Below are 254,603 nucleotides of genomic sequence, written 5' to 3'. Positions count from 1 at the left end.
CGGTGTTTCTCCTCTTTACCTCTTAGTCTCAAACTAGCTACAGGACCCTGGAATAGAGACAAATTGTACATTCTTTAAAATATTCCAATGAAAATGACCTCCAGTCAACAAAAATTTAACTGTCAAAAAAATAATGAAATTTGGCAAATTGGCTATTTTAAGCAAATTGATTTAGAATGAACCCTCTCCCCTGTGTCAAAGATGGAGTGCTTTTTCTTTAGACCCAAAAACTTGAGCCTTCAAAAAGAAACATTGGATGATTTCTCCCTTGGATGCTGACATGGGGCCCAATGGGAACTTCATTGGCCTCAGCCCCCATGGCAGGACAATGGGGCAGATGCTCTGGATGGGGTCTGAGAAGTTGAATGGGGTGCTACCCAAGTCCGGTTTGGGGCTTTCATGTTTACGAAGATCATGCATCAGCTTCAGAAACAACAACATACCCCATCACGTTCCATATCTGATTCTTGACCAATATTTGAGAAATGACGTGGAGATAGGTTTCTGTTGGATCACAGCCAGAGAAAAGCTTTGTGGATATGGAAACCAATATATGGAGGTTTTGTATCTTAGGGACATAGGATACTAAGATGTGAGTCTTATTTTGAGTCTGATTTTTATGTAGCACAGTTTATGGCCCAAAATTTGCATAGAAATTTACAAGGTAAACAGTTGTAGCCTTCCTTCTTGGTTTTATCATTGGATTTCAAGCTTATTGAAAAATATAGCTTAGGGGCGCCTGGGTGGCTCAGTCGGTTAAGCGGCCGACTTCGGCTCAGGTCATGATCTCGCGGTCCGTGAGTTCAAGCCCCGCGTCGGGCTCTGTGCTGACAGCTCAGAGCCTGGAGCCTGCTTCAGATTCTGTGTCTCCCTCTCTCTGACCCTCCCCTGTTCATGCTCTGTCTCTCCCTGTCTCAAAAATAAATAAAACGTTAAAAAATTTTTAAAAAAAGAAAAATATAGCTTATATGATAATATTCACTAAAGTACAGACCAAAGCTTAAGCATAAAGACTAGCTATACACCAAAAGGGGTATATGTGTGCATAGAAGAATTTACTAAGAATGAGATAAACTAAAAATGTTTCCATACCGGATGGAAATGCCAGATAATGAGCAAAGGTTATCAGTTATTTCCCCCCATGGCTGCAAAATGGACTCTTGAAGAAGCATTCAGTATGAACAAAAACAGTAATGAAGCAAGGATCCCAGCTTTTTGATTCAAAATATATGAGTTCTAGTAAGAGTACATATTCCAAAAGAGATTGAATGGTAATAACATAATGTCTCATTTCACCCCTAGACCATAGCAAATTCTGCATGGAGGCATATCACATGGGTTGCTGCATACTTTAAGAGCCAATAGGAAGAAAAAAGTATGTGAGATGATGAGGGGTTTGGTGCTTTAGTTGAGTGACATAGATTTATGGTATGGAATTTCTAAAGTGAACTCAGTTAAGGGGACCCAGTTAGCAGGACGGATTTTCTTTCATTCATTCAACACTGAGCCACACTACATGCTCAACACTGTTCCAGACATGGCAGGAGATATCAAAGACTATTTCAATGAGTAACTTACAATCATTAGAAAAGCATGCTTCATCTGAAAACTAACAATATGAGGCAGTACATTGTCAAATGATGGATGAAAACAACTATGACGACTCATGAAGTACTTTTCTATGAGCCAGGCATGGTGCTAAATGCTTTATATCCATCCTCTTGATGTTGGCCACTCTAGGAGGTAGGTGCTATTATCCCCATTTTACGGAAGGGAATGTTGAGTTTCAAACAGCTTCAATGGCAGACAAGCTTACACTTGTAAATGGCACAACCCGTAATTTGAATTTAATTTAAACTGACTCCAAAACCTAAGTTCTTACAAAGAAATTGTTGTGGGAATTCAGAGAATGGGGAGGGCTTATTATAGGAGGGGGAACTGAGTTGGCCCTTAAAGGATAGGCTTCAGTAAATAGGTGAGGAGGAGGAAAAGGAGGAGGAAGAATGGCCTACTAGGTCAAGCATATAGTAAATGCATGGAGACTAGCAGAAGACTTGTGAAAATTCCATTAGCCGAGCTGTCCCGTGGAACAGATGCTGTTGGAAAATGAACACTGGGTCAAAGCCCGTGAACTGTAGGTTATTAGTCGCTACGGAAAACTGTGATGCCAATTTCAAATTGTAGGCCTGTAGGAGGTGGACAGCAGGCCTGACTTCAAGAGCAGTGACCAGGGGCGGCGCTACAGAAGCCGGAGTGGGGGGGGCGTGCAGCCGCGGAACTGTGCCCCGACATCCCCTTTTTCCTTCCCCGAGGGGCCCCGCTACTCTGCTTCTGCAGGGAGGTGGGGACGCGGCCAGGTACACAGTTGTGATCCTGGCCCGCGGTCCGGCGCTCAGGCGGCCGCGGTGGGCGGGCCTACTTCTCCCGCCTCCGATGAGGTTGGCGGCTCATCCCCGGCTCTCATCCCCGACACTCGGAGGGTTCCGCTCCGCTGCGGGGCGGGGCTGGAAGGCGGGCTCACCGACGCGCTGGTGAGCTCATCCCAGGGAGGGGCGGGGCCACAAGTGGACGGTTTTAGGGGCGTTCGGGGCCCCCGGCAAAGCGGTCCGCTTACCTTGCTCCTCAAGCCCAGGTCCGCGGGTTCCGCTCCGCGGCGGGGGCGGAGCTGGAGGCGGGTCCAGGGGTGGGGCGTGGGGCGGGCCCAGGGCGTCCAGGTGGTCTCCGCGGAAGGGCCTGTTTCTCCAGTTTCCTCGGGGCTCGGCGGTCGGCGGCCGGCGGGGAGGTAAGGGGCTCAGGGAGGCAACCGAGTTCCCGCCCGGAGCCAGGTTCTCCGCTGCTCCCGTGAGCCACCCCGTTTTCTTTCCCCCTCGAGCCGCGACTCGGAAGGTTGCGTTCCGCGGCGGGGGCGGGGCGGCAAGCGTGCTGCGGCAGGCGGGTTGGGTAGGGTTGGCGGCCCGCCCCGGGGCCTCTTCAAGACCTCTGGAAGGCAGAAAAGGCTCGACGGGGTCGTTGTCGTCTTACGTCCAGAGCCCAGTTCCCCGCGTCTCCCGTGTGGCAGCCCGGGACCCGCGGGCGTCGGGCGTGTGGAGGGCCTGGTCAAGGCGGGACCGCTTTAGCGCCAGCCCCCATCACCGCCCCCGCGCCTTCCAGAAGAGTGAAACTCTGGTTGGCTTGCTTTCCAAGCATACTTTGCTTCTTGCATTTTAAAAAGTCTCGACCTCCCACCGCCAGGCTCCATCCCGAGAACAACGAGGCTGTGAGTGTTTGGGAACCAGGCCCAGTCGGCGGCCTCAGTCCGGGCGTCCCACCTCTGCACAACCCGTCGGGCGCCGGGGCTCGGGCAGCACGCGGAGATGAGGAGCAGGAGCAATTCCGGAGTCCGCTTGGATGGATACGCGCGGCTGGTACAGCAAACCATCCTGTGCTACCAGGTAAGGAAGGACCACCCCAAGCTGCCCTCTTCGTGGCACTTACTCTCCTACCCAATCCCCTCCCGCGTCCTGAGGCTTTGCAGTTAAGAGGTTTTTCTCTTCAAATCCAGAGCTTGCTGGCCAGTGATTACCCTCACCCCCATTCCACCCCATCCTCTTTCAGGGGACCGAAGTGCTGTGTGGCCACTCTTCACAGATTCTTTGACCCCTGTTTGGGATCGAAGACAGAGCCGCCCCCCCCCCCCCCCGACCCCGTGCCCTGGACACAAAAATGCGTCTTTTTGCATTGACTGTCCATTTTGGGGGGTGAGAGAGGGGGTGTGTATAGGTTGGACAGAGCACACTGAATAAGGATGGGGAACTCGGGCTGCCAGGGCAGTAGACAGGAGCGAAGAACCTCCTGAGGTTTGCATCCGGCCTCAAGAGAGTGGGGCGACTGCTTCTGCTCCTTGAGTCACTTTGTTAGAGACCCACCTGGGAGGACCTCAGGGGTTACTCTGGTTGATATTTTACAGGTGAGAAAACCACAGGCCAAAAAGGTTACCGTCTGAGCCAAATGCAGGTCTTCTGCTCCCAGCTTTAAGGGGACCTGTGAGGCTGCCCATGTGGTCTGATGTATGAATATGCCTGCTGTTCTGTATTACTGGGCTAAAGTTATATGTGGGCCCATCATGTTAAGACCACTGGACTATTTTTATTCCTAGTGAGGCCAGCAGCTATGTCCCTTGCCCTCAATCAGCAGCAACTATTTATAGGACCTCCATGTCTGAGAAGGAAGTGGCATTCCATGAGTAGAGGCTCAGGCTATAAGTCGGAGCTGTAATCATTCCCAAGCCACTGACCATTTTCCCTTCTTAACCAATTTCTCAGTCTCATTTCTTCATTCAGGAAATATTTATTGTGTACCTATTATATGCAAGGCACTCTGTCAAGTGCTGGACTTACGAAAAGAATAAATCCTCGTAGTATGATGCGATCTGTGCATAAGGTGTAGGTCCAGACTCCTTTGTCTGAGATCCTTGGGGCCAGATGTTTGCAAGTCAGAAATGTTTGGATTTTGGAAAGGTAATATAATAATACACATATAGTCTTTAATAACTGCAATGGGAAGCATCCCTTGGACCCATTTTTCTCACACCCGAATGTGAATATTCGCACTGAGTAGGAAAAATAAAGACTTAAATAGTTTCACATCAGTTCAGGTCACCTTTTGCCACCAAGCTTGCTACAAACTTTGGAAAAGACTTTAAATTTTCAGAGCTTATTGGCTTTGGAAATTGCACACGGATTGTGGTCCTTATTTGGGGGAGGTTAGCCCAGTTTGGGGACCAGGGGTGGAGTCCTGGAAGAGATGATGTTCAAATTGAGAATTGAACAAGGAATAGGCGGGCAAAGGGTGGTTACTTTTTGCCTTCCCATTTGGAATATATTATAATTACATCGGCAGATTGTTTTAAAATTCAAATTGAAACGTTTTTCCCTTCATTACTGTCATGGAAGGGGCTATAAGGAGAAGCGATGAAGCCTGGCTCGTGTGTCACACCCGTGTTTGTGTCCCCGGCTCTGCCTTGAATGATGTGTTAGCTTTTACTCAACATCTCTTAAGTCCACGCCCGCATCTATAAAATGGGAACGGTAACACCTACCTTCATTGAGGTACTGTGAAGAAAATTCGGGTCTAGGATGTTGCCGGGCGCCCAGTAGGCCAACAGTAAATAGTGCTATTGGTGGTATTATGACTTTGACATAGGCCACACATACCTGGGCCACACATCGTCACCTCACCACCCTGGGCCATAATACTCCCTTTCTTGAAGGCCCTGATACAACTACTAACTGCTTTCTAGTCCGTGAACAGGATTATGTGTCCCCATTGATGCAGTGAGATCCTTAAGCACAGAGGCCTCATCAGTTTTGTACGTTTTGAGTTAAGCAGTGTTCCAGGCTCATGAAAGGAACCATTAAATCCTTGTTGATAAAATACTTCCTGCGGGCTCTGACCCAGCCATTGATCCAGGCTTGCCTTCTCTCAGGAGCAAAAGAACTGCCTTACTAGAGCAAACGTGCAGCGTTGGACTTTCCTCTCCAACGTTTTAATGATTAAACGAAAGTTCTCTTAGCCTTTAGTTGTACTTATTTGGGGGGTAGTTGGTGAAAAGCTCTCAGATTTGCCCTCTGTACTCTTGCGGCTGACCAGAATCCTCCGCGTACCATCCTGCTGGGAAATGCCAGGAGTGTGCATTCACAGAATCACGCTCCTTACCGCCCCCCACCCCGCCCCCCACCCGTCCAGCCCCAACAGCTGGGCTTCACAGTTGTAGACCCTTAACCCATTTAGAGTTTCATCCTCTTTCTGAGTGATCTTCGGTCACGTGAGCACTCTAAAAATGAATGGGCAATTTTATGCATATGTTGCCATACTAAAAAAATGAATGAGCTGGACTAATGGTTTCTAAATTGATGCTGTATCTCCCCATCTCCTGTAGATGTATGGAGATGTTATGAGGTGTTTTTCATTGAATTCTGTTTTCTGATTTGCTTTCTAAATTGATTTCACTTGTTAGGGATCATTTAGTGTTAAACATGTTAAACATTCTTTTGTTAGAGGCACTAGTGTGTCAACTCATTCCTTTTCCTGTATCTGTGAAAGAGAACAACTTTTTCCATTAGTCATTTGCCACATACATGTGCTACTAAATGTTACTCAAATTTTTAAGGCAAAGAAGAGCTATGTTTATAAAAGGGTTCTTTTGCAGATATGATTTCATATACACAGAGAGTATAAATATACACTCCAGGAAGTATCTTCAAGTAATCATTGACTTAAAAAAAAAAATTCTCAGATTTATTTTGGTCCAGATAAACATTAAACGTACATTTCTTGAATATAAGTTCTGTTTGAAGGCTCATAAAAGTGTTAAGCACAAAGTAGTGATAAGAGAATATGGATTAGAAAGAAAAAGTGATCGAGGCAGTGACCGTAACTGCAGATTATTATAAAAAGTATATAATTAAGAAATAAGAACAGTAACTGAGTATTATTTATTTAGGGGCAATGGAATTTAAAATGAAAAGAATGGGATAACCAAAACATGGAGTAGGGAACAAATAGTAATAATAATAGTAAAGTCTAGTTTGGGGAGGTTTAAAAAAGATAGAATTAAATACTGTGAAATAACATAGCAGAGCAATGGGAAGTAGGTTAAAGCATTCTTAGGCCTTGATCACATTAAGGAGAGAGGTATTATATATTTATTTACTTTTTAACTTCTTCTAATGTTTATTTATTTTTGAGAGAGAGAGAGACAGAGCCTGAGTGGGGGAGGGGCAGAGAGAGAGAGGGAGACACAGAATACCAAGCAGGCTCCAGGCTCTGAGCTGTCAGCACAGAGCCTGACGCGGGGCTTGAACTCATGGACTGCGAGATCATGACCTGAGCCAAAGTCGGGTGCTCAACCGACTGAGCCACCCAGGTGCCCCAGAATTTGACTCTTATTCTAAGAAGTGAAGCCATGAGCAGGTTTTGAGCAGATGAGTGACATCTGAATAATGTTTGAAAAGAATCCCGCTATCACCTGCATAGAATATTGTCTGTAAGAGGTCACAAAGCAGAGCAGAGTGACCAATTGAGAAGCTGCTGCAGCTGGACCACAGTGGCCTAGACAAGGGTGGTTGCAGTGGAGACCACTGGGAGTGGTGGCGTTTGGGGGAAATTTTGTAGAGGCAACAGGATTTACTGGTGGATTGGGTGTAAGGTGTGTAGAAGAAAGAAGTCAAGAATGACTCCAAGGTTAATGGCTTGAGCAACTGGTAGGATGGAATTGCCATTTACTGAGTTGGGAAAGATTGTGGAAGAACAAACTTGGGGAGGAAGATAAGGAGTTTTTATTAAGTTTGAGGTGCCCATTAGGCATCCAAGTAGACATAGCAAGTAGGCAATAGAATATATGAATCTAGAAGTAGGGGAGAGGTCTGGGCTGCAGATAAAAATCTGGGAGTTATATTGGTTTATATGTGGTGTTTAAAAGGTCCATGAGGCTGGATGAGATTACAGGAGTGAGTGTAGACAGAGAAGAGATGATGTTCAAAGAGGAGCTTTACAGAGGTGGAAAGATGCAGAAGATGACCAGATGCCAAGGAAGACTGAGAAGAGGCAGAGTGAAAATCACTGGAGCAAAGGCCTTGAACGAGTGAGAGGGGTGGAGTGTAGCACACACGTGGTAGGTGACCTTAAAGAGGAGCACAGATTGTTTATTCATCAAAACAAGAAGGAAGGCAGGGTACATGGGCGCCATGTTCTCTTTTATTGTTTCTACTTTCTCATTGAAACATAAGGCATGGTCATCAGCCAAGAGTACAGATGGGGAGGAGTTATTGGAGGATTGAAGAGAGAGGAGCAGGTATAAAATAGTCCTTCCTTCTCAAGGAAATCAGGGATTTTTAATAGGATTGTTGGACAGCACTGGAGGGTCATTAATTTCCAGTGGAAATTATGGCTGTGTTTTTCTCCAGCCACATTCAGCTGCTCAGGTGCACCCCCAGAGTAGGCAAAGAGTCAGATTTAACAAGAGGTGGGGCTTTGCCCAGTGAATACAATGGAGTGAGAGGGGTGGGTGCAAAGGATTAACGGAGAACTCCTATCTTAAACTGTTTCAGGTAAAAGATAAAGAGGGATAATTCTTAACTCCTCCTATGTGGCCAATATCCCAAGATACCATAGGCAAACAAGACATTATGAGAAATCATATTTAGGGAGGAAATTCACTTATAAATATTGATGTGAAATACAAAGTGAAATACTCAATAAAATAAATCCAGCAGTGTATTAAAAAATGTATCACAGGGGCTCCTGGGTGGCTCAGTTGGTTAAGCGTCTGACTTCAGCTCAGGTCTTGATCTCATGGTTCGTGAGTTCCAGCTCCATGTCAGGCTCTCTCCTGGGGCTTTCTGCTGTCAACGCATAATCTGCTTCAGATCCTCTGTCCCCCTCCTCTCTTTGCCCCTCCCCTGCTTGTGCTTGTTCTCTCAAAAAAAATAAACATTAAAAAAAACCCCAATAATTTGTTTTAAAAAAATGCATCACAATCAAGTTGAGTTTACCCAGGAATACAAAGAAATTTACTATAAGAAAATCTAATGCATTTTGCCACATTATCAAATTAAAGGAGAAAATAGTGTGATCATCTCAGTAAGTGTAGAAAAACCTTTGATAAAATTCAGCATCTGAAATGATTTATTACAAGCACCTCTTAGCAAACTAGGCATTCCAGAGAATTGTATTATCCTGATAAAGGATAATTGTTTAAAAAAATCTGCAAACATGACTAATGTATTGGCACAAGATTAGAAACAATATCTTTAAAGTCAAGGACATCAAGGATCGCCACTATCGTTCCTTCTATTCACTGTAATTGTGACCCACATAACAGAGATGAAAAACAAATGAGCAGGATAGAGAGGATATTTGCAGATATAAATGCCATAGGAAACCCAAAACTACTAGAATTCTCGGTTTTTAGAGTAAGTTTTGGGGTGATTAATAAATAATGAATACAGAAGCTTAATCCTAAAAGAGTCTTTAGGGAACCAGCCACTTACAGTTGATTGATTTACGTTTCAATTTTTACTTGAGACCTTGTTTCAATTTGATGAGATAGCAGTTGACATTATTGTTTGGCTTCTGTGTTTGTAAATATTCTCCTTTCATTACTTCTCTTAACACCAAAGAGAAGTTCCAAAATAACCAAAAAATATTTTAAGTCCAAGTGTCCTATTTCCCTTTAATTAAGTTGATTCTCATTTATAGTAATTTTATATATTTTATTTCCGTGATTGTATTCTATAATATAAATAGGCAGTTCACAGAAGAGGAAACTAATAAATATGTGAAATGATGGCTCAACCTCGCTAGTATCTCGAACTCTAACAGATCAAGACAATACACACTGACAGATTGGCAGCAGTTTGGAAGCATAATTCTAAGTGTTGACAAGGTTATAGAGAAGGGGCAATTGTCATTCGCTACTCATGGGAAGAGGCACTAGTTAAGATAGACCGAACAAAGCCCCAAATTTCATTGAATAAACACAGAAGTTTATTTCTCACTCATGTAACAGCCCAGTGTGGGTCCAGGTCAGGAGCGGTGTCATCTAGAGACCTGGGCTACCAGTGGCTCTGCCAGCTTCCGTGTGCAGCTCCGAAGGTCACCCTGAATGTCGACCTCCAGCTGGTGGATCAGGAAAGAGTTGGGAAGATTGTTCATGGGAGAGTTTTACGGTCAAGGCATGGAAGTTGCGTACTTCACTTTCACTCAGGTTCCTTTGGCTAGAACCCAAACACATGGTCGCATCGAACTACAGGGGAGGATGGGAAATGCAGTATAGCTGAAGGCCTAAGAAGAAGAGGAAATCCAATTAGTGATTAGCTAGTAGTCTGTGCCTTAGAATGTAAGTTACAGACTGTTAAGTGGTACAGCCACCTTGGAAAACGGTTTGGAGATACTGATGAAATTGAAGCGATGCATGTCACGTGACCCAGGAGGTCCATATGTAGTTATGCATACCAATGATGTGCTCTTACCTGTTACCCAAGGAGACATGTACAAGGACATTTGTTGAGGCATTGTAAGAGGGAAAAATTAGAAACAATCTAAATGTTCATCACTTTGGGAAAGGACGAATAGAGATATCTAGCCACACAATAGCCATACACCATATAGCACTTAAAATGAGTGACCTAGACTTACATGTATCAAATTGGATAGCACTCAGAAATTTAAAGTTGAGTGAAGTTATAGAATAAGTATAGTCCGCTATTGCGTATGTAGAACTTTAAAAGCATCCCCAATAATATTCTTCCTTGCTTAGGGACACGTACTTACAAGAATTTCTAAAACAAGAACAGGAAAAATCCACTCCTGCTTTGAAGTAGTATAGTGGTTCTCAGGAGTGTGGTCCCCAGATCCCTTAGGATCCCCGAGCCCTTTTAGGGCCGATAGATGGCTGTCTGCTCTGTGTGTTGATTGGAGAAAGAAAGTACTGAACGGATGACATCTTTTCCTTCACGTAATTCAGTGCCCTGCCTTTTGCCATCTCCTACTTCAGCTCTTTTGGGTGCCAGGAGGAGGGCTTTTGCTGTGCTCTTTTCAGGACAGCTTTTAAATACTTTAGTGCCAGATGAAAACATTTGAGTAATTGAATGAAAAAAGCCCTTGAATCTTCCACTTAACAAATAGAGGACTGTAATAACCCATACACGGGAGAGATTTAGAACTGTTTCCAGTTTTGCAGGAATCCAAAAGATCATCTGGTTAGATCAACTGGTTTCCTTTTATAGCTAAAAACTTCAGCCAGGAGAGTTGAGGGGACCTTTTTCAAGGCCATCCTTCTGGTGAGCCGACAGCCCTGCGATGAGAGGAATGGAGAGAAATACTTTAGATACACCAGATTGCTGTGAACACCAATTAAAAGTTGCATTCTCCTTATTTTTACCTGTTAAAATAGTGAAACTTTCATAGGCCCTTTCTTTATACTGTGAGGCAGACGTGATATTTATTTCACTCTATTAGTGAAAGTCACAGAGCGAAATAAATATCACGTCTGCCTCACACTGGGTGGAGAGAACATAATTAATGTTCCTAACGTACATGTAGAGTAGTGGTTCTTAATCAAATGAGTTACAGAGCCATTTGGGAGCTTGGTGAAAGCTGAATGTTTTATTGTCTCCTGAGAAAAATGCTCATGAAGAATTTCCAGGAGTCTCATGGACCTCCACCTCCCTGCCCCCCAAAGCCCATCAGTCAACTCCTAGTAGATCCTCTAGTGAGTCCAGATTCGCAGTGACGTGTGGTACTTGGTGCTCTGAACCTGAGCCTAATGAAAGCAAAGTCAGTCTTAGAGCTGCAAATAAATGGCGATGCCCACGACTCTTCTGTGGGGGGGAAACATTACTAGTGTGGTACCCCGCAATCCCTGATACCTCGGACTTCAGGTGTCGGCCAAGAGGATCCCAGCAACCCCACTGCGTTTGTACTCCATCACTTCTCACAACTGGCTACGGACTGACATCTCAGTCATCCCCCACTTTACTACAGGGATCGGCGAGAGAGGCAAAGAAATAAAATATCCTAAGACGGTGGTAAAATCATTTGTCCATTTGATGGTAGCCAAGGGGCCCAGACAGTTTCCGTACGTTTCGAAAGTTTTGAGATGGGCAGTGGGATCTGGATTGAAGCTGGAAGAAAACTGGATTGAAGTGGGCGCTTGCAGTACTTGGCTCCTGACCTAGTTTATTTCCCTCGAAGCCATCCTTCAGTCATAGGAGATGGTGCAAGTGCCTAGGCCCGGGGCACCTTGGAGGTGTGTATTATTTGTGAACCCAGAGGGGAAAATCTGCTAAGCAGCAATTTAGAAAAAGACATCAGTTGAAAGGAAAAGTTGCCCACCTGTGATCTCCTTAGGTAAAAGCATGAGGCCTGCTGCATATTAGAGTTTACGTTTTCAGCATTATTCTCTGAATGCCCAAGGTTTACATATCAAATGATACAAAACCTATTTTTTAAACTGATAAAGTGTTACACAGCCCGTGGTCTCAATTAGAGATGTAATCTTTTTATTTTTTAACACTCTATTTTTTAATTTAAGTAAGTTCCACTCCCCGTGTGGGGCTTGAACTCATGACCCCGAAATTAAGAGTCACGCAGTCTACTTGACTGAGCCAGCTAGGAACCCCAGATGTAATCATTTTAAGACAAAGGCTTTTGGAATTCCCACCCTAAAAAACATCTCAAGTCCAAGGCATTGGTTGCCCTTTCCTGTCCCCTTTAATATTTTAAATGGTAGTTGCTAGAATAAAATTTCAGAATGACAAATGAATTTAACCAGTTTTTGGACTTTTTAATATCAGAATTTTTCACTTTCTGTTTTTTGCTTTCCAACATGGGGTTGGAGTTGGGGGATGATAGTGAATAATCATGTATTTTCAATATTTGTCCTAGTTTCTTCTAGGTATTTCATTTGACTAATCGAATTGTACTTTTCTTCCTTGGAACTGAGCAAGGCAGCGGCATGGTCTTAGCCATTCTTAATCTAAAGGAAAAAGGACTGAGGGCAGAGATTAGCTGGAAGCCTCTGACCTCTGTCTCACAGAGTATAGGAAAAGGGAGCCAGCCGGGAGGCTTCACAGAGGAGCAAGTGTGTGGGGAGGCATTTGGCGTGAGGACATTCCGGGCCCACGGGCTCGGAAGTGTGCGAGTTTCGGGCAGGAAACGAATTCCAGCTTGGGGGCAGGGGCGAAGGAAGGAGTGTCAGGTGATTGGGCCAGATGTGGGAGGAGGAGGCTGCACCTGATGAGCCTACTTTGTAGGATTGGAGCATTCTGAGCAGGGCAGTGATTGAGATTCTAGTTCTTTCTGCCACCTTCCTTTGTGGAGAATAGATTGGAAGGGACCAGTACTAGATGCAGGAAGATCAGTAAGGAGCTATTCCAATCTTCTCGTGGGACAGCAGTAGGGGAGGAGGGAATTTATACTCTGCCAATTTTGGTGCATAGACCACATCCATCTCCGTGCCCTCCAACTAGAAACTGATTTGGACAATGTGAAGTACTGTGGGGCTACCATCAGGCGTATGTATTTTGCTTTAATATTGCCGCAACCTTGCATGTCTTTAACAGCATCAAATAAATGTTTTTATGGTATCTAGTTCACTTTGGCCATTTAAACATTCATGATTGCATTTGTCAGGATTCTATCAGGTGTAAATGACTGAAACCCGCCTCAAACAGCCTTTAAGCACAAAAGAGGATCTCTTGCTCAAATAACTGAAAAGTCCGAGGGATTGTTCTGGATTCAGGCATGGCTGGAATTGGGACCTCAAATGATCAAGTATGTCTCTTAGCATTGCTTGGCCGCCTTTGACTTGGAGTGGACTTTATTCTCTGGCGGGCTCATCCCGCATGGTCGCAGCGGTGCCCGCTTGGCAGCTCCAGGTTGTATCCTTTTAGAGTGGTGGCCTCTGCAAAAAGAAAGCTTTTTTATAGTGGCTCCAGCACAAGTCCTGACGAGAATGGCTCTCAGCTGATCCAGCTTGGGTTGTGTGCTCCTCCATGAACTGTGCCTAGATTGGCCAGGCCTGGGATCCCATGTCCTTCCCTGAAGCTGGGGCTGGGGCCAGGGGGCAGGCAGTGATGGGTCAGCCCCACCAGAATCACACTGAATCAGAGTAGGGGAAATAATAGGCCATTACCAGAAAAAGCAGAACGGGTGCTAGACAGGCAGAGACAACAGTGTTTCCATTAGGGTAGGGATGAAGCGAAGGGCCCAGGGAGACTCATGTTCTCCAATCTGCTTTGAACCCTCTTTTTTATAGAGAGAGAAATCGAGGCCTGGAGAAGTTAAGTAATTTGCCCAAGATCACATAGCAGGTAAGTGTCAGAACAGAAATTTGAACCCAACTGTATCTTATGTAGAGTAGGGCCCATGCCCTTAACCACTACATTATACACTACACCTCCTGTGTGTGTGTGTGTGTGTGTGTGTGTGTGTGTGTGTGTGTGTGCGCGCGCGGTGAGGGGGTTGGTGCTCAGGTTCCTTCTGCCCAAATAATGCCAGACTGAGACCGCATTACCTACAATCCTGTCCATTCTCTTTGGAAAATTCTAAATGTTAGGAAGTTCTTGTATTGAGTTGAAATCTGACTTGAGTTTTAGTAACTGAGAAAATTGAATCCCTCTTTCACAAGACAGCCTCTCAGCTCTTTGAAGATGCTAACTTGCTCTCCATTAAGCCTTCTCTAAATACCCATAATCTTCCCCTGTTCCCATGAGATTTGGCTTTCAGCCTATTCATAGCCCTAATCACCCTCTGGGGACATTCTAGGCGGTGAATGTCCCCTGTAAAATACGGTGTTTGGGGGCATCTGGGTAGTTCAGTTGGTTGAACGTCTGACACCAGCTCAGGTCATGATCTCAGAGTTAATGAGTTTGAGCCCCGCATCGGGCTTACTTCTGTCAGCACAGAGCCTGCTTCAGATCGTCTGTCCACCTCTCCTTCTGTCCCTCCCCCGCTCTCACTCTCAGAAATAAATTAAAAACATTAAAAAATTTTTAAATGAATAAAACATGGTGTTTGGCAGTGACTAAATATGCTAGATGTGCTCTGTGAGGCTGGCAGTTTAGTGAGACTCTCATTTCTCTCATCTGAAAACTTTGCTTCCATTAACACAGCATTGGCTTTTTTGGTATCCACTCATATGCTGTTGGTAGGTTACTGTTAAAACTTGTAGTCATTGTTGTATGGTTGAAATTTCTTGCACCTAAGTGTTGGGACCGGATAATGTCAGTGTCACAGGGTAGCTGCTGGAGTTAGGAAGGAGGGGGTGATTTGGAAAAGAGAGAAGAGGTTCTGTTAAAGATGTGTTGGGGCCCCTGGGGCAGGAATGTATGTGTAAAGGGAACTGAGTCGACTCGAATGTGTGGGAGTGTTGGCTAATAAAATTAGTTCAGCAAACATTTATTAAGCACATGAGTCCAATAAATAAATTCTTGTTGAATTCTTTCTAGTTTGTTTCGACCGGTTGCCCAAGTCCATAAGCATTCTCCTGGTCCAGTACTGGCTCAGCATCTACTTTGCAGCTCTTACCTGTCTCTCCTGTCCCCTCTACACACCCTCTAAGGGCAGTAACTATCACCGTTTCAACATCTCTGTTCTCTTCTGTTGTTAAAATCTCCATTTCCTGCTTGCTCTGAGAATCATCTTTGTATTGCCACCAGCCAAGATTGTGTAAGTGTTCTTTCTTGAGCTTGTATGAAGGCTTTAGCTTTCATTTTTTTCATTTTGCAAGTAGATACTTATAATGTTGAATATGTGTTTTTTCAACTACATGCACACCACTCTTAGGAAGTCATGTATACTGTTTTCTTTGGTCGTCCTCTACCCCTGTACCCCTACACTTGCCGAAACCAAAATGTTCATCCACTAATGAGTGGGAACACAAAATTTACTATGTCTATACAGTGGAATGTTATTTGCAATAAGAAGGGATGGAGTACTGACACCTCTATAACATTGAAAGACCTGGAACACATTATGCTGATTGAAAGAAGCCGGGCATGAGAGATCACATATGGTATGAGGCTGTTTATACAAAATGTCCAGGCAAATCTATAGGAACAGAAAGTAGATTAGTGGTTGCCAAGGCCTGGGAGTTTGAAGGTCAGGGGCAGATGGGAAATGACTTTTAATGGGTATGGGGTTTCATTTCGGAGTGATGAAAATATTCTAAAATTAACTGCGATGTTTCTGTAAGTCTGTAACTATAGCAAAAACCATTGAATTGTACCCTTTAAATGGGTAAAGTATATGGTATATGAATTATGTCACAATAAAAATTTTTTTAAAAAGTGCTAGAAATCACAATAAATTTCCTTTTTCATATATTTAGTGTACAGTTCTGTGAATTTTAAAACGTGTAGAGTCATGTAACCATAACCATAATCAAGATACAAAGCAGTTCCTTCAACCCCAAAAGATCTCCCTCCTGCTACCCCTTTGTCACACCCTCTCCCCACCCTTAACCCCTGGAAACCACCGATCACTTCTCTATCGCTATAGTTTTGTCTTTTCAAGAATGTCATGTAAGTGGAATCATGTGGTATGTAACCTTTGCGAGTGGTTTCTTTCACTTAGCATAAGGCCTGTGAAATTCATCCAAGTTGCTGTATATCAATAGTTTGTTCTTTTCATTGCTAGGTAGTATTCATTATAGAGATATATCCCAGTGTGTTTATCCATTCACCTATTGAAGGACATTTGAGTTTCCAGTTTTTGGTAGTTAAGAATTGAGCTGCCTTACACATTGCTTGTAGAGGTCTCTGTTTCTCTAGGGTAAATATTCAGGAACAGGATTGCTGGGTTGTAGGGTAAGTGTTCAAGTTTATTAGAAATTGTCAAACTGGGGGCACCTGGGTGGCTCAGTCAGTTAAGCATCTGACTCTTGGTTTCTGTTCAGGTCATGATCCCACGGTTTGTGAGATCGAGCCCCACATTGAGCTCTGTGCTGGCAGTGTGGAGCCTGCTTGAGATTCTCTCCTCTCTCTCTCTCTGCCTCTCCCCTGCTTATGCTCTCTTTTTCTCTCTCTCTCAAAATAAATAAGCTTAAAAAAAAAAAAAAGAAAGAAATTGCCAAACCGTTCTCTGGAGCGGCAGCACCACTTTGCATTCCCACCAGCAACATAAGAGGATTCCAGTGATTCTACGTCTCTGTCAACGCTTAGTAATGGCAGTATTTTTAATTGTAGCCATCTTAATAGGTATGTAGTGATAGCTCATAGTAGTTTTAATTTGTATTTACTTAATAGCTAATGATGTTGAGCTTTTTATGTGCTTATTTGTCATCTGTCAAATCCTCTTAAGTGAAGTATCCAAGTTTTTTTGTTTGTTTTTACCAATTTTTAAATTAGGCTGTTTGTTTTCTTACTGTTGAGTTTTGAGAGTTCACAATTCTCTTGTTGAGTATGTGACTTGCAAATAGTTTCTCCTAGTCTGTAGCTTGTTTTTGTTTGTTTGTTTTTATCTCTTAACAGTGTCCTTCGCAGAGCAAAAGTCTTTAATTTTACTCAAGTCCAATTTATCGGTTTTTCTTCTATGGATCTTCCTTTTAGTACTATCATGGCTAATTCCGCCCAGCTGTGGGTCATGAAGGTTTTTCTTCTGTGTTTGCTTATAAAAGTTTTATAGGTTTCCATTTAACATTGAGATCTGTGATTTTGAGTTAATTTTTGTAATGTTTTATTTATTTATTTTGAGAGAGAGAGAGTGAGCAGGGGAGAGGCAGAGAGGGAGGATGGGGGAGAGAATCCCTAGCGGGCTCCAAGCTCAGCATGGAGCCCAACATGGTGCTTGATCTCATGACTGTGAGATCATGACCTGAGCTGAAATCAAGAGTTGGACTCTTAACTGACTGAACCACACAGGCGTCCCTGAGTTAACTCTTGTAGGAGATGCAGGATTGAGATTGAGATTCATTTTCTTGCATATGGATGCCCGGTATTTGCTTTGCTCTAGAACCATGTTAACAATTTTGACCTCTAAGTTTATTGTTTTTGTTTACTCACATTTTTAAAAATAGCACATCTTTTTATTATTCTCATTCTTTCCTTGAGTGGTTTCAATATTTCTTTGAGTATTTTTTTTTTAATTCAAGTGTAGTTGACCTATATAGTATTATGTTAGTTTCAGGTATACAGTACAGTGATTTGACAATTCTATACATTATGAAATGCTCACCACAGTAAGTATAGTTACCATCTGCTGTCATACAAAGTTATTTACAATGTTATTGACTGTATTTCCTATGCTGTATTTTTCATCCCTGTGACTTATTTATTTTATAACTGGAAGTTTGTCCTTCTTAATCGTCTTCACTTGTTTCACTCATCCTCTCACCACCTCCCGCCCCTTGGCAACCACCAGTTTGTTCTGTGTACTTATGAATCTGTTTCTGTTTGTTTTTGTTTTTTAGATTCCACATATAAGTGAAATCATACGGTACTTGTCTTTCTCTTAGCATAACCCTCTAGGTCCATCCATGTTGTCACAAATGGCACAGTCTTACTCTTTTTTATGGCCAAGGAATATTTCATTGTATATATAAACCACATCTTCTTTTTCTGTTCGTTTGTCAGTGGAAACTTGGATTGCCTCCTTATCTTGGCTATTGTAAATAATGATGCAGTAAACATAGGAGTGCATATATCTTTTTTAATAAGTGTTTTCATTTTCTTTGGGTAGTGAAATTACTGGATTGTATGGTATTTCTATTTTTTATCTTTTTGAGGAACCTCAGTACTATTTTCCATAGTGGCTGCACTAGTTTGCATTCCTACCAACAGTGCACAAGTGTTCCCTTTTCTCCACATCCTTGCTAATGCTTGCCATTTCTTGTCGTTTTCATTCTAGTCATTCTGACAGGTTTAAGGTGATCTCATTATGCTTTTGATTTGCGTTTCCCTGGTGATTACTGGTGTTGAGCATCTTTTCATGTGTCCGTTGGCCATTTGTATGTCTCCTTTGGAAAAATGTCTATTCAGATCTTCTTCCCATTTTTAAATCAGATTATTTGCTTTTTTGTTGTTATTGAGTTGTATAGGTTCTTGTTATACTTTGGGTATAAACCCTCTATCAGATATATTATTTGCAAATATCTTCTCCCATTCAGTAGGTTGCCTTTTTGTTTTGTTGATGATTTCCTTCACTGTGCAAAAGCTTTTTACTTTGGTGTAGTCCCATTAGTTAATTTTTGCTTTTGTTTCCCTTGCCTGAGGAGACCTATCCATAAATATGTTGCTAAGTCCAGTGTCCATGTAATTACTGCTCATGTTTTCTTTTAGGAGTTTTATGATTTCAGGTCTTAGGTTTAAGTCTTTAACCCATTTCAAGCTAGTTTTTGTGTATGGTCTAAAAAAGGGGCCCATTTCCATTCTTTTGCATATAGCTATCCAGTTTTCCCAGAACCATTTATTGAAGAGACTGTGTTTTCTCCATTGTATAGTCTGACCTCCTTTGTTGTAGGTTAATTGATTATATAATCATGGGTTTATTTCTGGGCTGGCTGTTTTGTTCTATTGATCTATGTGTCTGTCTTTGTGCCAGTACCATAATGTTTTCATTACCATAGCTTTGTAGTATATGTTGAAAGTTGGGGTTGTGATACCTCCAGCTTTGTTCTTCTTTCTCAAGATTGCTTTGGCTATTTGGGGTCTTTTGTGGTTTTATACAAATTTTAGGATTTTTTTGTTCTAGTTTTGTGAAAAATGCTATTGGTATTTTGATAGGGATTGCATTGAACCTGTAGATTGCTTTGGGTAGAATGGATATTTTAACAATTAATTTAATTAACTTAACAATTCTTCCATTCCATGAGTATGGTGAGGTTTGTGTGATTGAGTTTTAGAAAGTTGTGTGCTTCTAGGAATTTATTCATTTATTCTGAGTTATCCAATTTGTTGGCACATAATGGTTCATAGTATTCTTTTATTACCCTTTGTATTTCTATGTTCCAACACCACTTATTAAAATAATAACTGTCCTTTCGGGGTGCCTGGCTGGCTCAGTCGGTAGATCATGAAACTTTTGATCTTAGGGTTGCAAGTTTGAGACACATGTTGGGTGTAGAGATTACTTAAAAATAAAATCTTAAAAAAAAAAAAAGACTGTCCTTTCCCCATTTGTCTGTAGACTTTTGTCAAAAATCAATTTGTCATATTTGTGTGGATCTGTTTCTGGACTCTGTACTCTGACCTCTATGTATCTATCCCTTTACTTCTTATTAGGTAGAGACAAATTTAGGATTGTTAAGTCTTCATGGTGAACTGACTCTTTCATTTTTATGTAATATTCCTCTGTATCCCTGGTAATATTCTTTGCAGTAAAGTCAGCAAAGACCTTACCTGATATTAATATCTCAATTCCTTTTTCCTCCTACCCCTGTCCTAAAGAGTAGGAATTATCATTTATTTAATACTTTTTTATAAGCCAGTCTTTTTTTTTTTTAACATTTATTCATTTTTGAAAGACAGAGAGAGACTTTTTTATAAGCCAAAAAGCAAAATACAAATGGCTCGTTACCATGTTAATCTCTGATTGCTATAGATTCACTTATCAGTGGGCTATAAAGGTGGGGGTCCCAACCCACCACAGCTAGCAGGTAAGGTCATCATGACAGCATAATTATTCACAATTCTTTACATAATAGTTGTTTACATAATTGTTCACATAATAGTTCACAATTATTTGCTTCCCATCCTTAGGGGAGGATTTCACATCTCTCCCTTGTTGAACTCAGAAATGGCCATGAGACTTGGTTTCATGGATGAGATAAGAGGGGAGGTAATATGTGTCTATTCTGGCTGGCAGCCTGAAGAGGCAGCTCAGGGTTTGCTGTCTTTCTTCTCCCCTGCCATGGGATGGGCAGTGTTGTGGGTATAGGCTGCTCCAGTAGCCTGGTTCCTAGAAGAAAGACAAGACCGAGCAGAACCACGGTCGACCAACGATGGACATGAGGCATGGAAGAGAAATGAATTTTTGGTGTTATAAGACGCCAAGCCCTGGGCCCAATTCATTCTAGGCCTTTCTCTCACAAATAGGCGCCAAGAAGGGCACTTTCTCTAATTTAGAAATGAAGAAGTGGTGGAAGAGGTAAGAGGGGCCATCAGATGACTGAAACTGAAGGACAAGATGCCCAACTGTTGGCCCCTTGTGCTCAATGAAACACAATTTATTTGGGGCTCATTGTCTCAGGCCTCTTCTCCTCGAGTTGAAGGGTATCATTGTCAGTTCCCTCACAGCAGGGGTGCTGAGTCTCCTGGCTCAGGCCTGTGCCTTCTCCACATTGGGACACTACCCTTGACTCTTCATGGCTGTCCTCATAGCCCCATTGTCTGCAGTCCGCCCCATCTTCTTCCTTCATGGCCCCACACCTGTCACCTCAGGAAACGGTTGTCGAGCGGTCATGGTGCTTATTACAGAATTTGTCACTAATGTTAATTTACTCTTACAGGTAAAGTACACAGAGAGTTTAGTAAAACAGGGAAGATTGATTTGAGTGAGCAAAATTCAGGGCTAAAGAAGGGGAAAGGCAAAGACCTGGGGGTGGAGAGGGTGGAGAGTTGCCAGGGTTTTTTTCTCAAACATATCAATGGGATAAATATATCTACTAGCCATATTTACTGTAAAAATAAAAGAAGGCACCGGGCTTTTTTTTTTCCTAATAAAAATAATGATGGTTACGCTAAGCAGACTTGTAGATTGTTCCCCTAACCACTATCCCCATCTTCCCCATCGGATTTCCTGAAATAATTCTATGAAAAAGAAGTAATGTGAATGAAATCTGTTCAGATAGGTTGATAATATAGTTAGCAGTTATTGAGCACTGATTTATGGTAGATACAGTCCAAAATGCTTGATTTGGATTACTCATTTAATTCTCACCAACAACACTCTCTATTTGAGAGAGAGAGAGAGAGCACACGAGCGCAAGTTGGGGAGAGGGGCAGAGGGAGAGACAGAGTGAAAGAGAGTATCTTAAGCAGGCTCCACGCTCAGTGCAGAGCCCCACACGGGGCTCGATCCCATGGCTGTGGGATCATGACCTGAGCTGAAATTAAGAGTCGGATGCTTAACCGATTGAGCCACCCAGGTGCCTCCCAGCACCTCTGCTCTTAAACATAATATGCTGAAGGCTATGTGTGGGTATAGATACAATTATATTTTTAAAAGATTGGAAAGCAGCATATGGTTAAAATGATCATATCTGAAGCCATTGGCTTAGCCTGAAAAGCTCTGCCCACTTTCCTCCTGTTGTCTGCAGTTTGGCTGTTTGTGTTTGGCTTGTAAAATTGCAGCAGATATGACGGCCCCTTCCGTTTAGATAGCTAATGCAAGTAGAAGACCCCAGAGAGAGCTCTGAAGGGATGGACCTGTTGGGTGGTTCACAGAAACCAGTGAGTGAGAATGCAGGGGTGCAGCATAAGCCACCTTTAAGGAGGGGAGTAAGTAGCACAAAGGCAAAGCCACTGGCTCGGTTAGAAGAAGGGACAGCAGACTGGGCATCGCACAGTATCTCCCGATCTGTGGTCGTTTCAGTTTTTATGAATTACATCAAAATGGAACCTCCCACGTCTTCCAACACAGCACATTATTTTTTATAAACTTAGAGAAAGAAGCCAGTCTTAGCTGGGGCTGCCGTAACAAAATACCACAGACAGGCGAGCTGAAACAACAAGAAATTTATTTCTCACAGTTCTGGAGGCTGGGAAGTCCAAGACGAGGGTGCCAGCATGGTCAGGTTCTGGTGACGGCCCTCTTCCAGGTTGCAGACAGCCGGCTTCTTGTTGCAACCTCACGTGGCAGAGAGAGCAAGCTGGCATTCTGGCCTCTTCTGTAAGGGCACTAGGTGCCATTCGTGAGGGCTCTACCCTCACTAATCGCCTCCCAAAGGCCCCACCTCCGAATAGCATCACGTTGGGAATTAGATTTCAGCATCTGAATAGACACGAATGTTCAGTTCATAATAGTAAATTCAAGGGGCCGCTGGGCGGCTCAGTCCGTTAGGTGTCCATGTTCGGCTCGGGTCATGATCTCACGGTTCACGGGTTCGAGCCCCTCATCGGGCCCGGAGCCTGGAGCCCGCTTCCGATTCTGTGTCTCCCTCTCTCTCTGCCCCTCCCCCGTTCATGCTCTGTCACTGTCTCAAAAATTAAAAAAACATTAAAAAATTTTTTTAAATACTAAATTCATAACTTACTGTTCATAACTCCTTTCACTGAGTGCAGTAGCACCGCAGTTTAACATGGTTTGAGTAGGTAGTTTTGAATGTGGGGATCTCAACACCCAGACTGCATCCCTGTAGTGAAACGAGGGGTTCAGACATAATAGCTCTGGGTGGAGATAAACTAATCCAGTTCACCAGGTAAGCCGAAAGTAAAGAATCAAAGAAGTGACTTCCAGCTAACAGGACAGTGACATTTCATAATCCAAACCACACTTGGCACTATGTGTCGGCGGTCACTGCTGTCTCATCGGAAGGCTGTTTGTCTCCGTGGACTCTCAGTTGACGGATATTCGAGGAAGGGGCTGATTTCTTTCTCTGGATCTCCTGATGATTCCCGTCCTGGGATTAGCCACCTGGCCTCAGAACAGTTAAAGTTGCTTATGTTATACATGGTTGGATTTTTTTTTAAAAAACCCAGTTGTCCGATGTTGGACTAAGACTCACACCTTCACTCAGCCATTTCTAGACTTCAGTTCTTTAAAATGATTGATGTACAATTGTTGGCCATGGAACTGTGTCAAAAGACAAAACTCTGTTGCCCCTGTGGGCGGTTTCAGTTGAGTTTTAGATGCTTTTGAAGAGGGCATAGATTAAAGGAGAAAGTCCACTATTTAATTCCTCATGTGGGACCGTTTGGAACTATGCCAGTGTTTTCTTTTATCTAATAACCGTGGCACTATCACTTTGAAAGTACCCAACAGTTTTTTCGTGAGCCTCCTTGTAAATAATTTAGTACTCTTTTGAGTAATTTTTTTTTAAGCTGGCAAGGCTCTGTATTTTATTGGACGTATTTTATCAGATACATATTTCTTTACATATTTTCAGGACAGGTCAACAAGGCTTGATCTTTATGTCACTCTTTTTCTATCTTATCCATTTTATTTCTAGGCACAGAGTTTATTAGCACTGGCTTTTAAAAAAATAATAGCTTTATTGGGATATAATTTACTTACCGTACACTTCATCTGTTTAAAGTAAACAGTGTAATGGTTTTCAGTATGTTTACAGAGTCATGCATCATCACCGTGATCAATTTTGGAACAATTTGATCAGCTCCAGAAAGTGACCTGTTAACAGTCACTCACACCCCATTTCCTTCTACCCGCCCCCCACCCCCACCCTAAACAACCATTAATCTTTCTATCTCTACAGGTTAACCTATTCTGGACGTTTCATATAAATGGAATGAGAGAATATGTGGTCCTTTGTGACCAGCTTTTTTTTACTTAGCATTATGTTTGCCAGGTTCACCCATGCTATAGCATATATGAATGCTTCTTCATTCCTTTTTATTGCTAAATGATATTTCATTGTATAGACTACATTTTGTTCATTCATCAGTTGATGGGCATCTGGGTTGTCTCCACTTCTGAGTTATTATGACTAATGCTGTCAAGAATATTGTGTGTACTTTTCTGTGTGTGAAGATCTGGCTTTTTAGTGACTCGGCTGCCCTTTTAAATATCATAGCTAGGGGCGCCTGGGTGGCTCAGTCGGTTAAGTGTCCGGCTTCGGCTCAGGTCACGATCTCACAGCGCGTGGGTTCGAGCCCCGCGTCGGGCTCTGTGCTGATGGCTCGGAGCCCAGAGCCAGCTTCGGATTCTGGGTCTCCCTCCCTCTCTGCCCCACCCCTGCTCGCGCTCTGTCCCTCTCAAAAATAAATAAACATTAAAAACAAATTTTAAATATCATAGCTAAATAGGACCTCTGATGTCCTGTTGCTTAGCGTGTCCTTTTTGGGCACGTGAAATGTCTGGATTACAGACAAGGCCTTGGAGGCCCGGATAGGGTAGGCGGCTTCCCCTGGCACACAGAGCTGGACTGGTGGAGTGGGGCCCCGCATCTGGGTCTCTCGCTCCAGGTTCAATGTCTCCCCAGCTGATGTGGAAGCATACAGGCGGGAGAAGACCTGAAGCCTGCGGTGCGCAGATTTGTTAAGACTCGTGGGCTTTTTCTATTGGTCGGTCGTTTTGTTTGTCACAACGGTATGATCTGGTTTGAAAGCACAAGAACTTCAGCGTTAGAAGGTTCCCTAGAGACTTTCTAGGCTAATATTTCTATTATATAGATGAGGGAACCACAGAGGAGTGACGTCACTTCTCACGCAAGACCATGCTGTTGGTGGCAGAGCAAGGAAGGACCAGAACTCCGATTTCTGCTCCTCATCCCGGCCCTCGGCATGCCCCCTCAGGGCAGGCGTCCGTTTGCCAGGAGTTGGGTGAAAGTGGCGCTGAGTCATTTTGTGTCTCTTCTCTAACAGAATCCGGTCACAGGGCTGCTGTCAGCCAGTCACGAACAGAAGGACGCCTGGGTGCGGGATAACATCTACAGCATTCTGGCCGTGTGGGGCCTGGGCATGGCCTACCGCAAGAATGCCGACCGCGACGAGGACAAAGCCAAAGCCTACGAGCTGGAGCAGGTAATGCCGAGTGGCAGCCACGTTGGCTGCTCAGCCCCTTTCCCCTGAACTGAAAAGCCTCCAAGGAGGTAGCTGTTTGTGTAGAACAGTTCGGTGCGTGCACCCCGTCCATTCCTGCTATAGAATATTTTAGGGGGGCACTTAGGTAGCCTCCACCTCTCATTGGTCTTTTTCTTTGAGATTTTTTGTCTTCCTTAAAAACAATAAAAATCATACTATTCTGAACAGGAAAAGAAAGCATCCACATTTCTAACTAGCTACATGTCTCTCTCACATGCTCTGTCCATTTTACATATACTTACATACACAGTGCCATTATACACTCATATAATGACTGTTTCCAAAGAACACACCAGAAATATACGTTCCAGAGTGTATGCTTTGTAGTAGTCATGTTGAAAGGGTATTTCTCCAAACGGTATTGCTACTGCTTGAAACATTTTCGGAATTTCCCTTAGAAATTCCTTTCTAGTTTGAGCCCTTCCAAAGCGGTCTTATTAATTTATAGTTACCTTTTACTTTTGAGTCACATTGGTGTTGTCCAATATTCATGCCTATGTTACTATCACAGCACTGTGAAATCCTCTTACTGATTTCTCAGATCAGAAACTGACGTACCCGCCGAAGCAAAGGTTTGCCATCCTTGAGTACGTAAGAAAATATTCTGCCCTTGAGCATGGGAGGTATTTTCAGAGTATTTGGAGTGACGGTGTTGAAGCAGAAAGCATTGACATATAAAATTATAGTTCTCTTAGCAGGAGAACCTTTTGGATTTATCTTTGATTCGTACGTTCCTCCTTGGCCCTCCCAGCCAGCCGATTGTCAGACCCAGGGAGAGTTCTTACAGCCCGATCAGTGCTTGTGATAGCAACCAAAGTGGGCAGGAGTTGTGGGCAGCCTTGACGACAGTAGGGAAACTTAAGAGAGGAAACCTGTCTGTGGGAGCAAGGGAAGGATGGTTTGGGTTTGACTGGACGTTGCTGAGCGTAAGGTGATACAATCACCAAGCCTTGGAGGTAGAGCAAGAGGTAGTTTTTAAAAATGCTTATAGCAAGCACTGGGTGCTCCCCCAAGAAGGTGGGTAGCTAGCACATAAGTGAGCCGTTCTTAGCAGCGTAATAATTTAATGTGGTTGTTCATCAAACTTCCCATCCTCCCTTGAGACGAAGTCAAAGTAAAGCCTGCCTGTCTACACACACGTGTGCACGCACGCACACACACCGTGTACCTCTCCTCTGTAAGCGTTTTCTTTTCTTCTTAATTTGTTTTTAATGTTTATTCATTTTTGCGAGACAGGGTGTGAGCAGGGGAGGGGCAAAGAGAGAGGGAGACAGAGGATCTGAAGCGGGCTCTGAGCTGTCAGCGCAGAGCCCGACGCGGGGCTCGGACTCATGAAAGGCGAGATCGTGACCCAAGCCGAAGTCGGACGCCTAACCGACTGAGCCACCCAGGCGCCCCCTCTGTAAGCATTTTCTGACGCAGGCTAGAGTTGACTGGATTTGCTGCTCTGTGACGGACGATAGCGAGGCATGAATAGGGCACGTTGTTTTGATGAGTGTGGTTGACAACTAAAGAGAGACGTTTCCCTTGATTATGGAAGATAACATGGGATCTTCCAGTGATCCGAAGCAGGGATGCTATTGTGCTTGGAGCTTGGGAAGCACAGTCGTTCATTGTGTGAGACTAGCCCATGCATGGCAGGACACTTAGGCTCCTTGGTCCCTACGCACTAAATGCCGGTAGTCCCCATCTTTATCTTGGTGACGGTAAAAATGCTCCTGGCCCCACATTTCCAGATGTTCCCTCACCCCTGGAGGATGGGAATGGCCACCCAGTTGGGAACCACTGTGCCTCTTCATAATGGAAAATGAGTTTTCTTTACTTGAGGGGAAGTCAGTTGACAAATGGTCACGCTGTACACAGTAGGAAATGTTAATTATAGCAATGTTAGTTATAACCGTATCGTGAGGTAACATTTTCTGCCTCAAAAGAGTTTATGACCTAAAGTGAAATCGTATTCTAGAATTCTAGGATTTTAGAGGCAGAAGGATCTGAAGGATAATTCACTCCAGACTTTTCTCTGGTAATTAACTTCCATGGCCTTTACTACATTCCTCCTCGGCAAACCACGTATGTTCTGCAAGACAGGAGATGCTCGTGGTCCTGGGTGGGAGCTTCTTCTAGCCAGTCTACTTCGACCTACAAACTGTCCCATTCTGTAGCCACTTGTGAATTCATTTTATGGTGTTTCTCATAGGACATATTAAGAGCAGTCTTTTGATGGGCCTGAATTGTGAAGGAAGTGGGAGGCAACATAACATATTGACTAAGAGCTCAAACGCCTGCCAGCTGCGTGACTTTAGCAATGTCGCCTCATCTTTCTCAGCCTCAGGTTCCTCATCTATAAAGTGGGGTAATAATGACACTCACCTCGTAAGGTTGTTTGCGAGAATTACACAGAACCCAGGCAAAGTGTTTTATACAGCTCCTGGGCAGAATGTCTGATTATCATCGTACTATTGTTATTATTTATAATAATAATTACAATAGTTGGTTGTGATACGTATTATTGAGTAACCTTGGCGGCTACTTGCATTTTGTAAGAACTTTACTCAATAGTCCAGTGATGGTGTCACAAATGGCTCTTTGGCAAAGTGTCATTACTTTGGGGCAGGATGGTGGACTTAATTCATCTTTAGCATGACAAAAATGAATTACTAAGAATTGTGACATCAGAATTAAACATCAGGGTACTAGGCTTATACAAATTGTCTCGCTAGAATACCAGTGGATTCCAGAACTGGAGGTGCCATGTGGTCCAACCCCTTTATTTGAGATAAGTCGCTGCATCCAGATTTTCTTTGTTTGTGATGGATTGGAGGTAATCGAAACAATCGGAAGACGTGTATATGCTCAGGATGTGCCTTCTCAGGGAGGTCTCCAGGCAGCCCTGGTTACCGACCACGTGGTAAGGAGGTGGTTTTCATGGAGCAGGGAAGCTGGCCTCGTCACTCATCCCGCTTTATTTCCGCAGAACGTGGTGAAACTGATGCGGGGTCTTCTCCAGTGCATGATGAGACAGGTAGGCAGAAAATGGCAAATGTGTTTTCAGGTCATCTTAGTGGGTATTTATCATTTACATGGTGACAGCTAACATCCCTAAAGCGTCTTGAGCTTTTCTTCTCAAGTGGAAGAGAAATAGGAAATATTTTACGTCCTTTGTCCTTTTAAATTATCTTCAATAAGGACCCAGAATCAAAGGACCCTGTTACTCAGAATCTCTTTTGAAGAGTTACTTGTGTAAAAGGAGAACATGCCCTTTTTTTAAATGGGGCAGAGACCATTGTTATTTATTTATTTTCAATGTTGACTTATTTATTTTGAGAGAGAGAGAGAGAGAGAGAGAGAGCACGGGCAGGGAAGGGGCAGAGAGAGAGGGAGAGAGAGAATCCTAAGCAGGTTCTGCGCTGTCAGTGCAGAGCTCACATGGGGCTCGATCCCATGAACCATGAGATCATGACCTGAGCCAGAATCAAGAGTCGGACACTTAACCGACTGAGCTGCTTAGGCGCCCCAGATATCATTGTTTTTTAAAGCCACTCCCAGACAGCCACGTAGCACTGTTTATTTTGTTGAGTTTATAAAAGGGTTTCCTTTCATTTGAGTTGAAATGCTTGAGTTTTTAAAACTTGACGTTACTGTTTACTGGTATTTTCAGCGAGGAGTAAATAAAACAATTCATTGAGCTTGTACTGTGTGCAGAACATCCTGCTGGGATCTGCACACATTCCGAGATGAATGATACTGTCCCCGCCCTTCATCAGCATATGCCCGGTTAGTCTTCGAAGACCTAGTTGCCCTTTCCTTTGGACATAAGGAAACAAGAAGTTGAAGTTTAAACGGGGCCTCTTTGTTCCCTCTCTCTCTTACTGAGTGCCTCCCGTGTGTCACAGCTCATGCTGGGCATATGCAGACAAAGAAACCCTTTGGCTTGACCCGTTGCCCTGCAGAGCTTGTTAAAATCCCACTGGGCCGGGCCCCTTCTGGTGCGGACGGGAAGAATCCCCCACACAGCCCCTCTGTGTGGTGCTCACTAGGGATCATGTGCTGCCTTCCATCCCTCTGGCTCCCAGAGGTAGCTGCTAAGAGGTCTAGAACTAAGAGATGGGCTTTGGGTATGACCTCCGCCCGCCGTCAGCCCCTTTACTGTGTGGAGCCGGCTTGCTTCCTCCCTCAGGTACATAAAGTGGAGAAGTTCAAGCACACTCAGAGTACCAAGGACAGCCTGCACGCCAAGTACAACACCGCCACCTGCAGCACCGTGGTGGGTGACGACCAGTGGGGCCACCTCCAGGTGGATGCCACCTCCCTCTTCCTCCTGTTCCTGGCCCAGATGACGGCCTCTGGTGAGCCAGGGTCATTCGAGCCCATTGTACAGGGAGTGACATTGTACAGGGAGAAGGGGGTGGGGAGGGACAGGCATTGATTAGAATTCAAAATAAGTTATTTCTGTAAAGAAAGAGCATGCTCTTGATAACGTTACATGCATTGACTCTGTGACATGCTCATAGCCAACCTTCTGAGGACTGGTAGGACAAAGGGCTGTTGATCCCAAAGCTTCCTTGCTGCCACTGTTTACTGGAGCAGCCGAGATCAGATCTACTTCTGACAGTCTGAATATCTGCAGACAGCGTCAAACCGCCTCTTAGGATTTTCTTCTCTAGTATTAGCAGGCCTGGCCCCTTCACCTTTTCCTCTCACTGCCCGGCTCACCCCCTTCTAGACACACCCTCATCTACCTGAATTATACCCAAACAGTGTCGTTTCTGGAGCTCGGCTACGTGCCCGGAGTGGTCAGTCAGTCCATAGTACCCATGCTGGGAGTGGGCCCGAAATCCCCGACCATGAGCATTGCCCCTCGCCACCCCCCCCCCCCCACTGTGGCCGCCGGGGCTTAGGTCAGTCAGCTGCTGTGTTGCCAAGTTCTCGTCACCAGCGGTAAACTGACCTTTGGAGTTAGAGGCTTCCCGTGTAGTTCGGACTGCAGGTGTGAAACTCAAAGTTAGCAGAAATCCACAAATGATATTGTTACAGCTTTGTGAATACACCGGGCATTTATAAAAAATACTTCTTGGTTGTGAAAATTAATATGAACCTGTAAATAGTTTGGAAAATTTAACAAAATACAAAGAAAAAATTCCCCTGTCCATTTTCATTTGAATGTATGTCCTCCAAGTTTTTTTTATTTAAGGTCTTATCATTTGCATGGATAATAATCTTTATTATATAGCATTGTAACTTGAGCATTTTCCCCATGATCTTACAAGCTCTCGATAAACATAATTTTAGTGACTTTATCAGTGGATATGTTACAATCAAACCATTCCTTTATTCTTTTCCCCCTATTATAACTAATGTTGCAATACCAACTTTGACCCCTTCTCCGTTTGCTTCCTTCTGTTGGGTGTCATTCAGAGGCTACTTACATATACTACCAAGTTGTTTTCAGAACAGTTTACTAGTCAAACTCCCCCCATTGATGCAAGAGTTCATATCTCACCATACCTCTACCAGCTTCAAGAATTCATACTTTAAAAGTATGTGTATTTGCCATGATCAACTAAACGTTAAAGGACCCAAGCAAAAATCCAGCCCTGTTGGTCACCGCCTGCTTCAGTGCAGCCCCCTAGGGAGGTCCGGGGAGCTCGCCTTTCCACGAGGTTAAGGGTTGTCTCCTGACGCTGGGGGCTCTACTCTCTCATCTGCCACTGGGGAAATGTACCCACCCTTTGGCTCACTCAAGGGTAAGAATGGTGTCTGGTTGCTCCGGGCTAAAATTCATGGTTTGTTGGAAACTTCTTTGCACAAATCCAGCACTACCAGGAGGCCCCACACCTTCTCTTCCCATTTTTACTACCTGTAGGCACACACTCCTCCCTTCCTTTCTCTTTCAGAGATTAGGCATTAACCGTTCCAATTTACTTCAGACTGAATTAAAAAAAATTTTTTTTTAACGTTTTATTTATTTTTTGAGAGCGAGCATGAGTGGGAGAGGGACAGAGAGAGAGGAGGATGGAGGGTCTGAAGCGGGCTCCATGCTGACAGGGTGACGGCAGCAGGCCCAGCGTGGGGCTCAAACTCATCAACTGTTAGATTATGACCTGAGCCGAAGTCACATGTTCAACTGACTGAGCTCCTCAGGCGCCCCATGCTTCAGACTTAATTTTTGATGCGCTCGTAAGAAAACTGAAAATGGGGGTACAAGGATTTCTTTCCTAGTGTGGTATTTGTAGTTGGTAATTGGCAGCTCTCTCTTCACAACGTAAGTCCGTAACTTTATTGTTTTTCTTTACTAGGTTTACGTATTATTTTCACCCTTGACGAGGTGGCCTTCGTACAGAATCTTGTTTTTTACATAGAAGCTGCATATAAAGTCGCTGTAAGTATCAACCCCAGTAATGTTTTCAGGTGTCCAGTTAAGAAGAATAAAACTCCTACCATTCTTGGAGGGCCAGACTGTTTGGGGCTGATCAGAAGGTTAGCGAGGTTAGAGCTCTGTGACTGTCACCTCTGCGCATAGAGTGCACATTTTCGTCCTGGAACGCAGCTGGGGAGTTGATGTTTTTGGAATGCACCACGTGCTCTGCTCGAACCCATTGTTCCGGTCTGAAATAAGACCAAAAGGCGTCCTGTGGCCTGTACCGGGCCGGCCTGACCCAGGGTGAAGGGCGGCCGCGTCGGCGTGTGGGTAGGGACTGCTGTGCGTGGGGATCCCCCCACGCAGCCGACAGGCGGAGGGCCCAGAGCCAGATGTGGGCCCGGCCGGTGCCGGTGGGTGTAAACTGTATAAACCCCACCCAGTTCCTCCAGGCTTCTGTCTGATATGGAAGGCGGCGCCTTGCGCACTTCTTAGAAAACAAGGAACCTTTGCAAAGCTGAGTGTAAGGGAAGTAAAGAAAGGGTAGAGTTTGTTTTCAAAAAAAAAAAAAAACAAACCCAAAAACGCCACTATGGTCTAGAGCAAGGGTCGGCAAACATTTTTTGTAAAGGGCGAGACAGTAAAGATTTTCAACTTTTCAGCCCCTACGGTCCCTGTTGCTTCTACTCAAGTGTGCCATTGTCGTAGGAAGGCAGCCCTAGACAACACGTGAGCACGTGAGCATGGCTGTGTCCCAGACAGACCTTGTTTACAAAAATACATGGCAAACTAGGCTTGGTCCAAGGGCTACCCCGGGTCGAAAGAGGCGATTCTCAACGAGGGTCAATCTTCCCCTCCCGGGGGACATTGGACAACATCTGGTAACAGTTTTATGCTTGTCACACGGTGGAGGGAGCTACTGGCCCCTAGTGAGCGGAGGCGAGGGATTCTGCTGAACATCCCACCTCGCACGGGCAGCGCCCAAACACGGCAGGATCCAGCTCCAAATGGCGGCAGTGCCCAGGTCTAAAGAAACCAGAGAAGTCCTTGTGGGAAGGGTGGGACTTGTGGTAGACCTTGGAGGGTGAGTAGGGTTTAGGTGAGCAGAACGGTGCGGGAAGAGCATGTGCAGTCATGGGCGGGAATGAGCTCTGAATGTGGGAGCGGTCCTTGGGGAGAGGGGGCTCCGGGGGAAGGAGGAGGCAGCCTGAAAGCAGAGTATTGGAGACAAGCAGAAAACAGTCTGCTTGTGGGCGTGCAAGGGGCGGGGGCCAGATAACAGAGGTGTGTGGCCAGCCGGAGAGAGACATTTGACCGGGAGCCCCTGGGGAATAAATGGTTTGTCATTTTAGAGTCCTGCACAGGGGGGTGAGCTGATCAAAGCAGTTGCTGAGGATGAGTCACTTGGCTCTGGGGTTGGAGTGAGAATGGCGTGGAATGCGCAAAGGCCCAGATAGGAGGACTATGGAGGAAGGAGTCCTGGGGCTAAGCTACAAGGTGTGCCAGCAGGACAGAGGCGAAAGCCGCTCTGGTGTGCACATTTTGGAAATGTTCGTCTTTGCAGATCAAACAATAAACGCTGCAATTTGGCACTGGTCCTGTTCTTGTTGGGTTGTCATTTTTCAGTAGCGCGTGTAGCGTTATTTCAGAACCGTATCCAGCGCTTGCCTCACCTAGGTGAAAATACGAATTATAAAAGGTATGCATGGATCACAGCCTCTGTGTGGATGGCATGTTCTGACCCAGTTCTTATTAATCTGGTTTAAAAGATAGGGCAAGTTCAGTATTCTGTGCCTCACTTGATTTTGGCTTTTGTTCCTTGCTTAGCACTTTTTCCCAAGAGGTAACACTAGAAATTGGTATTAAATTATTTTAAGTGGTTTGGTTGGCTTCAACTAGCTATAATGCATCTGTTAAAGTTTCTTTATTCTATCTTACAATTTAAGTTCAAAGGGATTAGCTAAATAGAGGGGCAGCATTTCATTTGAAGAGAAATAAAACATGTTCTCTACAAATCAGGAATTTCTTACAAATTGATAACTTTTAGGAATAAGAAAATTGAGAGTGTTTTTGCATGCATTTTTGTTCCACTTGAGTTAAATTCTACACAGAGGTCAAATGAAGTGAAATTAAGGACAAGCATAGCCATGAATCCTGTAACCTTTGAGAATGAATATTCGTGTGCCATTGTGCCTGTGGGTAACATAAAGGAATTATGTTTCCCTAGCACTTCTCATATACCTCTTTTTCCTGCTCTGATGACTACCTTTTTCTTCCTCAGGATTATGGAATGTGGGAGCGCGGAGATAAGACTAATCAGGGCATTCCGGAATTGAACGCAAGCTCTGTAGGAATGGCCAAGGTGATGGTCTTGACCTGTTTGTTCTTCCTTCTGTGCATTTTAACTGCTTTGATTTGGTTCTCATCTTTAGGGGGATGGATTTAATCTAATGAGCATATTTTTCAAGTCAGCCACAAGTATGAAATTCAAGTGGCACAGGTACCCCAGACAACTGAGATTATAGGTAAAGAATGTAGGATTCCTACACTGAAGTGTGCCTGTGCCCGAAAATAAGTGTCCTGCTTCCTCATTATTATCACCCACAGGCCTAAGCTCTTGCTGTTGTCCAGGCATCTGGATGTATGATGTCCAGTCTCCTTTTCTGGGTCATAAAGAGAGCTGAAGAATATGACTGCTTTGTAGGGCAGGGCTCAAAAGTTCCAAAGCCCGTGGGCTCAGGACTGGCAAGTAACATAAACAAATGAAGCTGGCCAGATAGAAAAGTATTGAGGGGTATTGGAGGCACTGGAAACTTTCTCTAAAAGTATTCCAGTTCAAAATCATTTTTTTTTTTTTTAATTTTTTTAAAATGTCTTTATTTATTTTTGAGACAGAGACAGAGCATGAGCAGGGGAGGGGCAGAGAGAAGGGGAGACACAGAATCTGAAGCAGGCTCCAGGCACTGAGCTGTCGGCCCAGAGCCCGACACGGGGCTCGAACTCATGGAGTGTGAGATCATGACCTGAGCCGAAGTCGGACACTTAACCGACCGAGCCGCCCAGGCGCCCCTCAAAATCATTTTTAAAACTACTTCAGGCCTTGGGGTGCCTGGGTGGCTCGGTCGGTTGGGTGTCCGACTTCGGCTCAGGTCATGATCTCACTGCTCATGAGTTCGAGCCCCGCGTCGGGCTCTGTGCTGACAGATCAGAGCCTGGAGCCTGCTTCAGATTCTGTCTTCTCTCTCTCTGCCCCTCCACAGTTCACACTCTGTTTCTCTCTCTCCTCAAAAATAAATAAAACATTAAAAAATAATAAAATGAAACTTCATCAGGCCAAACAGAACACACCTGTGGGGCAGATTCAGTCTGCCAGTCACCGGTTTATATCTCTTGCCCTAGACATTTAATGTGCCTCCCTCTTGCTCAAGACTGAAGTATATTTTTGGATAGAATAAAGACTCCAGAGCTAGAATTTTCAAAACAACAATAAATATGTTCTGTTACAGTCAACTGACAGAAAGCTTAATACTAAAAGAATTAACTTCCTTAAGTGGCAGATTGCTAATGTTAAAATTAACACAAATAGGTGAAAGAAAAGCTGTCTGAATTTAGTGCCCCCCCCCCCAATGTTATAAACTCATTAACATCTCACGCTTTGGGAGAAATACTAACTTCATTTGGGGAAATGTTAGTCTGCTTTTTCTTCCTTGTTTCTACAAAGAGTGGCAACATCCAGGAAAGTTGTGATTTCACTGAAAATAAGGACAGGACCTATCTCCAGGACACTTTAGCTGAATTTTACTGATATGTTTCCTCACCTTGGGGAAGGCATTTATGCTAGATTGCTTAATGGTAAAGGAGTAGTGGCTGTGAAAGTGTCCGTTTACTAGAAAGAAAATCTGATTCACACCTGTGCTTGTAGGCAGCCCTTGAGGCAATTGACGAACTGGACCTCTTTGGAGCCCATGGAGGACGCAAGTCAGTGATCCACGTGCTGCCTGATGATGTCGAACACTGCCAGGTAACAGCTCCAAGCCTCTCACAGTCCAGACAGGACGGAAGGAGGCTGATGGAATGGAAGACTGGGCTCCACGTCACATTCCTCACCTTTCTTTCTTTCTCACTTTTGTTTTGTTTTTTGAAGATTTTAAGTAATCTGCTTCCAACATGGGGCTCGAACATAGTAGTCCCAAGATCAAGAGTCGTATGCTCTACCAACTGAGCCAGCCGGGCGGCCCACGTTCCTCACATTTCTCGCTTGGTGGTACTTGGCTTCCTTGAGCTTCAGTCCCCTCATCCATAAAACGGGCGTGCTGGCACCTTCCTCTCCCGTCACACAAGGCGGTTGTAAGGATCAGAGTAAATGAACTTAGTTTGTCAGAGCACTCGATGAGCTAAAAAGTACTGGGTAAACACAAGACACGATGATCACGAGGTGTATCTGCGGAGTCAGCAATCACAGCAACCTTCTTTTGCTGGAGGCAACATCTTTTTCGGTTTTTGAGCATACAGGTGGTTTTCTCTCAAGTTTATTTTGTGGTGCCACCAAAATGGATGACTAGCAAGCATTAGTTCACTTGGGGAGGGCTGGGGAGGGGCGGGACGGATAGTGGAGGAGAGGTGAGATGGGAGAAATGGCAAAATTAGTAGAAACTACATGAAATACAGGTCAGAGAAAGGAGTGATTCGTTGCAGATTAGGGGACTCCATCGAGCAGGCAGTAGGTCACCGATTGCTGGTCAGTCAGCAAACTCTTACTTAGTGAGGGCCCCCTCTGGGCCAGGTACCGCGCCAGGGTCGTGGAAGTATCAGCGTGTACGCAGAGAGCTTCTGCGGGCAGGGCCATGTTTGCAGGCAGAGAGCCTAGGAGTGAGCGACTAGTTACTGAACTGGGCTTGGAGCTCAGTTTGCTTTAGAAACTGAAGCTTTACTCTCATAAGAGACTCTTAAATATGGAGAAAAAACAGGGGTCACTGGAGGGGTTGTGGGAGGGGGCATGGGCTAAACGGGTAAGGGGCATTAAGGAATCTACCCCTGAGATCATCGTGGCACTATATGCTAACCAACTTGGATGTAAATTTTAAAAATAAATAAATAAAAATTAAAAACAATAAAAATAAGAAAACGGAGCTTTATTCTGAAGCTGAAGGTTCCGCCGTGTTTATCTACCTTCCGGCTCACTCCGTTTCCCCACATTAAATAGTCCTGAATGGGGAATCTGTTTATTTCTTGAGCTACGGTTTAACAGAACCAAGCTGATGATACATCTTAATAATGCATAGTCCCTAGGGGAAACTGTGTGAGCTTTATAGCCAGCTGGGCCTCGGTTACAATCCTAGTTCTGTCACATGAATCTCTGTGTCTGAGTCTCAGAGCCCTCGTGTGCCCTGGGCACAGTATCCAAATTCCTTCTTTATAAAATAGAAAAAAAAATTTTTTTAACAACCAAATGGGATTTATTCCAGGAATGCAAAATTGGTTTAACATTTGAAAATCAGTTAGTGTAGTGCACCATGTGTATATGAGAGTTAGTAAGCTTATGTTTGCAGGGAGCTAGCCCCATGTCTGTACATGTTAGATCCCAGTGTTAGCTACCTTCCATTCGCAAACTTTCCTTATCATTTCACCTTCCTTTCGTTTATAGTGCCTAACCCAACCACCTTACAATCGAGACCATGTTATAGTGCCACTAAGTAACCCTAGTTCTAGGACTAAAGTAATTCTGTTATTTACCATTTTGCCTGAGTGTTTGTGTGGTCTCTCGGATTGGACTCCCTCTTCAAGTGGGTTCTGGATCACCCAGTCCACCCAGTCACATTCCACAGAAGCCAGACATTTCTCTGTGCTAGCCCCATATGTGTGTTCTTCTGTGTCTCCGTCTTCACAGCCAGCACACCCCGGCCTGCTGACGCATTAGCCCTTAGTTCCTCTCCTGTGTGTCCTAAAGACACAGCACAGTCTACAGAAGGCACCCGAGGGAGGGAGACCAGCAGTTCTCAGCATGCGCTCCAGGCAGTACCGTGCTCTCCCCGAGCCCCTTCTCTCCCGCAAGGAACAGGAGTCGTTGGCTGGGTAGGCAAGGTCCCCCAGCGAGGGCCGTGTTGGTAGGAAAAAGCTCTACTCAGAATTGGCACACTTATTCAGGTGTTCCTTGGGGCTAAGGTCATGGTCTCTAGATATCGTACGTAACTATCAGCACCTCCCAGGTTAAAGCCACCTGTTTGTTTCTCATTCAGTCTATTCTGTTCTCCATGCTGCCAAGAGCATCAACGTCTAAGGAGATTGACGCTGGACTTCTTTCCATTATCTCTTTCCCGGCCTTTGCAGTGGAAGATATGAACCTTGTGAATGTGACCAAAAATGAAATTATTTCCAAGCTCCAGGTAAGCGTTGATCAGGCTGGTGCCTCCCTACCCTGTGTTATGTGCCCCTTTCATGTGGTCACATGGAGCCGCTCACCCGGGCCTCGGTTCTCCGTGAGGCCAGAGGCTTGGTTTATCTGAGTGGACTCAGAGCATCCAAAGCCGAGTCTACAGGTGAGAAAACAAAGGCTCAGAGTGTTCAAGTGTCTTAGTTCTTTTCCTGATAGCAGAGCTTGAGCTCAAGCGCCCAAGCTGGCGCCTTTGAACCCCGATTCGTATCCCTCCTATACTTCTAAAGCAGAGCTTCTTAACCCGTGAGAGATCACAGACTTCTTTGAGAACGTCTTGAAAGCTATAAAGTCCCTGCCAGAAAAAAATGCACACGTCCCAGTATCCTCCAACTTCATGCACAATTTCTGAGGACTTGGCAATCCCCAAGTTACATTGAAGTTAAAAGAATCCCTGCCTTATCAAAAAGAATGAAATCTTGCCATTTGCAACTACGTGGATGGAACCAGAGGGTATTATGCTAGGCGAAATTAGAGACAAATATCATATGACTCCACTCATATGAGGGCTTTAAGAGACAAAACAGATGAACGTAAGGGAAGGGAAGCAAAACTAATATAAAAACAGGGAGGGGGGACAAAACATAAGAGATGTTTCTCCATAAATATGGAGAACAAACGGGGTTACTGGAGGGGGCGTGGGAGGGGGGATGGGCTAAACAGGTAAGGGGCATTAAGGAATCTACCCCTGAAATCATTGTGGCGCTATATGCTAACTAACTTGGATGTAAGTTAAAAAAAAATTAAAAAAAAAATCCCTGCCTTGAGGTGAAATGCACGAACTATAATACAGTACACCAAACTGAGAATGTTATTAAATAGTCCAGGCAACTGGATTTATCAGTAAAATGATGAAAAATGTAAGTTTCCTTAAAAAAAATTTACATTTCCTAAGCCAAAATCTTCATATTGCTGATCCTGCTTAGATTCCATAGAAATGATTTTAGCCCTTGGATTCAAAGGGGTTAAAGGGTCCCCAGTCATACCCCCAAAGAAGCTGTCTCACGGTTTAGTGGAGTAAAAGGAAGCTGTTTGAGCTCGTCCAGGTAGGCAGGGAGTTAATGCAGGGAATGAAGCGTTTAAAGGGGAGCGGGTTCTGGGCTGGGCCTCCCCAGGACTCCCAGAACACTGCAAAGCTGGCCACACAGAGCGTGCTTGCCTCCGCAGCCAGCGCTAAAGCAGCCCCAACTGGGAGCGGGCACCCAGCACTGCCATCCAGGGATTAGGGAGGCACGTTAACAGCGCGGTGCCACCGCCCTTCTTTCTTAACACCCAGAAAGCCGAAGACGAATAGAATATCGGAGCCTGCAGCAGGAAAACCAGCAGCAACAGCCCTGAGTCCTAGGAAGCCCCACCCACCCCACCCTACCCCTGCCCCCACCTCGCCGCCCTACTTCTTTGCATCCAGAGCCTGTGAGGAGTCTGAAATGTCCTTTCTGCTTTCCAGTCTTTCAGGTAGAAGTAGTCCAGTCCGAGTGTCTCCCTTAGTGGCTTTTGCAAGCAGTGAGGGTCCCTTTGCATCTTTGCGTGATACAGCCAATCAGACTGAAAGGCTGGTCACTCTGAACTCTCAGTAATTACTCTCCCAGCCCTGATACTCTGACAGAAAGTTTTGGCATTCCCTCGTTGGCACTGATCAAACCTGAATTTACTTTGCTTATTACTTAAAAATAACTTTTTGTGTTGAGAACAAAAAGCACTTGGTACACATTTCGTTCGTTACTAAAAGACTGATGGGAATTGGGGTGAAGGGCTGACGCGAATCAAAATAAAAAGGCAAAGAAATTCTTCTGTTTCATCGAATGCACTTTTTTTCTTCTTAGGGGCGTTATGGATGCTGTCGCTTCCTTCGAGACGGTTATAAAACCCCAAGAGAGGTTGTACTTAAATATTGTTTCTTATAGTTCCTTAAGTGCTTCATATTTAAGTCACCACTGTGGTGTTCTCCTTTCCTTGATTATAAAATTACATGTTGGAAAATTGGAAAGGGAAGTCTTAATTTTGGAGACAGCGAGGCTGAAGTTAGGCAATAGAAAAATAAGATCATCAGGAGGACAGCAGGCTGGTGGTTTAAAAGCAGCCTGTAGACAAGGACAAACAGTTCTGTGGCTCACATGATGTTTTAAAGAGCAACTGTGGCCTCCTTCTTGGGTTTTTTTTGCCATCGTGACTGATAGAGTGATTTCAGTAAAACAGATAGTCTGCCAAGCATCGTGATTGGCCAATTGCTATTTATTTGTTAGGGATATAGGAAGCTTAATATAAACTACTAAGGAGTCTTGTGTACATTTCTTATTTACTTTTCCGAAATTTTTTCACGGAAAACTGCCAAAAATAGCTTCTCCCCATTAAAGCAGACTCCTAATCGTTATCAGCCGCAAAGCTGGGTTGAATCAAAAAGCGAGGGAAACCCAGTGAGGTACAATGGTGTTATATATGTGATCTGACATCACCTTTTAGACGGTCTCCTGTTTGATTCCAGGACCCAAACCGATTGCATTATGACCCTGCTGAACTCAAGCTCTTTGAAAACATTGAATGTGAATGGCCTGTGTTCTGGACATATTTCATAATAGATGGGGTCTTCAACGGTGACGCCGTTCAGGTGAGAAAGTGCTGGGTGTTGTGTTGATAATCGGCATTTTCATTCCATGGGTGTGCCGATTAGTATTAGAACATAAGGTTATGCAAGAATTGAGGGCCCTTTAAGTTATCTGTTGCCACTTACCGAGCTTTCCCAAAACATAGTGAATTAAAGCCACAACTGCTTTGTTTATTTGCTCACGATTGCCCCGTTTGGGCAGGGCTCGGCAGGGACGGGTTGTCTCTGCTTCACTTGGCGACAGCTGGTTCGCTGGGGCTGGAGGATGGCCTTCCAAGATGGCCTCACTCACCTGGCCTGCAGCTTGATGCTGGCTATTGGCTGGGACCTCGGCTGGGCTTGTGGGCCCAGGCCTTGCTTCTCACAGAAGTGTAGTCTCTGAGCAGTTAGGCTTTTTCCACGGTGGTCCTCTTCCCCCAGAATGCAAGAGCAAAAGCATTCTTCAGGCTTAGGCCTGGAACTGGCCGGGTCACTGTTGTTGCATTCTCTTGTTTAAAGGGTCGTGCCACATTCAAGGGGAGGGGACTATACACAGGCACGAGTAACGGGAAGCGGGGTTCATCGGGGACCACCTTGGCCCACACACGTTTAGTTCTGTTGTCTTCTTCTCACCTGCCTAGGCTTCTGCTGCCTTCAGCTCTAGTCCAAGAGTACCCTCAGCTAACATGTAATGTAACAGCTTTCTAACTGGTGGCCCAGCCTCCAGCCTCACTCCCTGCTGGTTCTCTATACCATTGCCAGGGGCATCTTATTAAAAAGCAAATTAGATTGTGTCGCTGCTTTGCTTAAGAGCTTCCAAAGGCTCCGGTTTGCCTTGGTATAAGGTCATCACATGTTTTGTGGGGTCTCATAAGATCTGGCCCTTGTCTTCAACACTGTAACCTGATTTCTTATGGTTTACTTACTTTCTTGAGTTCTGGGATGCCCTGAAACCCTTTCCATCTTTTGGACAGTCCGTGCTGTCTCCCCTCTTCTTAAGTACCCAGGACCTGCTTTTCTCCCCCAGCTGCCCCTCTCTCCTTCACTTGATTCATTGTAAATGTCTGTTTTTTCGGAAAGCCTTCTCTGATCCTAAAAGTTGGATTAAAAAAAAAAAAAAGCCTTTTATATGTCCCACAGTACTTACCACACTATGGCACCTATAGCTGTATTTAATCTCCCACTTACCTGTCAGAGCACCATGGTGGAGGCGGTCTTTGACCACTTCACTAATCTATTCCCTGTGCCTGGTGTGTATAGTAAGTGCCGAATAAAGATCTGTTAATGCAGCATTCATTGGTTCAAGACAGACTTCTTCAGCATTTGCTGCTGTGCATACTTTGGTACACATTAGAGCAGACCCATCCTTGTGAACCGTATGTGAATGACTGACAGACAAATGCTTCACCGCTGTCTTAACCTGTTCAGAGCACATGTACTGGCGTGGGATCAGAAATCAAGGATTTATTTTGGTTTTGAAAGCCGCCTCTGCTCAGAAATTCTGAGAGGGGTTTCAGAAGTGGGTGTAGGGGCCACGGGCAGGCCACCCCAAGGTGGGCCACTTTGGCATGAACATTATTTTGAGTTAAAGGTAATCAAAACCCAGTAGATTCCAGAAAAGCTCTTAATCTCCCCCTCAACTGCCTGCCTATACCAGAAAGAGAGCTTCTGACACGATTCCTCTTTACCTCAGAAACTTAAGTGCAGAGCAGGGCAACCTTTGTTTTCCCAACATCTCCTCTCATCTTCCTGCAAATGGTCTTCCTTCCCTTTGTATCCTCGGACCCCTACCCCTCTCCTGAGCTCAGGATGTCAGATAAACCTCGTGTTGCCTCACTGTCTTCAGAATCTCCTCTGTGGATTCCCCATATGTATGTAACTAAATTTGATTTTCTCCTCTTAATCTGTCTCATGTCAGTTTGAGTCTCAGTCCAGCTAGAAGGACCTTGAAGGGCAGAGGGAATTCTTCCTTCCCAACATGGCAGTAAGCTTGAAATGCTAATGTTCCCCTATCGTTGATACTTACTGTTATGCTTGGGGATTATCTCGGGTCTTATGTTTTCGGTCTTTTTATCCCAGAACTGAAAGGTCTCAAAAGAATTGATTTGGAATTTCAATCGTGATGAAGTTTGACAGTTATTACAAACAAAAGGTTGAAAAGACAAAAAAGAATGTGCTTTAGGACCTTATTTTCTAGGCCTCGTAGAATTTACTACTGTTAGCCCTATTCTGTCTCTTCCACTTGATGCCCAATGATCTTTAAAAAATGACACACCCCTGCTCAGACTTTGTTGTCCACAAATTTCAAAAGTAAAGAAAATGAGATCTGAAAGGCATTTGATTAGGTTTTCCAAAGATGAAATGTGTTAAATAGCTGGGTGGCTGGTTAAGGATTGTTTTTCCCCTTTTGTCTATTTCCTTTTCATACATAGGTTTTTTATCGCTGCCTTTTTAATTTCATGGAAATGTTTACATCAACAGCTTTTGTTATATTGAGCAGTGCATCCTAAGAATCAGGTCCATGAATCATAGTACATACACTTCCTTTTCCTCACATCGGGTTCATTTTGCAAGTATTTGTTGAGCAATAAATGTTTGAATGAGGGCTTTTTAAGTGGAAAACCGGTAGGTCGAAATAGGGATACCGTGCTTAAGATCTGGCCTCCACTCCAAGAAGTTTATACAGTCTAGCTGGTGAGACAAAATTTACATATGTGAGACGTTAAGGGTGAAATATTGAAGTCATGAGTTCAGACAATACAGAAAAGCCCGACGCGTTTAGCTCCTTCTAACCTTTGCTGTCGGCAAGAGTCCTAGTTCCTCCTGCCCTCCTGAAGTGGAAGGTATTCATGCATTTCTTGGCCCTGTGTCCTACTAGTAATCTGTTGCCAAGAGAGGTATTTTTGTATGTCGTACTCCTGTTACAGTGTTAGTGACTCCTCTTTCATGCTGGGGCACGGGGCCATTTTTCAGGTCCAAGAGTACCGAGAGGCCCTGGAGGGAATATTAATCAGAGGCAAGAACGGGATCCACCTGGTGCCAGAACTGTATGCCATCCCACCTAACAAGGTAACCGAGAGCTGCTTATCTAAAATGAAGTGAGTTCGTGCTTGGCCTTTTGGTATTTTTCATCCCCCTTTCAGGACTAACACCTTTTCTCCAGAAGTGGTCTCTTCAGCACCAAGCTAGGTACAGGGCACAAAGGGGTTACAGTGCCAGCTCTGTCTCGACGAGGGTTACAGGCTAGTGGAGGGTGAAGGAGCTGGTCTGGGGAATGGAGGCAGACATAGGAGCGGCACTGCAAAGACCTAGTGCGTTAGAGGACCTGCAGGCACTGAGGTGGAGAGGGGCCGAGAGACAGCGACACCTCCACGGGGAGGCAGGAGCTGGCCCAAGGGTGGGGGGAGGCCAGAGCCAAGCTGTCTTTTGATCTAGACACTTTGCCTTCTGTTCTTTGCATCAAGTATTTCTCATTCCAGATCTTTGCAATCTTTCTTAACACTACTTACATTTCAAATAGCCTTAACATACAATCTGATTGTGAAAATAATCCTGTACACTGTAAAACATCCAGGATTCTGTAGAAAGGAGAAAATACTTCTCCCTCCTCTTACTACCCAAAGATAACCAAACTTGCTACCAACGATAACTCTGACATTTTGCAGAATCTCCTTCCACACTGTCATGCTAACAGCTCATTTCGGTTACTGGCACGGTTAATTCTGTGTAGTTTACGAGTTTAAGGTTTTCTTAATGTTTACTACGGCAGCAAATTTTAACAATTTATTAATAACATCACTGATTAATCCACAGAGTATGACTCCCCTCGTGGTGTGACTTTCCCTTTTGGAGAAGGATAAGTGTTTCCTATTTTCTTCGATTGCTGTGTTTTCTGCAGGAAAAAAGCGGTCACTAACATTAACCCCAACCAGCGTTGTAATGGCTAAAAACCCAAAGGTCAGGGGTACCTGGCTGGCTTAGTCGGTAGAACATGTGACTCTTGATCTTGGGGTTGTGAGTTCCAGCCCCATGATGGGGTAGAGTTTACTTGAAAAAAATAAATAAATAAATCCGAAGGTCAGCATGGAGTTTACAACAGAGAAAATTGCAGACTGACTTTTACAATGTATATGCAGCACTGTCCATCTGAAAAAAGAACCGTAGCTTATTTTGATGAGTCAGAAGCTCCCAGTGGATCCAGCTTCTTGAGTCCCCGGTGGAAAATTAGTGATCTAATAATACAGTACTATTTTTCCTCAATAAATAGTGCCACCTTCTGGTAACCGTCTTGCATAGGCACACAGTTTGTGAGCTCCTGGGGATAACAAGACAGGAGGAACCTGACTTAGCATCCTGCGATGCATTGCCTTGGCTATAGGGCAGTGCTTTAGATCATTGTACGCATCATATAGACGAGCGCGAGCATGAGCTGCGAGACTTCTTGCTGCCCAGAGTGGTGCTCACAGAAGGCAGTCCAGGCTCCGTGTGCCTGCCTCTGCCTCCTGCCATCAGTGTGCTTGTGCGAGGGGCGCTGGCCTGGAGCCAGGCCTGGATTTCAGTTCCGTTTCGGCTGCGTTTAGCCACCTGGCCCCCACACAAAGGCCTTAGCTCCTCGGCCTCCCTGCCCCAGCGCTCGCACAGGACTGACTTCGGGGATCGAATGAGTGGTGTTTTGTAAATCCTCAGCGCGCTTCCCAATGTACAGTGACGTGGGCCTCCTTATCCTCTGACATTCTGACTTTGGGTTTTTCTCTTTGCCAGGTAGATGAAGAGTATAAGAACCCCCACACGGTGGACAGAGTTCCTCTGGGGAAGCTGCCCCATCTGTGGGGTCAGTCCTTGTACATCCTCAGCTCGCTGTTGGCAGAGGTAGGGGACTTGGGGACCTCACAGACTGGAAGCCATCGGATTTGAGGTACAGGGGACGCTAGAAGAGCGTAGGAGCTCTGCCCCACGTGGCTGTGAATGACTTTGGCAACTCAGAGTTGTAAAGGCAGCTGGACTGGGTCTGCTCTGAGGCCTGCTGCCTGGGCTTGTGTGCCCATATTTACTAAATCAAGCCACTTCAGAGTTCGCTGCGTGCCAGGCACCAACCCCCCTCACATTCCTGGCCTGTGGCTGGAACCTGGTTGAGTCGATGGTCAGCAGGAGACTAGAAGCTTCCCAGTCAGGATCCGCATATGTGTGAAAGGTACAGGTTTGGAGCAGTCAGCCTCCGGCTCCCCTGGCACAGTCCTGGGCACAGGAAATGGCGCAGCTGCACAGTCTGTCTATGTGAAGGGGCAGGGAGGGGCTCATTTTCCTGTGGTTCGTTTTGTGTCAGGTGTTCCCTCAGCCCCCAACACCCTTACTTAGAAGGTCTGCTGCCTCTGACTCCTTTCTTCTTGTTAAATGTTCTCTCGTCCCCGGGCTTAAGTTTTTAAAATGCAAATGCTTTTTTGTCTACTAAAAATGAATCCCCCTCCCCAACGGGGGTGATGGTGTAGATGGTGTGTGGGTGAGGTTATCAGATGGGTTCATCTGTCCTCGGGGGCTCCTGCCCAGCTGACTACTCTGGGCCCGCAGGGAGGGGTGTGGAGGAAAGAGTCCCGGGGGAAGAGCTAGGAGCTCCAGCCTGTGAGGCTGGCCCAGTCCTGTGTGTTCTGTCAGACTCTAGAAGTTGGGGGTGGGGAGCTTGAGTAGTGGCTCCAATACCACTGGGGTTCCTAGTGTGCAAAATATCAGAAGTAAAGATCTCACAGTAGCAACGGCCCTTAGGAGCTGCCGGTGCTGCGGTGGGGCAGCTGTTTCATGGGTGTGACTGCCTCCTCCATTTCATGGTCAGACACATTTCATGTGTCTTGTCTGCCTCTTACTAGCTCTCTGGCCTCAGGAGCCTCGGTTTCATCATCTGTAAAGTGAAGAGGTTGGGCTTGATCATTTTCTGCATTACTCTCCAGCTCTGATGTCTGTGTCAGTGAGATGGGGGAACAAACAGCTGTTTCTTCCTCTTCCATGTAAAGGCCTTCATTTAGGCCCAGAACTGGGTCGGATTCTTCCTCAGAACTCCTAGAACACCTTGATCCCCTTGCTGAGGGCTCCAGTCCTTTGCAGAAGATGTGAGGAGATCCATATGCAAACAGCGCTCTTTGCAAGCAGGGATGGGAGCTTTGTGTTTCAGGATAGTCACCCCGGGGCCAAGTCCCCTCTCTGCCACTTACCTTAAGTGCTTCGTTACTTCTTACTTTGGTTTCCCCACTTATAAAATGATAATCATAGTGCCTCCCTGTTTGGAGGCCTGAGTGTGGCCAGGCATGTGGAGGGGCTCAGCACGGACCCGGCGAGGAGTAAGGACTCGGGAAGTTTAGTCACTATTGCCCTTTTCGCTCACACAAGACGCTGGCATGTCTGACTAGCTTAGAGAGCTGGGTGCTGGAAACACAATACGTGTATCAGTGGCTATCCAAAAGGTGTACTGTGTTTCAGAGAAGATAAGCAATTGATTTAAACAACGTAAAGGAATAACATACTGAATATTTTGAGCCCCAAAATATTTCATTCTCAAAGTTGGGTTTAAGGTAAAATTTAATTGTATTTTATAGTGTTAATCCTCCTCTTTTCCTAGGGATTCCTTGCCACTGGAGAAATTGATCCCTTAAATAGAAGATTTTCCACTTCCGTCAAACCTGATGTCGTAGTGCAAGGTTTGTGAGCGTGTTTACTGTTCATATTCAGCCGTCTAAAACCAATGCTCTTTTTAATGCAAAAGATTCCCTAGTTTCCCATCCCACTTTGTAAAAAGTATGTATGTGTGCTCTAGCGTTTATCACTTACTTCCTGGACATACCTTCTATAACTCACTAGTTCCCAAAGGCAACAGTATTCTTCCAACCACAAAGTTACTTTCTACAAAGCAATTGTTTTCTTGAATCTAAATCTTGATCGCAGTTGGGGCACAAGTGATTCACCGCGCGTCATTTGTCATTACTGATTTAAAATTCTTTAAAAAGTAGAACATGACCCTGGTGAAAATTCAGAACCCAAGTGAAGGTTTACTCGTTGCTTCCTTTGAGGTGTGACTTCTCTGCAGAGCTGCAGGCCCATGTTTTTCACCTGCCTCCCCTCCTGTCCAGCCAGCAACTCTTTCAGAGAGGTGGAAGGCCAGCCTGGGCCGCCGCAGTGCTGTCCCTGCCGAGCCATGTGATTTCACCACCCCATGCCTCGGGGTCATCGTAACTGGTACCCCCTCACAGGGTGGTCCCGAGATGCACTGCACTTGTCACCAGGAAAACCCTCGGTGCGGGTCCTGGCTCACCGGTCCCCCTCCCTCCCGGGGAGGACTCGTGAGGAGCTTGCGGGCCTCTTACGTAGCCAAGCAACTTACGTGGCAGCTGATATCAACGCACGTGGTGTACAGGCCTTATTTCCTCTAAATTACACCCTACGTTTCTTAAGGACAAGGCCCGTACTGTTCTTGTAGCTTCTGTGTTGATTGGCACACAGTCAGTCAACAGGTTCAAAGCAATTATTGAACAAATGAAGGGCAGCCCTCTCTGCGGCCATGGACTCATTTCCCCACCCCTGCCTGTGATGCGGCAAGAGACCCTGCGTCGCTCCCGTGCTCCGGGACCTCAGACACACATCCAGCTGTCACAACATTGCGATCAGATAGAAATCGTGACGGTTGTGATTCTCATCCATGTCTTAACACATGAGGCTCAGAGGTCAGCTCACGCAGGACCCAGAGCTGACAGCTGGAGGCACGAACTCCACCCTCACGTCCAGGTGGACTGATTCACCTGACTCCACAGTCTGCGCTTGACCACGACACACGCTGCTACGCCAGCCCGTAAATCCACCGGGCTGCTTTTCCAGCTGCCGGCCGGGACCAGCTGATGGGTCTTCAGCAGCGACTTTTTTTTTTTAATGTAAGAGAACAGAACAGAATAGCAAATATCAGAAGGTCTGGGCTGGAGGAAGCAGAAGTACAGTTTCAGAAACTTATTCAATATATTCAATACAATATATTCTCCATGTGAGGAGACAGAAGGCCCCAGTCTAATGCAGATTCTACGCTCTTGTTCACAGTCACCGTTCTGGCAGAAAACAACCTCATTAAGGACTTGTTGAGGAAACATGGGGTAAACGTCCAGAGTATTGCTGACATTCATCCAATCCGAGTCCAGCCAGGCCGGATTCTTAGTCACATATATGCCAAGCTTGGTAGGTTTGGGGAAATAGCAGGGTGGTTTTGGTGAGGGGGCATCTTGGTTCTAGGTTTCAGGTGTGGGGGAGACCGACAGGTGAGAATTGTGAAGAACTGGGCAAGCCACCAAAGCGTGTGGCTCGACCTCTTCAAAGTGGAGAAGGGTGGCAGACCAGCACATTCTCACTCATTCAGTAGATGTCACCAGCGCTTGGCTGTGCCCTTCGCCAGATCTGTTGTAAAATAGGGCACCACCTCTGAAAATTTGCAGTTGGATCAGTCTTGTGTCTTAATAGGTTTCTGGTTTTTATCTGTATTCTTAGAAAATGCTCATTCACCCATTAAAATGGGAGGGGGGTTCTCTTTATCTAAAATCTAACTTTGTTTAGTATTATGGCTCAATACTAAATAAATTAGAAGTAAACATTTCATAAAGTTCGGTCAATAGTTTAACTCCATATAGGTGTTGAATCAGGTGCCGTTTGTATACATGCATGAAAAGAAGGTGGCAGGGTTTGTTTATAATTCATCCTCACCCCATTTTAAAGAAGGGTTGGATGGTATTAGAAACACCAAACCCCAAAGTGGGTTAGCATGAAAATAAGCGCAGTCTTAGCCAAAGTCACTTGGATTAGATGTTGCCATATCGGTCCTAACTCTCATTTCTTTTTTATTTTTCAAATAGGACGGAATAAGAACATGAAATTGAGTGGGCGGCCATATCGGCACATTGGCGTGCTTGGAACATCTAAGCTATATGTGATTAGGAACCAGATCTTTACTTTTACACCCCAGGTGAGGAGAGCAGACCAGCAGCAAAGCAGCACTCATCCTTTGATTAGGTTCCCTTTTCTTCCTGGTGAGCTACTTAGAATGAGGCAGAAGGTGCATGCGTATGTTCAAATAGAAATTCATACTGTGACACCCAGTACCTAGTACGATTCTTTATTCCTAGTAGGTGCTCAGTGAGTGAGTGTGCCGTCGCTTTCGGTCATGAGTAGTAGTGAAATTCACTCCGCTTTCCAAATTCACTAGCGCCGTGTCACTTGACTTGCAGCCCTCGTGCCTGTGATTGCTGTAGTCCCTAACCCTTGTTTAGGTTGTCATCAGACCCTCTGTGCAACACACAGCCGGTCTGATTTTCAGGCCCCAACCCACCTGATGAGATCCTAAATATACTGATTATAGAGCCTTTTTCTCAGAGTCTTTGTTTACAAAGGAAGGTAGTCCGGCAGAACCCAAACCAAATGTTTTTCATCCATTTGGCCAGCTAGAAAAATCAGCTGTGGGCTCACTTTGTCACCGTGGGCACAGCACCCCACCACCTGGTCACACTGTCATCCGTGGGGTCACGGGTCAGTAGCCCCAAGTTGTTCTTTTTCACCCTAGCCCATGTTGTTCACTTCAGTCTTGTGAGTTATTTCCCTTTGTAACAAATTTCAGACCAGAGCTGAGTGTGGACTGGTCCAGAGGCTGGAACAGTTTGATTTTCAGCGACACCAGGCCGTAGTGCCTTTAGTTCACATTTACCAGGCCCTCTATCGGGTAGACACAGTGTCCACATCTCACCGGCTCTCAGTGCCCTCACTTCCCTGACTTGGAAATCCTCTCCGAGCCCAGCAGCCTTAGAATGCGTAGGAATTAAGGAGTTATTGATTTCCTTTCAGAGACCGTGGTGTTGGGCTGCGTGCTTAAATCCTCATCCACGGAGCTATAAATGGATCTAGCCATGCACCTTTCCCTTCCAGGCTAATGTAGCTATGGCTCCCGGGCAGGCGACAGATCAATTTTTGTCTGATTGCAGGGAGAGCCCTGTGATGGGGGAGGATTACAGCCAGGATTGAGCTCCTTCTCTGGAAACAAAATGCAAGGATTAGTGCTGCCATGAATGACAGCTGGGGTTGTGTCGAGGGAATGAAGGACAGCTTTTTACTTGGCCTGATCTGACTTGCAGTTTACCGACCAGCATCATTTCTACCTGGCCCTGGACAATGAGATGATCGTGGAGATGCTGAGGATCGAACTGGCCTACCTGTGCACCTGCTGGCGGATGACGGGCAGACCCACGCTCACCTTCCCCATCACCCACACCATGCTCAGTAACTTCATGAACTTGATCTGATTCGTGTCCCCCCTGTTGGTTTGGGCCCTTTTCAAAATGTTTGAAATGAGTCCCACAGACAAAGCTAAGTACTGAAGGGGGTTCTCAGCAGTTTGCTTTCTGAGGTCAGGAATCTTCTATGCCATAAGTATTTCAATTAGATCGTGTTGATGAAAACATCTCAGCGCATGCCCGGAAAACCAAAAAGTATTCCCAGATTAAATAAACTAATTTGTCTTTTTTTTTCCCCTTAGCAAATGATGGTTCAGATATTCATTCTGCAGTTCTTTCTACAATTAGAAAACTAGAGGATGGATATTTTGGAGGAGCCAGGTAATTTGTGATTTTTAAACTTATTTTTTATTTCTTTTTTTAGGTATCCGTGACCTTTCTTAAAAAGTCTTCTGCTGCCCTTCTCCGCTTTGCATATGAATCACTGAACGTAGAAGCATGGAGTTTAGAGTAAAAAAGAAGTTGAAACTTACCCGTTCACCCACATGAAACTGGAATCCTCGCTAAAGCCGCTTTTGGGGGTGTTTGTGATGCTTTTACCGGTGCCAGGTGGCTTGAGGCCTAGGGAGGTGAACATGTCAGGTCTCTTAAAGTGGCATTCTCGGAACGCATGTATGGAATGCTGTGTCTGTCTCTAGTAAAGGGCCCGGAGGAAAACACCCAGTGCCTGGGATCTAACAGGTGCTCAGTGAATACTCCTTGAATTGACTTGAGTGTGTTATGACCTTAAGACTAATTCATAGAACTTTACAGATTCCCTGAGGGGCCCTCAGAGCAGAGCCCTTGAATGGGCCTGCCTAGACCATTGTCCTCTCATCCTCAGTGGAGTGATACCTATTCCAGTTTACGGGCCCACAGTACCACAGATGCTCCCAGGTGGGATGGTTAAGCACCTTGAGGGATAGAGGGGCCTCACCTCCTGGGAAAACCCGTTCCATTTTTGTACCCTCTGACTGTCACAAGGCAGAAGTTTTCTCTATAGCTTCTATGCCCTAATGTCCACATCCTTTGGAATATGCCAGAAGGGTTCCAGAAGAACCTCACTGTACAGCTAGCCCTGAGTGAGGTGTGACCCTTCCTGGGCTCTGGAGTCTTCTGTTGGTTCCCTGATAGAATGTCAGTCGCCAAGTGTTTGGGTCTTGAAGTCAGCCCTTCTCCCATCTCCCCAGACTAGGGACTCTGCTGCCACTGCAGTGGTTTTTAAAACTGTGGTAAAATGCACGTAACCTATAACTTACCATCTTAGCCATTTTAAAGTATATGGTTCAGTAACATTGTGTTCACATTGTTGTGCAACCAATCTCTAGGACTCTCCTCATCTTGCAAAACTCCAACTCTCTACCCGTTAAACACCAGCTCCCCCTTTCTCCCTGACACCCACCCTTCTATTTTGTGTCTCTAGATATCTCATCTAAGTGGACTCGTCCAGTATGTTTTTCTGTAACTGGCATATTTCACTTAGCCTCACGCCCTTAGTTGAGTCACTCTATTTCGAAGTGCTGGGGTTCACACCTCTGCTCACAGAGCTTGCTGCGCCTTTGCCGTATACTTGAATGTCCCCACTCCGATCTTCTCCTGGAGTGTCAGTGAGACCGTCCCCAGCATTTTGCCATCTACGTTTGCAGCACGAGCGCCATAACTGCAGTAGGCATGCACTTTGGAACATTCCACCTGCGGTTTGGAGAAGTTACCACCTGGTGCATGGCGTTATAGCCAAGAGAAAATACCATACGTTCCTAATTAACTTTTGCAAAATAAACTCTTTAATGGAAATCTAATCATTGTCAAAAAGGATACTGTCTCCAGTTAATTGCTCACTTGCAGTGCCTTCTTTGTTGCTTTGGATGCATTGTCTGACTTAGTCTTCACTTTGCGTCGTGGGCTGTATTCCTGTTTGACAGACCAGGAGCTGTAGGCTCAGAGGGTGAGGGGCTCGAGATGAATAGGTGCAGAAGCTCTATATGAACCCAGAAACCAGGCCTCAGCCTCCATGCTGAGCTGGATGAGGGCTCCCACGAATCCGGAGGGCCTCCTGTTTATAGAGCATGGCAAACGATTCGGAGGACTGTGGAAAGAAACGGGAGTGCCTAGGCTCCAACAGGCTACCTTTCCTAAAGGAAATAATTAACACTGAGTCTCATTTTGGCTTTTCCTTTAGGTTTGAGGGGCTTTAAAAACCCTAGATGCCAGAGTTTCCCTCTAGACCCTCCTGGGGTAGCTGGTTATCAGAAGCCTTTTTAAATTCCTGCCATTCTACCTTTGACCTGACTCCTTTCAACTTTCAACTTCCAACGAGAGAAACTTTCCACGCTCCCCCTCACCTCCTCCTGGCCCCAGTCTCAAGGCAAAGGAATCATTAGAACTGGCCCCAAGACCCTGGTGGGAAAAAGATGTTACTTTATTAAAGGAAAGACTTTTCTTTCCTTCCCTCAGGCCATGTTTCTGGCTGTCGTCCGTTTGCCCATCGAAGCTCCAGCACCCCCGAACTCACTTGCTTCGCATACTTCCTTCCGTGTGTTCCTTAAATGTTTCTCTCGGTCCTTCCAGCTGCTAATCTGATGCTGATCTGATGTCCCAATCTGATGCTGGTAGCTCCCGGGATCCTATTGTCTTCTGCCTCTGGAGCTAACATTTTAAGAAGCACACAGTGGTGGCTTTCTGCAGGGGGTGGCCCCTCCCTTGTGCTCCCTGAACCCGGGACCCCACACTGCCAGACCCAGCTTCCAGTTTTCAGTGGAACTTTTCCCAGCCTGAAACTGTAGTAAGGCCACGCTGGGCATCTGCTCTGGTCTGGGGATGGTCCCCCATGGCATTCCTTCTAGAAAGAACTTTGCCTCTCCTATCACATACCTGTGCCTGCGTGAGCATATTGCATGGTAGGTTTTCTTCTGGTCCAGTTGTTTTAGGGCAGAAAAAACCCCCAAGGCTTGTTTGGTTCTGGTTAAAAGTGGTTTGCTCAGTCTGTTTTGTAAAACTTTGGTCGGTTCAGTAAGATAGACTTCTGTTTGTGTTGGGTTTGGGAGTAAGAAATCAGCATGATTCATTTTGGCTTTTAATATGCTACGTGCTCCCACTTCATACTTGGTATTGAATTTTCGTTTTAATTTCTTGGCTGACTACTTATGTGGGGCAATCTGCAGAGTGATGTATTTATCGATTCTGGCAGAAGCACCATCTGGTTGTTGAAACGTTTCTCCGTGATTCATAGTGGAAGTCTGTCCACATACACCTGTATGTCTAACATAGTCTCTCCTTGGCTGGCAGAGTAAAATTAGGGAGCCTTTCGGAATTTCTTACCACGTCTTTCTACACATATCTGACCTTCCTGGATCCAGACTGTGATGAGAAGTTGTTTAATGATGACAGCGAAGGGAGCTTCAGTCCTGATTCCGACTTGGGAGGATATTTGGAAGATACCTATAATCAAGGTATGGCTTGAAATGCCTTTGCAGGTGGTTCGTTGAATATTTAAACTGTGGCATTGTGAGAAAATTGCCCTGAGACTCAAGCACAGAAAGTGATTGGTCGTTAACATAACAAAAAAGAGGCTTTAGAAACTCGTGTGTATTAAAATGAGTAAAATGCGGGTTTAAAAACCTAACCTGCAGAAGTGGGGCTTTTTTTTTTAACCTAGAGGGACAAAGAGTCTCAGGAATGAGGATTTTTCACAAAATACGTTCTAAAGACAGAAACCCCCTGCTTGAATTTTCAAAGGAATGGTAGAGTGATCTAGGTTTGTAGGTTTGGTTGGGTTTGAGTGATGAAATCCTATGTACGTAACATTTTTCAAATTAAACAAGGTTTTGGGTTGAAATGACCTGTGGTTATGGGGGCTGGGCACTCCCTAATGCTTAGCTCACTCACGGCAAAACAAAAAGTTCAGATGTTTAGCCTCTGGCCCTCAGGTTTTGTTACATATTCAGTTCATCTTGGTATGATGCGTATCTGTCTTGACCTGCATTTTCTTCTCCTAGGATGAGGTGTTTTCAGACGATAACTTTATCAACACATACATTTATCCTTGTAAATTTCATTACCCTCTGGGAGTGGGGGTGCAAGTATCTATAGCCGAATGTTGTCTCCCACTAAATCTACTCAGCGCTGCATGTTATATCACTGTTACACATTTAGAATATTTCTGCAGCTTCTTTTCACTGGCTCTTTCTCTTGCCTGTCCAGTTACAGAAAGCGAGGATGAACTTGACCAGTATATCAACCACCTCCTCCAAAGCACCTCCTCCAAGTGCTATCTGCCCCCTCTTTCTAAGAAGACAGAAGACAGCCATGTTTTCAGTGCCATCCACTCCACTCGGGATATACTTTCCGTGATGGCAAAAGCAAAGGGTTTGGAAATTCCATGTGCGTTATTAAAACTCTTTTCTGCCTGTTGAAATAACTTCTCAAAGTAATACATGAGCATAATTTAGAAGTCAGAGAATTCTAAAAAACCACAAAATGCAGAGATTTCCTGCCTCCTCCTCGTTGACCCAGTCCTGCTTAGAGGCGACCACTTTCCACTGTTAGCTGTTTCTTCTGGCATTTACATGTCTCTTTTTCTAAAACAATGTGTGTATCATGCAATCTTTTGATGTGTCGACTTTTATTCAGTATGTGTTGCTTTCTCTTCTGTGGATGAGGATGTAGCTGTCTTAAATCACCACTCTTACGCTTCGCTTCCCATAACCTAGTGATGGCAGTTATATTCAAGTTTAATCGGTATTCGCTCTTCATATTACCATATGTATGCAAGTATTCTCAACTGAGCTGTATAGTATATTGTGACCGTATTACAGTTTTTATTTTTTCTAAAGTTCGTACCACTAACTTTAGAAGTCACGAATACTATGAACTTTATTCAAAGTTGCTCTCTTTCATTTGCTTTGCCCCCAGTGGCCCACAATACAAATTTTCACAAGGCCAGTCATATCCATGAGTCTCTCAGTTGGACTACTTTTTGTAGAGATCACAAGTCTCCTCTGTCTGCTTGGTTGTGCTCTAGGCCTTTTGCACACCTGGCATCCTAGGACTTCGCTTTACTGTAATCTTTGGAATCTCCTTTGCTTATCTCTTCAGTTGGCCTCCCTGTTTCCTGAGTTTGGCATGTTCTTCTTGATTTCTTCCTTTGGTGGAACACATTCTAGAATAGCTTCGCCAAGTTTTAAAACGGTACAGGGGGCAGGCACGGTGGTGGCAGCCCTCAGCCTGCTGGTTTCGGAAGCTCCCTGCCCCGTTTGCCTGGGTGCCCTCCATGTCTGGGATGTCGATTTTATCCTGGGATCTTCCTTCGCCAGCATCCCGGAGAGTCCCTTGAGACTTCCTTGTCTCCTGGGTTGGCTCTCCTGCTTTCTGTATCTCTACTTTTCCTTTTTCTTAGCTTACTCTCTTACTCTGGTGGAAGATATCTAGTAGTTTCCCGAGAAACGGTGCTCGGTTGAGAGAACTGTCAAGGCTTTGCAAGTCTGAAAATACCTACAGATATTCTGTATATCCATTTGAGAGTTTGGTTATAGAATTCTAGGTTGAAAATACATTTTTCATCAGAATTTTGAAATCATCGCTTCACTGTCTTTTTGCTTTCAGGCTTGCTTTTGAGAAATCTAATCCTGTTCTGGTGTTTGATCCTTCAAATATGAATTGTTTTTCTCTTGGAGATTTTTTTAGGATCTTCTCTGTTCCCAGGTTGTGAAATTTCAGGGATGTGCCTCGATCTGGGTATATTTTCATCCCCTGTGTTGGAGGCTCAGTGGGCCCTTTCAACCCTGGGAATTTTTTTTTTTTTCAGTCCTGTAAAGTTTTTCTGAAAAATGTCTTGACTCGCTTCCTTCCTTACATTTTCTCTGTTCTCTCTAGCACCTGTGAATCCACTGTTGCCCTCTTAGAGAAGTCTTTAGTGTTTCTCTTCTGTCTTCCGGTTCTCTGGCTTGTGCTCTCTTCTGAGGGCAGTTGCTTCAACTTTATGTTCCACCCCCTCGATTGAGTTTTTTCACTTTTGCTATCAGGCTTTAAATCTCTGCTCTCTGATTTGCACCCATTCTTGTTTCGTGCATGCAATTTAATTTCTTATTACTCTAAGAATATTAACAGCAGGACTTTTTGGTTTTGTTTTCACGTTTTCTTCTCCCTAAACGTTTTTCAGGTCCCCCAAGTCAATTTTTCCTGTTTTGGCTTCTGTCTTCCACACTAGAGTCTTCCCTCCAGTGTTGGGTGTTTCTTGGTTACCTGCTCGTGCTTGACAGTCTCTAAGCGTGTAGGTGGAGCCTGTGGGATTAACGGGTGCGGGCTGGGTAGATTTCCCAGAGACACCCTACCATCTCTTTTTCAGTCTCCTTTTTGACACGTAAGGGTCTGGTTGCTGGGAGCTGTATAGTCACTTATTCCACCTCAGGACTGTGCACGTCCTTTAGGTGTGCCACATACCCCACCTGCGGCTTTTACCCTCTTCACGGAGACCCTCTAGTCTTCTGTCGGGGTGAGCACGGCAGTTGCCCAGCTGTCTGGATTTGAGGAAGGGATCTAAGGAGCTCCCTGCTTCTTACACCGCTTCTCTGCAGTCTTCCTTATGTTTGGACACCCTTTCTGGAGCCCAGTTTCAGAGGTCTATAGTGCAGCAGGAGAGACTTCTGAGGATTCTCTGATACAAATCTGACTTGGTTTTTCCCACTGCAGGCTTGGGCTCTGGTTGTCCTTTGCTTTCTGTCTGCTAAGTCAGTTATCTTTCATCCATCAGCTTCCCCGCTTCCAAAATGCCATTACTACTCTCTTGTCACCCCTGCTTTCCCCTATTCTTGAGGATTTGTCTTTAAAAAAAAAAAAATCATTTTCTACAGTGTTAGTGGTCGGTTGAGAGGAAGTAAAATGTGTGTTTAATTTACTAGTGTACACTGGAGGTCTGTAAGTTGCCTTATAAATATGCCCCCTCTCTCTGTTGAAAACTTCCTCTTTTCCCAAGGTGATATGACCTAGCCTGGAAGACGCAGATGGTTTGGTGAATAAATAACTGGTAATGATAGCATCCAAAGGTGGTTAAACACCAGCAGTGGTAACACCTGGCGTTGGCAAAGTGAAATGCACACTTCTGGAAGCCGACACCTTAATGAGGAGAAGGCCAGTGACCCCGAACACGTGCTCTTCCTTCTGTCGTTCCCATCTTCCTCATCCGAAGGACAAAGGTCGGCCTCCATCAGTTCTAAGGCCCCTTCCAGTCCTCAGATGCTATGTCGTTTCCCTCAGTTCCAGGAGGGAGAAGCGAGATGGATGTCCTGCTCACCTCTCGTTCCCAGGTCTAGCACGTCATGTGGCTACCTGGTAAATTCTTGCTGAAATTAATTTAAATAAGTAATCGTTCCTTTAGTCGGTTTGTATTGGGTAAGGAGTAGTCACCATAACGCTCAAAAGAAGTATCTTATCCTTCCTCCTCCTCAGAAGGGCTTTATTCTTTTGTTTTCCAGTTGTTCCCATGACTTTGCCAACTAAAGTTCTAAGTACCCACCGTAAATCACTAAATCTTGTTGATTCTCCTCAGCCACTCCTAAACAAGGTAAAGTATTTAGAATCACTTTTGTCTTGTTTTGTTTTAGTGTAATGTTTTTCGATGTTGGTGTTACTCCCAAGAACTCTTTTGTGGGGTTGAACTCAAAAGTGAACATTTTTTCATGTCCGGGACCTTTGGGATTAAAAGTTCTGGGTTTCAGTGGGAACCCGCTCTTGGTTGTCTGCGATCTGCCTCTTGTTAGTATCCACAATGCATTTGATGCAAACCTTGATACTTTGCATGTAGGAAAAGGCTACTGCCTTTCTGCCCATCATCAGAATCTGTCTCACTAGAGGAAGTAAGTAAAAAGATCCCTGAGGAGAATAAAATGTCAGGGTGTTCCCACTGATTCCTATAATTCATTTTATCTAGGAGTTTGTCTATGATTTTATCCTACGTGAATAGAAAGATTCAGTGTCTACTGAAGAATATTTTAACCTGACTTCAATTGGAGGTTGTCTAAAACTTACATATTTTTTGTGTTTTGCTTTCAAAAAGATCTTTATTGCAGTACAGCATACAGAAAAAGGCATAAAGGCTAGAACCGGGGGACCGGTGGAAACAGCTGCCCCCTGTGCCCTCCCAATTGCTTCCTCCCTCCACTCCGCTGGTAACTGCCGGCCTGAGTTCAAACACCAGGGCTTCGTTTTAACCCGTTTTTGAACGTTGCATAAATACACATATCTTCATCTGTTCCGTCTGGGCTCTTCAGACATTGACTAACCCAATGACTCGCTGATCAGAAATAGTAAAACATATAAATAAAAAGCTACGGAAGAGTCACTGAAACCTGGAGCACAGCAGTGACAGAGTTTCAAGACCCGGTTGGTGTGTCACTTCCTGGTCTTCTGAAAGTTCACATGCTCAGCCCCTCTCCCTCACTGTTTGGCTTTTGTATGGCCAGGCCCCTGAAGACGACTTCCAGTGGCCCAGAGATGACCATGGTGATGTGGACTGTGACAAGCTGGTTGAGCAGCTGAAAGATTGTTCAAACCTACAGGACCAAGCAGACATTCTGTACATTCTGTATGTAATAAAGTAAGTTTATGGTCTTCACCAGCTCGAGCCTTCTCCACGCTCCCAGACTCTTTGTTGTCGTTTTCTTGGTCTTCCAGCAAAGCAGGTCATGATTATATTCACCCACATAACCCAGGATCACCATGAGCCGACTTCTGTCTCCTTCTCTACCCACCAGCTCTGGCCTCTCAGGACGAGAAGGCTTGAGTGAGGCCAGGATCTCCCTGTTTATGTTAGGCTTCTGTTTCAAATAGAAGGGGTGCTTTGGTAGGATGGAACCCTCTTGGTGAGACTCAGAGGCACGGGGAGGCCCCCAAAGTTTGGCAGAATGTACAGTGATTCATTTTCCTCCCTGCCAAGTGAGTCCAGCCTTTAAGCATTCCAGGTCATACTTCTGGGATTTTCTCTCTCTTGACAGGGGCCCCAGCTGGGACACAAATCTCTCCGGACAGCACGGGGTCACCGTTCACAACCTCCTCAGCGAGCTCTATGGGAAAGCTGGCTTGAACCAGGAGTGGGGTTTGATTCGCTACATCTCTGGCCTGCTGAGGAAGAAAGTGGAGGTCCTGGCAGAGGTCAGATCAAGTGCACTGGGGCAGTCCGTTTGTTCTTTGTAGACCCATGCCCTCTTTGTGTTAGGAAAGCTGGAGGCAAGCACCTCTTATTTGTAAAGGAAACCAGTTATCTCATACGTGAATGGCACAGGCCCTCCTCTCCTGACCTCCCACTGCTCTTGGAAGACAAGCAGAGGAAATGAGATTCAAGTTGATTAGTGTTGTTCCTTTGTAGCTGCAGAAAGAGGTTTACCAAGAAATCAAATGAAAATGCTCTGTGGCCTGGCACCCTTAAACAGAGCGTTCTTATTTCTGCACATCTGCAGTATAATCATCATTACCGTTTTAGCCCCGAGGCCCTGCAAAATCCAGAACTGCTTTCTAAGACGTTAGAGTTCAGTGTTATGGTAAGATGATGGTATTTGTTTTATGTGAATAATGGAGAAACTGGCAAGCTAAGACTGTAATATGGTCATTAACCCTTAACGTTGGTATCTTAGGACTCGTGACAGCTCATCTCCCTTGTAGGATATCCGGGGATCCAATGTGTTTGCTACAGTGGATGGGCATTAAATACCCCAATGGGCCCTGCAGAGCCCGGCCCAGGCCACAAAGATCACAGGGACCCAGCCCTGCCTAGGTTGTTCAGTACGGGGTCTGTATATGAATTTTCAAATAAAGGACACCATGGGTCATAAAGTTTGTAAAGGTAAATTTCTGATTCTGTTGGGAGTGACCCTTCCCTGCTGGCCTTGCTAATCTCCACCCCACCCCACCCCCGCTCTCCCCCTCCCTTCCTGCTGTCGCCGTGGCCCTCACCCTTTTCTCTAAATGAGTAGGCCTGCACGGACCTGCTGTCGCACCAGAAGCAGCTCACAGTGGGCCTGCCACCAGAGCCCCGGGAGAAGACCATCTCTGCGTAAGTCTTCAGCCTGGCAGGGGGGGCCTGAGGTTTGTGGGGGACTGTGCGGAAAGCATCAGTGCCAGCCACCATGTGGGAAGAGGGTCTTTTTAAAAACACTGTCACTCAGGAGCTTCCAGCAGGAAAATAAGGCTCTTCCATGGAGGGCGAGGAGGCACCGCTCCTGGGCATCTTTCATGATGTTCACGTCCTGATGCTTCTTCCTAGGCCCCTGCCCCCCGAGGAGCTCACAAAGCTCATCTACGAAGCCAGCGGGCAGGACATCAGCATCGCCGTCCTCACACAGGTCAGCGAGCCGGGGAGGGGCAGGGCCACAGCCGCCTTCCAGGCGCAGGGGCCTCTTCTCCAGCAGCCAGTCTCTGAAACACTGTCTCCACGTGTGTCTGCGTCAGGAGATTGTGGTTTACCTGGCCATGTACGTCAGGGCGCAGCCCAGCCTCTTCGTGGAGATGCTCAGACTGCGGATTGGACTGATCATTCAGGTGATGGCCACGGAGCTGGCACGGAGCCTGAACTGCTCAGGTACGATGTACGCAGGTGGACTCGGGTGGGGGGGGGGGGGGTCCTGCACCTCCCTCCCCGCCCCTAGGGGGAGCCTGCCCAAGTATCCTGGAACCAGGGCTTCCAGGCCTTTATGTGTGCTCACGCTTTACCAGGTTCTCTCATTTAGATGTAACTTCCGCCAGGCCAGCCAGCGCACCTTGTTGAATTTCATATGTCAGGGAGAAGGAGGTACTAGAATCTTGTGCCCTGCTCCGGCCAGCTAAGTCCCTTACTGTGTCTCCTTGTGGTGAGATGTCATCCCGCATCTCATAATGCCTCTGTTGGGAGAAATCCTACCAATTTAAAAGTGTAAATCGACTACGAGATGCATTCCAACATTGGGAACCATCACAGGGTGAAAAAGGATGTGTCTGAGTGTTAAGTAAAGACACAATTGAAACCGCAGCATTTAGCATCACCGAGGAGTGGCACGTTTCAGCCCTGAAACAGTGGTGAGGTCACCCCGAGCAGGGAGGCCTGCTACAGCATCCTTTGCTACCCCCTCTTCAAGGCCCACCCGACTCTGCGTCACCAGCCCGATGTCAGAGACGCTTATGTTTGTTTGTAGGAGAAGAAGCTTCTGAAAGTTTGATGAACCTCAGCCCTTTTGACATGAAAAACCTTCTGCACCATATTCTGAGTGGAAAAGAATTTGGCGTTGAAAGAAGCGGTAAGTGAATGCTCAGTTCACCTCCGGGGACAGCGGCACAGGGGGCCGACTGGTGTGCCCAGGGTTGCCTACAACCGCCACTGTGGACGGCATAGACGAGGGTAGGCTTCCTGCTTTAGGGAGATGGACGGTCCCTGGGTTCAAGATTGGGGCTCCTAGGCCTTTGTGACCCCTCGTAGGCTTGCTGAGAGCGTTGCCATCGCACGTGGGTGTGGTGTGCACCCCTCTGCGCTCTGGCCTGCGCCCTCCCTCCTTCCGCTGGCCCCTGTGCACGGGTGTGAGGAGGGATGAGGTGAGCAGGGTGTAGGGGTGGAAGGGCTGTCTTTTCCCAGCTCCTGCGTGCCCCACCTTTGGCTTGGGTAGAAGCACTCTCGGCCACACTCCCGTTACCCTTCAGGGGCGCAGGGTCCTCCACATGCTCTCAGCACCTTCGTGCTGAGAGACTGAGCTTCACTCCATCTTGTTCACTGAGTTTTGATCTGTACCAGAACCTTCTTTGCTGTGCTAGGAAGTAGAATCGCCCAAGTCCTGGTGGAATTTTGTTCTCAAATGCTCCCTAATTATAATTGAAGCAATTATCATCTCTCCTCCTAATAAAGCAAAATGATTTGCAGACACATTGGCAGATTTATTTCATCACGCCAAAGAAACGCCGTGCAGGCTGTCATTCTTTTTATTTAATGAGAAGGACATTGGGTACTTCGTATTTTTTCCCCAGAGCGCACACCAGCCAGCAAACAAAGGCGGCGGCATCAGGCAATCAGACGTGTTTTGGTCGCTTTTCTCCTTTCCTGAAGGAGGAGCGCTCGAGATCCTTTTCCAAAAGTAATTTCCAGTTCTTTCAAATGCACAGTCCTTGAAACGTAAATATGCGAGATAAATATTTTATGTGTTCTGTTCATCAAAATCATATACATGGTTTGATGCAGATAATTACTGAAAATTTGTTATTATAAAGCTGTAGATGCTTACAAAATTGAGAAGAGACTAGTGTCACTAGAAAGCTATAAATATGTCTGGTTGCAAGCAAGGCCAGAAGAGGTCCGTCTTACATATAACATCATTTTATTGTCTTGTCATTGTTCAGTTTTTATAAGTTAGGAAACTCAAATAGTCTTAGAATTTTTTTTAAATTCTGAGATGTCAGAGATCTTTCCAGCCACTGCCCACCCTACATTGGCCCTACTGTAGCTCCTCAGACCCCTTTTGCTTCTGGTTTCCACTTTCCTGGTGTCCTTCCTCGCTCTCCAGCTAATCTTTGTGATTCTTCTGCGACTCCCTTCCTCCCTGCTGTCCTTTAAATGTTGGTGTCCCCTGGCTCCTTATTTGTCGCCAGTCTCCTAGGCGGTGCCCTCTACTCCCATAGCTTCACTGAGGGCTGGGTGGGAAGGCTGGGCACCCAGGGGAGCTGCTCTAGGAAGTGGCCTTTGAGCTGGGTTTGCAGAAGGAGAAGGTGCGCCTGGCAGAGGGGAGCAGGTGGGATGGGAGGCAGCAGCACATACAAATGCCCGGCACCATGTACCTGGCTAGGAGTGTGGAGCTGCGAGGGGTAGGTGGGACTCAGGTCGGGCAGGCTTTATCCTGAAGACAGAGCTAGGCCTAGAAGGATTCCAGGCGTGCAGTGACGTGATCACACTTGCCTTTTCGAACGATAGCTGGGACCGAAGCACAGAGAACCGGTTAGCGGGGAGGGGCAGGACGCAGACAGACCTGAGTCCGGAGGCCGCTAGAGCGGGTTGGAAGTGAGGGGATGGCGGGAGCGCGTGGGTTCTTCTCCACTTGTGGCCCTGGGGCCGCTTGTTCTCCTGGGACTTCCCTCTCCAGTCCCAAGGTCCCTTATTTGAGTGGTCCCCATTTTTTACAAGGAAGGTGTGCTTTTGGAGAGTAAATTATTTTTTAAAAACAATTCGTTAAAGGGTTTGATGGCCGCTCTGGTTTTTTTGCGTGCTGCTCAAGCGATGGTCACTCTCTCACCCATTCGCTGGACGCCTGCGGAGCCCGCGCTGTGTGGCAGGTGCTGTTCCAAGTGCTAGAGACAGAGCACTGGTCAGGGCAGACGAGGCTCTCTTCTAATGGAGTTTGTAAGCACGTGGGGCAGATGTGGATAAAAATGCGCACATCGCACGCATTCCTCCCCCGGGGCGGGGGCTGCTAATAGTATCTAAGAGCCCTGTGTGCGTTTCCCCCCAGTGCGACCCATCCATTCCTCCACATCCAGCCCTGCCATCTCCATCCATGAGGTGGGACACACGGGAGTCACCAAAACCGAGAGGAGTGGCATTAACAGGCTGAGGAGCGAGATGAAACAGGTAAGACGGAACTCTCGGTGGCGGTGCCGGGAAAGAAGTGGTTTTCATACCTGGACTCACCTCAGAAAGTGATAGAACCCCAGGGCATGCAGGGTGCGGCCTGCTCTTCGCAGAGGATGTGAGGTCCCCTCTGTCCTGAAATCTGAACACACTCTACCCAGATATCGAAAAATTATGTGAACATTCCAGAAAATATCCTTACCCACGTTTGTCTCTGTTGCGGAGAACCACGCTTCTCGGTGGTGGGCCGCAGCTATCCCAAAAGTAGAGTTGCGCAAAACGTAACTGAATCACCTCTCCGTCAAATGTGTCCTTCACGCCAAATGGCGAGAGGAATGTAAAAAGAAGATGGAATGCTCATGACACCTGTATTTGCCACCATCTACAGGTGTCTCTTTCCTTTGTTTGCTTTTTATTTCACAGTAAATTCCTTCTGAACTGACCCCACAGGACTGCAAGGCAGCAGCTTTTTAGTCCTAGTGTGCCGGGTTCCCAGGTGCTAGGACTTGACCGATGTACAGAGGGAAGGAGAGTTTCGTTCTGACCGTGACCTGAGTGAGAAACGGACTCAGGTTCTCCTCTCCATTTCAAATGGTGGTGACTCGCTAGATGGAGTCCACGAGGTGCTAATGGGTCACACCCAGCAGTTGGGCCAGCACTTCCCTGGATTTTCCAGAGGGTGATAGAAGAGGTAGGGCACCCTTGGTTCGAAAGTGGCTTGTGTTTACTTCTTGCTGTATTTTTACTTTCAGATGACTAGGCGATTTAGTGCTGATGAACAGGTGAAACCTCTGTCTTGTTCTGTCCTTCACGTGTGTGTTTCGTGTCCTTTCTGGCTTGCATGCGGAAAGCGAGGCTGGGAATACGGAGAGCGATTGCGTGGAGAATGGTTTTGCCTGTCCAATGGGCTTGAGTGGAGGTGACTCTGCGGACTGCGGCGGGCAGCCCTGGGGACAGGCAGAGTGCCGGACTTGAGAGCAGGGGAAATGGCCTTGCCCCATGCCTTTAAAAAAGTCCATTTATCAAGCTCTTGGGTTTTATAGGATGCTTTGTGAAAGAGATGGTTCTGGGCTCTGCCTCGGCAGGAGTTTCTGTTCAAAAAAAGGGAAGTAAATAGGGAAAGGTAAAATGTGGTCATCGAGTATATGAATAGAAAGAATACTGTTGTCCCTGTCTGCAGGTTGCCTGGGGGAATTTAACCCTGCAAGGAAAACAGTGTGAGGATACCACTCTTTTCATACCACCCCTGGGACGTGCTTCCTCCTCGTCCCTCCAGAAAGTCGGAAGCGCGTTCCTGACGATTTAACGTGCGTGACTGAGAGAGCGTAGAGGAGTCATACAGTGACATGCAGCTTCTGTGTGTCGTCTTCCAGGCTAATTTATGCTCCATTTCCGAACACCTCCCTTTGCTAGCCACTCGGTGGCACCATATCCCGGCAGTGGCTCACTGTGGGGGGATGTGGGCGGTTCCTTCTGCCTCCATTTAATACCATCCTTACATATTATGGGGACAAAATGATCTACTTTGGTAGGCTTAGATTCAGCCAGTGCCAGTTTTATTTTGGGCCACTTATATCAAGGAAATACGGTCTCGGTCCAAAATTTTATAGGTGTCTTGGCATTTTAAATTTCTCTTCGCTTTTGCGAGAACACCACAGATGCACGGTTTGGGCACAGGCCCTGCCCCCTGCAAGCTCAGGGGGTTTTTAGATGAAGAAATGCCTGTTTGGCCAAAGGTCATCCGCCTGACCGTGTTTGTTCATGTAACAAATATCTATTGGATGGCAGTAGGTGCCAGATGCGAAATGGCTGGTCATGGGTAGGTATTTTATTGGTCTCTGCAGCTTTTCAAACTCTTCACATAAGAGCTTAGCAGTTTGTGGCTATGACTGTGGAAAATAAAATGTGCCCTACCTTGGCGAGGCACATCCACATATGACTAGAATGGGTGACATTTCATAGTCTGAGAAAGAGCCTTTCCCAAGTTCACCGTTGCACGGTCCAGAGCTCCACGCTGGCCGGCGCCTGGCGCCCTCGGCCTAGATGGTGAGACTTGTGCGCCCACATCCCGTGCACCTTCTTTGCGCGGGTGCTTTCCATGCCTTGTGCGTTCCTCCTCTCTGTGTGTGTCCTTTCGTGTCACTGCCCATGACTGAGTGGACTCTCTTTGTTTTGTAGCTCTTTTCTGTGAGCCAGGCCGTGGCCAGCAGTGCACATTCCTCCAAGTCTGCGGTAAACCACGCACCCCGCCTGTTGTCCTCACCGCCTCCTCGTGTTGTGGTGTCTGAATGCTGTTGTTGCCCTTCTCGTGCACCTACCTCGTCCCTAACTCCCAAAGATTTGAACAGGTTTAAGTGTTTTCATTTGACTGTCGTTCTGAAGAGAGTCTAGAAAGAAAGCCACGAAGTTCTCGAATTGAGCTTTGTTGGCCCAGGAGCTTCTGGGACCTTTGAGGCATTGGTTCTGTGCCTTTCTCTGGAGCTCTGACGGTGAGCCACCGCCTGCACCTGCTGAGTGATTAGCACCTTGTACTCCTAATGCCCCGGCTTGGCTTGAGGCCCCAGATCAAGTGGAGGACTAGGAAATATTCTAATTGCAGAAGTGAGTCTTAATCTTCCTCTTGAAACTAGGAGAAAACCAGCTGAGTCATTGATGAGTGCGGCTGTAATTACTTTTATTTGTATCTAATTGTTGCCGTATTTAAGTGGCAGTAATGAGCCCAATGGAATAACCCAGCCTAACAGCCTCTTCAAAATAAGATCCGATGAAGTCCAAATGAGTACATAGGGAAAACTCCTGCCTCCTGCCCTGCTGGCACGCTTACCATTTGGATTTCATTTTTAAACCTTGAAGTTTGATATGCCTTGAGCAATAAAAGTGCCAGGTAGTCCGGAACACGATGTGTAAGGACGAGGGTTATCCCTTTCCCGCCCTGTAGATGGACGGGTTAGAAGCCGTCCTCCGGCGGAAAGCAGGCCTCGGACGCTGCCACAGGGAGGCTTGCTGCACGGCCTCGCCCCCACGCTGAGCCAGCTCCGCCTCCAGGCCCCAGTCCGGGCCCCCACGGGGAGCCTCTCTGAGCTGCATCTGCATCCTGGGCGGGCCTGCTGGCCCTGCCCCAGCTCTTCCCTCCCGGAGGCCAGAGTGAGTCCGGCCTTGGGCTTGGGGGCTGGGAACAGGAGGACGCCCTCTCCCTCCGCCTCAGTAAAGCATGTGTTCTGACTTGGAGGCCACCACCGGCCCCAGGGAGCAGCCGGCCCCGAGCTGAGAACAGGCAGAATAGAAAGCGAGCCAAAGGGCCAGATTCCCTGCCTTTACTTTTCGTCTTTCGTTCCAGAACATTCCCTCTCGCCTGCACCCGTATTATGTTACCTTCTCTGTGGCACCTAGAGTACAGGGAGGTGACCACTGCTTCCCTGTGGCACTGCAGAAGTGGGCATTAGGGCATTTATGTCCCTGGGCTATGGCACCTATAAGAGGTTCACCTACTCTGAGAGGGCCCCGCCCCCCCCCCCCCCCAGCCCTCCTGCAGCAGTGCCAGAGGGCCTCGGTGGTAACAGCTGACTCCTGTGAGCACTTACCACAAGCCAGGTGTGCTCTCGGGGTTTTCTGCGTCTGTATTCAGTGAGTGCTCACAGCTCCCTGAAGCAGGTCCGACCGTGACCCATTGTGCAGATGAAGCCGAGGCCCGGAGCTAGTGTTCAGGATTGATGTAGGTATGGCAAGTTGGGATTCACAGACTGACCCCAGAGCCCTCACTCTTACCTGCCCAGCCTCCCTGTCAGGTCAAGGTCCTTTGCTGCCGTGCTACCTCTTGAGGGCTAGAAAGAATACACAGGAGACCCATAACCAAACTGGTACAGGAAAGAATCGATCCAGCTTCAAGAAACGCACAAGTCAAATTAAGGAACTTTGTTCCTTTCTGGACACGTGGTCTGGTAGTTTGACTAGGTCACAGAGTCATCCCTCTTGATGGCCAGCGGTCCCTGCGGCTGCCGGCTCCGAGGTTTCTGAAGGCCATGTGTTGTCTGTCTTGCAGAGATCCAGCACCCCATCCTCGCCCACTGGCACATCATCGTCAGACTCTGGCGGGCATCACATTGGCTGGGGGGAGCGGCAGGGCCAGTGGCTACGCAGGAGGAGGCTGGACGGAGCCATCAACAGGGTCCCCGTGGGATTCTACCAGAAGGTGTGGAAGATCCTTCAGAAGGTAAGCTTGGCCGCTGTGCTGCGTTCCACTGGCCTTGTTGCTGGGGGACGGACACTCCCAGGGGAATGAACCATCGCCGTTAATTGCATCGCAAGGCATGGCAGCACCTACAGGGATCAGGTAGCCAGTCCCCGAGCTTGGGGAGTCCCAGCCTAGAGCAGGGTCTCTCCACCTCTGACATTTGGGGCGGGGCAATTCTTTTTTTGGGGGGGGGGGGGTGGGTCCCGTGTATGCAGGATGCTCGGTGACATCCCCAGCCTCTACCCGCTAGATGTCAGTGGCACCCCCACCCCCAGCTGTGACAAGCGCAGATATCCCTGGACATTGCCAGGTGTCCCTGGGACGCGCAGCAAATCATCCCGGTTCAGAACCGCCGGCTGGAACCGCAGCAAGTTAGATAAGGTGGCAGCCCGAGTGTTAGGGGACCACCTTTGACATATTTTAGGAACACAGAAATGTCAGAAGATAGACAAAAACCAGGGAAGGCTTTGGCTGAAAACACTGTGACGTAGAGGGCCTGGAATGCCCGCCCCCCCCACCCCCCCCGCCCCCCCGCCCCCGCAGGCTCTAGCCTCCTGCGTGTTCCAGTGGGTGTGGTGTCCCCACCGTTCAGCGACACGATCGAGCACCCCCTGTCTGCGGGGCACCGTGTCCGCTCCTGGGTGCCTTGAGTCACCCCAAACCCCAACGTACCTGGGGCCACCTTTGCCTCTCCACCTAGAGGATGGGGGGACCCCAGACCCACTCCCCTTAGCTGGCTGCCCACTCTGTCTGTGGCCATCAGGGCTGCATTTCCCGGCTGTCTGGGGACGTGGAAATGTCTGCAGAGGCCGTCAGAGACGGCCGTACGGTGGAGACCCAGACTGCACCACACCCACCCGAATGCAGGAGGGCCTGAGTGCCGGGGGTCAGCGGGGAAGCGGGGAAGCCGTGCCCCTCTGCTGTCCGCACCCATGTTCCGTCTCCCTGCCGCACCAGCCCCAACACACATCCTTCCTTGCACACAGTCTGCCTCAGTTTAAGGCTTCCGTGCAAATTAAGAACCATGGGCAGGACCAGTTTTTTCTTAAAACTATTTTTGTTAGCTCATTCATTTCACAGTAGGAGAGGAAAGTAATCCCAAATGAGCACACGCTACAACCCCCTTCCCAAAGGCATAGCACCTCGCAGCGGTTGTACTCCGGTGGCAGGGGCCAGTGGTCCGTTAAGGAGCCTTAGCCTCTCTGCTGTGTGGAGAGCGAGGTCTTCATGCAAGTGGGCATGGGGAGGTCAGAATGGTCCCTGTCCTTGTGCAGCTGGTCCTCACATGGGAGCAGAGCCCTCAGATCCCACAGAAGCCTCTGCTTCTCCTTTTTCTACCTGCGGTCAGAAGGTATGGCCACTGCTGCCACTCTGTCCTCGGCCCACCAGCGCACCGGGACTGAGAAGGTAGCCAGTGAGATGAGAACAGACTTCCCAGAAAATCTCCCCACTCTTCCTGGGGCATCAGACGCTTCCATCCAGACTTCCACTAGTTCAATACCAAGACACTCTTATTATGAAAAAGCCGCATTTTGCGTTGAGCCGGCGCTCGATATTTATATACATGGGTGTGCGTGTGCATGTCTGTGCATGTGCTCAAGTCTTTTGTGATTGGTGCTTATTATAGAAATCTCAAAAATAGATGCCTGCAAAGGCACAGAAATATCACTTCACCAGCAGGAGCCGTGAAAATATCCCTTTCTATGGCCCCAAAGGGTGCCTCGCAGCCGCCAGGGCCTGGTTGCCAAGTGAAAGGCGGAGCTGCCACAGAGGAGGACCCCGCGGCTCCCTGGGGCATCGTTCGCACAGGATCTGAAAGATGCCTGCTGGTTCCCTAGAACCGCTCCATCGAAAACAGCCTGTGGGCAGTGAGAACAAGCTCTCTAAAAATAACTGACAGTCTGGCGTGTTCAGCCCCCATGTAGGTTTCCAGGGCAGAGTGACTTGGGTGTGTGCGAACGTGTGCGCACACTTACTAATCGGCTCCTGGAATCTGAACTGTGCGGTGTGTGTTCTGTCTCCAGTGCCATGGTCTGTCCATCGACGGTTATGTGCTCCCGTCCTCAACGACAAGAGAGGTATGATGAGAAACCCTGTCCCCCACCCCCCCACGGTTCCCCCCTCCCCACCCAGGGCTTTCTTTCACCGTCTCCTAACACTCCCGCTTCTTTCAAGTGTGCTACGTCCACACAGGCCTTTTTAAGTCCATCTCTTGAGCCACTTCACCTTCCAGTTTTGCTCTTTCCCGCATTTATCGGCATCACCTTTTCTTTGTCCTCGCAGAAATAGCATTTCTGACCGCCAAGATCTATACATTTGCTGTTTAAAGTGCTATTAAGAGAAAAGAGCAAAGCTGCCCGCCACCCTCGTTGGGCACTCACGCAGTCTCCTTCGGCCCCCTCCACCGAGAACGCTTTCCAGGTTTCCTTCTTCCAATTCATTCTTTTACAAATTGAGTTTGTACTTCCTGTCCCACCCGAGACACCATGCTTTATGGCACAAGGAGTGACCAAGAAGAAAGAGGAATAAGAAAAGGGCCCTGCCCCCTGGACGGCCCAGTCCAGTGGGGGTAGGTTCATCAAGCTAGGACAAGGCCAACTCACCCGCACAGCAGGGTTCCCGGCCTCCTGCTCCAGAGGGTTCCAGCTGGTGGAATCAATGTGGCCAGAAAGGAGGCAGCATTCTGGAGTTGAGCCCTGGGCCCAGGGGGTGCTACGGTCAACGTTGATCACAGGGCTGTCTGGCCTCAGCTCACTCCTGCCCCCCTGCCGGTCCCTTTGACAGATGACCCCACAGGAGATCAAGTTCGCCGTGCACGTTGAGTCGGTGCTGAACCGCGTGCCGCAGCCCGAGTACCGGCAGCTGCTGGTGGAGGCCATCATGGTGCTGACGCTGCTCTCAGACACGGAGATGAACAGCATCGGGGGCATCATCCACGTGGACCAGATCGTGCAGATGGCCAACCAGCTGTTCCTACAGGACCAGGTGAGTGTGTCCAGGCCCACCTAGTCACCCCCACAGCCGAGACGGAGAGAGGGGCAAGGTGACGGGTCGGCTGGCCTGTGTCTCTGTCAAGGCTGAGGATTTTGTGTCCAGTAGGAAAGAATATTCTCAAAGAAAATGTCACCACAGATGGTGGTAAAAAAAAGTCAACCATTTGGTTAGAAAATGGCACAACGGCCGCTTGGGAAACCTAAAGATCTTTGCAAATGGATAGACTCGTTGTGGCTTAGGTTTTAGTGCGAGCACCACTCTTGCTGTGGATACGGCCTTGGATAAGCAGACCACTTACCCTGCGGCCAGAATCGAGGTAGGAGAAGCCGTGCTCTCGTTACAGAGACATCGCGCACTGCAAACTAGGCTGTGCGGCAGCACAGTGTGGCCCCCAGAGGAGAGGCTGGATGTTGGCCCTGGGCACCCTTGACTCCTGCCCTTGGGCTCGGAGCCCCTCTCTGGGGGCCGCTGGTCTCTAGCAACCTGATCGCCAGCGCACACAGCCATCACAGCACCGGGGGGCTGAATGCTGCTCATTCTTCGTGTTTTTTCCCGTTGCAGATGTCAATTGGAGCCACGGATACCCTGGAGAAAGACCAAGTCACAGGCATTTGCCACTTCTTTTACGACAGCGCTCCGAGTGGGGCTTATGGGACAATGACCTACCTGACAAAGGCAGTGGCTTCCCATTTGCAGGAACTGCTGCCCAATTCAGGCTGCCAGATGCAATAGGGCCTCAGTGCTCTGAGTCTGTCCCTCGCTCCCTAGCCTCGTCGGGAACATCCTGTTCTCCAAGATTCCCGGTGTGGTCACAAAAGCACGTCCCGTCAGAAACCCTGGAAGCCACCGACCTAAAACCAGTGTGTGTCTAAGCCACAGAGCCGACGGATCGTGTGTCCCCACAGGGAGCACCATGGGGTCGCTCTCTAGGTTCGCTTCCCTGTGACGTTTGCCAGAACAGACTCCAAGAGACCAGATGAGGAGGAATTAGAAACTGGTCTCTTTTGAGTGCAGTGTGAACGGAGAGGCCAGCTTAAATTGGCTTTCACCGAGAGTTCCCGAAAGCAGTCAGGTGGTCAGATATGCTAGTGACACCTCCAAGGATGGGAAGATCTTTGAGCAGCGGGCGTCTGACGAGCGGACCTTGACAAGGGGGACATCTCAACAGGATGTGGCCTGTGGACCAAACTGTTTACCAAATACAACAACTCTTTCTGTGCAACTTTGGTTTTCTTATGCCTTGCTTTCTTTCTAGGCCTCTCGTTTTACTGGCACGGCTACCTTTGCGTGACAGTCCTCTCTTGCTGAGATTTAGAAGAGTGTTCACAGTTAACTTTGGCTTGTGGTCTTCAAGGATTTTATCCTGGCTGCTTATGAATTAGAGATTTCTTCTGCCTTATTTTAAAAAAAAAAATCTTCGGGAATATAGCAAAAAAAAAAGGGGGGGAGCAGGAGAGGTGCCAGCACTTCTAGCTGGGCCAACTGTTGTTTGGGGGCCGGAGCAGCAGGGAGTCCCTCTGGAAGACCTGTGCCCCCCTTACCTCCACATAGGGCGACAGCCCTGGCAGGCAAGCGGGGAGCCACACAAGGAGTACACGGTGCCCGATGCCATTTGTGCTGCCGCACAGGCAGTGCTTCTGTCTTAGCGGAGAGCCAGGCTGGCGACTCGAGCCCTTCTCGTGGGAGTGTTTTCCTCTCAGCTCCCAGGTAGGTGTGCTTGGGGAGCCAAGAACACATCCTCACAGGACAGGGCCGTGTAGTCTTGGGCCGATGTTCTGGTGAATGGGGTTTTCTCTAGGCCTGGTCTTACCTGGTAGGGGATGGGGCAACACCAGGGGAACACTTCCCGTGAAGAATAAACTTCGGAGGACAGGCAGATGCATGGTGGTCCTCTGGTGCGCCCCGGCGGCTCGACTGTGACGGGTTACATTAGTGGTGGCTCCGCCTCTGAAGGGGGCGTGGCCACGGGCCTGTGGCTCGGGGTTTGCGTGACGGTGGAGAACGTGGATGCTCTGGCTGCTTTGAGGGGACCCGGGGGTGCCCGGCCTCACCCAGAGTCCAGACGCAGTGCTGATGGTCATTCCTGAAGCAGGAGAGGCAGGGTGGCCTCGCGTTCCTGCCGCTTCCTGCTGAAGAGCCTCTCTCCCGTCCAGACCCAGGGGAGAGATGGTCTAGAAGTCCACGTCTCAGTGCTCCCAACCTGGGCTCGCCTTGCACAGGTGACTTCATGACTTTTGTCTCCTGTTCTTGAAACCACAGTCCTTTCTTCGCTCGGGCACAGGGTAGTTACATAAAGGAAAGCCCCAGCATCTCGCACTTTCTGCTCCACTGGACTTCTCCCCTTCTCTTCTTTCCCTTCCCTATTAATGTCAGCACATGTTGAACACTTTCTCTGTGCCAGGTGTGGGAACACAAAGATACAGGAGGCGTGACTCGGCACTCAAGGACCTCACCCCGGCAAGGCAGGCTGGTGTGAAAAGATGAGCACGCTTTAGGGTGGCGGGGGCAGTGTTAGAGAGACAACACGGTGTGGGACCGGAAGGTGGGGCCTGCCCAGAGCACCGGCATCGGCACAGATCTGAGCCCGTGCCGGCAGCCTGGCCTACCGCTCCTGCCCACGCGGCACCTGGCCTCGCGCCACGCTTCCCCCGAGCTCCTGCAGCGCTTCCTGTTCGTGCCCTGCCTTTCCTGGGAATCCTGTTTGGTCTCATTTGCCTTTGAGGGTCTGGGATTCGGAGGTGGTCACAGCCACCCTGGTTTCAGACTAACGTTTTCATAGCCTCGCTTGTCAGTGTCTTTAAGACACCCTTGACATAAACAAGGATCGTGTAATTCACCTGATAGACTTCCTAGAGGATCATTTGAAACACAGACGATGTAAGAAAGGCACCAGCTGTGAAAGTCCTGGTTGCTTCTTGGAAGAAAGCTCAAGAAGAGTTACAGCACTCCAGAATGAGCCAGATGCTAATTTAGAACATCACCTGCCTGTGGATGACGTACAAAACCACAGATGCCGTGTTCAGGCTCACCAACCGCGATGCGGGCCGGGAGAAGAGCCACAATAAGCAGTTCAACGGAGCCTTCGATTCACTCTTTTGAAGCCTCTTTCAAATAAAATCCTGAAATAGTATCACATTTCCACAGGCATCAAGCTGTCAGCTTCAAAGAAGGAGAACAGGCTTCTGACGCTCAATGCAGCGGAGGCCCACGCCACCGCGGGGAACAGATGCTCCAGGGGGGACGGTAGAGACCCCGAGCCGCCTCTGTCCTGGCCTCGGCACACAGGGTTTCCATGCCGGGAGAGAGCGGCCGGCAGCCCCTGCTGCTCTTTTCCCCTCTCCGTCCTCAGAGCAGAAAGGCCAGTTTTGACCTGTGCTGGGCGTGGGGCAGGAGTAGCATGTCCTCTCGCAGAGCCGGGAGCAAACATTTCTTTTAACATCCGTTGAAAATCCGTCAGCCGCCCCACCTGCTGCTCGCCCTGCTTTGACCCAGGTGAAGCCAGCAGCAAGGAGGAAAGTTCTGTCTCCGGGTCAGGCTAGCCTTCCATCCCACCTCTGTGACCTGGGGGTGAGTTACGTAGCCTCTGTGCGCCCCCGTTTGCCCACCCGTCAAATGCACACGAGGCCCGCACACTGGCACGGGGCTGAGTGTGAGGGGATCACAGGGATCACGCCTTCCGCTCCCCGCCTCTGGCGGTCAGAACCTGGAGCTCCCCGTTCACGAGAATCCAGATTTTCCCAATGGCAGCTCCTAGCCGGGCCAAGGGCCAGGGGCAGGAGGGTCTCTGGGTCGTGCCAGTGTCTGACGGGGTCGGGGGGGGGGGGGGGCATCTGTCAGGAAGTCAGGGCTTCTGCCACTTTTCTGAGGCCTAGTCAATGGCAGGAGATTGTTACACATTAGCTGCCTGGGTAGAGAGAAGTTAGATGCTCCCTGTGTTTAAAAAAAAAACCCACAAAAACACACACACAAAAAAAGGAAAAGAAAAAAGCCCAGAAGATCAGGAGGCAAGAGAAACAGTTTGTCAGCTGATTGATACCTTTTATTTCTGGACAAGACGACAGGAGGCTCAGCCTCCCTCGATGTAAATTACAGCAGAACCGTCACTCAGTTCTACAGACACGCACGCAAGTCTGGCAAATGGCTTTTGTCTTCCCTGCTTCCTTGTTGTCAGAGGGTACAAAAGCCTCCCTCCCCCTCCCTTGGCGCCATTATCTTTCAAGGTGACTCTTATGCTTTTGAAATCCCTGCCATCTGTTCTGTGTCTTTGCACTTTGCATGGTCCCAGAATGCCTTCTGTTCTCCCAGACTTGGCCACCGATTCGATTCCTCTGCTTGCGAGGAGAAAGCAAAGCAAAGCCTCGCCATCACCCTCTTAGAGCCCGGTGTCCCTTTGCCCTCCTCAGAAAGCCGTTCAGGAAAAGCCATGTCCTTGAGTTACCAAGGGAGTTCTCTGAGGCATGAGAGGAACTGAAACCACAAGAGACTATTCTGGAGTCTAACACATGGAGTGTTGGATGGTTGGGGAGAGGGAACAATTCCACCAGAAAACCACTATGTGTGTTTTTAAGGAACATATGTGCACTTTTGGCAAAAACGCCTTCTTAGAAGGAGTGGGATAATCGGAACCGATGAACTCTGCAGTCATGTGATGCGTCCCTCTGCCTCATTGCAATATGTCAACCCTTGTGAAAAATGAACTGCTCAGAAAGCATCTATTAGGGCCTACTTCAGGCTAGGCGTTGCTCGGCTCGCGGGAATACGGACGAGCGTGGCGAGATGAAAAAATGCCTCTCGTTGCTGAAGACCTCTGAGGAAGGACACTGCCCAACCTGCTGGGATGCATTCCCAGCATAGGCCTCCCAGGACATCTGCTAGCTGTCATTTCTGTCACCGGCACGTGAGTTCCAGAGAGGTTTGCTGCAGAGGGAAGCAGGGCTGCGGGCAGTAGCTCAAGGCGGAGGGGAGGGGGGTTTCATGGCACAGCAGGTCTAGGGGGACTGCGTCTGGGAGGCAGAGGGAAGGAAACGAGCGCCCGAGGGAACTGAACTTCCTCCGCTCCTCCTGAGATGCCAACAAGCTCCCGGAGCGGCCCCGCCCTGCTGCCGTTCGGGGCGCGAAGCGGGGAAGTAGAGGCGGGCAGAGGACTGCAAGGAGCTATTCCTGTTCCCTTCCTCAAACCTCCACCCCCGTCTCTGGCCTCAAACCCCTGCAGTCCTCACACCATCTTCAAGCAAACGTGCACAAGTGCGCACGCGGCTGTCGGCCTGCCTCTGCCTGCGACACTTCCGGAGATGGGGCTGTGACTCCCGGGTCTCGTGGGCCGCCAAGGTGCACTGGCTGGGAACCGTCCCCGAGGCTAACCTTCAGGCAAGCCTCTGCCTGCTGTCGCCTGCCCCTGCGCCCTACACGGAGGTTTCTCCCTGCCCCCAGCCCAGAGGGCTCAGACCACGGGCACTCCCCTGCCTTTCAAGTCGGGGCCTTAGAAAGCACAGGAAAGACGGAGGCCAAGGCCTTCTAGGCTCTAAAGGCTTCACGTTCTGCAGGTCGCTCCAAGGCTGCTTCCTCTGCGCTTTAAATAGATGTGCTGTGCTGAGTTTTAAATTTGACACATTTCTTTTTTTGAACTTAAAAAAAGCACAGTGGAAAGCAAGCAAGCAAGACACTTAGTGACTCATCTTCGGGAGGAAGGGAGCAGCTCCCTCCCTGATCAGAGGCGGTGGTCAGGAGAACATTCCAGGAGGCTGGCCGGGGCGTGGTGTGTACCTTAAAGGGGAGAGAGTGGAAAGATGGTGGGAGTAGGGGAGGCCAACAGGATTGGCTCTGAGGAGTCCCTAGAATAAGTGACCTTGTCTTCTGAGGGTCTTACTTCTGGGCCAACCTCACGTGTGTTGGAAAGACGGAGGCCGGTGGCAGAGAGTACATCTGTACATCCCTCCGATATTGGTAAAGAACGAACCTATCCTCATCGTACATTTGCTTTGCTGCCAGACCATTATTAGCACCAGAATTTTACAGATGGGGAAACTGAGGCTCAAAAGGCCTAGGCATTGCATAAGTTCTCCTATTTCAGATCAAGATGAAAGCCTGTGTTTCAAGACTGCGTGTGTACCTAGATCTGGGCAAAAGAACACTGCCTTTACCAATCTACCTCAAGAGAGACCCATTTCCTTGGTTTACACAAGGTTTGGATGGTACATATGGGGACAAGTACTGCAGGGGACAGGAATTCCCAGTTTCGCATAAAGGGGTTTAGAAAACCCAACGCAGCCTAAGATGATGCAAATCCTGTTTGCAAATGGGCAGCCTGCTGGAGCATGGAGCACTCTACCCGACTTAGGAACCAGACACAATCACCAGGGAGGCATCAGTGCGCATCTGGAGTGTGCGTCCAGCTCAGGGCTAGACTACCGGTGCTCTGGCTTTAGTCCTCGGGCAGCCGCTACGTGGCCCTTGGCTCCCCAGCTAAAGCAGGGAGGCCGGGCCCTGCTCCATTTTCTCTGAGGGGCCATTTCAAACCCGAAGAAACGTAGTCCGTGCTTTGGAAACTGCAAAGCTCTTAACAACTCGAGTGTCTATTCCCGTAGACCCTGCCACCCTCGAGCCCCTGACCAGATGATCCGACTTCTGCAAAATTATCATGGAGGCGGCGTTTGGCCTGAGGTGTCACGCCTCGCTCCGACCACGTCCTGGGCCCCCTGGCCCTTCCTCCTGCCAGGTGCTCTGGGGCGAGTCGGGCCTGAAGTCCGATCTCCGTACGGCTGCTTCGAGCTAGGTACCCTTGGGTTATATATAGCCTCTTGGGGCTGCAGTTTCCTCCTGCCTGGAATTGGGTGGTGACTATATAGACCAGATATTGGATAAGGTATGTAAACATCACATCTATGTAATAACATCTGACGACGTCTATAAGCCACTGCTGCAGTTACTCCCCCCCCCCCCTCCGCTATGGTGGCACCCCACTCAGAGCTACACGCTGCTGATCCCCACGGGAGGCAGCCCAGGTGCTTACGAATCTGGGCTTTGGACTCAGGCTACTTTTAAGCTGTGTGGCCAACGGGTGGCCACAGACAGCCAGTCACCTTCTGAGCTGCGTTTCCTCATTTGTCAAATGCGGACGGTAGTCCTCATCATGTAGAGTTTGGGAGGACCACTGACGGTGAGATAAGGGGAGTTTAAAAAAAAAAAAAAAACGTCAGAGCAGTCTATCAGGACTGCAACCTGGCAAAGCTGGGGTTAGCCCAATTCAGGGAGCAGTCGCTAACACTCTAGAGAGGTCAAGGCTCCTATCCCCCATTCTGCCGCCGACCAAGGATGAAGCGGGGCGGACAGAGGAAGGAGATGGTGCTTTCGGAGGAAGGAACAAAGAGCTTCAAAGCCCTATTTTCGTCTACTCCTGAATTCCTTCTTCCTCTTAGAACCTGTCACCGAGGACCTGGTTCGTGAAAGGAGAGGTCTGGAGCCCGCCCGCTGACTTGGGAGCAGTATCAGCGCCCTCGGAGAAGAAAGCGCCTGGGGTGGGCACGGTCCCGGCGCAGCAGACCGAGGGGCAGGGCCTCCCGGATCCTCGGGCCACACGGGCAGCCCAGTCCGCCCCACCGGGACAGCAGCCGGAGAAGGCTTGGGGCCGGGGAGCCGGCGGAGCACGGCGGCGTTTTGCCCAAGACCGTGACAGCTGCGGCTGGCATGGCTGAGAGCAAGGCTCTGCGCTGGCGCTGGCCCGCCAGGCCCAAATCATCTGGAAACCGGGGTTAGCGCAGCCCTTCCACCTCATTCAGTTGTTGCAAGGATTAAACATATGAGTATTCTTAAAGTGCTTGGACATCCCTTGGCACCAGAGGAAGTGCGAAATAAACGTTTGCTTGATAAAAAAAAAAAAAAAAAAAAAAAAATTAGGTAGTGAGTGAAGGTAACCATTCAACAAGTTCCTGTTTCAAAACAGCCCTGAAGTGCCTTCTCTCCCCTTCTGTCCTCACTCCAGCGTCTGTTTGTCTGTTTCCTCTGAGAGTCTGTTTGTCTGTTTTCCTCTGAGAGATTCTTCATGTTGAAGGTTTAGAAGGAAGCAGCCTGGAGGGCGCTTTCAGAGGCGTTTGCGTTCCCTGCCATGTTTTAGTCTCCAAAGCTCGGACTTGTGGAATTCTTAGCCTCTGGGCTGGATAGGGTGTCTGGAGAGGACAGGGCGAAGGAGAGGGGAGGGTAAAAGGCCCACCACTTCCACCCGGAGGGTTTTTTGCCAAAGTGTGGGCTGGCACTGGCTGGGGGTGCACCCTAAAGGCCTGTCTGCTCCCAGAACTCTGAAAGGCAGGATCGTGCAAGTGAACAGATTCGACAACAATCTCTCAGGATACTTTGAGGTACATCATAGACTGCATGGCTCTCAGTGGCTCAAACGATAAAGATATTGAACATTTAACAAGAAGTATGGAGCTGGGATGTTACGGGGTTGGCACAGTGGCTTCAACATGGTCATGAAGGATACGTGCCCTTCCCGTCTTCCTTCTCCATCATCTTCAGAATGTGGTGCTTTCTCTTGTGGTCACAAGATGGCTGCCACAGCTCAAAGCCTCACGTGCTTAAAAGACAACATCCCAAGCAGGAAGGAGGGGCAGAGCTTTCTTCTTGAGCATCTCTCTTCCTCTGCTTTCCTCCCCCTAGCAGACTTTCTGTTCATTCTCATTGGCCAGAACTGAGTCACATAACAATTTTAGGCTGATCACTGGCAGAAACAATGAGGATGGACGGGACAGCTTTGGAACTATGGTAGTTCTAAATCTAGAAGTACTGGGGACCTATAGGCAGAAGTCACCTTCTGAGACCTCACCCATTGCACCTCATATTAAGTTGGGGTTCTTTCAATGAAAAGGGGAGATGGCTGCTGGATGGGCAACCCAGAGCCTCTCCTGAGCACTTAGCCCCCAGGCCATTGTCTTGGCCTCTTTCGTGCTTCCTGAAATTTCTTGTGCCTCCTCAAGAGCCTTTTCTGGCTTGGAAAAAGCTGGGGTTCACTAAATACTCGGGACTTGTTTACTTGTTTCCATCAACTCGAACCCCCTTTCCCCACCACCACTTTCTTACCTCCCTACACGATGGGATCAAGCATAGAAACAGACCAGGTGAGACAAGCCACCATGTAGGTGAAAATGTTAGAAACAAGCTACAGAGAGTGATGATCAAATGATCCAGACCGCCAGTTAAAAGACAGGCCAATCGGAGGACTACAAAGAGACGTGTGCTATTTATCTGCGTGTGAACATGAAGGATGAAAGTAAAAGGATGAAAAAGGCCTTGTCGGGCAGATGCCAACCCAAAGCGAGCTGTGGTGACATCAGCTAAAATAGACTTCCGGACGAAAAGGAGTATTAGGGATGAGAAGGGTGAGTACATGAGGATAAGATTAAATTCACCGAGAAGAGACTGCCATTTTAAATGTGTACATATCCAATAAAATCCCTTCAGAAAATGTAAAGGCAACGGTAATAGAAGTACGAGGAGGAACTGATGGCTCTGTCTTCACGACGGGAGATTTGAACACCTGGCTTCTGACTACTGATAAATCAAGCCGACCAATAAGTCATCAAGGACAAAAGATCCAAATGACACAATTAACAGCCTTTACCTATCGGACATGTATAAAGGCCGATGCAACAATTTGAGAACACACATTTGGCTTCTCCAAGCACACTTGGAGCATTAAGATTTTGATTATATACTAAGCCCATAGAGAACTAGTCAAAGATAAATAAATATGCGGACCACAGTCTCTGACCTTTAAAAAGGTAAATAATGCCAATATGTTTGGAAATGTTTAAATTGCTAAATGGCTCATAAACGAAGGAAATCATATGAAACCTTTAAAATACCCAGAAGTGAATGAAAATGAAACTATCGCATATCTAAGCTTGTGAGATACAAAAACCCAGCGCTCTGAGGAAAAATTTACAACCTTAAATACTTACATTAGAAAAGACGAGAGCCTCCAGGTTAATAAGCGAGGTTTCCATTTTAAGAAATCAGAAAAAGAACAAAGATAATAAAAATACGGACGGGTTAATCAAGATACAAGACAGATCGACCAAGCCAGAGGTTACCTTTTTAGGAAAAGTAACAAAACAGGTAAACATCTGTCAGAGTTGCTCAAAATATCATGGATAGAAAGGCGGACATCACTACAGAAACACGAGATATTTAAGAAAACAAAAAAGAATACCCACAAATTCAACACTAGGGCAGTAATTTTGCAACTGAGACAAGAAGAGGGCTTGGCAATGCTCGCGGCGAGCTGTTCACAAAGGCCGAGGCTTGGGAGGTGTTCACCCGTCTGTGGGCAAAAATGCGTCCCTCCAGGGGCCTGGCTGGCTCGGTCGGAAGAGCACGTGACTCTTAATCTTGGGGTCATGAGCTCGAGCCCCACGTTGGGTGTAGAGATTACTTAAATAAAGAAAAAACTTAAAAAAAAAAATGTATCCCGCCTGTGGGATTTTCTGAGGGATTCAGAACAAGTAAACCACTGTGAGATGCAACAACATGGATGATGGAGGGGGAGCCACCTGACCAGGGGGACAGTTAGTGTCAGAGTCCTGGCTTTTTGTTTGGGGCGATGGGCTTGCGTGTGCTTATCATTAAAAATAGCTAGCTAAATAATGGGTTCAATCGAAGCGGGGCATGCTGAGCCGATGATGGACTCAGGCCGACTGGAGGAAAGATCCGGAGTCCGCCGCCCTTGTTACGTTCCGCCCAGACTCTAGGACTCGTACAGAGCTATTTCGCCTGGGGCTCCGGCCGGGCCGCTTCTGTGGGTCTGCCCTCTGCTCCCCCAGCTCAGCCCCCGCAGGCGACGCCTCTCATGCCTTGTGGAGCTGGTGGAACTCAGGGGCCGCTCAGGCCAGCTCTCCGGTCTTACTGGAGTCAGCTGCAGCTCAGGACCTGTTGTATCTGCCTGGTACAAAACTAACTGCCAGAGAGGAGGATTTCCGAGGACTGGCCCGAGGGTGAAAGGACCAGGGGACAGGCCACAGCCAGCTGCAGAAAAGCATGGGGGTGTCTCTCCCATCGAGAGCCACTCTAATAGCTGTTGGCCACCAGCTAGGCCAGGCCAGGGTTCAGAGGTCACTGTGGAGGCCCGCCTCCTGCCCCTCTGAGGGATGTCAGGCATCGAGGGGACAGTCGGTACCCGGTAGGGACAGCCCAGTCTACTTCCTCAAAGGGATCCAGAGGCGGGAGCACGTGCCCCAGGGAGAATCCATACATCAGCCCGGGAGGAAAGAGAAGAGGCTGCAGGGCACAGGCCCAGCCTGCTGAGACCCAGGCAGGAGGGGCAGAGAGGATTGCAAGGATGCAGTGTGTCACTGGGTGGGCGGTAGAGTCCAAGGGTTAAGAGTCTGGATTCTGGGGTAAGAGTCTGGATTCTGGGGTGAGAGTCTGGGCTTCAATCCCCACTCTGACCCCAGGGAGCTGGGTGACCTGGGCAGGTTACTTAACCACTTCAGGCCCCGGTTTCCTTGGTCCTTCTACTTGACACGTATTTAGTGAGCCCCCACCACATGCCAGGTGCTGACCTGGACACAGGACGCATCAGCGAACAAGATGGCGGCTCCTCCCCTCCGGGAACCTAACTTCTAGCAGAGACTGACCATAAACGATAACCGCAAAAAATAAGTCTGTTATAAAGTATGTTAGACAAGGAGGCCTGCTCTGAGCCACGGGTAGAAGAAAGGTCAGAGTATGGGAGTCCAGCCGCGGTGGCAAAAAGGGTGCCGAGGCTAGGTGTCCTCGGGAAAAGGTTCGAGCCGATTTGTGAAAGGGTTGCGGGACAGCATGAGGTGACTCGGGAGAGCATCCCAAGCCAGGAAGATGGCTAGAGCGAGGGCCTGAAGGCAGGGGCACGTGCCCTGCGAGCTGAGTGACCCACGGTGGTCTGTTGTGACCAAGCGGAGGGAGAGAGAGAGAGAGCGAGGCAGTGGCCATGAGGAGGCCACAGGGCCCATGAGAGCAGATCACATGGGGCCTTGGAGGCCACTGGAAAGACTCGGACTTTGCCTCTGAAACCAGAAACCATCGTGGAGTTCTGTGCGGAGCTATGACCCAAGATAACGTAGGTTTTAAAGAGGGCCACCTGGGCGTGGGTGAGAGGAGCAGGGAGACCCGGTCGGAGGGGAATGCAGTCATCCGGGGTACAGATGATGGGAGCTTGACTCAGGGTGGTGGCCGACGACCTGGTGAGAAGGGTCATATTCTGGAGGCATATGGAAGATACAGCCAAGAAGACTTGCTGACAGACCAGTTGGGCAGTGGGGGGAACAGGGCGGGGTGGCCACAAGGTGTTTCCCTTGAGCAGCTGGAAGGATGGATGTGGCCCTGGCTGCTGACTGGAACTGGGACCCAGGTCAAGGCCAACCGGTGTCCCCGCTTGGTGTGGCCCCTCTAGTGGGGAGAAGAGCCGTGCACCCAGGGCCTAATGCAGATCACGGCACATTTCCCAGCGGAATCACTGCCCCGTTACTCGGTGATAAGCCCCTCCACAGTCACCATTTGGAGAGGTCACCAACATTTTGAAATTGGGAGCCAGGGATCTGCTCATTCCGACTCATCCAGGGTGCCAACAGACAGCTGGCCCGTGAAGGGTACCGCCCGGCTTTTCTGAACGCAAAAGGGCCTGTGCTCGTGGGAAGCAGCCACAGCGAGCTATTGATTGAGCACGAAGCGGCCACCGCGTCCATACTATGGAATGAGAAAAGCTACACGCACCTGCCGGGATGGCCAGGCCAATAGCTCCCAACCACAGGAGACATGCAGGCCCTGGGTCAGGAAGCCGGGGGCCGTTGAGGTCCAGAGGCCCGCCAAGGGGGGCCTTCTTCCAGGCCCACAGGCACCGGCCCTCTTGCTGACGTCTCACCGAGGACCCATAGGTTGTTTCCTCCCACACAGACCCCAGCAGAGTGAGGAGGCCAACTCCCCGGGAGGCGCCCAGAGAGGAATGAGCCCCCCGGGGGCAGTTCTCAAGGACTGCGGCCTCCTCTCCCTCCCCAGGGATGTCAGGCGCCTCCTGAGACGCCAGCCTCTGTGCCCCGTGCCGCTCGCCCGCTCAGAGGATCCGTTTTCTTCAGAAAGTGCTCCAGGGGTCACGAACCCCAAAACTCCAGCTCCCCCAAATGTCCGTGCAGAATTCCAAGTCTCCCAGTGGCCACTTAAGCCTGGCCACCTTCCCTGACACTCCCGAAGCCGCACCCGCTCCCCGTGGCCATGAAAATTCCCGACTGTTGTGGAGGCAGCAAGGAGCTAGAACCCGAAGGTCAAAATTAACACTTCCTCATCAAGGGGCCCTCTCGTGCCCCATGATGTTCTCCCCTTTCAAAATTCGCGTGAGGGCACCTGTTGGGAGGAGCACTGGGTGTTGTACGGAAACCAATTTGACAATAAATTTCATATTAAAAAAAAGTGACCTCTGAGACAGAAAAGCAGTGACGGGCGCCTCACGTCTGAGGGGAGGCATCCTCATTTCCGTAGGAAGAAACCTGAGGCCCGGCGAGGCCCCAAAGCTCCAGACCCCGGAGCCTGCGCACAAGCGGCAGAGCCCCGCTTCAAAGCCAGGCCTTGCTCTTTAAAACGGTACACCTTCTCCCGAGGATTCATCCTGCCCACGGCTTCTTTTTAAAGCAACGTGGCATAGCGCGCAAGAGCCCACGGGTGGGACGGGGAGACGGGAGTTCACGCGGCCCTTCTGTTCGTGTGGCTGCTCTGAATTTAATCAGGTCCCACGATTTCCCCCACCGCTGCCCGGCCGAGGCCGGGCCTCCCCGGGGCCGGCGGCCTCCGCAGCCAGGCTCCCAGAGAGGACGCAGAGAGGCCTCGGCCGCCCACCCCAGGTGCTCCGGCCGGCTCTGCAGAGAGGGCTCCAAGCCTGAGGCCCACGTCTCCATTTCCCGACTTCCCCAAGGAGACAAGTCCCTTCCCTGCGGCCCAGCACTGTGCCCTACCCCACGGACCGCGTGCCCCCAACCTGCCCCCAGCCCCAGGGTCTGAGCCATCCCTGGGCTCTGACACTGACAGCGCAAAGGCCGACGAGAACACGGCTATCCGGTGTGCCTGTTTCTGGGGCCCTTGGTAGAAGATTGTTGTGCGAGTGATATATTGAGGGCTTGTTCTTAGAGGAGACCTACCTATAAGCAAGTGAGAGAAGAAGAAAACTAGAACAGAGTCATTTGCTGAGAAAAGACGTGCATGGAGAGAAGACTAGCTTTAGCTTGACCCCTGGGGAGCCCTGAGTGTCAGCGGTAAGACGCAGCATGTCCTGCCTTGAAGGGAGGGGGCAGGAACCAGGTGCTGGTGCCTGGTCAGCCAGCCGCTGGCTACGGCAGGTGGTGCGGTGGGGGTGTGCGGGGATCACCACCTTCTAGGTGGGTGCCTCCCCTCAGCCTTGGGCAACTTAGGGGGAGAGGGTGCAGCCGAGTGATCAGTACCCAGCAGTCCCAGAAGCTGGAGAGTGGGTGCATTGGCCACGAAGGGGACGTGGGTGGCCACCAACGGTGGCCGCTGCAGCCCGCGAGGCTTCCTGTGGGAGGCCCACCTTGCGCACCCTCTCGTCTGTGCCGCGGTTCCGGGCTGCGCTGCGTGGCCGTCATTTTTGCAGGACAAGCCACAGAGGCTCCAAATGCTCAAGTCATTCGTCCACGGAGTTCCACAACGCCTTGGTGGCAGAGAGGCAGAAGCTGTGGGACTTGAAAGGCCTTGGACGGTCGCCACAGTTAGCAAATGAAAAACCACAGGATGCCCAGTTAAATTAGCATTTCTGGTAAACAACCAATACATTTTGAGCGCAAGCATGTCCCAGTTAATATTTGCGACATGCTGAGGCTGCAAAATGATGCAGCATCTGGAATTTGAAGGTAACTGGGTGCCCTGTATTTTATCGGGCAGCCCTGAAGCCGGTGGGGTCGTCGCCCTCCTTCCCATCCCCCGCAAGCAGACGCCAGCCGAGCTGGTGTTAATTATGCACAATACCCGGTACCCCGCGCAAGGACCGCTCCCTTTCCACTGAAATGCACCCGGGGGCCTTCTTGCTTGGGGGCGGGGCGGGGGACCCGACTGCTAGTTAGATCGGGGCTGTAACTGTGGGCGCAGCTTTCCGTGTGCGAGCCAATCCCCTTCGGGTGCGGAAACTACAAGCGGTGGCAGGAGCGGGGAAGGCATGCCCCCCCCCCCCCCCCCGCGCTTGGCAGCGGCCTTGGGCTTCCTGCCATCCTCTCCCTCCCTCGGTCCGTCACCTGCACCCACACACCAGCTCCAGCCTCCGCACGGAGGGGAAGCCCAAGAGGCAGACACCCCAGTGGGCTTGACACCCACCACAAAGCTTGGTCGGCTCGTTTGGGGCGGCCGCCCTCCCTGAGAGCTGTCCCACCGCGTGTGATGTGACCCGCGGCAGCAAACCGTTTCCAGGGCCCCCTCCCCCGTCCCCCAGGGAGGCATCGCTGCTCGGCCCGCATGGCAGCGTAGTGAGGCATGGGGTGCGCTCGGAAGCTCACCGAGGCAGCAGTGAATCGGGGCTATAATTAAATCAGACTGCGAACATATTGTTCACGGAACCCTTAGCAGAGCATGAGTCATGATGGTGAGTGAATCACACAGCCTCAGAGTTTCCATTTATATCTCCTTCGTTCGGGGTCTTTGTGCATCGCTTCAAGATCCTGCGCCCTCTCCCCTGCCTTCATTCTCCCTCGTGGAGGACAAAGCCTAGCGCGGGGCGGGGGGCGGGGGCGTGAGGAGCCGGCCGGGGAGAGAGGGGCAGGAGCAGGGTCTGGCCGGCACCCCAGCTCCTGGGGCTGATGCCTCCGGGTCCCCAGGGAAAGGAAAGGAGGGGGAATCCAGCCATTTCAAGCACTGCTCGTGTCTCCGGGGCTGGGTGGGGTTTGGTTTGGTTTTGAAGTAAAATTTGGGGAGAGCGAAGAGGTTGAAGCTCCAAGTTAAAAGGGAGTTTCCTGGGGTGCCTGGGTGGCTTAGTTGGCTAAGTGTCGGGTTCGGCTCAGGTCATGATCTCTTGTGGTTCGTGGGTTCAAGCCCCGCGTGGGGCTCTGTGCTGACAGCTCGGAGCCTGGAGCCCGCTTCGGATTCTGCGTCTCCCTCTCTCTCTGCCCCTCCCTGACTCATGCTCTCTCTCTCTCAAAAATAAAACAAACATTAAAAAAAGGTTGTTGTTTTTTTTTTTAAATAAAAGAAAATGGAGTTTCCTGATCCCCGTGCAGTTTTTGCTTAACTCAGATCCAAGACAGTTACCAAACAGCACAGCCCAGTGAGCTCGCAGAACCATCCCTGCCACCCCCACCACCCCCTGGGCCTGGCAGCAGGCTCGCAGCCCCCACCCCCACCCCACCCCCGGGGTGTGCCAGAGGCACCACCTCGGGCCGGTGGCTTGGTCTCTGTGTCCGCAAAATAGAAGTGATGATAACAGCCTTTACCTCCCGGGGTGGCAGTGAAGGTGAATGCGTTAACACGCTCAAAACACTCACACCGGCCCTTGGCCTAGAGGATCCGTGAAGCGGGAGAGCTTTCACTCCCGCTGCCACCACCACGGTCCTCAGACCTTCGGTGACGTCACCGAGGGAACAGGGCCGCAGCTGTGCGGGCAGCCGCACCCGGGAGACGTGGCGGAGGCAGCGTTCGCAGGCTGTGGGAACGCATCCTGTCCCAGGCACTTTCGTCGAGGGTGAGGAAACAAGCGCGTCCCCCTCGCCTCAGCAACCGGGTGGGAACAGCACTGTCGTCTCACACGCCATCCGAGGCTCTCGCGTGTGCTCCCCGGGGGGGCCCTGACACTCGGATGTTCTCGGAGAGGGGACTTGCAGGGCAGGGTGGTGTTGGGGGACTGCCCGCCCCTTCGAACCACCCCAGGCTTGGTCAGCGGGGCCCCCGCGACCAGACACAACCACCCTCATCACACACGTTCAGGCCGCAGCAACTTCCGAGGCAGTCATCTCCCCGGGATCCTCACGCCGGCCCCAGGAGACTAATGGGGGTCGGGGGTGTTGACTCTGCCCCTACCTCAGATTCTGTGGGAGCTCTCAGTGGCCTCAGGAATCCCCAACTTTTTTCCCAACAGGGATGTTTTTTATTATTACCCCATGTTCCCTCTGCTTTGAAGGATTTTATCTACCAAGCTGCAAGTGATCAGTAAATTAATTTGTTCTCCTGTAATTTATTAATTGGAGGCCAACACAATGGCCAAATGAAGTTTCTGTGCAGCAAGGATAAATGGCGCTCCCAAGCTGAGGAGCTGGGATTCCTGCCAAAAGCAAAGAAATGTGACGTTTTTGTTGGCCCAAGATTTTGAAGTGCCATGAACAGTCTCTGGAGAGCTTTATGAAATGACATCCTGTGGACTCCTGTTACGATGACTGCCCTCTCAGGAGGCCCAGGGACCCCAGGAGGGGAGCCACGGGCTCTGATCCCACCATGGCAGTGCCCCCCCCCCAGGACAATGGTTGGGCAAAGACCCAAGAAGGCAGCAGTGTAGGACAGGAAGGGACCTCAATGCCGGGAATAGGGCCTCCAGCCTGTGCTCAAGGCAGAGACGATCCACGCCAGCGATTCAAGGCCTTCCTCCCTCGGGGACAGCCCTAAAAGCCATAGGGGCCCTCAGAATGCCATCTACCTGAGCCTCTGGAGACAGAACCCGAACATTTTTCCCTGCCCTGAGATGCTCAGAATTACAAGGCGTAACTCGTAAAGAGACATTCCTGAAAGGGCAGGAAGTCCAGGCTCCTCCCACAGGGCCTCTTGAAGAACAACAGCTAACGGGCCTTCGATTCTGGCCACACCAGGCCCACGAAGCCATGTGACAGTGAGGATCCACCCTTCTTACCAGAGATACACAAGTCTGGCTCACTAGAGACCATCACCGATGTGCCCCAGGAGAGAGGGACAGACTCTGATCTGAAGCTGATCTAAACATGATCTAAACAGTTCATTTAGTTAGAAATGCTTGGCTTTGCTCTGAATCCCTGCTATCGTGGAAAGATCACTGGGATTAGAGTTACAAGGACATTGGTTTGACTTTCAATTCCATGAATTATCTCTGCCACTTTGTCACTTAAAACTCTCGTGTGAGGGGCGCCGGGGTGGCTCAGTCAGTTAAGAATCCAACTCTTGATTTTGGCTTAGATCATGATTTCATGGTTCATGAGATCGAGCATGGAGGCCGCTTGGGATTCTCTCTCCCTCTCTCTCTCTGCCCCTCCCTGGCTCATGCTCTCTCTCTTTCAAATAAACTTAAAAAAAAATTCTCATGAAAACCGTACAAAAACACACAAATATAAGAAAACTATACACCTAGAAGTTCCATTAAAACTCTATAGTCGCTATTAATGCGGGGGGAACTAGAATGAATGTCAACTTAACCAAACTAGAAAAAATGGACAAAACCCCAAACAACAGCTTAATAAGTAGAGTAAGATAAGTAAAATCAAGCATATTAGTCAATTCACCAAAATTGGCTAAACGGAATTTACCCAATAAAAGACACAGCCTTTTGGAGCTAAAAATAAAAATCCAGGTATATGCTGCTTAGAAGAAAAACAAAGTGACAAAGGAAGACAGAAAATAAAATGCCAAAAAGATCTAAGAAAAATGCTAAAAAGAGGAAAGGAAAAACAGCTGTAAAGAAAAAATTAATGCTGAAAACACTAAATAAGATCAAAAAGGACACTGTACACAACAAAAATATACAGTGAAGCAACAAAACATTTATAAATTTATGTGCATTCAATAACAGATGCCAAAATCATAAGGCAAAAAAAAACCCTTTAGAAATGCAAATAGGATATAATAAAAATACAGTGTTGGAGAGATGTTTTAATTCACTTCTTTCAGAATTGGATATATCTAATAAGCAAAAAGCCAGTAGGAGCATAGATGAAATGATTGATACAACTAATAACTTAGGGTAACAAACACAGAGAGCCTGACCTCAAGTGAAAAATACAGACGTTGTCCATGAAATATTTACAGAAATAGATCAGGTACCTGACCACAAAGAAAATTTTACTAAATATGTTAAGAAGAAAACCACAGGGGTGCCTGGGTGGCTCAGTCAGTTAAACACCTGACTGCGGCTTGTGAGTTGGGGCTGATTGATCTCACGGTTTGTGAGTTCGAGCCCCATGTCAGGCTCTACGCTGATAGCTCAGAGCCTGGAGCCTGCTTCACATTCTGTGTCTCCCTCTCTCTGTGCCCCTCCCCTGCATGCACTCTGTCTCTCTCTCTCCCTCTCTCAAAAATAAACATTAAAAAATGTTTTTTATAAAAAAAAATTTTTTTTTAACGTTTTATTTATTTTTGAGACAGAGAGAGACAGAGCATGAACGGCGGAGGGGCAGAGAGAGAGGGAGACACAGAATCTGAAGCAGGCTGCAGGCTCTGAGCTGTCAGCACAGAGCCCGACGCGGGGCTCAGACTCACAGACCGCGAGATCATGACCTGAGCCGAAGTCGGCCACTTAACCGACTGAGCCACCCAGGCGCCCAAAAAAAACGTTTTTTAAATAAATAAAAATAAATAAAAGAGTGGGTATAATCATTGGGAAAGAAGTGGAGTTGCCAGATAAAATGCAGAATTTCTAATGAACAATGAATAATTTTTTGAAGTTTATTTATTTATTTGGGGAGAGAAAAAGAATCCCAAGCAGACTCCACACTGTCAGCACGAAGCCCAATGTGGGGCTTGAAGCCACGAACTGCAAGATCATGACCTGAGCCGAGATCAGGAGTCAGATGCTTCACCGACGGAGCCACCCAGGCACCCCGAGCAGTAAATCATTTTTTAGGGTAAGTATACCCCAAATATTGCATGGGACATATTTATCCTAAAAAATTCTTCATAGTTTATCTGAAATTCATATTTAACTGGGCATTCTATATCTCTTTTGCTATGTCTAGTAACGCTAAGAGAAAAGATAAATTAGTTTTGTTTGCTGTTAACACAAGAGACCCTATTAAAACACTTAAAATTATTAACAATATTTGGTAACGAGGTTAGAAACCAAACATATTATAATAACAAGCAGCTTTTTTTACTCTAATAATAATTATCTAGAAATGCAAATGGGGATAAGTTTTTCATTTGTAACAGTGGCAAAAAAGTAGAAAATATTCAGGAATGAAATTTGTATGAGAGACATAAGACCCATAAGTGAACACCTATAATAACCCTATTAAAAGACAGAAAACAACTTATGAACCAATGGGAGGTTAGAATTGTTCTTAGATAGGAATACTTAATAATGAAAAATGTTAAATTTCCCAAATGTAATATATAAGTTGCATTCAATTTCAATTAGAATCTTAACAGGACTTTTCTTAGAATTCTATAAAGTTATCTTAAAGTTCAGATAGAGAAATGAATGTCTGAGAATAGCTAAGAAGGACGAAAGGAACAGTGAAGGGGCCTTAACACAAATGAGGGAATTCTATAAAGCACAAAAATCAATTTAACATTAGTGTAACAGAAACAAAAATTAATGGAAACATCTAGAAAATCTAGAATATTGGGATATTTGAGAAATAGGTAGGATTTGATAGGGAAATAGGTAGGATATGACAAGTTTGGTGGTTCAATTCAGTAGCAAAGCATGAACTATTCAACAAACAACAGGGTATCCGTATGAAAGAACATACACATAAACAATAGATTATAGTATGTAAAACAAAGTCCTGGACCTAAGGACTTAAAGGCAAAAAAATAAAAATCTTGCAAGAAAATCCAAGAGAGTAACTAAGTCATCCAGAGAGAACGAGACCTTTTGCAGTTACAGAATTTATAAAAACAAACACACAGGGTTCGCAAGCCCACACCAGCCCCGGGAGCGCTGGGGCATAGAAAATAAGCCATGGGAGTTTTTTGTCTTATTCTGGTTTGGCTCTGTTTTTTTCTTTCTTTTTAATTGCGTAATTATTGTTTTCTTTCTCTAAAGAGCCACAATTTAAAAGAGCAACTAGCGGGGCACCTGGGTGGCTTAGTCAGTTAAGTGTCCAACCCTCGGTTTCAGCTCAGGTCATGATCTCACGGTCAAGCGATGGAGCCCCACGTGAAGCTCCGTGCTGAGCATGGAGCCTGCTTAAGATTTTCTCTCTCCCTCTCCCTCTGCCCCTCCCCTGCTCACCTACAGGTGGGCGCTTGCACGCTCAAGCTTGCGCACGCCCGCGCTCTCTCTCTCTCAAAAAAGAGAAAAGGCAACGAGCATAATAAACGTGTCTGCCCTAGAGCTCCACCCAGTGGTGGGGGAGCTCTACTGGAACTCGCTCTGGGTGGGAAGGGCTAACGGACGTAGTTTATACTCCCCTTCTACCTTGAAAGCACAGACCGATGCACAATCGGGGCCCGCTAACTGCCTGCCACTTCAGCAAACCCTGGGCCTCTAGCTCACACCAGCTCCAGCTGCTCCACCAAGGTGACCACGGGGCAGTGCACACTGGGATACCCCTGGTTAGCACTCACTACGGGCCCAGCCCTCACACCAACGTGACACAGGTGCAAAGTACCCCAGAATACCCCAGGCCCACACCCCTTTGGCTTCAGATGGCTTGCTAGGGCACCGCTGATGTAGAGCACGCCAGAACATCTCAGCGGACATTGGCTTCTGATCCAGCTGCATGGAGTGCCCGGGAACCCCAGGCCTGTGCCTGCATCAGTTTCGGCCACACCGCGAGGGCGCCCCCTGTGTAGAGTGCCTTGGAACCCACTTGCCTGCACTGGCCTTAGCTACAGGTGCCTAGCGAGGGCATCCGCTGCACAAAGCACCCTGGGACACCCTGGCTTGTGCCCCAGTGAGCTTCAGCCGTCCCACCAGGGCACATTTTACAGGGAGAGCCCAGGGATCACATCGCCCATGCTCCTTTTAGCTTTAGCTGTCCTGCCAGGGTGCCCCCTATGCAAAGCACCCCAGGACCTCCCAGCCTGTGTCTTACCTCAGTTCCAGCCAGCCCTTCAGAGCAACCTCTGTGCGGAGTCCAAGAACACCCTGGTTTATATCCATTTCTGCGTCAGCTATCTAGCCAAGGTACCCTCTCTGGGCAGAGCCCTGGGTTCTCCCCAGCTAGCACCCACTTTACTTTCAGCTATCCCAGTAGGCCATCTCTGCACAGAGAGCTCAAGGACCTCTTCCCCTACACACCACATCAGCTCCAGCCACCCCACCAAGGCACCCCTTGCAGAGCACCATGGCACACTCTGGCTTGTGCCTATTTCAGCTTCAACGATCCTGCTGGAGTGCCCTCAGGGGATAGATCCTTGGACACTGCAGCATGCATCCACTTCAGTTTTAGCTGTCCTGACAGGGCACCTGCTACATGGAACCCCCGTGCCCCCAGCCCATGCCAGCCACAGCTCCAGCCGGCCAGCAAAAGCCACCAAGCACACACAGTTGATATAGGAGATGACCAAACACGAGACCATTCCTTCAAGTTTAGGAGAAGTAGCCATTCCATCTAATCCATGGAAACAAACGCAGAAAGTCAAGCAAAACAGGGAGACAGAAAAATATGTTCAAGAAAAGAACAAGAAAAACAATCTCAGAAAAACTAAATGAAACAGAGAAAAACAATATGCCTGATAAAGAATTTACATGTCATAAAGATGCTCACTGGGTTGGAGAGAAGAGTGGAAGAATTCAGTGAGATCGCCAATAAAGAGATAGAAAATATAAAAAAGAACCAATCAGAGTTGAAGAATACAGTAACAGAGATAAAAGTAAAAACACTAGAGGAAATCAACAGATTAGCAGATGCGGAAGAACATATCAGCAATCTGGAAGACAGAGCAATGGAAAGCGCCCAAGCTGAACAGCCAAAAGAGAAAAGAATTTTTAAAAATGAGGATGAGGGATCTCTTAGACACCAAGCAGACCAACATTTGCATTATGGGGGGGAGGGGGGAAAGGGGAGGAGGCCGAGAAGAGAGAAAGGGGTAGGAAACTTATTTGAAGAAATAATAGCTGAAAACCTCCCCAACCTAGGGAAGAAAAGGACATCCAAGTCCAAGAAGCACCAGAGTTCCAAACAAGATGAACCTGAGGAGGTCCACACCATCACACACAATAACTAAAGTGTCAAAGGTTAAAGATAGAGAATTTTGAAAGCGGAAAGAGAAACGCAAAAAGTTACCTTCAAGTGACAACGCCATAAAGCTATCAGCCGATTTCTCAGCAGAAACTTGGCAAGCCAGAAGGGAGTGGAACAATGTAACCAAAGCGCTGAAAGGGAAAAACCCTACAACCAAGAATACTCCACCTGACAAAGTTATTATTCAGATTTGAAGAAGAGATACAGTTCTCCTAGACAAACAAAAGGTACGTTTATCAACCCTAAACCACCCTTACAAGAAATGTTAAAGGGACGTCTTTAAGTGGAAAAGAAATGTCCATAATCAGACATCAGAAAATGATGAATAAAAAGATATAAAATATGACAACATATACATAAAACACAGAGGAGGGAGTAAAAAGGAAAAGAAGGGGAAAGAGAAAAATTTTTCTGTGTTTTGGTTTTTGGGTTTTTTTTAGAATGTATTTGAACTTAAATGACAATAAACTAATACAGACTATTTACTTAGAATGTAATATAGGAACCACAAAAAATAAGAAGAAAGCCAAATATAGCACTAAAGAAATTCATCAATCCCCAAAAAAAGAGAACAAGAGACAAAAGAACAGAGAAGAACTACAAAAGCAACCAGAAAACAAATAACAAAATGGCAGTAAATACAGGCCTATGAATAATTACTTCAGATATAAATGACCTAAATGCTCCAATCAAAAGACACAGGGTGGTGAAATGGATAAAAAAACAAAACGCATCTATATACTGCCTACAGCAAAGTCACCTCAGACCTAAAGACACATAAGACTGGGGGCGTCTGGGTGACTCAGTCAGTTAAGCATCTGGCTTCAGCTCAGGTCACGATCTAAGAGCTTGTAGGTTCGAGTCCCATGTCAGGCTCTGTGCTGACATCGCAGAACCTAGAGCCTGCTTCGGATTCTGTGTCTCCCTCTCTCTGTGCCCCTCTCCCGCCTGTGCTCTCTCTTTCAGAAATAAACAAACATTAAAACATTTTTTAATTAAAAAAAAGACACATACAGACTGAAAGTGAGGGAATGGAAAAACATTTACCATGCAAATGGAGTGGGGAAAGAAAGCTAGGGTAGCAATACTTATATCAGACACAATAGACTTAAAAAAAAAAAAAAGATAGTAACAAGAGACAAGGAAGGGCATTACATAATGATAAAAGGATAAATCCAGTAAGAGTAGATAACAATTTCAAATATCTATGCACTTAACACTAGAGCATCTAAATACATAAGGTAAATATTAATGGACATAAAGAGAGAAACTGATGGTAATATAATAATAGTAGGGGACTTTAACATCCTATTTACATCAATGGATAGATCATCCAGGCAGAAAATCACAGAAACTATGCCTTTGAATGACACATTGGACCAGATGGACCTAACAGCTATATACAGAACATTCCATCCAAAAGCAACAAAATAGACATTCTTTTCAGGTACACATGGAACACTCTCCAGATAGATCACATATTAGGCCACAAAATAAGTCTCAATAAACTTAAGAAGATTGCAATCATACCATGCATCTTTTCCAATCACAATGGTATGAAGCTAGAAATAAAGCACACATAAAAAAATGGAAAAAACACAAACACATGGAAACTAAATAACATGATACTAAGCAACCAAAGGGTCAGTGAAGCAATCGAAGAAGAAATTAAAAAAAAAAATACATGGAAACAACTGAGAACACAACAGCCCAAAATCTTTGGGACACAGTGAAAGCAGTTCTAAGAGGGAAATATACAGAGATACAGGCCTATGTCAAGAAACAAAAAGCTCAAATAAATAATCTAACCTTGTACCTAAGGAACTAGAAAAAGAATAATAAAGCCCAAGGTGAGTAAAAGAAAGGAAATAATGCAAACAAGAGCAATAGTAAATGACGTACAGACTAAAAAAAAACAAAAACAAAAACAAAAAAACCCAAATCAAATAGAAAAAAAAAAAAATCAATGAAGCCAAAATCTGGTTTTTTGAAAAGTTCAACAAAATTGACAAAGCCTTACCCAGATTCATCAAGAAAAAACAGAAAGGACCCAGATAAATAAAATCAGAAACAAGAGAGAAGTAACAACTGACACGACAGAAATACAAAGAATTATAAGAGAATACTATGAAAGCTTATATGCCAACAAATTAGACAATCCAAAAGAAATGGATAAATTCCTAGAAACATATAATCTTCCAAAACTGAACCAGGAGGAAATAGAAAATCTGAACAGATTATAAGTAACAAAATTTAGTTGGTAATCAAAAAACTACCCAAAAATAAAAAGATGGATTCACAGGTGAATTCTACCGAACAGTTAAAGAAACTCAACACCTATTGTCCTCAAACTATTCCAAAAAATAAAAGGGAAGGAAAAAGTTTCCAAATACATTCTACAAGGCCAACCTTGATACCAAAACCAGACAAAGACCACACACACACACACACACACACACACACACACACACAGGAAAACAAAACAAAACTACAGGTCAATATCCCTGATGATCATAGATGAAAAAATCCTCAACAAAATATTAGCAAACAACATACAACAATACATTAAAAAGATAATTCGCCACAACCAAATGAGATTTATTACAGGGATACAAAGATGGTTCAATATTTGCAAATTAATCAACGTGATACATATCAACAAAATGAAAGATAACAATCATATGATCATCTCAACAGATGCAGAAAAAGCATTTGACAAAAGTCAGCATTCGTTCATGATAAAAACTCTCAATAAAACAGGGTTAGAGGGAACACACCTCAACATAATAAAGGCCATATTTAACAAACCCACAGCTAACATCGTAATTGTAAAACACTAGGAGCGTTTTATCTAAGATCAGGAACAAGACAAGGATGTCCACTCTCACCACTTGTATCCAACATAGTACTGGAAGTCCTAACCACAGCAATCAGACAAGAAAAAGAAGAGGAATACATATTGGTTAAGAAGTTAAACTGTCATTATTTGCAGATGACATGATACTATACATAGAAAATCCTAAAGACATGACCAAAAAACTACTATAATAAATGAATTCAGTAAAATTTAAAAATACCAAGTCAATACCCCAAAATGTGTAGCATTTCTACATACCAATAACAAAGTAGCAGAAAGAAATTAAGAAATTTACAATTGCTGGGGCACCTGGGTGGCTCAGTCAGTTGAGCGTCCGACTTCCGCTCAGGTCTGATCTTGTGGTTTGTGGGTTCAAGCCTCACGTCTGGCTTTGTGCTAACAGCTCAGACCTGGAGCCTGCTTCGGATTCTCTGTCTCCCTCTCTCTCTCTCTGCCCTTCCCCGCTCATGTTCTGTCTCTCTCTCTCTCTCTCAAAAATAAGCACTAAAAAAAAAAAGAAGAAGAAGAAGAAATTTACAATTGCACCAGAAGGAATAAAATACCTAGGAATAAACTTAACCAAAGAGGTAAAAGACACGTAGTCCAAAAACTATAAAACACTAATGAAAGAAATTCAAAATGACACAGAAAGATATTCCATGCTCATAGATTAGAAGAATATTGTTAAAATGTCCATATTACCCAATCCACAGAGTCAATGCTATTTCTATCAAAATACAAACAGTTTTTCACAAAACTAGGACAAATAACACAAAATTTGCATGGAACCACAAAAGACCCCAAATGGCCAGAGCAATCAATCTTGAGAAAGAAGGAAAAAAGTTGGACGTATCACAATTCCAGATTTCAAGATACATTACAAAGTTTAATAATCAAAATGGCAGGATACCAGCACAGAACAAGACACAAAGATCAATGGGATGGAATAGAGAGCCCAGAAATAAACTCAATTACATGCCGAATCCTTTGTCCAATCTATGACAAAGGAGGCAAGATTATACAACGGGGGAAACATAGTCTCTTCAACAAATGGTGCTCAGAGAAGTGAACAGCTACCTGTAAAAGAGTGAAACTGGACCACCTTTAATACCATATACAAAAATAAATTCAGAATGGATTAAAGACCTAAATGTGAGATCTGAAACCATAAAAATCCTAGAAGAGAGCACAGGCAGTAATTTCTCAGACAGCGGCCATAGCAACATCTTTCTAGATAGGTCTCCCAAGGCAAGGGAAACAAAAGCAAAAATAAACTATTGGGACATCAAAGTAAAAAGCTTTTGCACAGTGAAAGAAACCATCAACATAACAAAAAGACAACCTACTGAATGGGAGAATACGTTTGCAAATAATATATCTGATAAGGGGTTAATATCCAAAATACATAGACCTTGTACAACTCCACACCAAAAAACCCCCAAAAAATCCAATTAAAAAATGGGCAGAAGACCTGAATAGACATTTTTTTTAAAGAATACATACCGCTGGCCAACAGAAACATGACAAGATGTTCCACATCACTAATCATCAGGGAAATATATATCAACACCTCAATGAAAGATCACCTTACACCTGTTCAGAATGGCTAGAATCAAAAACACAAGAAGTAACAAGTGCTGGTGAGGAGGGGGAGAAAAAGGAACCCTCGAGCACTATTAGAGGGAATGCAAATCGGTGCAGCCACTGTGGAAAACAGTATAGAGGTTCCTTGAAAAATTAAAAATTACCATATGATCCAAGAATTCCACTATTGGGTATTTATCCAAAGAAAACAAAACATTACTTCAAAAAGATATACGTACCTGTGTTGATCGCAGCATTGTTTACAATAGCCAAGATATGGAAGCAACCTAAGTGTCCCTTGACAGATAAATGGATAAGGAAGATGTGTGTGTGTGTGTGGGGGGGGGGGGTTGTATAATACATATAATGGCATATTACACAGCCATAAAGGGGGATGAGATCATGCCATCTGAGACAACATGGCTGGACCTAGAGGGTATTATGCTAAGAGAAATAAGTCAGACTGAGGAAGACAAATATCACATGATTTCACTCGTAAGTGGAATCTAAAAAGAAGACAAATGAATACACAAACAAAAAGCAGAATCAAACCTATAAATACAGAGAATAAGCTGATGGCTCTCAGAGGGGCGAGGGGCGAGGGGCGAGTGTTGAGCAAAATGGCGAAGGGGAGTAGTAGATACGGGCCTCCAGTTACGGAATGAGTAAATCATGGGAATAAAAGGCACAGCAGAGGGAATGCCGTCAATGGTACAGTCACAGGCGTGTATCAGCATCCATGAGGGCTACACACTTTGGTGAATCACACTGTACAACTGAAACTGATGTAACATTGCGTGTCAACTATACCCCTATGAAAATAAAAAATGCATATTATGAAAGGAAAAAAGCACATATGGTATATTTGCTATTTAAAGCATAAGAACTTTTGTATGGCAAAGATAATATGACAAAGTCAACAGACAGAAAGATGTGGACAAACATTTCTAACACAAATGACAAAGGGTTAACTTCTATACTGTACAAAAATATTTTACAAACTGCTAAGATTAAAAGCTCAAAAAGTGAGCAAAAAAATGAACATGCAATCCACAGAACAGCGTGTCCAAACCCATGAAAAGATGCTCAAATTCTCTAGTAGAGAATAAAAATTAAAGTACTTATGAGATGTCATTTCATACCCATCAGATTCACAAACCAGAACTATAACATCTCATGCTGGTAGAGTTGAGGGAGAAGGAATTTTCAAACATGTCTGATGGAAATGGCATTGCCACCGAATTTGGGGAAGACAATAGAACAACAGCTCTCAGTTTTGAAAGACGATTACTATACTAACCAGCAATTCAACTTCTGGCCGTCTGTCCCATCGGGAGGGATGGACTGGTACCCCTATGTAGGCACATGCAATACGTATTACAGCTTTGGGGCACCTGGGTGGCTCAGTCGGTTGGGCGTCTGACTTCGGCTCAGGTCATGATCTCGCGGTTTGTGAGTTCGAGCCCCGCATCGGGCTCTGTGCTGACAGCTGAGAGCCTGGAGCCTGCTTTGGATCTGTGTCTCCTTCTCTCTTTACGCCTCCCCTACTTGTGTTCTCTCTGTCTCTCAAAAATAAATAAATGTAATAAAAAGTATGTATTGCAGCTTTGCCTTAGTGGTCAAGACCTGGAAACGAAGTAAATACCTACTAAAAGCAGGCTGGCCAAATCAAGGGTGGTCCTCTGTAGCACGGAATTATTATATAGCCACTGAAAAGAACCAATTAATGAACAAAATGTTCATGGTAGCACCGTCCATCATTACCCCAAAGTCTCTCAGTAGAATAAATAACTGCTGGTATACTCACACAACAGGATATTATAGACTAACCAGAAGGCACAAACTACAACTACATACAACAACCTTATGAATGTCATGGTACCAAGTTGTACAAAAGAGGATGTACTGAATGATTCCATGTACACCAGGCACAAAGGAGGCCAAAGCCAAATCTATGCTGTTACAAGTCACGATGATAGTTGCACTTATATGGGGGTGTGGGGGGGGGGGAAAGAGATACATGGAAGAAGGCATGAGGGGGATTGGGGGATCCCGGGACACTGGTTGCGTTCCGTTTCTTGATCTGGGTGCTGGTTACATAGGTGTATTCACTGATGTGTGTATTCAAAAAAGAAAAAGAATTAGAGCCATTACAATTTGCAGGGATTTCAAGTAGGTATTATTGGTTGAGAAAAGAATGCAGAAAAACATGTATAATATAACCCCATTTTTATATAGCATATAATAATCAAACCACCTTATGTATTACTGTGTGTGTAAATCTATGCTTGTATGAGGACAGATACAGGTCTGTACAAGTTCACATGGGACAGATGAAAATATGGAAGGCCATAGAGTAGGTTAACATGGTGAGTTAGTGAGTGAGTGAGACAGGATGATGAGGGCCATGCTTATGTTGGGGGAGAAGAGGGAAAAGAGGAAAAAATGTGCCCCTGTTTTTTTTAATGTATAATATTCCATTTATGTAAAAAACAAACATTAAAGAGGAAAATTATTTAGAAATATGTTCTACCAAAGTGTAAAAACTGAGACTCACTAGGGGCGCCTGGGTGGCTCAGTTCGTTGAGTGCCTGACTCCTGATTTTGGCTCAGGTCATGATCCCAGGGTCATGGGATCGAGACTGCTAAGTGTGGAACCGGCTTGAGATTCTCTCTCTGCCTCTGCCCCTCTCCCTCACTTGCCCTGTCTCTAAAATAAAAAAATTTTAAAAATTGAGATTCACTAAATGACAGTATTGTGTAATTCAAGCACCGTGGCCTATTATAAACTTCATTGTCCAAGTAAAAACATGAAGCCTCAAGATTATTAACAAATAGCAGTAGATACCAAAAGACTATTTATTGGCTTCTAGCAATATGGTGGACTCAGACAACTTGAAAATCCTTTTACTATAATCACCTACAAGTACAGGGTAAAATATAACATAATTATGACAAATGTGCAGCTAAGCTCACAAATAATAAAAGCAAATCCCCAGGTGCCAAAAACAAAGAGGGAAATGAAAGAGCACAGAGTGGGTGCTTAAGCTAATGGGGGAGGGTGTTTGTCTCCAGAACCCAGGGGTTTGGTGTTAATTCCCACACAGGAGTAGTAAATGAAGCTTTGGAAGGTAGGGAATTGGAACTGAGTACTTTGCACAAAGCCAAGCCCCTTAGAGGACTCTTTTATTTATGAAAAGATCTGAAAACAAGAGAGACTACGGGACACAGGGCTTTGTGTGGGGGAAAATAAAGAAAAGCTCTCTGAGAACTCAAAGCCACAGGACCACAATTCACATTGCTTTTACTCTACCCACATAGTTCAGCAACTCCAGACTAAAAAATAACAGAATTATTCCTCAAGCAGTGATACTACCACGGCCCCAAGGCAGAAGCAAACAAAAAACTTCTCTGAAGAATTGTGCCCACATCCCAAATATCATGGGATTTTACACACACACACACACACACACACACACACACACACACAAAACCAAAAACAAAACGCAAACCCTGCTAACGAGATGTCTACAATAAAAAATGGCCAAGCCCAGGAGAGAACAATCCAACCGGATCAAGAGTCTGCACACACAATTATACCCCCATAAACTCGAAATACAGGGAGATAGCCAGAAAGGGATTATAAAAGAAATGCACATAAAATGACTGAGGACTAGAAAGGAAGAAAACAAATCCGAATAGAACTAAACCCTATGAAAAAAAAAAAAAAAACAAGAGCCAGCAGAAATTGAAAGAAATAGGTGAGACCCCTTAATGTATCTTGGAATAAATCTTTTAAAAAAGATTGTAAGAGGGGCGCCTGGGTGGCTCCTTCACAGAAGTCCTACAATGTATACAGAGGACTAAAGGACCCGAGACATTCTGACGAAGAATAAAGATCGGGGAGGGGTCGGGGCTCCTAATGGCAGGTACAAAGACTACTCTAAGCTGGAGCGTTAAAATACGTGAGGTATTTGTGAGCAGACAGACCAGAGACCAACGGATCCTCAGCTTAGAAACGGAGCTTGCTATATGACACAGGTGCATTTCAAACGAGTGGGAAACAATGAACTATTCAAGGGGCGCCCAAGTGACTCAGTTGGTTAAGTGCCAACTCTTGATTTTGGCTCAGGTCATGATCTCGGTTAGGTTGACCAGGTGGAGCCCCGTGTAGGGCTCTGTGCTGACAGCATGGACCCTGCTTGGGATTCTCTCTCTCTCTCTCTCTCTCTCTCTCTCTCTGCCTTCCCCCACCCCACTCACACACACACTCTCCCTCTAAATAAATCTTAAAAATTATTAAAAAAAAAAAGAACGAACTATTCGATAAACGGTGCCTCCACATCACACCCCAAAATCATTTCCAGCGGATGAAAGAGCTTAACGGTCTGGAAAACCATTTCTTTTTTTTTTTTTTTTTTTTTTGAGAATACAGTCCATTCTGGTTATTTGTAGTATTTGTGTTCTATACAATCGCGGCAACCACTGCTTTCGTGAACACTGAAGCAGCGCTCCTGGGGAAATACAGGGCTCGGTCCCTGTGAGACTTCGGTCACAAGATTTTCATCAAATGATCAGTAACATAACCTCATTGTACGTGTGTTTCTGTTCACAGACGCCCCATTTCATACACATAGATGATTCATCAACACGGATGAAGGAAGCTTATCTAACGCACCTGTTTTCTCTGAAACACCTGTCTCTCCCCCCGCCCCGCCAAGGCCTCCTTGCACTTTAGGAACAACACCAGCAAGAACTTCAGCACTATGTTTGAGGGCCGCTTTCAACGGCGAAATCACCAACACAAAGCACAAAACTACAAAATCGTGGCACTAAATAGACATTAGTTACCAATCTTGAGGAAAATCAAAGTATATTCTTTCGGTGAAAATTCCAACAAAGGCAAATAATTAATTCGCGACTGGAAGCCCAGGAGAGAAAATGAGAGTTCCAGAAAGAACGCCAAGAAGAAATAACCAAATGCTATTCAGGAAGCAACAAAAAGAAAGACTCATGCCGGACTGCCTTAAAACCGCTATCCTGGGATCATCCGCGGATTTTCATAGGAGACAACGGGGCAGGGGCTCCAGATACATCAGGTTGTACACATTCGGAGCACTCATTAAGATTCTGTTCTTTTGGAACCACTCTCGGCGCGAAATTTTGTATCAGTCGGGGTTCAACCCGAGGCCGAGCCGGGACGATCCATGTGTGTATGTGTATACATACGGAACCACTAGAAGGGGCTTATGCAAATGCGGGAGCTGGTTAAGCGGGCTCCGGAAGCCGCCGTACCTGGTGTCGGAGCTCCGAGTCCACGGGGTGGGCAGGCAGAAGGGGAAGCAGGCTGGAACACACGAGCACAGGCTGGCACTCCACAAGAGCGGACTGAAGACTGAGCCCACTCTTAGTCTCCGCTGTTGGTGATTGGTGATTGGTGACGAGGTCATCCTGCAGAAGCCAGGGCCCTTCTGCCGGGAGCTAAGACACGCCTGGGCCAGGAATCAAAGAAGCTGACAGAGGACCCAGGGCAACTCAGAGCAAGTGCCAGCCTAGCAGCCCCTCCACACCCACAAAGTGACTCGCGGGCCAGCAACAGCGTGTGGGAGCCACGCCACGACCGCCACTCTCCTTTGCCTTCCCGACCACTCAAGAATCTCCCTGGCCGCCCATCTTAAGCAGAAACACGTGAGACAGGGGAATTCTGAGAAATGTAGTTCAGCCGGCCAAAAGGACACGTGGCAACACCAGCCCACTCTTTAACGGTTATGTCTCCTCAGACCCTCTTTTTGTTCTCCGGTTAGCTTTAGTAAATTATAGTTTTCCCTAGAAAACGGCCCATTCACCTATTTTTGAAAAGAGTTATTTGCCGTAGTCCTGTGAAGCATTTTTTGCAATTTCTGGTCGAGCTCCAGTTATATCACTTGGCACTCATTAATCTGGTTACCTTCTTATGTCGTCTCCTAATTTAATTGCATTATCATCGGAGAATGTAGTATCTTGGGTTTTGGTTGCTTGGTATTTGAGAGATGTTTTGTGGTCTAATACATGATCAATTTTTATACATGTCCCATGTGTGCTTGAACACAATGTGTATTCTCTAAAACTGATTCCAGAGTACACATGCCCACAGTTAGGTGAATTAGGTTGCCCAAAACTCTACACACTACTTTTTTATTTAGATGGTCAATTCCTGGCACAGGCATATTAAAAATCTCTATCAATTTCTCCTACTGGTTATGTCAATTTTCGCATTATAAATGTTAGAGTTCTGTTATTGGATGCATATATGTTTATAATTCTTCTGTCTCCCTGGTGAAGCATTCCTCTCAGCATTCAGTAATGACCTTTTTTTACCCCTGATGATATTTTTTGCCTCAAAGCCTACCCTGTCCGACGTTAGTATAGCTCTGTATAGCTCTGGTTTTAATTATGCCTTTTTTTCCCTTGCCCAGTAGGGGTTTCTTTTACTTTCTTGTCAGCTCAGCTATGCATTAAAAAAAAAAAAAAAAAAAAAAAAAATATATATATATATATATATATATATATATATATATATATATTTGTTGTATTTTATCCATTATTTCTGGCGCGTCTATCAAGCAAGGTTGCGGGAGATCTAACTTGGCATGTTGACAGATCTTGAAGTTCTCAAAATTAGAAAACAATGAAACACATACTCGCCTTTAAAGGGAAACCTATTATGTTTGATATGCAATCAGAATACCAGAATAAATTGCAAAATGTATGCATAACCAAGGCCCCATCTCACCAATGACCGTGTCAAACCATATTAATTGTAGGGCTCAACGTGAATTGTATTCACTTTGTATCTCCAACAGACAGGGGAAAAAAAAAAAAAAAGCTTTTTCAAACAATCCACTCCCACAGCTTCCACGAAGAATCTGATATGACCCCCATCCCTCAAGGGTGGTTCCCCCACGATTGAGAATCACCAGTTTACGGTCTCCAAAGAAGACTCAGCTCAAAGGGGTGCCTGGGTGGCTCAGTCAGTTAAGCATCCGACTTAGCTCAGGTCATGATCTCAGGGTTCATGAGTTCAAGCCCCGCATCAGGCTCTGTGCTGACAGCTCAGAACCTGGAGCCTGCTTTAGATTCTGTGTCTCTCTCTCTCTCTCTCTGCCCTGACCTCACTCACACTCTGTCTCTCTCTCAAAAATAAATAAATTAAAAACAAATTTTTTAAATAAAAAAAAAGATTCAGTTTAAAGATGGAAATATTTTATTCCATTACTAGTTTGGTATTCCTCCTCCCATCCCTCAGTCATTCACAGATGTTGCACTTTTCTCTGCGGTTCTGTGGGTTCCTTTCAACATGTTTCCAAACTCCTCTGGTATCTTGGTCAAGGAGGCCAACACTAGGCTCAAACCCAGTTTCTACCTGGCAATGCATGAGTCCTAACACTGGAGCCAAATCCTATCAGCTGACATTTAACCTAGTCTTACCAATTACAGCTTACTGGAGACTCAAATACCCACACTATACATCTGCTCATGGCACGAATGGGGGTCTAGTTTTCTCTACAACTGATTATGAATTACAAGGTTCGGGAAAAGATGGTGTCGGTGATTTGGGCCCCAGGGTTTACAAGCAGAGAAAGCCCTAGCTCTTGTTAAGCAAGGCCGCTACCTGATTTGTTCAACTTATCCAATTTATGCACTACATGGAAAGCCTTTAGGAACTCATTAAAGTCAATGCTTCCATCTTTGTTTAAGTCCATTCTTTCAGCGAGCTCATCAATTTGAAAATCATCAATATGAATGTTGTAGTGACTATTGAAGAGTTTCCACATGGAACGAAATTCTTCCACGGAAATCAGGCCTAGAAGAATATAGAAGAAGGTGTGAGTGTTCGTTTTAAGACCCACTTAATGGTGGAGTGGGGAAGCTATACTGATTGAATGGTCCCAATGAGAAGAAGCTCACTGCCATGCCCGACCATCAGACACTGAAGGAAATGGAAAAGTCAGATTGTAAATATAAGAAACAATGTGTCACTTTCAACTACCAAGTGGCCCTGACATTATTCCAAACCTGGAATGAGTATACACTCAAGGGATGGGGGTAGATTATGGACCGTGGGACCCTATGTGGTATAGAAATTACAAGATCTAAAATCTAAGGGAAAAGGACATCAGGGCAGAGGGAGAAGTTACCCTGGCACTCAACAAGAGGACTGCAAACAATGGCTCTGCCATGTTTTCTAGGCAATCATTTGCTTTCATATTTTGATTATTGACCTTTTGGTATTCTGTGATCTCTGCGGTTGAGGATTATCTGGTGATTGTTTTAAAGTTTGAAAATAAGTATGGGGTGCCTGGGTGGCTCAGTTAAGCACCTGACTTTGGCTCAGGTCATGATCTCGCTGTTCATGAGTTTGAGCCCTGCATCCGGCTCTGTGCTGACAGCTCAGAGCCTGAAGCCTGCTTTGGATTCTGTGTCTCCCTCTCTCTGCCCCTCCCCGCTCACATTCTCTCTCTCTCTCTCTCTCTCTCTCAAAAATAAATAAAAACATTAAAAAGTAATAATAATAAAGCTTAAAAATAAGTAATCATGCATCAAAGCCAAGCAGAAATGAATTTTCATACCCCTGAGTCCCAAACATAGGATCAGAACTCCAGGAATGATTTTTATTGCCAGGAGTAACTACTATGTTTAAATGGACAGTGAATTATCTTTTCATCTGTGCTGATGATTTATAAAAGGAGCTATTCTTGTCTAACAGATACAGAGGCCTCTATAGGGGCCATATGGTCTTGAATACAGTTGGTGGACAAACTAAAATAGTAATAATCCTAATCATGAGTTTATCATCGCCTCCCCCCGCCCCCCAGCCCTGAGTTAAATCAACTTTGGATGAAGAATGCAATAGATGAAAATAGAGTTCTGGTTTCTGAGAAACAGATTAGCCCTTGCTTTCTACTGCTACCGAACTAATCAAAGTTCATTTACCTGAGTGATCAGAATCAATGACATTAAAGATGATTTGCAGGTCAGATCGGTATCTGTACAGAGTTTCAATTAGAGTAGATTGAGCCTAAAATAAAGACGTTCTAAGTGTTAAAACACATAGAATTAATAACGGTCAATTTTAGTACATGTTACAAATACAAAACGTTCCCACCAATTCAAAGCATGTGATTCAGATAGAAATTCGAGAAGGCAGGCCTTCCTTGGAGTCCCAACCTTCTTTAATCAGAGAAAAGACCATGCTGTTGCGTGCGGAAGCGTGTGCAGTCTGCAGGGCCCTGGCTGATCAAGAAGCAGTGAACAACAGCCAACACGTACTGAGAACACGTGCGCGCGGGCTCCGCCCTGAGACTTTTCTGTGGGCTATTTCATTCAGTCCTCAACAACGGCCCCAAAGAAAAGAACTATTATTATGTCCATTTTACAGATTAGAAAACAGAGAGGCAAGGTAAGTTTTGCAAGGTTCACGTAGCTAGGGAATGGGATCTGATCTCAGCTGCCCGAAGCCAAGGCCTGTGAGTCTGGTCACTGTGGTAAACTGCCTCTTGCATGAAGCCAAAGCCTCTCTTGTGGGGGTATCTTAGTTTCCCACCTGCCTTACTTCTCTTCTCTCTGCTCTGACCTTCTCATCTCCCCTGCAAACAATCGCCCCAGTCTCCCTTCCCATCGGCTCACGTTCAGCCCAGTGTGGTAACTAACTGGCAAAGAGTTGTTAATAAGTACGGGGCGGGGGCGGGCCTTACAACTCTCCCCGGGGTATTCCCATTTTAATAAGAGATTTTTAATTTTACAAACACTTAAGGCATAAGATGTCATGTCAGCAGGTCTATACTCTCGCAGTGTAATAGGGACTCTGTTGAGGAGCTGAAGGGGTGAGTTGTATGAAAGAGTGGGTGTCGTATCTGCCCTTCTGATTTGACATGGATTTTCTCGCAGAAGCTTTTCCTTCTTTTTCCATTTTGCCTATCGTTAGAAAGCACAAATTTCCCGGACAGATCACTATGTACTTGGGGGAGCCCCCGTAGGCCTTCCCCAAGCCTGCCACGCCCATCCATTAGATGATTCCACACCCAACTTTTCAAGACTGAGTCCCTCTCACAGGTCATCTGAAGGGTGTTTCGCTCCAGCCAGGTTTCAGCTGGGGCTATGTTTCACTTGCCTCTTTCACAGGTTTCTGAATGTGGATATCCTGGAAGCTGGACATGTAGTTAACATCTCCATTGGTGTCTGTGGTGACCAGACGTGAACTCAGGGATCTCCATGGTAAGTTCAGCCCCAAAGTGTTCTCCATGCAAAAAGCCCACTGGCTCATAGAAAGTTTTCCTAACAACAACAACAACAAAGCCCATATAATTGGTTGATGATTTGATAAAGAAACGCAACCCACGCGGCAGAGTCAGTGAGCAGCCTGGGGTTTTGAGGCCTGGGTGCCTCCTTCTCCCCTTTGTGATTTGTCCCACCAGGCCCCACAGCTCTAAGGGACAAATAAACTAAAGAAAGTCTTGGGTGTTCCACAGATCTTGCCCGTAATGTTATGCGTAAGCAATCAGACATTGGGTGTTCGATCTTTTGCTCCTTTTTCTGATTAGCAAAGGAAGGTGTATTTACAATAGAAGATTTTAAAACACGAAAGGATATAAAGGATAAAAGATTACTTTCATTTTTCATATTTTGGCATGTAATTCACTTCTCATTTTCCAAGGTCCTATCCCTTCATCCCCTGATATTATATGTAGTCTTTCAAAATATAAATATCTTTATTTTTTCTGATTATTAAAGATACGCTCGTTCGAAATGATTTTGAACGAATAGAAAAAATGTTATTACTTGTAGTGCACACAAACAGGGATATATAATCTACATTTTACCTTTCTTAGAGCCAAATATGCCTTGTAGTCTAGCAAATGTTTTATATACATGTGTCTGTGGCAACACACATAGCATATTTATTCTTTTTTTTTTTAATGTTTATTTATTTTTGAGACAGAGAGAGACAGAGCATGAATGGGGGAGGGCCAGAGAGAGAGGGAGACACAGAATCGGAAGCAGGCTCCAGGCTCCGAGCCGTCAGCCCAGAGCCCAACGCGGGGCTCAAACTCACGGACCTGAGCCGAAGTCGGACGCTTAACCGACTGAGCCACCCAGGCGCCCCATAGCATATTTATTCTAATCTGAGTTTTTACCTACAATAAATCATGGACATCCATCTATGTTCAGAAACGTAGATCTACATCATTATTTTAATGGCTATTCAACTATTTCATTATCTCCTTAGGATCACTCCTATAAGTGGAATTTACTGGATCAAAGAGGATGCACATTTTTAAGCCTTTTGACATACAATACCAAACTGTTTTCGAGAAAAAAAATATCCATTTACACTCCCATAAAACCATTCCCCACATACTTACCTGCCAAAGACATAATTCCTTTTTACCTTTTGGGGGGGGTGAATTCCTTTGTTTCATCATTTTGAAGGGAGAAAAGGAATTAATGAGGTAGAAAAAATTAAAATTGAAATTAAAAAAATTAAAACTAAAAAATTAAAAACACACACAAAAATTGAAGAAATGCTGCTAGATCCTAGGTGTGTTTTGATAGTAGAGAAAAATTAAAGAAAAATATTTTTAACAAAAATTGAAAATAAAGATGAGTTTTTTCTCTTTCTGCTGAGTTCCTTGGTTCAGGTTGTGCAGTTGTTGTGTTACCCTCAGATCAGTTTTCTAGGTGTGCAGGATGCTTTAATGTTGGTCTGGCTGTATGTCATGGACGCGAGACACACAAAAAACCTCCACACTGTTCCCTCTTTGAAGCTTTTTTAAAAGTTATTTTAATTCCAGTTGCCGTGCAGTGTAATATTAGTTTCAGGTGTACCTATAGTGACTCAACACTTCTGTACATCCCCCTGTGCTCACCCCAAGTGCACGCCTTATTCCCCATCACCTACTTCACCCATCCCCCAGCCACCTCCCCTCTGGTCACCATCAGCTTGTTCTTTGTAATTAAGAGTCTGTTCTCAATTTGTCTCTTATTTTTTCCCTTCGCCTGTTTTGTTTCTTAAATTTCACATATGAGTGAAATCATATGGCATTTCTCTTTCTCTGACCAACTTATTTCGTTTAGCCTAATACTCTAGCTCCATCCATGTCATTGCAAATGGCATGATTTCCTTCTTTTTTCTGGCTGAATAATATTCCATTGTATATATGTACACACCACATCTTATGTATCCATTCATTAACTGATGGACATTTGCATTGCTTCCATAGCTTGGCTATTATAAATAATACTCCCATAGACATAGGGGTGCGTGTATCCCTTTGAATTAGTGTTCTTGTATTCTTTGAGTAAATACCCAGCAGTGTGATTGCTGGAACTTAAGGTATTTCTATTTTTGACTTTTTGAAGAACTTCCATACTGTCTTCCACATCGGCTGCACCAATTGGCATTCCCACCAACAGTGCAAGAGGGTTCCCCTTTCTCCACATCCTCACCAATACCTGTTGTTACTTGTGTTGTCGATTTTAGCCATACTGACAGGTGTGAGGTGATATCTCACTGTGGTTTTGATTTGCATTTCCCTCATGATAAGTGATGATGAACATCTTTTCATGTGTCTGTTGGTCATAATTCTTTTTTCTAAATTAAAGTTCAACACATACAGAAAAACTCACAAAACAAATACAGGGCTCGGTGAATTATCACAAAGAGAATTCCTATGTAACCACCACCAAGGACAAGAAATAAAACACTGCCAAATCCACATGATTTCACTCGTATTTGGAATTTAAAAAACAAAAGAAACAAAAGGGGAAAAAAAGAGAGAAGCAAACCCAGAAACAGACTCTTAACTATAGAGAACGAACTGATAGTTACCAGAGGGGAAGGGGGCAGGTGGACGGGTGCGACAGGTGATGGGGATTAAGGAGTGCACTTGTCAGTGACGAGCACCAGATGATGTATGGAACTGTTGCATCACCATATTATACACCTGAAGCTAATACTACACTTTTAACTAACTGGAATTTAAATAAAACCCCAAAGTTAAAAAAAAAGATTGCCAATATTCAAAAGGCCCCCTTGGGGCCCCTCACAATTACTACCACTTCCCACTTTCCTAAAGAGAGCCACTATCTTGATCTCTAATACTATAATTTGCTTTTTGCCTTTTTTGACCTATATGTAAATGGAATCATGAAGTATATATTTGGGGGGACGTCAGGCTTCTTTTGCTCAACGCTAAGTTCATGAGATTCAGCCATGTTGTTCCATTTAGTTGTAGGTCTTCATTTTCATCAGTGTATAGTATTCCATGGTGTGAATATACACAATTTATATATCCGTTCTACTGTTGGTGGATGTTAGATTATCTCCAGTTTGGGGCTATTACAAACAGTGCTGCTAAGAACATTTCTGTAGGGGCGCCTGGGGAGGCTCAGTCGGTTAAGCGGCCGACTTCGGCTCAGGTCACGATCTCGCGGTCTGTGGGTTCGAGCCCCGCGTCGGGCTCTGTGCTGTCAGCACAGAGCCTGGAGCCTGTTTCAGATTCTGTGTCTCCCTCTCTCTGACCCTCCCCTGTTCATGCTCTGTCTCTCCCTGTCTCAAAAATAAATAAAACGTTAAAAAAACCTAAAAAAAACCACATTTCTGTAGATGCCCTTTTGGTGCATTGAACCTATAGCTCAATTTGAAGAGAATTCATATGCTGACAACTTTGGCCCTTGCACACAGCAATACCTACCCATTTATTTTCGTCCTTTTTAATTTCTCTTAATCATTTAGAAATCTCATACATCAATCGTTTGGTTCCTTTCTCGTCCTTGATTATCTACCCTGAATGGGATCTTTGAAGATTTTCATTACCTAAAAGTGCATTGTTAGCTCTACCAGCCATCAGTTTACTCCTACTCAGCTCAAAGCTACCCTTCTTTGCCCTGTTTTATGACACTGGAACTGAACCCTGTAAATAATTCTCTTTGGGTGCCTGGTATAATGTCAGTAGAGAGTACAGGAAGGATACTCTAAGACACAGCAGAAGAATCACTTCTGGCATGCTTTCCTTCTTGCTTTTCCAGTAGAGCATGGTTACCAGAGTGTGGGAAATGCATTGGCACTCACTCTCCAGTCAATTTCACTGACACCACAGTAAATGGCTTCCTTGCCAGGAGTGTGTGGGAGGCACAGCGATACACAGCCCAAAAAGGGTTTTGTTGGCACTCCCGTGGGTGGCCCCATCCACTTCAGTCCGGGCTCAACAGCTACCAACCAGCTCTGACATGAGACACTTCATCGAACTTCCACCGCATCTAGTGGGCCACAGTCATTCCCTCTCCAATTAGGTCTGAATATTAGCCTTGCTTGAGAGCAGGGGACTCTTCCAAGTCTGTTCCTTCCTTGGGTTCACTTTCTTAGCCTTAGAGATAGTAGCTGCACCCTACAATTTCTATTCCTGTATGCTTTAGCATTCTCTTTCAGCCATTTTAGTAAATAGCCTTTTACTAGTTAATAATTCTTTACATTAAATTTCCCAGTTCAAATTATTGCCGTAGTTTCTATGTCCTGAATAGACTCTGGCTGATAACCTGATATATGAAAACACAATAAATTTCTCTGCGTTGACCTTGTGTTCTACAACTTGTTCAATTCAATTATTAATTATAATAGTTTTTCTGTGTATTTGGGTTTTTGATATACTCAATCATGTTGTCTATACGTAGTAACATTGTATTTCTTCCTTTGTAATTCTTATCATCTTATTTAACTTGCCTTATTGTACTAGCTAGCATCCCTAGCACAATGTTGAACAATTTTGAGAATAGACATCTTTATTAGTCTCCTATTGCTGCTGTAACACATTACCACAGACTTAGTGGCTTTAAAGAACACAAATTTATTCTCTTATAGTTCTGGGGGCTAGGAGTCCAAAATCACTTTTGCTGGTACAAGCGAAAGTGTCAGTGGGGGTGGTTCCTTTGAGAAACTCTGATGGGAGGATCTGTTTTTTACCCCTTTTCAGCTTCTAAAGGCTGCCTATATTCCTTGGCTTGGAGGAGTTTTCAAGGAGTATCATTTCAATATCTTCTTCCATTATCACATCACCTTCTCCTCGGACTCTGACTCCTACATCCCTCTTATAAGGACCATTGTGATTATATCAATTCCACTTAGATAATGCATGATAGTCTCCCCAGGTCAAGATCATTATTTTTTTTAAGATTTTATTTGTAAGAATTTCTATACCCAACATGGGACTCGAACCCACAACTCTGAGATCAACAGTTGTGTGTTCCACTGACTGAGCCAGCCACATGCCCCTCAAGATCAGTATTTTAATCACATCTGCAAAATTCCTTTTGGGATCTAAGGTAACACTGAGAGATTCTGGGGATTAGGATGCAGACACATTGGGGATGGGGAATTATTCAGTATCTTTCTCTATTCCCAATCTTAGAAGAAAAGGTTTCAACATTACCCTATCAATTATGCTGTTTTCTATAGGCTATGATAGATATCCTTTATAAGATTAAGGAAATTTGCTTCATTTTTAGTTTTCTAAAACCATGAAACCAAGGTAAAATACATCCAATAAATGTTTCTTATTTTGAGAGAATTAAGACTTCTTTAATTTGGTTAAATTGGTGAATTACACTGATTGATTTTTCATTTATCAAATCAACCCAGAATTCCTAGTGTTTCTAGAATAAACCAACTTGTTCGTTTTACATTAACCTTTTTCCAGTATTTCATTTAGGACTTTTTTCATCTAAATTTATGTCTGAGATTAGCCTTTAATTTTCCTTTTCCATAATGTTTTTACTAGGTTTTGGTATCAAGGTTATGCTGACCTCCTAAAATAATCTTGGAAGTGTTCCTTATGTTTTTATTCTCTGGAAGAGTTTGTGTAAGACTGATTTTATTCTCTCTTTTTTTTTTTTTTTTTTTTTTAAGTAGGCTTCATGCCCAGCACGGAGCCCAATGCAGGGCTTGAACTCTACAACCCTGAGATTAAGAGTCAGATGCTTAACTAACTGAGTCACTCAGGTGCCTCTAGACTGGTTTTATTCTTTAAAAAAAATTTTTTGTAATGTTTATTTGTTTTTGAGAGAGACAGAGTTTGAGTGGGGGAGGGACAGAGAGAGGGAGACACAGAATCTGAAACAGGCTCCAGGCTCTGAGCTGTCAGCACAGAGCCTGACGTTGGGTTCAAACCCACAGACCATGAGATCATGACCTGAGGCAAAGTCGGATGCTTAACCAGCTGAGCCACCCAGATGACCCTAGACTGGTTTCATTCTTAAATGTATATTTTAATGGCTAATGAAGCTATCTGAACCCAGGGCCTTCCTTGTGGAAAGTTTCAAAATTTCAGATCCAGTTTCTTCAACAGTTATAGAATTGTTCAGGCTTTCTATTTCTTTTTGTGTCAGTTTTGGTAAGTGTGTGTGTGTGTGTGTGTGTGTGTGTGTGTGTGTGTACATATATATTTTAGGAATTTGTCCATTTAATCTAAAGTATCAATTCACTAGCATAAGAGTTTTTATAATACACCTTATGAGCTTTTTAATATCTGTAAAGTCTGTATATACTAAAATTTCCCCTTTCAGTTCTGGCATTGGTTATTTATGCTTTCTCTATCTCCTTACCAGGGTTTTATCAAATTTTCCAGTTTCTTCAAATAACCCTTTTTGTTTTTACTTTGTTGATCATAGTTTCATCTTTCAAAATATATGCATTTTCAATTCTTCTCTATCTTGCATCTTATATGTTGCATTTTCCTTATCATTGAGTTGCAGATTTCTAATTTCCACTGTGATTTCTCCTTTGACCCCAGGGTTATTTAGAAGTGTATTTCTCATTTCCAAGCCCAAGGGGGATTTTCTGGCTACCTTCTGTCATTGAGTTCTAGCTCAATTCACTATGACAGAAAATTTATTCCGTATGTTTCCAATACAAAATTTGTTGATATTTGCTTTATGTTCCAGGATATAGCCAGGATATGTTCCATGTGTGCTTGACAAGAGTGTGTATTCTGCATTGTTGAGCAGGGTTCTATGTATGTCTTTTAGGGAAACTCTGCTAATCTTTTTGTCAGTTAATTCTTTCAGTTAAAGGAGTATTATAATCATCCACTATGATGGTAGATTTTTCTACTTGTTCTGTCCATTTTTGTTTTACATATTTTTGAGGCTATATTAGTAGGTACATATGCATTTATAATGGATTCAATTGGCAAACAGAATACTTTATCATTATAAAGTGTCCCTTGTTATTTCTAGTAATGTAGACTTCCTTGAAGTCTACTTTGTCTAATATTAATAGAGCTGTTTCAACCTCGGTTTTGTTAGTGTTTTCGTGTTATATCTTTTTCTAAATTTTATTTTCAATGTTTTGTATATATTATTCCACTGTCTACTGGCTTCTATTGTGACTGTTGAGAAGTCTGATATCAGTCAAATTGTTTTCCCTTTGTAGCAATGTGTATTTCTCTCTGCTTGCTTTTAGGATATTTTTCTTTGCTGTTGGTACTCTGTGGTTTCTCCACAAGGGTATATAGGTGTGGATTTAATTTTTTTTATCCTATTTGAGAAACACTGTATCTCTCTACCTGTGAATTTGAGTTGCTCATCAATTCTGGAAAAGTCTAGGCCATTATCATGTCAAATACATCCTCTCTTACATTGTTTCCTCCTGGGACCCTGAGTAGATGTATGTTAAACTTTATTTTACTGTCCATTAGTCTTAACCTTTCTAATTCTGTCTTAAGTAGTGTCTAATCTTCCGTTTAACCCATCCAATATGGTTTTCTTCAACAAGTATATTTTTACATCTATTTGGCTCTTCTTCAAATCATTCTTTAAATGCATGTCAGTGATCTGCCTTTTATTTCTTTAAACATTTCTTAGTTATTTTTATTTGTATTTGATAATTCCAATATCTGCTATCTTTAGAGAATGAAATCTGTCATTGTTTCTGTTGACGCTTACTCACGGTAGCTTGTCTCCTTTGTTTCATGATCTTTGGTTATGAACTCATGGTTGATCTTAATCTCTGCATATGTTAGTGGCCAAAATTAGGGATGCATCCCTGGAACATGGATTTGCATTTGCTTGCCAAGAGTCAAGGGGCACTACAAAAATAGCCTACTTTAGCCACTTTCAGGGTCCAGGCTTAATGTGGAAGTCTCAGATTCAGCTTATCCATCTTTCTATTATCCTTTGGTCTAGTCTCAGGATTGAGCACAACACCAAAATTAGTATTTGCCCTCAGGACAATCGAGCATTTTGTGCTTGTTTGCTGCTCCAAGCTGGTTGCAAAAAACGTTTCATGAGAGAAAAATGTTTGCTAGATATTTATTTTACTGTGAGGCTGGTAGATGCATTAAAATTCTGTATCCTCTAGAATCTCGCTGTTTCTTAACAGGAGGGCCTTCCAGAGTGTCTAGTCTGAGCCACTACCAGAATAGAAGGGTTGCTGTTGTTTTAAGTTGAAAGAAACGTACTGCAAAGGAGGGATATGGCTTTTTTCAAGCACATAACGGATTATGTTTTATTTTTATCTCTATCTTTCCTTGCTAGTAAAAATAGAGAACTGAAATCTTAAGGAAGCGAAAAAAATGAAAACTGATTTGTACGTAAGCTGGTATGTTAAGAAACGGTAAGCATTACATAATTTTATTACCTGATTTACTGCGGTCTTGAAGTTGGAAAGCATGAATGAGGTCAGTTTTTCGTGCAATTATTCTCTCTCTTAATATCCTGATGGCACTACTTTCAATAGCGTTCACCCTATGTTAACAAAACAATTATTAGGCAAAAGATACAGAAATCATCCTGTTCTGTCTTGTTTTCATGTGCTATGTTACCACTTACCAGTTTCTACTTCAAATGAATTGCCTAATTTCACACATGCCATGTTCCTAGGTGGTCAGTGTTGGTATATGTATGCCTGTGTGTGCATGTATTGTGAAATTTTAAAAGGACTACCACTGGTGTTTTCTTTTTGAATTCAAAGATTTACATGAGCAATTAATGTCTGAGCATACCCAAGATACTTTTGAAAAACAAGAAAATTAAGAGGGACTTGCTAGAGCAGACTTTAATATTTCCTGTGAAGTTGCTGAAACCTAACAGCAGGTATTGACACAGGAGAAGACAGATACATGAGCAGAACATAATAGAAATTGCATAAACATAGTCAACTATATATGGGAGCAATATATATGACAAAGGAGGTATTACAATTCAGTAGAGAAGAGCAATTTTTTTTTAACATGGTGCTAGCTAGCATAGTTATCCGTCTGGATGCTAAACCACCTCAGACCATTTACAAAAATAAATTCTAAATAAAGGAGGAACAGACGAACAAAGTAGCTATGAGTCATATACCCCTCTCCCCAAAAAAGCAAAATGGCAGAGGTAAATCAAACCATATCAATAATAGCATCATATGTGAATAGATTCTTAGACATCAAAAAGCAGAGGCTATGAGACCGGATTTTTTTTTTAAAGACCCAACTATGTTTTCTACAGGAGATACACTTCAGTTTCAAAGATACAAAAGAGCTTGAGAGAACAACAACAAAAAAGATGTATTATGCAAACATCAACCATAAGACAGTTAGAATGGCTATACTAACAGAAGACAGAATAGACTTGAAGACAAAATCTGTTACTAGAGACACAGAGGAATATTTTATAATGATAAAAGAGTCAATCAGTCAGGAAGATAAAACAGTTACAAACATCTATAAACCTAACAAGGGAGCCCAAACCTATATGAAGCAAAACCAGACAGAACTGAAGGGAGAAACAGACAATTTAATAATAACAGTTGGAGACTTCAATATTCTACTTTCAATAATAGATAGAACAATGAGGCAGAAAATAAAAAAGGATATAAAAGACTTGAACAGAGGGGCACATGGGTGGCTCAGTTGGCTAAGTATCCGACTCTTGATTTCAGCTCAGGTCATGAGCTCACAGTTTGTGGGATCCAGCCCCATGTGAGGCTCTGTGCTAACAGCATGGAGCCTGCTTGGGATTCTCTCTCTCTCTCTCTCTCTCTCTCTCTCTCTCTCTCTCTCTCTGCCCCTCCCCTGCTTACACTCTCTCTCTCTCTCTCTCTCTGCCCCTCCCCTGCTTACACTCTCTCTCTCTCTCTCTCTCTCAAAATAAATAAATAAACTTCAAAAAATTAAAAAAAAATTTAAAGACTTGAACAGCACTATAAACCAACTAAATTTAACAGATATGTATAAAACACTGCACCCAACAACAGCAGAGTATACATTTTTCTAAAGCATATATGGAACATTCTCCATGATAGATCCTCTGCTAGGCCATAATAGGTCTCAATACATTTAACATGATCAAAATCAGACAAAGTAGCTTTTCTGACTACAAAAGGAATAAATTAGAGATCAATAACAGAAAGAAATTTGGAGGAATCACAAAGATGAGGAAACTGAACAACACCATCCTAAACAACCAATATGTCAAAGAAGAAATCACAAGAGAAATTAGGAAATACTTTAAGATAACAGAAGATTAAAACACAACATGACAATGTTGTGACAATGTGAGACACAACTAAACCAGTGCTTAGAGGAAAATTTGTAGCTATAAATGCTGATATTAAAAAAAAAAGATCTCAAATCAATAACCTAATCTCTACCTTCAAAAACTAGAAAAAAGAAGAGTAAAAGTAAACCCAAAGCAAGCAGAAGGACGGAAAGAGTGAAGAGGAGAGGAAAACTACAGGCATCCGTGTTTTCCTGTGCTTCACTTTATTGCATTTCACAGGTATTTTTTACACGTGGAAGGTTTGTGGCAGCCCTGTATCGACCAAGTCCATTAGTGACATTTTTCAAATAACATTCACTCACTTCGTGTCTCTGTCACAGTTTTCAAACTTTCAATATTTCAATTTTTTCAAATATTTCAAACTTTCTCATTATTATTGTATTTGTTATGGTGATCTGTGATCAGTGATCTTTGATGTTAGTATTGTAATTTTGCCTTGGGGGGGGCACAAACCATGCCCATATAAGACTTAATTGATAAATACAGTGTGCGTTCTGACTTCTCCACTGACCAGCCATTCTCACATCTCTCTCCCTCTCCTTGACCTTCCCTATTCCCTGAGACACACTGAAATTAGGCCAGTTGAGAACCCTACAATGCCAAGTGTGCAAGTGAAAGGAAGAGTCATGTCTCTCACTTTATTTCTAGAAGTTTATTTATCTATTGTTTTTTTAGTAATCTCCACACCCATGTGGGGCTCAAACTCACAATCCTGAGATCAAGAGTCGCATGCTCTTACAACTGAGTCAGCCAGGCACCCCTCTCACATTAAACCAAAATCTAGAAATGATGAAGCTTAGTGAGGAAGTCATGGTGAAAGCCAAGACAGGTTGAAAACTAAGCCTTTTGTGCCAAACAGTAAGCCAAGAGGTGAATGCAAAGAAAAAATTTTTGAAAAGAAATTAAAAGTGCTACTCCAATAAACACAAAAGATAAGAAAGTGAAGCATTCTTATTGCTGATATGGAGAAAGTCTGAGTGGTCTGGATAGAAGATCAAACCAGCCAAGGTGCACCTGGGTGCCTCAGTCAGTTAAGTGTCTGACTCTTTTAAATTAAAAAAAAAATTTTTTAACGTCTATTCATCTTTGAGAGACAGAGAGAGACAGAGCATGAGTGGGGAAGGGGCAGAGAGAGGGAGACACAGAATCAGAAGCAGGCTCCAGTCTCTGAGCTGTCAGCACAGAGCCCAACGTAGGGCTCGAACTCACGAACTGCAAGATCATGACCTGAGCCGAAGTCGGACACTCAACCGACTGAGCCACCCAGGCGCCCCTAAAAAAATTTTTTTTAAGTTTACATATTTATTTAGAGAGAGACAGAGATAGCGTGAATGGGCGAGGAGCAGAGAGAGGAGTAGAGAGAGAGGGAGAAGAGAGAGAATCCCAAGCAGGCTCTACATGGTCAGCACAGAGCCTGAAACAGGGCTTGAAGTCATGAAACCATGAGATCATGACCTGAGCTGAAACCAAGAGTCAGATGCTTAACTGACTGAGCCACCCAGGCACCCCAAGTGTCCAACTTTTGATCTCAGCTCAGGTCTTGATCTCAGGGTTGTGAGTTCAAACCCTGCATTGGGCTCCACACTGGACATGAAGCCTACTTAAAACAAAAACAAAACAAAACAAAACAAAAAGATGAAACCAGCCACAATATTGTTTTAGTCCAAAGCCTAATCCAGAGCAAAGCCCTAAACCTCTTCAATTATATGAAGGCTGAGAAAGCCAAAGGAAGCTGTGGAAGAAAAGTTTGAAGCTAGCAGAGGTTGGCTCATGAGGTTTAAGGAAAGAATCTATCTCTATAACATCAAAGTACAAGGTGAAGCAGCAAGTGCTGATGTAGAAGCTATAGTAAGTTATCCAGAAAATCTAGCTAAAATAATCAACGAAGGTGGCTACACTAAACAACAGGTTCTCAATGCAGATGAAACAGCCTTCTACTGGAATATGATGCCATCTAGGACTTCCATAGCTGGAGAGGAGAAGTCAATACCTGGCTTGAAAGCGTCTAAAGCCAGGCTGACTCTCTTGGAAGGGGCTAATGCAGCTAGAGACTAAGTTGAAGGCAATGTTTATTTACCATTCTGAAAATCCTAGGGCCCATAAGAATGATGCTTAATCCACTCTGCCTGTGCTCTACAAATGGAACAACAAAGCCTGGATGACAGCACACACCTGTTTAAAACATGGTTTACTGAATATATTAAGCCCATCGTTGAGAACTACTGCTCAGAAAAAAGGATTACTTTCAAAATACGACCGCTCAGTGACAATGTACCTGGTCACCCAAGAGCTCTGATGGAGATGTACAATGAGATTAATGTTGTTTTTGTGGCTGCTAACACAACATTCATTCTGCACTCCATGGATCAAGGAGAAATTTAGACTTTCAAGTCTTATTATTTACGAAACACATTTTATAAGGATATAGCTGCCATAGATAGTGATTCCTCTGACTGATCTGGGAAAAGTAAATTGAAAACCTGAAAAGGATTTGCCATTTTGGATGCCAGTAAGAACACTCATGATGCATGGGAAGAGGTCAAATAGCAACATTAACAGGAATCTGGAAGAAGTTGATTCCAAACCTTATGGATGACTTTGAGGGGTTCAAGACTTCAGTGAAGGAAGTAATTGCAGATGTGGCAGAAATAGCAGGAGAACTAGAATTACAAATGGAGACTGAAGATGTGACTGAACTGGTACAATCTCATGATGGCGAGAAACTCCAATTTTGAAAGAAGTTACTATGGATAAAATGCTGTCAAACAGCATCACATGCTACAGAGAAACCTTTCATAAAAGGAAGAGCCAATCAATTCAGCAAATTGCATTGTTGTCTTATTTTAAGAAATTCCCACAGCCACCCCAATCTTCAGCAACCACTACTCTGATCAGTCAGCAGCCATCAACATTGAGGCAAGACCCTCCACCAGCAAAAACATCACAACTTGCTGGAAGCTCAAAAGATGGCTAGCAATTTTTTTAGCGGTAGCGTATTTTTAAGGTATATACATTGTTTTTTAGACATGCCATTGCATGCATACCAGACTACAGTGTAATGTAGACATAACCTTTATATGCACTGGGAAAGCAAAAAAATTCTCCTGACTTGCTTTATTGTTAACATTTGCTTTCTTACGGTGGTCTGAAACTGAACCTGCAATTATTTCTGAGATATGCCTGCAAATGAAAGAGAAAATAGAAAAACAATAGCGAAAATTCACGAAGCCAAAAATTGGTTCTTTGAAAAGATCAACAAAACTGACAAAACTTTGTCTAGACTGGCCAAGAAAAAAAAAAGAAGACTCAAATTTCTAAAATCAGGAATGAAAGACGGCTCATCACAACTGACCTCACAGAAGTAACAGATTATAAAGGGATATTATAAACAATTGTACACCAACAAGTTAGATAACCCAGATGAAATGGACAAATTCCTACAAGGATACAAACTACCAAAACTAAGAAGAAATAGAAAAACTGAACATACCTGGAACAAATAAAAAACATTGAATAAGTAATCAAACATCTGCCCACAAAGAAAAGCTCAGGGCCAGATGGCTTCACTGGTGAATTCTACCAAACATCTAAAGAAGAATTAATACCAATCGTTCGCAAACCCTTCCAAAAAAATAGAAGAGGTGGGAATACTACCCATCTTTTTATATGAAGCAAGTGTTAGCCTGATACCAAAACCAGGCACAGATCGCAAGAAAACTACATATCACTACAACATCTCTTAAGAATATACATCGAGGGGCATCTGGCTGGTTCAATCGGTAGAGCATGTGACCCTTGATCTCTGGGTTGTGGGTTTGAGCTCCATGTTGGGCATAGAGATTACTTTTAGACTTTTTTAATTAAAAAAATGAATATAGATGGAAAATCCTTAACAAAATAATAGCAAACTGCATTCAGCAATATAGAAAAAGGACGATATACCATGAACAAGTGGGATTTATCCCAGGAATGCAAGGTTTGTTTGACATCTGAAATGAATAAATGTAACACACTATATTAATAAAATAAAAAACAAAAACCACATGACCATCTCAATAGATACAAAGTATTTGACAAACTCCAACACTCTTTCATGATAAAAACACTCAACAAATTAGGCATAGAAGAGAACTTCCTCAACCAGATGAGGGACATCTACATAAAACACAGAGCTGATATACTTAGGGTGAAAGACTGAATGTGTCCCTCTTAAGATCAGGAACAAAGCAAGGATATCTGCCCTCACCACTTTTAGTCAACATTAGTTGTCAGCTAAAGCAACCTTGAAAAAGCAAAGCCAAGCTGGAGGCATCACAATTCGAGACTTCAAGTTATAGTACAAAGCTGTAGTAATCAAAACAGTATGGCACTGGCACACAGATCAAGAGAACAGAACAGAAAACCCAGAAATAAACCCGCAATTATATGGTCAATTAATCTTTGACAAAGCAGGAAAGAATATGCAATGGGAAAAAAGACAGTCTCTTCAACATATGGTGTTGAGAAAACTGGACAAACTACATGCAGAAGAATGCCACTGGACCATTTTCTTACGCCATACACAAAATAAATTCAAAATGGATTAAAGACCTAAATGTGAGACCTGAAACCATAAATCCTAGAAGAGGGCACAGGCAATAACCTCTCTAGCGTCGGCCACAGTAACTATTTTCTAGACAGGTCCCCTGAGGCAAGGGACACAAAAGCAAAAATAAACTATTGGAACTACATCAAAATAAAAAGCTTCTGCACAGCAAAGGAAACAATCAACAAAACTAAAATGCAACTTACAGAATGGGAGAAGGTATTTGCAAGTGACATATCCAATAAAGGGTCAGTATCCAAATTATATAAAGAACTTACAAAATGCAATACCCAGGAAACAAATAATCCAATTTAAAAATAGGCTGAAGACATGAACAGACATTTTTCCAAAGAAGACACACAGATGGCCAACAGATACAAGAAAAGATGATCATCATCACTTACCATCAGGGAAGTGCAAATCAAAACCACAATGAGATACCACCTCACAACTGTCAGAATGGCTAAAATTAATAACACAAGAGACAACAGGTGTTGGTGAGGATGTGGAGAAAGGGGAACCCTCTTGCCCTATTGGTGGGAATGCAAGCTGGTGCAGCCACTCTGGAGAACAGTATGCAGCTTCTTCAAAATGTGAAAAAATAGAACTACCCTATGACCCAGCAATTGCACTACTAGGTATTTACCCAAAGAATAAAAAAATACTAATTCAAAGGGATACATCCTAGGTTTATAGCAGCATTATTTACAATAGCCAAGATATGGAAGCAACCCAAATGTCCATTGACTGATAAATGGATAAAGAAGATGTGGTGTGTGTGTGTGGGGGGGGGTATTATGTATATATACATATATATACATACATATATGTATATATACATACATATATGTATGTGTATATATATATATATGAATATTATTCAACCATAAAAAATGAAATCTTGCCATTTTCAATGACATGGATGGAGCTAGAGAGTATAATGCTAAGCAAAATAAGGAAGTCAGAGAAAGACAGATACATGATTTCACTCACATGTGAAATTTAAGAAACAAAACAAACCAGCAAAGAAAAAAAAGAGAGACAAACCAAAAAGCAGACTGTTTACTATAGAGAACAAACTGATAGTTACCAGAGGGGAGGAGGGTTGGGGAGTCATGGGGGAAACAGGTGATAGGGATTAAGGCGTGCACTTGTCGTGATGAGCACAGGGTGTGATGTATGGAATTGTTGAATCACTATATTGTACACCTGAAGCTAATGTAACACTATATGTTCACTATAATAGAATTAAAAACATAAAAAAAAATTTTTAATAAAGAAAATGTGGTCTATCCATCTAATGGAATATTATTCAGCCATAAAAAGGAATGAAATACTCATGCATGTTACAGCATGAATGAACCTCAAAAACATTGTGTTGAGCAAAAGAAGCCAGTCACAAAAGACCACATACTGTGTGATTCCATTTACATGCAATGTCCAGAATAGGTAAATGCATAGAGACAGAAAGCAGATTACTGGTTGCCTAGAGTTGTTGATGGGGGAGGTGACTGGGGAGTGACTGCTAATGGGTACAAGTGGTCTTTTTAGGCTGGCAAAAATGTTTAAAAACTAGATTATGGTGGTGGTTGTACAACTCTAAAAATACTATCGGTGAGTTGTGTATTTTAAATTGGTCAACTTCATCACATGTGAATTATGTCTCAACAAAGCTGTTAAAATAAATTAGCTTGAGATGAACTTACTAATATAACAATATAATGAAAACTTGGTGTAGAGACATTTTTCTAACAGAGATGAAAATCCAAAAGATATGATGAAATTATATATATAAATGTGATTTCATAGAACTAAAGCAAAATGAAGACACCAACAAAATATATGCAACGTAACCGTAAAAATCCTCTATCTGTCATATGCAAAGAACTCCTAAAAATTGATCAGAAAGTGACAAGCAACCCAAGATCAAATGCAGGAACTATATAAATAGCAAATTCAAAGAAGAGAAAAATGCAATGTCCAAAAACCTAAGATGGGTGAACTCAGCTGTCTAAAAAGTTGCCAATTAAAACAATGAGATTCACCATTTTGATCCATCGGCTTGGCAAAAATTAAGAAGTGTAACAATATCTAAGCCTAATGAGCATGTGGAAAAATTGGTTTGTTGTTTTCATATTGTTAATTGTTACAACTCTTTTGGAGTACCTAGTAAAATTGTAAACATATAAATCCATAAATATCCCATTTTGAGATGTTATGTAAAAAAAAAGCCCACTAAAACTTATGGCCATATGTATGCATGTATATGTACACACAGAGGAGTGTTATAGCATTGTCTGGAATTGCAAAACCCTGGAAGCAATCTGGATGGCCATCAGTTAAATAAGATTCGGTCACTCCGTAATTATTATGGCACATCTACTAAAAAGAATGAGTTAGGTCTATGTGTACCAACTTGGAGTGATGTTCATGATATCATGATATCGTCTTTAGAGAAAAACTCAGTTGTAGAATGTGCAGTGTGATTCTATCTTTGTCAAAAAAAAAAAAAGTATGTATGTTGCCGACTGCCTTTCTCCTTCCCCTGGGATCCGTATTTGATGAGGAAAAGGGTTTTTGCTTCTTCTGTTCACTGCTGTATCACTTGTGCCTACAACAGGGTGTGACGTATAGTAGGTGCTCCAAAAACATTTTTTTATTCAATGAATATAAAGATCTGTTTTTGTGGGAGCAAGAAGAGGCTGTCCATTTCAGTTGCATCTGCAGAAAAGGATTATCAAGAACGAGGGGGAGAGATGATTGGCATTCTCTGTATACATCTTTGGCCTCACTCGTCAACAATAAACATACTCGTTTTGTGATGACAGCTTCTTAAAAGGTTATGTTAAGTGGAGAAAAGGAAGATAAACTATGGATGCCATCACATGGAGAGACACTCAACTCCTGTCATACACACTCTGAGCAGAGAAGAGACCAAGAGGCAAGAGCACACGGGGCTGTTTGGGGACAGAGAAGACTGCAGGGTGCGGGACTGGGTGGATGTGGGGACCGTCTTTTCTTTACATTCGGCTAGAGGCTGTTCGTGCACACTGATTGCTTTACCCATTTACAGAGACATATGGGCTGGAAAGGTCTTCTCTTGGTTTCAAATACGAATGCGTTCACCACCGGGTGTCTGGAACGAATTCTATTTTGTTTATGCCCACGAGTAACCAGTAAGTAGTTGCCTTCACTCCCACGGCTGCTCTTAGTCACTCTGGACTGGTCCCACTTGGTCACCAGCACCAGCGCTCAGAGTTCTCCTTAGGGCATACACACCTTTGGTAAAGAGGCCTCAAGCACGTTGTCCTAGTTACTTGGTACTGGAAGAATCGAGGGGCCATACCAGAAGACAGTTTGATGTAAGCGCCTCGATTGCTGCCTTCTTCATAATAATTAGAAGCAGAAAATATAGTAATGACCTGATAAAAGAAACAGAAGACCAGGATCACATGGAGGTGGTTCTCAAAAGGTCTCTCAATAAAGTCAGAAATAGCTCAATTCCTAAAAAGGCAAACATCAAAGTTCCGGACGCATACAAATGATCCAAGTCTGACAGGATTTTCTGTGCTTCCACTGGAGAGGCAACAAGGCTCTCAAACGGGTGTCCCCAGGAATACGGACTTCTAGCCACTCGTCCCCGCAGTGCCTGGCCTTGCAATCCTGTGTACGATTTCAGTTCCATATCTGACGATCCCCCTTATCGCTAGGTTTTGGAAATTCTAATGTTCCAAGCGGGGGAAGACTTTGTTTTCCTTCCCTGTGGTATTTGAGCGTTCAAAATAAAACTTGTCTAGTATGAGTCTTTATCCTTTGCCTAAAGCTGCCTGATTTAGAGCGTTTAGGGCCCCCACAAAACTAGGCATGTAAGGGCAGGGAAAATAGTGGCCAGAATAAGGGCCCAGGACCACCGTGTTGGGAGGGAACGGCCCCGGGGCCCTGGTGGAGGATGGCAGGGTAGTGCTTGTTGTAGCCGGTTCTGCCCTAATCGGCCTGCTACGTCAGACAGGCCGTTTTCTGTTTTCTTAGCCCAAGAAGCCTCACATAATACTTGCCTCAACTATCCCACGGCATTAGTAGGAGCCCGAAAGGAACTAACAGAGGTAAGCAAAGCAAAAGTTTTGAAATAGAAAGGAATGCCACACAAGCTGGTATTCCATTTGATTCACGGCTGTTCTCTACTAGGAAAGGGACATCCCGGGACAACTTGGGATAAGAAACCAGTTCATCAGCCCTCGCCTCTCCCAGCCTCACCACACCCGCACTGAAGGAGCACAACACGCTCCGCTCCAGCGGCTGCAGCTGAACTGGGACCAGGCGAGTGCCTTGCTGGGGCTGGCCCGCTCGGTGAGGAGAAGGGAGGCGACTCTGTGGCTCTGCCCCGCACAGGGAAGGTACAAAAGGCGAAAGGGAGCAAACTAGATTCACTGCGGCCTTTGAGGCGCTCGGTGAGGACAAGCAGACTCTTAACCCCACTGTACTGGAAAGTTGCCTTTCGGTTAGTCAAGAACGAAGCCTTTCTGTGAGGGTCCTTAGAGCTACGGGTCAGGATTTCGATCTCTGGGATTAGGGAAGATGAGGGAAATGAGCCACTATCTCTTAGGGTGAGGCATGGCGAGGCCCCTTCACGCAACCTGCTTCCGTCTACCAAAGCGTGGCCTTCTGTTTTCGTCCCGGGGAAGACACCTTCCCGGAGGCTTCAAGGTCAGACGCATCCTGGGAAGAAAGACTGCTCGGGGCAAGGATGTCTGTGATGACATCACCAACAGTGTTAGCTCACCTTCCCATCGTGGCAGATTTCATACCCTTCGGGCTTACATTCATGAGACCTGATGAGCATCTTCAGCTGGTATCTATTAAGAACCTTGGAGGTGATATCTGGTCCAAAATAGCAGCCCCCTCCTCGACTTGTGTTCGGGTAACAGCCTTTTTTGCCTCTGGGATCACTCCACAGAATATCGATGACCTTTGAACAACAAAGCAGGTTAGGCTGCTATTTACAAGTGAGACTCTGTCGTTCTAGACTTCGACTTCTTTGCCAGAAACATTAACTCGAGTTATCCCAAAGTCTAACTGTTCCTCATTCCTCCTTCAAACTTGTTTCGTACTCCTCTCCTCCATAGATCTTTTCCACGACAACTGCAAGGCCCACAGCCACCGCAATCCCTTTCTGCTTGCTCGTCCCCAACAACCAATGTACCAAGAACAAGAACCAACGCAGCAATACTTAGTAGCCATGGAGAATCGGCCCTTGCCCTTGTCTGTCTGTCTTTAAAAATCTCATCACGATTGTTCCACAAGTGCCGAATCTACCAATTCACGATTCTTACATGAGATGCAAGTTCTCTTAAAAGAACTTCGTCGTCCTACTCCAAAGAGAAAGCAGCTCTTCACAGCGAACACACGCTAGATGGTCTTTTTTTTTTTTTTTTAATGTTTATTTATTTTTGAGAGAGGAGGGGAGAGAGAGAATCCCAAGCAGGCTCCGCGCTGTCAGTGCAGGGCCCGACTCTGGGCTCAGATCCACAAACCATGAGAAGGCGACCTGAGCCGAAACCAGGAGTCGGACACTTAACCGACTGAGCTACCCAGGTGCCCCCACATTAGATATTCTTAATACGTTCAAAGAGATAATTGGGTCTCCCAGCTGTGGCTCTGGCCCTGGCTTTTGTCCTGTTGAGCAGATAGCATGAGGAAGCCTTCTTCCCCACCACAGATACAGATAAGAGTTCATCCAAGAATACTTCCCTAAATCATCTCCTTCACTTTTTGGCCCATCCATAAGAACACTCTCAGTTTTAGCAATAAATTCAGCCACCGACTGGTTTCCCCAACGTGTCCTAAATCCACAGGTATTTTATTAGCATCACATTTCCTTCTGGGGCTGAAAGAGGTAAATGCAGGCTACGTGACGCCCAAGACTGAAGATCCAAGTTTCTAAGAATATTTTTCATGGCTCTGATCTACATATAATGTTTCTTTATTTAAACTCCTATAGGAGCTTAAGCAGCAGTGAGAAAAAAAAAAATAGCTGTGTCACTAAAGCTGTGCAGCCTTGGGAAGACTCTCTGGGTCTCAGTTTCTAGATCTCTAAAATCAGCAGGTTGGGCCAGATGACTTGTAAAGTATCTCCAAGTTCTAACACACTATGATTCTACGAGTCCATGTTTTGTGGGCATGAAGAAACCATGCATCTTAAGTTCTGCAGTTATTCAAGCAGGTCCAAGTGAGTCTTGACGAGAGGACCAGAAATGGTTGTCCTGGTAAACCTGACTGTACACCCATTCGTAGGTTTAGTATTGAAGGGGGGCTATAAATCAGTGAGGAGAAAGACAGCGAGCTGGAGCGAAGAACGGAACCAGCAGGAGAACTCTGGAATGACGAGCACCTGGTCGGAACTTGTCGAAACCCTCCGTCAGGCCAAACCAGACGTTTGTGCCAAGTTTTTGACGACTGATTGAAGTGAGACTTAAAACCACCTGAAGAAGATTCAGACCAAGATTCTCCTCTCTCCCCCTGAATGCCAACACTGAATGCCAACACTGGCACAATCCTGCCCTCCCAAATTAATACACTGGAGCCCCTTTCCCTGGCTGGTGTTTATGTCAAAACCAATACTTGCATTGTCCCATCTGGCTCTGACACCATGAATTCCTGTTTGGGGGTCCCGATTTGGCCTTTAGTGTAATGAAGGCGGGAAAAATGGAACACAAGGAACTGTGCTTGTATGAGGAAGGGATTAAGTGGTAAATTCCTACATGAGATACAAGCCATTTATAGCTAAAATTACCCCTGGGAAACCTCTGAAATTACCCTTAAAGCACACTATACGTGATTTTATATATACAATCCTACACAATAATATGGATGTGTGAACATTTTATAGATGTAATAATATATAATGTGATAAATAACATTTGTGAAAATAAAATTATATATACTTTTCTCCTTTCTGCCATATACATATAGTTAAAATGCACAGAAGTTAAACGTATGCATAACGGACTCTGTTGAACTCGGAGAAACACTGGCCAAGGACTTAGGTCTTCGGCTGGCACCTGTGTCACCTGAGGCAAATCATTTAACCTAGCTGAACTTTAGTTGGTTCATCAATGAAACGAGAAAGACATATCAAGAATTCATTTTTCTTTGACTCAAAGTCAAAGGGGGTATGAGCTTTATAGAACTAAAGTTCTTCAGAATCATCCCTTACCAGGCGTGGGCATTTCTTTTTTCGGTCTAGAATCCATTCACTTGACTAGGTTTACCCAGACTGTGGCTGTAACATAGACTTGATTCTAAAACTCACAGACAGAAAAAGGACCCTTTGTGGGTGAAGCAGTTTCCTCAGAAGAGACCCTCTCTTTCCTTCCAGCAACATCCTCTCCTCTGAAATGCAAGGGCCTTGTGAGTGGTAAGCACATGAAACAATAGTTATTCGCAATATCCCTTCCTGAAAATGTTCAAACCGAAAACTGGAAAAGCTTTACTGAATGACAGCTCGTATATGATCCGGCCAATAAAAATCTCTTCGTGCCTCGGACTTCAAACCTCCTAAATCCAAAATGAATCCAGCAAGAAATGTCCTGTGCTTGTCTGCAGCTCTCAGTTATCCAGTTCCCAAAAGCACGCTTTGGGGGAGAGTTAATAGCTGTGGAAGGTATATCTAAATGCCTCTCTTCTAACACACTAATGCTATAGATTCGCTATTCTTTTGCATTTTCCCCTTAGTGACGTATCTTCCTTCCAGCTTGTGAACATCTTTTAAAGGCTGCGCTCAGCCCAAACCCTCCGGCAGCACCTAAATCACTTAAGATGCCTACTCCCTGTGTACCCATTAGCCACACTGGATGAGAAACCGGAGAAGTTCGACTCCTTCTTGAGACCCGCCCCCATCATTCCGAAGCCATCTTTCCCTTCGGAAAAAGAGCTTGGGCCTTAAAGGCAGACCTGAGATCACATCCTGCTCTATCACCCAGTGACTAGCCAAGTGACAAGCCATTTCACTCTTGCGAGCCTGCACAATGAAGCTGACTACTCCCACTACAACTCTGTCCCCCGCCTCCGGTTCTCCGGATACCCCTAACCTTGTTCTGGTTTTCTTTTTTTTCCATAGAACTTTTCACTTAACATCTTATATAATTTACTTGCTTTACCTACTTAACTCCTCTCCCTAGAATGTAAGCTTCACAAGGTAATACATCTTTGGTCACTGACATTCCCAAAAGCCTACGACAGTGCCTGATACATAGCGGGTGTTCAGTAAATTCTTGTTGAATGAATGAATGAAGACTCACTCAGGAAATAAATAATTGCAACTATTTTTTAAACCTCTCTGGTCTTCTTGTTGCAAGTCTGTCTTAAAGGAAGAGTGCCGCATTTGTCTCTATAGAAGGACTTAGCTATGAGTACGTATCTCTCCCACATCTCAGTGAACATAAAACCCAAACCATAGCACTCTGCCAAGAATTATGCACTTCTGTGAGTATGGCACAAATAAAGAGCCTATGACCTTTATCAAAACACAGCTCATAGATATTAAGAAATAAAGTGCGAAATCTGGTTTTATCTGGAAATTTCAACTCTAGCTAACTGAAGTATGCACACCCACTTTGTACCAGCAACTGAAGGAAGAAAATTAAGGGTACAACCGAAATTGTTAAAATATCGAGAATGAGATTCTGGTCCATTTTCCCCTGTGTCAACTCCAGTCATGTACATGGAGTCTGTAAGATGCCTCATTCATAGAGATGGGGTGGTGGGAGGTTCAATTACAGAATAATGACCCCCCCACACACACTTCTTAAAGCTCCATCCCTCTATAATTCTAACTCATCTAGGCTTCCAGAAGCCACACTTTTCCTTTTGTGCAACTCCAATCTCTTTGGCATCATCCTTTTTATTTACCACAATCCTAGAAGTGCTTGTAATAATCTTTGGTCTCTGGAATTTGGATTTCAGAATCTAAGGAGGCATCCTTTCCTACCTGCCATAGGTTGCCTCTTGTACTTAACTTGATTTTTTTTTAATACTTTGGATGCACAAGCCATTAACGAATTCTATTTCTCTCGTACTACCCCTTCTTCCACCCCCTCTCTATCCTCCCACCTCTCTCTTCTCCTCATTATTAGAGGATATTTTGCATCAGAAATCACATTTTAGTCTACATTTTAGGAATCAAAGTATAAGAGTACAGAGTCAAGAAATAGGGGCTTCTTGGGGGTAAGCAAGTAGAAGAGAAGAAGGCTGATGGGTCCATGATACTAGGACAGAATCAGGGAAAGGGGTAGATGAGAAGAGCCCTCTTAGGGCCTCAAAGATTGTCGTACCCTGCCTCTGAAAAAGAGACCAAGTTTCATGGGATCAGATTGTGGATCTGTTTGTGAGCCCTGGGACATTGTTAAAAACAATAGCACAATCAGCTCAGAGCGTGGAGCCTGCTTCGGATTCTGTGTCTCCCTCCCTCTCTGCTCCTCCCGTGCTCACACTCTGTCTCTCTCTGTCTCTCAAAAATAAGTTAACATTTAAAAAAATTAATTTTTTAAAAATGTTTATTTATTTTTAACAAACGTGGGGCTTGAACCCACGAACCGCGAGGTCATGACCTGAACTGAAGTCGGACGCTCAACTGACTGAGCCACCCAGGCGCCCCTAAACAACTCAATTTTTTAAATGAGCAAAGGATCTGAATAGATATTTCTCTAAAGAAGACATAAAGGTGGCCAATTAGCACATGAAAAGATGCTCAACATCATTAATCATTAGAAAACTGCCAAAAAACCACAACAAATCAAAGCCACAATGAGATTCCACCTCATACCCACTAGGATGGCCACAATCAAAAAGGATAGACAATTTGTTAAGTGAGGATATGAAGAAACTGGAACCTTCATACATTGGTGATGGAGATGTAAAATGGTGTAGCCACTTGGGAAAAGTTTGAAGTTTCTTAAAATGTTCGACTTAGAATTATTTTATGACCATACAATTCCACTCCTAGGTATATACCAAAGAGAAAGGAAAACGTATGTCCACACAAAAACATGTCTGTAATGTTTTTGGCAGCATTACTCATAATAGCCAATAAGTGGAAACAACTCAAATGTCTACCCACTGAGGAATGAATAAACAAAATGTTTATTATAGAGTATTATTTAGCAATAGAATATTATTTAGGATATTACTTAGCAATAAAAAGCAACAAAGTACCGATACATCTTACAACATGGATGAACTTCAAAACACTGGGCTGAGTAAAAAAAAAAAAAAAAAAAAAAAAAAAAAGCCAGACACAAAAGATCACCTGTTGTATCGATCTATTTCTAGAACATGTCCAGAACAGATAAATCTATAAAGACCAAAAGTAGATTAGTATGGGATTTCTTTTTCAGGGGATGAAAATGTTCTAAAATTAAATTGTGGTGACAGGTACACAACACTGTGACTGCATCAAAACCATTGAATTAATATACTTTAAATGAGTGAATTACATCTCAATGAAACTATTAAAAGTATAGTGGCGAATTCCCAGAGAAGAGTATGACCTGCTTATGAAGGTCAGCCACTTTCCTGTGTACATATTATAAGAGACAACATCATCTATGCCGCATTCTCGTTGCTACTTTGGTGAATACTCTGATTACCTACCTGTTCCCATTCATGCTTTGTTAACTGTTCAGAATGGGATGCACTTGTTTTGACTTCCCGAGGTAAAATAGTGGCGTTGAATTTCTTTTTCTTCACGTTGGTGTCAGGGTCTCCATCTAAGGGGGTTGGTGGCATCAGCACAGATTTCATCTGCAAAGCAAATTCCCTCTTTAGTCGAACCCCAGGTTTCGTGTGCTGCACGCAGAAACTTCAATGCGAGCCGCCACTCTGTCTATATCGTTGTGCCTCGACCCAATGAGACACATGGTCACCTTTTCCATCTCACCTACCACTTTCATCTCGTGGAGCCACTGATCTCTGTAAAGTGGGCCCGTTACATTCGGTTGGTACATGTTTTAACTAGAGACATGGCCCTTCAGGGAAGGTTTCCCATTTGAGTTTCTAAAGGCCCCCAGAAGCACAGATGTCAGTGCTAGACGTGTCCTGAGGTCTGATCACAGGAAATGCAAGTTGTGAAGGGAAAACTCGTCTCCCTCTGAGCCTTCACCTACACATGGGGCTAAGAGAGAATCAATAGGCTTTAAATTCAGAAATGCCTCTCGAGAGGGTGGCTGCCTTTCACGTTGTTTTTTCCAGGAGATATGGGAGAAAATACATCTGTGTTCACAAAAGTTCTCCAAAGGGACGGAGAAAGCTGTTCAACTTCAATGCCATGTAATTCACAGTCTGACCCTGCCAGCAACTGGTTATGTTCTCTAATCTTAGCAACAAAGGTGATGCATCCTTCGGAAAATAAAATGTCTTTCTGATAGTAAAATGACTATTACAATCCCTTCTGTGTTCCCTTACTTAAGCTAAGACTATAATTTTGTACTTGTTTCTTCATTAACACCATACCTTTATATAAAACAATTGGAAACAACACTTCTGTTAATGGTAGGCACTTTGTCTCTTCTATAAACTAGGGTGTATACGAAATCTTCCCTTTAGTTTTTAAAAATAAAATTGAATCTTATTCTAAGATCTTGTCATATTGAGATGGTTGGAAATTCAATCTCAGCGATTATCAGTGAGTTCACAGCCTACCCTCCCATCTCTCCCCAGAAAATATCCCCAGGTCCTGAGCAGGGCAGAATATTCTGGGAGGCCGCTCTCGACTTGGGTCCATACAACTTCTGATAAGCTCACTGGGCAAGGCCACATGGTCTCTTGTACATGTGGCTTTGATGTTTTCAAGGCTACTTGGGATCAAGATACTTTGCCCCAGCTCCCCCCTAAGGTAGCACACCATCATTTTCTCCTGGGAACCCTACTAGCCATCCCTTCCTACACCCCCTGCCAGGGAGTTTAAAGAATACTAAACCAGAGTTTTATAAAATCTTCCTTCTCTGTCCCTCTGACTGACACCCCCCAACCCACCCACCTTACAAAATGCCTTTAATGCACCTAGAAGGAGGTTGTCATCAGGTTCCCCCATCCTACCCCACTCTGTTAAAATTATACCACCGCAACAGGTATAAACAAGGAAACAGTGTCATCCCTACACTTAAAGGGTACTAAGGGATGGGAAAGTGGAGGCTGTAAACTAGACTTGAAAATCTACTTTCATCACGGTTCAATTATATTTAATACAAGTATGTGCTTCCAGTTCAACCTCACTCTAGCAGGGGTAGAAGATACATGAAGTACACAAGTCAAATGTCTATGTTTAAAGCCAGGCTTATGAGTAGATGGAACGATGATTCTCAAAAGAGGTGAAGTTTGAGGTTTCCTGAGAAAATTCCTGGCCCAAAAACTTCTCCCCAGCGTATGTTTTGGTGACTAAAATTCCAACCTCAGGGGCACCTGGGTGGCTCAGTCAGTTAAACATCCAATTTTTGATTTCAGTTCAAGTCATGATCTCATGGCTGTGGGATCGAGGCCTGCATTGGGCTCTGCGCTAAGAGCCTGGTTGGGATTCTCTTTCTCCCTCTTTCTTTCTCTGCATCGCCCCCCAACACCCCACTAGCATGTGCTCTCTCTCTCTCTCTCTCTCTCTCTCTCTCTCTCTCAAGTGAATAAACTAAAAAAAAGAAAAGGAAAAAGAAAATTCAAACCTCAGTTCCAAGTATCAGGAAAGAGAGGAGAGCGTTGAAGGAGAGAGCTTTGTGTTCAGAGCTTACTCTATGCTGTTTTCTTCATCTAGGTAATTATATTTAATCCTCCTAACAATTCAATATAGTAGGCATTTTTAGCTTCCACACACGGGTGCGGAAACTGAGGCTTAGAAAACTTTGGTGCCTTGCCCGGTCACCCAGCCAGGAAGTGATGGAAGCAGGAAGTAGAGCTGGCTATGTCTGTGTGATGTCAGAGCCTCACGGAGTTTACTAGGTGGCTCACACCTTAGGGTCTCCACAGACATAGGAATAGGCATTTCCGGGCCATGCTCTTAATATCTCAAAAAACTCTAGAGAGGGCTGACGGCTCAGACTAACTTCAGGAAAGGCAAAGTTTTCAATCTGATCGATTGGCGGTGGCTGCCTAGCTGCTTAGCGCTGTCGTCCCAGGGCGGGTGACGGTAGAGTGTTGCCTTCCCGCCATGTGCTTGCCAATATTTGACTGACAGAAACATCATGTACCCTTGCTCTTGGCTAAAATCACATCCAGTCGTTATGTTAACACTGACTGTCTCGTGTGGATCAAAATATTTTATTGGGTCGATTATGTGCTGATACCATGAGAAAGATGCCTTAAACGTAGGGTGAAAAACTTATCGCAATTGAAGTACTTCTGAGAGTAAAGGGAGGCACTATTAATAATCACACGAGGACAATAGGGTCAAGGCTGGGTCAGATTCGGGAGGAGGTATGTAAAATCACAACAGAATCAGGAAAGAGGTTATAAAGAAGTTTCTATATGGTTTCGTATGAGGTCTGCCCTGCTTTCGTCTTAAATCTCTTAGGAGATATCTAACAAACAGTGATTGAGTATTTACTACAGCTTAGGGGCTGGAGCTATGTCAGTGAATTAGAGAAGCAGGGGAGGACAGTAAACAAACAGTACCCCAGCTCTTTATTCAATTCTGGTAACTGTTATGAAGGATATGTACAAGGGGCTTGAGAACATAGACAAGGGGACCCGACCTAGTCTGGACGTCATGGAAGGCTTTCCAGAGGAGGGGTGCGTTTAAGCTGAAATTGAAAGGATGAGAATTAGCAATAATATTATCTTTCATATGTATGTAAAGGTGTGAGGGCTCCAGGAACCCGAGGTGAATTTCTGTCTGTATCAAATTAAACTCCAGCTCTAGACTCCACTTGCCTAGATGGGTGAGAAGTTGACTATCAGTCTTGAGGGGTAAGGGTTCAGGTTTCTCACTAAGACCATAGGATCATCTGGTTCCAGAGCTGCTTCCGGTCCTCATGCTCACGTGGCACCTCCCGTGCCCCTGGTCTGGGGGCTTCGGCCGGGCTCCGGTACAGGAGGAAGATAATTCCAGGCACTCTGCGAGGCCCAGCCAACGGGGCCCTTCACTCAGTGTGGGAGCTTGACAGGCCACACATAGCCTCTTGAAGGTTCTAGACATGTTCTTGCTCTGCTTCTGTTGTACTTAATATGATTACTCAGGTTTAAAATATTCCCCTCGCCAAATACCCTGAGCCATTTGAAAGTACAAGAGAAATCATATCAATTCAGAAATAAATTGCTGTACGATTCCATTTATATGAGGCACCCAGAATAGTCAAAATCAGAGACAGAAAGTAGAACAGTGGTCACCAGGGGCTGGGGAGAGGGGAGAATGGGGAGCTGTTGTTTAATGGGTATAGGGTTTCGGTTTGGGAAGTTGAAAAGTTCTGGAGATAGATGGTGGGGGTGTCTGCACGACAATGTGAATGTGCATTATTAATGTGACTGAATTGTACACTGAAAAATAGTTACGTATATTTTACCACAACATTAATTAGAAATCTTAATTTCTAAAAATCAGGATTTGTCACTTTTAGAAACTATACGAAATGTCAACATTTCTTCATTTTCCACTTTCATCGTGAAGTTAAAATACATATTTTTTCCATATTTAGAAGTTACCCGTTTGGTTATTTCTCTTGCAATCACAGATTTTCTCAAAATTTGTACTGATCTCTGCAGAGTTACAATTACCAAAACACAAATGAATACAAAATAATAAGTGGAAAGAGGTATAAAACTCTGAGACAAGATTTATGTAAACACTGCTCCTTACTTTGTGTCTTTCTACACGGTGGAGTAAATTCAAGTCTGTGGACTCTGATATCCCACCATGTATGACCAGGATTTCATTGTCAATGATGGTACCAATTGGGAGCCAGGTATAGACGTCCTCTAAGATTTGTAAGATTTGTTTCCCATGTATCTGTAAATAAGAGCTTGAGTAAGTTTTGTTTTTCTGATAAGTTCAAGTTTATCACAAAATCAACAGTTATCACGCCATGCAAAGGGAGTCAACATGGAATTACTAACCCATCAGCATGCATTAATCCTGATACTTTTAGGTATTTGATGGCTTGCTGACTCTGGAGAAGAGACCACCCCTCCCAGGGCTAGCTAATTCCTAGAAATCGGAGATGAACTGTCTTTCATATGCAGGTAGAGTGCTTTTCAACCAAATCAACCAATCCAGACCCCATGTCCCCAACCACCTCCGTTAGAGGGCTTTGGCACTCTAGGCCACTATTCCCGTGCCTTAATCACCCCACAGCCAGGCACCAGACAACTAAACACGGCCCCTATGCCCCAGAGCCTGCTGAAACTGTTCAAAGCAGCCAACCCTAAACCCTGATCCCTTCCCACAGAAACCAAAATGAAGGCTCTTGCCCACATTTTCCCCTCATTCCTTCTGCCTCCGGGCCAACCCTGGTGCTTCCCCACACGGCCCCCCTGGTGCTGGGCCTGTGTTCTAGGGAACTGTGAGTAAAAATCTTCCTTTACGACAGTCATTTCTGTATCTGCGTGTTTTCCCATATGGAGGAAAACAAATCCTGGATACCTTTAATACAACAGAATATGTTCGTATCTATGCTAAAACTTACACAAAAGTCACAATGAAAAAGCTCGGTTTAGTCCAGGAAGCACTGTATTGGCATGGAGCCTGACTAGTTTACTCACCACTCTTCCTAAAGGCTCTTTTTTTTTTTTAGTTCTATGTATAAAAAGCAGAGAGGATGCAAAAAAAAAAAAAAAGCATAGGAGTCTTACCTTATATTTACACAAAATTTCTTTTGTGAAGCCATACCTGAAAAAAACAATGGTATTTAAACGAATTAAATGTCGACAACTCCTACTTATGGGAGTCACGCCAAAAAGGGAGCCACTGACATCTCACCATCAGAGGTATCAAGAACTCCAGAAACTAGAGTGTAGTTGAAACTATTACTTACCCAAGTCTTTGCTAGGCACGATGGGAAAGAACAAAGGCAGCCGTCCCTACTCCAAAGGAGCTTATAGTATAGTTGGAGAAAGAAGATAAATTCTCATGAAACAATTACAAGGCAACTTAAGAGATATGTTGTAGGTATAGGATGTGTAGACGCAAGTTCTCAGAGACGTGTGCTGTGGCAGCTGGGGAAACTGTGTGGGAGAATGCTTTTCATTGAGATAGAATTTCTCAGACAGCCTAAATCTTATAGTAAATGAATGAAGGCACAGGAAGGGGGGATGGGGGAAGGGACTGAACAGAGACAAAGAAAAGCCTAGAAGATAGGAAGTTGGCTCTTTGTACTCTCTCTGATAGAGTTCAGGTAATGGTATTCGAGATTTTCAAGAAACTGTCAGGAATTTTCATGCCTGAACAGCAGTCACTATGGGAGCTTTAATGATGGAAATCTTTTTTTGATTGCTTTCGTTGCCTCAGGATTATAACATATATTCTTAAGGCCCAACACAGGGAAGTCAGCACACAGCATACTCATTCCAGGTTTCCGTGCAAATCCTGTCACGTCAGGCTTCTACAGTGTCATGCTATGTTTTCTGAGAGGAAGTCAGTCCTCACCAAAGACGGCTGTGTTGTGAAATGCAATGGATACCTTGCAGTCTTCATTTTTCTTGCCCTCTCTAGAATACCAAATACGGTTGACTACACCATCCTTCTGGGAAGCTTTTCTTCTCTTGGATTCTGTGCCAATAAACCCTCTTGGTTTTCCTCGTGCCTTTCTGGGTATTCTAAATCCTTGGCAAGTTTTTCTCTGCCTAGCCTCGAATGCTGGAGTCCCCTCCGATTCTGTCCTAGGCCCTCTTCTCCCCTCACTTTCTCTTGTGGCAATTTCATCCTTGCCTAGAGCTTTGGGTACTATCTGTGAGCCACTATGGCAGGACAATGCTGTAGGCCACACTTCATTTCTGAGCCCTGGACACATACACTCAACTGCCTACTCAAAAGCACTTCTAATAACCTTAACCCAGACTGAATTGACCATTCTCTCTCATGCCAACCTTTTCCTCTTATCATGTTCCCAACATCTGTGAACAATGCCACTGTACTTCCCAATTCAAGCCTGGAACCTGGAGGTTACCCTTTATTCTCTCCGCTTTCAAGTCCTGCATATGACGTTACCAAACTTTAAATCATCCTTGCCTAAACTCCTCTTGAATCTGTCTACTTCTTTGCATCTCTATCCCTACAGCCCTAGCCTATGTGAGAGAATCCATCATCTATCTCTTCAACTACTTCCTAAGTGGCCTCCCACGTGCAAATATTTCTTCCTGCTGCATTTTAACACACAAATTTTATGATACTCTTCTATGATTTTTTTGCTGTCCTTAGAAAAAAGTCCAAATTCCTTTGCACGATCCAACCATCTCTTATGTCTCCAGTCCTATTAGGGACCGTCCTGTCTCTCAGTCGGTGCTCCTGCCCTCTGAAGTGCTTTCATATCGAAAAAGTCTGGTCTCAAGCTCTGCACAAATTGTCCCCTCGCTGTGGAATACCATTTCTCGTCTACCACCGTGGCCCTTTCTGAATGGCTTAATTTATCCTTCAGGTCTCAAGCTAATGCCATACCCTCTGTCACCCCTCAGACAAGTTAGGTCCCCCACTTTACAAACTCATCACATTGGAAAAACCTGTTTAACATAAGCCTTCCCCACTAGGTGGAAACTCTGTGAGGGCAGAGGCCCTGTCTCTTTCATTAACCATTATAGACACTAGATAAATATGATTGGCTAACTGAATAAATGAAGGGCTACGTGGCATGACCAAATAAAAGTATTGAGCTACATTATATATAATGGACCTCTGATGACAGTCTTGGATTATTTTTCATCATAGTCTCAGCATCTGCTTCCATAAACTGAGAGTCAGAATTGAAACTCTATACTCAAGCCAGGTGCCGAAACGGCCCCAGAGACAAAACTAATCAGTTGCTGAGCTTTCATCAAGGCATCCAAAAGCCTAGGATCAAAAGCATAAGGCATATCACATGTCATGCCTTCTACTGCCCTAGATAGAGCCAACTGGTAAAGGAGGGGTGAAGGAGGAAGAAAGAAGGGAAAGGGGAACATTTATCACCTACTGTGCCTTTCAGCAAAATTTGGGAAACCGTTTAACCAATCTTTATTCTTCAAACCTCCAGTGATTCAGAGAGTTGAAACGCTATGTTACAGCTGTTCTCAAATATGTTTGTGAACAACTATGCCAGAAGCAATCACCGTGTCATAAAAAATATACACATCAGTGAAAAACACAGTAGTGGTTTCTGAGACAACATTTGAGGCAAGCCAAAAGAGCAGCAACAGAATGATTTCATCTAGGCCCGCTCATGGAAACTACCACACCGCCAAAGCTGGCCTAGCACATCCACCCAGGAAACCATTTGGCCTGTGATGGTAGTCATAGGAGGAAGAGAAAGAACATTAACAGAAGGGAGAAGCGGGGACAGAACTGGAAGCAAAGATGGGAAGAGGACTTCAGAGTAATTTATAGTCACTCAGTAGAAGACTGAGGTGGTAAATAGAGGTAAGAATTGAGGTCTCCCTTGAGACTCCCCTCATCCCTACTTCTCTACACTCACCTCTAACTCTCTGCAAGGAACTAAACATGGCACGATTTTTCAGAATGGGAAACAACAGAGGAAATCTAAAGGCCTAAGTTACCTCAGATTCATCATAAAATCTTCATGGTTCCCTCTGTTCAAGTGCAGGTCATTGGGGTAGACAAGAAAACTCACAAACAGGATCATTAGGATCTCTATGGAATTTCTTCCTCGATCTACAAAATCCCCATTAAAAATATATGAGTTGCTCCCTGAGGGGAGACCATTCTGTGGAAGGAGGAGAGGGGGAAAAACAAGCAGTTAAAAGAATGTACTTTTAAAGTAAGGCTTTGTACCTAACGTCCCTGTGAATATGGAGAAAAGAGGCTGAGTTAGTTCCTCCACTGGGGAAAATCTGCTACCTTGAGCTAGTTTCACTCTTCCAGGGCAGGCATCTCCTACAAGGGACCTTGGAAGTGAAGCATTAGCTTGAGACAGGAAGATTCCAGGCGTGGGGCTGGGGGATGGTGATTGCTCTTTCTACGCACTACCTACTATGAGTTTTCTCTGAGAGGAGCTGATTTTTGTCCTATCGAAAATGGCTACTCCCATCTCTTCCTTCTCCCTTGAAAAGAGAGAAACTTCCACCCAAGGAAGAGCACCGAACCAAGAGCCCGGTCTTTCACTGTAAGAGGCCCTATGTTTCACTTCTTATGGCCGTAAATCCCTCAATTTGCAAAAAGGGGATGACACTATACCCACCCCCCTCCCCAGATCGAATGAGACAATGGATATGAAAATACTCGGTATGGATATGAAATGGATATGAAAATACTCTTGCTCATGAGCAAGGCTGATAGATCACCAGAACACTCTGATATCATCGCGCCAGGTGTCGAGAGCTGGCAGATATTGTGACCGCTCACCGGCCAGGCTTTAACTATTTCGATTATCACTCCTGGACATGAGAGAATACTTTTAAACACAGTGTTGGCACAAAAAAGAACTGGGATCAGGACAAAGGTCTGGTCTTTATAATAGTCCAAATGTTTAAAAAATACATGACAAAGAGAAAAATGTAAGTACTTATCTACCCAAATGTACGTCCCCCTTCAGAAAAGTCACCTTCAGGAAATAATGCACATATTCTAGTTACATTAATCTTTTTCCAACTATTTCCAGAGTCCTCTTTTTTAGATTTCAAACTACAAAAGAAATCTTATTACTTTATAGTCACCGCCCGAGGATTTATATACATTTCGAGTTGTTCATATCAATATAATAGAAGTAGTTGAAAAAAATATAATACAGGTTACAATATATGACTTACAATATAGGATTCCAAAAACCATCATGCAATGTCACATGTTCCGAAGAGAAATGGAAACAAACAAGCAAGCAAGCAAGCAACAGTATAGTACCCTGGGCCAGAAATAGGAAGACTTATTTGCTAGTCCCACTTCATTATTTAATCTTTGAGCTACAATTTCCTCATCTGTAAAATGGGGACGATAACTTCCATGCCTAACCATACAGGGCTACTTTGGAACTCAAATGAGGCTGTGTGTGTACAGCTGCAGGAAAACCACAGAGTACCGTACAAATGAAAAGATTCATTTTATTCCGACCTCCGCGTTATTTCTAATTTTAAGGTCCCGTTATTTTACATTTTCTAATATACTAATTCACATAACTATCACGTTAGGCTTAAACAGTATGAGCCAGTTGCAAAAATATAGGTTCCTGCTTCTCAAAACTCCAAGAAAAATGGAAGGATTCTGCGGCTCTGATACTCTTCCTTCCCCAGCCTTCACCTGGTGGGGATGAGTAAGCCAGAGGAATCTGAGGGCTGTTAGAGGCTACAGGCTCTCTTGGGATTCCAGGCCTGGAGGGGACTAGAGGAGCAGCAGAGAGCCCTGGCATGGAGGAACTGGGCCTGAGGGGGCCTGTGCACCCCTTGATTAAGGGGAGGCCCTGACTCAGAGCATGGGGGAGGGGGAGCTGGATCTTACTAGAAGAAAGCATAGGGAAGTTCTTCCCTATTTCTGAAGCTAAAAGAAAACTAACACTTGCATTTAGGGGTACCTAGAAACATAAAGACTTCCTCTCACACTCTTGATGCAGGAGTAGCAACTATTGTGCCTACAACTACAGAGAGGCCTTCTATTCTAAGCAGAGAATAGAAAATGAAAATAACCTAGGGGCGCCTGGGTGGCTCAGTCTGTTGAGCCTCCGGCTTCCGCTCAGGTCATGATCTCACGGTTTGTGAGTTCGAGCCCCGCGTCGGGCTCTGTGCTGACAGCTCAGAGCCTGGAGCCTGTTTCGGATTCTGTGTCTCCCTCTTTCTCTGCTCCTCCCCCGCTCGTGCTCTGTCTCTCTCTCTCTCAAAAATAAATAAACATTAAAAAAAATTTTTTTTTAAAAATGAAAATAACCTAGTACTTAAGGGGATCTAGTAACCGGAGAAAAGCAGACCAATCAGATCTGCTAAAGTTCTATCCCCTAATAAGCTAGAATTGTTGAAGGAGACAGAGGACAATTTTATTTAAAAAAAAAAAAAAAATAAGAGGACCACAAAATAAAGAACAAAAAGGTAATAATTCTTAGCATTTAAAATGTGCTATTCAGATTTAAAATATCAATATATTAGAGCTAATTAAAAGAAATAATGATTGGAAAATACATTATTGACCTGAAAGAACAGATGAAAAATCTCTTACACAGATTAAAAAGCAAAATGATGGAAACTGTAAGGAATGAGTAAGAAATTAGAGTTCAGAGCCAAGAGAACTAATATGCCAGTAATAATTCCAGAATCAAGAAAGAGGAACAGATGGAGAAGAGGCAAAAATTACACAAATAAGAGAGGGAGACTTCTATGGTTAAAAAGAGACTTCATCCTGAAGTTTGAAAGAGCTCACAAATCCTATGCACAATTGATGAGGGAAAAATATCCCTATTACCTGGTAAAAATCTTAGAAGCTGCTAGACAAAAAGAGCAAGTTACAAAGGGAAAAGAATCATCCTGGCATTAGACTTCTCACATGCAGCACTGGGAGGTAGAAGATGATGGAACAAATCTACAAACTAAAGAGAGAAAAGGACTGAAGCAAGAATTCTATATTGGCCAAGACATCATTAACTTCCTAGGGTGATAGAAAATATTTGCAGATGTGTAAAGGGTCAAATATCAGCAGCAACATCATCGGGGTGGAAGAAAGACATATGTGAGTATGTAGTGATCTAATACCACAAAAACAATGAACATGTATTGATTGTGTGTTATGTGCCATACACAATTTTAGATGCTAGAAACACAGAGGTAAATAATACAAAGTCCCTGCATTCCATGAGCTTGCATTCAGAGAATATAGCACCCACATGCCCCACAGAGGAAAACACTCAAGAAAATATCCTAACCAAATAACAGCACAGTACAAAAAAAAAAGTTATCAAGCCAGGGAAAGACCCAAGAAGAAAGAATATAGATGTGAACAACACACCTTTCAATATAAATCAACAGTGATAATGTGTAACTTGCATTTAAGTACTAAGCAAGGATTCTGGAAATAAAAGAGACATACTATGAAGAAAAGCCTAATAATGGTCAAGAACTAAAAATATGGCATGAGCTGTAACCAGAATTTGCAGGGGAGCTCCACAAATCTCATCCCAATGGGGGGCATACATGGAAAGTGTGACAATAAATACATTTATCTTGTTGGAGGAGAGGGAGTATAATGGTGAAAGAAGAAAGTTATAGCTATTTGAGAAATATATCCACATACATTATTTATCAGAAATGTCAAGAATGGGAAAATAACTACTAATGAATGAAAAGCACAGTAAAAATGTCAAAGAAAACAATAATAAAGAAAACTTTACCAGAACAGCAAAAAGAAAAGGGAGAGGATGAAGCAAAGTGAAGTAAATAGTAAACAAAGAAGAAAATTTTTCAAAAACATCTGCTGTTATACTAAATGTGAATGGGTTAAATTCTTCCATTAAAATATCAAGATTACCAAACTATATTAAAATACAAAACTCCGATATATACAGTTTGAGAGAAAAACACATCAAAAATAGATAAAGGAAGGTTGAAAACAAGGTAAATACAACAAATATAAAACAAAAATGTAGATATTGATACTAGACAAAGTGAAATTTAAGATTAACAGTGCTAATAAACACGGTCACAAAGCAACAATATATAATAGAAGGCACTTATAAAGAAGGTACAATTCATGAACTTGTATTCAACAAACAAAAGAACACATTTTTCCTTCATATATTTAACTATTATAGATGCAAGAAGAAACTGTTTAAAAATACAAACACAGTATGGGGCGCCTGGGTGGCTCAGTCGGTTGAGCGTCCGACTTCGCTCAGGTCACGATCTCACAGTCCGTGAGTTCGAGCCCCGCATCGGGCTCTGTGCTGACAGCTCAGAGCCTGGAGCCTGTTTTAGATTCTGTGTCTCCCTCTCTCTCTGGCCCTCCCCCCATTCATGCTCTGTCTCTCTCTGTCTCAAAAATAAATAAATGTTAAAAAAAAATTTAAAAAAAATACAAACACAGTAAATTATTTAGATTGAATTATTGTTTTAAAACAACGTCTACAAATTCTTGCAACACCCTTTAAAAGATGAAGGCTAACTTCCCTCTTCTTGAATGTGGGTTGGATTTAGTGATTTGCTTCTATGAATTGAAAAAAAGAAAAAAAGCATGACTGATGGTGTGCAGCTTTGGAGACTAGGCCATAAAAGACACTACAGCTTCCTTCCTACTGTCTCTTTTGCATCACTCACTCTAGGAAAAGTCAGATGCTATGCCATGAGAACACTCAGATACCCTGTGGAAAGGCACATGTGGCTCTTTTGCCCATAGCCAGTGAGGAGCCGAAATGCTGTGCCTGCAGCCATGTGAGTTAGTAATCTTGGAAATGGGTCCTTGAGCCCCAGTCAACCTTTCAGATGACTTCAGCTCTAACCAATAGCTTGCCACCGCATGAGAGACCCTAAGCCAGAACCATTCAGCTAAGCTGCACTCAAATTTCTGACCCACAGAAACTGTGCAATACTAAATGTTTATAGTTTTAATGAACTAAGTATTGGGGTAGCTTGCTACACAGCAATATATAACATACACATTTAGACAGATACATTAGAAACTGAATATGTGGGAAAATTGAATATTTAGGGGCACCTGGGTGGCTCAGTTGGTTAAGCATTAGACTTCGGCTCACGTCATGATCTCATGGTTCGTGAGTTCAAGCCCCACATGGGGCTCTCTGCTGTCAGCTCGGAGCCTGCTTTGGATCCTCTGTCCCCCTTCTCCTTGCCCCTCCCCCCACTCACAGGCGCACTTTCTCTCTCTCAATAAACATTTTTAAATATTGAATATTTGATCAATGAACTTAATTTAATAAATGGATATATGAAGAACTTTACATCCTACAAGTAGAGAGTATAATTAATTCTTCATATGTCTAAGGACACTTTATGACAATTAATCATGTACATGATTTCAAAGAAATCCTGAATAAGTTCAAAATAATAAACATGTCATAGGATATAGTCTCATGTCATAATCCAATAAAATTTGAAATAAATAATAAAAATATGATTCCAAGAATTCTAGCTCCTTTAATTAAGACCCTTGGAAATTAAAAACTGTAGTGTTAATAAGCATTAGAATAAAGAGAAAATTAAAAGCAAACTTATAAGTTCAATCGAAGACTCAATTAAAACTAACATTAGAAAAGATGTGTAACCTTAAATGCCTTCATTATTAAAGAGGATGCACATGAAAGACTATTCATCTCAGGAAATTAGAAAAGGAACAATAAAATCAAATAAAGATAAAAGCTAAAATTAATGAAATAGAAAACAAACAAAAAAGAAAAAAATACATAAAGCCAAAGGATGATTCTTTGAAAGACCAATAATATTGATACTCATCATGAGCCTGACGGAGGATGAGTGAAAAAAGAGAGAATTACAAAATATGAAAGATGAAAGAGTAGAAAAAAGACATAAAGACAGAGAAGTAGATAAAAGAAGTACATATATGTAAACAATATGATGGCGACATCTATGATGTACTTTTACAGTCTAGAGAAATGGAAGGTTTCTCTGAAAATAAGAAACTATCAGAAATGATTCAAAAGAAGTAAAAAACTTGAACAGTGCATCTCCTTGTGGCTTTCTAGCAGAGCTGTATCTCCATTTTCTGTTCTTTTTTCTTTTTAATGTTTATTTTTGAAGGACAGAGCAGGAGTGGGCGGGGGGGGGGGGGGGGGGGGAGAGAGGGAGACACAGAATCCGAAACAGGCTCCAGGCTCTGAGCTGTCAGCACAGAGGCCGACACGGGGCTTGAACCCATGGACTGGGAGATCATGACCTGAGCCGAAGTGGGACACCCAACTGACTGAGCGCCCCAGGCGCCCCAGCTCTATCTCCATTTTCAAGAGCAAATGGTTTTAATGTTATTTAAACCAATGATTCATTCCCATCCTTGAGTGCACACTGAATTCACTTGAGGGATTTTTAAAAGTCCCCGGGTGGGGGCGCCCAGCTGGCTCAGTCAGAGGAGTGTGGGACTCTTGATCTTGGGTTATGGGTTGGAGCACCATGTTGGGTACAGAGATAAGAGATTACTTAAATAAATAAGACTTTCTTTAAAAGTTTTTTTTAAGTCCCCAAGTGTCTATCAGACTCTGAGAGTAGGACTCACATTCAGTACCTTTTTTTCCAATTCCCTTCGGTGACTACAATGTCAAGTTTGAGAACCAGGGCCTTTAATTATTCCAAACCACAGAAAAAGATGAAAATCTTTTCAATTCACTTCATGAAACCAGCATAACCTTAATACCAAAATATGAGAAAAGCATTTAGTGGTCTAAAATTATATTTATTTATATTTTTAATTTTTTAGTTTTGTTTAGAAAGACCACAAGCACATGTGCACATGCACATGCATGAGTGGGGGAGGGGCAGAGAGAGAGGGAGAGAGAATCTTAAGTTCCACACTCAGTGCAGAGCCCGATGCAGGGCTCGATCCCACGACCCTGGGATCATGACCTGAGCTGAAATCAAGAGTCAGATGCTCACCTGACTGAGCCACCCAGGTGCCCCTAAAATCACATTGATTGTATCTGATAATAAACATGTTTTCCACTAGGATGACAAACTTTCTTGCATTAGAAACTTCTCATCTCCAGTTAGGCCAAACTTTGTAGGTATTTCACCTCTACTATGAGCAAAGAATGATGAATTCCTTTAGCCAAACCTAATTTTAAGCCCCAAATAGTAATGGTCACCTAGGTCATCCACCTTATACAGCACCATTGACACCCAGTGAGTTTTAACCTTTTCAAAAAATTACACATGTTGTCAAAAGGCTAAGATTTGTGATAATGAAGTTCATTCAATAGAATATGTCAGAGTCTCTGAAAGTGACTCTAAAAGGCGTCTTCAATGTATACTGAACTCCTGTACATGTTAAGCCTCTCAGAACAGACACTTCAAAAACGGCAAGGTTTATTTGAATGTATAAGATCTGTCCTACTGGTTCAGTATTAGTCATATTACTTTATACATATGAGTTCAAATACATTTTTTGTCTTAGAACAGCAAGGAAATTAGAAAACCGATGCAAAGATGAGGAGCTAAGTGTCCCTGTACGTAAACTCTCTAGGACGTCTGGGCTTCCGACTACTGGGATTTGTCTGGTTTTCCTTCAAAGAAGCAAAAACTGCTGCTGTAACCCATCCTTCACTCAGTTCCAGTAAACCAAACTCTCTGGCTTATTCTGTAGCTAATATACAACAAATCGTCTATGGCATGGAAACGAAGTTGACAAATACAGAAAACCCAGGGCAACTACAAACCCTGAACAGCATTCAGATGACCCGGAGGGGAGACACTAGCAGACCACAGTTAATTAACTGGAATGGAGACAAAGACAAGATGTTTCCCTATATTCTCACCCATTTCCTCCTGAAGCATTTTACAATCAACATCTAGAAGTTATGCCTTTTTTTTTTTTTTTTTTTTTTGCTCAAACAATAACCTCTGGACCTCAACTCCGCATTACTTTAATTGTTATTTCTTTTGCCAACCCTGTTTTAGAGATCTGTTCTTCTGATTGCAGCACACTGCCTTCATCTCAAAAGAAAAGGAATTGAGCACTGTGTAGTATGGAGCGTATCAGTGAGAGAGAAAAAAGAAAATATTTAATGACCTTCTCGAGTGGAAAATCATGGGCACGGGGAGTGGAGAATGGTAGGGAAGAGAGAACGAAAAGGAAAACAAGGTGGCATGGACAGCATCAGTGTGACATCCACAGGGTTAAGAGTTAATTCGCTTCTCTCTGTCCATGAACATCTCTTTTTCAGCTTCAGGAGGTCTCCACTCACAGCAGCAATTTAGCAAACTAATTTGCCAATACTTGATCTAAAATTCCAAGCTTTCCATTCAGTGAGGAAAAGTCTCGTAATTTTAGCAAGGCTAATTAAGGCTCTGAATGAAGTATTTCAAATCGGTCACTCTAATTAAGCAAAAGTGGCTGATTAAAATTAACCTTTTCAGAAAATAAAATCTAAAAATAAACCTAACTAATGCCATGTAAATTGCTTCACTTGATGATATTTGAAGCCATATAATGTTGAGATGCCCTTTTAGCAAAGGTCTGTTACAACGTGGTATCCAGAGGAAAGAATTCTTTTCAAACCCAGATAGGATTGCAGCTGTAAATGTCTAGCTTAGTCTTAAGGTGCTCCATGGCAAAATTTTTAAGGACGACCGAATATGAAAGAAACCCAAATCTCAAAACCAATAATCGAAAGCAATCACTGGTATGAATCCCATCGGAGGAGGTGACATTCAAGACAGTCCGTTCAAGGAACTTCAGTAATTTAGCAAGTGCCTAAATCCCAGTCACTAATACATCCCACCCTGAACTGTCCTGTCTTTTCATTAGTTGACCTTCACCACTAAACTGTAAGGTCTCTGGGGCTAAAAACTGCACCGTAATCAGACTACACTGCCAACCCTTAGCAGAGTGCTTCATTCATACCCGGTGTTTAATAAATACACGTGAAAGGAATAGACTGCACATTTGCCTTTGTGTCTTCTCAGTTTTTATATAGTGCCTTGAACACTGCAAGGATCAGACAAAAGTTTATTAAATGAATAAATTAGCGGATAGGCTCGCTTTCGTGGAGGATTGGTTATAACGATACAAGTCTTGAACCAAACCAACCACTTGGATGAAAAGCAAGCAAGGCACCTCAGGGATCCTACACTGTATGGTATGCCTTTGGTTGGCCTTGGGCCAGCCCTGGCCTGCAGCCTACTCACCCTAAACCACATGAAAAGAGCCGACAAGGAAGAAATTGCCTAGCAAGACGTCAACTGAAAGATGAGTAACAATTTTCCCTTCATTCAAAGCCTGGGGGTTTCCCGGTTTCTCTTTGGGGCTGACTGAGAGGAATCGGAGCATAATATAAACTGTAGTGATTTACAGCTCCAAAAATCTCCAACGGGAGTATTTTGCCAAACTATCCTCTGCGATTCAAGTTCAATCAAAATCTGAACAAAATACATTTGGATAAATCAAATAATCCATAAGTTGCTAATTTGAATAAATTAATTAAACCATAAATTAAACAGGGGTCAGTTAAAGCACGGTCACTAGCTGCTTCTAAGTAGAAGACAGAGAGAGCCCGTGGCTTACACTGAGGTGACTCAGTCCTGCGCGCTCCTATGAATGAACCGGAGGAAAGCACCAGGCACAGGGCATTACATGTAACCAGGAATCAAAACCACATTGTTGATGCTGCGAATATTGCAGTGAGCATCGGCCACCATCACCGAAACTCTACCATTGCCTGAAGCAATCGAGAGATTGCTCAGGTCAGAGTTAACACCAGCTGTAATCCCTGCGCAGCCGCCCTTGTATCTGAGGCCACCAGGGAAACCCACCCCCCACCTCCCCTTCTCTCGCCTTATTTGTAAGATGTTCTTTCTTGCCTCCTCGTCTCTTTCCTGGCGCATTACGCTTCTCTCAACTAATCTTCCTTTAGTTTGTTTTCACGTTCTTTCATCCTCCGATACCTAAGACCCCATAGTGATACTCACTCATACCGTAAGCATTGCTGAGATGAATTTTCCAGATCACTGAAGCTTACTCCTTTAAAAACTAAAACGCGTCTTTAAATTGCTTTAACCATTTTAACTAAGGGTTTGGAAAGTGTGCCGTCTGTTCTCTTTACTTCTTAACAGAGCGCACGCCGGAGCCCCTCGACACTTTCTTGACCATGCGGGCTTGTCGATCTAAGCATCCCCTCAGGTCCTGCTGAAAAGGACGGAACTCTCTCCCCCGCATATATTTCCGACCTTGTGCTAACAGTTCTAGATCTCCTGTGCCATTTAAGAGCTCTGCTTTTCATTGTTGTCCTTGTTTCTCACTTCTGCCTTTCCCCTCCCCCTCCCTAATTGGCCGTGGGGTGGGAAGCCACACAGGCCAACTTGGACCAAGAAGGTGTCAGGATGGGAGTGATGTATGTTCATAGGTCTTTGAGTGAGGGCTCGGGGCCCGTCCGCTCAGGAAAGTTCACTGGCTTTGTGACAGCGACTTCAACAGCTCAGAGACCCTTTTTCCTTCATTGTGGGGCCGGGACCATAGGAGTGTTAAGCAAAGGTAAGTCAAGGGCACGGGAGCTCGTCCTCCGGATAGGCCGGGCGGCACTGTCATCTGCATTTGAGTAGAAACACCGTTTCCCTGTAGTCTGTGTGCCTGGTTGCAGACTGTACTCCACCCCTGCGAGCCTACCCTCAGTCCTCATTTAAACTTCGGACAAAAAACGAGACAGAAACAGGGAAAATGCTGACTTTCGCGAGTGACAGCACCCTGTGAAGGAGCTTCCTCAGACATCTCTGTGCGGCCGCCCTTTCATCTCCAGGCCTGCAACTCGGGACGCCCACCAGGCCCTTCTCGACACCATTAACCACGGCACCTTTTCAAGCTTCTTAGAGTGGAACCTTGCTGTCCTCGGTGGCCCTTCCCTCAGTTTTCCCTCTCAAACCAGGCAACTTCCAGATCCTTGTGTGCATGGTTTATCCCACATCCAAGATGCATCGTAGCTGCTTCTTGCTCACGCTTAATGAGATTCAAATTCATGGCTCCTGCAGGCTTCTGTTTTCCAAACATCCCTCTCACCTCCCTCTACCCAAATCCCTCTCAAGTGAGACCGCCCTACTCTTTTCACTGCTGGGCTCTCAGTCTGCACTTCTGGAACGCTCTCATTGGTTAACTCGCAAAATACTTCTTGCTTTCATGTGAACGCTGTATTTTCGCCTTCGGTTCTTTTTATGGTACTTCTTGCCTCCCACCTCCTCCTGTTCAGTCTTCACGTTAGCACTTTCCAGTTTCCTATGTTCCATACCGCTCTGCTGAGAGAATTCAAGAACCCCGTGGCAATTTTCTCCTTTCTCATCTGTCTACGCCAGAGTCCGTGCCCTGATCACACCTTAACATCTTCAACTACCTCTCAAGAAATTTGCTTTTCTAACTGTCTCGGAAGTCCTTTTTCTCTTTTACTTTACTCAACTGTTTTCCCTTTTATATATCTCCCCAAACCTCTAAACACATAATCGCTAGATTTTCTCTTGTGGTTGTGTCCCATATCCTCCCGCCCCCTCTTCCTTCCTTCGACCGTCACTGTCAGCAATAGCAGGACTGAACCTCCGAACATTTTATATGGTGCCGCGTATGGAGTTAAACGGACCTCATTCCCCAAACTGTGCAACTCCTTGGGGTCCTCTCACGAGTCCACTCTCCCTCCGCTGCCACAGAGTTCCAATATGGCCCATAGAATCCCCGTTTCATGGTAGATAAACTCTCCTCTGCCTTCAACTCATTCGGGAAGACCGCCCTCTGGAAATCTGGGCCTCCCTTAAGGATGCTGCTGGACTCCTGACTCATGCAGCCCTCTGGAAGGGAAGGACTCACTCCTCCACAGGATGGGTACCTCAGGGTCAGGAGCTGGGGAGGGTTCACATGCCCCTCAGAGGCGCTACGAGACCAACACTTTGCCAGCCTCAGGGAAAAGCCTCTCCTCCTTTCTAGTCCATGACCTCTGACTGGCCTTCCTTGCCCACTCCTCACCTCACAGTCCTGTGGTCAGCTCATTTAACCCACCTGCTTTCCATTTCCACATCCCCGACCTCCTCATCTCCAATATTCTCTTTCTCGCACTTCGGCTGGCCACACTCGAGACTCCACCTTGAACGTGCTCATCCCCTGGGACTATTCCTCATATAACTGCCTACCCTTCCTGCTTCCCAAGGCCCTTGCCCCCGTCAGTCTGCTCCCTCAGAAAGCATGCCAATCCTGTAGTCTACCCATCTGTCCCGGTTGGCTGGCCCATCCTGACTCCTCTTCCTTCCCTGCCCAGCTTGGGTTCTGTCACTGATCTCGGGAATTGCTCTTTAACCGGCACCCTCACCTCCCTACCAGAAAAACTTTGGGTGGACTTCCTGATGCCAACCTAAGTTCCTGGGCAGCTTCCTACTTCCTCTGCTCCCACCCTCCAGCTATCAGGCTCTAGATCCTTGCTTAGGCCTCCTGCAGTCTCAACTGAATCTTCTCCTAAGAGCAGCTCCATTCATCCACTCCTGGTTTGGCCCTCTCCATTCCCTTCTAAGCCTCCACTCCAAATGAATGAAATAAAAAAAAAAAAAAAAAAAAAAAAACCCTTGCATCTCTATCATAATCCATTACTTTAAAACATGCCTTTGAATATCTGTTATTCTATCCACAAGACAGCTTTTGTGGGGTGGCAGTTCAAGGATATTACAGCCCCCAAAAAAAAAAAATTGAGTTTCACAGAGGCTATGTGGCTTACTTAAGCTCTCACAGTATCCAAAGAGTAGAAATGATTGGCCATCATAATAATCAAAATATATTTTCTTTCAACCATCTGAGACACCTATGCTGTGCCCAGTTATTCCACACACTAGTTGTAGGGACTGACACATTGATCAAAAAGAGAGATAAAGGGGAGCACCTGGGTGGCTCCGTGAGTTGGGCATCCGACTTTTGATTTCAGCTCAGGTCATGATCTCACAGTTCATGAGTTCGAGCCCCATGTCAGGCTCTGTGCTGGTGGTGCCGACTCTGCTTGGGATTCTCTCCCTCCGCCCCCCCCCCCAAAAATAAATGAACAAACAAAAAGAGAGATAAAGAGATGACGGCGGAGGTCACCTCAAGATCACTTTTCTTCACGCATCGTCCCAGAAGCAAATATTCAGGTTTGTTATTGCTGGCTCAGAGAGAGAAATGAATCTGATCGAAGATGCAGAGAAATTCCATGCCAGCCAAGCTGCTCTCTGCCCTCTGTGTAGACCCCACAACCAAACCCCAACAAATGAACAGGAGTCACAGCTCTGGAAAAGCAACTGAGATCAGCAATGGTGAATCAGTGCGCAAAACGGATTGCTCCTCTCTGCATCCTCTGCCATCTAGACATTTCTGATGTCATAAAGACCACAAACACAATCAGGTGCAAATCGTAATGGATATACAGATAACAGTACTATTGAACAAAGACCCAGGTTAATTTTTTTAAAGACATTTGTATGAAATACACGTTAAAAAGCCAAAAGATATCCCTCTACAAATATTTCGGCTTCTTCGATGAAAAAAAAAAAAAACAAACCGTTACATACATCTGAATCTATCCATATCCCTAATAAAACTAACACTGTTATCTGCCCTGGGACTCTCCTCCCCCAGCAAAAATACAACTATTTAGCCAAATAATTATTTACCTTATAGAAGATCAAAAGAAGGTCATCCAGTTTCCCATGCAAATCACCTGCAGTGCAAATGAAAAATCACTCTTCAGTAGAAACAAGAAAACGCCCATTTTGTTACAGAATTTTTAAACAGAAATACTGCTGATATACTCCAAGCATTCTCAGGGCACTGGGGTTTTCCCCATGATGGTATGAATTCAACAACTTGTTTTTATAGCTCTCTTTTTGTCCCCTTTCCTCTGGGAGACGGCATCTGATATTACAATTACCTGTTCACTCCTACCATTTATGCAGCGCTTAGCTCACTCTGTGCCAAGCACTGCATTAAGGGTTTACGTGAATTATCCTGTTCAATCCTCACAACCGCTCTATGAGATGGGTATTGTTTTCACCATTCCTAGGTTACAAAGGAGGCTCAGAGTAGTTACCCGGTGCAAAATTACCCAGCTACCAAAGATCAGAGCTGGAATTCACACCCAACTTTACTCAAAACTCAAGCTCTTCGCGATTCTTCTGTATTGTTCATACTGTAATCTCTAGGAGAGCAGCGATAGTGTATATCAGTCGGCATTAAATCCCCAATGCCTCTCATAGTATCTGGTGCATAATAGGCACTCGATAAATGTATTTCATTGGTAAATGTACAGTTTTTTAAAGCCATGTATTAAAGAATATGCTCGAGCAATAGCATCTAAAATTTAAAACTTGTGACTTGTGGGGCGCCTGGGGGGCTCAGTTGGTTGAGTGTCCGAGTCTTGATCTTGGCTCAGGTCGTGATCCCAGGGGTCATTGGATCGAGCCCCACATCAGGCTCTGTACTGAGCATGGAGCCTAAGATTCTCTCTCTCCCTGTGCCACTCTCTCCCACTTGTGCTCTCTCTCTTTCTCAAATTAAAAAAAAAAAAATTGTGAGTTGACATCCTTTTGATGAGACAGTTACAGGAAATAGAAATGAAAGCATGGCTTTATAAAACTCAGCTAACTAAAGGACACCACATGAATATATGCAGATATTAATTAAAAATTAAGAGTGAATACATGAATATTCAAAAGCCCTATTTGGATAATTATTTCTAGGTAAAAGATCTGTCTTTCATAAGCTCTGATCATAAATTTTTATTCTTTGCATCCAACTTGATTACCAAATAGAATCTAATATAGAAATACCTTTCCTCAGGTTGCTTAAAATCCTACAACCAAAATTAGCCAAATATATGCAATGGAAGACTCCAATTATGAGAATAATTAAAATCCTGTGTCACCAGCACTTATTTATAAAATGACTATAATATTGAGAGCATATTAATGCTACTGCATACTTAAATCTCATTGCTTTCATATGATTTCATTCCAATTCTAAGGAAATAAAAGTGGAAGGACTTTTTACTTACCAATTAAATATATTTTAAAAATCATTTTATTTTCCTAATTTTCTTTAGGGGGACTTGCCCTTCAAAGATTTGGGCAGACAAAATTGTCACAGCTGGCATGATAAAAAATGAACTGGTTTCAGCATATTAGGAATTGAGGCTATAAAAATATTTTTAGCTTCTAGTTGGACAGCAATAGATAAAATATGAGGTATCACGGAAAGACAGCCACAGAGAGCAACTTCCACCGCAAAGAAAAACATGAGTGCAGGATTGGTTATCTTTGTAGCATGACTATAGACTAAAACACCTTCTATATTGCACGTGTATTGAGAACAATGTAGCGTGTTGAGATGTTCGTGTAAATAAATGCGTCTGGACACTAAAATAATGGTAAAATTTCATCACACTTTCTCTCCCTTTCCTAGTACCGTCTTCAACAGAAGAAGTTTTTGAAAAGACAGCCCCAGTTTTGAGTTTTGAATGATGACCAAATTTATCTAAGTTCAATAGGGCTCTAAGGACCGAAAATAATAAATCCTATGCTAAGGTGCTCCCTCCAGCAGTGGTGCGACACGGAAAAACGTCTGGAAACAAATGCCCAAGACGTGGAGATCTTTAAATGAATAAACTGTCCAATCAATCCATTCCCTAGTCTTTGTCTCCTGATGGAAAACGAACCATCAGAGAGATGTGTGATAGGAGATATGGGGCTGCCTCTAACCTGGGATGCAGAGGACCTGATTTTTTATTCTGACTCTGCCACTAACTAGCTGAGTGAGCTTGCGGGTGGTGGGGGAGAGTCCCCACATAGAAATTCAGGGAAGGAGGGGCTCCTGGCTGGCTTGGTCCGTGTAGCATGGGACTCTTGATCTCGGGGTTGTAAGTTTGAGCCCCATGCTGGATGTAAAGATTCCTTAAAAATAAAATCATTACAAGAGAAGAAGAAAGAAAGAAAGAAAGAAAGAAAGAAAGAAAGAAAGAAAGAAAGAAAGAAAGAAAGAAAGAAAGAAAAAGAAGAAGAAGAAGAAGGAAGGAAGGAAGGAAGGAAGGAAGGAAGGAAGGAAGGAAGGAAGAAAGAAAGAAAGAAAGAAAGAAAGAAAGAAAGAAAGAAAGAAATGCAGGGAAGGCGATACACTTTCCTCTCTGCACCTCAATTTCATCCACAAGAACAAGTGATAGACTAGTCTCAGTAAGAACCATTCAGTTCTTACACTGTGGGATTCCAGGACTCCCTTGCCCCGTAATTAATTCACGTCTTCTAGATCCTTTTACCCAAAGATAAATTTGCAGTGGCAACTGGGGGTATACTGGAAACACGTGGGAGCAGATCTCGTGTTCTGTTAAGCTTATTCCATACACTCTGGTAGCATATACAGCCCTGGCCCCACAAGCTTCATGGGTCGGCACGGCTTCCTGAGCTGCGTGGCCTCAGATTCTTAATCTCTGTGAAAAATCAGAGCCGATGAGGCTTTGAATAAAAGGCGCCCACTGCTGAGACGCATCGTCTGTTAGGCAGAGATGCGTTGGCCTCATCAGGTTCGAACTGCGTCATTAAAGATGCTTCAGAAGCCCGAGTCAGGTCGCTCTCACCACTGTCAGATGCTAGAAATGGAAATGGTTTCCCTCGATTGTCAAATCCGCTTCTACCTGACACGGTAAAAGAAACACAGGCTACACTTTGATTTGGAAAATAACAATCACTGCTTTGTAACCTAAAGGCCTAATTAGAAGTTAAGGGAACTGCTGTTCCTTCCACGCACCCCATTCTCAAACAGTTGCAAGCCTGCTGAGCACCAACTGTGTTGAATTTCAATGTGTACTGTTTCTTGAAGCAATATCCTGCCAGGCTGGCCTATATGATAACAAAATCTCCAGCCTTGTTATTTAGAAGAACAAGGAACAGATTTCTAGGACATTCCCACTCTTCTGAAAGCTGCAGAGACCAGTTGGAAAAATCTAAAACAGCAGCCAAGGGCAGAGAAGAGTTGCATCTCCACCCTGCCTGGGGCTTTTCGCCTCCCAGCCTAAGCGGCACATAGTGGCCCACCTAGGAAAAGTAATATGGAACAAAGATAATGAGAGCTAGACGGAGGGCAGGGAAGGCTTATTCCACCCATGGGTGGTTTTCCGTATTAAAATGCTGCCTGCCTTTATAAAAAGCCCTGAGTTCTTTAATTTCTCACATAATTAATTCCTGCCAGCTGGTATGCAAAACAAAGACAAGACGGGGAACTGTATTATCATGATAGATCACTCTATATTAACACTTTTCCCTTAATACAGTCCAATTTACACAGTTTTCGAGTTAAGCAAATGATGTAGAACCAAGGCGCTCCTAAATATTAATTTGGCAGCTCTGCCCTGAAACTTACCGCAGATTGTTATCTCTTTGGAAGGAGAGGTTTTTACGTGAGTGAAGTTCGGCATTTGCTTCAGGACTTTCTTGGTTTCAAATAGCACCTCTAAGACGTAACGAGCATGAAGTATCTGTGAGGGTGAGGCAGAGGAAAAATATATAATGAACTAACAAGAAAAGCATGACTACGTAGAAAGCTATAAAGGTGGAGCATATGAGCACATTTCTGGAGGCTATATTGCAGGATAATCTCTAAATTATTCTCAAAAAGGGGCGCCTGGGTGGCTCAGTCGGTTAAGCGTCCGACTTCGGCTCAGGTCATGACCTCGCGGTTCGTGAGTTCGAGCCCCGAATCGGGCTCGGCGCTGACAGCTCGGAGCCTGGAGCCTGCTTCGGATTCTGTCTTCCTCCCTCTCTGCCCCTCCCCTGCTCATGCTCTGTCTCTCTCTGTCTCAAAAATAAACATTAAAAAAATTTTAAAAAAATTATTCTCAAAAAGATTATTCTAGCACTGTGTCTGGCATATAATAAGCCCTCACTAGATATCTGCAAATTGAATGAATGAATGGCTCCTAGGACATTTGTACTTTCATGGGTTTTTTAAAATGTTTTTATCTATCTTTGAGAGAGAGCAAGCGAGAACACGTGCAAGCAGGAGAGGGACAGAGAGAGAGGGGAACAGAGGATCCAAAGAGGGCTCTGAGCTGACACCAGTGAGCCTGATGCGGGGTTTCAAGCCACGAACCACGAGATCATGACCTGAGCTGAAGTCTGATGCTCAACTGACGGAGCCACCCGGACGCCCCTACTTTCATGTTCTTAACTGACATCACCCATTCACAGAACATCTGTGATTATTCTTGGTCCTTAGGGCCCAAGAGAAGTGAAAGGGAAGAAAAAAGAGTCCCTTGCCCCAGGGAAACATGCAGACAAAAATGAATAAATAACAGAGAAGGAGGGAAAGGAGAGAGAAAGAGAGAGAGTGTGTGCAAGATGGGCCGCTTTGCATTTGTTTGGGACATCCTGCCACCTGGGATGGCAACCTGGTGGTGGCGCTGGGTTCCCAGATCTCACAAGGCAGCCAGAGCAGCCCCAAGAAACCCCTGAGCCAAGAATCCCAGGTGTGGCCCAATGTTGGGTACACAGACGTGAGAGTTTACGGAACAGCAAGTGCATTTATATACTAGTCTAAATACAAAACATATTCCAAACCCAAATAAACCATTTGGATTATCTCCTATTATGACTGTTCATCCAATTGCTCTCCTCCAATTACAGTGCTGATGACATCATTGTTTTGGACAGATTTACTCCGCTTTCTCCACTGGGCTTTTTTTTTTTTTTTTTTCATATGAAATTTATTGTCAAAGTGGTTTCCATACAACATCCACTGGGCTTTTTTTGTTTGTTTTAAATCGAGTATGTTATACTCTCTCTTTTTTTTTAATTATAAAATATTCCAAATACATAATCCCCAAAGTAATATAGCCGATACAAACTGAACAGATGCTAACACCACTTCATGGGAAAGGACTGTTTGTACCGCTTGAAATGGGGCTAGCTGAAATTGACATGTGCTGTGAGTACAAAATACACACTGGATTTCAAAGACTTATAAGAAAAAAAGAAAGTAAAATGTCTCCTTAACCACTTTTAACATGAGTACATATTAAAATGATAATAATTCCATATGTTGGATTAAATAAATTTAAAAAATTTTTTTCACTTATTTTACAGTTTTAAGTTTATTTTGTAATTTTTTTATTAAAATTTTTTTAAAAGCTTTTTTATTTTTGAGAGAAAGAGAGAGAGAGAGCGCAAGCGCAAGCGTGAGTGAGGCAGGGGCAGACAGACAGGGAGACACAGAATCCGAAGCAGGCTCCAGGCTCTGAGCTGTCAGCACAGAGCCCAATGTGGAGCTCGAACCCACAAGCTGTGAGATCATGACCTGAGCCGAACTCAGACGCTTAACCGACCGAACCACCCGGGCACCCCTATGAAGTTCATTTTTAAAAATAATCTCTACACCCAGTATGTTTTTACTTTTTTAATGTGACTACTGGAACATTTTAAATTATGTATGTGGCTCACATTATATTTCTCCTGGACAGTACTGGTTTAGATTATTAAAGGCTGAGAGAGGGGTCATATCTACATATTGTTCGGATACTGCTTTGGATATGGGATTCAGAACAGATGGAATCCTTTATTCCCTTGGAACAATCTGGCTCAGTGTCTTAAAATTTCTATTTGCAGAGCTATTAAAATACTAAAACTATTTTCTAACCCAGACCCCCAAAACATGACTTAAGTTTGGACAATTTTGATGATCAAATATATTTTTTAAGGACACGGATCAGGATTTTAGGCAATGTGAGAATCAGGAGGAAAGGGAAATTCGCCCTGGATGGAGATTAGTGGAGAGACCTGTATTTCCTGCCTCTCCAAGACCTAATGAACTGTTAAAGATCTTCTCCACAAAAGCATTGGAAATCCATTCAATCCACAACTTGAGTCAAATCTTGAATGTCAACTTTCCTTTAGCCACATTTTAAGGAAATTTTAAGGAACAGGCAAAACACCTTAAACCAATGACTTATTTCAGTTTGCACATTTAGTCTATTGATTCCCAACGTTGCACTTAACTTGCCACTGCAGATTTTCTGGTCTATTTGCAGCATTAATCAGAGTAAGCGCTGTCTGAAAAGGCAGTTTTGTTTTGTTTTGTTTTTTTAGTGAAAAAACATTGAGGATATGCTATGACAGAAAGATCCTAATATTAAAATAGTTTTTCTGGGGCCTTTTAAAAAAAAAAACAACTTTTTTTTTTTTTTTACCTTTTTTATTAGTAGTTTTTTTGTTGTTGTTTGTTTGTTTTAAGTAATCTCAACACCCAACCTGGAACTCAAATTCACAACCCCGAGATCAAGAGTCACACACTCTATGGACTGAGCCAGCCAGGGGCCCCTGGGCCCATTTTCAACTGGCTAACATCACTTGTCTAATATCAGTACTTGCTTACAACGCTGTCTTTCAGTAACATTATAATTGTGTTTATAGTTACAATATTAAATACTCAAAAGAGTTAACTTACATGTTGGTTTCCACATTTACAAAGATAAACAGCAACTTAAAATATTCATATTCTTTTAGAGATATTGAAGTAGGAAAATATTACTTTTAAAGGATGTTTATTTTTATGAAAGAGTAAGTTTTCAAATGAAAAAAGTTCAATTTTTTAGTTGAAATAAAAAGTTAAATAGTAAGAAGGAGTATAACTGAAAAGTAATTTTCCTTCTTCCATGGGCCAGTCCCTAAAAACAGCCTATGTTAAGAGTGTCTTGAATATCTTTCCAGAACATATTCTATGCGTTTGCAGGCATATAAAAATTAATATAACCAGATGTGAGTAGGCAATATTAATATATGTTATGATATATTCTTTTCTATAAATATATAATCCCTCGAACAAAACGTGGGGTATATTCACACAAAGGAATGTTATTCAACTGAAAATAGGAATAAGAAATTGACACATGCTAAAACATGGATGTACCTTGAAAACATTTTGCCAAGCGGAAGCCATATACAAAAGGCCACATGTTATATGATTCCATTTGTATGAGATGTCCAGATTAGGCAAATTTGTAGAGCCAGAAGGTAAATTAGTGGTTACCAGGGGCTAGGGAGAAGAGGGAATGGGAAGTGACTGCTTGATGGGTACAGGGTTTTGTTTTGGGGTGATGAAATGTTCTGGAACTAGGTAGTGGTAATGGCTGCACAACATGTTGAATAAACTAAAAACTGCTAAATTGCACACTTAAAAATAGTTACAATGATCTATCTTATATTATGTGAATTTTATCTTAATTTTTAAAAGTATACATATATTTACAAATGGGAGCACACTGTACCTTGAAACTTTGATTCTTCCCTTAACAACATAATTTTTTCATTTTTATAAAGTCAGAATTATTGATCTTTTCTGTTATAGATCCTTGGATTTTTGTCACATCTTTTATCTCCTGGAACATATTAGGCATATTTATTTTCAACTCTGAGTCCAATAATGCCATTATCAAAATATTGGTCCTTTTCCATCATTTGTTGTTTGCCTCCGCTTTCTGTCATGAATCTTGTATCCCCCTATGCCTTGTGGGCATATTTGTATAAAGTTAATATTTGTATAAAGTTCTGGACATTGTACATGAAAACTTGAAGAAATAATTTGAGGCCACCTTTCTTCTAGAGAGGATTTACTTTTTCTTTTGGCAGGTGGCTAGGAACACCAGCTATCTAGGATAATCTCAATTCAATTTCAGGAATTAGATGATTCAAAGTTTTGCTTCAATCCCTATACAATCAGTCTACTTCTAGTTCGCCCTTACTCCTGGGGTATGCCCGCAGGGTCCTAACCTAAGAAATGAGGGTTTGGGGGTAATGTCAGAGAAAATAATGGAATAGGTAGCTCCCAGGTCCTATCCCTCCATAGAAACACTGAAAACTCAAGCCAAAAAACTGTCAGAATCAACCTTCACAGAACTTTGGTTAACAACGTTTACAGCAGCCCAACAAATCAAAACGAATCAAAAAGAAGGCAACTTAAAAAAGGCAGTGCAAGCAGGAAGTAAAGGCTAAAACAGGTTTGTAAACAGTCTAGCTAAGTAGTGAAGGAGTGTACCAACACAGAGGCCATCTTGCCTCTCTCTCTCTTTCTCTCTCTCTCTCTCTCTCTCGTTCTATCTCTGGTGCCTGGTGTTCAAGGAAATCTCTGTCAACACAAGCTGAAGACAAAATAAAAGAACACCCCACTCAACAAGAGCAGGCTACACATTTTTTAACAAGAACACATGGAACATTCTCTAGGATAGACCAGATGTTAGGCCGCAAAACAAGTCTCGATAAATTTAAAAAGATTGGGATCATGTAAAATATCTTCTCTGAACACAATGGAATAAAACTTGAAATCGGTAACAGAAGGAAAACTGAAAAATTCACAAATACGTAGAAATTAAACAACATACTCCTTTTTTAATGTTTATTTATTTCTTTTCGAGAGAGAGAACAGGGGAGGGGCAGAGAGAGAGAATCCCAAGTAGGGCCCATGCTGTCAGCGCAGAGCCTGATGCAGGGCTCAGTCTCACAAACCATGAAACTATGACCTGAGCTGAAATCAAGAGTTGGACGCTTAACCAACTGAGCCAGCCAGGTGCCCCTAAACAACATACTCAAACAGTCGATGGGTCAAAGAAGAAATCATAAAGGATATGAGAGACCACTTTGAGATGAACAGAAATGAAAATGCAACACACCAAAATGTATGGGATGGCAGCAAAAGCAATGTTCAGAGAGAAATTTACATTAAAACAAAGAAAGTTCTCAAATGAAAAGCCTAACTTGACACTAAGGAACTAGAAAAGGAAGAATAAACTAAACCAAAAGCTAGCAGAGGAAGAAAATAAGGATTAGAGTTCAGATAAATGAAATAAATAACAGGAAAACAATAGAGAGAATCAACAAAACCCAAAGTTGGTTCTTTGAGAATATCAACAAAATTGACAAACCTTCAGCTGGAACGACAAAGAAAAACAAAGAGAGGAAATGCAAATAACTATAATCAGACATGAAAGTGAGGACGTTACCACCAACCTTAAAGAAACAAAAAGAACGATAAGAGAATATTATGAATAGTTATACACTACCAAATTAGATAAATTAGATGAAATGGACAAATTCCTGGAAACACACAAATTCCCAAAACTGATTCAAGAAGAAATAGAAAATCTGAACAGATCTAGGACAAGTAGAGATTGAATCAGTGATCAAACATTCTAGCAAAGAAAAGTCCAAGGGCAGCTTCACTGGTAAACTCTACTGAACATTTAAAGCTTTAACACCAATCCTTCTAAAACTCTTCCAAAACACTGAGGGAGAAGACACAATTCCTAACTCATTCTAGAAGGCCAATACTATCCTGATATCAAAGCCAGATAAAGACACCACAAGAAACTACATACCAATATCCCTTATGAACAAAATGCAAAAAACCTCAACAAAATAGCAGCAAACAAACCCCAACAAAATTTTAAAAAGAATCATTGACCTTGACCCAGTGGGATTTATTTCAGGAATACAAGGCGGTTCAACACAGACACAAAATTAATCAGTGTAATAACACACATTAATAGAGTGAAGGAAAAAACACATGATCCTTTCAATTGATGCAAAGTATGTGACAACATCTAACAGCTTTTTATGATAAAGCCACTCAGAAAACCAGGAATAGAAGAAAACTTCAACGTGATGAAAGGCATCTATGAAAAACCCACAACTAGCATCAAACTCAATGGTAAAAGACCGAAAGCTTTCCCACTAAGATCAAGAGTAAGACGAGCATGCCTGCCCTCACCACTGCTATTCAACATTGTACTGAAAGTTCTAGCCAGAGCAATTAGGAAAAAAAGAGAGAGAGAGAGAGAGAGAGAGAAATGGCATCTAAATCAAAAAGGAACAACTAAAGCTATCTCTACTCTCAAATGACACGATCCCGTAGATGGATTATTTCAAAATACACACACACACAAACTACTAGAGCTAATAAATGAATTCAGCAAAGCAAAGTGGCAGAGTAAAAGCTCAACCCACAAAACCAGTTCTCTTTCTATATACCAACAATGAGCAATCCAAAAGGGAATTAAGAAAGCAATCCCTTTTCACAACAGTAATCAAAAGAATAAACTACCAAGGAATACATTTAAGGTAGTGAAACACTTGTGCGCTGAAAACTAGAAAACATGGCTGAAAGCAATCAAAGATAACCTAAATAAATGGAAACACATCCTGTGTTTATGAGGTGGAAGACTTAATATTGTCATGATGGTAATACTAACCAACGTGATTCACGGATTCAATGCAGCCCCTACCAAAATCCCAATGAGCTTTCTTTGCAGAAATGGAAACGCCAATCCTCAAGTTCACTGCAAGGGAACCCAAATGCCAAAATCCTATGGAAAAAGAACTAAATTGAAAGATTCATAGTTCCTGATTTCAAAACTTACTACAAAGTTACAGAAATCAAGACAATGTGGTAGTGGCATAAGGATAGACACATACACAAATGGAATCGAACTGGGAGTCCAGACATAAAACAACACATCTAAGGTCTACTAGCTCTCAACGAGGGTATCAAGACCACTCAGCGCAGGGAAGGAACAGACTCTTCAAAAAAAGGTGCTGGGATTTAGGCACTTGCTAAATTACTGAAGTTCCTTGAACGGACTGTCTTGAATGTCACCTCCTCCGATGGGATTCATACCAGTGATTGCTTTCGATTATTGGTTTTGAGATTTGGGTTTCTTTCATATTCGGTTGTCCTTAAAAATTTTGCCATGGGTTTGAAAAGAATTCTTTCCTCTGGATACCACGTTGTAACAGACCTTTGCTAAAAAGGCATCTCAACATTATATGGCTTCAAATATCATCAAGTGAAGCAATTTACATGGCATTAGTTAGGTTTATTTTTAGATTTTATTTTCTGAAAAGGTTAATTTTAATCAGCCACTTTTGCTTAATTAGAGTGACCGATTTGAAATACTTCATTCAGAGCCTTAATTAGCCTTGCTACCTCGTGCCATATACAGAAAGTAACTGAAAGTGTTTCATGAACTAAATGTAGAGCTAAAACTATAAAATTCTTAAAAGGAAAAAGAAGGGGTAAATCTTCATGACCTTGGATCTGGCCATGGCTTCTTAGATATAACACCAAAAGCACAAACAACCAAAGGAAAAAATAGATAAATTGGACTTCATCAAATTAGAAACTTCCGTGAATCAAAGGACATTATCAAGAAAGAGAAAAGACAATCTACAGAATGAAACAAAATTTTCAAACCATGTATCGGATAAGGGATTTGTATCCAGAATATATAAAGAACTCAAATAACTCAATAATAAAAAGACAAATAACATGATTTTTAAATGGGCAAAAGATATGAATAGACATTCCTCCAAAGAATGTGTACAAATGTCCAGTAAACAAGAAAAAATGCTAAACATCTGCAGTCATTGGGGAAACGCAAATCAAAACCACAATGAGATACCACTTAACACACAACTAGGATGGCCATAACAGAAATAAAATTAAAAAGAAAAAACAAAAGCAAATAACAAGTGTTGGCAAAAAATGTGAAAAAATCGGAACCCTCCCACGTCACTGGTGGGAAGGTAAAATGGCACAGCCACTGTGGAAAAGAGCGTAGCGATTCCTCAGAAAGTTAAACAGAGTTACCATATGACCAAGCAGTTCTGCTCCTAGGCACATATATTCAACAGAACTGAAAACGTGTTTATACAAAAACTTGTAAGTGAATACTTGTTTAATTTTTTCACGTTTATTTTTGAGAGAGAGAGACAGCGTGTAAGTGGAGGAGAGGCAGAGAGAGAGGGAGACACAGAATCTGAAGCAGGCTCCAGGCTCCGAGCTTGTCAGCACAGAGCCCGATGCGGGGCTCGAACTCACAAACAGTGAGATCGTGACCTGAGCCGAAGTCGCCTGAGCGACCCAGGCGCCCTGTAAGTGAATGTTACTTCATGAGAGCCAAAAGGTAGAAAAAAATCCCAATGTCCATCAGTGACAAATGAATAAATGAAATGTGGTATATCCATATAACCGAATATATATATCCACATAACATGCGTAGCAATAAAGGAGAAGTTAAACATGCTATGACATGAATGGACATGAATGTACCTTAAAAACACGCTAAGTGAAAAAGCCAGACCCAAGCGGCTACATATTACGCAATTCCATTTGTATGAAATGTCCGAGAGAGACAAATCCCCAGAGACAGAAACTAGACTAGCGATTGCCAGGGGTGAAGGAGAAGGGAATGGGAATGGGTATGGCATTTCTTTGTGAGGTGACAAAAATGTTCTGGAATCAGATATTGGTGAGGGTTGTGTAGTTTTGTGAATATACTAACAATCTCTGAATTGTACACTTTATTTTTAATTGAAGAATTGTTGACACACAATGTTACATTAGTTTGAGGTGTAGGACAGTGATTCGACAAGTCTACACGTTACCCTGTGCTCCCAAGTGTACTTACCATCTGTCACCATACAACACCATTACAACACCATTGACTATATTCCCTAGGCTGTAGCTTTTATCCTCACGACTTACTCCATAACTGAAAGCCTGGATCTCCCAGTCCCTTTCGCCCATGTTGCCCATCCCCTCACCCTTAAACCACTCACCTTAAAATGATGCATTTTATGACATATGAATTATAGCTCAGAAAAAGAAAAAAAGGGAATGCAGTGAGCCTATAGATAGGAGATTTCTGTACATCCGAGGAGACTTCGGTTCAATAGGTGAAGCAAAGCAGAGGATAACTCTCAGTATGAAGCTTTTCCCCAAGAGAACGCATTTCTGCTGCAGTATTTTCATCCGTTCATTCAACGGATGGTCACTGAGCACATGTTATGTACAAGAATCAGGGCGGTATCTGCTTCCACTTGCCTGTTGTTGCTTGAAGGCGTCAACAAGTAGGTCAATATCAGTAAAGGTGAGAGGAAACTGCAGTCGAGGACCGTTATAGGAGTTTGGGACGTCTACAAATGCGACATAGTCCTGTCTATCCTTGTAGTCCTGGAGGGTGCTACCGAAAAGTCGAGCAGCTATTTCTGGAAAAGGAAAGACATTACCATACTTAAATTCAATCGATACCTTGTTGAATATCGAGCCTGTGTAAGGCACTGTGCTACATGTTATGAATACCAAGATATCTCACATATAACCATGAGGAAGGATCTGTTCTCAGATCATTAGGTATATTCACATGAATCACCCTCCTCCCTTCCTGAGTGGATACTGTATCAAAGCAGTGAATTGATTGGTGGAGAGGAAAAGGAGAAACACAGGGAAAACTGGTCAGCCGAGGTACTCTGATGCTCTGAAACTACCTTTACCTTTTTTGCCCACTCTTACATCTTGGATTTTTACAAATAGTGCTGAAAACATAACAGTGCGTTGTATTTGATTCAAACATCTGTGCTATTCATGATCTACAGAAAATTAAACTGCAATATTCAGTTTTTCCCGTGAAACACTTCAAACTTTACCTGGCTGTAATCGATTTGTTTCTCTCTTCAGATAGAAACAGATTTTTTTGGTGTGATTTTTTTTCTTCTTGTTAACAAAGCAAATAGAGTTAGATGACGAACCACAGGCAGAAATACCCAAAGGGCCTCTCATTCAGAGACACATTTCTACGTTAACAGATTGTTTGCACTGCCCCTATCAGTAGGGGCTGAGACTCAGAGTCCCTTTCTTGCTAGACTGCCTATGAAATAGCCAGCCCAAGTACAGAAACCTGGCCAATTCAGGTGGAGAAAGATGAAAGGGGATACGGTATAGACTGATTGCAAAAGTGACTCCAATTGTCCCTCCCAACTCCTAGACTTGCTCTTTTGCACGTGATTTGCAGTTACTCTCACCAAAGTCTACAAGCCTTGCGTGCTTCCATGTTCTCTCTTTTGAACCCATGCGACTACCAAAAAGCCCAAGCTAGTCTGATGAAAGCTCCAAGACTATGGGGAGCAAAACGGAGTCACCCCAGTCAAGGCCATCCTAGATCAGTCATTAGCCAGCTGATCTCCGAATACATGGGTGAATTCTAGCCAAGACCTGAGAAAAACCACCAAATCAAGCCTGCCAAGATCAGGAGAAGCACTCAGATAACCTGTAGATTTGTGGGCAAAAAGAAATGTCCCTTAACCTGCCACCGAGCTATTGTGGTTGTTTAACACACAGTATTATTTCCTTAATAGATAACCGCTACAGAAGATGACGATGTACACTTCAACTCATGAGCATTGAATTGCTACCAAGCCCATCAATCAGAAGTTCTGTGCAAGAAGTTTCTATATTTTTGAATATTTAGAGTGGACATGTTTGGAAGGTGTGACGTTAGCTGATGTAAATAGAATACGTTTTTTGTTTTTTTCCACGATCCATTTGTGCTGAGAGATGACAGTTAAGAACTAAAGTTGAAAACTTTTTTCTAAAATAAGTCATATTTGGTAACTTAAACACGCTTACTAAGTTATTGTATACTCCAATACTTCTTTGGTGGTGGTTGATGATGTTTTATAAGAAGTTAAATTTAGGAATAATAATGTCTGTCTTCAGTGTGGCCCAGCACAGGGTATTTTTCTCATTTGGATTTGATTTGAGATTTGAGAATAACTTAATTATTCCATTTTATGTTTGAAAATTAGAAACGCAGAGGAGCTTGGTAAATTTTATCTCAGATTCCACTCTGCAAGCAGTGAAGCCTAAATACTCCAGTTAACCGTCTTAACGACCATACCGCTCCATTCTTAGAGAGAAATCTTCCTAACTCTATACATGAAAATATCGGGCTCCTCTTGGGCAAACAACAACAACAAGGAAAAATAAAAAGAGCCCCACCAGCCTCACTAGATTACCTTATAACTGACTTATTGAGTAAACCCAACTGCGTGAAGTACAAGCATGAAATGATTTTCTTTTCCCAATCACTGCCTTCACCTATGCTCTGTCCACTCCCCCTTTCTCATCAGCTGGCACATCAAGCCAATTGCATCAGTTCCAGTCATTAAAATGCAGTCTTGTTTTTTAGGAACAAAATTAAAATATTGCTTTTCTTCTTTAAAATGCACCAAAAAAGCTTGGTCTGGCCCTTCTTTCCATACATTCGTTGACCTCCAATCCTTACAAGTTCCATCTCCCTACACCAATTCTTAGAAAAAGCTACCCAAAATGAAATATCAGTAAACATCAAATCGTGGCCCTTTTTTTAAAAATCATAATCCTTTTGCTGATTTTTAGCCACATTAAAAAAAATAACATAGATCCTCTTCCTAATATGGTAGCTAAGGAGGATCATAATACGAACACAATCAAAAGCTTCAACAGTTCAAAGGCAAGTACTGTGGGCTGTAACTATTATAACTAATAAGAGTAATTTAATGAATGCCAACAATACATGAAGATTTGTGCAACACGTAATTTGAATGAATCCTTACCTATTTGATTCACAATTCTGTCAACATGAATCTAAACTAATTAAATATAATGAAATCTCGAATTATAACCAAATGATACCTTTACAAGTTGTTCTAAAGAAAACGCCTCAAAAATACCCCACCACGTATAATTGTTTCTTTTTCCCAGTAAAACTCAAAATCTGGACAGGGAAAATTTTAAAGCCCACAATTAAACACACACACACACACACACACACACACACACACACACATTTCTGCCTCTGCCACCCACGTGTCACTTTGAAAACAAGCTCCAAATATGGCTAGGGGGGAAAAAGCACCAATTGAACTGCATTTATAGTTATTTCATTCCTCAAATATGAATCCGGATTAAGAGCAGTGACTACCGGATAGAAAGATGCAAAAATAACATTACTTGTGACCAGTGTGATTAAATATCCATACTCACGAAAATCAATTGAGAAACTCCCAGAACTGACAGGATCGATACTACAGAGGTTTAAGCACAGTGGTCTGAACCACAGCTTTACCACTGCTGAGACGCATAACCTCGGGAGGTTACTTCCTAAGCCTCAACATTCCCATCTGACAAAAGGGAATGATAACACTAGCAGTCTCAGTGGTTTGTCATGCAGACTAAATGAAATATTTAAAGCACTTAAAAGACATGGCACACGGCAAACATTTAACAAATGCCAGCAATAATAATTTCATTAACATTGTTATTCGACAGGAGCACAATACAAACAGGTATGAATCAAAGGCTTGTTAAAGACTACCAAGAATCACCGGGGAGACAGAATGGGGAAAATAACCTATTGACCATAACAACAAAAAGTATAAAATAGCTGGGTCTGATAGGACGTTTTGGCCGAGCGGGGAAGCAGAAAGAATAGTCAAAACAACACTTGCGCACACTCCATCACACTCCCCACTTCCATCAAGCTCTAGTTTAAACCTACTGTTACGTACAGCGGCTGCCGCTCTCTACCTGTGCGGTGGATGTGTCAAGTCTCCCCATCAAGTCCTAGGAACTGGTTTGAGCAACTAAGTAGTAGGACGCAGGAATGAATTGCTTCCAGGTCACCTCCCACCGGCGCAACACCCAGAATGTCTCCGCCAACCCTGTGCCTCAGAGTTCAAACCATTATTCCGGAAATGTGAAGTGATCTTCTGGTCCCTAAATATACCCCACTTAGGGTCACAGCCCTTCTGCCAAACAGGCCTTGGGGGACGTTGTGTGGAGCCATCCCACCAAAGAGGGCCATCAGAAAGCAACCTACAGTAATGCACAGCACAGTGACCCTAGTCAACAATCCTCTTTTGGGTGCTTGAAAGTTGCTAGGAGTACATTTTTAAAGTTCTTGCCATGCACAAAAGAATTGTAACTGTGAGATGAGGGGAGTGTTAACTAACCTTATTGTGGTAATCATTTCATAATATACACGTATGTGAAATCACCACATTGTATACCTTAAATTTATACATTGTTATGTGCCAATTATATTTCAATAAAGCTGGAACACTTTTTAAAGGAAATAACCTACAGAACTAATCTGTACATCAATTTTTCTGTTATGTCAATAATCAGATCAGTAAGATTCAAGGACTCTATAATAGAGAGATGTATAAGAGAAACGACAGCCTAGAAATATGCCCTATTACACATTTTTTAATGAATACACGATGAAGGAGGTACTATAAACCATGGTGAAAAGGTACATTACCAGAAATATTGTGGGAAAAATTGGTTAACTGCTTGGACATTGTCTTTTTAGCTGTGGTTTTAAATTGTTTTCAACCACGAGGCATCCAAATTTCCTTTTTTAGCTTAATATAAAAAATCCAAAATGTATGAAGTGCTAAAATTTTTAAAAGCCAAACCATAAAAAAATCTAGAAATACAGGCATAGCGATCCACATTTTAAATATTTCAAGGCCTTCTAAGTTTAAAAGTAGGGATGCACAAAGAAAAAGATATTTAGACTTGAAAGGTATTTTAAATAATTAATGGGTAAAAATTTCCTAAACCTGATGGAAAATACCAACCTAGATATCACAGAAGCTCGGCAAACCCCACACAGCGAAAATATAAATGAACCCTCATCAAGACACATTGTACTTAAAGCCCTATTCTCCAATGTTACTTAGATTAGTTTGTTTCTTCACCACCTCCATGAGGTGATTTTGTTACTCGTTTGTAATACGGTGAACTTCATTTGTCACTGTGTGTGTTCTATTTTGGTACGTTCAGAGGAATGTTACTCCTCCCTCAGTCCTCTACCCAACTCTCCCATTCCTTTTCCCCTATTCCCACCCATCCACTCATCCCCTGTAGGTAAACAATGTCATTAGTTTCTGATTCATCCTATAGGTTTCTCCTGTATTTATTTTTGCACAAATGCACACACACACATTGATACCAGGCGAAGACTTCTCAATTACGATGCAGAGAGCACTAACCATAAAGAGAAAAAAAAAATTGTACTACATTAAAATCAAGAATGTCTGTTATCATCGAAAGACAGCATTTAAAGATTGGGGAGACAAAAGGCAAAGACTAGGAGAAGATATTTGCAACATGTTTCTCTAACAAAGGTTCATATTCTCGTATTTAGAATACTTGGATACTCTTCAAAACTGGTAAGAAAAAAAGTGGCTAACCCAATAGAAAGATGGAAGGAGACCTGAACAGGCACTTCACCAAACAGGATGTTCATATGGCCAATAAATACACAAAAAGGCACACAATTTCGACGCTCACCAAGGAAACACAAATTAAAGCAGAAATGTGACACTACATACCTGGCAGAATGGCCAAAATGAAAAGGACAGACAACTCCAAGTGTTGAAGAGAACGGAGAGCAACTGGAACTATCATCCACTGGTGGCAATATAACTTGGTACAATAATTGTATAAGACGGTTTGTCAGTATCTAATAAAGCTGGACATACGCATGCCCTGTAACCCAAAACTTCCACTCCTGGGTGGCGGTCCACCTTTATCCTGGCCCCCAGTGCATCACCCCTCTTTGTGTGTGCATCCCTTTACTGTAGAATGCCACTGCTTCCCCTGGCAAGAGCCGAAGCTCTCCTAACCCTGTGAATCTGTGGCTGCCCTTGTGACCTGCTGTGACCGACAGAATACGGCAGAACTGATTTTGTGTGAGTTCCAAAGAATAGGCCTTAAAGGCGTCGTAGCTTCTGCCTTTGTCCTCTTGGGATCCAGCTACTGGGTAAAGAATTCCGGGATATCCCGCTAGACAGAAAGAATTGAGGTACCTAAGTTCAGAGCCAACACCAAAGTCCCGGCCACGCGAGTAGGCCCACCTAGACCTCCCTACACAGCCCAGCTAGGTTGAGTGAGGCTGAGTGACACCACATGGAACAAAGACATGCCATCCCCACTGAGCCCTGTTCAACTGCGTGATCCATAGAATCACAAGGAGTTAAATGGTTGCTGTTTTTAAGCCACTAAATTTGGGGGTGCTTTGTTATGCAGCAATAGATAACTGAAAAAAATGGTCTGTATGTTCACCGAAAAGGACATGCACAAGAATGTGCATAGCAGTACCATTTAAATTACCCAAACTGCAAACAACCCAAATGTCCATAAACAACAGAACGGATCAGTGTTGGCATATTCATAAAGTGAAGTATTATTCAGCAATGAGAATGACCAAATTGCAACAGCGTGGATGACACTCGCAAATACAATGGTGAGTGAAAGACAGACTCAACACTGTATGCTTCCATTTATGGAGTGAAGTTCAAAACCAGCCAAACCAATCTAGGATACAGAAGACAGGAAAGTCATGATGGAGGAATTGGGAAGTGACTGGACAGGAGAGAGGCTTCTGTGGCTCTGAAAATGTTTTCTTTCTTCTGGGCGCAGGTTACAAGGGCCTGTTTACTTTGAAAAAATGTACTGAGTCATAGGTTAGACTTCAAGAAAAGTCTACATCAGAAGATTAAAACACTGTCCCCTTCTTTGATAAAAATTTTTAAATATTTTTGAATCACCTGCAGATTTTTTTTTTTTTTTACATGCAGATTTTTTAAAAATACAGAGCCTGAGTAAATATCTCCGGGCTGGAACCCAGCCATCTGTGTCTGTGAATCTCGGTAAGTGATTCCAGTACACAGACCAGATCCAAAGAGTAGGTCATTAGCAAAAAGAGTGCTGTTTCATTTCACCATCATTATATTTCCTCTCAGAAATATTTTGCCAAAGAACATGAAGCCAAACAACTGTCTCCAAATTGCAATTATCTGAAAGAAAGAAAATGGCAAAATACCCACTTCCGCCCACTCCCCACTCCTCAGGTTTGGCTATTCTACCATTTAGAAAGCTCCTACGGATCATTAAATGCTTTAATTAGTTTCATACATATGCGCTCAGCTCAAGGCATGCCATTAAAACACTATTCTTTTGCCGCTTTGAAGGGTGCTCGCTAGATGATTTAAAAGAAGCTCTTAGATGACATATACTTTTAATTAGAACCAAAAAATGACCCAAATTAAAGAAAAGTGAGTCTGTGAGTCTAGCATCTACCTTGAAGAGAACAACAGGCATCTTGATTTGCAGAACAAATGCATGCCCCGGGAATAACCATCATTTTGAAACCATTTTGAACCATCTCTACATTGTCTGTCCCTGAAATGATTTCCTTAGTCATTTCAGAAGGACTAAATAAATGATAAAGAGACAGAGAGACAGACAGCTGGCTATGCGGCAAAACAGACAACCGTGTCCAAGCCACCATTTCCCCCCAGATTCGTTTCACGAGATCCTCAAGACAGTTTGATCTCTTGGCACAAAAGTTTTTGTGGATAAAAAATAAGATCCTCTTTACTAAGCTACTTTCTGTATATCAAGAGATTGTGGTTCAGAGAAGGTGTTCAGCAAATTAACATTGAGTGAAATCGAATTCAGCTTTTTCAAAGTGAAAAAAAGTAAATGACCAATTTAGTCAAGTCAACAACAATCAGCGAAAAAAGCCACTTGACCTGATTTCACCAGTTGTTGGGGGGGGGGGGGTCGCAAAGGTAAGACAGGTGAGCATCGTTTTAATTTCTTAGCGTTCTCCCATCTTCGGAGTTTACATCCCTTGAAGAGGGCAATTCAATATGTAATGACTGCTTTTCAAAAGACTAAACATTGTACTTACCTGGATCTTTCTCATGTATATGTGCGTAGTTTTCCAACATGAAGGAAAAGAAGTTGGATAGCTGGACAAAAAAAAAATACATTAGTCAATTGATGACCCCCAAACAGCTACTGTGGCAAATGCTGTTGGTGTTCCAAGCAAGTGCTCTTCACTCTTCTGGAACAGTCATCTCCCAGCTGCCTTAGGTGCTAACAGGTCCCACCTCCACCTGCCTCCCACCTCCCTCCTGGCCCTTCGCTGGTGAGCCGCACCTCCCCCAGAGACACACAGGATAGCACAGATACCTCCCTCCTTTTTATTGTTAAAAATGTACTTTTTTTTCTGCTAATAAGCATTAACGCTGGATTTATACATCACTTTTGCAAGCTTGAAAAAGGCCTTCCTCACTCATCTATATTTTCTTCTAGAACTCTCACAGGTTTGTTCTTGGGAAATGTTTCCATTTTTTAACTCCTTAAAGTATTTTTTTCCTTCATAAAGTGACAACTTTACTATTGGGGCACGTACCCAAGAACAGAATAAGGCCATTTTTCATTAGCTGACTAGACATCTGGCAGCCCTCTTCAAAATGTGGACTTCAGAACTGAAAAACACCATCTTCCTCCCAAATCACACCCTCTCCGAACGGCTAGTTCCAAGGCAGTGTCACTACATCCTCCATTACAGTTTTCGCCAAGGTTCCTCAGCTTAAAATGGACCCCAACTTTCTTTGTGTTTTCAATTACAAGGGGTAAAGAGAAGCACTTTGCCCAAAGAAGAGACGAGCTTGCAAAACAGACCTGCAATTGGCCCTGTTCATCGGCGTATTCGATGGACTGGAAGACGGTGAGGGCATAGCGCTGTCTGGCCTTCAGTCGAGTGCTGTAGCCCCGGTACCAGTTCTGGATGACCAATGCAGCTTTGAGCACTGCAGCCCCACAGGATATGCAAATTAGAGAAAACCAGTTACCATGCAGCTGTGGGATTGGGGAAGTAGGTGTTCCGGAAAAAAAAACAAAAAACAAAAAAAAACCCAGTCTGCCTGGATTTCCAGGTTCTAAGAACATAACAACTACAGTGAAATTGACCTTTAGATTTTTGTAAAATGTCCTCAAGTCTCAAATACTCAGAGAACACTGATGGCCTAGCCACTGTCAGTAGAGTTTGGGCGGCAAGAAGGCATGAATTTGAATCCCGGCTCTGCTAATTACTGCCTGTGTGACTTTGAGAAGTCACTAAAACTCTCAAAGCCTCCGTTTCCCCATCTGTAAACTGGGGGAAATTACGGCACCTACCTCCGGCACTACTTAGGCAATTCCATTCTTCACCACGTACCCCCAAGCAATCCTCACACAGCCCAAGAGGGAGACATACGGGGCGGCAGTGTTTCTTTGTTTGTGACACTAGGGAGTCTGCCACCAATGCAGCCTGGCTGTCCACCACTAGGCAGGAGAATGTGTCACTCCGGTAGGTGCACACCATGGACCATCAGTCCACAGCTCGAAGCAATGCATTAAGTAAACCCACAGCAACGTGGCTGGGTCTTAAAAACACAGCGCTTCAGTTAGAACGGTTGTTGACAAGTTAAAGACAATGAAATAGAACACATCACTTTACATAAATTTAAAATACGTATACACAAACCCAAAATATACGTGTCCTAAGAATATATACGAAGGACAAGACATTAAACAAATAGAGCAGGTATTTACGGGGAAGGGGGGGTGAATGGGTATGGGGTACACGGGTAAAAAGGAGCAAGCAAATTAATTAACTAAGATAAGAAAGGGTCGTGCACAGACCAGGGATGGCAAAGTACAATGAACTGAAAAGTACAATTCGCTCCAGCCTCCGTACCTGAGATTCAATTGATAAAAGATGGATAAAGGAACACACCTCCCTCCTTCCCAGAGTTACAATAAGCATGAAAGGAGATCCTACAGGTGAAGAGTTTAGCCCCACGCCTGGTTAATAAATGGCTAAACAAACGGCTACTGCAGGGATAAGCATGGTCCTGTTTGTGGATTATTCAGGCACACTGACTCCGTTCTGGGGCTCTGAGCCTTGGAACCATCCCGTAGCTTCATAGCTTTGAAGAAGGCAATCAGGTGAGAGATAATGAGATTTAAAATATAGTCTCTTATGCCTTCCTCAAATTTTAGAGTGAAGAGCAATCAACACCAGCTGGCTTCTTTTATTCATGTTATAATTTTTCCCAGTTAGCACATAAAAATTAAGAGTTGACTATAACAAGAACAATTTGAATTCTAAAAGCAGGATTCTAGCCTCCCGTCCCAGGATCCCCGGCTCAATACTGCTGTGGTATTACTAGTCATCTGAGCGTATTTATTTATGAGTTTCTCCAAGGCTCTCCGGTTCCAGAGACACTCATTTCATTTTTCAGCTTCCAGAAGACCCCAGGAAGTAGACATGAGGTCAAGTATCATGATCTTTACAGGGAAAAACCACAGGGAGAAGAAACAGAGTGACTCGTTCAATATGATAAAGCAAATGATTGGGAGGCTGAAAATCTCGAGTGTTCTCACCATATGGAGAGCCCAGGCTCACCTGAAAGGTCTGTTCTACAGGAAAGTCACTGTCATGACCAACCAACCCTGACCTCAGGGGCTCTCTCTGTTCATCAAGCCCAGTGGAACTGTCCAGGGCTATTTACTGAGCACTTACTGAGGGTCGGGCAATGGACTCTTTTCCGTGATCCTCACCGCACTGTGAAGCTGAGAGAGACTAGCCAGTAAGTGGAAATGAACAGCAAGGGCTTGAACCCAGGTCTCACTGATCTGTAGCCCATGCTCTTAACCTCCATAGAGCTACTGACCTTTTTCTGTGCCTCAGTTTCTTCATCTGCACAGTGCTGTAGTAGAATAAATGATCACTAAAGTCTCTTCTACTTAGGATTTGCACCACCAATAATAAATAACCATGCTTATCATTTCTATAATTAATAATGGAACAAAGCAGCGACCACATGTTAAGGGTCGACTGTAAGACACTTGGTCCCCACAAGTATCATCTCTACGTTACACATAAGGAAACTTCGCATTCAGAGAGGCAAGTATCTTGTTTCAAGTCACTTATCTAGTACAGACTCAGCTCTTCTGAGTCCAAACTCTGGGCTCTCTCCACTATCGCCAGTTACTTCATTCCCTAAACTATTTGCACCTTTCCTTCGTTTGAGTAAGAACTGCCACCATTCCTTGAATGCCTACTATGTGCCTGCCACCAAGCTAGACGTACGTTAACTACCACCTCTACTCCTCCTCCACGAGGGGAAATAGGTGATCCAAGCCCCCTGCCCTATCTCTGCCTTGCTTCTGCCCCATCCCTTGCTGGGATCCCACCCCACCCCCCAAGGCGGGAGCTGCCATTTTATTTGATAAGGCACACAGTACTTTCACGGGCTATATTTTACTAGTAGGAGTGGAAGGGAGACAACAATGCTCAGTTCCCCGGCTCCTGCATTTCTTCTTCTGCTCCAAAGGCATTCCCCACCCCCTTCCCGGCCGGAAAATGCACCATCCGGTACCTGAGCCCCTACACCTGGGCATGAATGCCACTTACTAAGCTATCACGTGTCAGCTGTCACCCCACACTCCTCTAGTCCGCTCCCTGATGCTCTGCCAATAGGGGCAGTGGGGGGCGACAGTGAGGCTGGAGGAGGGAACCAGGGACACACTCCTTCCCGTCTGCTTCCCGTTAGTGTTAGTGGAACCTAGCAACGGCTCTCCACCCTGCACCCCCATTCTGCAACCCCCCCCCCCAGCAGTTTCTCCTGGTAGCTGCGCTGGATCCAGTCTGCAGTTAGCCAGCACTTGCAAAACCAGCCTCCCAGCAGCCCCTCAGACACACCAGCGCCAGCCGGGCAGCCCCCATTCTCCAAGGTCTGAGTTCCAATGCTGCGGGAACCCTCCTCCAAGCTTCTACATTTTAAGAATTCCAACCTTTCCCTTTCTCTCTCAGCCCTAGAGATGGTAACTTTCCCGTAATTGCTACCTCTGTATACCTTAGGGTTCCTTCAGGGACCTTTCGGTGACCTAGGAACAACTCGATGCCCGATTGACAGTTCTTTAAATTCACCTCTGTCGTCAGATCACTCTATGGTTTCTGCCTCCCGACTAGGCCCGGCCCGATAAGCCGGTGTCACTGGGTGGGAAAAGCAGGCTCAGGTTAGGCCTCACGCGTCCAACTTCCCGGACGCTCCAGCTCAGGCCCTTCCCAGAATCCCACATCGGGGTTTGAGTACCTCGGCGGCGGCTGATAAAAGGGGCTCTGATTCACATCCCGCTACTGCTCCTTTGGCTTACAGCCCCCCCCACTCCCACCCCCAGAGCCCTCTCTGGCGCAGGGAAGGAGACGGGCAGGGCAGGGTTGAATGGACCAACATCCGACCTCGAAAACCTCACCTGATTCCTAAGAACCCACCCGCTCGCGGCACGGCCGCTCTAGCCAGCTGAGGACGCTCTCCTGGAGCAGGAACCCCCAAAACGGCAAAGGTTAGAGCCCAGGTACGAGAGACCCTACCCGAGGGGTTGCCGGCTCCATACCTCCCCCAACCCTGTGTGCAGAGTTGAAGACCTGTGTCATCCAGTCCTAAACCTGCTGGACAGCCTAGGTCCCCTTCTGGTCCTGCTGCTTCATCACATGACTGGTGACAGGGCTTGTCTTCCCCGTCACATTAATTCCATGCAGAAAAAAAACCAGAGTTAAAGCTTTTGCCATATGTGTCCCAAGGGCCTCCTATTTTCGTTTCTAGAAGGAAGCAACAGTATGGGTTTAACAAGTTACCTGGCCAATTTTCTGTCTCCAGCACAGGTGGATTCTCTATTACCAAGCCAGGGTGTTTTGGGTTTGGTTTTCCCGTGGCTTCTTTCCCATAGTGGCCATCATTACCATGGGAGTTTGTGAGACATTATCCACGCAGGTCAATGAATAAGACAAAAATTCAGAGCATTGGTTTTGTGCCGGACACTGTGCTTGGTGCTTTATGCAGATCATTTCATTTCATTTGATTTAATCCTCCCACCAATCCTACGAAGTGACATTATCCTCATTTTACAGATAAGGAAACTGAGGCCCAGGAATAACTTGTTTGGGGTCACATCACTTGTCTTTGGGAGAACACAGAGTCAAATCCGGATCTCTGTTATTCCAGAAACAGGACTTTTAACCATAATGTCGTACAACCCAGGGTGGCACTTGGAATCAGCCATAAAAAAAATGAGCCAGTACGTAGAACAGTATCTCCTCCCTCCCACACCTTCCCTACCTCACGTTCTCTATGCTCTTTACCTGCTCTGTTGTTCTCCATTCCACGTTTTACCATTTGGCATTCTATATGCTTGTATGGTTATGTGTTTATTGTCTATCTTCCCCTATTAGCTAAGCTACACGAGAACAGGGAGTTCATTTTGCTCACTGCTATAACCCCAGCACCTGGGGTAAGGCCTGGCAACGGATATGCGTTGAACAAATGAATGAATACCTTCTAGGGCTGTTAGAACAATAATCTATTAGTAATGTATAATAATGTACTAGCAACGTGTTGCTATAGGTATTAGTAATATACCAATTAATTGAGTGACTAATATAAAACGCTTAGCATATTGCCTGGCACATAGGAAGCACTCAATAAATAGCAGATGCTTTTTTTTTTAAAGTAAGGTGGGAGGGGCGCCTGGGTGGCTCAGCCGGTTAAGCGTCCGACTTACGCTCAGGTCATGATGTCGCTGTCCATGAGTTCGCCCCCCCACGTCGGGCTCTGTGCTGACGCTCAAAGCCTGGAACCCGCCCTCTCTCTCTCTGCCCCTGCCCTGCTCATGCTTGCTCTCTCTCTCAAAATAAACATTAAAAAAAATTTTTTTTAAGTAAGGTGGGAATAACACAATAATAGTCTCTCTCCAGTCTAACAACTTCTAGTGCCCCCCCCATTTCCTAATGATACATAAATTCATTAAAAATTTCACAAACTACTGTGGACAAACAGGCTACCATCCCAGAACCCAAGAGTCAGGAGCAAGAAGAACTGTGCCAACCAGAATCCATAGGGCTCACTCCTTTAGAGAGCACAGTCGTGGCTCAAAGACCGCCTTCTCAGTGAGGCCTTTCCTGACCACTCTTTTCAAAATGGCACCCCGCTGCCCATTGTCCATCTCATTCCTTATTTTCTCACCCTGGCACTTATCACTACCTGCTATAGCACATATGTTACTCATTTGTTAATTGTCTCTCTCCTTCCACTAGAATGTAATCTCCATACGGGCTGGGATGTTAGTCCGCTGGGTTAGCGGCTACATCCCCTGACTCTGGAACAGCCCCTGGAACATGGTAGATGCTCGGTATATATATGCTGAATGGATGAAATTGCTCTTCAGTTAAGACTTTCTGTCTTGTGTTTCTCTTCGTGCTGACTGGTAGAGTCTTAGCTTTGGTTTGTTTTTTCAAATGAGAGTTTATTTGACAGACAGTTCTTTAAACCAGAACCTTACATTCAGGACAATAAGGCATTTAAAGACTCTGCTTTTGAAAGTCTGCTGACAGAGGCCTCCTGAGGAGGCCCCAGGATGAGCAAATATTTAATGTAACTTTAAGGGGCCTGACATCCAGTCAGGAAGAAAGAGAGGCGCAAGTGTGATAGAAGTCATTAAAATGAATTCAAATGAACTGGAAAGAGAATGAAGCAACTAGTAGCCAAAGGCTTTAAACAAGGGGGAAACCATCTCTTCCTTCAGTACTTTGAAGCATGATGACACTACAGTCTGGCTTAACTCTGGGACCGCAGTCTTCTTGGTTATTCTTGTTTACAACTATTCCACACCTGCCACCTGCTAGAGTGTGTGACTGTCATAGAGAGACTTCTAACTTCACTGGAGAAACGGCTCAAAGCACATGCCCAGCGGACACGAGATGGTCACAAAGTCTGCTTCTTGGGCAGCAAGCGAGACAGGAACCGTGTGAGGCTCACTCATCCGCGAACTCGGGCAACCCTGCACAGCATTCTTGTCCCTAGAGAGCATTCTTTTTTTTTTTTTCCAGATGTTTATTTTTGAGACAGAGAGAGACAGAGTGTGAGCAGGGCAGGGGCAGAGAGAGAGGGAGACACAGAATCCAAAGCAGGCTCCAGGCTCCGAGCTGCCACCAGAGCCCAACGCGGGGTTTGAACTCACAGACCGTGAGATCATGACCTGAGCCAAAGTCGGACGCTTAACCGACTGAGCCACCCAGGCACCCCTGGAAGGCATTATTCTTCAGAGGGAAATGAGAGTAAAGCATGAGGCCCAGTCTCCAAATACTGACGGGCACTTTAAACAAAACCATCACTCTCCCTAAATGACAAAAGAGATCATAATTTTATCATTCTTGGAAACCTCTGGTGTTCCGGTCAGAGAAGGGCAAGAATTAGAGGTCTTTTCTTTGACTTTTTATTTACTCATGTGCTCACCCACCCAGCAACCCGTCCACATGAGATAATAAAAAATAAATTTTGAATTGGTCATCTGGAGACTTCCATTTTGGTTCTGACTCAAGCAGGTGCCAACTGTATAACTTTGAACAAATTGTTTAACCTCTCTGGTCCTCAGTCTCTCACGTGAACCGTGAGAACTTGGAATTGTGTGATCTCTAAGATCCTCTCCAGTTCTGAAATATTCTAATTCATCCTTTTTTTTTTTTTTTAGGGCCACAGCTTCAGCCTACCTACTACTGCACATTGCAAAGCTAAAAATAACAATTCAAGGACAAAATAGGGCAGGTACATGTGAACACTCAGCTTAGAAGCTTCTGGACAAAGAAGACAAATTCTAAAGGCTACTAAAACAACGACAGCAACAAAACAACTGAATTATCCCTATAGAAAAATCCAAGTCAAGTCACTAACATCCTTGGCATCTGCATCAAGAATTGTAGCAAAGTTTGCTAGCAAGTAGTCCGGGAACATTAAACACTTCACCCATCATTTCTCTTTTAAATTGCCTAGAGTCTGATTACTGTGTATGATCGGTTAAGTGGCTCAAGTGACAGCCAAGAGAAGATGGATAGAGATGGACGGGGAAGAAAGTGAAGACAAGCGTGGGCTGGGAGACAGAGACACGTGGGAAGGGGCTAAGGTCCGGAGGTTTCAATGAAGATCAAGAGAGCAGAACATGGGATAGTCATAAAGACTACCAGAGGCAGAACTGATGCGGGTGGCCACAGGGGCCAGGAAAGGGGAGTGAACCTCTCAAGTGGAGTGAGGAAGGGGTGCTGGAGTTTAGGAGGTAAAGGAACTGAGACACCAGTGCATTTGGGCTTGTCCGTGTTTACAGTGAAGCTACTCGAGATGATGCCAGGACGTGGTTCACGGAGTCTGCAATGGACGGAGAAGGGAGAAGAAGGGAAAACAAGCAAGAGCTAATAAACGGCATTCCCAAAGGGCAGAACCCTAGGCTGCGGCCACCACAGACTTAACGAACACATCTCAGGTTGCACAGGACTGGGATATTATTTGTTTACGTTTATTTGTTCATTTTGAGAGAGAGAGAAGAGAGGGAAAGAGAGAGAATCCCAAGCAGGCTCTGTGCTGACAGCACCCTGATGCAGGGCTCGATCCCACGAACCATGAGATCATGACCTAAGCCAAAATCAAGAGTCAGATTAACTGACTGAGCCACGCGGGTGCCCCAGGACTGGAATATTCTTAACTTTTTCTCTGAAAGATTTTCAGACATATGGGGAAAGGTGAGACTAGTACAATTGTTAATATTTTGTCACATATGCATTCTCCTGCTCTCTCTCTCTTGCTCTCTCTCTCCACACATGCCTACCATTTCTTCAGTCTCCTTTATTCTAACACAATTCCTTAGCCTTTCTTTCTTTTTAATGACACTGAAATTTTTGAAGAGTACAGGCTAGTTATTTAAAATATCCCTCAGTTTGGATCTGTTATTTCCTCATGATTAGATTCAGGTTATATGTTTTGGCAGGAATAAGTGAGGAGTCTTTCTCAAGTATGTTACATCAGAAGGCAGATGACATTAATTTGTCTCATTACTGGTGATATGAACCTAGATTACTTGGTTAAACTGGAGTAAGGTAAAAGGGCCCACAGCGACCACCACCTGGCTAAGTGCAAACAGGCTCGTTAGGCGACGCGCCCCCAGGCGCCTGGGTGGCTCAGTGGGTTAGGCATCCGACTCTTGGTTTTGGCTCAGGTCACGATCCCACGGTTGGTGAGTTTGAGCCCCAGCTGGCAACGCGGAGCCTGCTCGGGATTCTCTGTTTCCCTTTCTCTCTGCCTCTCTCTCATACTCTCTCTCTCTCTCTCAAAAATAAAATAAAGAAACAAAAATCTTTTTAATTTTTTTTTTTTATTATTTATTTTTAAGAAACAGAGTGAGACAAAGCATGAGCGGGGAAGGGGCAGAGAGAGGGAGACACAGAATCCGAAACAGGCTCCAGGCTCTGAGCTGTCAGCACAGAGCCCGACGCGGGGCTCGAACCCACGAAATGTGAGATCATGACCTGAGCCGAAGTCGGACGCTCAACCAACTGAGCCACCCAGGCGCCCCTAAACAAAAATCTTAAAAAAAAAAAATAGAACTTAAAAAAATATCCATAGGCCCTAGCTGACCAATGGACTACTTACTACTGAGCACAGGTACCAAAAACAAAGGAAAATTCCATGTGTTCCCAGACCTCCTCACCCTTCCCTCCTTAGCTACAGCCCCCCACCACTGCCTCCTGGCAGACAGTCTCTCTTTTGCTGCTCCTTGGCAGAATACTCAATAAACTTCATTTGCCTTTGCTCTGCCTCAAGTGACTTCTTTCACCACCAGACCCCACCCGATCGGATGGATCGCCCCACAGCAGCCACGTAAAATTCTCTACTGTAGATGTATTTATTTGCTCCCTCTTTACAATTAATAAACAATTTGCAGCACCATGCCTTAGGACTGTGTATATATTCTGTTCTCCAAAATATCCACGGATAATTTTTGCCCAAATCAATTCTTTCTATGGTAGTTGCAAAAATAGTGATTTTCGAACTCATTCTCTCTACATTTATTAGGATTCAGATTGTTAAATGCCCCATTTAAAGCCTTCTTTTATTCAACAGGGCAATGGAACAACACAAAGATTACACGAAGCCCATCTTATGGAAGTTTTCATAAGAACTGCAATCCTTGGCTACACCATAGTTCAGGAAAATATGAAGCTTTAGCCGTACGATACCGAAATAATAAGCTAAATCAGTAAAACCACGAAAACGACAGTTTACAAGTAACCGTGAGCTCTCTATCATATGAATTTCTGCCAATTTTGTAAAGAATCATTATCAGGAAGATCTCAATTTTTAAAAACTATTATATTTTTAATTATGTAAGAAATTTAGGTATGTAAAAGTACTACTAGCATTTTAAATTATTGAAAAATTTTCTCATAGGAAATATGTTCTATCCAACAATTCAATCATGACCTCTAATCCTCACTCGGAAAAAAAAAAATTAAATGTCTTGACTGCAATTCTGTTTTATGTCTCCCCTGTTATTAATTACTAATCTGAGTTATACTGCCACATTCATTCACCCAAGGTCAAATACGATCAGCATTAAATTTTTGCCTTTTGCAGCTGCTGAAAAGATAAGGCAATATAAAGCCATAATTGTGTAAGAAAAGTGTTCTGATTACAGGAAATAACTGGCAAGTGGGCCTCAGGTAATGCCCTTTCTTATACTCCGTTGAAATATGTCTCTTTGTAACAGGATTTTCTAACAATTAACAGGATCCAACTAAAAGCTGGCTCCTTTGTGAATTGTCTAGTCAAGGCTAGAAGCTGGTGAAAAGCATTTAAATGGGGGAGGTGGGACTTCATACTCTTCCGGTAATACTTTCTACCCCCCAAGAGCTCATGATTCTAGAGTGGGTCTCTAAATAGTCCGTGGCAGAGTCTCATAATACTTAACATTTCTAAAAGTAGACGTGGATTAGTCACACAGTGAATAAACAAAAAATAAAAAATATGAAGATGCATTTAATAGGTGTGAAAAATGAAAAGGATGTTTGGTTTTTGTGTGCCTGTTTCATACAGGCAATAAATGTGTTTGTAGTACCATTCCTATATAAACCTCAAGACCCACACATTATCATATCAAAAAGTGAACAATTAACTAAAAATTATTATTGAAAGGGATCATAATTTCAGATGCAGAAAGTGGTCTCCTTCCACAAAGAAAAGTACTTGTTTAAAATGATTCCCTAAACTCTGTGCTGACAGCATGAAGCCTACTTGGGATTCCCTCTCTCCCTCTCTCTCTCTGCCCCTCCCCTGTGTGCTCGCTCTCTCTCTCTCTCAAAATAAATAAATAAACATTAAAAAAAAAAAAAGATTCTCTAAGGGGCGCCTGGCTGGCTTAGTCAGTAGAGCATGTAACTCTTGATCTGAGGGTCATGAGTTCAAGCCCCATGTTGGGCATGAAGCCTACCTTACAATAAATAACATAACATAACATAACATAACATAACATAACATAACATAACATAAAATTCCCTAAGAGAACTCTTATCGTGATGAGCACTGAGTATATAGAATTGTTGAATCACTATATTGTGCACCTGAAACTAACATAACACTATATGTTAATTATACTGGGATTTTAAATTGAGTGAATTGGTTAATTAAATAAAATGTAATGATTCCCAACTGATGCCAACAAACCAGGGATATAGTATATGATATAGGCCGAAAATGAAGATTTGGCAGTTTTGACATACTGATGATAATGAAAGCCATGAGAGTAAAGTTACCGCAGGAGAGCACTCGAGTGACAAAGTAAAAGGCCCGAGAAGAACCCAGAGGAATCCTAATATTTAAAAGTTGGGAGAAAGTGGAGCCCTTATAAACAGTTCAGAGACACGAGGACAACCAGGAGAATGGGCCGAAGCCAAGGGCCATGAGTGCAAGAGTGCCAAGTACTGCCAGGAAACCCAGCAAAATAAGAACTGAAAATGGTCCAGTGGGCTTCAAGGGCATTCAAGAACTTGTCAAAATCATTTTCCGTGGGACGGAATGAACCACGAGAAGGTGGGAGACAGCACTGTGAACGTCCCCTTCAGGAACAAGCTCTGAGAGGGAGGAGAGTCAGTGGAGGGAACCAGAGGGAAAGGGAAGGCCTTTCTTCCAAAGGGAAAGGAAAAAAACCGTTACAAAAGGCCGTTTTGGACAATGAGGAAATTCGGAATATGAACTCTATGTTCAACAATATTAATCCACCAGTGCCACAGTTTTTTTCAGTGTGATACAGTATTACAGTTCTATAAAAGAAAAACCCTCTTTTTAGGACACTCATGCTAAGTATATAGAGGTTAATATCATAATGTCTACAGCTTTGCTGTCAAATGGAGAAGGCACAAAGGGAAGGAAGGGACAGCAGGAGAGAGAAAATGGTAAAGGGTTAACAAGCTGGTGAACCCAGCTGACAGGGATGTGGGTGTTCGCTGTATTAATCTTCCATCTTCTCTCTGTAGATTTGCAATTTCTAAAGATAAGAAGTTGGGGGTAAAGTAAAACAGAACGACATGAAGGGGAAAAAATGTACCCAAACCCAAAGAACAGGAAAAAAAGAGGAAAGGCACGTGAGCACATTAAGAGTGTTAATGCGGTAGCAGCTAAGGGAGTAAGCAACAGAAGGGGGAAATAAATACCCCCACCCCTCCACAGGTACCCGCAGCTATAGAGCATATTGATGGTCTTTGGCTGGCAAGAACTTTAAAGAGCATCTCATCTGATGTCCCATTTCACTGAGGAGGAAAATGACGGACATCCCAGCTCACAGAGATTTCTGCTATACCTCACGATGCCAACAAAGACTGCTTGGTGGCAGTTATAAAAGAAAATCCAACACTAACAAGAACGGCAAAGGCCCCTCTAAACTTTCAGAAAACTCCTCAGAGATCAACAGATAAAGGAAACAATGTCATTGATTGTTTTTCCATGAAGGTCCCAAATTTAAATATACAGCATTGCAAAGGACTTAACTTTGGGAATGTGGAGGTGGGAGATACGGGGCTGGGGGTGGAAGGAGGGGATCTCTCAGGCAGCTGTGAATGGCTTGCTCATTAGATTTTTAAACAATAAATAAACTAGACGTTATTCCAAGAACTAAAGAAATATTTGATTTACTAGTTAGTATTTTTAAACTTTTAAGTAAAAATAAAGAACAAATATTTTTTAAAAGAACAATCTCCATTAGAGAAAATTTCCATTTCTCATAGCTTAAAGCATCCAAGTGCACAGCCAAAAACGCTACATAGCCTTTGTAGGCTCCTCAGCACTTAGGGAAAATGAATAAATGCATGTCTAAGTGGTTTCCAGGGAAGAAATAAAAGAAAATAAATCATCATGTCCTCAGAGTATTCCATGGGGGAAGAAAAGGCAACAGATTATTAATTCAAAATACATCAATATAAAATTTTAAGTATAAAGCGAAGCTCAGGAGAATGAAATTGCAATGTTTCATTTCCATTTTTTTGATAAATTCCTATTTTACAAGTCAGGGCAGCATATCCAGAGGGGCATGGACTTTGGAATCTGTCAGAGCTGGTTCCAATTCAGGAGAACTAGGACATGACTTTGGACAGTTCTTTCTTTTTTTTTTTTTTTTTTTTTTTTTTTAATATATGAAATCTATTGTCACATTGGTTTCCATACAACACCCAGTGCTCATCCCAAAAGGTGCCCTCCTCAATACCCATCACCCACCCTCCCCCTCCCACCCTGGACAGTTCTTTCATCTAGGTTCAGTCTCCTCATCTAGAAAAGGAAACTAATCGAGGCTTCCTCCAAGAGTTTTGCAGAGAAATAGAAATAACGATAGTAGGCAATCAATATAAATGACAGCTATGATTGTTCCCTTCCCCGTTGCATATCACAAAAGAAGCGAAATAATAATAATACAGCATTGATGCTACTTCTCTACATGGAAGGTAGACAGCCCACAAGAAGGGGTAGCCTCGATTTTATATGCGGGTTACTTTTCCTCCAAAATGCCCTGATACACTAGGAGGCAGAGTTCTGTATTGAGGCCGAATGACCAAAGTGGGAGGGAAAAGCCCTTCACTCTAGTCAGACCATGAGAAACAGGAAGCAATCCCTCACCCGGGCTCTGCCACTTACTAGCTATGTGTCTGTCCTTAAGCAAATCACTTTGCCTCGCAAAGCCTTGGTTTCCTTTTTTCACAAATTGAGAACAACCCTTCACAGCCTGTAGAGATCAAATGTATATGAAGGGGCCCATCCAACTATAAGAGCACTATGCAAATAAAAGGTACTTTGTAGGAGTAAATTTAATTAAAGTTAGTTTCCAAGAGCAGCGACATTGGGAGGAACCGTAGAAGGGTGTGACGGTTGACGGCAAAAAACCCACTGTACTCAGAACTCCTTGGGTTCAAACCCCAACTCTGGCAGTGGTTAGTAATCTGACCCCGGAAAGCACTCACTCACGGAGCGTGAGAGCTTCTTCAACTACATAAAAAAGGAATAGTAACGCTTGACTCAGGTTTACTGCAAGGATTAATTAAAAAGTATGCAGAATATTGTGAACACTCTCTAGAATATAGTTAGTAATCAGGAAATAATAGCTACCATTTTCTATCAAGAGCTTTCAAAACATTCAAAACCCTTAACACAATAAGTTCGTATCTAATCACCTGAATATGGGAATAATCCAAAGTAAGGAAAAACACTACATAAAGAAATTCTTCTAAGTACTGTTTATATTAGTGAAAAAAAAGGTCCCATGTTAGAGGAATAATTAAGAATATGATGATTGGGGCACCTGGGTGGCTCAGTTGGTTAAGCATCTGACTTCGGCTCAGGTCATGATCTCACGGCTCATGAGTTCAAGCCCTGAATGGGGCTCTGTGCTGACAGCTCAGAGCCTGCAGCCTGCTTTGGATTCTCTGTCTCCCTCTCTCTCTGCCCCTCCCCCGCTCACACTCGGTCTCTCTCTCTCTCTTTCTCTCTCTCTCTCTCAAAAATAAATAAACATTAAAAAAAAGAATATGATGATCTATCCATTAAATGAAATGTTTAGTAATGGTTAAAATGTTTACAAAGCATTTATAACAACTTGAGAGATGTTTATGTAACAATGTCTTAGTGCCAAAAGCAAGGCTACAAAAAATTAATGTTTAGGATGATCAAAAACCTACACTATACCAAAAAAAAATAAAACTGGAAAGAAATTATCAAAATGTTAACAGTTGTTGTCTCTGGGTAGTGGAGTGAGGAATATTAATTATTTCCAAATGCTTTTCTATATTTTACAGTATTTCTAAATGAGAAAAACTTTTTATGGATAAATATAAGTAAATACCGTTGCTTCAGTTTTCAGCAGATTTATTATTACAAAGTCAGAATAAACATTGACTAATATATTCAACAAGAGATAATGGAAGAATAAAAAAAACTATAAGGGAATACTTTGACAAGTATATGCTAATAAAGTAAATAGCTTAGATGAAATAGGAAAATTCTTAGGACACAAAATGCTGAAAATGACTCAAGAAGAAATAGAAAATCTGAATAGATCTATAACAAAAGTAGAAGTAATCAAAAAACTACCCACAAAGAAAGGCCCATGTTCAGCTTTATTTATTGATTTATTGATTTATTTATAGAGAGGGAGAGAGAGAGTGCACAAGTGGGGGAGAGAGGCAGAGGGAGGGAGAGAGAGAGAAAGAGAGAGAGAAAATCCATGCTGAGCATGGAGCCCAATGTGGGGCTTGATCCCATGACCCTGGGATCATGACCTGAGCTGAAATCAAGAGTTGGATGTTCAACCGACTGAGCCACCCAGGAGCCCCTCTACCAAACAGTTAAAGAATTAATATCAATTCTTCACAAGCTCTTCTAAAAGATGGAAGAGAAGAAGGAATTGCAACTCATTCTATGAGGCTAGTATTACCCTGATATCAAAACCACACAAAGACACTCCAGGGGGAAAAAAACTATAGACCAATATCTTTTATGAATATAGATGCAAAAATCATTAACAAGACACTAGCAAACTGAATCCAGCAACATATAAAAAGTATTATACTCCGTGACCAAGTGGGATTTATCTCAGGAATGCAAAATTGGTTCAACATCTGAAATTCCATTAATGTATACTGTATCATAGAACAAAGGGCAAAAACTGCATGATCGTTTCAATACATGCAGATAAAGCATTTGACAAAATTACACACCACTTCTTAATAAAATAATAAAAGCAATCAATAAACTAGGAATAGGAGTGAACTTCCTCAACCTGATAAAGAGCATCCTGGAGAAAGGCACAGCTACTATCATACTTAAAGGTGAAAGACTGAATGTTTTCCTCTATGATCAGGAACAAGACAAGGATGTGTAGTCATGAATTTCTATTCAACAGTAAGAGAGGGTCTAGTCAGGAAAATTATGCAAGAAAATGAAATCAAAGGCATAGAATAGAAAGGAAGAAGTAAAACTATCTCTATTAGCAGATGACACAGTTTGTAAATAGAAAATCCTAAGGAATCAACCAAAGTCTTGGGATACAAGATCAATATACAAAAAGCAATTGTTTTTCTATACACCTGCAATGAACAATCCAAAAATGAAATTAATAAAGCAATTCCATTTTGTAATAGCATTCAAAAGAATAAAGTACTTGGGGTAAATTTAACAAAGGAAGTGTAAAATGTAAATTCTGAATGCAAAAAATAGCATTGAAAGAAATTAAAGACCTAAATAAATGGGAAGACATTCCATGTTCATGGATCAGTAGATGTAACTGTTAAGCTGGCAATACTACCCAGATTGATCTACAGATTCAATGCAAGCCCCATCAACATTTCAGATGGCTTCTTTTGAGAAACTGACAAACTGATCCTAAGAGTCATATGGAAGTACAAGGGACCTGGAAAGCCAAAACAATCTTGAAAAAGAAACAAAGGTAAAGGACTCAGAATCCCAATTTCAAAACTTTCTGCAAAAGCTACAATAATCAAGACAGTGTGGTATTGGCATAAGGAGGCACACAGATCAATGGAATAGAATTCAGAGTGCAGAAATAAACCCTCATATTTACAGTCCATTGATTTTTGATAAGAGTGCCAAGACTATTCAACGGAGAAAGAACAGTCTTTTCAACAAATGGTCGTGGGGTGACTGGATACCCACATGCAAAGAATAAATTTGTACCTCTACCTCATACCATATATGAAAATCAACTCAAAATGTATCAAAAACCTAAATGTAAGAGCTAAAAATATAAAACTCTTAGAAGAAAACATAACCATAAATAATCTTGGCTTTGGCAATGGATTCTTTGTTACGATACCAAAATCACAAGCAACCAAAGAAAAAATAAATTGGACTTTATCAAAATTACAAAACCTTTCTGCTTCAAAGGATATCATCAAGAAAGTGAGAAGACAGCCCACTAAATGAAAGAAAACATTTGCAAATCATATACTTGATAAAGAACTTATAACTGGAACATATAAAGAATTCTTACAACAAAACAATATAAAAACAAATGACACAACTAAAAATGGACAAATGATCTGAATAGACATTTTCCCAGAGATCTACAAATGGCGAATGGGGTGGCTGTGTGGCTCAGTCAGTTAAGTGTCCAACTCTTGACTTCAGCTCAGGTCATGATCTCACCGTTGGGCTCTCTCTGTGCTGACCGTGTGGAACCTGCTTGGGATTCTCTTTCTCTCCCTCTCTCTCTGCCCCGCCCCTACTCATGCTCTCTCTCTCTCTCTCTCTCTCTCTCAAAATAAATAAATTTAAAAAAAAAGACATTTTACAAATGGCTAATAAACACATGACAAGATGCTCAATATCATTAGTCATTAGGGAAATGCAAATGAAGACCATAATGAACTACCATTTCATACCCACTAGGATGGGTATAATCAGAAGGACAGACAAGTGTTGCAAAGGATGTGAAAAAATTGGAACCATCATAGGCTGCTGGTGGAAATGCAGAATGATGCAGGCACTTGGGAAAACAGTTTGGAAGTTTCTCAAAATGTTAAACATTGAGCCACCATATGACCCAGCAATTCTGCTCCTAGGTATATACCCAAGAGCACTGAAAACATCTGTTGACACTATAACTTGTACACGAATGCTCATAGTAGCATTGTTCATAATATAAAAAAAAAATAGAAACAACCCAAATGCCCACCAACTGATGAATGGGTGAGTGTGCATATTCCTACAATGGAATACTATTCAACAATTAAAAGGAATGACATTCTGATTCATGCTACAACATGAACTTTGAAAACATTATATGAATGAAAGAAGTCAGACAGAAAAGACTCATAGGATCTGATTACATTTATATGAAATATCCGGGAAGAGTCCGAATCTATAGAGACGGAAAGGAGATTAGTGATTGCCTAGGGCTGGGGAGGTAGGGGGTTGGGGAGTCACTGCTAATGGTTTAGGGGAAGGATATGAGAATGTTCTAAAATTGATAGTGGCGATGGTTGTACAGCTCTGTGAACATACTAAAAACCGGTGAATTAGACGCTTTCACCTGGTGAGTTGTGTGGCATGTGAATGATATCTCAATAAAACTGCTCTTTTTAAAAAGCAATGCAGGAAAACAGTTTGACATTTCTACACAGAATTACCGTAAGACCTGGCAATTTCACTCCTAGGTATATACCCCCAAAGAACTGAGAACAGGGACTCAAACAAGTACACGTACATTCATGTTCAAAGCAGCACTAGTAGCCAAAGAGGTGGAAATAACCCAAATGTCCATCCACAAAGGAATGGACACACAAAATGTGGTCTCAACGCACAATGGAATACTATCCAGCCTTAAAAAGGAATGAAGTATGAAAGATGCTACAATCTGGATGCTAAGTGAAAGGGGGCAGAAGGTACATTGTATATGTGACATATCCAGGATAGGTACGTTCACAGAATATAGACGGGTGGTTGTCAGGGGCTGGAAGGAGAGAGAAATTGGGAGAAACTGCTTAATATAAAAGGGGTTTTGCTTTGGAGTGATGGAAATGTATGCAACTAGAGAGAAGGGCAGTTACACAACTTTGTGACTGTACCCAATGCCACTGAAATGTTCCCTTTAGAATGATTAATTAATTTTATGTTATGTGCATTTCACCTCGGTAATTTATTTAAAAGAAAAACCAATCCAAAAATCGAAAGTAATATTTCCATTTACCTGCAACATATTAAAAGTTGAGAAGTATTTCAAAAAGAGAGAATTCACTGTTATGAGTTTGGCTTGGCCTTTTTGTTTGTTTAACCTAAGAATTTTGGCGAAATTTAAAGAACGCTATGTAATCCTACATATAAAAAGATAATTACTTGCTTTACTCTCTTATGGTAAAATTATGACCATGGAATTAGCTCAGTTGGAGCTTTTGAAAGATTTACAGATTTGAAAGAGTTAGTACATCTCCCTACTGTGGGAGATCGGTTTTGCTAACTCATGGAGCAGAACAGCATTTGATTCCCAAGAGAAAACATCACACGCTAATTAGTAGAGAATACTCTGCATCCTAAACTGTCCATCTTAAGCCTGAGTGAACCTCCAAAAGCAACATGTGGAAGAGGAACTGGGAAAATTATCTATAACCTAGACACCAGAGGAATGGAGCGTGAGAGTGAATAATTCACATAATCTTCCCAGTTTGTTTGTTCTTTAAGTTGCTTGTGGAAACTATGTCTCTTAAACACTCAAGTGAGTTGCAACTTGGTAGGTATGAGAACCTCAGTATGAAATAAACAAAGGGAATACTTAAGCCTCTAATATACAGGGGTCTTGGGGGGCATGTCATGTATTTAGAAACAACACCCTTTTGGGGAAGCAGATGATCTTGCATTTCCCAAACTCTACCTGGAATATTCTAAAAACATGGGGGCAAATCTCATGAAGTTCTGTGTTGAATAGCTATAAAAAATAATCCGATCACCGAGTTACAAACTCTAATAAAAAGTCAACGATGCCACTAAACACCACATAGGTATGGATACAGCTATTTATAAGCATGTCGAATAAACAGAGGTAAATGCACAGAGACTTTCTTGTTCCCTGCCACAGAGTTTTAAATTGAGACTTTATATTGGTCCATTTTCAGCTGAAATCAAATCAAACATAAACTCTCTCTTAGATAATACTTCACGGCACATCATAAATTCAGAGCTACATCTTCCTAAGTTATGCCAATGTTTAACCTTCGGCTCAAGTGATGGTGCCTTGTGCACCACCACACCAGGCTGGCGGCTGGAGGGGCAAGTGACTCAACGGGGGAAGGGGAGAGGGCGGGGAAGGGGAGAGGGCGAATCCGGTGCACTCGGGCTCCCCGTTCATTCACGAAGACAGGCACCCCCACCCCACCCCCGCTGGCACTCACCTTGCTCAGATCTCATGTCTTTCACAGACGAAGTGCCACAGCCCATGTCTTCTAAATTATGTGTGCTCATGAATTTAACTTCTCATTCCAAAACAGTGTGAAAACTGTGTCTCTTTATGCTGCGAGGAGCCACTCCTAGCTGACCCGCCTCAGTCAGAGATCCTGATGAGGAAGGCACAAGAGGGAGGGAGGGGGAGAGGGAAGCGCCCGTTAACAGCAAGGTATCTAAGGGCTTCTCGGCAGGATTCATTTTATGCTTCTTCTCAACTGCTGTTCATCATGTGATGTGGAAAGTGATCAGACATAATCTAATCCTGGTGCATTTTCCAAAACACAGCAGCCGCACCGGAGCAACCATAGATTGCTTTTCTGCTACACATAAATTATATTCCCCCCCCACCCCCATCTAGGTCAGATCAAGGTCTATATAAAATAAAGCATCAAAAATGGAAAGAGAAATGGAAATGTAAGAGCGTACAATTTTCTAATTGAAATACGGGGAATGGGATACGAAGGAGCTGATAGAATTTAACTGTTTTAGTTTTAAGTTCATAATTAAATCTATTTGGGTTTTAAAAACACAGATTGGAGATGATGAGACAAAACAACATATTTAAAAACCTGTGCCAAAATTCAAATCAAAGTGAGTTCCTCAACACTGTTTCTCAGAACTGGTTGGAAACCTTGTTTTAAAAAAAGAGGCCGAAGGCCTCCCCCCCCCACCCCCACCCTCTGACTAGAGTTCCAGAATCAGGGAGAGTGCCCTTTATGTTTGTTTGTGGGTTTCGTTCGTTCTTTCTTTCTTTCTTTCTTTCTTTCTTTCTTTCCTTCTTTCTTTCTTTCCTTCTTTCTTTCTTTCTCTCTCTCTTTCTTCTTTCTTTCCCTTCCTTCCTTCCTTCCTTCCTTCCTTCCTTTCTTTCTTTCTTTCTTTCTTTCTTTCTCTTTTTAAGGTAGCTCTATGCCCAAGGTGGGGCTTGAACTCAGGACCCCAGAAATCAAGAGTCAAGTGGCAAGCTCTACCTACTGAGCTAGCCAGGTGCCCCTGGGGGGAGTGCCCTTTTGAAACAAGCCAAAATGGATTTTAGTGTCCCTCCTCGTGACTGTTTTGGGTGATGCTGCCTTTATTTTGTATTGCTCCAAACCAGCCTGATCGAATCTATCTGCATTTCTTGATAGGAACAAGGTCAAAAAACAACTGACTTGGGACCCTACCAGGCACATCTATTTTTCCATTAGCAGTATGCTAAAAGCTTGAAAATTTTGACTCAACTAAAGAAAGAGAAAAATGAACAAAATCCCTGAATTATGGAAATATCATTAAAACAATAATAACCTTAATAAACAGATATTCTGATCAGAGCTAGGCCTAATTCTTTTATGTATTGAAATAGTTAACCCTAGTCAACGTTGGGGTATCTCCAAATTTGACAGGCACTTCTATCCGGTCTTTCTTACCTACATCATGGATAAAAAATGTTAACAAGGTCAGCTCCAAGGGCATTCCACTCCAGCCCGTTCTCCAGGGTTCCTGAAGATCCATTACATTCACACTCTCTGAACATATCTGTTCAGTCAGGTGGTAAATCCACCCATTGCAACTATTATCTTATTTATCTATGAGGCATCCTGGGAAATTTTGCTTAAAATGTTCATGAAATTAAAATATATACTTTGACACCTTGACATTCGGGACTATCCCAGCCCAGGAAGAAGAAAACAGGAGGAGGAAGAGAAGGAGGAGGAGGAAATCAGTTTGGCATGATTTTAAATAACAGAATCATAGAAGTTTAAAACTGGGAGAGACCTCTAAAATTACCTAGAAATTGGGAATGCAAACTGGTTCAGCCACTCCAGAAAACAGTATGGAGGTTCCTCAAAAAATTAAAAATAGAACTACCCTACGACCCAGCAATGGCACTACTAGGTATTTATCCAAGGGATACAGGGATGCTGTTTCGAAGGGGCACATGCACCCCCATGTTTATAGCAGCACTATCCACAATAGGCAAAGTATGGAAAGAGCCCAAATGTCCATCGCTGGATGAATGGATAAAGATGTGGTATATATATACAATGGAGTATTACTCGGCAATCAAAAAGAATGAAATCTTGCCATTTGCAGCTATGTGGATGGAACTAGAGGGTATTATGCTAAGCGAAATTAGTCTGAGAAAGGCAAAAATCATATGACTTCACTCATATGAGTACTTTAAGAGACAAAACAGACGAACATAAGGGAAGGGAAGCAAAACTCATATAAAAACAGAGAGGGGGACACAACAGAAGAGACTCTTAAATATGCAGAACAAACAGAGGGTTACCAAGGGGTTGTGGGAGGGGGGAATGGGCTAATCTACTCCTGAAATCATTGTTGCACTATATGCTAACTAACTTGGATGTAAGTTAAAAAAAAATAAACATGGTAAAAAAAAAAAACAAGAAAGAAAAGAAAGCACTCTAAACATTTACTCCTCACAAAAACATTGAGCTAAGTACATTATTATCCATTTACTGATATTCCATGTACCTGAAAAAAAAAAAAAGCCTGACCTATAGTAATAAACAATAAACAAAATTTTAAAGAGAAAAAAACAAAATAAAATTACCTAGAATTTACACAAAGTGCAAGGAAGCCAAGCGACTTGCCTGATGTCATATGGCACCTTGGTCGTCAAACTCTTGCATATTACCATCGCCTGGGGAGCGTTTAAAACTCCCACTGTGCGGACAGCACCACATTAAATGAGCATCTCTGAGGGGTTAAGAAATACTGATGCCTGGGTCCCAACCCCAGAGGTTCTGATGTAATTGGTACCGGGTGGGACTGGGCATCAAGAGCCTTTTAAACTCCCCAGATGATTCTAATGTGCAGCCAAGTTTGACAGTCTTTAATAGAGACGATGTTTTAGCGAACCCATGACGACACCTGAGGATCATCACATTTTCCTCTAAATGCTTTGACTCCATCTGTTTGGAATAAAATTTTTCCAAAGGTCATGTCAGTCTTATAAAGCCGTGGTTTCGGGCATCTTATTCTTTTCTCCTTTTTGAAACTGGAGTGCTATTTACCCATCACCTGCCTTCTCTCCATACTTAGAAATTTCTTACAGGTTCTCTGCAGCACCTATGAGAACACATCTACGGGGGCCCTTCATCACCATTTGAAGTAGTTCATCTCGGCCTGGTGACCTTCTCCATGTGCCTAGGTCAGTGCTCTCCAACGTAAGTATCATAAGACTCGCTAGGGGGAGGTTATTAAAAAATGAAGACTCAAGCTTTACCACCAATACTCAGATTTAAGCAGTCTGGCGGGCCTGGGAATCTGCAATTAAAGTGCAGCCTCCAGAGGCACCTGGGTGGCTCAGCCAGTTAAGCGTCTGACTTCGGCTCAGGGCATCATCTCACAGTTCGTGTGTTCAAGCCCCACGTCGGGCTCTGTGCTGACAGCTCAGAGCCTGGGCCTGCTTCGGATTCCAAGTCTCCCTTTCTCTCTGCCCCAACCCTGCTTGCTCTCTCTCTCTCTCTCAAAAATGAAATAAACATCAAAAAAAAAAAAAATTAAAGTGCAGCTTTCAGGGGACTGTGACACAGGCACTCCCAGGTCTCAGTTTGAGAAACACTGCTCTCCGTATCTCCCTTGGGCTTCGCGTCCATCTTTACGGTATTTATTCTACTCCTTTTTGTGAATACATAAGAGTAGGGCATTGAATAGGCAACACCGATGCAATGATAAGAAGTGAGATATTTCAATCTTGATTTTCTTTTTGCAGAAAAAACATAAAACAGTATCTCTCCAAAGGTATTTGGTTCTCAGCCACCCCTCAGTTCATTACGCCACAAACAAAATTCCATATAAAATTCACTAGGAGCTAAAGAGCACCAGACTCGAGTATGTTTCTGTCAGACTGTAAGATCCCACGGGTATCTTTCTTTCTACGTACTCCTCCTTGAACCTCTGGCACCTACACAGTGCCTTTCACACAGCAGGTGTTTGAGAAATGCTAAATGAATTAATGGAGATTTCTAAGTCAGACTCCTTTAAAAAAATGAATTGCTGAAAGTCATTATTGGTCTGTGATTTGCTGCAGATACATGCTATTCGAATATATAAAAGCCTTTTATTAAACCAGAAAATGGGTAGTACTTAGACATTCCTTTTTAAAGAAGATTTTAAAATCATGATGGAGAAAAAACTGAGGATTGTTCTAGAATTCTTTGGTTATTAGGAAACAACCTGCTGTTCGAATTTTTACATTATTAAGTAACAATCACTAAGCGAATTATTCTCAAACTGTTTTTCTCCTTCAGGTAACAGGTAAAATAAACAAAAAAGCTCCTTTCAATGTTCACCAAAACAAGAGGTGGCTAAGGCCAGGTGCCACTTTTTACTCCCACACTCTGTCCAAGCTAGACTGCCATCATCCACTTAAAGGCAGAGAGGAAAACAAGTTTTTAAGTAGCGTAGGTACCTTTGAGGACATCTCTAGCTGGCTGTTAAGCTGATAAAAATGATTTGGGGATTTTCCATTATTTGAGAAAAATCTAAGCTTCTTCCATTTCTGGCCCTCTGTCAGCACTAGAAAAGCATTTAGTGTGCTAAAGAAGTCTCTGGAGAAATGATTCCCTCGGGCCTGAAAGGGGTCCTCTGGCTCAGGAGGTGGGGAGTTTCTACAGGGTTCACAAAGACCCCGGAATGCCATAGTCAGTGACATGTACCACTGAAAAGGTAGATCTCGGCAAAAAAAACCCAGCTTGAAACCTTCCCAGAGCGGCTGCCCCTACCAATATCTATACGCCAAAGATGGTTTTAAAGCACAAACATGAAACAGTGACTCATCGCTGGTGCTCACTTATAATCTGCGAAAGAAAAGCCTTCTAAGGCTTCTGCTAAAAGGCTTTTACTGTAAGTGGGGGCAGCCAGGGTAACTGAAGGGCAGAACTGTTTGAGGTCCGGCTCTCTTCATCCCACTTTTCACTTCCCAAGGTGAAAACACAAGAAAACAACAAGAGATGGCCCTTGGAGCCAACCTAACCTCGGCCATTAAGCACCCTCCAAGCGCTAGCCCGGCCTCCCCAAGTTGTTCTTATCCATTCTGAACTTTATTGTATCACCAAGCTCATTCTTATTGGACTCCCACATCTCAGCTCAGCCACCTGGGCCTTGATTCTGCCTCTGGCCTTCCAGATTTGAATGGCGTGGTTACCCATGCTCAAAACTCAGCCTTTCTCAGCGATGCAGCCTTTTATGAGAAATTCCTACTCTAGTTCCGGCCCTGCGGAACCCAAACCCGGAAGCCATAGTCATTCAACCGGCACCACAACCCCCCCAAGCCCAAAGTGGGAGTTCAGTTGGCAGGTCTAATTCTTCCCCCAGGTTCATTCTCTCCAGTATTCATCAAAAACAAGCGTTCTGTAACCTGATGTCTGTGGCCTAAACATAACCAAGAGGCACAGAGTGGGGCAGAGGAGTCCTTGGCAGATGGCCCTAGGGAGGCCCCTTCCAGCCCAACCTGTGCAGTGGAACACTCTAGCGTTTCCTCGTGTCCAGGCTCTCGAATGAATAAGGGGCGGTCTGTGAGCCCAACCTGGTGAGTCTTCCTCGCTCTCATCAGATGAAAGGATAAGAAGAGGCAGCAAACTACACTGACCACCAGAAGGTGTCTGAAGGCATGTGGTACCGTATCGACAGGATGGGAAGCAAGAGGCAGCTTGGCCTGGTGCCAGGTTTTCCAAAATATGTCTGTGGGAGAGTAGTTCTCTGTGCTTTAGGATTCCGGGAATAAGACAAAAAAGGCCCCACAGTCAAGTAAGACAGATTTCCTGACTGCAGGATTCCTCACGTCCCAAAAAGCCTCGCAGGGGACAGCTTTTGAAGAAAAGCATCTCAAGAGTATATACTGTTCCGAACTGCTTGTTCCTAACTACCTACTGATGGCCTAGTAGAGCCCGGGGCTTAGAAGTCACACAAACTGGCTGGCTCAGTCATAGGAGATGTGACTCTTTTTTTTTTTTTTTATGTTTATTTATTTATTTTGAAAGAGAGAGAGAGAGCCTGCGAGCAGGGGAGGGGCAGAGAGAGGGGGAGAGAGAATCTTAAGCAGGCTCCGTACTGTCAGTACACAGCCCGACACGGGGCTGGATCTCACCAACCATGAGATCATGACCTGAGTGGAAATCCAGAGTCGGATTCTTAACTGACTGAGCCACCCAGGCGCCCTGTGCAGGCGACTCTTAATCTCAGGGTCATGAGTTCAAGCCCCACACCGGATGTGGAGCCTACTTTAAATAAATGAATGAATGAATGAATGAATGAATGAATGAATATTAACTTTTGTAAAAAAAGGAAGAGGTCAAACAAACCGGAGTTTAAATTCTTCTCAGCTAGTCATTAATTCCTCTACACCTCGCTTTTCTCATCACAGGACTAATAATGCCTACCTTACAGGCTTGTACTGAGGAGCTCAGTGGTGGGGAAAAAAAAAACCCCAGTTTGAACAAAAAGCAGTTCTTCTTAGCTGATGAGTCAGGAGGGGTCAGGCACGGGTGGGGGCCCGCCCAGCTAGGAGTGCTGAAACGGGACTGTGTTTGCTCAAATCTCTTCCTTCAGAATGCTTGGTCTGGGACCTCCCAGAGACTAAAACCCTGGGGCGTCTGCTCCTTCTGGGGGTAACTGTAGAGTCATAAGAAATGGCCTTTTTTTCCGCTGAGAGCACAAAGACCCGAAAGCATGCTATGCCGGTAATAATAACAATGTAGCGAAAATCACTACTATTTGCTAAGGACCGCTATTTACCCAGCACAGTGGGTGCTTTCTATTTCTATTATTCCAGTCAATCTTAACAGCAACTTTTAAGGTAGTATCATCACCCCCATATTACAGATCAAGAGCTGAGACGCAGAAATTAAATATTGTACTCCATGGCACAGCTGTGTAGGAGCAGCGCCGAAGACCCATTCTGTGTAATAATTAAAGAACAAAAGTGTCCACGAAAAGGTCGGCTACCCCTTGGTCGCAGATCAAATCCGATCAGTCTATGCAAGCACTAAATCACTCAGGAGAACTCTCGACCATCGCAAGGAATTGTTTCCCTTTCTTGCAGAGAGATACAAGAGGCCAAGGGCGCTCGGAAGATTTCTGAACACAAAGTTGTGGAGCGGGGTTCGGGGACTGCCCCCGCGAAGGGGCTGGAAGGGTTTCCCAAAGTATCTCTTCCCTCATTTCTAGTCCTCACCCGAGGGACCACAGAGTTTTTCCAAATATCGCGCTCATTTGAAATAGGCTGCGACCCTTCACATTGCAAAGTCAGCTGTACATCTTTAAGATGATGACAGCCGACTGGGAATCCGAATCTTTGAGAAAAATCATTCCGAGAAATTGCAAAGCAACAAAACAAAGCGTAAGGAGCGCATGTTTCCTGTCCCGTTGCTACCCAATGTATGTTTATAATGTAGACTTCCGCTTGCTCAAAATACCCGAGAACAAACAAACGTATTACCTCTTTCTTCCGCTTAGCCAATGCAGAGGTTTTTCCTCACCCTGGGTGTTTCAAGAGAAACAAACACAAGAAAAAACCTTCTCTACGAGGGGTGCGCTGGTCTGAAAGAGAAGAGGTACAATCCCAGCTCTCTCTGGAGCACCCTCCCCCCCAACACACGCCCACACACACGTGCAAGCACGCATGCATTCACACAATCTGCAACTCACATCTCTGCAGCTCTCTGCAGGGAGAACTCTTGCTGAAATAAATCAAGAAATAAACACACATGCGCACACACGAAGAAATAACTCACACAGGCCAAGGCTGCTTTGCCTTTCAGCCTGGAAGGCGAGCTCGAGTCAGAGATCCCGGAGAGAGGCTGGGTTGGCCCGTGAGCCACAGCCATCTGCCCCAACCCTGCCCCAGAGGAGATAAAGGGAGAACACTCGAGTAATGGGCTGCGGTCACATGACTGCTTCCGAGGGGACCAGGCTCTGTACAGGCAGGACCGGGCCGCTGTTTGCATACATAATCTGCATCGATACAAAACACACAATGAATTTCGAAGAAGGGCAGAAAAGCATTCAGTGGCTCTTTAGGTCAACTGAGGATGACTTCTAGACAACATTACCGTAACCCGGGTATGACCGAGAGAAGTGGAAACACTAAACATTCCTCCTTAGGACTCGAAAAGGCACGGGCTTAAGGGAGTGGCCTTGGCTGCTGTGCTGCAAATGCATTTACATGACAGTTTTATTCCTCTAGCTATTCTATTAGCTGCTTGACGGAGAACCTATCTGTGAAAGAGAGATTCGCCTCCCTTCATCAGCAGAAAGGAAATTGAAAGTTGACCTGTCATTTTGCTGAGCTTGCTGAGGAGGGGGAGGAGGAAGGCCCATCTGAAGAAGCAGGTGCCCATATCAGTACCGGCTGCCACCAGCCACAGTTCTGTCGGCTTTCGAGGCAATGCAGCGGATTCTGGCTCCCGGAGTCTCATACTGACGGCAGCTGCACCCACAGCAATTTTCCTCCCAAATTCTGCCTGGCTGGTTACACGGCATATGCTCTTGAGCTTCCCGGCCGTGGGCACTGCAAGCTAGGATTTAAAGGACTCCGGCCAAGATCATATCATAACCCCACCCACGCTGCTCTTTAGCCAATTCCTCTCTGCGATCGAGAGCCATAGGAGATCCAGTAAAGTGGTTACCTAAGCTTGCTATTTAATCTAATGGAGTCACTTTAAAAATCACTGGAAAGGCAGCTCTGGGCTTCTGCACTCCTATTAGCATATTAAATATTATCAGAGGGCCTCATCATGAGGCAATACAACCATACAGGTTTCCATGGTAGGGACTCCAAGACTAAGACCTAATGAGGCTGCCATACACAGTATAAATGACAGCGTAATTACCCAGGCTCTCAAAAGATAGTGGACAAAGTCGCTCTACGGCCACTGTGTTTCCGGCCAAATGCCTATTCAATCCACGGTGATCAAACGATGGCTGTGTCTAGATACGGTTGTTCAAATGTCACCCCTTCTATGTGAAGCCTTTCCTAAATCACCAAAGGGGAGTTAGGCAGTCTTGTCTTCTGGTTCCACAAGCTCTGTGCGCGCCCACTTACAGAGCTTCCCAAAGTGCGCTACAGTTTGTCCTTTTACATGCGAAATCCTGAAAGGGAGGGATCCATGTCATTCCTCTTGGCATTCCCAGCCCCAAATGCCTAAGAGGTACTCACCAGATATTTGTCTAATCGCAGAAAGAGAGGAAAGGAGGGAAAGAACTCGTGCTGTAGGTGGCTATTTTAATGGCCGGCCCCTGGACCATGAATTGCATTGGCTGTAGCCTTTGTGTAATCTGTCTGAAACTCAGAATTTGCTTAAAATGAAGAATTTCACCCTATTTTCCCACTGTACAAAGAATGCCAAAATGGGACTCGGAGCACCACAAAGAATCTTATAGCCAGCCAGCCTCCACTGTTGAACGAATCAGCACTGACATATGTGAACAGTAATGATAATAACATGTATTGAGCGTGTGTACTAGGTTCTAGGCACTTGTTAATTTGACATGTGTTAATCTTATTTAATCCACACACCATCCTATTATCCCTGTTACGCTTTAGGAACTGTAGCCCGAAGTCAAATAGCAAATGAGTGGCAGAGCTGGGATTTGAACCCGGGCACTTTGATTCTGGAACTCCTGCTTATGATATCCTTACTCTATACTGCCTCGGTCAGCACCTTATGCGTTGGCAAAGTGAAGGTTCCAGCCTCTTCTCAGATGCTCTGTGACTTTCCTCCAGCGGAGCAGGGATGTGTTCTCCCGGCCTGAAAACAGAAAAAATAATCGGCAAAGTAATGCTGACAGTTTTAAACTCACTCGTTAACAGATTTGTACCCCTCACAGTCAAGGGCGATTTCTCTCTCAGTGGGCACATCATCCTATGAAAACAGCCAACACGAAAGGTGAGGGCTCACTTCCCCCCTGGGAAAAGGCCACGGCAATACCAGATCATCCTCAACTAAGATGGCCTGTGCTCTTCAAGTCAACACATCGTCATCGAGCCACCCCTACGTGGCAGATACTGTGCTGAAGGATGGAGACGTAAATGGCGAACAAAATGGACATGATCAGGTGAGGCAAACCCACAGGTGAACAGGTCATCAAAATAAAATCACAAATTACAATCTTTCTCTCATATCGAAATATAAACACCAGGCATCTAAAACAGTGCTAGGCACAAATCAGATCTTTATTACACGAATAAATGAAAGCAAATCAGTATGATAGGATCTCTAGTAGGACAGCTGAGGGGCACAGAGAAAGAGCCCCATCCCCAAGAGGGGGATAGAGGAAGGCTTTCTAAAAGAAGTGATGCTGGAGTGCCTGGCTGGCTCAGTCAGTAGAGTGTGTAACTCTTGATCTCAGGGTTGGGAGTTCAAGCCCCACGTGAGGCATAAAGTTCAGTTAAAAAATAAATACATAAAAGTAAAGAAAAACAAAAGAATGATGCCCGGCCCTCAGGCCCTAATGACCCAGCAGTCAACCAAGGAGAAAGGAGGTGAGGGAGAGAAGAGGCAGACAAGAGGGATGCGTATTCTTGCGCATGGGCGTATCTTACAGTACTTAACAAGGATGTGAAATGGGAGAGGGAAGACAAAAATCAGCATGAACGGAGTTCCGAACACGGCAATTAGACTTACAAGTGGGTAGAGAAAAGTGCCCGTCTGCTATGACTGAACAATGGCAGCTTCTCCAGCTCTACAGGCTGGACTCCCTCTTTCGTGGCTGTCTGTCCTTCCTTCCTCACTTCCCCATTTCCCTACTGGTTTGCCTTCACCTCCCAAGTAGACGTAGTCTCACACGCTTGGCTCAGGATCTGCCTCTGAGGGAACCCAAGCCAGGACATTCGTCTAGTCTATGGCGGCAGCAAGCTACAGAAAGAGAGGAACAGAGAGGGCTGATTACCTCACAAGGGAGAGACTGAGCGTTGCAGGCAAGGCTCCCCTTCCTCGCAAGCCTCCTGACATTGGCCACACTGCCATCTTCTACCAAGGAGAAGTAAGGCTAATGGGCAGCTCCTCTTACTGGTCATGACACACACTGAGAATATGCTGGACTCGAGACAGAACAGCTGGGTTTGGGAAGAGACTGAGAAAAAAAAAAACACCCGATGTGTGCAGATCTATCGGGTGGTGAGTACTTACGGTGTCTGTCCACTCATGGCCCCAGATACAGCAATGCCCGATAGCACTCCTTTGGACAGTAGAAAGCAAAATACTGGAACTCACGTTTTTACCTATTTTTAAACTCCTTTTGAATCTCCTGTTTTCACGTGTGTGTGGCAATGTAGACAATATACGAGTTCAGTAGTATCAGTTACAAATACGTTAGTATGCCTGTATGAGGCGTCCAGTCTCAAAAAGCTTTTACTGTGACCGGTTCGTGATCAAAGACATTCAAAGAATCTTGATTTCGAGAGCCTACTTCCTTTTAAAGAGCAGGAAGGAACACCAAGCGATTTCACTTTTCAATAAAGAGAAAGGGCTGAGCATATTTCCAGGGATGAATTTTGGGTATTGAAAAGCCACGTTAAGTAGGAGAAAAGAGAGGCCAGATTTGGCACGTCATCAGAAAGTCATTAAAAGAAATTAAAGGTGGGTTACAATTCACTATCAAGGGAAAGAAATTCCTCTCCCTTGAAGGTCAGTGCTGGCCAGATGTATCTGTTGGGGTCACCTGGTCAGCAGCCACAATGACAGGCTGGAACAGATGTCATTATGTGTTGAAGTTTACAAGTTCGGCTTTGAAAAGGCCCCATCTTGGGCACAAAAGTTGACCTTTCCACGGCTGTAATTTAACAAACAGAAGATTAGTAAGTATGAAAATTTAAATTTTGACCACTGCTCAACCTAACCCTAGCTTGGTCTGAGATAGCTTAAGTTGAAAACAAAAAACAGGGGTGCCTGGCTGGCTCAGTTGATGGAACATGCGACTCTTGATCTCGGGGTTGTGAGTTCGAGCCCCATTTTGGGTATAGAGATTACTTAAAAAAATAAAATCTTTAAAAAAACAAAACAAAACAAAAATAAACCTCTTTGAATTGACCCTGAATGTTCAGAAATCAAATCAAAAAGCTTCACAGAGAGTCGTGGTCCGGGCAGAGTAAGGACACTCTCCCCACTCGACCTGTCTCTCCTGCAGAAGGAAGCTATAAAAAACCTGGGCAGAATCCACGGAGCAGCTATTTGAGGACTGTGGCAGGCAGACCCAAGATGGCCCCCAATAATCCCCACCTCCTGGTATTCATGCTCTTGTGCAATCCCTCTCCTTCAGGATAAAGCTGGATCTAGTGACCGACTTCCAGTCAATAAAATACAGCAAAGGTGTTGGGCTATTGCTTCTGTGACTAGGTTATAAAAGATTGTGACTTTCTGTCTTGCTAGCAGACTCTCTCTATTGCCTTCACAACTTGTGTGCTTTTGAGGAGGTAAGCCGCCATGTTGGAGAGGCCTATGTGCAGGACTGAAAGAAGTCTCTGACCAAAAGCCAGCAAGGAATGGAGGCCCTCAGTCGGACAGGCCTCAAGGAACTGAATTCTCCCAACAACCACTTGAGTTTGGAGGTGGACCCTTTTCCAGTTGAGCCTTACAACGACTGTAGCCTAGCCAACACCTTGATTACAACAGCTTGTGAGGACCCATGGAAGCCACGCCTGGATTCATGACCCACAGAAGCTGGGAGATCCTAAGTGTGCACTTTAAGCTTCTAAAGTTTTTGGTAACTTGTTGCATAGCAATGAACAAGTAACACAAGGACCCTGAAAAGTCAGCAGCAGAAGGAAGACTGAAGAAGATGATCAGAGTTTGAAGTCCCACAAAGTGGTACCATTTTTTTCCCCCGTGGTTCCCCTAGACTGGATTTGAGGAGGCAGAAATTCAAAGGACAGCCACTGCACACCCATTAGGAGAGTTAAAGACAATTTAATAATACCCGGCACTGGTTAGGGTGTGGAGCAACGGAGACTCTCACGCTTTGCTGGTGAGAATGCAAAAGGGTACATTTACTCTGAAAAAGAGTCCGGTAGTTTCTTATGAAGTTGAACACACACTCACCTTATGACATCACAAGCCTACCCCCGGGCATTTACTTGAGAGAAATGAAAGCTTATATTCACACAAAAGGCCTGTACCAACAGGCTTATATGGTCGAATACTGAAAACAGCCCAAAGGTCCTTCAGGGGGTGAATGTATACACAAACCGTGGGGCAACTTAACAGCTAAAAGGAGATTGTCGACACGCACAACCTGGATGAATCTCAAAGGCGTTATGCTGAGTAAAAGAAGCCGGCTTAAAAGACCACGTACATTGCTATGACATTCTCAGAAGGTCAAAACCACAGTGATGGAGGAGAACTGATCCGTGGTTGCCAGGGTTTCTGGGTGCGGGAGGGTGTGAGTACAAAGGGGTGGCAAGAGCCAGTTTGGGGAGGCAGTGTTCCGTATCCTGATTGGGGTGGTGGTTACACTAACCTATCCATGTGTCTGGATTCACAGAACTGTACAGGTCGATTTTACTGTACACGAATTTAAAATTTTTTAAAAAGCCTCAGAGTTGGCTCTGGTCTAGTGCCTTAGGGTCTGCAAGATATTAAAGTCCCCACGGACTGATTTTGCCAAGGGCCTCCCTAAATCACAGCCAGAAGCAGCGTCTTCCTACGATGAACCACGAGCACTAAGGAAAACGCTTGCTCTTCCCCCTGACTTCACTTGTAGCTCTCCACCCAGGGGCAAAACTCGAAAAACAGAGATCCCCGTGAGAAAACATAGCCCACCCATTCTCTATTCGACAGGTACTTCCCGAGCGTGTTCCAGCTACGAGGCAGGGATAAAAAAATGAATACATTCTGATCCATTTCCCTTCCAGGTTCACAATTGAATGAGGGACACGGGTCTGTCCACAAATAATTTCAAGACAGGAGGCACAGGTACAGAGATATGCCCACGTACCGCTGGAGTGTAGAAGGATATTAGTTCTGCCAGGGCAAGTGAGGAAATACTTCACAGAACGTGCAAGATGGGAAAAGGCAGTCCAGGGAACATGGGAGCGCGTCATATTTGAGTAGTGCTTCCTGAGACTAGGGGAGAGGGGGTGTGCAAAGCTGAGGATGGGGAGGTAGGTTGGTGCTAATCATAACAAGGAACTCAGGGTTTTACTCATCGGTCAGGGATTACAATTTCGAATGCTTGCATGGGCTGGGGCAGATAATATAAGTGAACAATACAACCTAGGTGGAAGTGATGGAACATTCTAGAGAGTTTTTTGCCTAAATGAAGCAGCTGCTACTTACTGGCAGCTCCCTCTTAGGCTGCCATCCAGAAATCCTGGCCCAGCGCTGCCTGATGTAATTTTTCGAGAGAAGCCGAACATATTTTTATGTAAAAATCTCCCTATTTTTAAATGTCACAATGGGTCTATTTCTGCAAATTTAAGATGCCATCGATTATCAGGTACATCATTGTTTTATGTACCAATAAGAAAGAAAAAAGCCACCCATCGAACCATGACACCCCATCGATTTTAACACACATTCCAATCTCAGAGGTGCTAAAGTGTGAAAAACATGTACATCTCAGAATCAATGAAATGCAGTGATTCTCATCTTCTCAAAACACTGTACAGACTCCATGGATTCGGTGGGAGGCGGACAGACTGTAAACTCGGTTTAAGTGAAGGGAAGCCTGAGGGTACTCTGATCAGATTCCAGCTTCAGGAAGATCACCCTGAGGGGCGGATGATGATGAACTGGGGAAAAGCCAGCCACAGGAAGACCAAGGAGGAAGCTCCCGCAACACCCCAGGAGATGCTAAGGGCTGGATTAAAGCGGTGGCAGCGGGGATGGAGAGGAGGGGCCAAATGTGAAAGCTTTTCCAGTAATAAATCCCACAGGTCCCAGCCTGGGTATAGGAAGTGAGGGAGGCAGAGGCATCAAGAATGATCCCGAGGTTTCTAGTCTGAAATCAGAGACGCATGAATCACTCCTTCAATATTTATTGGGTGTCTACCATACGCCAGGCATGACACTGAGTGCCGGGTGTAAAATGGTGGACAAGACAGACACGGTCCCTGCCCTCTTGTCACCTAGTCTGGTGGACAGTGCCATCAACTGTGGCAGAGTATTAACGGGGACAAGGGCAGGACACGAAGGGGAGGTGGAGAAAAATAACCAGTTCAATTGTCCCATCGGCAGCAGAAGCCTGGGTTTAGGGCCCAGGAAATAAATCAGGTCTGCAGATTTTCATTAAGAGGTCGTCAGGTTACAGATAACAACTGAAGCAATTAGAGGGGATAAAACAGCCAGGGAGGGCTTGTAGAGAAAGAAGGCAAGACGGGTAAAAGCAGAAGCCCATTTAAAGGAAATGAGGAGGAGGGGGAGGGAACAAAGGAGACTAAAAAAGGAACGATCTGGAAAGGAAGAGGCCCAGGAGAGAGGGGTATCTGCAAACCAAGGGAGCCAGGTATTATCATATAAGCCAATATACTTTTATCTATAATTACTGAATAGAAGTCATTTACCTTGGCAATGTTCAATTCAGATCCTTCAGAGTTAGGGGTGTCTTGCACGAATGCCAAGTAGGCTTATCAGAACCGCTTCTTATTTAGAGTTGTGATATTTTTAAATATTGCCACAATCTGTTCCCTTAGCTTGTATGTGCTTGTGTTTTGCGTGTATCTCAGTTTGACATCTAGCATGAGTCAATGGCAGAGTAATGGTAATTTCTTACTTCTCCTTCTTTTCCTTCTTCAGGAGCTATAATCTGCCATTCGAAGACAAAAATAAAACAAGAATATACATTTATGCAACTCCCTTTCATACCAAAGCGCTGGGAATTGGGCAAAACTGATCTAGGCACACAGCGGAGTCGCCTCACAAGATCATCGTGAGGCTCGCGGCCCAGAGCTCTGTCACAGGTGAGCCTGTGATGTGGTAAGGTCCTCTGGTCCTCTGGAGTTGTTCAGAAAGGTCCTTCGTTCCATTGGACAGGAAACAAGGCCCAAAGAGGTTGGGTGGCCTCCCCAACATTACAGTCTTACGATTTGGTGACTACTACTCCTCCTACATCAAGGTGACCCAATTCTACCCTATAAAGATAGCCCCAATATAAATTAAAGTATGTAAATTATATGAAAGTATGTAAAATATATATTAAAGTATGGAAACCACCATACACAAAACATAAAGCCTACAAGAGTTGGCGAAATAAACAGAGGAAGGAGGTTAACTTTCAACCACACGTTCCATACCAACCCAGATTTCATTCGACTCATCTGCTCCATTAAGAGTTCTTACCCTTCTCTCCAAGTCCCGTCAGTTCTACACGGGTTCAAGGAAAACAGACTCCTAGATCTTCACTTTGTTGGCCACTGAATCTTTCAGCCTGACCTGCAGCCATTGTCACACTTAAAGGTCTTACTTAGAGAGAATTCTTCAGCCTCATCTGGAATTTTCCAGAGGTAGATTCTAGAATGATTCTTTAATAGGTTGTCCTGGCAACCCCACAATGTCAGCTGCAAATATGACAGTACCTGCCAACAGAACATGAAGAACACAACCTGGACGAGAGGACCACTTCCTGTTTATTGGGAAGACAGCTTCCAGGTTCTTCAAGCTTTCTTTTTGCCACCATTTGCCTCGCTGTCAACCATTTTTGTGCTTATGAACACAGGAAACAAAGAACAGTTGGTTTCCTGGGGGCACGCTGAAACTATTAGCTAAAACAAAGCCTGGGAAAGATCCATGGCTTTCTTTTCAAAACCCTTGCTACTGGGGCGTCTGGGTGGCTTAGCTGGTTGAGCGTCCGACTTCGGCTCAGGTCATGATCTCACGGCCCGTGAGTTCGAGCCCCACATGGGGCTCTGTGCTGACAGCTCGGAGCCTGGAGCCTGCTTCCGATTCTGTGTCCCCTTCGCTCTCTGCCCCTAACCCACTCGCATTCTGTCTCTGTCTCTCTCAAAAATAAATAAACATTTAAAAAAATGTAAAAAAAACCCTTGCTACTATTGCCTGAGATGACCAAGTGCTCATTGTGAAGCCTTTAGAAAAGTTTTTAGGGAATTGTCTTTAAGAGTACTTCTTCTTTTTTTTTTAATATTGAAAATCTTTTTTATTTTATTTACTTATTTTTTAAAATATGAAATTTCTTGTCAAATTGGTTTCCATACAACACCCAGTGCTCATCCCGACGGGTGCCCTCCTCCATGCCCATCACCCACTTTTCCCTCCCTCCCACCCCCTCAACCCTCAGTTTATTCTGTTTTTAGGAGTCTCTTATGGTTTGCCTCCCTCCCTCTCTAACTTTTTGTTTCCTTCCCCTCCCCCATGGTCTTCTGTCAAGTTTCTCAGGATCCACATAAGAGTGAAAACATACGGTCTCTGTCTTTCTCTGTAGGACTTATTTCACTTAGCATCACACTCTCCAGTTCCATCCACGTTGCTACAAAAGGCCAGATTTCATTCCTTCTCATTGCCACGTAGTATTCCATTGTGCATATAAACCACAATTCCTTTATCCATTCATCAGTTGATGGACATTTAGGCTCTTTCCATCATTTGGCTATTGTTGAAAGTTAAGAGCACTTATTCTTGTCTTGGTCATTCGTAGACTCATTCAACAAACATTTGTTGAGCACCTCTGGTGTGCCAGGCACTGTTCTAAACCCTAGGGATATATCAGTTAACAGAACTGGCAAGTCCCTTCCCTCGTGAAGTTGATAGCCTAGTGGGGGAAGTAAACATTAATTAAATAATCATAAAAATAAATGTGAAATTGCAAAGGAGAAGTACATGCATCATGAGAGTGAGTCAGGAGGTCAAGCAAATGCTTATCAGAGAAAGTAAGCTTTGAACTGACATCTGAAAGACAAATACTGATTAATGAGGTAAAGGTGTTGATAGGGGGAAGAAGTCAGGCATACACTTAAGACTAGTGACCTGGACTAAATAACTGAAGTCTATGATTTGGGAACTTTCAAAGGAGAATCTAGAGTTTAATATAGGTAGGTCTTAAGTTTACCAAACCTGAAGTTAGTATTTTCACCAATATTCCAAAGAGTACAAGATCTGTGAGTCTCATCTACAGAAAACCCTTAGACAGTGCTTCTCAAACTTTAATGTGCTTATAAACCACCTGGGATTCTTGTTAAAACACAGGTTCCTGGGCCCAGCCCCTAGAGGTTCTGATTCAACAGATCTGGAGTGGGGCTCACGAATCTGTGTTTCTAATAAGCTCCCAAGTGATAGAGAAGCATATGTTGAGTGGCACTGTTCTACAACACAGTATGATTTTTGTTTGTTTAAATCTCTATTTCTTTTTCAATCCACTCTTTCAAAACTTTTTTTTTTAATATTTATTTTTGAGAGAGAGAGACAGACACAGAGCATGAGCAGGGGAGGGGCAGAGAGAGAGGGAGACACAGAGTCCAAAGCAGGCTCCAGGCTCCGAGCCGTCAGCACAGAGCCTGACTCAGGGCTCAAACCCACGAACCATGAGATCATGACCTGAGCCAAAGTCAGAGGCTTAACCGACGGAGCCACCCAGGCGCCCCAGTCTTTCATAACTTTTAAAGTCAAACTACATCCTACCATGTTCTCATGCTTCTTATGGTCAATTCAGTGGTTATTACCAAAACCACAACCAAAAAAATTGTGATATACAAATAAAACAATGCCATAAGCTAAAGATTTCAAATACTTGGAAAGAATGAGGAAAATAAAAATTAGAAGCAAACTGAGGTGCCAGTAATGTGAAATTTCACTGACTGACCCAAGTGAGGCGGATTGTTATTCTTACTTAGTGAGAAGTCCACTTTACAAAGCAGTTTTAAGGAAATGTCATATAAACTGACCTGATGTAACTCAGGACAGGAAATTTCTATATGTGTCATGGCCCTTGTACTTTAACAGGTACACTTTCATTCGTGAATGCAGCTCTGGATTTTGCATCACATGAGATGAAAGTAACCTTTGCAGAGGCCAAAGGCAGGCCACCCCAAAGCGTGTCACTTTGGCATGCAGATTTCCAGCTAAGAACAATCAAGGCCCAAAAAGATGCAGGAAGCAACTTCGGCCTTCCCTCTAACTGCAGAAAAGAATTTAGATAGAGGACCTGCTCCAGGAAGAGAGCTATTGCCATAGTAACTATAGCATGATATGAACTAGGTATGGTAGACGTGAAGGAACCTAGCAAGACCCGTTTGATCAAACGCCTCTCTATGTCCCATTGCTTCTGAGCGGCCAGCCAACATTGGTTTACCAACATTTTTTTCTTTTTCATCTTCCTGTGAATTGTTTCTCCTTCCCTTCGAATTCCCAGACCGCTTACCCCCTTCTCCTTGGTTCAGGATGACATATATCATATACCCTATCGTGCCTGTCTTTGGGATCTCATGTGGATTTTCTGCATGTTGTTATTTTCTCCTGTTAGTCTGTTTCATGTCAATTCAATTCTTAGACCAGCAGGAAGAACTTTGAGGGGCATAGAAAAAATTTTCCCCCCCAATACCTCCCTTTTAGGTGTGTTTCTTACTACCAAATACAATTCCTGCTAATATGTCATGTTCCCACCGGCATGGCTATGTGAAAAGGACACTATGAAAAACAAGTTGGTGAGAGATCCAAGATTTCTATGGATTGTTTTCCCTGAGAAGGTTGTGAAATTAATATAGGGCCTAGAGCAAATTATTGCCATTTTTTAAAAAGTAAAAATGAAGTCTTCCATGCATGGAAGAGTAAAAGGATTAGGAAAGGGAACCAGGAGTCAGTTCTTGTTATTTCATAGAAATATCAGCTCTGCCACTTAACAGCTGTGTGTGAACTTGGGACAATTACACGACCTCTCTGTGCCTGTTTCTTAGAAAACTGGGATAGTGGGGCGTCTGGGTGGCTCAGTCGGTTAAGCGTCCTACTTCAGCTCAGGTCACGATCTCACGGTCCGTGAGTTCAAGCCCCGCGTCGGGCTCTGGGCTGATGGCTCAGAGCCTGGAGCCTGCTTCTGATTCTGTGTCTCCCTCTCTCTCTGCCCCTCCCCCGTTCATGCTCTGTCTCTCTCTGTCTCAAAAACAAAAACGTTAAAAAAAAAAAAAAAAAAAAAGAAAACTGGGAGAGTGATAGTACCACCACACTTCGTTAAAGTAAGGAATAAATGATTTCATATAGACCATGGCAGCCTAGTTAGCTACCTAACCCATATCCATCCTCCCTTTCTTCCTTACCAATAAAATCTCAAGTTTGTTCTAGGTGGCAACGGGCTTAGCCCACAAAATTTGATTGGCTAGGTCCCCTTGCAGTTAGGGGTGGTCATGTGACACAGCTCTGGCCAAGATATAAGCAGAAATCTCCTGGCTGAGGCCCCCAGAGAAGCTATTTTCCCGATTAAAAAAAAGACAAGACTCGGCTAGCGTGAGCCCTCTCCTCTTTGCCCTTCCCCCACTCCGCCTGGAACCCGGACATGGCGTCTGGAGGAAGGAGCAGCATCCTGTGAGCATTAAGAAGGGAGCCCCATGCTGGGAATGATAATGCAGAAGGGCTCAAAGATGAGCCCGAGACACGGATGATACCGTGAAGTTGCTTCTTGCCTAACTTCATAGGACATGGGATAGAAAACAACCCCTCTGGGTCAAGTCCTTGCTGTTTCATTTGCCTTCTTACATGCAGCCAAACACATTCTCTAACCAGTATACCTATAAAGCAGTTTGAGTAGTACCTAGCTCATCATTAGTATTCAGTAAGTGCTAGCTGCTGTTTATTATTATTATTATTATTATTATTATTATTATTATTATTTGCTCAGCATTCTGTTCCTTAACCAGATGGCTAGTAAGTATTCCCCTTGCTTCCTTGTAACAGTACCCCAATTTTCCTTTTTGAAATCAGCCTCTGCCTATTCTCAGCTCTGCGGCTTGCATGGGATTGACGGCGCCCCCTACTCTAAGTATAGGCCCTGACTGGCTTAAGCAAATGAGCGGGAGCCCACTTCCCAAACACCAGTGATTGTCAAGGGACGAGCCCATAACTCGGGCCCAAGGCGGCGAGCACAGCCCCTTTTCTTGGCAAGACGGAGTGTTTGGCTGGGCCTGTAGCTTAAGACTGCGGTGCTCTGAGCAAGGCTGTCACCATGACAAGAGCCGGTGAGAGGGGCACAAGCGTTATCTGGAAAAGGGCGACCAGAGAAGGGCAGGGAAACATAGGGGGAGCCCTCCATTGTAAATCTCCGCATGAAATGTTACCTGTGGAACTTTCAAGGCAGATTCATTGGAGACCGGTTTTGCTAACTCGGTTTGGATTCAGTCCTCTATCACTTGCCACCACGAGATTCCTTCTGACACTATTAAATGGTGGGGGGGGGAGGGGGTGGAGAAAAAGAATAAGGTAACCTAAGGGTTACAGACCTAAAAGAACCTTTCCAAACTCTTGCCTAGGACATCTAGTTAATCAAACCTATGGTCAAACACAATGTAAATTCATAGCCAAACAGTCTTTCCAAAAGAAAAGAACAGCGACGAAATCTACAATTTGCAATTGTGTAAATTCACTCATATTTCTTTTCCAAAAGAAAAACTCGGCCGGTTGACAGTATCTTACTTTTGTCTTTTGTAAACATGTCTAGGAGAACTCCTTTAAGAACAGATGTGCATCTGGGTTTTAGAATGAACGCTGGACCCAGAGGCTGAAACTGGAAACCTATGACTAATATTGAAGTAATATTCACAGACAGTTGTCATGGCAGCATGCTCGTTCTGCACAAAATAGAAGCCACTGCATTTCAACAGGATTTAGCACAGGAAAGCTGCTAGCCTGCAGACAGCCTCTAACTGAGTTAAACAACCTACTAATTGGTTTGGGTTTTATTATTACATCAGCTCTCAGACTATACTCTAATTTTATCCCCCCCCCCCCCATATCGCAAATATTTAAAATCACTAATTAAAAACCCATAATATAATTTCTGTTTAACACCGGCATCACTCTTGAAATCTTCCTGCCAGACGATGAGGAACAACTTAGAGGCAAGTCCCATTGTGTGCACTGTTGAATCTCCTTGCAAATCTAAAGGAGACAGTAAGTGGTGGGCAAGTAGAGGGAGTGTAGCCAACGTCATTTCCATCACCAATTGGTGCTGGCTAGATGCCGCTATCAGACATTTCCTTTCAAGTGGGGTTCTGTAGGACTGGGGAGTGGCCAAATGGTTCTGTGCTCGGTTACAAAGTCCCAGGGGAGTGACTTTAGAAACGAGTGGCATCTCAAGACATAAACGAGGGAGGTAGAGACAAAGTATTTTGAGCTGATCTGTTTCTCTCCTGGGTGGCCATCTCTATCAAATTTAAGCTCACCGGTTGTGACAGTGGGTGATTTGGGAGACTAGAGATAGCTGCTGTTGAGAGGAATACCACACGAGACCATCTTTACTGTTCGAAAGGCTTTTGCACATCGTCCCGCCCGCCCCCCCTTTCCTTCTCCTCTTTTGAGTATCTTCTTTAAGAGAGAAGAGACAGGGTCTATTAAAATCCAATAAAATCCCGAGCTAGGAAAACCACATCAAACCATTATCCTCCATTAACAGCTGGGAACAAATCAGTCCTTGGGGTAAATTAATGTTCTTCGAACTCCTTGAGACCAGGCCATGTCATACACTTTAAATAACAAAACAAAACAAAAGAACTCCCACACTACCCAACACTGTGCTCCTAGACGTGTTGCAGCCATGTGATAATAGACAACTTGTATCAAGGGACTGCAACACGGGGAGTCCTTCAGGACGCCTTCCACTGCAAGTACTAGTAAACCCAAATCCGGCTGGCCTAAACAAAACCAGGAATGCATTCTTCAAACAACTGAAGAGTCAACAGGTGTACTTAAGGCACGGCTTGGTCGAGGCTTTACAGGACAGCACCCAGTCGGTCTCTTTCTCAGCTCTAATCCCTTGCTCTTGGCCCCACTGTCAGGCTTCAGCAGGCAGCAGATGTCTCTCGTGCTTTGTGGTCACCCACCAACTTCTCCATTCGCCACCTTTGACTCCACTCCCACCTCCTCAAAGGAGAAACAAGAAAGTCGCTTTTCCAGCCTCTGCCAGAGACCTCAGCTACGAGGGCAACGCGAGGAGGCAAGGGGTTGCGAAAGCCGTCTTGTGACAACATTAGTGGCTCAGGGGGCCAGTTTTCAGAGACTTGGTGTCCCGTCACTGGCTCGAGTGTACTCCGTGGGGCAGCAGTGGGTGTCTTTGCCGGTGCGGCCCCACGGTGAGGTCAAGACACTATTCCTGGCAGGGCGCCTGGGTAGCTCGGTTCGATGAGCATCTGACTCTTGATTTCGGCTCAGGTCATGATCCCAGGGTCATGGGACTGAGCCCTGTGTTGTGCTCCATACCCAGCGTCAATCCGCTTAGGATTCTCGCTCTCTGCCCCTCACCCTTCTCCCCCTCCCCCCCTTCCACGTGCTCTCTTAAAAAAAAAAAAAAAGACAGCATTCCTGGCTTTGGAGTCTCCAGGGCCTTCTTGGGGATCCTGCGAGCTACCAAATATCCTTTAATAAACTCATTTTCTTTTTAAAGTAGCAGGAGTATTGAATCCACTTAGGTGATGTTACGCTTTGGTAACAATCGACCCCCGAATCTTAGCGGCTCACACTCAAGGTTTATTTTTCAGTCCTATGCCATGGCCAGTGCAGGCTGGCTGTGGTTCCATCTCGTGGGGTCTTCTCTCTCTCTCAGGCCAACCTCCCTCTCAGCGTTGCCGCTCCCACAGCAAAGGGGAAACACTGAAGTAGCAAATCACAAGCTGGCTCTTCACACTTTTACTTGCAAGTGATACACCTCACTTGTGCCCACATTCAACCGGCCAAAGCAAGGCACTCCGTCGAGCCCATCCCTGGGGAAACGGCGTAAACCTCGCACATGGGCAAGAGCAGTGAGTACTGTGGACAAGAGGGCTCTGCTATGCACGCTAAGAGGCAACGCAACAGAGGAGGGGCGGCAGAACCTCCAGCCTCTGGATTATCTCATGTTCAAGTCAAGGGTGAACTAGGAAATGTCTCTTGCACGAGCGTATGCAAAGGCCCCAGGATTAGCTCTGATTGGGAGCAACTGACTTGGCTTGAGTCCTCCCCAGCCCTGAACAGATTCATTCAGGACATATTTATTGGACACTTACTATGCATTGGGTACCACATAGGCTCTGTGGAACATACCAGTGAAGAGAACCAGATCTAGGCCTTCGTGGAATTTTCATTCTAGCAGATGGTGGGGGACAAGCAAATAAAGCAAATAAGTAAATATCTGGGAAATGAGATGGCGATAAGCGTAGCAAAGAAAAATAAAGCGGGAAAGGGGGATACTGAGTTTCCAGTGTGAAGGAGAGAGGAAAAGAGTTAATTCTAAACAGGGCAGTCAGGAAAGGCCTCGCTGAGAAGATATTTGGGCAAATACCTGAGCAAGGTGAGAGAGTTAACAATGGGATGGCAGAGGGAAAGAGCATTCAAAGCTGAGAGAACAGTGGGTTCAAAGGCCCTGAGGCAGGGGCTCCTGGGTGGCTCAGTCGGTTAAGCATCCGACTTCTGCCCGGGTCATGATCTCACATTTTGTGGGTTTGAGCCCCACGTCGGGCTCTGGGCTGACAGCTCAGAGCCTAGAGCCTGTTTCGGATTCTGTGTCTCCCTCGCTTTCTGCCTCTCCCCTGCTCACGCTCTGTCTCTGTCTCAAAAATAAACAAACATTAAAAAAAAAAAAAAAAAAAGGCCCTGAGGCAGAGGAAGCCCAGCCCAAGCAGGCAAGTGTGGCTGGAGTACAGTAAAAGAAAAGGCAAAGTGACAGGATATATCATCAGAGAGGTAATGGATGGGTGGTCAGATCATGTGGGGCCTTGCAGGCCCCGGCTTTCACTCTAGTTATGGTGAGGAAATATTGGAGGTTTTGAGCAGAGGAGTGACAAGGTCCAACTTGATTTTATTTATTTATTTATTTTAATGTGTATTTATTTTTGAGAGAGAGAGAGAGAGACACACACACAGAGACAGAGCATGAGCGGGGGACAGGCAGAGAGAGAGGGAGACACGGATTCCGAAACAGGCTCCAGGCTCTGAGCTGTCAGCACAGAACCCAACATGGGGCTCGAACCTACAAACTGCGAGACCATGACCTGAGCCGAAGTTCAACGCTCAACCGACGGAGCCACCCAGGTGCCCCTACTTAGATTTTAAAAGGATCACTCCTTTTAAACTACCGTGTAGAGAACAGTCTGTAGGGGGAAAAGGGCAGAAGCTGGGAGGCCAGGAGATGAGGTTTTTGGCAATGATCCAGGCAAAATGTGACGATGGCCTTGACCAGTGTGGTAGCAGAGGAGGTACAGAAAGTGATGAAGCATATTCTACATAGATCTTGAAGGTGAAACCAAAAGGGTTTGCTAGTAAGCTTAGATCTGGGGAATGAGAAAAAGGAGAGTCAAGTGTGATTCTACGCTTTAGGCCTAAATAAGTGGCAAGGTGAGGAAGACGGGAGCAGATTTAAAGGTTTAGCTACAGATACGATAGGTCTGATATGCCTCTTAGGCATCTAAATGGACATGTTGAGTAGGTAGATTCGGAATTTGGGAGGAAAGTTTTGACTAGGGGTATAAATTTGAAAATCATCTAGGTTGTTGGTGGTGTTGCAAGCCTTTCAATTGAATGAGGTCAGCGAGGTGGTGAGAATGAATAGAGATGTCGAAGTGCAAAGGCCACTGAGAAGGGGCAACCAGTAGGGTAGGAAACAAAAATCAGGAGAGGGCCGTACCCTAAAAGCCAGGAAGGGAAGGTGCTTCCGAAAGGAGACGAATCGGAGAGAGTGTCTACAGACACATCTAAGAGGTCAGCTGTAAAGGAGAGCAACAAAACAGAAGTAGCTAGAGGCAGAAATGGGATTAAGGTATTGTAATGACGGGAGAAGTCCCAGCATGTTTGTATGTCCGTCGGAACGATGTAACAGAGAAGGTGGATGATGATGTAGGAGAGAGGAGGCCAGAGCAGGCGGAGGGCTGGACTCGGGTGGGTACGCAACCAGTCCATCGAGGGCAGGATCTCTCAACCATAGCACTCCTGACATTTCGGGACTGGGTCACTGTTCATTGTAGTTGCCGTTCTGAGCATTGCCGCATATTTCACAGCATCCCTGGTCTCTCCCCACCGGGTGCCAGTCCTATCCCCAACCCCTGCACCCAAGTTATGACAACCAAAAGTGTCCACCGACGTTGCCAAATGGCCCCCAAGACTTCACCCCCACCAGGGGACATTTTGGGTTGTTACAAGTCAGGAGAGGGGTGCCGTGGACATCGGGTGGGTAGAGGCCAGGGATGCTACGAAACATCCTACGGTGCACAGGACAACCCCCGCGACAAAGAGTTACTCGGGCCCAAATGTGAACACAGCTATGGTTGAGAAGCCCTGATCCACAGGAGGGGCCCTGGTCTAGAATCCACAAGTACCCACTGTTCTCTTCTGATGGCTTCCATCTCTTCACTGAAAAAAGCAGCACGTTCATCAGCGGCAAGTGAGGCTGGAGGAGGAGACACAGGCAGTTGAGGGAGAGAAGGTACGAAACTGCCCTTTAGGAGAGGTGGAGAATGAATGGACGGGGGAAACAGACACGATTCTGTGCTACATTAAGGGTTCGCTTGAGGTAAGTGGTCAAGAATCTAGAGAGTGAAACCAGTTGGCCTGAATACGTGTTCTTCTTGGGACCACAAACGGGCAGAGTCGGGAGAGAGCTGGATTTCAAAGACGGTGGTCTTGCCAACAAGTACAAGCAAGACGAGGGCAAACGAGTGGTAAAAGTGACCACAGAGTTTGAGCTAGGGAAGAGGACAGAGGGGTACCGAGGACTACGAAAAGGTAGGTGGGCAAAAAGGGCAACAGATATCAAACACCCATTCCAGCGGGCTAATTGCAAATGTTTTGAACACGAGCTGCAAAAGGGGGACAAGAAGGTAAGCTCTGACCTGCTAAGGTAGGGACTTATTTTCTCAGTAAAACTTGGGCAGTGACTTATTTTTCTCAGTAAATACTGAGCACGCTCCTGAAAGACCAAGCATAACCGTTTCTAAATGAAATCGGATAAATTGAGCTTCCTACGTGAGGTCAGGGTTCGGGGAGGTAGTTTCTTTGCTTGAGCTGCTTTCCCTCAGTGAAGCCAGACCCTGGGGAAGCCACCTAAACATCTGAGAGATGGCAAGAGTCAAAAGTCTGTCCTTGTTTACTAGTTTGTTGAGGTAGTTGCCTTACAGTTGCTCGGATGCTTATGGGCATCCCCGGCGGGGTGAGAGGCCTCACACATCTCACTGAACTGCCTGAAGTGCCCGGCAAAACTGTGGCCAACTGAAGGGATCTCCATGATGGGGACAGTTTCAAGGTCAAAGCCATCAACAGTTGTTTCCGGCAGGCTTTTGGTGCCTGCTTTCGAGGATTTCATTTTATTTCTTTATTTCTTTATGTATGTACGTATATATGTATGTATGTTTATTTTTTAATTTTGACAAAGAGAGAGAGAAAGAGAGAGACCGAGCAGGGGAAGGGCAGAGAGAGAGGGAGAGAGAGAATCCCCACACTGTCAGTGGGGAGCCCGATGCAAGGCTTGAACTCATGAACCATGAAATCATGACCTAAGCCAAAACCAAGAGTCGGATGCCTAACTCACTGAGCCCCGCCATGTGCCTCCAGGATTTCATTTTAACATGACAAAAGAAAGAATAAAAGGGATCCATTTCCTCCCTGCATACACATGAAATATTACCAGAGAGCAACGGCACTCCTCCGGGAACAACACATAGCCTTCACGCGGACATGGGTCCCGTAAATCACTTTGGTATCATAAGACTGAGTATAAGCCCGGCCCTGCTACTCACTGGCAGAATGGTCTCAAGCAAGGCCTTCAAACTCGTCGGCTTCAACTTCTTCAGCTGAAAAGCAGAGATGGTAATACTTACCATGGCTGCCTCACGGGAATGTCTGCAAAAGTGCCTTGTAAACCATCTTGTGCTTTACTAACAACAGGGATCGTGACTACACTTGTAAGGGCAGCGGAGGAGTGGAACAAAAGCCTCCCTCCTCATCAGAATAGAAAAAAGAAGGGGCGCCTGGGTGGCTCAGTCGGTTGAGCCTCCGACCTCAGCTCAGGTCATGATCTCGCAGTTCGTGAGTCCGAGCCCCGCATCGGGCTCGGCGCTGACCGCTCAGAGCCTGGAGCCTGCTTCGGATTCTGTGTCTCCCTCTCTCTCTCTGCCCCCCATCCCCACTCACGCTGTCTCTCTCTCCCTCGAAAATAAATAAGCATTAAAGAATGTTTTTAAAAAAGATTCTATAGAATGGAAAAAAGGAACAAGAGTTCCTCCCAAGGGGCAGAAACCGACGTGGCATGCACCAGAGGTGAACCAGCTTCTTCTCTCTGTGATGTAAGTGTGGGAACTTGGCCAAAGCCTGCACTCCCTTTAGAACGAGGGCAGACAGAAAGCCGGAGGGTCAGCAAACCATGCCCTACAGAGAAACCGAAACACAACTCTGAGTGCGGTTTCAGGCCCAATTCGTGGCAGCCTTTTCTCGGGCATCCTGGGAGTCATGGTTCGCTGACTGGCAGGAAAATGGAGCTTTCATGAACCCAGCGTCCTACCCACTCACGGTCGTCTGCATCAAGCGCTCAAGAGGCCTCTCGACAGGGATCCGCAAAAAGGCATTCTGCACCGGGCCCCATGAGGAATATCACAGGGAGCTAACTAGGACACGGGAAACCTGGCACGGGAGAACCCAAGCACTAGCTGCAGGCCTCCTTCTATTCCTGGGAAAAAACTTCCGTGGCCGTAACTGCCTCCTGCCTCCGTTTTCCCACGGGGAAAGCAGCCTTAACAGTGAGACTCAGAGGGGGAGTGGGGGCGTCTAACCCAACCCATGCATCTCACAAAGGAGGACACTGAGGCTTGGGAGGTGGCCCGAGGGTACACTGCTAATGAGTAACCAAGGTAGGACCAGAATCCAGATTATGCCCCTCTCCCCGGACTAGCGCGCCTTCCACCCACCTGTTTCTTCCAGGGGTCTTCCCAGGAAGACAGGAATTGGCTGAAGGGGTTGCTTTCAAACAAGCAGTACCATTTCTCCATCATTCTGCCAGCTGCAGGGAAAGACACGGGTTGGGGGATGGGGGGGACAGCCGCAGCCTTCAGCCATGTTCAACGTAGCACTTAAAGATCCACCCCCCGCCCCCATGGTTTTAACTTAGGTTTTCAAGTCCGAGGATGGTGAGCAACCCTAGGACGGTGAGGAAGATCCTTCCAAAAGCACTGGGAAGGGCAAACGGCACTGACGATGAAAACCAAGAAGCGAGACCATACAGGAGCCCTTCGTAATAGCAGCGTTTGGTTACAGCACCTTCTCAGGCCCGCAGTCCTGGAAGCACAAGCACAAGTTCATGGGCCATGACCTGTGCAGTCGCAGGGACCTGCGCTGGGTTCAATGCTCTGCTGTCACCCTTTGGGAATTCTTAGTAACTCATGAACAGGACACCCGGCATGTTCATTTTGCACTGGGCCCCTCAAATCTTGTAGCTGGTCCTGCTTCATCACCCTCAGCCTTAAAGGGGTGTCCTATCTACACCGCCCCTTCCACCCCCACCCCAGCCCAGCCAAATAGGAGCAAACAAAAGCCCTGCGCCTCTCGGCCCATGTGGGCGCGGAGGGTGGGGGGGTGTCCGGGGTTCGGGAGAGGAGGAATCCTGTGACAATGTCAGAGGAGCATTAGGAGCCTACATCCTCGGGGAAGAGGCCCACTAACCAGGGGTCTCTTCCAGCCCTGGCAACATACACGCCGCTATGACAATGACCCCCAGCCCACCCCCAAACCGCGTGCTGCCGGAAGCTTTGGTTCCAAGTGATGCTCCCGTCCGCCCTGCTCCGGACTCAAGGTCCCCAGTGCTGCCGGAAGCGACTCAGCGCGCCCAGGGGGAAACGGGGAGAGCACGCGTCCCTCCTGAGCTGAGGGAAGCTGCCAGAAGCTGCCGGGCCCGCAGCCTGGTCCGCTTCCGCCCGCTGGGCGGTCCCGCCGACGTCGCAGCTGAGACAAAGTTTGGGACGGGTGATTAGCGGGGCGGCTCTCAGGAGAGTAATCCCAGCCCTGGCCTCGCCCTGGTCACAGAGGCGACGAATGTGGCGGGCAGGCTGCCCGAACTGCCCAAACGCCGCAACCGGAGCGCCGGACTCGGCCGCGAACACCCTATCTTACAAGCGGGGCGGAGCCGCGGCGGGGGGTGGAGCTACCGAGATGGGGAGGGGTTTCAGCAGAGGCGTGGTTTCTGATGTGAGACTATGAATAAGCTAATGATGCCACGGGTCTACCGCGAAGGTTCCATAGTGTAGTGGTTATCACGTCTGCTTTACACGCAGAAGGTCCTGGGTTCGAGCCCCAGTGGAACCACGGGTGGAAGCGTTCTTTTTTTTTCTCTTCGACTTTTAATATCCTTTGAGTGCCCAGGTGAAAAAGCGAAAAGCAAGACAAAGTTCTTTTCTTTCCCTTTAAAAATAATAATTATTTTACTTTTCCATAGGGGACATTAATTTTTTTTCTTAATTTTTTTATTTTTGGGGAACAAGGGGGCATGCTTTATCGCAGAAGCGTAATGACAAATACCCTCTCCTCCCATCCCCGCCTTCCTGAGAAACCCCAGAGGTGGGAGCCCGGCCGTGGCGTAGTCGCCGGGACGTCCCCGCCTCGCCGGGGCAGAGGCAGCCTCGGAAAATCCGGAGCCCCTGGGAAGCAAGATCACCTGGCGAAGCCCTTTTCCTGCAAAGCCAGGACAGACCTGCCCCACAAAGCCTCCAACTGAAATATGGCAATGCAAAAGCGCTTAGGCTGCAGTTGAATTATTACAGGTTTATGATTATTATTATTATTAAAGGGTTAATGTTTCATTAAACTCTGAAATGCAGAGCAGGGGAAAAAAGTCCTTTTCTTTTTAATTCGACAGTAGAGTTTGTGGAATGTGACCTTCGTCTGTGCAATGACGAATCCATACACAGTATAGAATAAATGTCAGGCTTCTGGACCCCCAATAAATGCTGAGTAAATGACAACGTTTCTCTAGCTCCTGTTTGTTCCTCTTTAGAGTCCATGACAGTTTCGTTTGGGGGTGGGGGTCATTGTTATCCTTTTGTATTGGCCTTTTTCATCTTTGACAAGAGGAATGAAGGAAAGGTATCTGGGACCCTGGGGGCTGCGGTGGAATAGTGGCGGCCAAAAACGAAAAAGGGAAAGGGAAACTCAGTGTTTTTCCCTGCATTTCCACATTGTTTTGCTCATACACTGTGTAAATTTGCGTCCTTTTCTGAGTCAAGAGTATAACACATGATTGTCCCTGTTATCACCATCGCTTCATTAACTTAATTTTTTTTATCATTATAACCATTTTTAAGTGTACAGTTCAGTAATGCTAAGTATATTCACATTGTTGTGAAAAAGATCTCCAGGACTTTTTTATATTGCAAAACTGAAACTCTGTACTCGTTAAACAACTCCCATTTTTACCCATCGACTTTATTATTAATGGCTGTGTAATAATGAATTATGTCTAGCACTGCTTTAAGTATGTACGTAATCGTCCCATTTGAACCTCTAACTCTATGAAGTAGGCATTGTTATCATCATCTTATAGATGAGAAAGTTGAGGCATAGAGACCTCAAGTGACTTGCCTAAGGTCACATAACAAGTGGTTGAGCTGACATTTGCACTCAGTCTGGCACGGGAGTCTGTGCTCTTAACTCTACGCTCAGCACTGAACCCCCTAATCTTGGCCATGTAGATCGGTTCCTATTTTTTGTTATGATAAATAACACAGCAAGGTACCTCTTTGTGTGTAACTGTGTCCCCCCTCTCAAACTGAGTATTTTCCCGAGTGAGTGGGTCTGAACGGGAGGCCAAGTTGCTTTCTAAAAAGGGAATCCATGTCCCTTTTATAGAATTTGACAATGTCAATGCTTGGTTAGCAGGAAATTGCTCAAGGTCACCCGCTAGAAGATGATGGCAAAGAAAGGATTAAGATCTGGGTCTTCTGATTGTAGTTTCTATTGCCCTCCACGGCTTCCCTTAAATTTAAAGGTAGCATAAAATACCAGTATCTTCCTTTGCTACACAGCAACGTCAGTTGACATTAGCTTCTTCTCTGAGACTTCCTTGTTGAGGCAGGTAACTGTGTGGGTTAACTTAGTAGGGCTCAGCCAAATCCCTAAGGACTAAATGGAATAAGATGCTTAATGAGGCCAGTGCTCAAGTTAAGCTCCTGCTTCTGAGGAAACCCTCCACTTGGATAAGGTAGAGCTACAGCCAAGGACAAGGGGAGAATGCCACGCAAGATAGAAGGTTTCTTGTTCTTACTTCTCTTTGGCTACGAAGGTATGTGCTGCCCAACCATTAGCATTTATCGAATACTTAATAGTACAATTGAATGAATAATTTAGCTGGTTAATAGCAATGCAACCTGAATAATTAAAACATCATTAATTAACAAGGCATGTTAATTAACCAAGATGCATTGTTAATGAATAACGGTTGTCTTTACGTGGAAGTGATTCTCTTAGTTTCTCACCACTGGCTTTCTGGTTCTCCGAGGAGCCTCCTAAAGTTCAAGGGATGCTCTAAATGGGATAGAAAGAAGGAAGGGTCTCAGAAATCATAGAAAAGAGCTATAAATTGCCACGATTGATAAGGAAGTGTGGTGTATCCTTGAAAATTTTGAGGAGTCAAAATTAGAGTGATTGTAGAATTTAATCTTCCAAAGTAGGACGCCATCGAGAGTGGAAGACGATGCTATTAATAATTCTGCTGGGACAACAGGTGTAAACCAGGGCTGTCCCGGGCAAATCGGGACGTGAGGTCACTCTCGTTTAAACATGGATTAACATAACACGCCAAGTCCCACTGGACTCTAATAGAAAACATAATCCAACTGAGAGTCAGGAATCTCCAAAGACTCTGTAACACTCAGTCATTTTAAAATTTCTAAATATGGCCCTGGCAGGAGTAATATGCCTAAATAAGAAGAAATTAAAAGCAACTCTCTAAAATATCATCCAATTCGACGATGAAATTCTCTCTCAGTCTTTGAAAAGAACACTCTTCCATGCCTCTCTCAGGTCTCAAGGACCTGTTAGCTGAGAATTCCTTTTTAGGTTCATTCTGGACATTAGCAATTGGCAGGATGGCTTCTTTGGGTCATTGTGTATTTGTGTGTGTCACAAGAAGTAAGTAAGGAGGGCAGGAAGGAGGAGGCCTCTCCACTCTGCAAATGACTGGATACCCAGTCATGACTCAACTCACGCAAGTAGAGTCAAGATCCCTGGTTTAAATCGCGCTCCTCTCTGCCCTCTCATTAGATGTTATTGCTAGAGTACGTCCTTTCATATTTCCCATTCTCATGACTTTTTTAGTCACCTTTGTCAGTATTTGGAAAGATCTGTATGAATATAATCCCAAGGTCATTTTACAAACCCAAATATATTTCTTTTTTTTTTAATTTTTTTTAATGTTTATTTATTTTTGAGACAGAGAGAGACAGAGCATGAACGGGGGAGGGTCAGAGAGAGAGGGAGACACAGAATCCGAAGCAGGCTCCAGGCTCTGAGCTGTCAGCACAGAGCCCGACGCGGGGCTCGGACTCACGGACCGTGAGATCATGACCTGAGCCAAAGTCGGACGCTTAACCGACTGAACCACCCAGGTGCCCCACCCAAATATAGTTCTAAGTAGGGATCGTGTAGACCACTTGTCTGGGTTTTTTTTCCTCTTTGCAATGAAGAGTCAGTCAGCAACTTGCCCCAGTAACTCTCAACACTTGAAGGTGCTTCGGGCGGTTTGTTGCTTTTCCTTTAGTCCTTGCCCTTTCCTCAGCAAGAAAAATCTAAACAGAGCCTTGCAAGGCCTAGATTCCAATACCTCTGGTTGTCTGAGGGCCGTAGGCCTCCCCCTCAGATTTCTGTGTGATAGGCATTGAGATTCATCCATCCATCCATCCATCCATCCATCCATCCATTCACTCTTTTGTCGGCTCCTTAAAGAACCCATCCCTGAGTTCCTGCTATAGGCCAAACATCGTGTAAGAACGCAGGGCAGATCTTTGTTACTTTCCCAGTGCTGAGCCTAACAACTGTGCTCTGTGACCCCTACGTGAGAAGAAGCCCTATAAAAGTTTACCAGCCCATTTTTATATTAGACCGGCCCTTTCGGGAGATATCTGTACTAAAACACACACTGTCCCGAGGCACAGAGCACAACATTAGTTCCTGTCCTAGAGCTTACCAATCTGTGTGCGCGGCTGAAGAGCTCCAGGGATTTCCACGAAGAGCAGAAAATACCATCTGTCTAGGCAGAGTGGCATGTGGTCCACTGGGTGGTCTGGTGACCATTTTATGGTCAGTGTGGCTTGGCGACCCGTGCGTGCTCTAGCCCGAACTAGAGGGGTGCTCGAGAGACAGAGAAAAACTACAGGATGCGGTTGCTGTATTTAATCAGCTCACCATCCAGATAGAGAATCGAGGCCAACGCAGACGGGAAAGATGTTTTCTATTGCACAACTGGGAACCTGAAGACAAAGGTTCTTTGTCTAATTTATTCTTCACTGTTTCTGTTCCACGGTGGCAGCGGCTCCTTATTACAGTGAAATAAGATAAATAGATTGACTCCACTTAGGCGTCGGACGAAGGTTCATTTGGGAATGCACAAATGATCACAGCCCAAAACTCCGTGCATCTTATAACTGAGGCAGGCTTCTATTTATCTTCCGTTGGACATTTTGGATTCAGTGCAAATGATGGTTTTTAAAAATCCATCTTATTACAATATATAGGTCTATCACTTGGTCACGTTCATTATATATATAAAAAAATCAAGCCTCATCTTACAGGTGTGTCAGCCATAAGGGACGTAGGGTTTTTTTAAGTAGCTTTATTGAGATGTAATTCTTTTTTTTTTTTAATGTTTATTTATTTTTGAGAGAGAGAGAATGCAGGGGAAGGACAGAGAGAGAGAGAGGGAGACACAGAATCCGAAGCAGGCTCCAGGCTCCGAGCTGTCAGCACAGAGCTCGACAGGGGGCTCGAACCTGCGAACTGTGAGGTCATGACCTGAGCCGAAGTCGGACGCTTAACCGACTGAGCCGCCCAGGCACCAGCAGAGATGTAATTTCTATACCATTAAATTCACCCATTTAAAGTGTGCGATTCAATAGGTTTTAGTATATTTCTGGATGTGTGGAGCACACAATCCAATTTTAGAACATTTTGTCACCCCCCAAAAGAAACCAGTAGACATTAAGCCCATCTCCCCCTCTCCCCAGCCCCTGGCAACCACCGATCTACTTTCCATCTCTGAGGATTTGCCTATTCCGGACATTAGGTTTAAATGGAATCATACAACATATGGTCTTTTATCTTTCACTTCGAAAATGTTTTTGAGATTCATCTGTGTTGAAGCATGTACCCATGAATATGCCTGTAGCCAAAAATAGCAACATTTTCACACCAGAACAGTTTCCTTCTTTCTCCTTCTTTGAGAGGGACATTGCCGCAGCCGGCCATTTTCTTCCCGTGTCTTACCCTTATTTCTAAAGTAGATGGGAAGCTAGCTACTGACACTTTTTGTCATTCGTAATCTTATGCTTTTCTCCTCAGCTTCATCTGTTTCCATGGGAAGGAAGGCTCTGTATTTAGTGACATCCATCAAAAGGACTAAAAGAGTCTTTCCTGCGCGTGTCTAATGCCCACTTTTCCCCTTGAGCTTGCAAGGTACACTTTGAGAAACAGCAAAGCCTCGAATTTTCTTGCTGTGGTAACGGGTTTCTCCACGGAGTGGCCCTTTGGGCAAAAGGGCGGCATGAGCCCCTGTTGCACACACCTAAGGTCGGTGCGTGGGGGACATCTCAGGCGCTCTAGTGGAAACCCGTACCATGGGGAGGAATCTCGAGAACAATCCACGTAGGGAGAAAAACATACAACCCCATAATCAAAATCTTTTCCTCTTTCTCCTTTAAAGGCTGACCCGTTTTCTGTCGCTCATTCCAACAATGCTATTTTCTGGTATTATAAAATGTTGCAGCCAAACAGGCTTTTGCTTTGGTTTGCCAGCGTTTCGGTGATCAAATCATATTGGGGGCCACACAGCCGTGTTGCTGCTCCCTTGGGGGCAGCTTTTCCTGTCAAGCACTTGTCCTTTCTTTGCTCATTTCCGTAAGGATCCGGTGCCTCAGATCCCCAGCCTGTCTATAGACAAACCCATTCCGCTTTCCAGGGGGTGGAGGCTGGGAGGGAAAACACATCAGAAATCTGCCCGACGTCTGACCGAACACAGGAAGTGGCTCTGAAACCAGGTCTGCCTCTTAGGACTCTTCGTCTCCACAGGCAGACGGTGGCAGTACGTCCCCCTCCCTTCTTTTTGGCCTTCTCTCTTTCTGCAGAATGCAGAACCCAGAAGGCTCTTATCTGAACCCTGGGTTTGCTCAGTTGCGGATGCATAAACCCCCCTCAGTGACAGACGCAGCCTCTGGGCCAAATTGATCTGGTTATCAAGGCCACACTGTCAGTGACCCACGGGCTTTGCCTTTGACACCCCCCCCCCGGCCCCCAGAAAGAGGATCTTGGCACGACTGACGTTGGCCCCACTGACAGGGCCTTTCTGTACCTCAGCCACGCCCAGCTTCGCTAGAAGGTGGGGTGGAACCAAGTGTCTCCTGGATTAACAACTCCCAAATCGACTAGATGCCAATTGCTCGTGCGCTTTGCAGTTCTTGGGGAGCAGCTGCGAGACTAAGGCGGTGGCTTCACGTGTGCATTCACTCCAAGGGCCACGGGGCGCCACCGAGCCTGTCTGGGCTTTCCAACCAGCTGCCCGCTCAGCCTCAACGAATGGAACATCTTCACGCCATTCCCCCCCCTCCGCCCCCCTGTTCCTCCTGGAGCCTTCCCCGCGCCCAGTAAACGGCAGGTCTATCCTCCCAGTGCCTCAGGCCTTGAACCTCTCTTTCTGTCACACCCACGTCATCTGTCAGCAAGTACTCTTGGCATTGCCTTCCAAAGACAGAAGCCAGCCACTTCTCATCACCTCCATTGCCACCACCTGGGTCAAGCCCCCATCATCTCCCTTCTGGATGGACCGCTGCTTGCCCGCTTAGGCTCTCCGCTTCCGGCCTTGCCCCAGACCATCCAGTCTACACCCAGCAGCCCGAGGGAGCCTCATAAACCATGATCTGTCTTGTCCCTCCTCTCCTCGAACTCTTGTGAGGGCCTACTCAGGTCCCATACCCCCTCTCTTCATCTCCTAAAACCCTCTTTCATCCCCTGGCTCCAGCCCCAGAGGCTCCTTGCTCTCTCTAGAACACGCCAATTACCCACCCACCGCAGGGTCTTTACACTTAGTGTTCCCTCTACCCAAAATGCTTTGCTCACAGGTGTCTCACTTCTTTCGGGTCTTTGCTCCAACATCACCTTCTCACTGCAGGACACTTCATTCATTCATTCATTCATTCATTAGCCCTCACCACCCCCAGCCTAGACTATATACACCCTATGAAGGTGGGTACTTTTCCCATTTTGTTAAGGGCTATATCCCCAACGCCTAAAGCCAGGCCTGGACTATAGTAGACACTCAATGAATATTACTTAATGAATAAATGCTTTGGGGCCAGTCACCATCAAGTATCTTCCATATCAATTTCTATAATCGTACAAGTGCTTAGATAAACCTGTGCACAAGAAAGGGGTGGGGCATAAAGGCCAGAGCAAGTGGTGAGTTGTACACGGGGGACAGAAAAAGTCCCCTTCGGGGGGAAGGGAATAAGCTGGCAGAAAAGTTGGGAGACGAGGGCCTTTAAAGCCAAGAAATCATACAAAGGCATGGAAGCATGAAACAGCCTGGCACGTGTGATGAATTGCAGGTAGTAGAGAACGCAAAAGATGAATCTGGAGAGGCAGGCAGGAGAGAGATGATGGAGATTTCCTTGAGAGACACATCGTTATCATACTCATTTTAGGCATAAGGAAGTGGAGAGATGTGGCCTTACAACCAATAAATGTCACAGATGGAGCCTGGACCCTTGCACCGGGGACCCGCCAAAGGGTTTGGAGCAAGAAGGTGGCACAATCCGGTCTGCGTTTCGCCCCACCGGCAGCGTGAAGGGTGGATGAGGCAAGGTCTCTCTTCAGCAGGGAGAGCATCCAGGGAGAGAGAGTAGGAGCCCAACACAGGCAGTGGCGGCGGGGGCACAGAGGATAGAGGCCCCTGGGAGACGTTGGATATGGGGGTTTAGAGAGAAAGAAAGGGGACTAAGACACATCCCAAGTCTCTAGATGAGATGCTAAGTGAACAGGGAAGCCACTCAGTAGGATAAGAAATAAAGGGGAAGAACAATTTGAGAAAGGTCGTAATGAGCTGAGGTATAAAACAGAGTATTGAGGTAAGATATACATACAGAAAAGTACAGCCCGGTGAATTGTCACTGTCGAACACACCCATATGACCGCACTCACATCAAATAGCAGAATATTGCCAGCCCCCGACTGGCAACCGTGGGCTTTCACCTTGCTGCTCCCCACGCCAGATGTGACCAAGACCCTGATGTCTAATGGCATAGATTACTTTTAAATGGACCCCTATGGTGTGTCCACTTGAGCAAGGGACCCTCCACTCAGCCCTGCAATGTGGTGGCCCATTGTATGAATTTGCCACATGTACCCATTCTACTCTTGATGGGCATGCGGGTGTTTCCGATTTGGGGTTACTACAAAGACTGCTGCTGTGAGGAATCCAGCACAGGTTTTGGTTAGTTGGAGAACATATGCACGCGTTTCTGGTGGGTACTTAGGAGCAGCACTGCTGGGTCCTAGGGCGCATATACATTCAACCTTCCTATAGGCTGCCACGTAGTTTTTCAAAGAAGGTAGACCAACTTACATCCCCACCAGCAGCATAGGAGAGTTCAGGTTGCTCCATGACCTTGTCAAGACTTGGTTGTGTCCAAGTTTAGGTAGGAAGAGACACCTATGGGGAGATGCCCGGTAAGCCATTCAAAGCAAGAATTGTAATCTTGGGTTTAGCAACATTTATGAGGCGGGTAGAAGAAGCAGAGCTCTCAGAGAAGAGACTGACAAGGGTATTGAGAGTGATGGGACCGAGAGCATATTGGAGCATGAAGACATAAGGTCAGTGTTGGAAAGAGTCCATTGGGTACGAAAATAAGAAGTCATTGGTAACTTCTTTTGCTAGCACAAGGCTCGGCCTCCAACCAAGATGGCGCTCCTAACCTTCATTGCTATCTGAGAGGATTAATTCTGCCCATAGCAGGTAGGCCAAGGAATCTCTAGGAATGAATAACCGGTGTACGAGGGCCCAGGAGAGACAGCAGTTTGGGGCCGCAGGGGAGGGGTAGCCCTCAACTGCTCTGACTAAAACATATGCTCCCCTTAACTCCCATTGCAGCCTACGCAGAACCCAGTGGCGTGCTCACCGTGTGCATCATCCAGTGTCTTCTCATGGGTCCTCAAGCCCCTTGTGGGCAGAGAGCAAGGCTTCCATTTCAGAAGGCCCAGGCCCTGGGGCAGTGCCAGGCTCACAGTGGACACAAAAAAAGGGGTTTGCAGAAGAAATAAACATGTATTATTTAAATGAAGGCACAGTTTGAAAAAGATAGCTTTTATAATTGTGATACAAAAGATGAGACCATTCCTCTACTCTCAGTAACAATCTGAAAGGGGTGTGTGTGTGTGTGTGTGTGCGCGTGCGCGCGCGGGGGGGGGGCATAAGATTCAACTTTTAGATAGGAAAGTGGTTGAGGGACTTCTATTTCCTATTGCCTACACTCCAGTTTTGGTCAAGATTTTTATAATAGGTATGTGCTGCTTTTGTAATCAGAAAAGAAATGAAGATATCCATTTTGTTGAAAATGGAAAATGGAGCTTTGGTACTTTAGCAAGCACTGCCTAATGGAATCTTCTGCTGTGATGAAAATGTTCTGTACCTGTGCTCTCCGGTACATCAGCCACTAGCCACATGTGGCCAGGAAGCCCTGAAATGTGGCTGGTGTGACCGAGGAATTGAATGTTTAATTTTATTAATTTTAATTAATTTGAACGCAAGTAGCTTCATGGGACTAGTGCTTATGCATTGGGCAGCAGAGTTTAAACAATCAGTTTATGCTAATGTACACAAACTCTTTTCCTATTAAATTGTGCATTCAGGGCACTCACTCTTAAGCGTCCGACTTCAGCTCGGGTCATGATCTCATGGTTTGTGGGTTCTAGCCCCGCGTTGGGCTCTGTGCTGACAGCTCAGAGCCTGGAGCCTGCTTCGGATTCTGTGTCTCCCTCTCTCTGACCCTCCCCTGCTCGTGCTCTGTCTCTGTCTCAAAAAGAAATTTTTAAAAATTTAAAAATTTTAAATTGTGCATTCATTCTCTTTATTCGTACTTCTATAAAGATACTTTATATGTTAGTTTTATGTTAAATTTCACATAGTTTTCCCACATTACTTATACAGTATTTACACTTTGTGGTTTGATATTTCCTGTACATTACAGACAAACCTTAACAAGATTTGCTAAACAATTTGTTAATCCTAAATAACCTAAATGTGTCAAGTGCGGGGGTGCCGTGGCGGGGGGGGGGGGGGGGGGGAGGGGGCGGGCAGGGACTAGGAATCAGCTCCTGACTGGCACATAAGGCAGACCCTAGGGATCCTGTTGCTGCTGCTGATGATGAAGAAGAAGTAAGTAAAGGAAGAAGGTAGCACTTAATGTCAAATTTAACAATGTAAATTGTAAACATTGTTTAAATACTAGGTTCTCAAGTACGTTTTAAAAAACACACATAGAAAAAAGACTGGAAAGATTGATATGAAAATGTCAACAGTGTTGCCTTTGGTGATAAGAAATACCGGTGCTCCCCCACCCCCCTTTGCTACATTATTTTCCAAAATTCTATAAAGAATGAAAATAATACGGGCACCTGGCTGGCTCAGTCAATAGAGCATGTGACTCTTGATCTCAGGGTCTTGAGTTCAAGCCGCGTGTTGGGGTAGAGTTTACCTAAAAAATAATAATGATCCTTCTCTGTTTAATTTTACTGCCCCTGGTTTCTCAGGATCTGTGGATGTTTTTCCTGACATATATATTTACTTAGTTTGACTTCTTCCCAAAGGGGCTTTGTTAACTTTTATGTGACTATTTTCATTTCACTTCTCCTTGTTGAATTTGTTTCTTCTTTTAACTTGATTTTCTCCTCTCTTGTCCTTTTGCTTAGCCACACTGGGACTGTCGTCTACTGAGGTATGTTACAGTAAGAAGGCTGGGATTTACATGGATACTGTTCTTAAAGATTTTCCTAGCTCAAAATAATGTTTAGGATTATCCTTTTTTTTTTTAAAAAAAGGTACTTTTTAAAGGTACTTTATTCTGGTGGTGGCAAGAGCCCATTTTATCTGGGCAAGTTCAAGATTGGTGTTTTAATGAGAGAATGCAAGTGAACCAGGTCTTAATTCAGGCGGTGTGATCATGAATCCATTACCTTTTAAAACCAGATCCCTAAAAGGGACCTCCAGAAGTGAGCAGCCTGACCGTGAACCGGGCCCCGCCCCCAAACCCTGAAGGTAACTATAATGGGGTGAGCGGTGCTCCCCACGCAGTGCGTCTGTGAGATCATTAGCTGTCCATCCACAGTGTCGGACATTTGTTTATCTGGACTCAAAGATGAGTGGCAACTGTATGTCTTAAGCCTGGATTAGTATGCCAGTTGTGCTGCTCTTGTGCAAAAGCGGCCACAGAATACAGGTAATGAATGAGCAAGGTTCTTGAACACAAACTCTTCCAGTGGCTCTGGCCACGGTTGCCTTTGCCTGTGATCTTTCTTTCTTTCCCCTGAAATTTTCATACCTGGAGCATTCTCTGTATTTTTATAATTTTTTAAATGTTTATTTATTCTCGAGAGAGAGACAGAGCACAAGCGGGGAAGGGGTTACAGAAAGAGGGAGACACAGAATCGGAAGCAGGCTCCAGGCTCCGAGCTGTCAGCACAGAGTCCGACGCGGGGCTCGAACTCACAGACCGTGAGATCGTGAGCTGAGCCAAAGTCAGATGCTTAACCGACTGAGCCCCCCAGGCGGCCCTGCCTGTGACTTTTCTGACACTCCTTCCCCTCTGGCTTCCCGCAGGATGAGGGTGAGGACCCCTGGTACCACAAAGCATGCAAATGCGATTGCCAAGGAGGTGCCAATGCCCTCTGGTCTGCTGGCGCCACCTCCTTAGACTGCATTCCGGGTGAGTGTCTCCTCTGCTTAGGGCACCGGATCCTCGCGGTGTCCTGGGGAACGTTGTTTCTCCTTTTCCTTTCCGCCTGGCCGAGTTAAACCCCCAGCATGCTAGGCTCTGGGTTTCCTGCAGTTGGCCTCCGAACTTCAAATCCCACAATGGCCACTGCTCCAACATACCACACGGATGTCATTGTTCAGAAACAGCTTCCTGCCTCTCTCCCTGGCCTGGGTGAGACAGTGAGATGGCGCCTATTTTCAATGAAATGGACTAATGGAATTTGTGAAAGTAAGTCAATGGTAGGAGGCAGGGCGTTCTGAGAAGAGGACAGCCTTTTGAGTCAGAGAGTCCAGAGCTGGAATCCTGCCTGCCTCCCTTCTTAGCTCTGGGACTCCCCCTTGGGTCTTTTTCTGTCAAAGGGAGGTAATAGTACTGTGCCCGAGGTTTACTGCTCAGCGAACAACCATGTTCTCCCCCACGTTCCAGCCCCTTTAGAGTGGCTCCAGCCGAAGTGAGCCGCGTCCCTTCCAAAATGAACATTTAAGGGCTGGTACTTGACTCTCTGGCTTTCCCTTCCCTGCTTGAGAAATGGTTCCTCCTCCAGTGTGGGTCCCAGGAGATTGAATGGAGCAGAAACCCTGCCAACCCATAACGGACAAGTCACCTGAGTGAAAAATAAACCGCTGTCGTGTTAAGCCTCTGAAATTTCCAAGACAATTTGTTCTGCAGCCTAACATAGCCCTTCCTGGCTAATACAAGCGTCTTCCTGTAAGGTTCCTGCCAGCAAATTTTGTAAAGGACCAGATGCTAAATATTTGTGGCTTTGCAGGCCCTAGGGTCCCGACTCCTCAATTCTGCCTTTGTAGTACGAAAGCAGCCGCTGACAATATGTAAATCCATGCGTGTGGCTGTGTTCCAATAAAACTTTATTTACAAAAACGGGCGGTGAGCCACATTTGGTTTAAGGGCCACAGTTTGCTGATCCCTGCTCTTAGGAGTTGTCATGCTCCTTTTCTTCATGCCTCCTGAGAGCTCACACTCTGACTTTCAGGGACTTGGGGGCCCAGAAAATCCTTGCAACGCTCAGTCCTTTGCACGGCTCAGAGCCTCTTTTGCTCGAAACTGTGCTCGTTACCCTCTGCAGGGTACATAATCACCTAATCATAGCTCCACTAGAGACAGTATGTGTGTGCGTGTGCGAGCTTCTCTTCATTATTTCATTAAATTTGCATTAAAATAGCATATTGTGGGGGAGGCAGCGGAGAGTCTCCGACGGCCTTTGCTGCCTCCCCTTCCCTATTTACTGAAGGGGTAGGAAGTGGTTTGTGAATTCAGTCTATCGGAAAGGAACAGTGGGGCCCCTGTCATGAGGAAAGCAGCAAGTGCTGTGCAGTCTGGTGGGCTTCTACTGGATGCCCCACTGTGCTCCGCGGCAGGAGCTCCTGCAACCATTATATACTGGTGTGGTCTGCCCAGTCAATATTGAAGCACCCTCCTTAATAATCCATTTAAAATTCAGTTCCACCCTTTCTCATCATGTGTCTATTATGTGCCAGGCACTGATGGGGAGGCAAAAAAAAAAAAAAAAAAAAAAGGCATTATCTCCTCCCTGAAGGAGTTTCCCATGCAGTGGAAACAAACGTTCTCTTCACTAGAGACACGAAGACCTTACTGGAACTCCATTCCGAGTTCTAAAAAAACCCACCAACTTGAAAAGAGATTATTTATGCAGATTGACCCAATCAACTGTGAAGTTGAGGAGGGCTGTGTGTTTGGGGAATGTGAAGTCAACCGGGGTCCCCCGAGCTCTCTCCCCTAAACACTTGCCGTGCACTCGAAGTTCTGAAATCGGAAATTCTTTTAGTTTACGTGTTCTCCACTCCCCACCATCTTCTGTTTGTTTTTCCTCTCATTTTATTTTTTAATGGCACAGACATTTCCAGGAAGAAACAAACACAACCTAAGGGTTACACGGTTGATTCATTGGCGTGAATTGGTTTTTTTCCATGAAAGAGATGGTTCAGGGCAGCAGGACTAGACGCCCATCCGTGCCTCGGGTCCTCAATGGAATCTTAAGAACGCTGCTTGGTCTCTCTGGATCCTGAGACTCACTGCTTCCATCACAGGCCGCCTTAGGAGGGAAGAAGAGCCTAGAAGATACAGAAGGACGGGAGGGAAGGTCACTGGGAGCTGCCCGGAGGTACTCTCGGGTGCACACTGGCTGCTACTGTCTAGTGGTCCCACCCACAGAGGAGAAGGTGCATTCTGGCCTCCTTAATCTTCATCTTAACACTATCAAAACGACTAAAAGGTCTGTCCTCCACAGTTAGCTAAGATCACCTTGGCCCTCGGAGGGGGAAGAATAGGGTAAGGAAAGTATCCAAGCCTAAGAAATCCAGTGATTCGTGAATGCTTTGCCTTTACTCTAGATTTTATACCTCTATATTATCTTTGAGTTTCTACTCCATTCTATAAACATTATTCTATGTTCCACTACATTGTCATATAGGTTCAAGCCTAATACACGTGCATGTTAATATTCATGTCTCTCTTGTCAAGAACGTCCCTGAACTTCCTTTGTGTTTCTCTAGGTAAATGTTCTTTATAACCATGTCTGGCTTTCACGCCTCCCGACCGCGAGATTATCTACTGAATAAGAAAGGCTAGTATGCTACGTATAGTCTGGATTCGCAGCACATTATGAACATGCCTTTATCCACGTAATATCCGTGCTTTATCCACTTGTACCACACACGATGTAGGTTTCTCCTTAAAATGAATGTACAAACGTTCTTTTTCTACTTAAGATGAGCATACCAACAGGCTTCATAGCTACCCTAACAAACTGGCATTGGGCAGAAAACGTGGGAAGGACATATTCCGTGTAAGTCTGACGAGGATCCCCTTAATTCCTCCAGCAACATTATTCGTGCCGCTTAATCCTAGTTTATACTCAATTGACAGTTTCCTATGGCTTAGAGCAGTAGGTGTTCTCTGGGCTGGGCGACCTCGATTTCCTCCCTGAGCTTTCCGCTTCCTGTTTCTGCTGTCTTCTCTGCTTGCTCCTAGAGGCCACCCGAGATGGGCGATAATCTGTGTTTATCCCTTCATTCACCATCCAGTCAATAACTATCGAGTGCTTAGCATGTGCAGGCATTCTGCTCAGCTCAGAGGATACAATGGTGAGCCAGAGAGCCCAGAGGAGCCGATAAATAATGACAAGGATGGGGAATAAGTGAGAGGAACAGGGTGGCCGGCAGAGATCTGAAGGAAGAGCAGAGTTGGCCGGGGGAAGGGGGAAGAGAGGGGACGGGAGTGTCACAGGCAGAGGGAACAGCCTCAATGGAAGGCCTCCAGGCCTGCATGAGGACCCAAAGGGAGCCCAGCCAGGACCGTGGAAGGAGGAGGAGAGGGGAAAGGAGGAGTCGGGCAAAACAATAACATAACTTGACTGCAATTGACTCCACAGTCCATAGAGCGTGAGAAATGCCACATTTTCTATTTTTCCAAGTTGAAATAACTCCAGTTTGAGTCCTCCTCATGGCTAGCGAGGAGTCTAAAGACAGGACTGTTAAAGGTCCTTCCTCTCTCCTTGGACTGCATCAAACTCCCGTGGGTTTGCAAGGGCTGCCTGGGGGCACGGCGCAGACTCAGGCTCAGGCTCAGGCTCAGGCCAGGTGGCAGGCTCCCTGCCTGGCCCACAGCCCCACTTGAAGGCCAACACCTCACTGGGGGGTCTTCTCCCTCTGAACCAAGCTCAGCTCAGTCCCGGGGACCTTCCCAAGTTTCCTGAGGGTGTCCAGAGCTCAGGGCTCCCTGGCCCCATCTGTGGTCCAGCCCCCTCAGAGGAAGCATGTCCCTGCTGAGCTCAGGCCCCTACCATGAGCACGCCCCTTTCCCCCAAAAGGGCCAAAGCCCAGATTCTCCAGTCCCCTCCTGTAGCACAATCAGCTAATTCCTGTTGGCACCTAGACCTTCCAAATCCATAAATCTGAGAGATGCTATGTGGTCTACAGCCTCTCCTCTCTCAAATCACACACACACACATGAACACGTGCACACACAAACCCAAGAAGAGCACCAAACATAGGAACCCTCTTTCTTGGGGAGATGTACAGGGGATGATGGGGGCAGGGCAGAGTGGGAGAGGGGGGAGTTAGATTTCTTCCCTGGTGAGTCTTCGCCAGAAAGACAAACATGAAAAACTCAAGAAGACATCAATGTATTCCCACGAATTCACCCTATTACACCGATATAATCTGTTGCTCTTGGCCAGCGACATCGTGGAGGCAGGTACTGCTGTGGGTCCCCTTTCACAGATAAGGAAATTGAGATCCAGAAAGGTTAAGCAGCTTGCCTAAGCTCACACAGAGACGGGGATCCGATCCCAGCTCACACTGACTCTAGACAGACATTCTTGACCTTGGCTGCCCATTACAATCACTTGTAGCTCTACCCCTCACCCGGGTCCTACCCCAGACCAATGACGTCAGAATCTCTGAGGGAGTGACCCCAACATTAGCACTTCTGTAACTCCCCCCCAATGATACCTAGGTTGAGACCCATCAGAGAGTCTCTGCTTTGTGCCCTGGGCCACACCACTGGTTTCTGGGTTAGCAGCTGGGTAGCTAGAGGCACCAATACCTGACAGGAGCACTGTACAGGGGCAGGCTTGGGGCTTGGATACTGAAGGGTACAGTTTGGAACGTGTGGGTGTGAAGCATCTTTGGGTCACCTGGGTGGAACTGTTCACCTGGAAAATGGACAATGGGATAAGGCTTGGGGCCTGGGAATCAGGCACTGACTCCCAGACGCCAGGCAAAAGCCACGGGGATGGTGAGATCATCACTTTCCTGGAGAGTGTGGGCAGGGTCCGTGTCTGGACAAGCCCTCACCAGCCTCCAAGGCCACTGCCACTGGCTTCGTCTCCCTAGGTTTCCACTCTTAACCGTTAGATGGGCAAATCGGAAAGAAATGGCAAAAGAGATTTAAGGGAAAGACACAGAAAGAGCAAAATGCCAAGAATAAAGCCATCAGGAGTGGACTTTTCCTTCCCCTCTGCTCCTTCCCTCCAAGCTGGTGGCCCTGGAGCAAGAAAAGGAAGATTCAAGATGGAGGAGCCTTAGAGACACCCACAGTGAGCATTTAAGTGACAACCTTGGGCCCAACTGAAAACCAGCTTTCTGATGCTGGGGCCTTGTCCCACCTTCTGGTGGCATGGGCTTGTCTTTCAGGTCGGAGGGAAATTGAGGAGGTAGAGGGGGCCCCGAAGGCCATGGGCACCAGGCCCCTGAACCTGCCAACTGACAAATGCCTTCTCTCACAGGCCAAAGTTTCCCCAGTGTGCTTTGAAAGTGTGCTTGTTAAAGATGAGGCTGCTCTGGGGTGGGATACTGAAAACTGCATCCTTAACAAGCCCTCCTGACGATTTGACCGCACAAGGCATGATTGAGGGGCCCGTAAATCACTCCTGTCCTCTCTCCCAGGAATTCCTGTGATTTTAGTAGGCTCCATCAGCCTTGGGGACTTGATAAACCACAAGTGCTGTCCCCTCACTTCCAGCCCCACTGAGCTACAACTAATGGTGGAGGTTGGACCTTTTCCTTTGGTGCATCGGGCAGAAAGGCAGTGAAGCCTCCCTGGTCAGAGGCCTGAAGCTGTCTTTCTGTCTTCACTCTCTGAGGACAGGGCATGACTGCCTCTGCGGGCATTCTGGTCTCAGGATGCATGGCATTCAAGCTTTTGCATGCTTCGTTCAATTTTAGTGACTTTTGGAAGCTATCCTCCAGAAAGACCCCAGCACTCGTTTCACTGTTGGAAAGGGATGATGCCCCAGTCAGCATGTTCAGCTCTTTGATCTGAACTCAGATTTACACATGGACAAAAAATAATTTCACTTACTTGAAGTTTATTCTTCACAATCGGAAAACTAAGAGAATGTGTAAGTTTACCATTTGTTTTTTACAGAAATATAGCTAGACTTGTGTTCGGTTGTCAATAAGGGATTCCCTGAAGAGTGGCTTAGTGAATTACTTTTGTTTTGACTCCTGTAGTAAAAAGAGTAGGGGTAGGGAGTTGCTTAAGGATATCAGGGCTGAGGTCTCGGCGCTACTTTTGGCCTTACCCCCGTTGTGCAAGAAGCCACTGCGCCAGCCATCAGGTCTTCTTTCTAGGCAACGGGAAGAAAAAAGGGGTGAGCAAAAACGGATCAGAAATCCCCAGCAGACATCGTCGTATATCTCAGTGGTCAGAAATTGTATCACGTGGTCGCTTCTAACCGCGAAAGAGGCCGGGAAAGATTTTTTTCTAGCGCCTACATTGCTGCCTGACAAAGTTAGGGTCCTTTAGTTGAAAACAAGGGGAGAACGGATGCTGGGCTGGCAATCGGCGGAAGTCTGTGACCAGGTAACCCAACACTAAATGTGTTTAGAAATACGTGAGAAGCAGCCGACGGTTGACACGTAAGAACCAGCTTTGGCTATTCTTACTTGGAAAAAAACCAGTTCCTTTCAACTGCACCTTATTCAATAGTCACTCAGGTACATTTCACCCCCCCCCCCCCCAACACACACCTTTTTTTATTCATCAGACTAGTGAGAAGACGGCACTTTACGAGCGAGAAGTCAGTCTCAGTATATAACTGCCTTTCTTGCCTCTGACCATTGCTTTGTTCCTATAATTAGCATCATATGCTGCCCGAAGACAGCTGAGGCCCCTGACGTCATCACGCCGGACGGCTAAAAGTGTGTTAATGAGGAAAATAAAGAGTACGGCATTTAACTATGATATTTCCCTGGGAACCTCTTGGTTTTGCAAATGTCTGAGTTTGTGGAGGAGGTGAAGTATTTCTCCCTCCCTCCCTCCCCCACCTCAGGTTGCCATAGAGCCCCTTTCCTCTGCTTTTGCGAAGGTTGAGTCTCTATGGCAATCCTTTGACTTCATCTTCACTCTCTCTCATAAGAGCAGCGAATAAGTTGAAGGCCCATTGTGGAGTGCACTGACGAGCAAAACATTCTCCACCTACCAAAGCACGAAGGAGACGGTCTGACTTGGCATGTCAGTCATGTCGGGTTTGTGGAGTGTTGCGATGTGATATGAGTGTTTTGAGGTGTGTTGTTTTTCCCTTTCCAGAATGCCCATATCATAAGCCCCTGGGTTTCGAATCGGGAGAAGTTACACCAGACCAGATCACCTGCTCCAACCTGGAGCAGTACGTGGGCTGGTATTCCTCGTGGACCGCTAACAAGGCCCGGCTCAACAGTCAAGGCTTTGGGTAAGCAGGGCAGGTGGCTCAGGCGGTTTTTCTCATGTGATTTGAAAAATGTAGGTCTCTGTAAGAAAAAAATGGCAGAATGCATTTATTTATTCAACAAATATTGACTGAGTGCCTTCCGTGTGCTGAGGACTGTGGGCAAGGCGGCGGAGGTCCTGGCCTTCAAGAAGCACACAGTTTAGATGGGGAGAGGGACTCTACCTGAAGGGCACGGATGGGGATGGTGAAGGTCAGCAAAGTTAGGGCACAAGTGAGATAAGGCCAGAGCTCTGGTAGGCAGAAGTCAGATCTCAGATCGTGAAGTCACGTGAAGAATTATGGTAACTATTTTAGGCATAATGAGAGGACCCGGAATGTGCATTAGAGTACAAGTTTCTACTGCTGTAACAAAGAACCCCAAAGTACAGAAACTTAAATAACATAAAGGTTGATTTCTTGGTCATCTAAAAGTTTCATTGGGCCATGTAGTTTCATTGTTATGACGGCTGATGGTATCAGGGGTCCAGATTCTTTCTACCTTCTTCTGTCATCCTTCACATGAAGCTGCCATCTCAGGGCCCAAAATGGCTACCCTAGCTTCCACTAGCACATCACATTCTAGCCAGGGGGGAGAAAAGAGGAGCAGAGTGCACAAGCATAATCCTATTGGCTACTTCTGCCCACATCTCACCAATCAGAATTTAGTCAGGTTGTCCCACCTAGCTGCAAAGGAGACTGGGAAATATGAACTTTTCTGGGTGGCTGTTTGCCCAGATAAAACATGGTGGTGGTGGTGGTGGTGGTGGTGATGGTGTTCTATTGCTAAAAGAAGACGGGAAGAGGATACTGGGGGACAATCAGCAGACTCTAGCAGTGAAAGATTTAAAGCTGGGGAATACCACAATAAGATTTGTGTTGTAAGAAAATTCTGGCTCAGGGCGCCAAGGTGGCTCAGTCAGTTGTGCATCCAACTCTTGGTTTCAGCTCAGGTCATGATCCCAGGGTTGTGGGATCAAGCCCCATGTCAGAAGCCATGCTCAGCAGGCCGCCTGCTTAAGATTCTCTCTCTCTCTCTCTCTCTCTCTCTCTCTCTCTCTGCCCCTCTCCCTTGCGCATGTGTGCTCTGTCTCTCTCAAATAAAAGAAAAAAGAAAAAAAGAAAAGAAAAGAAAAAAGAAAAATCTGGCTCTTGTGAGGAGAACTGTTTAGTTGGGGGAAGTAATTAGTGAGGTGAGCTAAAGTAGCAATCCAGGCAAGAATTGAGGATGATGTGGGTCAGGGCAGTGCCAGTGAAATGGAGAAAAGTAAATGACTTTGAGAAACACTTGAGATGGAGTCAATAGACGGATTGGATGTTTGAGGCAAAAAAGAGAAAAGGACAAAGATCTCTCTCGGATCCCTGGCATGAACACCCCAGAGGATGGGGGTAGCATTCTGAAAGATGAATATTGGAAGGAGGGGCTGGAGACAATTAGGTGTTTACTCTTGGACATGTTTCTTTGGGGATGCTGTACAGCACCTAGAAGTTGTCTAGACAGCAAATGATTCTCAGGTTTCGGGATTTAGAAAAGGTCTGGGATGGAAGTTAAGATTTCAAGAGCCACGCAAGGAGCAAGTCTGGAATTAGAAGAGAAGGCAGCCAAGGACTGAGTCCCGAGAAGCTAATTAATATGCAAAAAGTAAATAAAAACCTCAAAGGGGAAATTATAGGTTTCCACAATTCATGAGAGACATAGCTAAAAAACAAATCAGTTCCCTCACTGGTTGGTTTGCTTTATAATTGCCAAAAGCTCTTCCAGAGCCACTTGGATCAGTGTCCTGCACATGGGAGACACTCTCTGAAAGCCATGAATGACAGCACTGGAAGGAGACGCAAATATGTATAAAGGGACTGAAATTGGGGTGAGACTCATGGAGAAAGAGACATCAGGAGAGACTAATGAAAAGGGAAGGGAGCTGGTGGGTGCAAAAACCATGCATTTTCATGATTTGAAGACAGACATACTCAACCACACCCCAAAGGTCATTTCAGCAACACTCAAAGGCACTTCTTTGACAGATCAGTTGAATCTGGCCATTGTTCTTTGGTCAGTGGAGATGCTGGGAGAAAGAGAATGATACAAGTATGACAGAGGCCGCACACTTCTTGGAGACAGGCCTTTTGGTGCTTAACAGATTGCAGCTCAGACTGCCTGCGCGTTGCAGGGGTTCTTTAGGCACTGGCGACCCCTCAAAGGGCCGTGCCTCTCAGCTCTTTGGAGGCTCTCATAGGAAAGGGCTCCTGGTGATTTGCTGTGTTCCTGGCAGGTGCGCCTGGCTGTCCAAGTACCAGGACAGCAGCCAGTGGCTAGAGATAGATCTGAAGGAGGTCAAGGTGATTTCAGGGATCCTCACCCAGGGGCGCTGTGACATTGATGAGTGGATGACCAAGTACAGCGTGCAGTACAGGACCGATGAGAACCTGAACTGGATTTACTATAAGGACCAGACAGGAAACAACCGGGTAAGTTGGACTTACCCCAAACCACCTTTAGCTCATACTCTCTGGGACTTCCCTCCCGTTCCTGCCCTGTCACGCCACTGACTCCATGGCAAGGGAAGTCAATCGTGCTTCTTCCCCACAACATGGTCTACTCTCTGACAGGGCAGGGTCTTTTCTTGCTGTATCCTGGATGCCCAGCAGTTTGTGAGTGAGCACCACTCTTGCATGCAAAAGAAATCTTTGTTTGAATTCTCCTACCAGCTTATAGTTGCTCAAATGATCAAAACTGGACATTTGGACTATTCCAAACTCCGTGGGCCATTGAACATTTTGCTGCATACATGTGACTTGACCTATTATTGATGTGGCTAGGCCCTTGTCCATTTATGTAGATATGGCCTCTCCTTACCATTGAGACTGACTTCCAGGAAGATCTGGACAATCCAGCAAGTTAGCCACTGAACTATGTAAATGATTAAAATGACTCCAGCAATGAAGACACAGAGGAACTTGAACCTTTGAGCAATTTTATATCCTACTAACCTCTAAAGGCCAAGCCCCAAGTCTTGTTCACAGTAGGCTCTTGATTAAGTGTATATATATATATATATATATGACCAATATTTTATATATATAATGTCTATTTGCAATGAATTAAAAACTCACTAGCTGTTTGGAACCGTTAACTGTCCTTTTGCCTGAGAGTAAGGACTTCTGAGGCTAATTTGGACAATCAGATTAAGCAGACACGTGTGGCTGAAAATCAGAAGGCTTTGTACCCTGTGATGACAAGTTGTACAGCAAGACAGCCACAGGTTGAGATTTCAAGGAGTTTGAATACAATAGGAGAAACCATCTTGATACTTAGACATTTTATTTCATTTTTGATCTTGTTAGCTGGCTTTTCAAAAACAAACGGAGAATTCATTTTCAAGTCCTGCCTGCATTTCTGAAGGCCTTGACGGTTCTTTGCAAAGAGGTACTCCACTCAGGCACTTGGGCAATCTGCAGGAGCCTGTTCCAACCTCCCTCTTCACCTGTCCCAACTTGAATAGATTCAAGGGCAAACGGCAGAGAGAAGGGGATGTGGGATGTTGCTATTGGGAAGAAAGGCAAGATCATGGCACACGAGGTCCTTCTTGTTTTCTAGATAGATGAGGCCAAAGTGGCAGCCAGATTTTTTGCAGGAGATAATCCCAGAAAGAAATGAAACGCTCCAGTGTCATCAGGCAGAGCTCTACAACTCTAGAAAGACTGCCAAGAATGATTTCTTTGGAAATGCAGCCGAACAGCCACGGCACCTTTTTCCATCAGGGCCACTGCATCATGCTATGCTGCATCCCAAAACACACGAAGCAGAACCTTTTCCTCCCTACTTTGGGTACTGCACTCCCCCTTCCAGAATCTTCCCTCTAGTTTTTATGTCTTTTCTTTTCTAAAAGCAGTCTTCCAAGTCTAAAAAGTATTTGCCATTGGTATGGAGGTAGAGATACACACTTAAGCTTTGGCTCACAACTTCAGGGCCAACTCACCAGTTTTTACTCGAGCCTCACTTTGGATCCCTTTGGAACAGAAGAACATTCCTCCTGTAAGTGCAATGCGGTCCTTTTCAAAATTGGTCAAAATGCAAAGAATCAGAACACAGAATTGGTGATGAGAATCAAGAGGCATTTTCCATCAGTGCCATCCAATAGAACCTTCTGTGACAATGGAAATGTTAGGATCTGCACTGTCCAATATGGAAGCCACTAATCACACACAGCTATTGAGCACAGGAGCCATCACCAGCGCGGCTGAGGAAGGAAATTGTTATCTAATTTTAATGCATTTAAATTTAAATAGCCACGTGTGGCTAATGCTCCCATACTGGCTGGGGAAGCTCTAGATGTCCCCAGAGAATCACTCGGAGATGCCTAGAACATGCAGACACTAACACACAAGTTCAGATTTCGGGCATATGCAATTCTCTGACCTTTGACCACTTTCTGAGATTTCCCAGACTTCAAATTTGGGGCCAGCTTCAGATAGGAATTGTTCTTCCTTTTCCCTCCCCTGATGTGATAGTGATAAGATTTCCTCTCTCTTTAGGTCTTCTATGGCAACTCAGACCGAACCTCCACGGTCCAGAACCTCCTGCGGCCCCCCATCATTTCCCGCTTCATCCGGCTGATCCCACTGGGCTGGCACGTCCGCATTGCCATCCGGATGGAGCTGTTGGAGTGTGTCAGCAAGTGTGCGTGATGCCTCCTTCAGCTCGGCACCTGCCAGGTGGGGTGGAGGGCGCAGAGCAGCCTGTAGGGGAACATTGATGCGACCAGGGCTTGAACAGGGTGACAAACAGGGCTGAATTTTACAAGCTCTTTTCAATGCAGAGCTGGGCAGAAATAATTTCTTTTTTTTAAGACGTAGTTTCCAATGTCAATGAGAGAGAAAGAAAAATGAACTCATTCCCCACTCAGGGCCAAAGAAAATAAGAACAAAGAAAATGTCCCTAAAGACAATGTTCATCAAAAGCCTAAGTAGCAGGGGTAATTTTCTGCTCTCGGGTTTTTGTGTTTGGCCTGACAGTGTGAAAGGTGTGGTCTCAGGGAACACAAAGGAGCCCAGATAATTTAAAAACCCTTTTGCTTCACCACGCTGAAAACAGGAACAGAAGTTTCATAAAACCTTGATTTGAACGCAAATGGGTAGCAGGCTTGTGGTCTCTCTGGGGTTTTCACCAAATTAGGGCCTCTCACAACTTTAGAGCACCGTGTATGCAGACGGAAAGGATTTGGGGTGACTGGGGGGCCAAAAGGCATAGTCGGGAGCCTGTGTCCTGGTCTCCTGGAGGCTGGCACCATCACCCCAGGTAGGAGGGCCTCCCCTGCTCTGCGCCTTCACCCCCACGCACACAAGGACTGGGGAGCCACAAAAACTCTCATCACATACAGATCCATTCTAGCAAAGTTTTCCAGTCTGTGGTCCCTATTTGGGTAAATAACATGGGACGGGCTGCATGTGTAAGTAGCAAAGATTCTCTGTATTTAGGAACCCCACATGACCGAAGCACACCAGAATTTCCCTTCATCTAGGGCTACCATTTTTCAACAGGATTCACATTTTAAAACCAGTTGGCACAGGAGCTAGATCACTGGCTACACGGAGGAGGCCCATCAGCTAACCACATGCTTTGCAGGAAGTGGGCAGACCGCAAGTCCTAAGAAGGGATGTGGATACGTTTCTTGTGACCCACGGTTAAACTTCACCCCTTGCCTTGCAACACACAAAACAGGCCTGCTCCTGAGGCTGAAACCTCCTTGGGAAGGACGGGGCCTGGCATGGGCCTGGCCTTCCCCCTCCTGGAGGAGCTCATGAAGCTGGGACCTCTCGGGAAGAGTCTCAGTCTCCTGAGTTTTCAGGCCCTTCCCTGGGGAGAGGCTGATGACATGGGGAGTGGGCAGGAGAGGTATATGAAAGTAGGAGCTGAGAGGGGGTGAAACTGGGGGATGAGGGCCCTCTAACAAGACTGGGGAATCCGAGACTGTCCTGGCCCTGACACAGCACAGCCTCTACTAGAGGCTTTCTCCTGAGTTACTTTCTGTTTTCAATGCCAAGCCGAGTGAAGACTCACACTAACATGATCCTGGACATCACATTCACCTTCTCTGTGAGGGGGAAGCCTCCTAAAAACCCCAAATCTCTTCCCTGGTGTTTTGGGCTTAGAACAGCTCTATATTTAACCCACCATCCTTTTTTTTTTTTTTTTTTTTTTTTTTTTTTTAACGTTTATTTTGAAAGAGTGAGAGAGGAGAGAGAGAGAGGGAGAGAGCATGCATACGCATGCGAGCAAGCAGAGAAGGGTCAGATAGAGAGGGAGACAGAGGATCCGAAGCGGGCTCTGCGCGGTCAGCAGTGAGCCTGATGTGGGGCCGAACTTGTGACCTGTGAGATCATGACCTGAGCTGAAGTCGGACACTTAACCGACTGAGCCGCCCAGGTGCCCCTAACCCACCATCTTTTTAATCCCCCAACTGTATACTTGGACTTGGAAAAATGCTTCCCTTGCTCAGTATTCTCTCAAATACAAACATACCAAATTCAAGGTGGGGAAAAAAAAATCCTTCTCTGGCCTTTGGACACATGAATAAATCCATTTAGAGCAGACGCCTCATCAGAGCCCCTTACTGAAAAGCTGAATGAACTTTCATCATGACATGGATTGTCAGAGAAAATGGTGGTAGCCTAAGAGCTCAGGTCCTCTACATTGGTCACATCAGACACAGGAGGGGAGTACGGTTAAGAGGAAAGAAGAAAAGAATGAAACTGTGAGGCAGTGATAAAGGTTCTCCAACTAATTGTTCATGTTGGAAATGTTTGCTTTGTAAAGGTTTAATGAGATAAAGTCACATACCGTACAA

At 44.7% G+C, this 254,603-nt stretch overlaps 3 protein-coding genes and 1 non-coding gene across 17 annotated transcripts; 3 read left to right on the top strand and 1 right to left on the bottom strand.

The window, feature by feature from the left end:
• The first annotated feature begins 2,413 nt into the window (after window positions 1-2,413).
• PHKA2 (phosphorylase kinase regulatory subunit alpha 2) lies at window positions 2,414-72,837 on the top strand. 12 transcript variants are annotated; one of them, XM_053202128.1, is made up of 35 exons: window positions 2,414-2,531; window positions 3,232-3,431; window positions 25,020-25,178; window positions 28,213-28,260; window positions 29,416-29,584; window positions 31,535-31,617; window positions 33,878-33,958; window positions 35,519-35,617; window positions 37,833-37,979; window positions 39,850-39,903; window positions 40,509-40,631; window positions 43,581-43,676; window positions 45,369-45,476; window positions 47,212-47,290; window positions 48,675-48,809; window positions 49,478-49,587; window positions 50,747-50,891; window positions 51,148-51,226; window positions 54,170-54,333; window positions 55,085-55,264; window positions 58,354-58,442; window positions 59,341-59,474; window positions 59,872-60,028; window positions 60,847-60,926; window positions 61,137-61,215; window positions 61,322-61,451; window positions 62,041-62,142; window positions 64,059-64,223; window positions 64,333-64,451; window positions 65,204-65,233; window positions 66,630-66,683; window positions 68,491-68,661; window positions 70,707-70,760; window positions 71,467-71,667; window positions 72,238-72,837. In XM_053202128.1, exons 2-35 carry the CDS (start codon window positions 3,354-3,356, stop codon window positions 72,406-72,408), a joined length of 3,873 nt encoding a protein of 1,290 aa, XP_053058103.1. In that variant the 5' UTR covers window positions 2,414-2,531; window positions 3,232-3,353; the 3' UTR covers window positions 72,409-72,837. The 12 variants fall into 12 exon arrangements, with proteins under 12 accessions (XP_053058103.1, XP_026910426.1, XP_026910432.1 ...); XM_027054625.2 differs by lacking the exon at window positions 2,414-2,531 and adding an exon at window positions 2,644-2,782; XM_027054631.2 differs by lacking the exons at window positions 2,414-2,531; window positions 64,059-64,223 and adding an exon at window positions 2,644-2,782.
• Window positions 72,838-106,455: 33,618 nt separating this feature from the next.
• Window positions 106,456-214,633, bottom strand: PPEF1 (protein phosphatase with EF-hand domain 1). Of its 3 annotated transcripts, XM_027054561.2 has the most exons (18): window positions 214,480-214,633; window positions 213,705-213,946; window positions 198,148-198,309; window positions 178,524-178,651; window positions 177,745-177,805; window positions 170,043-170,206; window positions 160,536-160,650; window positions 156,803-156,849; window positions 143,090-143,256; window positions 140,198-140,234; window positions 139,206-139,355; window positions 135,023-135,172; window positions 129,156-129,341; window positions 127,655-127,797; window positions 117,887-117,993; window positions 109,367-109,530; window positions 108,190-108,274; window positions 106,456-107,059 (listed from the first exon to the last, which is right to left on the bottom strand). In XM_027054561.2, exons 3-18 carry the CDS (start codon window positions 198,215-198,217, stop codon window positions 106,851-106,853), a joined length of 1,983 nt encoding a protein of 660 aa, XP_026910362.1. In that variant the 5' UTR covers window positions 198,218-198,309; window positions 213,705-213,946; window positions 214,480-214,633; the 3' UTR covers window positions 106,456-106,850. The 3 variants fall into 3 exon arrangements, with proteins under 3 accessions (XP_026910362.1, XP_053058102.1, XP_026910363.1); XM_053202127.1 differs by lacking the exons at window positions 213,705-213,946; window positions 214,480-214,633 and adding an exon at window positions 209,335-209,554; XM_027054562.2 differs by lacking the exons at window positions 213,705-213,946; window positions 214,480-214,633 and adding an exon at window positions 205,644-205,758.
• Window positions 214,634-223,490: 8,857 nt separating this feature from the next.
• RS1 (retinoschisin 1) lies at window positions 223,491-252,444 on the top strand. The gene is made up of 5 exons (XM_053201962.1): window positions 223,491-223,520; window positions 240,374-240,479; window positions 247,602-247,743; window positions 250,029-250,224; window positions 252,292-252,444. The coding sequence occupies exons 1-5, from the start codon at window positions 223,491-223,493 to the stop codon at window positions 252,442-252,444; spliced, it is 627 nt and encodes a 208-aa protein (XP_053057937.1).
• Window positions 228,534-228,606, top strand: TRNAV-UAC (transfer RNA valine (anticodon UAC)). Its single transcript has one exon. It is a non-coding gene; the product is annotated as a tRNA-Val (tRNA).
• Window positions 252,445-254,603: the final 2,159 nt, after the last annotated feature.

Source organism: Acinonyx jubatus, chromosome X (genome assembly GCF_027475565.1).
Source record: "Acinonyx jubatus isolate Ajub_Pintada_27869175 chromosome X, VMU_Ajub_asm_v1.0, whole genome shotgun sequence".
In the NCBI taxonomy this organism is placed as follows: domain Eukaryota; kingdom Metazoa; phylum Chordata; class Mammalia; order Carnivora; family Felidae; genus Acinonyx; species Acinonyx jubatus.
This window is presented reverse-complemented; position numbering and strand designations above follow the sequence as displayed.

Coding starts and splice junctions, on each gene's coding strand:
- PPEF1 (XM_027054561.2), bottom strand. CDS start 198,217: ATGAGCACACATAATTTAGAAGACATGGGCTGTGGCACTTCGTCTGTG. Junction 170,207..177,744: donor TATACATGAGAAAGATCCAG/GTAAGTACAATG, acceptor TTCCTTTTCCAG/AAATAGCTGCTCGACTTTTC. Junction 140,235..143,089: donor GATTTTATGATGAATCTGAG/GTAACTTAGGCC, acceptor TGTTTTTTTCAG/GTATGGCTTCACAAAAGAAA.
- PHKA2 (XM_053202128.1), top strand. CDS start 3,354: ATGAGGAGCAGGAGCAATTCCGGAGTCCGCTTGGATGGATACGCGCGG. Junction 3,432..25,019: donor AAACCATCCTGTGCTACCAG/GTAAGGAAGGAC, acceptor CTTCTCTAACAG/AATCCGGTCACAGGGCTGCT. Junction 28,261..29,415: donor TCCAGTGCATGATGAGACAG/GTAGGCAGAAAA, acceptor TTCCTCCCTCAG/GTACATAAAGTGGAGAAGTT.
- RS1 (XM_053201962.1), top strand. CDS start 223,491: ATGGCCTTGACCAGTGTGGTAGCAGAGGAG. Junction 223,521..240,373: donor CCAGTGTGGTAGCAGAGGAG/GTACAGAAAGTG, acceptor GGCTTCCCGCAG/GATGAGGGTGAGGACCCCTG. Junction 250,225..252,291: donor ACCAGACAGGAAACAACCGG/GTAAGTTGGACT, acceptor CTCTCTCTTTAG/GTCTTCTATGGCAACTCAGA.